The following is a 221,296-nucleotide window of genomic DNA, read 5'->3' as shown; positions in this document are numbered from 1 at the left end:
GCTTAATATTTCATGTTCGCCCCGGCCCGGCCTCCTCCCTGTGGCACCCCCACCCCAGGCTGCTACCCAGAAACCCACCAATTTCTCCCCTTTTCCATAACTGATTAGTGCACAGATTAATAGAGGCTCCCGTGTCCTGAGTGAGTGTGAGGGAGCGCGGGGGGGCGGGGGGAGGCAGGGTTTCTGCATAAAACAAAAATGGCTGCTGGGCCGGCGCCCCCATAAGCAGATCTGGGGGGGCACTAATCAGTACTCATGCTCAGTCTGACATCAGCATAAATTGTTAAAGGTTAACTAGTTAGATACTAGTCCAACTACGTGTAATTCTTCTTCTTTTCTTCACTAGTCCCTTCCTCCCCACCTCCCTTCTCTGAAGAAAAGCGCTTTTTTTTCTTCCCTGAATACTTCAGAAGGGAGTGGTTTGATGTGAAGGGTTTTTGTTTTTTTTTCTTCCCCTTCAGGCATTGAAAAGGAAAAAGATGAAATATATGTTTATATATAACTGTGTCTACACACCTCATGGAAGTCAAAACGCGTTTAATTGTGTACCTATCTTTTCAGCGAGACGGGATGCGGGATTTTCCTTTCTTTTAAAAAGTGGTAGAAATCCCAGTGACTTGTGGGGGGGAGAGATATGAAGAGATACAATGATTGAGGTGTTTTTTTTGTGTGTTTTTTTTTTTTAAAGGAGTCCATGTTTGATTCTCCCCTTTGCCCAGCCTTTGCAGGGATTAATATTATTGTTGTATATTTTACCTTCACTCTTCTCCGTTACCTTGCCCGTCCCTTCCCCAGTTGCTTGAATACAAAAATCATCTCACTTAGGAAATGAATTTAGGGGTAAATGGAACAGATTTTTAGAATAAAGGGAAAATAATCGAGTCTGAAGACTGTGAAATGACTTTCTCTTTTCTCCTATTTCAGTGTATTTCCCTTCTTCCATGATCTCCAACACGGATAAAGTGGAAGAAACTGAGGTACCCTGACAGAGAAAAGTAACTGGAACTGAGAAAAAAAAAAGAGGTAGGGGATTACACTCCCATTTTCATCTGATTCTGACCCTTGATTTTCAACTGTACCCAGTGTTTATCTTTAACATGGTACCAGGGATCAAATGGAAGATTGAAAAGGAGTCAAAAAGTAGCTTTCTCCCCCAGAGACTTGATCGGAGAAGCCGTAAAATAAAATTTGCCGGCTGAGCAACGCTAGCAAAGAAAGGGCGAATAGCCCGGTTCTACCCTTTTTTGTTCTTAGCATCCTTTTCTTACTCTCGTTTCCTCTTATCCTTTTCATCTCATTTTGCCCTTTGCTTCCCACCCTGCCTGTGGAATCATTGCTCTTCTGGGTTATCTCCCTATATCTTAAGTATGGGTGCCGGCACCCAGCAACCTCTGCGGTGTGCAGGAGCACCTTCAGAGAGCGGGGTAGGAGGCAGCAACCACGGCGTATTAGTGACCAGGAGCATTGCAGATTTTTGCTTAAGAGGCTAAAATGTTCTTTATTCATGTATCACGCTGCCCCCCCCCCCACACACACACACACTAATGTACTTTATTGAGCATTGATTTCCATCTTTTTCTTAAGCTGGCCTTAGGGATTATCTTGCCTCTGCTCCCATATCATTCCTGTGAGTCTAACTCTTATCCCTCTTCCATTTGATCATATTATGTCCTCATAGTCTCTCTTCTCCTAGTCGGTCTGAGTATTTCCTTTTTTCTGTATATGGGCTTCTTGGGATCTGTCTTTATTTTTCACCGAGACTTTATTTTTCACTCATCCCTTTGACCCTCAGGTTCTATACCTCTAAACAACTATCCATGTCTGTCTGCATTCTGTTTGCTTCTGTCTTCCAGGATCGGACTGCATGTGCCTCTTCCTCATGTCTGTCTGCCTGACTCTCCCCTCTCTGGCCCCGCTGTGTGTCTGGGGAGAGTGTCCTCATGTGTCTGTTGACAGCCCTACACATCATGTGCACCACAGCCTCTGCCTCTGCCTCTGTGCCCTCTCCCTCTGTGCTGAGTGCCTCTTTCTGCTGGGGATCGGGCCACATGTGCCGTGAGCTGCAGGTGTGGGTGGCCAAAGGTGGCTGTGTGCATCCCTGTACAAACATTCATCATTCTCACGAGTGTGCTTTGCATACAGATCTGTTAATTTGCCTGATTCTTCCTCTTATCCATCTCCCCCTCTTCCTGCCTGCTTCTCCTGCTCTCTTCTCTCCCTACTGACTTCTTGATTTTTCTTCTTCTATCCTGGTTTCCGCCTGTCTCTCTACCTGCTTACTCCTATTATGGTGTCTGTCTGCCTGCCTGCCGGTCTGCTCCTCCCTGACTGGCTGCCAGCCTATTTCTCTCCCTGGTTGTCTGTCTGCTTCTCTGGCTGTTTGCCCACCACTTTCTCTTTAGCCATCTGTCTCCCCGCCTGCCTGTCTCTATCACTTTTTTAGTCTTGGTTTGTCTACCTTCCAGGCCTTGCCATGGCTCCCTGTATTGGTTTGTCTCAATCTTACCCTTCTAATTGTTCCTCCTTTTATTTATGCCTGTTAAGTTCATGATTTTTTTGGTCTCCCTTTATGTCTGTCTTCTTGCCTTCTTGCTTGCTGCTATCCCACTGTTTAATGTTCGTATTTTTTTTTTTTGTTAATATATTTTAATTGATTTCAGAGAGGAAGGGAGAGATAGAAACATCAATGATGAGAGGGAATCATTGATCGTTTGCCTCTTGCATGCCCCCTACTTGGGATCAGGCCTGCAATCTAGGCCTGTGCCCTTGACCAGAATCAAACCTGGGACCCTTCGGTCCGCAGGCTGACGCTCTGTCCACTGAGCCAACTGGCTAGGGCAATGCTTGTATCTTTTTAGTCTATCTGCTTATCAGCTGTTTCTCCCTTGGCTTCCTCTATCTCAGCATCCCATCAATGATGATGGGCTCTCTACCCCAAACCTCTCAGTGAACCCATTACTCCAAAGTCTTATCTGCCTTCTTGCCATGTCCCTTGCCTTCTCTCATTGATTACTTCCATTTCATTTGTCTCTTTTTCTTTTTGTCTTTCTGGTTCCTCAGACAGTCAGTCTGCCTCAGTCTTTTTGCCATTTTCCCAGTCTTTCCTTGTCTTCCTGCCGTTGTGCTGGCTCTGCCTTGCTGGCTTTGTTGTCCAGATCTTGGCTTGCTTTCCTTTTTCTTCTTAGTTTTTTAATCAACTTTTAAATAGACAGTACATACACATGGTCTAAAATGTTTTAAGTACTAAAAATGTCCTGTGAAGAGTAAGCCTCTCTTGCTATTCCCCCTGTCCTTAGTTCTTCCCTCAGAGTTGGTCACTACTTCATATTTCTTGGATATTGTTCCAGAAAAGAGTCCACATATATGTCTACTTGCTTTTTGCTGCACTTTTTCCTACTTCTCTCCTAGTTCTGCTGAATGCTTCTTCCTCTTCTAGTCTGTCAGGACTGCGTCCTATTTCACTGGGCTTACCATCTCTTGCCTCTTGTCTTTTTATTCTACTTTATGACACTTGTCTTTTTTAAAAAAAAAAAAAAAAGTATTTTAATTGATTTCAGAGAGGAAGGGAGAGGGAGAGAAAGATAGAAACATCAATGATGACAGAGAATCTTTGATTGGCTGGGGATTGAGCCCGCAACCTGGGCATGTGCCCTGACTAGGAATCAAACCATAACCTCCTGGTTCATAGGTTGATGCTCAACTCCTGAGCCACGCCGGCCGGGTGGCATTTGTCTTTTTTATTGACTGGTTGCTAGTTACGTGCTTTTATTACCAGTACCTGAGGGGCTCTTAGGAAGGGCTTGCTCTCATCTCCTGTTCTACTCTACATAATAAGTTGTCTTGGTGACGGCCCACCCCTGCTGGTCTTTTCATCACTGAAGTATATATTAATTGAGAAAAGCACTGGTAGTACTGAAAAATGCCATACAAATGTGGGGACAATTTCATAAGTACAGACAGTTTGTAAGCTGAGCTTACATCTACACAGAGTAGATACAGGCCCGCTCTACCTTTTCCACATCTATACTAATTCTTGTAAAAGTATATGGATCTAGATCCTTTAGGTTTAGCAGCACTCTTTGGCTGTTGATCTAGGCCTGCCCAAGAAGTTTGTCTTCCTCCTAGTCTAAAAACTTGGCTTTTTACTAAAGCTTTTCTCCCTTTTCATCCTTCCTTTGACTCCTCTCACATGCCATCTTGGAGGTGTTATAACTCGTTGGGAGAAACAAAGATATAGCCTCCATCCAAGTCTCTTCAGAAAGGTGATGATAAAACTTTCATATACAATGCTCTGTTCTTTCAGTTCTGCTTTTTGCTGCCTGTATTCCTGAATTGAACGGTTTCAGCCTCCATCTCTGTGTCTCTCGCCTGTCTTTCCCTCTCTCACTTCTCTTTTCTTAGTTCTGTCTCTCCGCTGAACTATCTGTCTTGGGCTCCATTCTAGCCTCTCTTTCTGATTGGCTACCTTCCCTCTCTTCTGTCTGATTGACCTCTATCCCTCCATCACCCCATCTGTCTGCTGGAGTCTCCCTGTCTGCCTTCAATAATACACGTATGTGATAGCACTTTTTAAATTATAAATTATATTACTGGGTACTATAAGCCGCTGTCATGTCTTCTTTCTTTCCTTATTGTTTTTTCCTTTCTCTGCCTGCCTTCTTTCTCGCTACTCCTTTCTGTTTTCTGTTTCCGTTCCTCTGGGTGACCTTGCCTGCCTGTCGTCAGCTCCTTCCTTTCCTGCCAGCCTTCGCTGTCTGCTCCGTTCTCGTGTCTCTGTTTCCAGGTTCCTCTCTCTGTCTTTCCCTGTCGGTTCTGTCTGTCCTTGGGCCTTTATCTGTGCCTGTGTGTCTCGCTTTCTCCAGCTGCTTGTCTCCCTCCCTGTCATTTTCAATGTGGGTCCCACTGTGTGCCTTTTGCTATCTTCCTGTACTTGAAAAAATGAAAAGAATTAAAATACTATATAACTGATTGGTAGAGAAGAAAGTTATTTTTTTATATATTTTATTGATTTTTTACAGAGAGGAAGGGAGAGAGATAGAGAGTTAGAAACATCGATGAGAGAGAAACATCGATCAGCTGCCTCCTGCACATCTCCTACTGGGGATGTGCCCGCAACCCAGGTACATGCCCTTGACCGGAATCGAACCTGGGACCTTTCAGTCCGCAGGCCGACGCTCTATCCACTGAGCCAAACCGGTTTCGGCATTTTTTTAAAAATATATTTTTATTGATTTTAGAGAGGAAGGGAGAGGGATAGAGAGATAGAAACATCAATGATGAGAGAGAATCATTGTTTGGCTGCCTCCTGCACGCCCCCCTACTGGGGACTGAGCCTGCAACCCAGGCATATGCCATTGGCCGGAATCAAACCTGGGACCCTGCAATTCCTAGGCTGACGCCCTATCCACTGAGCCAAACCAGCTAGGGCAAAAGTTTTTTGTTTTAATGAGAAGACTATTATAGTGAGAACAAGGAACTAAGGCATACAACTGTCAAATGCAAACCAGAAATTAGATGCCCCCTCACAAAGGAAAACATTGTAAGGGACTTCAAAGCCAATAATAAAATTATTTATATAAAGCAAAAGCAAGAAACTTATACAGAGCAATAGTTTCTAACCTTTTCTGGATCATAGAAAGTTATAAACCCTTCCCCCAGAAAACCAGTAAATATACAAAATATCACATATGTTTTCATGGTGTCGTGAATACTCTGAAGTCTATGGACCCAGGCTAAAATCTTTTTAAAAATATATATATATTATTGATTTTTTTACAGAGAGGAAGGGAGAGGAATAGTTAGAAACATTGATCAGCTGCCTCCTGCACACCCGCTACTGGGGATGTGCCCGCAACCAAGGTACATGCCCTTGACCGGAATCGAACCTGGGACCCTTCAGTCCGCAGGCTGACGCTCTATCCACTGAGCCAAACCAGTCAGGGCCCAGGCTAAAATCTTGATGGAGGGAACCAATGAGAATGATTAATAGAGCACAGACATGAACTCGTGCAACAAAGCAGATAGAAGAACTGAAAAAGCACTTTGCAATCTACTATTTTCTACGCAAGAAGGTGTTAAAGAGATTCCTAGTTGTCTTTTTAAATAATGAAAAGGCATGTAAATGCTGAGGATATCATGGAATTAGAGATGGAAAGTCATCTAAGCCAGTGGTTCCCAAAATAGCTAAGTAAGGTTGCCACCTGTCCTTCCGTGGTAAGGTCTGTTCTTTGTTCTGAGAATATATACTTTTTATATATATTTTTATACAGAGTAAATGTGTAATACACTATATGTGTAATACGTATATAATATTTATATATACACATGCTTATATATTTAACAATATATTTTCATGATTTTATAGAGCAAGAGAAAGATGATGACTTTTTACACTTCTATACAATGTTTTAGTGACCAAAGGATTAGCTAGGTGGAAAGAGGAGAGACACTTTTTGAGATCAGACATATAAACACACAGAAAGTTAAACAATATGTGGCAGTGATTATTGCTACGGGCTGTAAAATCTGAGCATGCAGAGAAGAAAAATCTTGTAGGGGGAAGGGAACAAGTGTAGAATTTTCATGTGCACTTGTATTTGAAGTAGGCCCAAAGGATAAATCAGATTTATATAGCAGAGAGGAGGAAGAAGGGCAGTCTAGATTGAGTAAGAAAGTACTTAGCAAGTAGTATGTGGACCTCATCTGACTAGAGTGGTAAGTTCATGATAGAAAATTATAGTAGGTGTTGGTACCTCTTTAAGGGATAAGGATAGCTAGTATATCAAGTGACAAGTAGAGGCCAGAACCATGGAGGAACTTTGAAGAATGAAGGGGAGAGAAGAGAAGCCAAAGAAAAATATGGAAATTGTTAAAGTGGTAGGTACACCAGCTTGTGTTATTGTGGTAAAGCAAGAAGACAGTTCCAGAGGGAAGTATAATAATTGATGCTAGATGCTTCATGGAGGTTAAGAAGAGTACCAACAATTGCTGTAACCAGTTGGCTCAGTGGATAGATCGCCGGCCCGCGGACTGAAGGGTCCCAGGTTCGATTCCGGTTAAGGGTATGTACCTTGGTTGTGGCACATCCCTAGTAGGAGGTGTGCAGGAGGCAGCTGATTGGTGTTTCTCTCTCATCAGTGTTTTTCTAACTATCTCTCTCCCTTCCTCTCTGTAAAAAATCAATAAAATATATTTTTTTAAAAAAGAAGAGTACCAACTGACAGTTCCTTAAAAGTTAAATACAGAGTTCCATATGACCCAATAATTTCAGTCCTAGGCCCAAGAGAATTGAAACATACTCAAAAACTTGTATATGAATCTTCGTAGGAACATTACTTATAATAATCCAAAAGTGAAAACAACCCAAATGTCCATCAACTAAGGAATAAACAAAAATATAGTATGTCCATACAATTCAACCATAAAAAGAATGAAGTACTAATATTATGCTACAACATGGATGAACCTTGCAAACATCATGCTAAGTGAAAGAAGCCAGACAAAAGAACACATATTGTATGATTCCATTTATATGAAAGGTCCAGAATAAATTTACAGAGATAGAAAATAGATAATTGGTTGTCAGGGGATGAGGGAAGAGGAGAATGGGGAATGACTGCTAATGGGTATGGGATTTCTTTTTGCAGTGATGAAATATTCTGGAATTAAGTATTGGTGATAGCTGCACAACCTTGTAAATATACTAAAAACTCCTGAATTGTACACTTTAAAGTAGTGAATTTTATGGTATATAAGTTGTATCTCAATTTAAAAAAGGAGACTGCAAACTGAGAAAAGTATTATATTTATCAGCTAGTTTGGGTGAGGAAGTTACATAGCAATGAAAGTTATGAAGAAACCATTAAAATATTGCTCATGGAGGTTTTTAACAAAAACCTCATCTATCGGGGACTGTTTCATGGGTTCAAATAATATCCTATATAATAAAAGGGTAATATGCAAATAGACCAAATGGCGGAACAACTGAACAACCAATCAAAGCATAATATGCTTATGATATGCTAAGGCTGCTCAGCTGCTTGCTGTAATGTGCACTGATCACAAGGGGGCAGGTGCTCCGACTGGTAGGTTAACTTGCTGCTGGGGTCCAGCCAATCAGGACTGAGCAAGATGGGCCAGACATGCCCTGGAGCCCTCCTGTAATCCATCCCCAGCCTGATCGTGCACGTGCACTGGTGGGGTCCCTCAGCCTGGCCTGTGCCCTCTCGCAATCCAGGACCCCTTGAGGGTTGTCAGAGAGCCGGTTTCAGCTCAATCCCACAGGCCACTCCCCTTGAGAGGGCGCCAGAGACAGGGCTCATGGCTGGTGAGCAAGTGAGCGCTGCCGTGGCATCATGAGCCTCTCCTGATCGGGACTGATTGGGTGTGAGCCTGCGGCAGGCACAGGGGGCCAGAATGAGCAGGAGCGAGAGTGGCAGGTAGGAGCTGCAGGTGGCGTTGGACTGCGGGTTTCAGCCCGATCCCTGCAGGCCACCCAGAGGGACCCCACCCATGCATGAATTCGTGCACTGGGCCTCTAGAGTGTGTGTGTGTGTGTGTGTGTGTGTGTGTGTGTGTGTGTGTGTATAATCAGGGGTGGGCAAACTTTTTGACTCGAGGGCCACAATAAGTTCTTAAACTGGACCGGAGGGCTGGAACAAAAGCATGGATGGAGTGTTTGTGTGAAGTAATATAAATTCAAAGTAAACATCATTACATAAAAGGGTACGGTCTTTTTTTTTTTTTTAGTTTTATTCATTTCAAATGGGCCGGATCCGGCCCGCGGGCCGTAGTTTGCCCACGGCTGATATATATACCATAGATCAACCACGAATATTAAAATGAACACATGTATCCATCATCTGGTTTAATAAATATAACAATAGTAAGATCTTTAGAGCCTCAGATGATCTTCCATATTCCACATTCCTCTCCTGCCCCTACCCAGCTAGTACCCTGAATTTTGTGTTGTCATTCCTTTGCTTTTTCTTCAAGGTTAGTTCCCTTCTCATCTGTAACTTCTTAATTAAAAAAAAAAAAATTCAAACCTATAGAAAAGTTGAAGGATTACAATGAGCCCTAGCCAGTTCTAGCCAGTTTGGCTCAGTGGATAGAGCATCACCCTGCGGACTGGAGAGTCCTAGGTTCAATTCCAGCCAAGGGCATGTGCCTGGGTTGCTGGCTCAATCCCAGTACAGGAGGCAGCCAATCAGTGATTCTGTCTCATCATGTTTTTCTTTCTCCCTCTCTTTTCCTCTCTGAAATCAATTTTTTAAAAAAATTTTTTTTAAAGGACTACAATGAATACCCATACAGGGTGGGGCAAAAGTAGGTTTACAGTTGTTCATGTGGAAAATAATATAATAATAGTAATATAAGAATAAGCTGTGCTTCACATACTCACACTGCAAACCTACTTCTGCCCTCCCTGTATATAACTTCCTCACTTAAATTAACTGATCTGATTAACCTTTTGCCACATTGATAAAATGGCATGAGCAAATGCTTGTGATCTAATTTTAATTGCATAAAACAATATAAAATCATATATATATAGTATAATCTCAACCATGAAGGAAAATAATAAAAAGATGTGGTTAAAATGTTAATAGTTGTTTCTCCTGAGTGATAGAAATAAGAATTATTTTTGTTTTGCATCTTTATACTTCTCTACCTGGAATTTTTGTGAAGAGCACATATTCTATAGTAAAAAGAAAACTGTTTTAAAAATTAATTTTAAAAATATATAGAAAGAGACAATTGTAGATAGTGAATATCAAACATTTGTTCATAAAGTTGGGTAGTTCCAAAAAGATAGTTTAAAGTAATATGGAAAATAACCCTGGAAACAGACCACATACCTGAGGGAATTTCTTTATCTCCAGGGTTTGCTTCCACATTCCCCCATTTTGTGTGAAAAGGCTCGCTGTATACCCAGTTCTACTTCCTCACTGTTATCTGCTTACCTCCTGATCCTTCCACCCATTCACTGAAAATTGATACCTGGCTCAGTTCTGCCCTCGACTTCCTAACCAGAAACCTTTCTCTCCATTCTGCTTCTGGCAAACACCAAACATTTTCCCCTTTTGACATTGCCTTTGTAACTGCTACTTTAAAAAAAAATCCTCACTCAAGGATATGCTTTTTTATTAATTTTAGAGAGAGAGGAAGGGGGGGGGGGCATCGATCGGCTGCCTCCCATATGCACCCCAATCGGGGATTGAATCCATAACTAGATATGTGCCCTGACCAGGAATTGAACCTGCAATTTTTTTTTTTAAGAATTTTTTAATTGATTTTTAAAGAGAGAATGGAAGGGAGGGCGGGGATGGGGGGGAAAGAGAGAGATAGAGAGAAGAGTGAAACATCAGATTGGATTGGCTGCCTCCTACACACCCCCCACTGGGGATTGAGCCAGAAACCTGGGTATGTCCCCTGACACAGAATCGAACCAGCAACCCTTTAGTGCCCTGAACAACACCCAACCAAATGAGCCACCCAGTCTGGGCAACGATTTCTCAATAGTTTTCTGTTAACTAGATAGAAGTGCCTTGCTTTCCATCTATTATCAAGGCCCAGTTGTTTCAGCAAAATTGCCCTGACACCTTTCCCAGCTGATTAACTGTATTTTAAGTTATAGTTTTGTCATGGTGAATGTTGGCTCCAAGCTGGCTTCCTCTTGCACTTCTGCTCACTCTTGGGCCTTCCACCATCTAGCTCTCCAGACAAGGAGCGTTTTAGACTATATTCCAAAATTGTGTAACTCCTACATTATATTCCAAAGCCAAATAATGAAGTTACTCATTCCCTCCATCAGAGTTTGAGTTTTGGAGTCTAGTGGCACCTAGAATCCAAGTTCTGTCACTAACGGTGAACCTGGGCAAGCTCAGTTCCTTCGTCTGTAAAACAAGGGTATTAATGCCTACCTTACACGGTTGTAGTGAGGATAAACTGAACTAAGCCCTACCCAGTTTGGCTCAATGGATAGAGCGTTGGCCTGCGGACTGAAAGGTCCCAGTTTTGATTCCTGTCAAAGGCACATACCTTAGTTGAAAGATCCTCTCTGGCCTGAGCCCTGGTTGGGATGCCAATCAATGTCTTTCTCTCACATCGATATTTCTCTCTGTCTTTCTCTTTAAAGATCAATGGAAGTATCCTTGGGTGAAGATTAAAAAACAAAAACAAACCTGAACTAACTTACATAAAGTTCTAACTATAAGGCACTCAATAATTGGTAGCTATTATTCTAAACAATCAAGTTTACTTAATATTAGCCATTTCTCAACTCAAAGAGATTCACTTAAGATAATAGTAAGGTGAGGGAATTCATGATCAGAGTTATGAAGAGTTATGAAGAGTTATAAGGCACTCAATAATTGGTAGCTATTATTCTAAACAATCAAGTTTACTTAATATTAGCCATTTCTCAACTCAAAGAGATTCACTTAAGATAATAGTAAGGTGAGGGAATTCATGATCAGAGTTATGAAAGCACCTTAAATTGAAGAAGCAAGGTGCTGATTTTAGGTACTCTTATCCCAATAGTTGGGCCATTTTCCTTGCTTTAGTTTATGTAAATAAACAAAACTCCAGCATGATATGAAACAACTCACATTTTACTAAATGCAAATAATTTTCCTAATGGAGGCACAAACACTTAAAAAATATATTTTTATTGATTTCAGAGAGGAAGGGAGATGGAGAGAGAGAGAGATAGAAACATCAATGATGAGAAAGAATCATTGTTCAGCTGCCTCCTGCACGCCCCGCCCCCTACTGGGGATCGAGCCTGCAACTGGGGCATGTGCCCTGACCCAGAATCGAACCTTGACCTCCTCGTTTATAGGTTGAAGCTTAACCACTGAGTCATGCCAGCCAGGCCACAAACACTATTGTTAGATCAGAAAACCAAATGTTAGTCACAGATATGGCCTACTGATTTTCTAATCAAGGCAAATGTTACCTGGATGCCTAATAATGCCAAATCTCGGGATATCCCAAGGAAAGCATTCATTACTAAATAAAGAGGGGCTAGCGCACAGAGAGCGAAAAAAACCTAAAATTTTCCTGTGCCTGTTCCAAGGACCATTTATACTGCTGGGCATTTCCCCATATTTTATTTTAATCTTAACAACACTGGAGGTTGCTTCTTTTTAAGTGGTCATATCCCGGTTTATGCCTATTGTCCTTAGTGACACTGTACTTCTGTTATCTATATTTTATGGTTAAATGGAAACTAAAGGAAGGAAAGGATTCTGTGCACGGTTCAAAGCCAGAACACCCCTCCCTTCTGCAGTTGGATTTCTTCAGTGGATATCCCATTCATACCTCATCCAACTACAACTCTAATACACCACCATTTTGCTGTTTGCTGAATTATGGAAACTCAAGTCCTTATCTTATTTGACCTCTATGTAAGTTTTCACACTGTTTACCACTCCGTCCTCTCAAGTATCCTCTCCCTTGCTTCCATGGCACCATTTTCCTGGGTCTTTCTCACCGCACTGGCTTTTCCTTCGGAGTCTCCTTCTCCCCTTCTTTAGATCTTGTTCCTCCCAGGCCCTCTACTCAGATCACATTTCATTCTTGAAGTGATCTTATCTTTGACTTTAGCATTAGTTATTCTGCTGATGATTCACATACCTATAACTCTAGCCCAGAGCTCTCTTCAGGATCTAGTGTCATATATCCAGTAAGATCTAGACATCTGTATTTGCATGCCCAAAGTGACTTCATACAGCTAACTAAAAATAGATCATCTTCCTCTCCAATCAGATTCCTCTTCTAGCATTCCCTTTCTCCATCAGTGGACTTATCATCTCAGTCATGCTGTCCAGAAACTTGGGTGTCACCCTTGACTGCTCTTTATGTGCCAGACTCCCTCCAGTAAATTACTGAGTTGTACAATTCTTTCTTAACTTCAGGTCATATTCTCTGATCCCCACTGCCACTAACTTAGTTCCAGCGACCTTCATTGCTTTCCTGGACTGCTGCACTAGCATTAGACTCTGTCTCCACATTCTTCCCCTCACTTTTTCTTCCCTCCAATCCATTCTCTTGACGTAGTCAAGTCACTTTAAAAATGCAAATCTTATCATGCCATTCTGTATAAAATCCTTGACTCTGAATATACTGTAAAATGGTGAATTTTATAGTATGTGGATTATATCTTTTTAAAAAAACACACAAAAACAACCTGGTTTACAAAGCCTCCCATGACCTGGTCTGACTTTAATGTCTCTCATTGTCCATCCTTCCAGGACCTCCCATCTCCTCGTAGCTTTACTCCTCTTTGCATTTCTGCTTCTGAGCTCTCCACAAACTGTCTCGCCTCTAAACTGTGCTTTTATGCCATTTATTCTTTCTCTTTACCCTCTTCTTCCTCTTTACTTGGCTACCTCATCCTTGTCCTTCACGTCTCAGTTTGAGATGATGCTTCGACAAAAAGCCTTCCCTGATCTCCCCAGACTGGGTTTGGGTGTTCTTGAGGCATTTCATACTTAGCCCTTTTGTAGCATTCACCACATTATATTTGTTAATTTTATTAATATTGATTAATTGCTCTGGGCTGGGCACTGGGCTAGGGATGTGGTCCCTGCCCTCCTAGAACTTTAGTCTCAGAAGGAAGGAAGATGGACATTAAACAATAAACTAAATACTTGATTGAGAAAAAAAGAATTCATGGACATGGACAACAGTGTGGTGACTGTGGTGGGGGAGGTAGGGGAGTGGGTGGAGGTGCAAGTGGGTATATGGGGGATAAATGGCGATAGAAAAATAATAATAAAATAAATGGAAAGCCCAGCTGGTGTGGCTCTATGGTTGAGCGTCGACCTATGAATCAGGAGGTCATGATTCAATTCTGGTCGGACTGGATCCCCAGTGTGGGGTGTGGAGGAGGTAGCTGATCCACGATTCTCTCTCATCATTCTATCTTTCTCTCCCTCTACCTTCCTCTCTCAATTCAATAAAAAAAAATATGTATTTTTTTAAAAAAGAAAAAATACAAAAGCAAAAGCAAAAAGCTAAATATTTGAATTGTAACTTAGGATGTTTTAGGGCAGCCTGAGAGGGTGTGATAAAAGATTTGTTATAATTGAAGGGATCAGGAAAGACTTCTCAGAGAAACTACCATTTAAGCAAAGACTAAGCAGCAGGAGTTGGCCAAATGATGAGTGGAGACGAATGTTGTTCCATGTAGAGGAACAGCATATGAGAAAGCCCTGGCAGAAAGGTGCTTTGGGGGATTCCAGGAACGTAAAGGCCATTGTGGAAGACAGAAGAGCATGGAGGAGCCAAGTCATCACCTTGTGGATGACAGTAAGGGCGTCCCTACATCCTCGTAAGAGGAATAGGAAGTCTTGGCAGACTTCAAAGAGGAAACTTTTCAGCTTTTCTGGGCTGTTGTGTACAAGTGAAAGCAAGATGACAAGAGGCTCACAAATTTCCCTGAATGTCCCACTAAACTATAAGCTTCTGGGGGCAGAAATTGTCTTATTAATTAGTGTATTCACAGGGTCCAGCACTACATGACACTAGATGCTCAGTATTATATTAATGAATTGAATAAATGGGAGGTGGGGTCAGGATTCCAACTTAGGTTTTCAAAAAAGGCTCTACTCAAGTATCGACTCCCCACCTCCCACTTACAGCCCTTCAAAGCCCACTTCTCCATCCACACCCCAGACTATTTGGGTATCCCTCCTTTTGCCTCCAATGCATCTGGTTGATTATATTTTCCAAAAATGGCCATCATAATATTCAATATCCAAAATGCTCTTAATTACAAAATAATTTTGACACTTCCCACTGAGAAGTGAGGTCTACTTCCCTTCCCTTGGATCTGAGGCAAGGCGGTGTAAGGTGATTCGGCTTCCTCTTGGCTCGCTTGGGATGCTTGCTCTTAGAACCCAGCCCCCATGATATGAGGGGCCGCCCTGCCCCACACAGAGGCCCGCATGGAGAAGAGCCCAGAGCCAACATCAACTTGCCAGCCATGTGAGTGAGCCATTTTGAAAGTGAATCCTCCAGCTTCCAGCAATCCACGCAATTGACACCTTTTGGAGTGGAAATGAGCTATCCCACTAAACCCTGCCCGAATTACAGGTTCATTAGCAAAATAAATGATGGTTGTTTTAAGCCATTAAGTCTTGAGATGGTTTTCTTAAGCAGGGATAGGTAACTGGAACAGCATCCTATGTTTATCATGCAGGGAGGTGGTGCAACTCGGTAATTGTGGGTGGCCTATGACTATCTGGTTCAAAGCCTACCTCTGCTACTTACTAATTGTATGACCTTTCGCAAATTACTTAACCTCTCTGTGCTTCAATTTCCTTCTTTTTTCAATGTAAATAATATAGGACTTAAGTTTGTTGTGAGGATTAAGTGATAATGCAGGTAAATGCAGATTTATAGGTAATACAGAGCAATCTTTGTGATCATCTCAGACAAGCCTTGATCGTTCCACCATTCTTCTCATGTGATTCTAGTTTTTGTCTTTATAGTACTTTTGGTATTTGTGTGTGTGTGTGTGTGTGTGTTTACATAGGTATTTATATACATACATATACGAATATAGTGTATAGCTTTCAGTACTGTCTGAAATGTCTACTTGTTTATTGTTTCCCCACCAGAGTGTAAGTCCCAATAAAGCAGGAGACTTACTTGTCACTTTCACTGCTGTATTTCCAGTATGTGGAACGGTGCCTGGCACAAAGTGCTTAATAATTTTTGTTAATGAATGGATGAATAGCATGTTCACACTAGTTCCTACCCAGTATCCATTCTCTCCTTCCACAGTAGTGGACCCTGCTTTTGTTGTGGATGTCGATATAAAATCCTGTCCCAGATTCCATTGCAGCTAGGGGTTATTGTGTAATGTATTTCTTACCAATGAGACATAGTCAAAGGTCTGCTAAGGATGCCTGGGAAATTTTTTGCTTAATATAGGCATTGCCCTTTCTTCCTTCTTCTTTTCCTCCTTCCTGCCCAAAATCCAGGCTAGAAGGAGAACAGCCCCAAAGACCATAAACATGAGAACAAAAACAGGAGCTACCTGAGATGTTAATGAATTATCTAGTGGAGTCACTATACCACAAACACTCTATGTGAGGAAAAATTAACCCCTCATAGTTAAGCCCCAGCAGTCAGCCTTCTGTTACTTTCAACCAAATACATTCTCAACTACAGTGGAGTAATATCAACCCTCTAGGCTGTTTATTAAGGGCAAGGGACTAGTTCATCTTCCTTACTATTCTATAGAAGGATTAGAAGAATTTACCAGCACAAATGATATTATTCAGGTCTCTTCAGCTCCTTCAAATAGTGAGAGTGGGCAAAAAGCAAGGGATACCACATTATCTGAATCTATTTGGCTCGTGAGTTCAGTCATTTTAAATAGTGGGGGTAACGTGTGCCATTCATTCCTGAAACAAACATGTATTTCTTGTACTCTTGGCCAGGCATTATATGGCTTCAGATGATTGAAGCTGGATGTCCAAGTTCCCACTAAACATTAAGCTCCCAAAGGGCAGGAGCTGAGCTGTTCCCAGTAAGAGATTTAAAAAATATATTTTATTGATTTTTTACAGAGAGGAAGGGAGAGGGACAGAGAGTCAGAAACATCGATGAGAGAGAAACATCAACCAGCCGCCTCCTGCACACCTCCTACTGGGGATGTGCCCACAACCAAGGTACATGCCCTTGACCGGAATCGAACCTGGGACCCTTCAGTTCACAGGCTGACGCTCTATCCACTGAGCCAAACCGGTCTGGCAAGAGATTTAATTCTAGCAGTCTCTCTGCCATCTTGTTCCTCATCTCAATCTTCTTTACCTCTGACCCCACTGCAGTGGTCTGACCTCACTTATTCCCATTCCCCAGCCTTTTTTTTTTTTTTTTTTTTAGTGTTTCCCATGTGCCTAGAATACTCAGTACTTGGACTGCATATCTATTTGTATTTTGAATTCCTCCTAATCTTTTACTTCCAGATTATTCAGATTTCAAATTATCTGCTTTTTCTACAATGAAATCTCCGTATGCTCCTGCTGGTCCATTATAAAGTGGCTGTTCTTCCAACATGAAACATCTGTGCGGTTTACCGTAAACTCAGCTGTGGTGCTGGGTGCATTAACCTGACCCTGATGTCATGACGGGTGTTGTGGTCATAAGCACAAATGATAGATCCCCTCACTCAGCCCCAAGGTACATCCAGACCAGAATTTGGGACAGTAGTAAAATGTTTCAGACCAATCATAAACTATGCCCCAAAGAGTAAATCTTTAGGAATTGCTACCATGGGAACACAGATATAACAGGTTGAGGTAGACTATTGAGACAAGTGCCAGGAATCCTAGGATGACACTGTATCGTCACCTTTCATATTTTATTTTTGAAGGTCTATTTTTTGTTAATCCTTACCCACGGGTATTTTTCTGAGGATATTTTTCCATTGAGTTTTAGGGAGAGTAGAGGAAGGGGAGAGACAGAGAGAAACATCAGTGTGAAAGAGACACATCCACTTGTGCACTAACCGGGACGGTTTCGAGGTACGTGCTCTTGACTGGAATCGAACCTGGGACCCTTCAGTCCGTAGGCTGACACTCTATCTACTGAGCCAAACCAGCTAGGGCTGAGGGGAGGGACAGGGAGGGTATCTTTAAAATACTTGTGTGTGTGTGTGTGTGTGTGTGTGTGTGTGTGTGTGTACTGTTCAGGGGCAGGAGAGGTTGGTCCAGTTTGAAAGACTGATGGAAATTATAGCACCTTTCTTCAAAATAATACACATCTGTACACATACACACAATATTTAGAAACCATTTCTGTAGGTCCAGGTTAAGAATCCACCTGTGATTTGCCATGAGGGTGGAAACTTTTTCAACAACATAATTTGGTCCTTTATGAGGTACAATTTTCATTTCTCTTTTGTGTGTGTTTTATCCCATTGAGCAGGCAAGCTTCCTGCAAGGAACATTAAAAAACAAACAAAAAAACCCGACCCTTTTTATTACCCCTAGTGATGTATGTATATAGGGCCGAGACTTGTGGGAAATATTTGCCAATTGAGTCCTTTGAAGCTGCTATGATTTACTGTGGAAAGGCAAGCTTTCAATATTCTGCCACCCCACTTCCCACCAGAACAAAAGAGACCCTGTACTCAATGTTCTGTTTACTTAACAAGTTTTAGGCCAAGGCATTATTTACATACTCTTCATACAGACATCCCGTTTGGACATTTAGGGAACATAGTAGTGCCTAGTGGGAAGCTTTATAGCCCCCCACCCCAAAAAGTAAATATTAATAAACAAATGCACTCTATTACCTTAAAAATCTGTGGTCTTTATTCCTTCCATAGCTCCATGCCTCACCCCATGCATACCCACACCTGTAATCAGATCCTCTACTTATCCCATGATTTTTTAAACATTAATTAACATTTTTTTGTTTTGTTCATTCTCACACCAGGATATTTTTTCCACTGACCTTTAGAAAGAGTGGAAGGGGGAGGAGGGGTCAGGAGAGAGAAACGTCTGTTGGTTGCTTTCTGCATGTCCTGACCAGCGGATCAAATCTGCAACCAGGTATATGCCCTTGACCAAAAATGGAATCTGCACCTCTCCAGTGCGAGGCTCTAACCACTGAGAACACAGGTCAGGGCTGAATTTTATTTCTCAAACTACTGTACATTCCTTTCCTGGTATGTGCTTGCAGGAAAAACGAAAAACTGGAATAAACCTAATGCTAATTGAATAATGGCCTGGTAGTTTTTCCTTTTTTTCAGATCCTTCCCTCCCACCTATAAATTTCAAAAGGGCCATCTTTAATCCTAACCTCTAGAATTTGCAAGTGTTTTCCCTCCTCCAGTCCCCTCCCTGACTTTGTAGGCAGTTACAGCCACCTAGTGGCCATATGGGAAATGACAGATTACTCCAAAAAGCTGGTGAGAGGAAGAACCTCATGGAATAATTTTTGGTCTTAAATCTATGGAGAGCAAGGAAAGAGAAACCTGTGGATAGAGACTGTGGCACAGGACCCAGACATCCTATTTCTTGGCCCCACCTTGCCTCCTAGGATGCAACATCCCATTCACTGGTTATTATAAACAAATGAATTCACTTAACATTTGAGTTCATTCAATCAAAATTTATTGAGCAGCAACTGTGTGCCTAACACTTGGAATACAGCAAGAAACGAGTTGGACACGATTAATGCTCTAATGATATAGTCTAGCAGCCAGCTAGCCAGCCAGCCAGCCAATTACATCCATAATTTTAACCCAGAGGTGATGATAGCTTGGAAAAAGGAAGATGGATTCCAGAGATATTTAGGAGTTATAGTCTACTTGGAGAGTGACTGGTTGTGTGAGGAGAGGGATGTGTTTCTGGCAACGGGTATTGAAGTAGGAGACTCTGGAAGAGGGACAGATCCCATAGCCATAGGTCCTGAGGATGCATAGGCCTACAACAACAACATAGCTTTGGTTCTCAAATAGTTTAGGATTTAACTGGGCAAACATGATGCACACAAAACAACTGTAGAGTTGATTAAACATCAAAATGATTCTGGTAATTCATGGACTCTAGCAATACATGGGACTAAAAGAATCCCTCAATCCTCACCTTGTGTTCAGGTACTGCTGAAGCCAAAACAGATGTCTCCACCTTCGTCCATGCCTTTCATAGTTGGCCCTTCAAAAAACTCCTATGGCCCTAGCTGGTTTGGCTCAGTGGATAGAGTGTCAGCCTTCGGACTAAAGGGTCCTGGGTTCGATTCTAGTCAAGGGCACATGCCCAGGTTGTGAGTTCAATCCCCAGGAGGGGGCATGCAGGAGGCAGCCAATCAATGATTCTCATCACTGATGTTTCTCTCCCTCTCCTCTCTAAAATCAATAAAAACATTTAAAAAAACACAACTCCTATGCAGCCTACCCAATGTCTCACAGGGGCCACCTTTGTCTGCTCTGGGCCCATGTCAGGAGGATGCACTATCCCCTCTGCTTCTTGTTTGCCTGTTACCATCAGGAAATTCCCGTTATTCTCATTCTCCTTCCCTGCTTACGTTAAATGGGACCAAATCCAGTTCTCTTTTGGTCCTCAGGAATTTTGACTTAATTAGCTCCTCTCTTTACATTACCCTGTCAAGTCCCTTATTGTAGAAACAATATCTTGCAAAGTCAACCCTGCATCCTCACATTCCCTAAGAGGTGCAGGCCCATACTGTGCTATTTGCCTCCCTTTGCTCCACCATCCAAAGTGTCCCACTCCAAAGGCCCAACTCTAGTTTTTCCTGGAACCAGTATATACCCACCTCTTTGCCTTGAAAACGTCAGAAGAAAAATTGTGCTATGGGATCAACCAAGAAGTAGTCTCAATAGCTATTGCTCAGCTGACACTTAACCTCACTGCCTCCTATCTGTCTCTGCATACCTCTGCTAATAGCTGCAGAAAAAAACAGCTGACTGCACAATAAGCCTACAGGTTCCCATTGCGTAATGAGCCTAGAACATTGAGATATTCCCTTTACAATGAAAAGAACATGGACTTTGAGCAGACTTGGGTTTACCTCCTGATTACTAACTAGTCTGTCTTAGTTCTATTAAATCTTGCTAAACTACAAAAGACTTATCTGTAAAATAGTGGTAATGTGTAGTTATACTAAACAGTGTATAAAGCACATAATATAATATCTAAATCGAATGAATTCCCTGGTAACCATTCACTTCCTTTCTTCCCCTTGGGTTTCAGCTGGCAAATACTATTCAGAAGGGAGATTAGCCAGTTTTGTGTGGCCAATGATAGACATTTCCTATTCCTGTCTTTGTAAACACCATCTTCCTGCAGCCATCCCATTTCCATCATTGCCAAAAAAAAAAAGTCATTCCATCCCTCATCCCTGTATAGGATTTCTCTTTCTCTTATCATCAAAAAGTTCTACCTGAGCCCTAGCCGGTTTGGTCAGTGGATAGAGCATTGGCCTGCGAACTGAAAGGTCCCAGGTTCGATTCCCGTCAAGGGCACATGCCTGGGTTGTGGGCTTGATCCCCAGTGGGGGACTTGCAGGAGGCAGCCAATCCATGATTCTCTCTCATCATGGATGTTTCTCTCTCCCTCTCCCTTCTTCTTTGAAATCAATAAAAATATATTTTAAAAAAAGTTCTACCTGAACTCTATCCTCTTCTACATCTCCTTAGTCCAAGATATTTTGTTGTCTTATGTCATTTTAAAAAATTAACTTCTAACATTCCCCCTAATTTTCTCAGAGTAAATTATAATGGACCTGTGAAATAGGGCCTTAATCTTTCATAAGGGCATGGGAACCACAGGTCAATTCCCAGAGTAGAATGGAGGTCTCGGTCCAGGCACTCCCCCACCCCAACCCCATCTCTTTTCCTACAGGGCACAGAAACAGCCAAATTCAAAATATGTCTTGAGTCTACATAAACACATATCTCCTTTCCTATAGCTCTGTGAGGTCATCGTTGAAGTAGAGCAGTATTGCAGGTGTGTGGAGTGTACCATCCATATTGAGATAATCAAATTCTTCCTCCTCATCCTGGATCCCATTCTCTTCCAGGGTACATTCCATGTTCAGGTTCTTCCCTTCATATTTCCATGTGTAGCTGGCAGCATGTGCATTATAGGGGAGATAGCGGTGTAGGATTTCCCACATTGATTCTAGGGCCCCCACCTGGAGAACACAAAAGCACCCCACTCCTAGAATTCTGGGTGGAACACACACACACACACACACTCCAAAGGCCAAGAGCCCCAAAAATGAGCTGGGATCAGAGCGCCTCCCTTGGCAGATAGCTTCAGACATTCCACAGCCCCAGAAATGAAGTTGGAGCTCCAGCATGCAATGAATGGCACTAAAGACCTACCTGTCTGTGTGGCAGCCACTTCTAATAGATGGCCCTAAAGGTCAAAGTCATGTCACTGCCCCATAACTTCATCCCCACAATAGACTATTAAGAGTCCAATTGCATTTGCTGTTCAAAACACAGCATGTAAGGTTTCCATGGACCACCAGCACTAAGATACATAAATTGCTGCCCTGAACTTATAAAGGAGTCCATTACACCCTGTGACCCAGCCACTGGGGACCGGTGGTCTGCTTTCCTGGCTTGCACCTAAAAGGGGGTGAAAATACAGCTCTCACCGGTTTTGGAGAGCTGATGGCCTGAAGATCTGCTTGGAGATTTCCTGGGGTTCCCAGCCCCCTCTAACCTGCCCCCAGGCATCAGTGCTCACCTCCAGTGTGTGCTCCTGCGACGTGAGTGTGTTAATGATCCGGATGTTCCGGGTTTGGGCGGACAGCCGACCCACTTCATAGCGCGTCCCCTGCCACCAGGGCTTCCCGAAATCATTGGCCCAGTCGGAGCGAGGCAGCTGAGGTGGGATATGCAGAAAGCGGCCCCGGGGGGTGCGGTATCTCTGGGCACCAGTCATCGGATCTATGTACATTCGGATCTTCAAAGCAGGTTTGGGGGAGGGAGGTGGGAGCAGTCACTATCTCGGGCTCTGGCTAGCCCCTCTTTTTCCTCCCCATCCTCACTTTCCAGTGCTTCCCCCGCCACACACACACACACACACACACACCCAACACCAGGCAGAACTCACGTCTTTGGTCTTTGGGTCAAACCAGTGGCTGATGTCCTGACCCGCAACTTCCACGATGGGTTTCAGCAGCAGGTCTCCTGGGAAGGCACAGCCGCCGTCAATGCTAGCCGCCCGAGAACGAGGCACCCACAAACACCCCGCAGCGGACCGAGTGTGGCCCTTACCTTTGTGTTTTTGTGCCAACGGCGTTAGGTCGTATACGGATCCCAGGTAAGACACCCAGAGGTCGTCCGGTTGGTTATGTTGGGCCACCTCAACCGGCGTGAAATACCGACGCCGGAAAGTCTCAAAGTCTGGCCCGGCAACTAGGCCCCGGCGTGGCATGGCTCTTGCTCTACTGGAAGCCGGCTCCTTTAAATTTCTTCCTCGCCCCTCAGCACACGCTCATTGCTACACCCGTCCTCCCTCATCCTGGAGCTAAGACCAGAGCGTTTACCCGCTGACATGGAAACCATTGTCCCTTTTCAGCCACCGTCTAGGGGTCAAACGCTGGGTGGGCGAAGAGTGGCGTCGATCCATGGGAAACGTAGTTTGCTTCCCGCTTTCAAATAATTGAGTTACGTCCTCAAGAACTCCGGGGAGAATTCAGAGTGGCCTGGGCTACAGGGGATATTTAGGACAGACTTTCTCGCGAGGCAGAAAAACAAGGGAGAGTTGTGCGATTCTGAAAAAATATATTCTTGCTAAATTCCAGGGTTCTTAAAGAACATGTAAAAATTAGAGGTAAAGTTTCTCGCGATATCTTAATACATCCGGCATAATAGAACTCAGTGAGACACAGCGCTGGAAGGTAGAAGCTCGCGAGATCTCTGCAGTTTCCGAAGAGAAGAGGAGGAGGAGGAGGAGAGGTGATCTCGCGAAAGAAAAGCTGCCGGGAGAGCTCGCGAGATCTCAGACCACCGGACCCGAAAGGTTCTTAGGGAGTTGAAGGGCCTGGAGGCGGCCCCGGAAGAAATGGCGGGAGCTGGGCCGACCATGCTACTACGAGAGGAGAATGGCTGTTGCAGCCGGCGTCAAAGCAGCTCCAGCGCTGGGGTTAGCGCGGGCTTGGGTTCCGAGATTGAGGGGCAGTCGGGGAGCAAGATGGGGGGATGGTGGGGGGACTGCAGCTCCCGGCAGCCTCTAGGATTCGTGTGAGCGCCCCGCGGGCTGTCGGGAGCTGTGGTTCCGTGGGCGGGCAGCAGCCTCGGCGGCGCGGTCTGAGCTCGTGTACTGCCCCGCGCAGGACTCAGACGGGGAGCGCGAGGACTCGCCGGCGGCGCGCGCCCGGCAGCAGCTGCAGGCGCTGCTCAACAAGACCATGCGCATTCGCATGACAGACGGACGGACGCTGGTCGGCTGCTTCCTCTGCACCGACCGCGACTGCAATGTTATCCTAGGCTCGGCGCAGGAGTTCCTCAAGCCGTCGGGTCAGTGCTCGGGGAGTGCACCGCCTGGGAATGCGGTGGAGCCCCACTCAAGGCAATTCCCCTTTAGTGCCTGGCTGCACCCCTTATTTTGGGAGGCTAGAAGTCGTGGCTCAAAAGGGGCGGGACCGACGCTGGCTGGCCTCCCTGATGTTCTGACCCTTCTTTCCAGATACCTTCTCTGCTGGGGAACCCCGTGTGTTGGGCTTGGCCATGGTACCCGGACACCACATCGTTTCTATTGAGGTGCAAAGAGAGAGCCTGTCGGGGCCTCCCTATCTCTAACCATGATCGCGCATGCCTTTTAGACTTCATTAAACCTGTAACCCAAGTGGCCTGTGTGTGTGTAGCTGGGATGCCTGGACAGAGATCGCACTTCCCACCCCTAGAGGGGAGGTTTATCTGAAGTCAGAAGCACTGTCAGCCCTCCTTCCACCACCTAGACTTCCAGGAGTGCCACAGGTCCCCTCAGGTTCGCGGGCGGGGATGGGGGACAGGCTGAGCTTCGGACCAACAGGTCCCAGGGTGGACCCCTCCATCTTCCCTCCCACGCTGCTGCTCCAGAATTGTGGCGGGAGGGGGTGTCATCCTGCTCCGGAAGGTCCATTGTTTCCCTTCCCGGCCTGGCAACACCGAGTTCCTCTAAGCTGGGGTCAGAGAACGGGCTCGGGTCCCCAAGGGGAGCAGGGCAAGCGACAAAGCCCAGGCCCTCTCCACTCTATTGATGGGGAGGTGGCTTTGGGGTCAGGGACAGAGCTTGGGTCTGGTCAGGAAGAACAGGCTGATGCGATAAGGGAAGGCCAAGAGGCTGGAGGATGCTCCCGTCTGCACACTTGAGCCACACCCCCTCCCATGTTTCCTTCTCCTGGGCACATAGCAGTAGTGGTAGTATTTGCACCGCCCCTCTGCTCACAGGATCCAAGAAGCACATTCAGTTCATTAATTCTTTATTAACGTGTGGTCACTCCTTCCCCTCCAACCTCACCCATCAGCCCGTAAATACTAGCGGAGCTGCGCCGGAAAAGGAGGGCACCAGTGAGGCCCAGTTGTCCTATTCACGGGGTGGGGAGCGTATGTGCAGGGTCCAGCCCAGATATTCAGGATTCAGACATGGGTAGTAAAAAGAAAGGGTTTTCTGGAATGGCGAATTTTCACCAACATTGGGTCCACAGATGCTGCAGTTTGCCAAGGGGATGCTAGGACTGGCTTAGGCAGGGAAGGGGCAGGGTAGGTCGGAAGACCCCCAGGCTTCAAGTCCTTGGGCGGATTGAAAAGGAGGGCATTCGTCGGGGTTGTTCTTGACTCGAGGGTCCTCAAACCCATACCTTTCCTGACGTGGGAACGGCCTGGGACCCCGGTGAGGCCCGGATTTGCCGCAGCTGCGGGGAGCGCCGGCGCCGATAAAGGGCTCGGCTGTAGGGCACGAGGCAGTCGGCCAGATGGAGGCGCAGACAGAGGCGGCGGTAGCTGGCCAGAGCAAGGACGAGCAGCGGCACGAGTAGCAGGAATCCGGTGACCAGCAGGGCCGTGAAGCCTGGGTCCCGCAGGTGCGCGGTGCAAGGGGGTGCCTGGGAGCGCAGAAACTGTAGACGAGGTGTCAGGCCCAAGCCGAACAGTCCAGGCGAGAAGTTGTGGCCCATAAACCCCGCACCCGTACTCGCACGCACACCCTGGGGCGCCCGCTCACCTGGGAGTGGCAGAGGAAGCCAAAGCTTAGCATGGTGACCGCGGGTAGCAGGATGGTCCCCAGCACCAGCGCCAGCAAGAGGAGATTGAAGGCAGCCACCAGCAGATTCTGGGCGGTGACCAGCACAGCACAGGCCCAGCAGTCCAGGGGGTCCCGGGGCTCCGGGCCGCCGTTGGGAACCGGTCTCTGCAGCCCGAGGACATCCGCCATGGCCTGCCTGGCTCCAGCCCGCCTGGGCAGCGGCCCTTATAGCCCTCTTTCCTGCCCCTCCCCCGGCCCAGCCTCTCCCCACCCCGCCCCCCTTATCCTGGAATGCGGCTCCAGGAGTAGGCACCCCCCCAGACCAGAGCTCTGGACATTCCACAGGCGCCTCTGGGGAGGGGTTCCCTCTGGCCGGGGTCTGGGCAATCTCTCCATCAATCACGGCTTGCAGCCCTTCTTCCCAGTATTCTATCATCAGCACACTAAAAACAGGATTGTTTTTTTCTGGTTTTATTTTTAATATTAATATTCTCACACAAAAATCACCGAAAATAGGGGTAGGATTGGGAAGACCCCTCTGCCCCTGGGGCAGAGAGACAGTGCAGTGCGAGGGGCGGGACTGTAAACCCCCCACCCCTCCGCAGCCCCAGCATGGAGGAGAAAAAACTGACAACACGAAAATAAAGCCCCAGAGAAATTCTTCCCGGGGTGTCCCTGCCCCAGGGAGGCCCTGACCCTGGGCTGTTTCACACTTAAAAAGAAAAGGGTGGGGCGCAAGGGGAAGGTCCATGTTTTTAAAATTGGCCGGGGCTGGGAAGGACGGGGTTCCTTTTCCTCATAGTTCTTTCTTTAAAACTTTTAAATTTTTTTATTTTATTTATTTTTTTACAAAATACCATTTCAGTTCCCACTTCTTCCCCTACAGTACAGGAGTCGCTCACCCTCAGGCAGGGCTGGGGTCGGGTCGGATGGGGCGAGGAGGGTCTGGTCCAAGAAAGTGCAGGACGTAGGGGAGGGGAGCGGATTTGAGCACCATGAGAGCCCGGCTGGAGCCGTGGACGGGCGGGCGGAGACGGGCGGGCCAGGCCGGGCCCGGACACACACTGGGGCGCAGGGAGAGCCCTGCGGCGGGCGGCCCTGGAGGGGTGGGTGGGATAGTTTGGGGGGTGCGGGGGGTCGGGTTTTCCCAAAAATGAATAAATAGGTGAGTGGGACTGTTATAAATTAAAAACAAACAAAAAAACAAAATACAAATCATAACCAAGTGAATAAACAAGAGACATGTACAGGGATCACAGCTAGCATTGGGAATAAAAAAGGAGGTTCTGAGGGAGGGGTAAAGCCCATAGAAAGAATCTCATTAAAATCCTCGGCTGCCGTCACATTTATGTACATACACGAGCCGCGTGCATCTGCGCCGGGCAGGCGGCGGGCAGGCGTGAGGGAACCCGTATTGACCCCCGCCGCCGCCGGAGCCTGGTCCTTGTGTCTGTTGCTAAAAAGGCCAAAGTCGGTGAGAGGAGGCGCTGGTGGGCGAGGGGCTGCCAGCCCCCTCCCCCGTCTCCCTTTATTTTTTTTTTTCCTTTTTTCCTCATATTTGTTTAAAAAAATTTTTTTCTTAATAAATTAAGTGAAGGGGAGCTGCCAATGGGGTGGAAGGGCTGTGCCCGTCCCCCTTCCCGGCCAGAGGCGGGACCTAGGTCCAGCCCAGGCCTGTGCTGGTGACCCCGCGGCGCCCTGCAGGCCGGCAGGAGGGCGGGGCATCCGGCCTCATCGAGACGTGCTGGCGGGGGCCTGCGGGGAGAAAGCGGGCGGGGGGCTCAGGAGTGGGTCGGCCCACCCCGGAGCCCGCCCCCTCGGGTCCCGCCCGACGGCCCGCCCCGCGCCGCTGCGCCGCGGCCTCACCAGCGTGAAGGCGTCGTAGGCCTGCGCCAGCTCCTCGGTGCGGTACTGCTCCAGCACCACCACGCCCTGCAGGCCCGCGCTGCGGCGGCGGGCACAGGCCTCGCAGTGCACCAGGTAAGTGTTGCGGCTGCCGTTCTCGCTCGTCACGAACAGGATGTTGAACACCTCCACCTGGGACAGAGGCGGGCCGTCACCGGGAGGAACGCCCTGGGGCTCCTTTCTCCCAGGAAGGAGGGAAGCGGGCCCACTCACGTCGCATTCGTTGCAGTAGTAAGCAGGCTCGTCCTTAACCCGGCCCTGGTAGGCGATTTTCTTCCCTGCCCGCACGAGGCTCTCCCGCTGCACCTGGCAGTGCTTCATGGACTGCAGGAGGCAGAACCTGGGCGTGGGGGAGGGCGAGTGGTGTAAGGTAGGGCTGCTAGCAAGGCGGACCGTGGCCCTCATTTACTAGGCCCCCTTAACATTTCATGTGCGTTTTTATCTGTTTGGGCCACTGTCAAGTAAAATTCCGGGGAGCAGGAACCGGGTCACCTGCCCCAGCACTGTAACACCGCAGGGCCGCGAGTAAAGAGTGGAGAGAGCCGGGGAACGGGGCTGCATTCTAAGGCAGAACAAGAGCGGGACCAGGTCTGGTGGAAACGGGCTCCCTCTCAAGTAGGACCCTCACTTGATCATCTTGAACAAATCGGGGTCGCTGATTTTGACGGTGCGAGCCACGTTCCAGGACACGTGAATCATGGGCACAATGGATTTGACGTTCTTCACCTCGTTCCACTCATATCGTTCCAGGGCCAGCTGGTATTGATAGGCTGTGGGCCAGAAGCAGTCACTACAGGATTCTCAAACAACTCCCAGCTACTTGGACCCCAGCCCCTTCCCTCACAGCTGGCTGCCCTCCTCTCCCCCGCCAGGAGGCTCCAACCCCCTCACCCCTGAGTGTCTCTGCACACCACCCTCTCACCGGTGAGGGGCCCAACGTTCCAGGCGATGTTGTTGCACCAGCCAGTGGCCTGCACCCAGTGCACGGTCCCCGCGTTAATCCACACGAGGTCTCCAGGGCGCTGCACGAAGCGGTACACGGGGATATTGGAAGCATAGAGATCGTCCAGGATTGGCCACCAGGAACCTGTCAGGTAGTCCACACCGTGCCTGTGGGGTGGCCACAGGGTCAGATGGAAACCTGGGGACTCAGAGATGGGACATGGGGGGTGGGCCTAGTGTGTGTGTGTTTGGGGGGGGGGGGGGGCGCGCACCGGTCGCAGAAAGCGCTGATGGTCTCCCAGTAGTGTTCATGCACCGCGAACCACTCACAGTCGCCTGGGCCTATGTTGATGTTGACAGAGCAGAAGTTGTTGTTCTCTTGGTGGCCTGCAGGGGGCAATAGAGAACGCCGTGGCTGGCCTAGCCGAGCTGAGCTCCTTCCCAAGGCCACCCTGTGGCCCTCATTGGCTGAAAGCAGCACCGACACCAGCCCCGCCCCCAGCGCGCAGTCTGCACCTGGCGTTCGGCTGCCGGGGACCTTCATGTACAGCTGTACCGTGTTCATGCCCAGAATCGTGTGGCCCACGTGGCTCAGCATGTTGCCGGTAGACGTTACCCGCATGAAGGCGGGCAGCTTCAGCAGCTCCTGCAGTTGTGGCTTCCACCTGCGGCGGCGAGGGAGTCAATAAAAGTGAGAGGCTATCCCCGCCCTGCAGACCCATCAGCAATCCTGCCCCAGCTTTGCTGGCCTCAACCCCACTGACCGCTTGGCATCAGACAGGTCGATGTTGGTGCCAAACTTGATAATGTGATGGTTCTTCGGATCTGGTGTGCTGCTGTGGGGGTGAAGGGCACATATTGGTGGCGAAGCATAGGGAAGGGAGTAAAAGTCACCAAAGGAACGGGCGTACTGTACGGTACCTAGGAGGCGTTCCTGTGGTGCTGTCTGGTTCCTCGGACTCCTCATCCTCACTCTCCTTCTCCTCCTGCTTGGCCACAGGCTGAGTCAGCCACCTTCCAGGAGCCCTCCCTCAGCAGCCCCACTCCAAGTCCCCTGATCCGCATCCCTGCTTCCCTATGCTTGCCTCTCACCTGTAAGGACTCCTGAAATGATGAGGCCTGGTACTGCGCATACTTGGCAATGGTGGTATGGGAACGGGAACTCTCACAGGGCCAGATCTGTCGAGTGCCCGTCAGATCCCAGTTCTCATCTGAGGGCTGCTGCACCTGGGTGCGCACCTCCACGGTGTGCTCACCACTCGCCTCCACCAGGGTCTTGGTGGAGAAGAGGCCCAAGTCTGCAAGGGAAGAAGGAGCAGGGTGTCGGGGAAGAGGCAGAAGGGAGGGATCGAGGACCCAACTCACTCTGTCCCTTCTTACTCCTCAAGCCTCTGACAGGCTGGACATTGGCTTCACAGAGGTAAAGCCAGGGAACAGGCAGAAAGCTGGGAAGGTTGGCCATCCCTCATCAACCTCCTCTCCCACTGCTGCTCTGAGCTTCAGTTCCTCCACCAGTTCTCAGGTATGCACGAGGCCACATGGGCACAGCACTTGGCATATAGTAGGTGCTTAATGAGTGACACATTCTTTAAGCGATCATTAGATGCAATGAAAGACTTAAGTCAAGTGAAAGCCTAGAGCGTGCTTTGAGTAACTCAGTAGAAGGAAAATATATGGGTATAGAACAGCGGTTCTCAACCTGTGGGCCGCGACCCCTTTGGCGGTTGAACGACCCTTTCACAGGGGTCACCTAAGACCATCCTGCATATCAGATATTTACATTACGATTTGTAACAGTAGCAACATTACAGTTATGAAGTAGCAACGAAAATAATTTTACGGTTGGGTCCCAACATGAGGAACTGTATTTAAAGGGCCAGAAGGTTGAGAACCACTGGTATAGAGGCAACAAGACTGATTTCTATATTTCTATATGGTTCCCTCTACTTTTATGTGTTTGAAATTTTGCACAATAAAGGTTGAAAAAGAGAAGCCTCAAATCATGGGTCTTCAGGGGGTACTCTAGAATCTATTCTTTTCATCCTTAATCACCAAGAAAACTAAAAATGACTAACCAGGCCCTGAGATATATCCCTTTCCCACTTCCCTACTGTTGGAAATACAGATGCGAGAAAAGCCTGAGGCCAGCTCACCCATCACGCAGAGCGTCCTTCAAATATAGCCTCCCTATGACTAAGGAAAGCTCACTATAGCCACTATCCTGGATCTTCAAGAGTGGGGGCTCTCAGAGTCCCAAAGCCCCAAATCCTTGCATCCCTCCCCACTTTTCTGTCCCCCACACTCACTGAGCCGCAGGGAACCTGCCAGGCCCCGGATCACGGTGATGGGATTTCGAGGGTCTGTACAGAACTGCAGCAACACTGGTGAGAAGGCGTCCCGTTTGCTCTCCAGCTGAGGGACGACCAGAAGACAGGGCTAGATCAGAGCCCTGTCTCAGGCTCAGAGCACCCCAACAGCCCCCAACACTGGCACTGAACCCTCTGGCAGGGGCACACATACATAGATGCTGGGTGTGGGTGGGTTGAGTTTTTCCCGGGGCAGCTTCTCCTCTGTGTTGATCTTCGGCTTCACAGACTGGGCAGGGGAAAGGTAGGACTCTCTAAACTTCCCTTTCACCTTGGCATTCCTGTGGGAGGACAATGAAATGAGGACAGAAATAGGGTGATGGGGGAAGGGAGCCTCCCCCTGGGCCAGGCCAGCAGCCTCATGGGTGCCAGTCCCTCACTCACTTGCTGGCACGCACGACGTCGGCAGCACAGTGGCTGATGGTGAGGTCCGCCATGCGCAGCCTCCGCTCTTCCACCTCCGAGGCGATGAAGGTCTCCTTGTCACCACTCTCTACCTTGATCAGCCGGATCTTCAGCTCCTTGGGAGGCCCTTCACTAAGTGATCGCAGCTTCAGCATATCAGCCCGGCTGACACCCGGTGGCCCTGGAGCTTCCTCACGAGACTTCTTCCCAGGGACAGGGGCTGATGATGCAGGTGTGGGCTGAGCAGAGGGTGCAGGAGCTGGTGGAAGGGCCGGAGCTGTGGGTGGCTTAGCCTTTGAGGCCCCACCAGTATCAGGCCGGGCCTTCTCACGACCCTGGATCTCCTCACTCTGCAGGTCCAGGTTCCCCAGCACTCGGCGACTCTTTTCTTTGGGGGCCTTGGCCTTGGCCTTGACCCTGCCCTCGCGGGGCCGCCGACCCACCATGTCCTTACAGGCCCGCCTATGCCGCCGGTGCTCCTTCTGATGTTCCTTTTGGTGCTCCTTCTGCCGCCGCTTACTGCTCCCTGGTCCTGTTACTGCCACCGCCCCACCACTCTCCTCCTTCGCCTGGGCAGGAGGCATTAGTCGCTCAGTTCCACTGTCCACTGGGTCTGCCGTGTCCACAGGGTCTGCCGTGTCCACTGGGCCTGCTGGGTCTGTGGCACTCCAGCCCACTCGCTCCACAAGGGTCTCACAAGCCCGACTGATCTCTTCTAGCACCTCAGACTCAGAGCGAGCAGGGGGCAGAGGCAGGGGTGGGGGCGGCGGGACAGGGGTCATGGGGCCCAGGGCTGGCTCTTCGCCTGCCCTGTGCTCCCGGACCCAGGGCCCACCTGAGGTAGAGAACTGAGATGATGAGGAAGCAGAGGACTTTGGGGAACCCTGGGCACTAGGGGCTGCTGAGGTGGGTGGTGGGACAGTAGCACCTGATGGGGGACTTGGAGAATACTGAGTGCTGGGCAAGGGCCCAGGACGGGCAGAAACCGCTGCTCCTGTCCCCCGGTAACAGTACTTTTGTCCCTCCAGCACAGAGGCCAAGGATTTGAGCAGGCTGGCTGGGCTGGCTGCTGGGGGTAGTGGGGGTGGCGGCGGCTGTGGCTGGGGGGGAAGAGGGAACTTGGCTAATGGTGGTGGTGGTGGTAGAGCTGGTGGTGGCTTCTTCTCCTGTTCCTGGGTGGCTGTGGCTGTGGTGGTGGTGGTGGTGGCAGCGGTGGCGGCAGTGGCAACAGCAGTGGTGGTTGGGGCTGTGTCAGCGGAGAATGGAGGCTGCAGTGATACAAAGGGCTCCTTTAAGGGGGGTGGAGGGGCTCCGCCTGCCTCCTGTTGTTGCTGCTCCTCCTCCTTTCGAATGGACTCATCCAGCATTTTCATGATGTTGGCCAGCCCATCAGGCAGGATCTTGAATTCAGCGGGCTCCTCAAACTGGTCCTCCGGCGGGGTAGAGGGAAAATCAAAGAGTCGTGCACCTCGGGCAGGCAGTTCCCCAACCGTTGGCGGCACAGGCTGGGGTGCTTTATTCAGGGGGCCTGGGGATGGCCCTGGCCCCACCTCGGGGGTCTTTGGGAAGGAGATCCTGGGCCGAGGGCTCTCCGGGCGCCTGAAGCTTCCTGAGGTATTTTGGTGGCAAGAGGAGGGAGGGGCTGGAGGCAGGGCAAGAGTTAGGGGTGCAAGAGGTGGATCCTGGGGGCTCAGTGTTGGGCTGGGGGGCCGGGAAAGGGGGTCCATACTTCTGGCCAAATAGGGAGGTGGGGGGAAGGATACAGGCCCAGTAGGGCTGCTGCTGTGGCTGCCATTGTTGCTGCTGCTGCTGGTGGTTGGGGGAGTAGGAGGGATGTGCGAATCCTGAGTGCCCACAGAAAAACGGGGGGCCAGGGGCCCCAAGAAGCCCTCACGGTGCGGGAAGGGTTGTGGATGAGGGCGAGGGCGTCCCTCTGCCCCAAAGAAGAGATCCTCTAAGATCTCTCCAGCCTCACGGGCTGACCGGCAGGCTGGGCCCTTCAGCCAGGCGGGGGGTTGTGGAGGGCGTGAGAGGCGGGGACAGGGGGGTGGAGGAGGTGAGGGAGGGCCAGGTGGTAGGGATAGGTGGGGAGTGGCAGCAGGAGCTGCCAGGAAAGGTTTCCGACCACTATGTGTCGAAGGCCCCAGGCGGCCTTGGTGAGAAGCGACCTCCAGCGTGGGAGTTTGGTAATGGTCAGCGCCGGGCTATAAGTGAAGGAGAAGATTGGTCAGAGGTCTGCTAGAGTCACCTTAGACCAGCTCCCACTGATCGCCCCACTCCACCTTCCCGCTCACTCACAATGCCTGGGCTTGGCTCCATGCCCCGGAGACCGTTGTTGCTGCTGCTGCTGCTACTGCTGCTGGTGGTGGTGCCGGGGAGGCCGGGGGGCCGGGAAGGGGCGTAAGGCACGCAGGTGGCGGTTGCTGCTGGTGAAACGCTGGAGTCCATCCGCGACCTCTGAACTCTGCTCTCTCTAAGGTCACTTCCGGGGGGACGGGTGGCAGGCGGGCAGCCATGGCTCTCTGCTCCTGGGGGGCGGGGACCTGGGCCTGGGGGTGTACCCAGGACCAGCCGGTGGCCAGGGGGTTGCGCAGTATAGGTTGGAGCTGAGTATGGATATGGGTGAGACAGCGAGTGCCGCTGGTCCTACGGGAGACAAACAAGGATACTGAGTGAAGAATGGAGGACACAGGTATTTGCAGGTAAGAGATGAAGATCAGCAGACAGTTGCTCACTTGGCGCTCTGGGGGTGCTGAACCCTTGCGCTCGGGGCCCCAGGCATCTCCATGCAAGGTACTCCACAGCCCTGGCTTGGCCAGCTGAAATGGAGAGCTGGTGGCTAGGCTAGGCAGGGGTGGTGGTGGTGGTGGTGGTGGTGGTGGTGGTGGTAATGGTGGTGGTGGCAGCGGCAGCCCTGGGGGAAGGCCAGTCTGGAAGAAAAGGGGGTGTGAGAATACCATTCCTTGCCCCAGTCCTTCCACTCACTGCCCATCGGCCCACATACAACCATACCTGCTCAGAGTTGCAGCCTCTCCTGCGCTTGCCTCCAGGGCTGAGGCCCTCCTCCCCTGAAGGGCCTGAGAGTACTGCAGGAGGCACCGGCTGCACCACTGGGGGTTCAGCGGCTCGCTTCACTGGGGGACCCCCCCGCTTGGCCCCATAGTTCCGCTTGTGCTGAGGACAAAAAGAGAGGAGAATGGCTCAGGTGCATACCTGGCCCAGCCCTCCTCCCTATCCCAGCCAGCCCTGGTCTCACCTCAATGTGCAGCAAGTTCCATACTTGCTCCAGGGGGGGCAGGACCTTGGCTCGGTGCTGGCAGGAGCCAGCATGAAAGTTCCAGAGCTGGGCCTGGAGAGGTGGGGGAAGGGTATAGGGGACAGGGCAGAAGCAGGTATAAGATGAGGGCACTGAGCCAGAAGGCACAATCCTTGCCTATTATGTCTTGCCCCATCCCACCTGCTGTAGTCGGCCAATGTGGGGCCCCAGCTCAGCCAAGCTTCCTCCATATCGAAGGGCGCTGTGGTAGCAGCGTATGGCCTCCTCACTGTCATGCTCTGACTCGTACAGCTGCCCGAGCTGCTCCCACAGCCCTGGCTGAGCTGGTTCCCGGAGCAATGCCTGCACACAGCCATGCAAGGATTCCAGCTTTCCATGGAGGGGTCTTGGAGTGGGTGTCCTACAGAGCAGAAGGGGTTGGAGAGGGGGAGTGGTCAGGGTTGGAGGAACTCTTTTAAAGCCCCAGCCTTATCTCCCATCCCCAGCACCTTTAATCCTCACTCACCCTGGAACATAATATGGTTTGTTGGGGTGCCCAGAGCTACTGCCATGTGAAGGGGGTAGGGGAGCAGAGAGTGGGGACTGCCCGATGCTGGCAGAGCACCTGGAGAGAGAAGGTGTCTGTTAATGAACACCAAGATGGAGCAGAAGTGTCCCTGCCCAGGAAGGAGGGGACAGGGGGAATAAGAGGAAGCAGCTGAGGACTGCACTCAGGCCCACAGAATGGCAGAAACCCAGAGAATGAAAGAGATTGAGAGGCACAGGAGATGGGAAGACAAATTCCTAGAGACAGAAAGATGGCCCAAGTTCTCACCTGCCTCCAGGCAGCCATGCGCTACGAGGAGGGGGATGGGGCGGGCAGGAGCTCCACGCCCCAGCACAGCTCAAGCCCCCAAGGGCAAAGGCTTCCCGTGCAGTGCGGGCCCCTGGAGGGTCCACTGCCCGATGCATCCAGCCTGAGTCAGGGAAGAGATGATGTTCTTACTGGAGGCATAGCCTGAGCTGCCTGTATACACACTGCCAACCCAGCCATAGTTTTTCCCTTACCAGGTCAGCAGTGGCCCCAGGAGCCCTGGAGATCGGGCACGGCCCCCTGCCCCAGCTCTCTGGGGGGATGGTCCCAACTCCAACCGCTCTGACAGGAGAGCCCACTGCCCCTGAGGGCCGCCCAGGGCCTTTCACAGCCAATTCTACAGAGAGGAGGAGGCAAAGGGTGACGTTAGCGGGCCAAACAGTGGGAGTGCTGGGGCTAGGTTCAGCTCTGTCGCCCGCGCAGGGAGCCAGGACTTGGCTTTCCCTGAGGGTAGGCCCACCGGGCCTAAGGCGCCCCTACGGGCCCAGGAGAGTGGCTCGGAACCGGGATGAGTAGCAGGGACCGGGATGGCCAGTAGGGAGCCAACAGTCAACGCCGCAGCTGCTTACCCGGCCTCCGTGGGAGCGTCCTCTGACAGCCTTGGCGAGCTCCAGGAACCTGGCCAATCACAGGACTTCCTCTCTGCTCAGAAAGCCAATCATAACCCACGTCTCCGCCTCGGTAACAGCCTGCCCAGGACCAATGGGAGCGAGGTTAGCCTGGCCGCTGCGGGCGGGGGGAGAGGGGCGGCGGAGCTGGACAGACAGGCTCGGCCCCGGATGACCCCGACGTGACCCGGCGGCTACCTACCTAGGGTCTCCATCTCGGACCGGACACTCGGGGCCAGCGGGGCCTGTGACCGCGTAGGTCAAGGCGGCGAGTCGCACGCCCGGGCCGGCCTGGGGGACAGCGCTCCCCGCCAGTCCCACGCACCCACAGAGCCGCCTGTGCTCCCTGCTAGTCCGCCCGAGATGCTCGCTGGCCGCCCCGCCGCCCTAGGACCGATGGACCGCAGACAGATGCACAACGCAGACAAAGCACCGACCGCCTTCCGCTCGACACCTGCCCAGCGCCTGACCTCCCCGCTCCGAGCGCCCCTGGCACCGCCGGGCCAGTCACGGCGGCGTCGGCACTCACACCCGCCCGCGCCGCGAACCGAGCGCTCCATTCCCCACGCCCGACCGCGTCCCCAGCCCCGGTCCAGCTCCCGGCCTCGAGCCCAGTACCTTCAGATGCTCCACTTCTGGCTGTCTTCAACACCCACCGACCCCCAAAACCCAACCCAACTTCTGAAAAGTCGCGCACCCCGGTCCCCAGTGGCACTTCTCGCGTGGCTCCGGTATCCTCTGTGCCCTTCCCCGCCGGGGCCACGCGGTTCCCCACGGCCCACGTGGCCCCCGCCCCCCAAGGGAGGGGGGATTTCGGGGGTTGCCCGTGACGTGGCCACTTGCGCAGCGGAAGCGGCGTGTGTAAGTGTCCTGGGGGGGTCCTTGGGGAGGGAGGAGGGCGGGGCCCGACAGGCGGTGACATCACCCTTGTCCCACTCTCACCACCCACTCCCTTAAAGAACCCAGAACCAGTTTCACTTCCTCCTTCACGCCGGCCCCCCCCGCCCCCCCCATCCCTTCCCGTCCGTGCTGGCTCGACCACAAAGGACGCAGTGCTCCCCTTTCCTGGGCACCTTCCCTTTAGCCTCAGTTCCTCCTCCTCGCCCCCGAGACCCTGGGATCTCGGTCCCCGCGCCGCCTCCTCTCCTACCCTGCGTTCCCTCAGGTAGGGAGCCGGCTCCGTTCCTAGGATCGGTCCATTGAGAGTCTAGAGTACAAAGAGCTGCGAGTGTCGAGTACAAAGCGGCGGGGGCGGGGCCAGCGCTCCAGCTGGAGCTCGAGCCGGGCAGGAAGCCGGGGGAGAGCGAGCACCCCGGGGCTGGGGGCGGCTGGAAAGTTCACCTTCGCTAGAAGAGTCTGCGCTGCGGGGAAATTTCCACCCAGCCCACAAGGGCAAGTGGGTTTCTGGTTAAAACAGTCCTCCCTCCACAGGGCACGGTCGCCTGTGTGCATGCAGCGCTTGGACCTCCAGGTCCCAGCGTGCCACTCCTGCCAAGCCCTGGCGGGCGCTGGGCCCCTCGAACCGGACCCTCTGCCGTTCACGTGCAGTTTCTGCCAAAACTCACTCTCTTCCCCACCCAGCCTTCCGTTCGGTCACCCAGCTCGGGGGCAAGGACTGCGCTTCCCTGGCCGGCTGCCCCTCCCTCCATGTCGAGGGATCCACGGCCCAGACATGGGAAAACGGGGAGCCAGGGGTCCAGATATCAGAGGCACAGATCCCCGCTTGGGAAGTGGTGCCCTGGGCGCTGCCAAGTTACCAGGAAACGCAGCTTCCCCTTCTGCGATGATGACACTTCCCCTCCACCACTTCCCCTTTCCCACGGGGAACTGACTCAGCTTTCCCTAAATCCGCGAGCCCAGTCCCCGAGCCCCTTCCCACCTTGACCCCCACCCCCACCCCGCCGGCCGCCGGAACTCAAAACACAACAGCCCTCACTTGAGGGCAAAAACTTCCTGTACTCTGGACACCCCGCGGATCCTGGTCCCCACGGCAGACGCCTGACTCCCCCTCCGCCCCCCTCCCGAGCCCTCCCTCGGGGTCTGATTCAGGCTTGAGGTGGGGGACCGTGAGTCACCCTGAAAACCTTGCCCTGTTCCCACTGACTCAGCCCCCGCCTCCCTGAAAACACAGACACACAGTCATTGGCAGACACAACTCAGCCCACACACAGCTCACCACGGGTCCCGCGGAATTTCCCCTCTCGCCGTCCCCACGATGGCCCCTCCCTGCGCCCGGCGGCCCCGACGCCGCGCTCACACCTGTTCCTCAGGCGTCCACTCTCACCTCCACTCTCGCTTTGGGGAGGATCAGCCCGCCCCGACTCCCAGTGTCCGTACTAACCAAAGGGAGGGGACAGCCACAAGGACGCCGAGAACCCTCGACCACAGACGAGAGGCAAACGCACGCGGCCAAAGCCAGGCTGGGCATACAGGGCGCTTGGCAGACATTCCAGCCTCTCCCGCCGGACCCACGGTCCCGGGCGCCCGCAGCTCACAAAGGGTTAATTCCTCTCCAGCCGACGCCACGCCCTCTCCATCCGGGCACTCCCGGCTCAGACTAGCTCCGCCCCCTCCATCCGGGCTCCGGACTCGGGGACTTTAACCGACCCCCTCCCCCTAGAACCCCGAGAGAAACCCACTCCATCAATCACACCCACTTAACTCTCTCCGGCCTTGAATCCCGAGAAGCCCCTCCACGCACCGCTCCGGCCGCGCGGGACGCGGCATCAGGGGCCAGAGGGGCGCCCGCGGACTCACGTGCTGCCCCAGGCAGACCCCGCACGCAGGGCTTCACCGCGCAGGCCGGCAGCAGACACGCTGCACGCGCGCGGGGGGTGCCCGTCCCGGAACCCCGCCGCACCCCGCTCCTGCCAGGCCTCCGCCTGCCCGGGGGAAGCGAGGGGGTCCAGGCTCGCTTCTTACCTGGGGAGGGGGAGGGGAGGGCCGCCGGCTGGGGCTCCGCGGTGACTCAGCCACCCGGGCAGGCCGCCCGCTCGGGATTCCCTGCTCCAGCCTCCTCGCCGCTGGCCCCTCCCCGCCCCCCACCGAGGAGTGACAGTGCCGGCCCCGGCCCTCCGTGTGTCACTGCGAGCCTTGTGTCTGCCCTGACTGGACCGCTGTGCTCGCCAGTCTGTCCAGTGAGGTCGGCTCTGTGCGGGTCCCGTGTGTCTGTGCACCTGCATATCTGTTCATCTCGCCTTCCGAGCCCGTGTCTGACGCGTTCCTGTCATCATGCCTGTCTACAGGGCTCTGCGCAGCTGTCTCTGTCTGTGTGTCTGCCTGGCTCCTGGCTCGGTCTTTTGTCTGGGTCTGCCTCTGCATCACTTTCGTGATCACGTGTGTCTGCACATACCCTTCTGTGTTTGCCTTCATGTTCCTGAACAGTTAGGGAAACGCCGGAGCAGGCTGACCCTGTTCACTCCTCCCCTCACTACCCTGAATCCCAACATCCTGCAGGATCAGTGATCCTTCTGTCTGACAAGTATCTGGGGGGCTGTCCGCCTTCTATCAAGTTCTGTCCTTTTCCTCAATATCCTTGCTTATCCTCCAGCTCCCTGGGGCTCCCAGTATGATCATTGCTCGCATTTACTGAATACTTATTACATGCTAGGCACTGTGTTAATCACTTTCTATACATTTTTACAACTCTTCCCCAAAATCTGATGAAGGAGTTACTTTTATGACCGCATTTTAGAGATGAGGAAATTGAGGCTCAGGAAGGTTAGGTAACTTGGTCAAGGTCATTCTGCAAGAGAGTGGAAGAGCTGGGCTTCTTTCAAGAGCCTCATTCTTACCACCCTCCCATAATGCCTCTGTCCTAGTCTCCCTCTGTTGGTTTTATCCTCACAGGCCCTTTCCTGCGTCAGCCTGCCCCTCAGCTCTATCCCAGATTACCATCCCAAATGCCTCATGTCCTCTTCAGAAGGTGTGGGGAGGAGGCTGTGCAACAGATCTCAGAAGCCATAGGTTTCCTGGCCATGACACTCATTCAGTTAACACATTCTTTCAACACAATTCCACTGAGGTACCCCAATGTGCAAACCACCTTGCCAGAGATACAGAAAAACAAACGGTCCCACTCAAAAATTCAGCCAGTAATGGGGAAGAGCAAAGCCCATTCAGGGAACTTAAGTCCCTGCCGTAGGTACTATCTTCTCTCCTACAGAGGAATGGCAGATGGATCAGGACCCCAGGCTGAGAACTGGCAGAAGGAGAGAAGCAGGCAGCAGAGGAGTAAAAGTTAGGGTGTGTGTGAGTGGGGGCAAGTGCTATAGCGCAGTGGGGAGAGAACAGAACAGAGGGGATCTGGACGGAGTGGTGAGATGCCAAGACTGCCACAGCAAGAGCAGGTTGTTGTAGCAATGGTCTCCAGTATCTCTCCAAATTCACAACTCTTCTAGGGGCAAAGCCCTGTCCTCGCCCTCGCCCTCCCAGGAAAAATCCTTCCAGTGTATCTCACCTCTACTTTCCAGTTTGCAAACCCTAGCAATTCAATAAGCAACTGAGTTATAGCACTAGGGGGAGGACTTTTTGGTGGTAATGGAGAGACTGGTGAAGTACAGGGCTGAACCATTCATAGGCAACAGAGGGGAGCACCATAAACTAGGAAGGCTGAACCACTCGAGCACCATGGTGAGGGGATGCTTGGAGGAGTGGGCATGATCCAGATCAGCGGTCGCCAGCCAACCTATCGGACCTCCCGGCCCAGGACCACCGGTTGGGGACCGCTGATCCAGATCATACCACTCTTCTTCAAGCATGGGGTGCTGAATGGACTACTGGAATAAGGTGGGGTGTAGTGCTCAGGGGTAGGACTTACCAGATGGAGTTTGGTGTGCCCTGTCTCATTGGAATCAGTGCCCCAAAAGTGGGGTGCAGCAGACCACAGTGGGTGAGGTGGGTGGTACTATGGGGATTGCATGGTGCCTGGGGGAACCTAAAAGAGAAAAAGCCAGTTAAAGATGGGTGCTCCCAGTCTGGAGAGTTTCCCTGTGCTCTCTGTGCCCTTATTGAGGAGAAACCTGGCTCTGGTGATCAGATGGGATGGGAGAATCTGTTTCCCAGGGCAACCAGAAATGCCATAGCCAAAGTGGTCCTCCAGCCTTCCCTTTTAGGAAGCGTTCTGCACTTGGGGTAAAGGGAGCATGCTATAGTATCTGCGTAAGTGGTCATCCAACCCAAGATCTCTCTTCGGAGTGGACCCTCCTGCTGAGAGTCCCTAGCCCCGGAGTAGGCCCAGCTACCCTTGACATCTGCATCCTAGTCACCTTCAATCCTGGCCCCAGGCAAGCCAATCCTCCCCCTTCAGCTCTGTCTCCTCCCTAACCTTATCAAGACACAGTCAACCCCACCCTCTGGACTCTGCCCCCTCCTCTTCCCCCAGGCGGGTGCAGGCAGGTCTCCTGAGCAGCACAGGTGGCCAGACTAGATGAACAGGCCCAGCAGGGAGAAGCCTTCCTCCTTAGCAAGGACTGTGACTCTGGTCCTGTGTCTGGACGTGGCCTCTGCTGCAAGCCTCCCTTCTATCCCACCCCTCAAAGCCATATCCTGTTTCCCCATCGCCTCCTTCCTCTTCTGTGTGGCCCAAGAACATGATAGAGGCCTACTCCCTTCTCTCCTAACTCTGAGACAAGCTGCGTCTTTTAGCATATCTTTTAGCATACGTCTAAGGCCAAGAATCAGGTGTCCATCCAGGGATCAGACCTAAGTCTGCCTTCACCTCAAACTCACTCCTCAGGGGTCTATGTTTTCTGTTCCCTTAGCCACAGTTCTCTGCCCTTAAGGACCCAGATTCTTAGGCTCTCAGTCCAGTCCCTCCATTCCCTGGCCTTCCAGCCCCCATTCTTCCCCTGCCCCAGGGACTCAGGCCTCCAGCCCCCAGCCTCCATGATGCAATGTGCTGCAAGCTGCCTGGGCTGCTGATGACACTGCCCCCAGGGAGGTGCTATTTCTGACCCAAACAAGGCCCCTCACTGGACCAGGGCAGTGGTCAGCTGTAGTCTAGGGAGGCCAGGCTGGCAGGTTGCTTCTGCTGGAGAAGGGAGCTTGAGGCTGGCACCCTCCAGGACAGGGACACTCAGACTGTGGAACCAGGGGGAGAGAGGAGGAAAAAGAGAGACAGACAGACAGACAGAGGTCTTTACTATTGTGTATGTGATTCTGTTGGAGGGGAAGGGGATGCTCTAGTCTGGAGAAAGAGGAGTGCCAGGCCTTAAGGACAAACTAAGAGGAGGCGTAAGGGGCAGCCAAGGGGGTCAGTGGTGGGTGTATTGGTGTCTGGACACCAGAGTGGGGGAGGGGCCAATAACCATTTAAAGGGCCAGCCCCAGAGCTTTAATCCCTCACCAGCCCTGGCCAGAAGCCGGAGGCTGTAATTCATCTGTCCAACAGCTGGGGTGGGTGTGTTTGGGGAGGGGGGGGGCATGTGGACTGGGAGAGGGAGCTGGGGGATGGGCTGGGGCTTTCTAGTGCACAGAGCCAAACAACAAAAGGGGAAGCTGAAGGACCAGCGCCAATGTGCCCAAGCCAGGCTGCTGACCTGCAGACCCGCCCATGGCCCTAACCTGGTGACCCACAGGCTCTGTAGTTTGGACTCAATGACTCTTGGCCCAGGAGTCCAGGAACCCAAAAGTGGGCCTTGGAGAAAGGCCAGGATGAATGCCCCCCCGGGGCAAGCTGTCACCCCTCCTGGCACTTTCCCAGCCGCAGCAGCCCCAGATCTGACAGGCCCCACAACAGACTCAGCCTCAAATGCCCTGCTCTTCGGCCAAGCCTCTCCAGACATGGCCTGCCTGCTCCCCAGCTCCCCTTCCTGCTGGCACGGGGTGGCAGCGGCCACACCAAGACTGTCCCTTTAAATCATTACCACCCCTGATTGTGTGGACTAACCCAGGCCCCTGCCCCCCCAGGCAAGCAGCCGGCCACCCCCTCCCCACCACGAGTCCGCAGAAATGTGAGGACCATTTAAAGGGACAACAGAGGCAGCCCGGTTGCCAACCACCCCCTCGCCCCCCGCGCACACACACTCACAGCCCCTCTCCCAAGCGACACACAGCCTTTGCCCCCACAAAAGGCCCCCCAAATTCCGGTTCTCTCCCCACCCCTAGAGACTGCTAGAAGGAAAAGGGGGGCCAGAGTTGGGGCGGGGAATTGGGGGAGCAAGAAAAAGACAGGGACCCCCCTCCTTCCTTTAGAGCCCCAGGGGACAGGTCAGAGGAAAGCAAAGCCCAGAGAAGCAGTGAAACAGAGCCCCAAAGGTGCCCCGGGCAGACCTGGGGCGCACAGACTGTCGGGCGAGGGGAAGGGAGTCGGGCTGCACGAGACCGCGGCGCGGCCAGCGGGCGACAAGCCCAAGTCGGGGAGATGGAACAAGGAGGGCCAAGGAAAGAGAGGCATGGCCGGGGGAAACGAGGAGACGGAACCGGGGAAAGGGGTCATCCGGGAAGGAGTGAAGGAAAATCCGAGCGGAGAGGGCAAGTCAGGCCTGGGTTACCTGCTGGGTGTCTGTCCCCCGGCGGTGCCCCCGGAGTCCGGGTGGGGAGGGGGGAGCAGCAGGGGGGGAGTGGGGGCTGGGGGGCGGGGGAGATGGTCCCTCCTCTGCCTCCTGGGCCTGCCCCAGCGCTAGCAGCCTCTGCCTCCCTCCCTCCTCCTCCCCGTCCCTGAGTCCCGGAGTCAAACAAAGAACTGTAGCAGGCTCTCCCCAACCCCCTCCCTCCTCCTCCTCGTCCTCCTCCTCCTCCTCCACCTCCTCCTCCCTCCCCTCCCTCCCCACCAGCAGGCTCCCTCCTCCCTTCCGGTCTCTTCCTTTAACTACCCGCCCGCCCCCAGCCCCCAGCACTAGTCTCTCTCCACTCACCCACCCCAACATTTTACACACCCCTCAGCCTAGCCCTGTCCCCGAAAAGGAAACTGTGGAGTTCCTTTGCAAATTGAAAAGCTCCAGAGAACAACATAGGGAGGGGACTGGGGTCTTGCTCAAAAGTCAAGAACCACAATACAATTATTTTATTTTCACAGCCAGAGGAATCATCTTAGCTGTTTCTTCTCCAAGAGGAGGAAAAATAAACCTAAAGAAAGCAAAAACAAATCTGACTAAAGCCTTCATCAAATAAAGTGCACAAAGCAGTGGAAGCGAATGCCCAGGCTCTCCCCCCCCCCCCCCCACCACCACCAAAAGAACACCAACTCTCCGCTTCTCCCCGAAGGACTCCTAGGGTACTGGCCAGTTCAAAGCAGGCCTACCAACTTGAATAAGAAAAATAATAACTCACCCCATTTAGCAATAAGCATTTCACAACAAGCATTCGTTCAGTGTTCATTTTGTGCCGGGCACTGTGCTAAATGCTATGCGTAAACTATCTCATTTTTTCATCCTCCCAACTGCCTAGAAGGAAGGGACTCTGTTGATATCTAAATTTTCTAGATTAAGAATATGAAGCTCAGGGATGTTGTGACCTTCCCAAGTTCCTATAGCCACGAAGTGGCAGAGCTGGGAATGGAATGAAGTCTGGTCTGACAGCCCAAGCTTCAAGGTATATAAAAAGAGAAACCAATTTTTCCCCAGGACTGTAACCAGCCCCAGGACTTCACAGACAAGGGCAGCCATAGCTATCAACGGAGTCCTCCTCCCTTAAGAGAAAGCCCCACCCACTTACACATGATAAACACACTGACCTTTCAATCTAGTACTATTTCTTGGCCCTTCTCCTCACAGTTGAGGGTGGAGGTGGGGGTGCCATTGATTAAGGTCAGAGATGAGCTGGTGTCAAGTGAATCCTCCAGACCACACACAGCTCTCCTCCTGGGGGGCCGCTGTCCTGCCACCACTCACACTTCAACACAAAATGAACGCTGAGCGAGAGGACACTGGGCGATGCGGGAGATGGGAAACTAAAAAGGCATCCGGGAGGCTCCTCCGGGAGAGGAGGGGGCCGGGAGGGGAAGCTCGCCAGTGCCCATCGAGGGGAAAGGGACCGAGACTTCTCTCGGCCCAGCCAAGGGGCTTTGCACCACCCCACAGCCGTGCCCTCACCCTTACAAAACTCCAGGCCAGGGTTTCCCACCTGCTGGATGCTAAGGCCCAGGGAAGGGAAAGGGGGAAAAGATGGCACGGGGCTGGATCTGAAATTGGGGCAGAGGTGGGGGGCCGGAATGGAGAGGGGAGGCGGCCTCATTGCCTGGCAACAATTCCGGGGCACGTGCACTGGTGACATCATCGCAGGCCGCCTCGAACACAGACCCTGGACACCCAGAGGTGGAGAGGGGCCGCCGGCTGAGCTTCTTGGAAAACGGCTTTAAGGATTCTGGGAGCCCAACAAGGAGAGGAAGGTGGAAGCGGGACCCTCGCCTCCTGCTCCTGCTTTGATCGCTTTTACCCTCGGTTCGGCTCCAACCCCGGGGACTCGGGCCTCTCGGCTCCACCTCTCCGCCTCCGGCCCTGACCTCCCAACCCACATATCTCCGGAGCCCCGGAGCCCCGACACGCCTCTCGGAGAGACCGCGGGTGGGAGGCGGGAGGGTGGGGCGGGGACACCGGGTCCCGCGGGGCGCCGGCTCCCGTCAGTGGGAGCCCGGTGCCGCTGCGGGCCGCCAGCCGGAATCTGTCTGGGTCCCAGCTCGCCGGCCCCTCCCCGCGCGGTTCCAGGGCGGAGTCTGCGGAGTTGAAACCAGGACACGGCGAGAGGAAGAGTTATATAACCGGGAGAAGCCGGGGAGGACGAGTGGGAACGGGCACGAGCGGCCCGCGAGGAGGCGAGGGAGGTGCCAAGAGCACCGAGAGCAGGAAGGAGGGGAAGGATTCGGGTGCCTCTCGAAGGAGAATTCAAGCGAAGAAAGGACACGATGGCCGGGGAGGCACCAGGGCCGCGCGGGGCTTCCCCGCAGGGCCCGCCCCCGCCCCCCACCCACCGCCGCTGGGCCTGAGCGACTGAAGCCTCGGGAAGGGGCGCCGGCACCCGTTCGGTTCCTCCCGGGGAGGCCACCAAAGCCAAAGTCCGGGAAGGCGGCGGCGGGACTTACGGGGCCGGAAACCACAGCTCCGCCCTGCCCACCACCTGGGAGAGGGGGCGCCGGCTGGGAGGCTGGTGGGAGACAGGCAGCCGGCCGATCCCACCCCCGCTGGGCATTACTGGTCAGAGACCTCGAGGACGAGGGCGGGCGGACCCAGACGTCTGGGTCGGGAGGCGCTGCGGGACCCAGCCCAGCGCTGCCCCGCAAACAGTCTCCGGGGGGACGGGGGCGGCGCGCGGGCCCGTGGCGCAGGCGCGGGGGGCGGATTCCGACGCGTGCGGCGGCGGGAGGGGCAGTGCGAGCGTGTGGGAGTGCACGTGCGGGTCCCCCGCAGCTGCCCCAGCCGCTCCCCCCTCGGCCCCGCCCCTCGCCCTCTTCCCGTCGCCGTACAGCGCCTCCTCCGCATTGGCTGCCAGGGCTCTGACGTCAGGGAGTCCGCTGGAGCGGATTGGGCGGACTCGAGAGTTCGGGAATCTGGCTCCGCAGTCCAGCTCTCCAGTTACTCTGGCAACAGGGTAAGCCACCCGGCGCGGGGGGCGGAGAGAAGGGGAGCGGAGCTCAGCGCCGAGCCCGGGTCCCTCCCCACCTGACACCCGCCGGATCCATTTTAGTGCCAACTCGCTGCCTCCCCTCCTTCCTCCCAAACTCTGGCCGTCCCGAGAATCAGGCATCCTGCCCTCGACCCCCGTCCCCCATGCTCGCCGACTCCCACCCCGAGAGACAGCCACAAACCACAGCGACCGGCAGCGAATCTGAGTTGCTTAGTAACCAACCCGCGTGCCCCGGGAGGCGGAGACTGAGTCCCGAGCCGGGGCGGAGATGACAGGAAACCCAAAGAGCACCTCTGCCCACCTTTCCCTCGGTTAGGGAGGGGGCGCGGCTGCTTTCAAGGCCCGGTTCCCACCTCACGCCCCTCAGCTCGGGCAACGCGTCTCGCCCTCGCCATCTCGTGGCGACGCCGGGAAGGTCAAGCACACAGAATCGGGCTGGGAACGGGAAAGGGCACAGTGAGGCAGGACCAGGGATGACGAGGCCGAGGGATGAAGATATAACCACCCATTCGTGGAAAGTACTGTGAGGAACTCCAAGTGGCCCCGGGACCGGAGACCCAGCCCGGCCTAGCCACGTCCGACCGCCAAGGCCATCTCACTGACCTGTCTGCAAACTCTGACCTTTAGCTGGGGCCGCCCCGCCCTGTCTTCGAGAAGGGGAATCCCAGCCCGAGAGGGACGGGGAGTCCTTTCGGGCCCTCACAACACCCGGAACCAAGCCGTCTGCCCCTTGGCTCTCCCCGCACCCGCCCTGCTCTGTTCTGTTCTAGGGCACCCGGGGGGTCCTGCGCCCCAGTCTTCTTCCCAATGCCTTTGCCGAGACCCAAAAGTCCATCCCCAGCTCTCCTCTGCCCGCGACTCAGGCGTCCCGCCCGCCCTGGGAGGAGATGGTTTCCCTCTTTCCAGACGCCCTCGCGGCTCCCCGTTACCTGATTCTAGGTGTCCCAGGTGTTCAGATTCCCCGAGGTCTCCCAGGGGGTCGAGCGGCCCCCCCCTCTCCCAGGTCGGGGCTGGGGGGGCCGCTCCGCCCCGTGGCGCAGTTGGATTTTCCAACACAAACACCGCCCCCCAACCCCGCCCCCTCCTCCTGGTCCCGCCCTCCTCGCGCCAAAGTACCCCCTTCTCGGGCTCCGCCCCGCCTCTTGCCGGTGCCTCTGGCCTCAGCGCCAGTGCCGGAAAAGATGCCAAACGTGGATTGCGGACTTCGGGGTACAACGTGCGGGGTCCAGCCCCGATCCCCGTCTGTCAACCCCCGTTCCATTTGGATCACGCGCCTTTCCCAAGTAAACCCCGCCCCCGGCCTAGTCCGGCACTTAGACTGAGCCACACCTTCCTTAGGCCCCACCGCTCGGCCCATTCATTCGAGGCCACGCCTCTGCCTCAAGGCCTCCCACTTCCCTGGCTTCTTTCCCCCTCGTAGCCGCTCGCCGGAGCTCTCAGGTCCTCTGTACGGCTTCCTCCTCAAACCCCAACATCCCACTGAGAAACGAGGCTGTCGTCACGAGTGTTTTATTGCACGGACTCCAAAACAATTCTTCCGCCTTTGTGGCTAGCACACTAGGTGTCTCCGGGGCCCCATCACACAACAAATTCAACCAGGGTCAGGGCTTGAGGGAGGCCCAGCCTCGGCCTGAGGTGCATTGCCAGCTTTGGTTCCTAGAGTCCCAATCCTCTCGCTAGCGGGGAAGAAGAGGAGGCCTTCTCAGTTGTCCAAGTTCATGAGTAGAGCGGTGCCCCTCTTGATCCAATGGTCAGACGTCATGGTGCCACACCGGAGGTCGATCCCGATGACAAAGGAGGCTCTGTCTGCGTTGCCTGCCCGGACGGTATAGTAGTAGCAAGGGCAGGAGTACATACCTGAGGGGAAAGACAAGGAGTCAGACCCCGGAGCCTCTGGGAAAACAGGGCAGGAGCTGGGTGCAGGAGGGTTGCAGCGGAGGATGGGGTAGGCAGGTCTGAGGGAGTGCCCCACCCTTGGCGCTCTTCTTTCTACTCTCCGTAGGCCGGAAGTGGATGGTGGGCATGAGGCAGACAAGCTGCATGGGCTCTGCCTCCACCAAGCAGGAGCTCTTCCGGTCCCAGCCGGCACCCTCCAGGTACAGGCCTCGAACCCAGACACCATCCTGGGGAGACATGGGGACAGGTTATAGGAAGTCCAAACGCTGATTGCCAGCACCCCTGACCTGCCCCCTCTCCTCCCTACTCAACCAATTGTTTCCCACCTTTGCTTCCAGCACCCTCCCCCACCGTTCCGCCTTTGCTCGGAGCCCCCAGCACATCTGGCGCCTACCTTGGGTGGATACACTAGGTTGCTGTCATCCACAGTGGAAACGATAAACTCCCAAGAGAGGCCGTCCACTGAGATCTGGGATTGAAGGTGAGAATAAGGGAGGACCCCCGAAAAGTAGAGTAACCACATGTCCCCAGCATCCAATCCCTGTAACACTTCCCACGTGGCTCACGTTGTTTTGGCGAGCTGAAGACTGCAGTACAGCAGTGAGGAAGCCAGTGGGGAAAGTGAAGCCAGACAGCCAGAAGATCACAGGAGGCCGGGCACGACTAGCCCACAGCTCAAACTGTTCCACGCGCAGGGCCAAGTCCCGGGTCCATGCAGCCAGTGGCTTCTGTGAGGGATATGCCTGGAGGAGGCAACAGCATGTGTTCATTCATCCACTTACTCATGCATTCAAGTCCTATTTTAAGCATTTGGAGCAGATGTGAGAAGATCGTGTGATGCCAGCCCCTGCTCCCCAACTGAAGTTGGGTAAAGCACTCCAAAAGCCAACCCCCAGAAAAGAAGCATAAAATGACAACTATTAACAACAATAGCAACAGCAATAGTAACCAGTCACCATTAATAAAGAACCTACTAAGTGCTAGGCACAGTACTGGGAATCCTTGAAACATCCTTGGAGAAGTTAATAACTTGCCCTGAGTCAGATTCTAAGTTAATATCTCATGCCAAGTCAGTCAGAGAATGGCAGATTTCAACTGGAACTCCTGCCTCCAAAGCCCAGGCTTATTGCGTTTTGCTCCATGCCTACCAAGAACCAGGAGGTGAGGGCACAGGGAGGAGAGGAGAACTCAGTGTTGGAGTAGGATCAACGGTGGTGTGATCTTGCCTTTCCCCAGAGTGGAGGGACGTGGGCATCGAAGATACAATTGAAAATCTCTTCCAGGCTTGTAGACATGACGATGAGACCCTGAATGCCCCTTTCCAGGTCCGTCAGTGAGAACCTGGACAGACAGGGTGGAGGGTTAAAGATGGGATGGGCCTGCAAGACTCCTCCTAGGCAGGAGGTGAAGGCTTTTCTTCTCCCCCCGCCCCCTCCCCACAGTCTGCAGAGCCCCTCTCCATCTCACAGCATGGTCTCCATAAGCTTGTTGTATCTCTGGATCTCCTGCAGAAGGACTACATTGAGAGGGGAGGGGTCCAGAGCCAACAGTTTTCGGGTCCCCTCATAGTCGATCATTTCAGGGATCTTCTGTTTCACATCAGCGGCCAACTCAAGGACCTGGTGAGGCAGGAGCTCTGAGCGCAGCCCTCTCTTTCTGATGGCTTTCCCTCCCCAGGTATCTGTCTGTTCTTACCTTCTCTTCTCGGCTCTGGCCTCCAACCCTGGAGGGTGTAATCTGGGGTTGCAGGGAAAGCAGAGTCTCAAAAAGAGTCCGCGCCTCAGTGATCTGGGAGGCCACATCTGCATTGGGGTGCTGGCCAAAGGCCTCAGGGGGGTCCATGCCAGGCAACATGCTGATGTACTCCTTGTAAGAGGCCAGGCTCCCATCTTTGGGGATGAAATAAGTCTCCAATACTGACAACCTGGAGAGCCACAGCATCATTATCACATGGTGAGGACTCCGGGTTTTCAATGCCAGGCCAGGATCCCAGTCCCTACGTATGTCCCATTTGCCCAACTCTCTGTTCTTGCTCTTCCTCCCAATCCTCCACACTCTGCCTTCTCCCAATCTCACATTCTCTCCTCAGACACTCCCCCTACCCTCTGCCCCCTGGTGTCTCCGTGTCTGCTGGCCCCCTGTTCAGTGCCCCCGCCCCCTCACCGGTAGAAGGGGATTGATAGAGACTGTTCACAGAAATAGTCATTGATGTAGGTGGTGAGCAGGCGCCGGTCCCAGTCATCCGTGACGTGCCCACCGTAGTTGATGCCGGCAATGAGGTACTTGAGCGCATCCCAGGGTGTCTCCTCATACTCATCCAGATAGAGGCTCAGCAGGTTCTCTGACACCTGTGCGTGGCCCAGCCCAACCCCCACACAGTTACTGTAGGAACTCTTCCAGTGGGGCTCCTTTTTTTTTTTTTTTTTAAATTTTCCAATGGAGCTTTAACACAGACTTTTTGTAAGTGGATTTTCCTGCAGGGGAGCCATGAGGCCAAAAGGACAGGAAGATAGGGCTGGGATGAGGGACCCCTGGTTAGAACAAACCTCGAAGTCGGAGTCATTGAAGCCATAGATAATGTTCCAGCCCAGCTGCAGGAACTTTTTGCGTTCGAGTAACACAGAGTGGAAGAAGCAGAGAGCAAACAGCAGCTTCTTATACTTGGCAGGTTTGGAGCAGCGGGAAAACTGTGGTTCCGTCATCAGTTGGTAAAGACGGGTCATGTTGGCCTTTAGGCCCTGGGGACAGTGAAGCACAGAGAAGGGACGGCATCACCGAGCTCAGCTCTGCCACCAGCACCACCGTGTTCAGCTGTGGAGGTGCTCGCTGCACAGGGCCCTGGCTGAGGGCTGAGTGGAGGCTGAAATCTAGTCCTCGATCTGCACGCCAACATGTGCACCCAGTCGCAGCGCTGGTGCCTCTCTCCCCCACACAGGCACTGTACGGGCTAGTGGCAGCCCTCCCTTCTTGTTCCCGCACTTTTGAACCTCTCAGGCACAGTGCTCTCAATGATGGATCGGCCCTCTCAATTTGGAAGTACCAGAAAATAGGAACAAAGACCAAGATATACATACGACTTTTAGTGAACAAAAATGTACACTATATTATGTGCAAAGATTCAGTGTAGATTAAAAGGGCCATAGTATATCATCAAGGAGGAACATTCTATGTGCTTGGATTTATCAGGCTTCATGAATAAGCTGGGATTTGAGCTAAGTCTTACAAATGGGAAGGATATGACTAGGCTGAGGAGAGCCCTGGTTTCCAGGAGATGGAAAGAACTGAAGGGAAGCCCTTGCTGGTTTGGCTCAGTGGATAGAGCGTCGGCCTTTGAACTGAAGGGTCCCAGGTTCAATCCCAGTCACGGGCACATGCCCGGGTTGCAGGCTTGATCCCTTCATCCCTAGTGGGGGGTGGGGGTGTGTGTGTGCAGAAGGCAGCCAATCAATGATTCTCTCTCATCATTGATGTTTCTATCTTTCTCTCCCTCTCCCTTCCCTCTGAAATCAATTTTTTTTTTTTAATAAAAGCACCCTTTAAAAAAGAAAGAAAGAACTGAAGGGAAAAGGCACAAAGGGGAGAATAAGTGAGAAAATGAGTCTAACTGAAGTCAAGTGTAAGTGCTCAGGTCGGGTAAGAAGGGCCATTAACAGATGGAGGTACAATAAGAATGACAGTTTGAGCCACTTGGACTTGATTCACCGGGCGTCATGGAGACATTTGCTGTCTTGAGTAGAACATTGATATGTTGAAACAGTGTCTTAAGAAGACTCTATGATGGACAGAATGGAGGAGTGAAAACTGAAGTAAGAATATTGGAAGTAAGAACAAAATATGATTTTTAAGTGTATTTATAATAACAAAATATGTAAAGTATGAATAAAACTAATAAAAATGTACACATATTTATAGGGAAAATTATAAAACTTATTGAACTAAAGAATAAATGGAGAGACATACTATTCCCATGGATTGGGAGGCTCAATATCCTACAGATGTCAATTTCTTCCAAATTGGCCAATAGGATTTTTTGTGTGGAATTTAACAAGCTAATTCCAAAATTTATGTTGGAGAGTAGCATAAAGAAAAATAAGGTAAGGAGACTTGCCTTACCAGCTACCAAGAATTATTATAGAGCTATATGGTAAGTAAGACAGTGTACAGTAATCCTAATATAAACAGCTTGATCAAGTAAAAAAATTAAGGACCCAGAAAAATATATATATACAGAGAAACATGACCTAAGGCTGAGCAGACACATTGCAGATCAGAAGGGTAATTGTGGGCTATTCAATAATAGTACTGGGAGAATTGATTATCCATGTGGAAAAATATTAGACATTTACCTTATTCCACACTCACAAAATAGATTTGAAGTGACTGAAAACCTATATGAAAAAGTCAAATTATAAAATTGTTTTCAAGACAAGTATGAGAGAGTGCCTTTAAACCTTGGAGTAAGCAAAGATTTCTTGAACAAGACGTAGGTGCACAGCTCTGCCATTGTGGCCCAGTGGTGGAGCATGGACCTATGAACCAGGAGGTCACGGTTCGATTCCCAGTCAGGGGACAGGCCTGGGTTGCAGGCTCAGTCCCCATCTTTCTCATTATTGATGTCTCTCTCTCCTTCCTCCTTAATCTCTGAAGTCAATAAGAATATATTTTAAAAAATAATTTCCAAATAAAACATTTAAAAATACTGGTTTGGCTCAGTGGATAGACCAGCATCGGCCTGCAGACTGAAGGGTTTCAGGTTTGATTTCGGTCAAGGGCACATGCCTGGGTTGCAGGCTCAATCCCCAGTAGGGGGCATGCAGGAAGCAGCCATTTAATGATTCTCTCTCATCATTGATGTTTCTATCTCTCTCTCCCTCTCCCTTCCTCTCTAAATTCAATTTAAAAAATATCTTTAAAAAACTTAAAAATATTGGCTTCTTTATCAGCTTCCAAAAAAAATCCAGTTGCACCAAGTAAACCCTGAGTGTCCTACCTCTGCTGAAGACTTGGTAGATCAGTGTGAAGATGGCAGGGAGGGCCTGCCTTTCACAGAAAGCACTCCCGGGCAAAGCCAGATGGACACTCTCCCCTCTGAGCCACTACACAGGCCATGTCAATACAGGTTTTTATCTTGACCAAAATCAATGAAAAGCTACTAAAATAGTTTAAGCAGGGGGTAAATGGGTGGAATGTAGCAATGTGATCAGATTTTTTCAATTAAAAAATGAAATATTGCCATTTGAGACAATATGGACTAACCGTGAGAGTATTATGCTAAGTGAAATAAATCAGAAAAGGACAAGAACTATAGTATTCCACTCGTGTGTCAGATATAGAACAAAAAGTAACAGACAAAACAAAAATAAATCAGATACAGACAACATGGTCAGATTTTAAAGGATCATTATGATTGCATTCAATGGTGACCTTGTAATATTGGAGATAAAAGTTTCAATAGAATTGGAAAAGAAGGAAGGAGAAAAGGGCTGGGAGCCCAGCAAATGTGACATTAGGGAGAGAATGTATGGAAATCTTGGGAGACAGGAAGGTCCTGTGGACTATTTATTTACTCTTCAGTGCCTCATTTTCCTATCTGTAAAATGGGTTAATAGCACTTACCTGATAGGGGGTGTGTGTGTATTTAATGAATTAATAAATGTACATCAATTAGAACAATGCCTGGCACATAATAACAATAAAAAATCAGATATTACTATTATGTTCTAAGAATTTAGCACAGAATTTTCTACAGGACAGTAACATCAAAATGTGTTGTTGTTAAGGGTAAGTAAGCCCTCTCTCCGATGCTAGCAGAAGGAAAGGCAGGCCAGATGGAATAGCTGATGCTGGCTTTCTACAGCCGCCCGTACCTTTGGGGGTTCTGTGGTCATCTTGATGCTGGCCTGTAAGATTGAGATAGGGAACTCGGGGTGGGGGCTGGAGCTGAGCCAGAGGCGGAAGGAAGGGTGCGGATCCTCCACCTGCAGTCGTTCTATCAGTTTGTCCAGATTAGGCATCCACGACAGTGACAGGTGGCAGTTAGCCAGGAACACCCAGTGTCCTGCAGGGAGACACCGGATTCAATGGGACCCACTGCCTAAGCCCCATCTGTCCCCACACTCTCCATCTCATTGTATGTGTGTGGGAGGGAGTGTCACAATGCGCAGGTCTGCCACTCCGGGGACCTTCTGGAAAAGTAGCTGTGGCTATGGTAGTGTGATCGAGGCTGGAGGCTCTTTTGAGTGGGACCAGGGCCAAGGATGGGGGGAGAAGAACAAGAATGCACTGACCCTGATACATGCCCTCCCGGAGGAGCCGAGCAGCAATGGGGGCCTGGCCCTGGCCCAGGGACAGGGAGTGGAAACGCTGAGCCATGCCTGTGTGCTCTGCCAGCTGGAGCAGGGCACTGGTGGGGTCCACACCCGGGGACAGGATGAACACCAGTGGGGTTCGTGGGGTTGAATCTTCCATCACCTGCCAGGAGCACAGGGTATGGCCTCAGCAGAAGGCCATGCAACGGGAGTGGGAGAAAGAGATGGAAGGAATGCATATGGTACACTGGAGGGGGGACAGGGAGGACCCAGGGATGAGGTGGGCGATGTGGGCAAGGAAACCAAGCCGCTGACCAGCTTCATGTTTAGCACAGGCGGTTCGATGAAGCGGGAGCCAAGGTTGGAGACGATGAAGGACGTAACACAGAACGCCACGCGGTCCTGGCGGAGGGAGCGCACGATCAGCATCCGCTGCATCTCGTTGCAGGCGTTGTCCCACTCACCTGGGGAGGAGGTGAGGTGTTGCAGGGAGAGGCTGGGAGAGCAGGGAATCTGAACAAAGAGGCACCTGCAGGGAATGCTCTGCCAGGACGCAGCTGGCTGAGCGGAGCTTGAGAGAAGGGCTACAGAATAAAGGGACGGGCACACACAGGGGCTGAATGGAGGGAAGGAGAAAAGCGGAGGGGGGAGGCCCACACGCCGGGGCACCTGGCAGCACGGCCTTCTCCGGGGTGGAGTTGGTATACCACTGGTGCCAGTCACGAGGATACTGTTCAAAGGAGTTCATGAGCCCGTGGAAGTTGGTCAGTTTGTCTAGCTCCGTGATGTTATCCCAGTAGGCATCTGCGAGCCAACTGGTACATGGGTTGTCCATTTGGCCCTCCCGATCCAGAACCTGGGGGAAGGAGACAGGAGAAAGGACTGACCAGGAGCACCTCCCCCAAAGAGTTACCTTTTTTTAAAAAAAATGGACAAAGATGAGTCTTGCATGAAACAGAATGAAAAAATGAATGCAGGAATCCAAGATGGATTGGACTCCACCTTTATTAGGGGATAAATGTGGGGGTTTAAGTCTCTCAGACACTGCGCAGGGAACGCGGTTCAAATTTAGGGAGCTTGCGCCCTCTGGTGGTTGCCTCTCACTTCGTGTTATCAACTGGTAGCCTCACCCTCTGGAGAAGCTCAAACTGTTAGTTCATTCATTTGTTCACTCTCTTTCACAAATATTTCTTATTCACCACCTGTAAGTTTTTTAAGCACGTGGGATACATCACTGGACAAAAAGGACAAATTTCTCTGCCCGTAAGGAGGTTTTCTTCCAATGTGGGAGGGCAGATAATGAACCAAAACGTAAGTAGATTATCTAGTATAGCAAAGATTTTCCCGGTTACATGAAAACAGAGACCAAGCTGAGGAAGATAAGGAGGACTGAAGTCCTGGGGGGCAGTCTGAAGCATTAACTGAGAAAGTCAAGGAGCTCTTCACAAGGTGCGACTGGAATCAAATATCGGAGACGGCGAGAAAGAGGGCAAGAAGGCATGTACACCTGAGGGTGTCGTTTTCTGGGAACAGGAACGGCCAGTGCGAAAGGCCCTAAGTGGGACACACTGGTCACAGCCAGCAAGGAGGCCTGTGCAGCTGGAGTGGGTGGTTTGAGGAGCTGGACGGTGGGAGATGACGTCAGTAATGAGCATCCATTTTAAAAGAATCTCTCTGGTCTCTAGGTTGAGAGTCCAGGGGTGGGGAGTGTTGGAAGATTATTGCTAAAATCCACATGAGAGGCGAAGTAAAGGTGTCAAGGCAAATGAAACTGTTGTCCAGAGGATGAGCGGATGACTAGCCCAGGGAAACGTGGTACCGGTGTCTGTCAGTTTCAGGGCCCATTTAAGGTTCCTGTGGGTGTTTCTCTTCAGCCAGGTTCAGCTGCACAGGCCACACGGGGACAGTGGAGCTGGATCTAACCAGAGTGGCAGTTTTGCAAAGTAAATGCAACACAGGGGGCAGGGTGGGGGGAGGGGCGGAGGTGCTTGCAAGGAAAACTGTGTCATGGTGACCATGCTGTAGGCTGGGGAAGGAGTGGCTTGAGAGGCAATGAAAGAGTGTCAAGATCATACCAACCAGTGGGTCACAGGTAAGAGGGGCCCCCAAGTCCCACCTGTAATGTGAGAAGGGGGCGCACTGCAAGCCACTGCCATAGCCCAAAGGAGCTTGCCATGCCCCTGCTCCTGGCAGCTCTCGGCTCCCTCGCTGGAGACGGGGGCCTTACCCTCTGGGTGTGGAGGCTTCTTCAGACTTGCCACCATCCCCAGCCTTGACCGTTCCACCCTCGGATGTGCCCTCTATCCAACTCACCACACCCCCACGCAGAAAGAAGTTGTACTCATCCATGTTGAGCTTGCCAGAAGTTTCCAGGATTTTGGCACACATCTGAAAACTGAATAGTAGCTTGTGGCGCTCAAAAAGGGTGCGGCAGGTGTACCTGGGAGAAGGGGACAGGGAGGGTGGAGGAGGAGGACACTCAATATGAACACCTACTGAGCAAACATCATACAATCAGAGTCTTACACAGAAGGACCCTCATCAGCATCTAATTCAAACCTCCTATAAACAGCCAAGCACTCAGGGACCTAGAGAGCGAGCACATGATTTTTCCCAGAGTTCACTGGTAAAAACAACCATTTGTTTCTATTAAAAACACCCAGCATTGCCCTGGCAGGTGTTGCTCCGTGGTTAGAGTGTCGGCCAGCAGACTGAAGGGCCTTGAGTTCGATTCCCTGACAAGGGCACATACCTGGGTTGTGGGTTAGATCCTCACCTCAGTTGGGACGCGTTCGGAAGGCAACCAACTGATGTGTCCCTCTCATTTCAATGTTTCCCTCTCTCCCTCTCCCTTCCTCAGTCCCTTCCACTTTCTCTAAAAAGTCAATGGCAAAAATATCTTTGGGTGAAGATTAAACACACACACACACACACACACACACACACACACACACACACACCAAACATTGGCTGGGCCCTTCCTATGTGCCAAGCACTCTTCCAGGTCCTGAAGACACAAATATGAATGTGCCAGAGTGTCTGTCCTGGAGGAAATCGGGTGGTGTGAAAAGGGCAGGTGGATGAGAGGGGCCACTGATTGTGCAAGGATGTGATGGGTTCTATACGGGTGACAGTGCCATTAGGAGGTCACAGGATCGGGGCACCCACCATGCCTGGTGGACAAGGGGAAGTATCTTGGGGAAGTTGCCCTGGGGTGCAGCAGAGTTATCGAGTGATGCAGAAGAGGAAGAGAACGGAGGACTCCAGGGAGAGCTCAGAGTAGAAGCAAATGTAGACAAGGGGGTTGGGGGAAGCAGGCATGGAAGGCAGTCGGCACTGCTCAGGCATCCAGTGGAAGGTGGGGAAGGGGGAAGCTGAGAGGCAGGTGGAGGACAGGTCACGAAAGGCTCCACCCGCTTCAGCCAGGAGTGGCATGGTCAGATTTGTGTTTGGAAGGCTCTCACGGACGCTACAAGAGGACAGATCGGAGAGAGACAAAGTTAGATGCAGGATGCCCTGTTAGGAGATGGTTGTGCAATTCAGAAAGAAAGATCATGAAAGTCTGAACTAAAGTGCAGGTGTAGCCATGGGGAGAATTGGGAGGGAAGAGTTTGCAGAAAGATTCACGAGCAAAACCTGGTGACTGATCTGAGAGGAGAAGAGTCAAGGAGAGCGTTCACTCTTCCACTTTCTGGGTGGGGTGACTGGGAAGTGAGTGCTGATGCCAGTTAGGGGTGAGGGCCTTGAAAAGGGGAGATGAGTTTGACCTAAAACAAGCTGAACTTGAGGGGTCTGTGGGGTGTCTATGTAGAGAAGTCAAGTACCTTGTTACTCAGTGTGACCCATAGACCAGGAGCATTAGACATACAGGACCCCAACTTACTAAATCTTAATCTGTATTTAACAAGATTCCCTGTGCTCTATAAGCACGTTACTATTGGAGAAGTGCTGGTATAGTAGACAGTTGTACACACAAGTCCAACACTCAAGGGAGAGCTAAAGATATAACACTGAGCAGTCAGCCCACAGGTGATGGTTGGACCATGACAGTGGATAAGCTACCCAGGAAGGAGTATGGGGAGGAGAGCAGGGGACCAATATGATGGCCTGAGAAAGCACCAGGGCAGAACTAGGAGGAAGGGTCAGTGTTCGAGTCAGTCACTTGGCCTCCTGCCTAGGGCATGTAGGGAGGAGCCTCAGACCTGTAGACAGCATAGGTGTGGTATTCATTCAGGTAGTCAATGCGGTCCTCCAGCTTGTTGCTGCGATGGCTCTTATCAATGCTGAGGATAAAGAGGCTGATGTAGGCATCCAGCGAGAATTGGTACATGGGGTCGATGCGGCCCATGTCATTGAGCACGAAGAACAGGACTGATGCCCGCTGGGCACATGGGCGGTAAGCCTGCAGAGAGGGCAGAGTCAGGGGCCACAGAGGGACATGCCAGGTGGCAGGAGCTCAGGGATGGAAGGTTCCTCAGGCCAAGATTATTAGAATTTTATCTTGACGGCTGGTGGGGGCTGGGCTGGAGGGCACAGGACCTCACCTCACGGGCCAAGTCAATGTTGATCTCCGTGGTTTCACTGGTCTCCAGCTGCTCAGTCACCTCCGTGGCGGTTAACTTGGAGGTCTGCAGGGTGTTCACCAGCTGCACATCATCTAGCAGGGAGCCTGTGGCCTCATTCAGCAGCCTGGAGGGAAGCCAACAGGCACATGGATGGAGCGGGCAGGGACTAGTCGTGCCAGTGAGTGGACCAGTGGAGGGTGGAGGCAAGGTCTCACCGAAGGATCTCATCCTCCAGCTCCTTGAGCTTTTTCTTGCCAGCAGCGATATTGATGACTAGCGAATCCTTCTGCTCCTCCAACTCAGGACGCTCCTTCCGGACCACAATGCCCAGGAGTTGGGCCTCCAGGCCCTGGAAGCACACCAGGACTCAGGGTGAGAAGGTCACTCCAGTGACCTTCACCTTTTGCACCCCTTTACACCTCCAAGCTCCTTAGACCTGCCCAACACAATCTTAGCCTTTTTCTCGATCCTGCCGGACTCTACAGCCCTGCCTGCTTCACCCTAGTTCAGTCTAAGCATCAGCCCCGCCTACCTGCTCTTTGACTGCAAAGTTGACAATGGTGGTCTTGGCTGATGTCTCTGGGCTGTAGTGGGGGTTGGAGAGCTTGGTGGTGATGTAGAAACGAAAATTGGGATTGTATTCTACCTCCTTATCTCCAATGCGAATCAGCAGCCGACCACCTGTACCCACAAGAGGGTCAAGGGCAAGGACTCCATGTGACCAGGTGTGGGCTGACCCATTCTTTCCCCTACCAGCATCCAGTGGCAGTGACTCAGCCTGTCCTAATGGACCCAGCCCGGGGCAGTCTGAATAGAGGGACAGATACTAGTAAATAAAGGACACAGCCAAAGAGCCAGCCTTTTCCTCCCCAGTGTCCCACTTGGCTGGTCCTTGGGATCTGTCCCACAGTCCCGCCACACAGTAAGTCTGGGCCCTGACCAATTCGAGCTACGGATTTGTTGAGCACGGTGTTGAGTGTGGGGTCCAGATATTCCTGCACATTCTGGAGCAGCACTGGGTATCCAAACTGGATGGCGTTTTCTAGGACTCGAAGGTAATCGGTCATCTGCAGGTCGATGATCTGAAGGCCCTAGAGAGCAAGAAAAAAGATGGAAGAAACACTGAGGGACTCATAGGGAAAAAACGGCCCAAGGGTAGGACTCAGGAAGAGACAGGCATGGGAAGAGCTCCTAAGGCAGCGGTTCTCAACCTGTGGGTCGCCAACCTGTGGGTCGCGACCCCTTTGGAGGTCGAACGACCCTTTCACAGGGGTCGCCTAAGACCATCGGAAAACACATATATAATTACATATTGTTTTTGTGATTAATCACTATGCTTTAATTATGTTCAATTTGTAACAATGAACATACATCCTGCATATCAGATATTTACATGACGATTCATAACAGTAGCAAAATTACAGTTATGAAGTAGCAACGAAAATAATTTTATGGTTGGGGATCCCCACCACATGAGGAACTGTATGAAAGGTTGAGAACCACCGTCCTAAGGGGATAAAACCAGCCCCCCAGCCTTATACCTGGTTTCCTTCCATGTTCTTGATCCACTTCAAGGCCTGGGCCTGAGGATCAATCATCAGTGCCCACCTGAGGAGGAAGCATCCGTCAGAAGACAGGCTCTGCGCTTACTCCTCATGCTCCCGGCAGCATCCTTACCTGTTGCCACGGGTGACGATGATGCCATTCTCAGTGGAGAAGGCATCTGAGGGCAACCCTTGGATGTTCCAGTCCCGAACTTTGGTAGGATTGGACAGGAAATCATCAAAGGTGAAGCGAGGTGAGCAAGGAACCTGAAGCTCCCAAATCTGTGTAGGGAAGAGCCCCAGATTTCAGTGTGGAGATCAGAGCTCAGCAACCCTGCCCTTTTCTGATATCTCTTATTACTCCCAAAGGCCCTGGTCTCAGAGCCCAAGACCTCACTCATCATGCCTGAGTCTCACCTTCCTGATCCAGATCTGGTTGACAATCTCATCCCGGTAGTTGGTCAGGAAGGGTCCCATGTAGGACAGAAAGGCAGCTGCCAGGAGACAGTCTCCCACCAAGTAGCCCAGGTCCTCTTCCAAGCCCTGGAGGACAGGAGGGGGGGAGTAAGCCTGTCAGAGCCCCCACCACTGGGAGAGACGGGAATGCTTTGAAGGCACTCTCCTCTGAACACTATCTGGATTAAAGAGATTATTTCCCTCTCCTAAACCTTTGTGCCCTGAGAACCCTAACCTGGTTCGAATTACTTTTCAGTTCCCCATCTTTGACAGCAATTCTGTTTACATTCTGGTGATAAGGCCTAACTCTTTCATGACACCAGAAGCTCACTGAAAGTAGAGAGACAAGATGCGCCCTGTTTCTCTCCAGCCAATGTGCTGTAAAAGGGTCCTCGTGGGTGCTTTGTAGCTCTGCCTAAACATAGAAGCAGATCCCTAATGGTACAAAAAATCTCTCCTCTCACTCTTCTCACCAAATGTGAGGAAAGGGAGGGGAAGAACTCCCATGCCCTATTTTTGGATGTCCCTATACCCAGCTGTCCCTATTTTCCCTGACTGTCCCTTAACCTAAAGGGGATGGGAGCTCTTGGAACTAGTTGGCAGGGAGGAAGGAGAGCCAGGTGGTACATTTGATCTCACCTTTACTGTCTCCTCCCATCGGGCCTTCTCGCCAGCCAACCCAGACACCAACATCCCGGCTCGCTCCAGCTTCATCTCCATCTCCTTAGACTTCATGCGAAGGTCCTCTTTTTGTGCCAGCTTCTCATCGTACTGTTTCTTCAGCATATCCAGTTTCTCAGCCACCTGGGAGTAATCAGAGCTAGGAATCAAACACAGGGCTTGGGGCCAGAATGTTCTGGATTCAAATCACCAATCTGCTATTTTGTGGCTGCATGATCTTGGGTAAATTGATCTCTTCAAGTCTTGGTTTTCTCCTGTGCAAAATAAGAATGATAACACCTACCCTAAAGGGCTGTTGTAAGGAGAGAAAAAAGACAAAATACGTGTGAGGAATTTTCTTTTCCTCCCCTCCACCACTCTTTCCTTGAGCCCAGAAATTACTTAGTAATGAAACTCAAAGCCGGGCAGGAGGCAGACCTCTTGTAGCATAAGAAATGACACAGATGTGCTGGCAAGAGAGGATCGAAGCGCGCAAGAATGATTGCCACTCCGTCCCAGGAGCCACCCCCAAGACGTGATCTTGAGAGAAAAAGAAAAAGCTAGAAACGAGCTCAGGAATTGTTGGAGAGAAAAAGAGGAGTCCACTCAAGGACAAGACCCAGGTCCCAGGTCCCACGCCAGAGACAGGGACCTGGGAAGAGCTTTACCTGTGAGAGAAACCTCCCTCCATTCATCACCACCCTCTGGGCTCTCCTGAGGTTGAAATACATCACTTAAATCTGAAGTAGAGGACTGATCCAGCCTTTTCTAGGGCCTGGTATTCGCCTGACAGGCGAATAATAATTGTGTGTTTTTGTTTGTTTGTTTGGTGTTTTAAAAATATTACTGACTTCAGAGAGGAAGGGAGAGAGAGATAGAAACAACAATGATGAGAGGGAATCATTGATCAGCTGCCTCCTGCATGCCCCACACTGGGGATGAAGCCTGAAATCTGGGCATGTGCCCTGACCAGAATCGAAAGGTGACCTCCTGGTTCACAGGTCGATGCTCAACCACTGAGCCATGCCAGCCGGGAATAATTGTTTGTAAAAGCTGCAAAATAATCTTGTGTATGATTTAACCATTATTTTATATAACAAGTCTTCTACTGATAGACATTTGTGTCTTGCCAACATTTTCTATTAATGCTGCAATGAATGTCCTTGTAGGGGCATAAGCACATGTTGATGCAATTTATTTTTTATTTTAATTTTGTTTACTTTGTGAATAAGCAACTTAAAAATTCAAAAGACATAAGGTCATGAGAAGTCTGCTTCCCAACTCTGCTCTCCATCCACCCACTCTCTTCTCAAGATATCCAATGTGACATGTTGCTTGAATATTCTTCCAGGGCCATTATCTCCATACACAAGTGTATTCTACACTGTTGTTTCCTGGGTTATCAATTTTAGACTCTTTATATTGACTTTATGCTATGATAAATGACGATTTAATCTCTTATGCCTACGCATTACCACCCTTTTCTCTTTATTCCTAATAGCTTTAGTTCTACTGGTTACCCTTATAACTTTAAATGGCACATCGAAACCTCGTTTTATAATATCTGCGAAAGCATTGCCTGATCTCTCCCTCAGCCCACCACCGGCATTCACCTCCCGACTATTTTAGCTGTGCTTTGGTTTTTACATTGTCGAAGTTAACAGCATTCCCACTCAGAACCCACAGTCTTCTGTGCTTTGTCATTAGGTTGTTATAAAGATCAAACACCAGAAACAGCATCGACATATGGCCTGGGCTGGTGCCCAGTGTGAACTGGTGGCTGGCTGCGCTGCTGGTGGCTAAGGCACACTCTGATAGGCCACTGTGCATGCTGAATTGGTTGTTAAATATTTTTCTGTTCCTGCTGATTGCACATTTGCTCTTTCAGAAATCCTTGTTGGTTGGATTGTGTCTGTTATAGCTTTCTTATGTTTTAGACTTTTAATTTTTTTTTAAAATATATTTTATTGATTTTTTTTAGAGAGGAAGGGAGAGAGATAGAGAGTTAGAAACATCGATCAGCTGCCTCCTGCACACCTCCCACTGGGGATGTGCCCGCAACCAAGGTACATGCCCTTGACCGGAATCGAACCTGGAACCTTTCAGTCCGCAGATGGACGCTCTATCCACTGAGCCAAACCGGTTAGGGGTAGACTTTTTATTTTTGTTTTATATTCCTTGACTCTATCTTCCCACCCTTCTATTGAATGACTGTCATTTGATCATTTTAAAATTTCCCTGAATCTTTCTTTTTCTCTGTTTGAACTCTTCCTCTTCTCATCTTATTTTTGTTTTGTGGATGTCATTTCTTCCTTAGGTTCGCTTTTGAAGTTCTTCTCTATAACCTGAAGAATCACGAGATTTAGTTTTTCTTCAAGGTTCACATTTTGTTATAATTTTTAATCTTGGTGGTTCCCTTGCAGGTCTTTACACACCCTTTCTCCAGGGGAGGTGTGTGACTGATCTGATTGGTAAAACTGGAAAGAATCAACTGGGAGTGCTCAACGGAGCTCAGGCCCTTTCCTTTTAGGAGTGAGCACAAGTTCCACTCTGCCCGCCCACAACGCCTGAGACCCGCTCAATCGTCTGAATACAGGGTCACTACTAGTGGGGCCAACTTGCCCACAGATGTTAGCCACATTCTCCAACCTAAAAGTAGTATTTTGGACTTTTTATTTATTAACTTGTTTAAAACCCATGCATAGAAGAAGGCTGCTAATTCTTGGACCCAATCAAGAGTATATTTGCAGACCAGAAAACCTATTAAGAAGCTTTGGGTGGGCCCTAGCCGGTTTGGCTCAGTGGATAGAGCATCCGCCTGAGAACTGAAAGGTCCCAGGTTTGATTCTGGTCAAGGGCACATGCCTGGGTTGTGGGCTCAATCCCCAGTGGGAGACTTGTAGGAGGCAGCTGATCCATGATTCTCTGTCATCATGGATGTTTCTATCCAGTGGTTCTCAACCTGTGGGTCGTGACCCCTTTGGCGGTCGAACGACCCTTTCACAGGGGTCGCCTAAGACCATCCTGCATATCAGATATTTACATGGCAATTCATAACAGTAGCAACATTACAGTTATGAAGTAGCAACGAAAATAATTTTATGGTTGGGTCACAGCATGAGGAACTATATTTAAAGGGCCAGAAGGTTGAGAACCACTGTTTCTATCTCTCACCCTCTTCCTTCCTCTCTGAAATCAATAAAAAATAAAAAATTTTTAAAAAAAGCAGCAGCTTTGGGTGGGGCTCATGAGCAGCCTTTGAGGTATGGGCAGGTGTTTTGACTTGGGTGATTAGAGGTTCATGTTAGGCCTGTAGGTCTTTACTCTTGTGTGGTTGACTTTTAACTAATCTTGGCCTGGGTGAAAGGCTTTAGCCGATCCTGAATTATTCTGACCTTGGCAGATGACTGTGTCTTTGTCCATAGGTGAATGGCTGTTCCTACAGAAGCAGGACTGTTTAAAATAGTGGCAAAAGAAAGATGTGGGCTTCAAGGATGGCCTTCACGAGGTATTGCGGTGGTCTCGGGATAAAGGCTGCTATAGCTGCCACACTAATATTGCCGACGAGGTTTAAGTGGGTTAGATTGTTTTTAGCACTGATGGACAGAATATCATATTTTTTTTCCTCATTAAACTTTGTTTTAATGGGTCTCAAAATTCTGTGACTGATTTTTTGGTAAAGTTGTTTCCATTTAAAAGTACTTTTTTAAAAAAAACTAATAAACTAAAAACCTGCCACACACACACATAAAAACCAAATGGTCCACAAAACATTCTCCTTTCTGAAAGTTTTACGACCCATTAATCATTAATCAGTCTTTTACTGTTCAACTTAAATGGCCAGTTGAGACCAACAGTTCTGAGGCCTCTCTTCCACCGCCGAGTAAGACGGGGATGGCAGGTGTTGGGGGAAATGCGTTTAGCTCTCTGGGCAGACAGGGTGACTTTGCCAGCTCCAGCTGCCCTCTTGTCCGCGGCTTTGATGACACCCACCGCAGCTGTCTGTCATGTCACGAACAGCAACACGGCCCAGAGGGTCAGGGAAGCTCTCAACACACATGGGCTTCCCAGGACCCATACCAACAACGGCAGCATCACCAGATCTCAAAATCTTTGGGCCATCTTCCAGCTTTTTCCCAGAATGACGATCGATCTTCTCCTTCAGCTCAGCAAATTTGCAAGCAACGTGAGGGGTGGCAACCCAGCACAGGTGTGTATCCAGCACTGATTTGGCCTGGATGGTTCAGGGTAATCAACTGAGCTGTGACGCCAGCTGCTTCCGATAGTGGGTTATTATTGCTGTCACCAGACACATTGCCCCAATGAACATCTTTGACAGGCATGGTTGTTGTTTTTTTAATATGTTAAGGGGTATGTTAAGTTCTTTTTTAATTTTTTTAAAATATATTTTTATTGATTTCAGAGAGGAAGGGAGAGGGAGAGAGAGATAGAAACATCAATGATGAGACAGAATCATTGATTGGCTGCCTCCTGCACACCCACTACTGGAGATTGAGCCTGCAACCTGGGCATATGCCCTTGACAGGAATCAAACCTGGGCCCTTCAGTCCACAGGCCGACGCTCTATCCACTGAGCCTGACTGACTAGGGAGACAGACATGTTCTTGACACTGAAGCCCACTTTGTCCCCGGGAAGAGCTTTCCTTAAAGCTTCACGGTGCATTTCAACAGGCTTCCCTTCAGTTGTGACACTGACTGGAGCGCAGTCACCGCCTGCCGGGTTTGAGAGCACCAGTCTCCACTCGGCCCACAGGGAAGGACCCAGGCCACCAGTTCTGCAGACACCATGGAGGGGAAGCTGCAGGGGCTTGTCAGTTGGACCAGTTGGTGGCAGGATGCAATCCAGAGCGTCAAGCAGCGTGGTTCCACTGGCATTGCCATCTTTATGGGCAACTTTCCATCCCTTGAACCAAGCATGTTAGCACTTGGCTCCAGCATGTTGTCGCTGTTCCAACCAGAAATTGGCACAAATGCTACTGTGTCAGGGTTGTAGCCAATTTTCTTAATGCAGGTGCTGACTTCCTAAACAATTTCCTCATATCTCTTCTGGCCATAGGGGGGCTCAGTGGAATTCATTTTGTTAACAGAAGCAATCAGCTGCTTCACACCCGGTGTGCAAGCCAGACGGGCATGCTCACGGGTCTGCCCATTCTTGGAGATGCCTGCTTCACATTCACCAACACCAGCAGCAACAATCAGGATAGCATAAGCAGCCTGAGATGTGCCTGTAACCATTTACAGCTAGAATCTGTAGTACACACAAAACCTAATGCCTTGCCAGTTAAAAAGCAATGGTTTTTTTTAATGTAGACCCTGTGTCCTGAGACATCAAAGATGGTCACATAAAACTTGCTGGTCTCAAATTTCCACAGGGAGATATTAGTGGTGACACACATTCATGTTTAGCTTTCAGTTTATCCAAGACCCAGGCACACTTGAGGGAGCCCTTCCCCATATCAGCAGTCTCCTTCTCAGATTTTTCAATGGTTCTTTTGTCAATCCCACCACACTTGTCAACCAGAGGGCCAGCAGCGGTAGACTTGTCGGAACCTACGTGTCCAATGACGACGATGTTGATATGAGGCCTGTCCTTTCCCATTCTGGCTTTTAGTTGTGGTGTTTACGACACCTATGTTCTGGCGGCAAGCCCATTGTGAAAAAGAGAATATTAGGCCTTTTAACTGGCAAGGCATTAGGTTTTGTGGGTCTACAGGTTCTAGCTTTACGTGGTTATTGCCAGGTCTGGGTAGACAGCACTAGGTCAGCTGTCCTGTTATTCAATTTCTACTCCAGGCTAAGGAGGCAGTTATGAAGAGACTAGCCTGGAATCCATGTGGCTTGTCCACAGGCAGATGGGCTGGAACTATTGTTTGGCTGCGATTTCAGGTGGTACAGGGAGGGTAGCAGGCATGCAGGTATTGCCTACAACTGAAGGGACCCTCCCTGAACAACTTAGGGGATTCACAGAGGAGCAAAGCCGTGCCTTGGCGCACAAACGGCAGAGACTTGTCCCCACAAGGTTCCAGGGCACGGGCCTCAGCAGCAGCAATAGCAGCTTCAGTTCAGGAATCTGTTGCTGGTAATACTCCAGTTAGAGTGCGCATGGGGACGAGCTGAAACCTTCCCTGAAAGGCAGTTTTCAAAGACCTCAGCAGTCCCACAAAGAAAGCAGCAATATTAGCCACTGTGGTACAGGGCTGACCGTACCTGCTCACAACCCAGAGCGGGGATCCCCGAGCTCAAGGGGGAGCTGAAATTGAAAGGATATACACAGGGTGACCATCTGGAGTGATGAAAAGTTCCGGAACAAGATAATGGTGACGGCTGCACAACATGGAGAATGTAGTTCATGCCACTGGCTTGTACACTTTACAATGGTTACAATGGTAAATTTTATGTGTATTTTACCACAAGAACCTCCTCCTCCAAAAAAGGCAGATATGCACATGTGTATCTCCAACACCCCCTGTGCAGGAAATGCTCAGTGACTGCATTAGAGCTCTCACATGAATCTCTGGTTAGAAGTTTCTCCCAGTTTAGTGACGTTCACGGGTCACGGTTTCCAGTTAACTGACATTCTGGTGATGCTAAAACAAAGATTTTCTCCATGTATCCTCATTCCTAAAAATACCACTGAGTTTCCACTCTGGTCTTTGGGGCAATAATGACTGGTTTTCTGGGACGTAATTTTATGTGGAAGCCATGAGTGCCTGACTGACTCCGTGAATTCGAGCGATGCTCCTGAGAGACTTGAATTTGACCGAGTGCAGCCTCTGAGGTCCTACAGGAACACGTCATTCCCAGGGAGTGACAGGCCTGATTGTAATGTAAGGAGCCGGGGGCTGATCCTAGAACCCCCCTTGTGGAGACGGAGCGGAATAAGAAACTGGGAGGATGGGTTGGGGACTTTAACTTAAGAATGTTGGCTTCTAGACTTTTAACTCATAAAATCAAGATAATTTGATTTCAGATTTTAATTTACTTGGACTTTAGTTTACAAAGATTTAATCTCTGAAATCTAATTTCTCCCTGAGGGTTATATTCAAATTTGTGGAATTTGTATACTATTGTTATTGTAGCGTTTTAATGCTATCATTTAATCTTACTCCATAACCTCCAATATACTATGTTGAAATGTGACATAGCTTGGAGTGGGAAAGAGGAAAGAAAGTGAATTTTCAACCTTGAGTAAACAATTGCCTTGAAGTAGATTAAGATTCTGTCTAGACCCATTTGAGAGCCTCTAGGGCAATTTCTAAGCTAGTGGTTCCTAATCCTTGTTGCATGTCAGAATCGGGCCTATGATACATACATTTTCAGGGCCCCAAACAAGTGAATAAGGATTAAAACTGCTTACTCAAGATTCGGATTGATAGGCCCATCAGCTCTCTGGCCCTAGAGCCGATGTACAGGCTTCCCACCTCTGGCTGGCTCTGACAAGAAGCCTTTCAAAATGCTGATTTCCAGGCTCTGAGAATCACTGAGGACCAAAGATTTGTACGTACTTGGCCGGTGGTGGAGCCCAGCCTCAGCACAGTGCTCTCTGCGAGTGGGTGGGGAAGGGTGCCGGATACTGAGCATGTGCATTTGGCTCTTACATGTCAAAGCCTATGTCACAGTAACAAAGGAGAAGTGTTGGCCCCCTGTCTGTCTACTCTTATCAAGTAGGGCTTCTCAAGAGGCCTCACATCAGGCGCTCTATAAATATTGTCTAATGAATGATATTGCTGGCAGCTGACCCCAGAGGACCCATGTTTTTTTTTGTTTTGTGTGTTTTTTTAAAATATATTTTATTGATTTTTTACAGAGAAAAAGGGAGAGGGATAGAGAGTTAGAAACATCGATCAACTGCCTCCTGCACACACCCTACTGGGGATGTGCCCGCAACCAAGGTACATGCCCTTGACCGGAATCGAACCTGGGACCCTTGAGTCCGCAGGCCGACACTCTATCCTCTGAGCCAAACCGGCTAGGGCTAGAGGACCCATGTTTTACATATAAAGGAAACAATCGCTAATTATTTGGCCCAGGATACGATTCACCCAGAGGTGAGAAACGTTTCCAAATAGATTGCCACACCTGTGATTATTCATCTGTGAAAAAGAGAGTAAAAGAGGGAAGGTCTCATGTGAGGTTGGGAGGTGACAGTGCAGCAGGAAAGGGGCAGTGGGGGAGCGTGTGCAGGCAGAAGCCCGCCTGCCCAGCTGGTTGATTCTGTGCAAACAGAATCAGAAGAGGCTTCAAGGGCAGCCTCTCTCCCAATAGCAAAGATGCTGCAACAGGAAAAGACTGGGATGACTGCGGTAGCAATGGCCTTGGAGTCAGGAAATGCAGGTTCTAGCCCAGGTCTGTCAGTTATGAGCCAGTCACTTCATCTCACTAACCCCTGGGCTCCTCATCCGATTTGAGGATGTTGGACCCGGACCTGGCTATTTCCATAGTTGGTTTTGGTTAAAACATTTTGAAACAGTATGACCAGCTTCGGTTACATGAAATTTTAAAACTTCTATATAGTTCAAGATAGCATCAGCAAAGTTTGAGGACACGTGTAGATCAAGAAATTGGAATCAATGAGCATGCCCATCAAAAAGGAAATGGTTAAGTAAATGATGGTATAGCCATCCCCTGGAATATCATGCAGTGGTAAAGGAGAGCAGAAACTCTTTATGTATCAATATGGAACACTCTTCAATGTATAGACAAATAAAAAAGGAAGGTGCAGAACAGTATATATAATGTAAAAGATTTAAAAAATATATATTTGTTTATATGTGCATAGAACACCCCTGGGTGGATAAACAGGAATTTGTAACATTGGTGGCTTTCTAGGGAAGGGAGCTGGTAGATAGCGAGCAGAAGGTGGGAGGGAGACTTCTTATTGGATACTTTTTTATACATTTTGAATTTTAAACCATGTGACTGTATTGCCTATTAAATCAATGATAGAAAAATTAAATGATAGGCTAGAAGAGTTTTGAACTCTTGATAATAGCACTCTACCTTCTGCCTTGCTTGAGAATTATCTGTGCACATACCTTAAGGAAATCACCTATTGGGTTATCTAAACTGTTCACAGTAAGTAGGCGCCTCTACTTCTGGGACAACACTGTCCCTCCTATGTATTCGCTCAGGCACCCTCAGTCCACAGCCTTCCGGTCCATAGCAGTGATGTCGACACTCTTGCCCTATTCCGCATCCCCCTTCCCAGCAAAGACCGATCTGCCACACAGATTTCATCAGTTAATATCTCAGGGCCCATGGTCAAGGCCATGACAGAGACAGGCAACCCCCAAGTCAGTTTTGCAAGGACTCCTCAAGGGGCAGTGCCCTCTGTGCCTTTGTAACCTTCCGCAGTCGGCTTAGCTTTCTTAGCCAGAGGCAGCCCATCTAAACAGGGCATAGAGTGGGAGGCAGACAGGAGGGAGAGGGGGAAGGAATTAGATGGGGAGAGATGAATGGAAACGAAGCATCCCTGAGAGCAGGAGAGGGGCCACAGCAGCAAAGACTGGCATGAGGCTCACCTCCCGCAGCTTCTCCTGGGCCTCCGCCAGCGCTGCTTGCTTCTCCTGAAGCTGGGCCAGTGCAGCGTTCATTCGGATCCGCTTGGGCTCCACCACCCGGTACAGCCGCCCGTACATCTGCGGGGACAGCCAGGCGGTGGGGTCGCCCACCCACCCACTAACCCACCAGCGGTCCCTTCCTTCCCACCTGGGCCTTCCACTCCCCCAGCTTTCTCCTATGTGCGTCCCCCTCTTCCCAGGCCTTTCCCCCCCCCGCCCCCCCCCCCCCCCCCCCCCCGCCACTCGTGCTTACCTCCATGGCCCGCACCCACATGCAGAGGGACTTGGCAGCGAGTGAGACGCGGCCAATGATGTCAGGCTGGAAGTCGGGCTGGGCACAGTAGGCCCCGATCTTCTTCAGAACCTTATCTGAGATATTGTCTTTATCAAAGTTGATCAGTGATTTGATGAAGTTCTGTTCCCCTGTGGGATGCAAATCAGGGCCTCAGCGAGAAGGCCTAATGCCACCCTCATTGTCCAGGCTGCATTTCCACTGCTTAGGCCCTGTTTTCCCTCCGCTCAGCTCCCAAGGCCAGAATAACCGACGTCAGCCCATGTCCCTGCTGCTGACCTCGCTCCCTCCTCTAGACCCTCACAGGCCCAGGACCCCCCACCATCTTCCAGCCTCGTTTCCCATCACTTACCACGAACAATCTCACCCGAACCATCACTCTCTCAAGCTTGCAGGCTATATTCTACCAAGAGACATATAAGAGCCAAATGTGCCTTGTACCAGAACACAAAGCAGAGAAAACCACAAGAATGAAACAGCAAGACTCTTGGTTTTGATTCTTGCCCTTTTGGGAGGTGGAGGGGAAGCCATCCCTGCCCCTGGATTTTGAGATATATTCCTATATCTTTATAACAATTTCTCTTTTTGCTTAATTTAAGATGAGTTGTTTTCTGTGACTTACAACCAAAGACTCTTCACTGATATTTATGTCTTTTCTTTTCCACCACCCTGGATGCTCTCGGGGCCAGCACAACGCCTCATTCATCTCTGTCCCCCCCGAGTGCCTGGCACACAGCAGATGATGATAATAAATGCTGGGTGAATTGGTGCTCGTTATCGCCTGGTTCTCTAGCTTACCTAGCTGCCTCTTGGACTCTGCCCAAGTGGGCTCATTGCCTCGAAGAATCATGACTGCCTGCATCACTATCTCCACTTGGGCGGGGGGCCGTCCATAAGACTTGATCTCTCCTATGTCCTTCTTGTTCAGAGACTCCAAAGCCTGGGGGGAAAGGATTCACTTAGGGCACAGGGCTAAAGTCAACTCAGGTGGCAAGACAGGTCCTTTATGGGGACAGAACCCAGCTCTTCCTCCCGCTCCCCCGGGACTTGGAGACTCTTTCCTGGGTCTTCCCTCTCCAATACCCGCATGGCCTCTTCCAGGGCTGGCAATGCCTCTTCAAGATCCTTCTGGGCATTGTCAGCCAGTGCCTGGCACTTGACTTCCTCAATTGCAATCTTCTCACTATGGGCTGTGACGGCCTAGGAAGGAAAAGAGGATGAGGGGTTTGTCTTCGCCGTGGGCAGAGGTGGGGGTGACGATGTTGGAGGTAACAAGGAAAGAATTACTACAGCAGTTTTGAGGAATGGAACATGCATCCTGACAGAGTAACTGAGGGAGACCGGAAGCCTCTGCCTGGTGAGCACTGGGAGGAGAGGGGCTTGAGGGGGCAGGATACTGCCGGGGCCCCACCTTCTGCTGCTCATCCGCTTCCCGCTTCTGCTGCACAATGATGACCAGGTACTCCTCGCACTGTTTCTGGAACTCAGCCACCTTTTTCTTGGCATCCTCCAGCTCCACAGACATCATCTCCACCTTTTCCCTCGTCTCATCGATCTTAAACAATCCTGTCCGCAGCTTATTGGCCTGGTCCAGCAGCTCCTGCCGCTTCTCTGCCAGCAGCCTGGGGGACAAAGGCAAGCACGGTGCTGCGGTGTGTGGAGAGGTTGGACTCCCAGAAAGGGGGGGCGGGGTGGTTCCCTAAATCAGCGGTTCTCAACCTGTGGGTCGCGACCCCTTTGGGGTCGAACGACCCTTTCACAGGGATCGCCTAAGATCATCAGAAAACACATATATAATTACATATTGTTTTGTGATTAATCACTATGCTTTAATTATGTCCAATTTGTAACAATGAAAATACATCGTGCATATCAGATATTTACATTACGATTCATAACAGTAGCAAAATTACAGTTATGAAGTAGCAACGAAAATAATTTTATGGTTGGGGGTCACCACAACATGAGGAACTGTATGAAAGGGTCGCGGCATTAGGAAGGCTGAGAACCACTGCCCTAGACAGTCTCACTTCCCAGCGTGTCTCAGCTCCCTGTTTTCCTTCCTGTTGCCACCACACTCTGGTCAGGTTTTTATTCTTTCCTTCCTGGATCATAGCCAAAAGCTTCCCAGCTGGACTTCGTGCTTCCAGACTCTCATCCCTCCGATTTATTCTACCTCTCAGCTTGCTAGTCATCGTTTTCACCACGCCATTTCCCCCCCTGGGAATCTGCCTCTGTCCCCAGGGTGCGGCAGGCAGGGGGACTGCATGAACTAGAAAAAACCTGCCCCGAGAGGGTGGCCATCTTTGTCTCTAGCCTGGTTTTTTCATGTGGGAATGAGTGTGGGCTCAGTATTGCCAAATTTTCTGATTTTCAGAGAGAAGTTGAAAATCTGGATTTTTCTAAGGCTCCCGAGTTTTAAATGTTGGCACCTCATTCAAAAAGTTTTAACATTGTCCAAGCCATAAAAACTGTCCATGCAGGATTGTTTTCTGGACTAAATAAGAAAATGCATGTAGAGGGCTTAGCATGGTAACCGGCAAATAGTAAACGCAATGTAAGCCAATGATCCAGGGAAGGCAAGGACTGGACTTTGTTAGCTGGAATGTTATAAGTATCTAGAACGGTGCCCGGCCATAGTAGGTGCTCAACAATACATAGTTAGTTAAGGACTAAATGTTGACTATCATTATTGTTACAAATGGCATTTCCCCCTGATTAAAATACTGAATCCAATAAATGAGGGCTGTTGGTTTTTTTACATGTCTGTTATATCCTTCAAAACAAATTATTGTTGTGTTAGGCACATAAAATACTCAATACACCTTAATAAATAAATATGTAATTCTTGGGAATGGTGGAAAGTCTAGAAGATATTAAAGGCAGAGAGGAGAGGACGGGTGCATATATTATGGGTAAAGTGGCAGTGTCACCATTGTATTGTGGTTGGAAAAAGAAACATCATTCCAGAAAATAAGGACAAAGAGAGTGTGAAGAGGGCTCTAGAGACTGCCACACCCCTGGAGGATCCATCTCTCCTTTATTAATTTGCTGGGCAAACTTAACACCCCTTGCATCTCTACTATTCCACATCAGCGCCCAGGGCCTGGAGCCAGTCCTCTTGGCCAGCTCCCAGATATTTTCCATGATATCATTTCAGTAATTGCCCTCAAAAGACACCAAGCTCCCTGGCCCTCTATGTCCCCAACTCTTCGTCATACTTCTTATATCCAGACACAAGTTCCAGGTAGTTGGTGGGCGTGACGTAGTTGTATCTTCGCAGTTCCAACAGCATCTTCTGGGAATACTGAGCCACTGACCAGTGCATGGTGACGAAGATCTGGGCCACCTTCCTGTGGATCTGAGGCCAAAGGATAAAGGACATAGGACAGAGAGTGGTGGCAAATGGAGAGGGAAACAGAGGAGAGCCCAGGGGGTGTGGAGAGAGATGGGAAGGAGGTCTCACGTTCTCCTGAGTTCCCAGATCTACTCCCATGAGGTACTTCTCAGCCACTTCCAGCAGGGCTTCACGGGGCCACTCTGAGAACCAGTTGATCGTAGTGCAGTTCACCAAGGCTGGGTACTGGCGGATCCAGTTCCTGGCGAGGGGTTTGAGAGGCAGTTAAGTCCACCTGCAGAGTCAGCCTCCGGCTACTGGCTTTGCCACAGGTCCACCTACTTTCTAGGAACCTGAGTGCTCCTGTATCTCCTTGTCCAGATTCTGCTCCCCTCAGAACTAGTTCCTGGGCAAACTTAAAACGTATTTAGAAATAGGTTCTGAGGCCAGAAAAGCCGGATTCCACATTTTTAGGGGTGCATCTTGGGCAAGTGAACTAATCTTTTGAATGTCAGCTTTCTAATCTCTAAAATGAGAATAACAAAGCATACCAACTAGGGTTGTTAGGAGATTCAGTGGGGTGACATGTAAAATACAGTGCCTGGTACATGGCAAATACACCATACACCATAACTATAAAAGAAAATAAACAAAATGGCAACCCACATTGCCTTTCCGTACAAGTTCGGTCTTCATCCTACTTTCTAATGCTTTTAAAAATCTAGTCATAACAAGAATGGACAAATGAAATGTGATCGGTACATACAATGCAATATTATTCAACCTTAAAAAGAAAAGAGATTCTGATACATGCTACAACATGGATGAACCTTGAGGACATTATGCTAAATGAACTAAGCAAGTCACAAAAAAGACTATGATTCCAGTTAGATGAGATATATAGAAATAGAAAGTAGAATGGTGGTTGCCAGGAGATGGGGGAATGGAAGAAATGGGAAGTTATTCAGATCTGTTGTACTACCATGTGAATATACTTAACACTACTGAGCTGTACACTTAAAAATGGTTAAGATGGTAAATTTTATGTTTTGCAGTTTTCATCGCAATTAAAAATTTAAGAACAAAACAAAAAATCACCCTCTTATCCCCTCCCCCCACAAAAAACACACACAATCTAGTCACACCAAGAGGGAGAGGACAACTTCTATGTAAATAGCAGAGACTTCCTGAAAAAAGGCAAGATCTATGGAAAGGAGATGGGGCATTCAGGGGGTAGAGACTGGCACACTTCATGGGACTCACTCCAAGAAGGCATGGAAGGCCAGAGGGGAGGAAACGTGCTGGGCTATCACAGGGAGGGAGGGAGAAGGCTATATAACAGGAGTTACCTGAAGGGGTCGCCCACAGGGCTGAGACAGAGGACAATGTGCAGGTTGTTGCGCACGCGCTCGATGAGGTAGGCAAAGAGGCTGTCCGAGGACTCTGACACCTGATCTGCCCGGGCCTGCTCTATGATCTGCATCTGGATCTGCACAGAAGCCACATAGCATGTGTGTGTTTGTTTTTTATTGATTTTAGAGAGGAAGGGAGAGGGAGAGGTAAAGAGAAACATCAATGATGAGAGAGAATCATTGATTGGCTGCTTCCTGCATGCCCCACACTGGGGATGGAGCCCGCAACCTGGGCATGTGTTCTGACCAGGAATTGAACCGTGACCTCCAGGTTCATAGGTCCATGCTCAACCACTGAGCACACTGGCTAAGCTGAGGGCTGCAGCTTCAATGGCAGAACCCGAGGGGGCAGCAGGTGAGGCTCAGCTGACAGGGTGTATGTTTTAAAGTAGCTCCACCCAATAGGGTCCCTAGAGGGAAGATGACTGAAGAGAAACAGCTCTTCCAGCTAACTGGGCCGGGGGGGGGGGGGGGGGGGACAGGTGTAGACACAGTGGGGGGCACAGTAGCATATTCTGGGATCTGGGCTTCTTCAGGTTAGTCAGGAAGGTCAAAGAATCAATAAGTTGAGGGCATGGAAGGAATCATACTTCTTCAAATTCATCAGTCTTGTAGAGATTTGGGACCTCGCCTGAGCTGAGGATGTTGTTAATGTCCTCTAGGAATGATTCATCAGCAATTTGGGTATCCACAAAAAGGAAGGATGTAGCTTTGAGTTCTACCCCGGTTTGCCTGTATAGACGCTTGATATCTAGGCCAGATGAGAAAAGGAGGAGAAGGGAACAGACAGACTCTTCAGGTTCACCTGCCCATCCCTTATTCCTCTTCCAAGATTTAGGTATCTTACCCCAGCCTTCAACACATACACACATCATGCTATACTCCACATGGGCCTGGTACAGCTCACTATCTGGCTTCCATCCTTCCTCTCTCTTGTCATTGCAGCAAGTCAGGCATCTGATCTTTCACTCCTAGCCCCAAACCCTCTCCTGTTTCAGAAACCCAGCCATACCTTCTCGGAACTCTTGCTTCCGGTAATGTTTGCTGACTTCAATCTGGAAGGTGATGTACTCACAGATGGATGAGGCCAAGCGGGCCAGGCTCTGGCGCCCACTGCCCCCAATGCCCACCAAGAGCATGTTGCCCCGAGGCTGTCCAATGACCCGCACAATCCTTGTGACTAGGGGTAGGGAGGTGGGGGATAAGGGCAATGAGTTGGCTGAGCAACCTCAGGGGACCTCCAGGCCCTAGACTAGGGACTGGGATACCTGAAACTGAAATAGAGGGACCAAGAGGTGTGGAAAGAGGTTAGTATCTGAAGCCCTGGTGGCAATTCAACTTTTAGCCTCTACCATGTCTGTTGGACGCCACTGTTAAGAAAAAGTCCCACCCATTGCCACAAGGGCATCTGGAGCCAGGAAGGAAGGTAACTTCTGGAAGAGACCTGGGAAGGAATCCATATTTCCTTGGAAATACCACATAAATTGGGAGGCTGGGGAAGGAGATGGGAATAGGAAGTGCTCACTGTGTTCAATAGCCTCTCGGAAGAGCACCAGGTTCATTGGCACAACAGACGGTGACAGATTGTACTCCTTTAGGGCCGTCTCCATGGCCGTCTTCAGCACTGTCAGATCGGTTAGGTCTTCATACACCTTGGGCTCCCTCAAGAAGTCCCCTGGGTCATGGGAAGAGGGGGTCAGAGTCTCAAATGCCTGGTCTTCCCCACACTTCCCCAAAGAGCTCTAAGCATCAGGTCTCCATGCCCAACCCTCATTCTATCCCATCTCCAGAGTTCCCAGCCTATAGTAGCACAGCTCCCAGCTCACCAAAGATAGGAGAACGTTTGTTGGGACAAAGATTATGAAATGTGAGGTCAAAGAAGGAGCCGAGTTTGTCACTTAAGATAGTCACAAAAGCTTCAGTGTCTGCCGTGTCAACCAATCGGTCAGAGAAGACTCTGTTGGGAGGGAGTTGGGGTGAGATCTAGGAATAAGGAGACTGACCCTAGGAAAAGGAGCATCACGGTGGGGTTAGAAGCAGGGCTTGGAGCAAGGTTGCTGAAATCTGGATCTGGAGGGACATGCACATCTCACCTGAAACATTCATGGATCCAGAGCCGTGTAATGCTGGACTTGGTGTCGTGGAAGTCCTTGTTGGCTCTGAGCATGCCCTGAAATACCTGGGGAAGAGGCATGCTAGCGATATGGAGGAAGGAAAGAGATTTCCTTCAGAAATTTTAGCGGTCAGGTGAGAGAATGCAGCATTCGAGGATGCAGGTAATTTGGGGTCTATCGAATGCTACTGAGTTCCAAGGTTTACTTGAGAAGAGAATACCTGTAAGAAAGCTGTGCCAGGCAAAAGGGGCAAGTCATATAGAGTTTTACCTTGGAGATATCTCGAAGGTTGAAGAGGTAATGGATCTTGGCAGGTGTGGGCAGGAAGCGTTGGACCACAGTGTTGTACACATCTAAAGTGGCCTCAGTCACCACGTTCCCAATGGGCTTCACCTCTTCCTCAAAGTCCTGAAGCTTCTGATTGATCATGGTGCCAAATATTCGGATGATCTGAGACTCCTAGAAAAAGGCCTCTGATTAACTTTCACAGGTTCCTGGCATTTTAGCCAGGACTGGGACAGGGTGAAGTGAATGAAGCACTCGTCTTGGGGAACAATTTAAGAAGCACACAAAAAAACAAAAAACAAAAACCTCCTCAGAAATCAAGAGAAATAACATTTTAATGCAATATTTAAAAATTAGCCCTAGCCTGTTTTGCTCAGTGGATAGTGTTGGCCTACGGACTGAAGAGTCCCACGTTCAATTCCAATCAAGGGCACATGCCTGGATTGCAGGCTCCATCCCCAGTAGGGGGCATGAAGGAGGCAGCCGATCAATGATGTTTCTATCTCTCTCTCCCTCTCCCTTCCTATCTGAAATCAATAAAAATATATTTTTTAAAAAAATCAAAATTAGGCTCTAGCCAGTTTGGCTCAATGGATAGAGCATTGGGCCAAAGGGTCCCAGGTTCGATTCTGGTCAAGGGCACATACTTTGGTTGCAGGTTCCTCCCAGGCTTGGGCCCTGGGAGGGGCTCGTGAAGGAGGCAACCAATCGATGTGTTTCTCTCACATGGATGTTTCTCTCTGTCTTTCCCTCTCTCTTCCACTGTTCCTTAAAAAAAAAAAAATCAATGGAAAAATATCCTCTAGTGAGGATTAACAAACAAACAAAAATCAAAATGAGAACTTCCTAATGGCGGTGTAGGTAAGGCTGTACTTGAATCCTCCCACAACCACATAAATAATACAACTAAACTATAGAACAACCATCATTCAGAACCACCTGAAATCTAGCTGAATGAAAGTCATACAATGAGGGATTTAAAGAAGAAGCCACATCGAGACTGGTAGGAGGAGCAGAGACACTGAATAGGCTGTTCCCACATCATGTGTGTCGGTTTAAAATCGGGAGGGATATCTTGGCTGTGGAGGTTACCCTTTGAGGAGCAAGGGGTTCCAGCCCCACACCTGACCCCCCCACCCCTAGTCCAGGGTTCCAGTGCCAGGAAGACAAGTACCCATAACTTCTGGCTATAAAAACCAGTGGATATTGAAGCTGAGAGAGATGGAAGGCTGATGGGGTTCCAGGAAGTTCCTTTTAAAGGGCCCAAGCAAAGACTTACTTGGACTTACTCCCTCTGAGCTCCAATGCTGGGCAGCAGCTTGAAAGGAACCAGGGATATATGGGGAGAAACTGAAATGTCTGGCATCAGGGTGAGAGCTGGAGAGGAGCAGCTTTCTGCCAGACAAAATGCTAACAGAGACCATCATTCCTTTTCTGAAATGCGCCCCCCACCAACACACACACACACACAGGACTGACAGACAGAGCCATATCTGAGTCTCCATCAACCTGGCTCACACTGTTTGCCCTGCCCTAGTGATTCCCTGAGACACTGGCCCACCCAACTTGCAGGCCCACCCAAGCAATTCCCAGTAGCTTCCCATACAATGGCCTCTTACCTTATGCTTCAGACTTTTGTAAAATCTCTCAAACAAGCAGCATCTGGCTTCTATGTACCTGCTACCTCTTGCTAAGTGGCTCCAGGCCCAGCACTAGTAGAAGTCTGCCTTGGTTCACAGCTTGACCTCTCCTGGGTACCTCCAAGCACAATATAAGTAGCAGCCATCTGCATATTACTCTGTAGCTTGTGTGGGAGGCTCCAGGCAGGACACAGGCAGTGACTGACTTTGTGCCTCCAAGAGGCCCCAGAGCCAGTGCACCTGGTGGACAGTTTCAGACCACACCAGATTACAACCCTACCATCTCCATGAGCAACACATACTCAAGGTGAGCACCAAAGCCCTAATAAAGTAAGTCCTGCTCCACAGAGTTGACTTTTGCACAATAGCTCTTCCACTGTAGTTGTAGCTGATCATCACAGACAGTCCTCACAGCTGATCAGCCTGGGGGGGGTCAATCCTTCCCAGTGATGCCAACAGCAATCAAGGCTCAATTACAACAGGACAGTGCACACAGCCCACACAGGGGCACACCTGGAGTGCCCAGCTTGGGTGACTGGAGAGGTTGCACCACTGGGCCCTACAGGATACCTACTACACAAGGCCACTCTACCAAGTTTGGGAGACGTAGCAGCTCTACCTAATATAGGGAAGCAGCCAAAATTCAGTGACAAAGAAAACAGGTCCGAAATAAAAGAAAGGGATAAATCACCAGAAAAAGAATGAAATGAAATGGAGGATAGCAAGCTACCAGATACATAGTTCAAAACAATGGTTAGAAGGATGCTCAAGGAACTTAGTGAGAACTCCAACAGTATGAAAAGGGACATAGAAACAATAAAAAAAAGTACCAGTGAGAAATGAAGGGTACACTAACTGAAATGAAGAATAATTGACAGTGAGTCAACAGAGTAGATGATGCCAACAACTAAATCAGTGATTTGCAATATAAGGAAACAAAAAATACCCAATCAGAACAGAAAAAAAGAAAAGAGAATCCCAATGAAGATAGTGTAAGGAGCCTCTGGGACTTCAAGCATACCAATATTCACATCATGGGGGTACCAAAAGGAGGAGAGAGAAAACAAGAAATTGAATATCTATTTGAAAAAAATAATGTCAGAAAACTTCCCTTACTTGAAGAAAATAGACATACAAATCCAGGAAGCACAGAGAGTTTCAAACAAGATGAACCCAAAGAGTCTCCCTCCATGATGCATCATAATTAAATCTTAAAAGCAGCAAGAGAAAAGCAGTTAGCTACCTACAAGAGAGCTTCCAATAAAACTGTCAGCTGATTTCTCAACAGAAACTTTGCAGGCCAGAAGGGGGTGGCAAGAAATATTCAAAGTGATGAAAAGCAAGGACCTACAATCAAGATTACTCTACTCAGAAAAACTATACTTTAGAATTGACGGTCAATAAAGAGCTTCCTGACAAGAAAAAGCTAAAACAGTTTATCACCACCAAACCATTATTACATGAAATGTTAAAAGGTCTTCTTTAAGAAAAAAAAAGATTAAAAATATGAACAATAAAATGACAATAAATACATATCTATCAACAATTGCATCTAAAAATCAAAATAAATAAACAAGCAGAACAGAAACAGACTCATAGATACGAAGAACATTTTGACAGTTGCCAAATGGGAGGAGGTGTGGAGGATGAGTGAAAAAGATGAAGAAATTTAGAAGTACAAATTGGTAGTTAAAGAATAGTTATGGGAATATAAAGTACAACATAGGGAATATAGTCAACAATATTCTAATAACTACATATGGTGTCAGCTGGGTACAAGATTTATCAGGATGATCACTTAGTAAGTTAAATAATGTCTGGGTTGTACATCTCAAACTACTATAATATTGTATTTCAACTGTACAGTGGGGCCTTGACTTACGAGTTTAATTCGTCCCGTGATGGAGCTCGTAACTCAAATTACTCGTATGTCAAATCAACAGTGAACGAGTGAGACACATGATGCTGGGCTGATGTTGTGGCATTAACTGTGACGTTCGCTGCGCCAACTAGCGGTGGGGTATCTGAAGCTGGCTCATAACCTGAATTTTAGCTCGCAACTCAAAGCAAAAAATCAGCCGAGAGACGGCTCATATCTCGAAAAACTCGTTAGTCGGGACACTTGTAAGTCAAGGCCCCACTGTAATTGAAAAATTTAAAAATGATCTGAAAAATTTAAATTAATGCAAAATACCTGCAATGAACAAATCCCAACATTTTAAATAAAAATGGGACTAGTATTTATTGATTTTCATTTTTGCCTCAGGCTCAAACATGGCTCGGCATGGTACTGTGCCAATCTTGTATTTATTTTAAATTTTTGTATTTTGTTCATAATGAAGTTTTGCGCTTACTTTTGAAAAAAATTGCATTAAAATGTTATTTACCTTGATTACTGAATATCTGTGGCAGCCCTGAGTGCTCACTGGCCACACCCTAATCCTGGCAATGCTCTAGCTCTCAGCCTTGTAGGATTTACCTTCCTGACCCTATTCTGGACCCCCTGCATTCTCTGCCCACTGGACAATGAGGCTTGACATTCAGAGCCGGTAAGCTATACTTCCATCCTGCGGCTCTCCTGGCAGAGAAGCGGAGGTTTCTACAGATGGCAGTCTCCCCTCCACATATTACAGCTCCTTATATGTGGCTCTGCTCAAGGGGTCCCCAAGCCCCTCCTTGATCTGCCCCTCATTTTCTAGGACACGGATGGTTTTGCCTTCTACAGTTCCCCCTCTGCTAGTCCCAGTTGCCCTCACTGTGGGGAAGGTCATGTTGATGATGTTGAAGCGACTCTGCAGCCTTGAGGAGATGACAGTCCGTCCACCCCCGGAAGGGCCCATGGCAGCCATCAGGAACATGTCCTAGAGAGCAAAGACAAGACCAGACAGAGAGACATGTGAGAAGAGGGGATGAGAGGAGGCAAAGAAATAGGGATGATGTGAAAGGAGCCAGGAGGAAGAGAGGACACAGAGGGACAAATGGGAAGAGGGACAGGGACAGAATCAGCAGGAAGAGACAGGAGTAAGGGGGCAGGGAAAGGTAAAGCGAAGAAAGGGATTAGGGACGTTGTTTTAGAATTATTAAAGTGACGTATTTGTTTTTATTTCGTCATTATAATGCATGTACCCAAATTAGGAAATAGAGGTAAGTTAAAAACCAACATTTAGTTATGTCTTCTAGATTTTTTTTCAGGTATATATATCAATCCACATGTGTGCATGTATATATTCTCAGAAACATGAATATGTTACTTATAAGTGAGTTTTTGGCCCTGAGTGCCAGGACCACCCTGGAAATCAGGCTGCAATGGCTGCTGTCCCTTGACTCAGGAAAAAGAAACAAACAAGATGCCCAGAATCCCGTGGGAGAAGAGCCAGGACTGAAGGGAGCTGCCTGGATCCTGGGTGGGGAGCAGAGAACTGATACCATGGGGGTGTTTACTACAACAATGGGGGACAGAGAAGGCCTGGAGAGGGGAGTTGTAGACTCTGGGCACCTAGACCCGTGGTCGGCAAACTGCGGCTCGCGAGCCACATGCGGTCTTTTGGCCCCTTGAGTGTGGCTCTTCCACAAAGTACCATGTGCGGGCGCGCGTACAGTGCGATTGAAACTTCATGGCCCATGTGCAGAAGTCGGTTTTCGGCCTGGGCGAGTCTACTTTGAAGAAGTACTGTTGATATTTGGCTCTGTTGATTAATGAATTTGCAGACCACTGACCTAGACAGTTCTGGGTGGCATAAGGTGGGCATGTAAGCATGGTATTAGAGGCCTGGAAAAGTAGTGTAAGTTAGAGGACAGTATTCTTTGGTCAGAGTCAATGAAGAAAGTTAATAATAGGAACTAATAATTTAGGAGCCAGTTATCTCAGTCCTGAGAAAGGCAGGATATTCCTGTAGAAAGGAACATAAGATTATGGTATTCTACCCTGACATCCCAGTGGAGGGGGGACTGGGCCTATCATGGGAGGAAACAGAGAACAAATACTGCAGACGCTTACTCGAATGTACTTGACGGTCTGCTTCAAACGATCGTACCAGAAGCCATAGTCAATCCAGAGGCGAAGCAGTTCCAGGGGTGGCTGAGACCCAAACATGTCCTTAGCTGGCATATTTAGTTCATCCATAAAGGTGATCATGCTTTTGCCCCCAAATGGTACGTAGACACCCTTGGTTCGCTTCTCCACCCTGCTCTCAATGATGCTCTGCACATTATTGGATGTGGTCTGGTGAAAAGGGTACAGAATGAATGCTTAGGTCTTCCAAGAGAAATCCAGGTTAGAGAGGAGTGTCAATCAAGTACTTGGATCCCAAAAGAGAGCAGAAGGCATAGAGAGAGAGTGGGAAGTGGGCAGACTGGAACCTGTAACACACCTGTGCAGACATGTTGACAACGAGCACTGACCACTGGCCGGAGGGCAAGGACTGCAGAACACTCTGGGCAATGGAGGTCTTCCCAGTCCCCACGGGACCCACCAGCAGGATGGGATTCTGGTTGGACACCAAGGTTCTTACCAAGTGGTTGTAGCGAACAGTGTCAACAGTAGGCACCATGATCTTATAGAAGGGGGAACTAGGAAGGAAAAGTAATTGTGTCTCAAGGAACATTGGCCCACTCCTTTCTAATTCTCCCTTCATTCTGCCTCCCTGTGTTTATCTTCCTCGGGCATCACTACTCTCTGATTGCCAACCCTGCCTCCTGTGGGGCCTGGGGATCAGACCTTCTCCTTAGGCTCCTGTCCCATTTCCCCTCCATCCCATTTCCGATACCCAAGAGTCATCTCTGCTCTGGGGTCCACTCTCTCCTTTCTATGGATCACTTTTGCTTCTATGCCCAGCTCTCTCACCACATCTCCCACCAACCGCAGCCCCAAGTTTGAACCACCCCCAAGTCTGAACCATCCTCAAGGCCTGCCTCTCACTTTAAAGGGTAGCGCCAACTCTTAGGAAGCTTTTCCTCAAATGATGTCCAACTCCTCATCTTGGGGTCCACAAAATACTCATACACCGTGTCCTGAAGAAGGAATGTGTGTCAGGTTACAAGCCTTCTTTGAGTTCCCCCTTGCCCAGACAAAAATGCTCACAGACCACTGGTGAAAGAAAGAGAGCTGGGTTGGCAGGCTGAGACTCAAGAAGAGAGTGAGAATTGGGGATACAGGTGGGTTCTGGAAAAATAGAACAGCTGGTTTGGGGGCCCTGACCTTATTAGGAAAAGAGCCCTCAATCTCTCGGAGGTAACTGTCAATCTTCTTGCGGCCTTCCTCATCCACAGAAGCACACACAGACCAGATCATGCTGAACACAAATGTCAACTCTACCATGTAGATATAGTTTTCACCATCAGCTGGGTTCACCTGGATGGAAAAAGAAAAGAGAAAATATCCTAAATCTATAAGAGATAGAGGGATCTACTTTGGCAAATCATCACAAAGGCTTAGAGTTTTCCTCCTTTCCTGGATCTGTTTGGGAAACTATATGGGTGTAGACAAACCTAAGTCTAAAATCTATATTATAAAAGGCCAATGGGGAAACCAAGATGGCGGCATAGGTAAACACCAGCAATTGCTGCCTCACACAACCACTTCAAAAATACAACTAAAAGACAAAACGGACATCATCCAGAACCACAGGAAGGCTGCCTGAGTGGGAATTCTACAACTAGAAGGAAAGAGAAAAGCACACTAAGATTCAGAGGAGGTGCAGAAGTAAAGTGCAGCGGTATGGAGGCGCATGCAGAAAGGGCTGGCAACTGAGGACGCGGTTGTTTTTTTTCAATCAGGAGGGAGACACACACTCCCACTCTGAACTCCAGTTCCGGGTGATTCTCTGGGGGACCCAGACTCATATGGGGAGAAACTGGACTGTCAGGCATCGGGCGGAACTCGAGGGCAGCTTTCTCTCAGAGGTGCTTGCAGCGATTACTGTGGGACACTGAGACCCTGGACCTCTTAGAGCAGGGCTGAGGATCAGCCATAGCTGTTTGCTCCACCCTGTTGACTCCCTCAGACCCTGCCCCACCCAAGCTGTGGCAGAGGCTTTTGCATATGAATGACCTGGCCCTTTGCAATCTAAAATTACCTAACAAACTGCAGCTGGGTCAGAGAGACCCAGAACATCCAAAAGAAGGCCCAAGGCCCCACAGCAGCTTTCATTGCTTCACAGCTGGACCTCATTTGGGCACCTCCAAATCCCAAACAAAGAAGAGGAATCTGCAGATCTCTCCATAGCTCCTGCTGAGTAGCCTCAGGCAGAGGCTAAATTAGCACCTCCTTAGAGATCCAAGTGCCAGTGTACCCAGTGGTCAGAGTGGGACCATCCAGATTACAACTCCTCAGATCCATAAGGAACACACTCAGGGGGCAGACTCAGTGAGCACCAAAGCCCCACTGAAGCAAGTCTTGCCCCATAAGGGTGTCTCCAGCACAGAAGTTCTCCCACCATAGACACAGCTGATTCTCACAGCCAATTGGCCTGGAGGACAATTCCTCCCAGTGATACCTACAACAATCAAGGCTTAACTACAACAAGACTGTGCACAAAGCCCACAAAGGAGTGTACCAAGAGTGTCCACCTCAGGTAATTGGGGAGGCTGAGCTACTAGGCCCTATAGGACACCTAGCACAGAAAGCCACCCTATCAACACAGGGAAGCAGCCAAAATGCGGAGACAAAGAAACAGGTCACAAATGACAGAAATGGAGGAAAGCAAACTACTGGATATAGAGTTCAAAACCACATTTATAAGGTTTTTCAAGAATTTTCTAGAAATGCCGATAAATTTAGTGAGACCCTCAAGAAATCTAGTGAGACCCTCAAGGTTATGAAAAAGGACCAAATAGAGATTAAGCATACACTGACTGAAATAAAGAATATTGTACAGACTCCCAACAGCAGACCAGAGGATCACAAGAATCAGGTCAAAGATATGAAATACAAAGAAGTAAAAAACACCCAACAGGAAAAGCAAAATGAAAAAAGAATCCAAAAATACGAAGATAGTGTAAGGAGCCTCTGGGACAGCTTCAAGCGTACAAACATCCAAATTATAGGGGTGCCAGAAGAGAGAGAGCAAGATATTGAAAACCTATTTGAAGAAATAATGACAGAAAACTTCCCCTACCTGGTGAAAGAAATAGACTTACAAGTCCAGGAAGCACAGAGAACCCCAAACAAAAGGAATCCAAAGAGGGCCACACCAAGACACATCATATTTAAAATGCCAAGAGCAAAAGACAAAGAGAGAATCTTAAAAGCAGCAAGAGAAAAACAGTTAGTTACCTACAAGGGAGTACCCATACGACTGTCAGCTGATTTCTCAACAGAAACTATGCAGGCCAGAAGGGAGTGGCAAGAAATATTCAAAGTGATGAATAGCAAGAACCTACAACCAAGATTACTTTACCCAGCAAAGCTATCATTCAGAATTGAAGGTCAGATAAAGAGCTTCACAGATAAGAAAAAGCTAAAGGATTTCATCACCACCAAACCAATGTTATATGAAATGCTGAAAGGTATTCTTTAAGAAGAGGAAGAAGAAGAAAAAGGTAAAGATACAAATTATGAATAACAAGTACATATCTATCAACAAGTGAATCTAAAAATCAAGTGAATAAAAAATCTGATGAACAGAATAAACTGGTGAATATAATAGAATTAAGGGCATAGAAAGTGAGTGGACTGACAATTCTCAGGGGGAAAGGGGTGTGGGGGGTGCAGGAAGAGACTGGACAAAAATCGTACACCTATGGATGAGGACAGTTGGGCGGGGGCGGGGGGCGGTAAGGGCAGAGGGTGGGGTGGGAACCGGGTGGAGAGGAGCTATAGGGGAAAAAAAGAGGAACAACTGTAATAATCTGAACAATAAATATTTAATTTTTTTTTTTTTTTTTAAAAAGGCCAGTGGCTGTAACTCCGTAATGACCAAAGATCGGTCACCAGGAGGTGCATTGATAGGTCTCACAGCGTGGCAGGTCTGGGGTCCTGCGCAATTTCGCGCACTGGGCCTCTAGTATTTAAATAAACATGAAACTCCTGGTAGCTCAGAAGTGGCCCTGAGTCTCTTCTGCACTAAATTATAAAACACAGGAGGGGCCCAGCCACACCAGGTCTACCCTGATGGAGTGCCCACAGGTAAAGGAAACAGGTCCAGGGACATTTGTGGTGACTTCTTTGTAATTACAAAAAATTGGACATGACCTTACTGTGTACCAGTAGAGGAATAGAAAGTAAAATATCGGGGACCCTTTCCCCCTCTCCACGTGGGAGTCCATTCTGTGGGACTCTTCCCCCTCCCCATGTGGGAGTCAGTACTTGTTCTTCAATAAATCTCCACCTTTGCTCTACTAAAAAAAAAAAAAAGAAAAGAAAAGTAAAATGTCATGTGCTACCATGGATTGGCATACAGCAGTTTAAAGTAATGAAATCAATCTACATGTCCTGTACAGAAATCAAAAACACATTGTTGACTTAATGACCATATTGCAAGTGTGGTAAATAGCATGATGCATTTTTAAATGCCACATTTTTTATGGATACCTATGTGCTTTTATGTAAATGTGTATTTTTAAAGACCTGAAATGACACATACACACTAGTACAGTAGTTACTTTTGTGGAGACAGGAGTAGACCAGGACTGGGAGGGTAGAGGTGATCAAAAATAACTTTAGCTCTGTATGAAAAATTGTTAATTTTTAGGAAGAAAACTAGATTCAACTGTTACTTGTGTAATTAAAAATTAAAATTTAAAATGCACCAACTTAATAGCAGAAATAGTATATTTAGAGCTCATGCTCTCAATCCCCAACCCAAAGGGCAGGTGCAGATGCTGTTCTTTGATAGGGTGGGCTGTGCAAACTCCCCTGAATTCCTTGGGGAAAATGGCCAACAGACAGCTAACCTGGCATTCGTATGTGTAATCTCTAACCGACTGTAAAACAGCCACAGACCCAGGGTGGGGAGCTCTTGAGAATGGGTTCTAAATTGAATACCTAACACTGCCCCCCAGTGTGGCTCAGTTATTTTTTATTTTATTTTATTTTTTTAAAATATATTTTATTGACTTTTTTACAGAGAGGAAGGGAGAGGGACAGAGAGCCAGAAACATCGATCAGCTGCCTCCTGCACACCCCCCACCGGGGACGCGCCCACAACCAAGGCACATGCCCTCAACTGGAATCGAACCCGGGACCCCTCGGTCCACAGGCCGACGCTCTATCCACTGAGCCAAACCGGTCAGGGCAGTTATTTTTGTTTGTTTGTTTGTTTTATTTTAAAAAAAAAATTATTGTTGAGAGTTACATATGTCCCCTTTTTTGTGGCTCAGTTATTGAGCATCGACCCATGACTCAAGAGTTCACCGGTTCAATTCCCGGTCAAGGCACATGCTCCGGTTGTGGGCTCAATCCCTGGTAGCAGGCGTCCAAGAGGCAGCCGATCAATGTTTCTCTCTCATCAATGTTTCTATCTCTCTATTCCTCTCCCTTCCTCTTTCTCTAAAAATCAATAAAAACATGTTTTAAAAATAAAATAAAATACCTAACACTGCAAGTAACGTGACATACAGGATATTGTCCAACCCAAAATATTGGTCTTTAGAATAATCTTTAACCCCCAAAATATAGGCGGGAAATTGTGTTGTGACTCTCTTGTCTACCTTGTCCATCTAGGATCCTTAGTCTGCCTTCCATCTCACCTCAACATGCAGTACATCTCCCCAGCCTCTTCTTGGGGTCTCTGCTATGCTGCAGGGTCTGCACGCAAACACGACCCCGCCCTTCCTTGCCCAGGGGGACTGACTGTGTCTCTGTGTTTTTGTGACGGCCATTCCCTTCACCTAGAATTCCCTTCCCCGCTCCCCCCTCTGCTTAGCCCCCTCCCTGGCCAGTCCTCCTCAGGTCCTGGGAGCCAATGATATTATATTACTATCCTTTTCCTATATGTTACCTTGAGTTCATCCACGTAGGTGTGGTTTTTTTATCTAGTTTTTAAGTTACATTAATTGTATCAGGAATGACATATACTGTTACAGATCTTAATTGTTATATAACTTTATATTATCAGTTTAATTATCTGACAATGTATTTAAAAACAATACAAACCATTTCTGGGCAGTGATTTAATCTCCCCAGAAAATATAATTTTGGTCCTTACTCCATAATTCTAAACCGAACAAAATTTTTTCTTATGTATCAATTAATCTGGAAATTTCTAAAACCCTTCATCAGATTAAGTTGGGGGCTGCTTCCAGCAGAAACAGTATCCCAAGACTTAATATTTATTTTTTGAAAGGACAGAGAAATTAGGAACCACATGAACTACCCTCAGTTCCCAAAATATAAGGAGGAAATTACAGTGAGACCCGTCGTCTACAATATCCAACTTAAAGATCTTAGTTTGGCCTTCCAGTGCGTATGTGTACACACACACACACACACACACACACACACACATGTGCTCACACCCCTCACTGTGTCCAGGGTGGGTGTATCCTTCCCTTGTAGTCTCTGTTCCACTCAAACCAGGGGTTCAAATTCTCAGACACGCTCTTTCCCTGCAGTGACCCAGGAAGTCCTGAGCCTGCCCTGCCTGGCCTGCTCTGGCCCCCTTACCCCATTCTCCGGCGTGGCCAGGGCCGAGTACAACTTGCAGAGGGAGATGATTCCACTGTATTCGGGTAGAGGCACCACTTCATTGCAATTATCCTTCTTGAAGGCCAGAATCTTGTTGATAAATTTTTCGAACATCCGTTGAAGGGGCTCTACCTCACCCTGGAGTCAAATGAAAGGGGCTCTTTATTCATTCTTATGTCCCATCGGCCATGCCGGTTACCTTCCCTCTCCTCGATTCCCCTCCTACCTTCGGCCTCTTCTCTAGCCATGACTGCACGTAGGGCTTCCAGCCCAGATCAGCATAGTCAGTGTACACCATCCCACAGCGAGACACAGTGGCTGGAGAGGCCATTGCCAAGTTCTCCACTTCAAACAGGAGAGACACCTAAGGATATACTTTGTCACAAGCTTGTCTTTCACTCCTCCCCACCCAGAGCTCTGATGCCCCGAGATGACTCTATCAAGTGCCAATCGTGGCAGGATGAATAAAGAGCTAAGGTTTACAAATGATTTGCTTGTTAAAAGAAATTGGGCTTATTCAAGGTTATTGTTATAAAAAACCACTCTCTCGCTCACATTGTTTGAGTGGGTGGAAAAGGGTGGGCTTTACAGCCCAAGCATCCATCATCCCAGGTGGGTAGTGAAGGTCCTCCCGCTACGTCAGTGGAAATGAACACGAGGAGGGCTGCTCAGTCTACACGGTGCTTCCTAGCGCACAGGTTCTGTTCCATACGATGGCTCTCCACAGCCATGGTGGACAGGCATTTTTTCTTCAGTCACAGTTCCTCAGCTTTCTCCTATAGAACTTCCTCTTCTCTTAGGACCCCCTGCTCTTCCCCTTAGCCCAACCTCGTGCCTCCAGTCTCCACTTCTACGGGGTCTCAGTAGTCGGGGCCCCATGTACCTGCTCGGGCATCGAGATGCGCTCGCCGTTGATGAGGGTCAGCACTTTGTTGTCATCCATGACGGAGTTCATGCTCTCGATCCACAGCGTGTCCACAGGCCCATCGAAAAGGATCCACTTCTCATCCGGCTTCTCATCTTGATAGAAGGTGGTTAATAAGGAAACCAGAGCTTCCTCCCAAGGGCCCGCCACACTCGTCTCCTCTCGGAGGCAAGCCGATGCCTCCTTGCACCTCAGCATTCTCCAAGCACTTTTCTCCCAAACTGAGCTGTCTATCCCCAAAATGTCCACCCCGCGGGGAAATGTGGGCATCTGTCCTCCCAACCCCATGATCCTTTGGGTACCTGAACATGCCATCCGCATGACACTGGATAGGATGCCATCTGTCCATTCATTAGAGTTCAGGTCATATTCCCCATACAGCTCTCCTAGGGACAACGCCTTAGGGTTCAAAGGGAACTCCTAAAAATGACACAGGAAAGGGTTTTGAGCTGCTGGCAGACGCAAATCCTGAGATCTCCCTTTATATCCAGGGATCTGTATTTGCCCCTTCTCTCTCTCACCTCTCCCAGGCCTCCTTGGACCCAGGCACTGCCTCCCGCCTGGCCTGCCCTCCCTGACCCAATGCAGCCTTCCCTCAGCCTCCACTGTCTTCCTGCTACTCAAGTCTCTGCCAGTGGCTTCGCAGTCCCAGTCCTTACCCTGACAATGTTGAAGTTGGGGTCTCCAGCACGGCACAGGGAGGACAAGGAGGACTGAAGAATTCGCCATGAGGCAGTCTTGCCGCTGCCCGTACAGCCCACGATCATGGTGGAGTGGCGGGAGTTCTTGGTTTCATACAATTGGGTGACCTTGGTGAGGGTGAATGGTGTGACCTGCAGGCCCATATCTCGAATCTCACGTTCAATGGTCTCCCGTAGCTGAGAGAAGGGGAAATACCAGAAGTAGAAAACAAGGAAGAGGACTGCAAAGGGCTTTCAAATCTCGCCAACACATTAGAGGATAATGTTCAAACTATAAAAAATGGCACCAAGACCCTTTGCACTCTGGCAATTGCTCATTCCTGGGAAGCTGACCAATTGCAGACTTAAGAGATTGGGCTCTGAAGTCAGCTAGCCTGGGTCCCCAGTTTTCAGCTTATGTGAACGTAAGTCACTTCTCTGAGTCTCTGTATCTGTTAACACATTGTTTGCGGGTAGTTTTTATCGCGCGCTAACAGGTGGCGCGGGCCATTTTTGCTAATTTTTTGCGCAAATGGCAATGTTCAGTAAAATCACGATAACTTTAGTTTATGTATTTATACGTTACCCGCATTCTACTGCTAGTCTATAAAAAACGTATTAATACGTGTCCCGCGCTCTACTACACTGGTAGAACGTATAAATACGTAAAATGTGTAAACACGTTTCCCGCATACAATGTGTTAAATAGAATTAATGGTGATACTTTTCTCATAAGGTTGTTGTATTGGATAAAAAAGTCAACATAAAACACAATGTCTGCCCTGGCCGGTGTTGGTCAGTGGTTAGAGCGCCAAAAGGTCTATGGGTTTGATTCCTGATCAAGGGCACATACCTGGGTTTCAGGTTCGATCCCCAGTCTTGGTTGGGGTGTGTATGGGAGGAAACCAATCAATGTGTCTCTCTCACACAAATGTTCCTCTCCACCCCCCTCCCTTTCTTCCCTCCTCCCATCCACACTCTCTAAAAATCAATGGAAAAAAATAATCTCAGGTGTAGATTTAAAAAACACACACACAGTGTCTGACATGTGCTGTATACATTTTTTTCTAATATTAGTCAACAAATATTTATTAAGCCTCTATAGTATGTGCCAAGCAGTATGTTGGTGCTGAGAACAAAGTAGAGTTCGTCCTACTGCAGAGCTCACAGTCTGGTGGGAGAACCAGACATTAAACAAATCATCAGCTAAGTTAAAAATGCTGATATTCCTGGCTGGTGTGGCTCAGCTGGTTGGGCATCATCCCATGCACCAAAAGGTTGCGGGTTCAATTCCTGGTCAAAGGCACATGCCTGGGTCGCAGGCTTGATCCCTGGTAGGTGGCTTGCAGGAGGCAGCCAATTAATGCTTGCTCTCACATTGATATTTCTCTCTCTCTCTCTCCCTCTCCCTCTCCCTTTCTCTCTCAGGTCAATTAAAATAATAATTTTTTTAAATGCTTATAGAACCATGACCATATGAATCAGTCCCAGAATAGTGTGACATTTAAAAATATACAGCCAATGCAACCAAATAATTTCAAATAGATGCAAGATCTCTATTTGAATCTCTCAAATACCACTCAGAGGCCTCATTACTACTTCCTTCCGCTATCTGAGAATTAATTTTATTAGTATGTTTGCATATTGTATAAATATAGATGTGGATAAAACCAACTTCATTTTTGTATCCCAGAGTTTTCATGCTGTGATCTGTGATGAACCTTAATGTCTTTAGCAAGGCAAAGCAAAGCCCCTAGTTGATGTTATCTGTGTTCCTTAAAATGTAGCCATAAATATTTTTGTCAGTAATGGCTGGAATGGCATGACAACCAAGATAAATAGCAAACTGGTGATAGTATTGATTATAAACAGTAATCTATCACAACACTACCGGGAGGCATGGCCCCTGGCACTGCATTCTTTGTCTTATCATTAGTACCAGAGTTAGACTATAAAAAAAAAAAAAAGTGCTGTAACAGGAGTGTGTTATTGGAGAATAATTTAAGCAGAACTGCTGAGTCATCTATCTGCTCTGACCGTACATTCCTGTAAGTAAATTACCCTATAATGAATTCTGTTAGATTCTATGGAGTTGCCTGTTTTGTTTGTCAATCTTAAGATGCCTTCGTGTAGTGGCCATTACACCTTTGCTCCACCGTCAGATACATGTGTTCATGTTTAGCATCATGCCACAAGTTTAGGACGTCATTTTTTAAAAATTAATTTTAAAATATTTTTGCCCTGGGCAGGTGGCTCAGTTGATTGCACCATTGTCCCATACATCCAAAGGTTGCAGGTTTGATCCCTGGTCAGGGCATGCACATATGGGAGCAACCAATTGATATTTCTCTCTCACATCAATGTTTCTCTCTTTCTCTTTCTCTCAATCCCTTCCTCTCTCTCTAAAATCTATAATTAAAATATTTTTTCGTCCTGACCGGTTGCTCACTGGTTAGAGCAGCAGCGTTACAGACCAAAATGTCTTGAGTTCGATTTCCAGTCAAGGGCATGTACCTGGGTTGCAGGTTCAATCCAGGGCCCTGGTCAGGACTCATGCGGGAGGCAACCAATCACTGTGTCTCTTTCACATGGATGTTTCTCTCTCTCCCTCCCTTACTCCCTTCCATTCTCTCTCTCTCTCTCTCTCAAAAAAAAAAAAAACAAACAAACAAAAAAAAAACAATGGAAAAAATATCCTTGGGTGAGGATTAAACAACAAAAAATTCTAATTTCTTCTTTGACACATGAATTATTTCGAATTCTATTGCCTAATTTTCAAACATTTGGGCTTTTAAAATTATATTTTGTTATTGATTTCTCGTTTAATTCTGTTGTGGTCACAGATCGTGCTCTGCATAATTTTCAATCATTTGAAATTTAAGAGACCTATGCTTAATAAACTAGCACAAGGTCAATATTGGTAAATGTTCCATGCACACTTGAGAACAGTATGTAACTACAATTGTTGCATACAATGTTCTATATGTGTCAAGTGAAATCTGTTAAAAGCATTCCAATCTGTATCTTTATGGATTTTTTTAAATTAAATCTTTATTGTTCAGATTATTGCAGTTGTTCCTCTTTTTTCCCCCCATAGCTCCCCTCTACCCAGTTCCCACCCCTCCCTCCGCCCTCACCCCCCCCCACTGTCCTCATCCATAGGTGCACAATTTTTGTCCAGTCTCTTCCCGCATCCTCCACACCCCTTTCCCCCCCAAGAATAGTCAGTCCACTCCCTTTCTATGCCCCTGATTCTATTATAATCACCAGTTTATTCTGTTCATCAGATTTTTTATTCACTTGATTTTTAGATTCACTTGTTGATAGATGTGTATTTGTTGTTCATAATTTGTATCTTTACCTTTTTCTTCTTCTTCCTCTTCTTAAAGGATACCTTTCAGCATTTCATATAACATTGGTTTGGTGGTGATGAACTCCTTTAGCTTTTCCTTATCTGTGAAGGTCTTTATCTGACCTTCAATTCTGAATAATAGCTTTGCTGGGTAAAGTAATCTTGGTTGTAGGTTCTTGCTATTCATCACTTTGAATATTTCTTGCCACTCCCTTCTGGCCTGCATAGTTTCTGTTGAGAAATCAGCTGACAGTCGTATGGGTACTCCCTTGTAGGTAACTAACTGTTTTTCTCTTGCTGCTTTTAAGATTCTCTCTTTGTCTTTTGCTCTTGGCATTTTAAATATGATGTGTCTTGGTATGGTCCTCTTTGGATTCCTTTTGTTTGGGGTTCTCTGTGCTTCCTGGACTTGTAAGTCTATTTCTTTCACCAGGTAGGGGAAGTTTTCTGTCATTATTTCTTCAAATAGGTTTTCAATATCTTGCTCTCTCTCTTCTTCTGGCACCCCTATAATTCGGATGTTGGTATGCTTGAAGTTGTCCCAGAGGCTCCTTACACTATCTTCGTATTTTCAGATTCTTTTTTCATTTTGCTTTTCTGGTTGGGTGTTTTTTGCTTCTTCGCATTTCAAATCTTTGACTTGATTCTTGTGATCCTCTGGTCTGCTGTTAGGAGTCTGTATAATATTCTTTATTTCAGTCAGTGTATGCCTAATTTCTAGTTGGTCCTTTATCACAACATCAAGGGTCTCACTAGATTTCTTGAGGATCTCACTACATTTACTGGCGGTTTCTAGAAAGTTCTTGAAAAACCTTAAAAATGTGGTTTTGATCTCTGTATCCAGTAGTTTGCTTTCCTCCATTTCTGTCATTTGTGTCCTGTTTCTTTGTCTCAGCATTTTTTATGCTTCGCTGTATCAATAGAGTGCCTTTCTGTGCTAAGTGTCCTATAGGGCCTGGTGGTTCAGCCTCCCCAATTACCTGAGGTAGACACTCTTGGTGCACCCCCTTGTGGGCTTTGTGCACAGTCTTGTTGTAGTTAAGCCTTGATTGTTGTAGGTAACACTGGGAGAATTTGGCCTCCAGGCCAATTGGCTGTGAGAATCAGCTGTGTCTACGGTGGGAGAACTTCTGTGCTGAAGACACCCTTATGGGGCAAGACTTGCTTCAGTGGGGCTTTGGTGCTCACTGAGTCTGCCCCCTGAGTGTGTCCCTTATGGATCTGTGGAGTTATAATTGGATGGTCCCACTCTGACCACTGGGTACACTGGCTCTTGGATCTAAGGAGGTTCTAATTTAGCTCTGCCTGAGGCTACCCTGCAGAAGCCAGCTGTAAAGCAATGCAAGTTGCCCTGGGGCCTTGGGCAACTGCAGTTTGTTAAGTAATTTTTAGATTACAAAGGGCCAGGCCTTTCATATGCAAAAGCCTCCCTGCACGGCTTGGGCAGGGCAGAGCTCCAGGGGATCAACTGGGCGGGGCGGAGCGAGTAGTATGGCTGCTCTCAGTCCTGTCCTCAGAGGCCCCGGAAATCGCTGCTGTGTGCCTCCGAGAGAAAGCTGCTCTTGAGTTCCGACCAATGCCAGACAGTCCCGTTTCTCCTGTATGAGTCTGGGTCCCCAGAGACTCGCCCGGAACTGGAGCTCAGAGCCTGAGACTCCCTCCTGATTGAAAAAGACAATCGTGCCCTCAGCCGCCAGCCCGCTCCGCATGCACCTCCGCACCTTAGTATTTTACTTCCGCACCGCACCTCCTCTGAGTCTCAGTATGCTTTTCTCTTTCCTTCTAGTTGTAGAATTTCCACTCAGCCAGCCTTCCTGTGGTTCTGGATAATGTCTGTTCCATCTTTTAGTTGTATTTTTGAAGTGGTTGTGTGAGGCAGCAATCTCCAGTGTTTACTTATGCCGCCATCTTGGTTCTCTTTGAGTAATTGTTTTAAATCTCAATTAAACTATTTTTTCATTTATAGAAATTCTATTGGCTCTTTTTTAAACCTACTTAATTTAGAAGTCGCTTGTTCCTGATTCATAGTTTCAAGCTTTTATTTCTTTAAACATATTAAATTTGGTTATTTTTAAATTCTGTGCTGATCATTTTCAATATCTGAAGTCTTTGAGGATTTAATTCAGCTGTACTGTTATTCTTCTGTTTTCCATTCATGGTATCTTGTCCCCTTGTGTGTTTTGTGACTTCTTACCAGAAGTTGTTCATTTTCTTGGACTTCTATCCTGAATTTTTGTGATAATTCTTTGAGGCTTCCAGAAATTCCTCTTCCATAAATAATTTGCATTTTCTGCCCTAGACAATTTGGCTCAGTGGATAGAGTGTCGGCCTGTGGACTAAAGGGTCCCAGGTTTGATTCTGGTCAAGGGCACAGCCCTGGGATGCAGACTCAATCCCCAGTAGGGGGCGTGCAGGAAGCGGCCAATCAATGATTCTCTCTCATCATTGATGTTTCTATCTCTCTCTCCCTCTCCCTTCCTCTCTGAAATCAATAAAAAACATATTTTAAAAATAAATAAATTGCATTTGCTTCTGCCAGTCACCTGGAGGAAGCTAACAATCTAGAACTACTTAAAATTAAGCTTTAAGTTTGAGATTTTGGGGATTACACAGTAGAATAAATTATGACCATAAACGATATAAGGGCTGACCTGCAGTGAGGAAATTTCAAAAAGTTTGCCCTCTCCTCCCATTATCTGTCAAAACAAGCAAATATCTTTACTGTATGGACCCTTTTCAATGGTGGGCTTCTCATTTTTCCATTTACTGAGGGTGTTTCCCCTCCCAGACTGAAGTTCATGCAGGACTGGGTGTTCTATTATACCTCCAAACTTGGCCACTTTCTCTCCTCTCCCCAGTTCCTTAAATTCAATAAGAAAGCCACCTGTTACGCTCACTTATCTTCCTGCTTTTATTTCCTCTCCCCATCCCAGAATATTTTCTTTCTTTCCAGCTTAGCAATGTATTTAAAAATATGTATTTTTATATTTTTATCCAGAATTTTAGTGGTTTCAATGGAAAGGATAATTCAGGGCATTTAAACTACCACTGCCAGAGAAGAAAATTCCTGTACTTTCTAAAATCCTCCTCCACCACCCTCCTTCCATTCCACTGCCCTCACTAGTAAACAGTTCCTCGCAGTCTCCCCTCAAAACTCCCTAAATGAGGAGAGAAGTCGAGTCAGGAGAGGGCAGGCAGATATAGAGAAAGTAGAAAAGCCAGTGGATTCGAGATCTCAATGAAGCCAAAGTATCAATGAGTGGAAGTACCTGAGCCAGTGAGCTGGGGGCTGGGGAGAAATAGGGAGTGTGGTGAGAGAACAGAATGTTTGAATAGGTCTGTACCTTTTTCTAGAGGCCAACTGTCTTGCTCAGGTAACAGCTAGTGAATAGCAGAGCAAGGTCTGGGAACCAAGTGTCATGTTTCCAGATCTGCATTCACATCTGAGGGCAGGAAGCGCATTAGGGAACACATACCTTGCCGTAATCAAAGGAAGGCAGCTCAATGCTGGGGAAGAGATCTTGCACGATGGCATTGAACAGTGGCACGTCGGACAAAGTTAGCTTGGCAATGTTCATATCTCTCATGGAGAGCAGCAAAACCTAGGTGGGAAAAGACAAAGACTCAGGCTGGAGGAGCTAGGACCTAGGTGCTCACTAAGCCCTTCCTCTCCAAAGGGTGAGGGGCGAGAGCCAAGAACAATGGCTATACCTGAGCTAGTCTTTAAAAACATGACATGCCCTAGCTGGTTTGGCTCAGTGGATAGAGCATTATCCTACAGACTTCAGGGTCCCGGGTTCGATTCCGGTCAAGGGCACATGCCCGGGTTGCAGGCTTGATCCCCAGTGAAGGGCATGCAGGAGACAGCCAATCAATGATTCTCTCTCATCATTGATGTTTCTATCTCTCTCTCTCCCTCTCCCTTCCTCTCTGAAATCAATAAAAATATATTAAAAAATTAAATTAAAATATGACAGGTAGCCTGGCCAGCATTGACCCAGGAACCAAGAGGTCCCTGGTTTGATTCCCAGTCAGGGCATATGTCCAGGTTGCGGACTTGATCCCAAGGGGAGTGCAGAGGCGGCCAATCAATGATGTTTCTCTCTCGATGTTTCTATCTCTCTATCCCTGTCCCTTCCTCTCTCTCTAAAAATCAGTAAAAACTTATTTTAAAAAATGTGACAGGTAAAATCGGGCAACACAGGGGACAGGAAGAAAGGCGGGAATCCTAATCTAGGGAAAGAAAGGATCTGAAAAACTTCAGTGAAGGTGCATGGAACCAGTGACAATGGAGGTGTCAAGAGCCGGGTCCTTGATCTACCTCTTCATCAGACAGATCCTGCTGCAGGCGGCGCTTCTTGCCAGCATAGCGCAGCAGGGAGGTGAGCGCACGGAGGCCAAAGTCATAGTGGTCCTGCCTGGAGAGCTGCTGCACAGCCAGGGAGTAGAGTGTGTACACCTTCTTGGCCAGAATCTGGGGAATGGAAACAGAGGAGGAAACAACCTATATCTCCACAAACCCTTCTGCTTCATTTAGGAAAAGTTACAGATACAAGAAGCTAAGTCCCAGGACTTGAAACAGCTGGGAGTTGCTCTATGGACAATCCTAATGAGGTCTTGTCAATTGCATAATCGTGGACTTGTAACTTCACACAGAGGGGAGACCTCTGCCTCCATATCCTATTGACAGGGCATTCCTTATAGGATAAACTGACTGTGGGGCCTTCAGGAAGGTCCTCTGTCCAGGGAGTAATCATGGAAGGAAAATAAAATAATTGGGGAAGAAGAGATTATCGGAATACCTTGCAGTTACCAAAGCCCTCCCCAAAGAGAATGATTTCTGCAATAAGAGTTGAATCAGGCACCACCATGGCAATTGGACGGAACATGGATTTAAGATTATCAGGAAGCTCTGTACGACCAGCATAGCCTGGAAAACAGAGCCATTTGTTTAGAATCTATACTGCTTCCCCAAGACTCACTTCCCCATCAGTCCCATGTTCCCCTCCCCTCGCTCCATCCTAACTTTCTCCCCAACTCCACCTCCAAGATTTCTTCCATTCTCATCTCGGCCCTGGCTCCTCCCATACCAATCTGCTCCTCTTTCCTATCTCTAGGCCTTTCCTTACTTTCTGTGTGGCCTTATTCCAAACTCAAATCACAGAGCTGCCAGGTTCCCATCTCTCCAAGTTCCATTTATAATGTCAGTCCTAATAGAAATCACAGCTGCATCTCTGGTTCTTTCGGTACCTAAACCCTTTCCTGTTTTCGCCTAGACCCTTCTGTTAGAGTTATTCCTAGAGAACAGTAATGAGAGACCCTACTGCCTCACTTTGGGGAGATTCTCCCATTTTCAACAGGGATGGAAGATAGAACTCCTGGAGCTAGTTCAACGGGAGAAGATAGTTAAGTACTTTCAAAGCCTCGGGCTATATATACAGGGTTTACAGTTGTTCATATGGAAAAACAATACCGTAATCTATATAAAAGCCTAAGCGACTGTCCAACCAGTAGCTATGATGCACACTGCCCACCAGGGGCAGACGCTCAACGCAGGAGTTGCTGAGCAACGGTAACTTTGCAGAGTGCCCTCTCGAACTCCAGGACCCCTTGGGGGGTGTCGGACTGCTGGTTTCTGCCCGATCCCCGCAGGCCAGGCCAAGGGACCCCACTTGCTGGAGGGACCCTGCTCACTCTGCAGACGCCCTTCTGGCCCAGTCCTGCCCCACCAGCCAACTTTTAATTAATTTCCTTTCAATGTGCACGAATCTGTGCACTGGGCCTCTAGTTAATAAATAATACAGGAATAAACTCTATATGTTGTGTGCCCACAACTATAAACCTACTTTTGCCTCACTTTCTATACACGTAGCCTCCCCTTCTCCCAGAAAGTCTTGTGTTTGTTCTTCTCTCATACTTCGCTGTCTTTAGCCATATTTTACTTGGCTAAATACACGGGCCTGGCAAGACACAGTTGTTTGCCCTGGACACCCAGTTCTCCCCCTGCCCCTGGAGCCCCATCTATTCCCTGGCCCTTACCAGGATTCATGGTGATGAAGATCCCACAGGACCACACCAGATTTATTTCAAAGCCCTCAAAATAGAAGCGGGTGAGGCTGGCAGCCAGGGCAGATAGGATTGACAGGATCTGCTGGGCCACCACTGACAGCACCTCAATGTTGATGCGGTTAAACTCATCAAAGCAGCCCCAGGCACCTGTCTGTAGGGTGGGAGGCAGATTCACTGACAGCAAGAGAAGTACCCCAGGTTGGGAGAAACTAGAAGGTGTGACTAACATAGCCCTGCCTGGAGTGTTCTGATAGGCGAGGTAGCCTCCAAAATGTAAGGAGGGGGGCAGGGAAGTGGGCAGTGGGAGCATAGTGCTGTTGTAGTTCCTGGCCAGAGCTTTCCATCAGACAGGGACAGTCCGGGGGAATGCTAGAAAAGGTGTGAGTTGGAAAGAGACGGGTAGAGAACTTGGGAACACTGAGCGCATACACTATGCACCAGTTTACAGGCATTAACTTATTTAATCCTTAGAGAATCTTCTGATTTTGCAAATAAGCAGAGTGTAGTTCAGGGAGGTACAATTTTAAGAACTGAGGTGATGTAATGTTGTCAGTTACAAAGCACTAAATCAGATTCGGGTTCCAGCTGATTTTCTGGGACTAAAGATATTTAAGGGGCCTCTGGGACAGGATGGCAGGATGCTGACCTGGGCCAGGCCTGAGTACATGCGGCCCATGGACTTGTAGTCCAGGCCCTCGGAACAGTTGACCACGATGACGTAGATGCCAAGGGACTTGCCCAGGTCCTTGACGGTCTCTGTCTTCCCCGTGCCGGCTGGGCCTTTGGGGGAGCCCCCTCGATGCAGGTGCAATGCTGTCGTCAGTGTCATGTAACACCTGAGAATTCAGGACAGGACTCAAGTCAGACTCCTGGGAGCCTTCACTCAGCATTCGCTGCCCCCACCCAAACACCTTGTTCATCCCACATGGCTGACCTGTCTGTAAGGGGGGTGATGACAAGCCGGCCAGAGTTACCCAAGTACTCATAGCCATACTGGAATTGTGTGTTGGTCTGGCGGATGATACAATCATCAAGATCCTGGAGAAATGGCAGAGTACGAGAGAGGTGGGCTTAGAGGAAGAGTTAGAGCTGGGCAATGACTGAGAGTAGGGCTGGTGATGCAAGGAGGTCAGATTTAGAAGATGAGGGGTTCCGTTTAGAGTTAGAAAGAGGAAAGAGTTTATAGCCAAGATGGACACTGGGTTCATTGCATGTCAACCCTAGTCCATTGCAGCAGTCTTTCTAGTTCCGGTCAAGTGACACCATAGTGAATACCAACTGGAAAATGGTTGCCATTTCTGATTTAAGAGACTTGCGACAGAGTTAAGAACTAGATTAGGGCACTGTAATAGGACTAAGGCTTAGATTAGAATATTATTGTATTTAGAGAATAGGAATTTAATTAATGCATTAGGATTGTGTTTAAGGTACAAGAGTGGGGAGCTGGCCCATCTGCACCTTCTCCCAGTAGAAGCGCAGTTGGCTGAGCCACTCAAAAGCATTGACATCCATGAGGCCACTCTTATAAAGCTTCTCCAACACATCTCGGGCATGAACTTCTATGGTCACCAGCGCCACAATTTTAAGCCTCATGATCTTGGTCAAGTTCCCCCTGATAGCTTCTGAATACTTATTCAGTATTGACACCTGCAGAATGAGGTGGCAGGGAAGAGAGCAGATGGATCAATGCAATCAAAGTCAATCCCACCTCGTCCCAGCCTAACTCAACTTTCAACCTCAAGCTAATCCCAACCCCACTCTAACTCCAGATCCCCAATATCAGCATAGAAAAAGGTACTTCTATTCCACCCAAACTTTCCTCACTGACTTCTCCCATAAAGCACCCTCATTCTGACCCTTTCCCACCAGCTCATCTCTAATTCTGACTCCAATTTATCACTCCCTCCCTCCAACTCTAACTCCAGGCCCATCCTACTTGTAGGGTTCCCCACCTGCTTCTTCTTCATGACCTTGAGGATTTTCTTGTCTCCCCGCTCCTTAGCTGTCTGCAGGCACTTGGCGACATCAGCCGTCCACTGGATCTGACTGGCAGCGATCACCACCTAACACATGTACAGAGGCTGTATCCCAAAACCCTGTCCCTGGCTACCCACACAGCCCAGCTCCCATATCGAGGGACCAGGCGCTACTCTCTCATATGCTAATCTGCTCCGAAGGGTGGGGCACATACTTAAAGTTAGGAGCTAAGGGTCTGGCATGCAGGGTTCCAGGGCCTAGGCCCAGAGCAGGGGCACAAGAAACCAGCATTTTTTTTTAAACCAGCATTTTCATATTTAAGATTTTGTCTTTACCTTTGCTGCTCCCTTTCAGCCCTATGTTTCTTGTTCCTTCATTTCTATTGACCCGAGCTCACCTGGCCAGCCCAATCCTTCACCCATTTGTCCCTCTTGTTAAGAAACTTCTTGAGGGCCAGACGGCAGTTCCGGAGAAGGTCCCGTAGGGTTACCCTCATGTTCCGCTCCACATCGCCAAGCCAGGACTGAGGAGAGGTGAGAGAACAGGATGGCTCGGCCTCAGAGGCCAAGACACGAGTCCCCACGGGGAAAGGTGCTTAAGCAACAGAACTGCAGGGCATGGACCAAAGATAAAAGTAGAACCTGGGTAGTATCTGGCATGGGCCCCTGGGGGATATGGAGGCCAGATGACAGATTTTTGGGGTCACCGTAGAGATTACAGTTTTCAGGAAGGGCAAAACGTGGTTAATTTCCCTTCACAGAGATGTTCTCTCCTCACAGAGCAAGCAAACTTCCTAACGGGAATAAAATCAACTTGATTCTTAAACCTGTGCCACAACTCACCTCCACAGGCCCTTCTAAAATTACCGAGTGGAGGAAATCAATATATTCGCCATCACCTGAAAACATTCCCACAGCTTCCCATTTGCTGCTGGGTCCCCCAACCTGTAGAAATAAGAAGCTATTAATGGCCTGGACTGCTTACTCCTAGAATCTGCCTAGATGGTGTTTGGACCCCTTTCAGAGTAATGTCTGCTCCTCTCCCCTCAATATTACCAATTCTAAAAAGTTCTATCCCACATAAACCAGAATCATTAATATCCCCCTCCCATTGGGGGATATCCTTCAAGGCCTTGAATAGCTTGACCTCAACATCCTCCCCTGCCCTTCATCTCATTATAGCCAACTCTATATACCTTCTGCATTCTCAGAAATTTGATGTTGTCAAAGCATTTTTTGAGGTGTGGCTGCACAGCCTCTGGGTTGCGAGACTGGCCCAGAATCTCCAGGAGGTCATCATTGGACAGGAAATAGAAGCGGGGGAAAATATGGCGTTTGGTCTCTAAATACATATCCAGAGACTTCTGAATATCTTCCAGGATTGCATTCATTTCTATCAATGAGTCCAGGAGACCTGGGAAGAAAAGCAATAAATGACATTTGATGGCTTTTACCACTGTCCTGAGTAGATCTAGAGTATCCAACTATATCTACTCTGCCAGTTCTTGAATGAGTACAGATTGTCATAATTGTTTTAGGAAGCAGAGAAGTGTCCCCAATCAATCCATCATGCTTATCCCATTCTCTATTAATTCACTATAAAGTATTCATTATACACTATTACATACATTATACATTATTATATACCACATATGATTCTATTAATATACTACATCTCTCCTCAGTCTTTGGAACAGTTTCATTTCACCAAAGAACTAGGGCTCTGCCAGTTACCCCAAGAGTCTGAAAATTAGAGATTGTTCTACACATATACAACCTAACAAGTCAAATCATTAGAATCAAATACTTATCTCATGCACACAATAAAAGAGGACTGCAATGACTAGAGTTGTAATAATATAGCAGTGTGAAAAGAGCACTAGACAGGAATTGGCACAAAACATTCAAAGTGCTGAAAAGCAAGGGCCTACAACCAAGATTACTCTATCTTTTAAAATCAAAGCTACCATTTAAAATCAAAGGACAGATAAAGAGCTTCCCAGACAAGAAAAAGCTGAAGGAGTTCATCACCATCAAATCAGTATTACAAGAAATGTTAAAGGGACTTCTTGAAGAAGAAGAAAAAATATGAGTAAGAAAATATCGCCAAAAAAAATTCTCAACTGACAAAGGCAAACACATAATAAAAGTCATAGATCACCCAACACTAACACTAGTTTAAGGTTAAAAGGCAAAAGTAGAAAGATTATGTGTAATTACAACAGCAAATTAAGGGATACACACAAACATACATACACAAAAAGTGAAAAAATGACAAAACAAATGTGGAGGGATCAAGTAAAACTGGTAGTGATGTGTTTGAAATTAAGCAACCAGCAACTTAAAACAGATGCCTGGCAACCACAAACATGGCAACCACAAACTCAAAGTCTACAAGGTATTCAAGAAATAAAGAAGGGATCCACAGAAATAAAGAGAAAGGAATCTACGGAAAGTTATCAACATACAAGAGAAGAGAGCAAGAGCCCTAACCGGTTTGGATTGATTCCGGTCAAGGGCATGTACCTTGATTGCGGGCACATCCCCAGTAGGGGGTGTGCAGGAGGCAGCTGATCAATGTTTCTAACTCTCTATCCCTCTCCCTTCTTCTCTGTAAAAATCAATAAAATATATTTTTTAAAAGAGAGAGAAGAGAGCAAGAGAATAAGAAAGGAACAGAGAACTATAAAGACAATCAGGAAACTATTAATAAAATGGCAATAACTACATACCTATCAATAATTACTTCAAATGTAAATGGATTAAATGCTCCAATCAAAAGCTGAATGAATGAAAAAAATGTGCTACATATAGACAATGAAATATTACTTAGTCATAAAAAGAATAAAGTCTTAACCATTTGCGACAACATGAATGGACCTACAGGGTATTATGCTAAGTAATGTAAGTCAGACAGAGAAAGACAAATGCATATGATTTCACTTATGTGGAATCTAAAAAACAAAATAGATAAAACAAAACAGAAACAAATTCATATACCATATGATCTCACTTATATGTGAAATCCAATGAACTAAATAAACCGACGAACAAAACAAAAACAGAGACATGGATACATGGAACAGACTGATAGCTGTCAGAGGGGCAGGGGGAGGGGGAACTGGATGAAAGAAGTTGAAGTAGCCAAATAACAGATATGCGTAAGCAGACCAGATAACAATGTGGTGATAGCCAGGGGGAAGGAGGGGTGGGGCTGGGGCTGTTTGCTCTCCCCTAACAGTCGGAGAGTCTCAGGACTCCCAGCCTCTGCAATCCTGTTGGGGCTACAGTAGAAATGATTGCCCCCAGTGCCCTTATCTGCCCCTCCTGTCCCTCCTATAGGCAAGGGATGTCTGGGATAGGGATTATGCTTCACCGAGGCCTTATGAGGCAAGTGAAAGATATTTGGATTTTCTCTTTTAAAATTCTTAGTTATTCAGGTAGCAGGGCAAATCTTCCTCTGAAAGCCACTCCCATAGGAGTGGAAGTAAAGATTAGACATCATTTTGAGAATACTGACACTTTTTTAGGGCTGTGAATGAGTGGGAGCACGGAGATAAAATATTTCTTTAAGAGAAGGATGAATAATTATATTTATATTTCAGGTTATAGTAGTTTTTTAGTGGGAGTGGGTGAATTTGTTGCCATGTGCACCTTGGGGTTTTGTAATGCAAATGTTTTAAAAAAATATTGTTTTTCTTTTCTCTTACTTCTTGTCCTTGAGTGTTCTTACTATTAACATTATTTGTAATTCATCAAAAAAAAGTTACTAGTGTTATTTATAGTTTATCTTCCCTCCTTTAAAAAAAAAATGGTGGCGGGGGGAGAAGGGAAATGGGGACATCTGTATCAACAAAAATAAGGAAAAGAAAAAAAAGCCCTCATAACCCGGCCTGGGAGGCTCAGTGTTTGAGTATCAACCTATGAACCAGGAGGTCACAGTTGGATTCCCTGTCAGGGCACATGCCCAGGTTGCAGGCTCAATCCCCAGTAGGGGGCATGCAGGAGGCAGCCAATCGATGATTCTCTCTCATCATTGATATTTCTATCTCTCTCTACCTCTCCTTTCCTCTCTCTGAAATCAATAAAAACATACTTCTTTAAAAAGAAAAATTTTTTAAAAACCTCATCGACACAGAGAACAAACTGATGACTGCCAGATGAGAGAGGGATTGGGAGGCTGGGTGAACAAGGTGAAAGAATTGAAAAGTACAAATTGGCAGTTATAATATAGTCACAGGGATGTAAAGTACAAGCTTGGGGAACATCTATAATAATAAAAGCATAATATGCTAATTAGACCAGACAGCCAAACAACCTTCTGGACATCATTCTGGAAGTCCTTCCAGATGAAGCCGCTGTGGAGGGAGCCAAGGCAGAGGTGGTTAGGGGCAATCAGGCAGGCAGGTGAGCAGTTACAGGTGATCAGGCAGGCAAGCAGAGTGATTAGGGGTGATCAGGCAGGCAGGCAAGTGGTTGGGACAATGAGGCAGGCATGCAGAATGGTTAGGTGTGATCAGTCAGGCAGGCAGGCGAGCAGTTAGGAGCCAGCAGTCCCTGTTTCGAGAGGGATGTCCAATTGCCAGTTTAGGCCCAATCCCCCAAACCCTGTGGGATCAGGCCTAATCCAGCAGTCAGACATCTCCCAAGGGGTCCCGGATTGCGAGAGGGTGCAGGCCAAGTGAGGGACCCCCTCTCTCACCCCTGTGCATGAATTTTGTGCACTGGGCCTCTAGTAGTCAATAATCTATAATAATAAAAGTATAATATGCTAATTAGACCAGACAGCCTGGGCTGCGAGGGCTGAGGCAAGCCACCGCGGCTGCAAGGGCCGAGACCCTTGCACAAATTTTGTGCATTGAGCCTCTAGTGTTGCAATAACTATAAATGACACCAGGTGGGTGCAACACTAACAGCAGAATAATACATGTTGTCACTCAACTTTGCATAACCTAATACTTACATTTTATCAGAATAATTATGTGGGGTTTCTTATATGTATACTCAATTCTTAGGAAAAGGAAGAATTGTTAGATTTGACCCTAAGCAAAATAAAGAAGTTCTCTGTACCACTTGACAAAACTCTCTCCTCAGGATACCCATTGTAGGTGCCAGTCACAAAAAACATGACTTCCTGATTCTTTAGGCCAATATATAGCAATCAACCAGGCCTCACCATGTTTACCTCTTTCCCCATCCCCTACCAAAGTATCTACAATGAAGACTAGTTAATCTGATAACTAAAGTCAATGTTTGCAGGGGTGAGGGGAGTGGGTGGGTGGAGGTGGAAGAGGGTATGGGGGCATAAATAGTGATGAAAAAAATAAAATAAAGAAAAATAATAATAAAGTCAATGTAATAATAACACTAGCTAATAGTAACCAAGGGCTTACTCTGTGGCATTTAATGTGATAAGTGCTTTATTTGCCTGATCTCAGTTATCTGCATCATCTCATGAGATGAGTCAGCTAGAGAAGAGGGAGTCCTGCTGGTGTGGCTCAGTGGTTGAGCATTGACCTAAGAACCAGGAGTTTACAGTTCAATTCCCGGTCAGGGTATATGACTTGGTTGCAGGTTCAATCCCCAGTGTGGGGTGTGCAGGAGGCAGCCAATCAATGATTCTCTCTCATTGTTGATGTTTCTCTCTCTGTCCTTCTCCTTTCCTCCCTGAAATAAATAAAAACATATTAAAAAAAGAGAGAGAGAGAAGAGGGATTTCTCAATCAGGACTTCCTGAGACACAGTGTTATTAATTGAGCACTAACTTTACAGCAGACCCTCTACTCAGTGTTACGTACTCCTGTATAACTCTTGTAAACCCTGAGAAATAGCTATCATTAATCCCCCTACTACAGGTGAGGAAACTGTGGCATGGAGGGAGGGAGCTGCCCAAGAGCATACAATCAGTAAAGCATAAGTCAGATTTTGAATTTGTCTGCCCGATTCCATATCCCATTCTCTTAACCACTACATTGTACTCCACTCAAACATTTATTGAACTGAATTTACTGACTATTATTTAACGCTTAGAAGTAGCCATGGTGATGGTATGGCGGCCAGGTACAATAGTCATCTTTCAATAAGTGAACCAAGTGGCCATGACTTCACACATAAAACGCAACCTGAGGTTATGTCAGGGCAAGAGGCCAGGGAGCTCAGACCTGGATAGTGGGTGCTCCGGAGAGCATTGTTGTCCTTGCTCATCCGCTCCATGATGGTTTTCCACCTGCTGTTGATCTGGTCAAATAAGGCTGATTCATTGGGCAGCTGCTTACGGATGTCCTCTCCTAGGAAGATATTCTGAAGGGCCAAGAATTTTGGAGTGAGAGGCGTTTCTCACATACTCTCCACACTCTGCTCCCTGCTCCCAGACCATGGGTGATAGTTGAGAGAAGATAAGGAGCATTAGAATCAAAGGGTCAGAGAGGTCAGAGATCTGGGTCCAAGAAAAATAATGAAAGAAGAACAAGGCTTTTCAGGGAGGGAACTGATGATGAGAGGTAATAACTAGTGCTTGGGTCCTGAATGAAGAATCGCTGTGACAGTGGGAAAATGAAGCTGATAACGGGGCACATATTAGGTCCTATGCAAATAAGGGAGTGAAAACAAGGCGTAGAAAGAGCTCAGGCTGTGAGTCCTGACCTCCAGGTACATCCACTGACGCTGTACTGTGAGCACTGTCTCAATAACTTCCAAGATGAGGGAGAGGCAGCGCTCCCAGTGGTCCACCTCCTTCTCAAAGGCCTTGACAAAACGAGATGCCTTCATGGTGGACAGAGCCACCTGGTTATCTTCCAGTGCCTGGAATACTTCCTCTGTGCCTCTGGGGAGGAAAGCATCAAAATCATGTTCCTTCCCCATCTGCCAGTCCTTGGTCCCCGCTCCGCAGCCCAGGTCACACAGCCCTCCCCTCTCTCGCTCCCCGAGGCCCTCTCTACCTGAGCCGGTGATAGCCCTTATCCTTGTAGGGTATTAAGTCTAGCTGAATCACTTCCCAGGTCTTGGCAATGTTTTGTAATGCCTGTGGAAAGAAATCGGGGGACACAACAATCAGATATTAATCCCCAAGGGGAACAGGAGCTGCAAGAAGCCATCAGACGATAAAAAGCTGGAAGCCTTTGCTCCAGGCTTAGGAAGCGGGGAGTATGGAGAGGACTCTGTCATACCAACTCTATTGCCAGTTCTTTGGTTGCTGAGGCAGAGATCTCCCCAATCTTCTCCACGTGTTGATCCATTCCAAGTTCCACAATCTTCTCCAAAGTAAAACTTTCAGATTCCTGATCAAACTCCCGTTGGATCTCATCCCTGACCTGATCCCAGTGCCTGCAGCCAAGGACAGAGGTCAGTTTAGAGGGCAGAACACCAGGGCCTGCTGAAAAGTATTAGCACTAGTTATCACCTCTCATCGTCAGTTCCCTCCCTGAAAAGCCTTGTTCTTCTTTCATTATTTTTCTTGGACCCAGATCTCTGACCTCTCTGACCCTTTGATTCTAATGCTCCTTATCGTCTACTCAACTATCACCCATGGTCTGGGAGCAGGGAGCAGAGTGTGGAGAGTATGTGAGAAATGCCTCTCACTCCAAAATTCTTGGACCTTTAGAATATCTTCCTAGGAGAGGACATCCGTAAGCAGCTGCCCAATGGGATATTATGATGTATATTTATTCATTCATGATTTCACCCCTATTTACTAAAAAGGCTCTAACAGGCAACTTAGGCACTGTGGGGAATACAGAGATTGATGTGCGATTCTCAGGAGAAGGGAGTTAAGATGGATCACTACAGTTTTATTATAGATTCTGTGCTGGGCTAAGTGCCCTACATGAAACATCTCACTTAATTCTCACAACCACTCTATAAATCAGGGGTGGGAAATGTCCAGCCCGTAGGCCATATAAGGCCCACAAAATCATTTGGTCTGGTCCTGCCAACGCATTGGGGGTGAGTTCATTAAATGTTAAGTATAGCAGATTAATTTTTAAGGGGATAATTTTGCATGGCCCACGAATGATGTTATAAATATCCAAATGGCCCTTGGCAGAAAAAAGTTTCCACACCCCTGTATAAATGATGAATTATTGTCATTCCATTTATATATGAAGAAACTGAGGCTTAGAGAGATTAAATAAGTTAAGTAAATAAAGTGGTTAGGTTATACTTAACCCCATACTTAATGGTGAAACATTGCCAAAAACATTATCCCTGGAGGCAATGCAAAAGAAGTAAAATTATTTTCTCCTAAATAGATAGGTAATTAATTACTAAAACACCATTTGTAAAATAGTTTATTCTATACTCAATGGTTTCAAAGGACCCTTCTATTAAATTTGAAAAACAAAAGTAGAAAGAATTAAAAGAAAGTTGGAGAGGATGAATTTATAACTCTGGGGTAAGGGAGGTCTTAAACAAGGCACAGAAGCAAAAACCATAAAGAAAGTTGTTGCCCTGGCCAGTGTGGCTCATTGGTTGGGCGTTGTTCTGTGCAGCAAAAGGTTGCTGGTTTAATTCCCAGTCAAGGGCGCATGCCCTGGTTGTGGGCTTGATCCCTTGTAGGGAGGCAGCAGATGGATGTTACACTCTCACATCAAAGTTTCTCTCTCTCTCCCTCTCCCTCTCCTTTCCTCTCTTTCTAAAAATCAATAAACTATTTTTTAAAAAGAAAGAAAGTTATACTTTTGGCTGCATCAAAATAACTTTTGTATGGCAGAAGGCATAAAGCTTAGCTAAGACAGATGGCATAAAGTGAGAGGAGACAGAGGGGGAAGGAAGCAGAGAAGGAATACAGAATCCAGGACAGTGCGAGAAACAGAGGACCATGGCAGGCTCTAATGAAGGTCTCTTCCAGAAGTGTGTTTGTAGACAGAGGTGCACAGAGAGCTATGATCACCACCGAGGGGACAGGCCAGACGGTCACCCCAGGAGCGGAGGAGACTTACCTCTCTCTAAGAGCGGAGTTTCGCAGGTCTGAGATGAGAGGCATGGTCCTCTTGAACTGCTCGAGTTTTGATCGAGTGGTTTCAATAATTTCCCAGTTTCGGTCCTGAGCAAAAGTGGGAAGTATCAGAAGAGCTGACAATCTTACCTGCACAGTTCCCCTTCCTCAGTTGGCTTATCTTCTGCCCCTTTCCCTCCTTTCTTTGCACACCTTAAACTCTTTGGCTAGTCTTGTAAGGCGACGATACAGCCCATGGGCCATGGTCTCCATGGTCTCTGTCTGCAGGTTCAGGAACCGACCGGTCTTCCACTGGTTCCAGTTTTCCTCCCAGTCCCGTGTGATCTCCCAGATTTGCTGGAGTGCGTCTAGCTCCTTCGTGGCAGAGAGCAGAAAGATGTAAGTAGCATGACTCTTGCCCTCTTTCTTCCTGACAAACACTCAGGTTCTTTGCTCCTCTCATCTGAGAAGTTTTTCCCTCCAGGCAATAGAGCTGCCTCCTCAATTCAGATTTCTTTCTCTACTCTCTTGCCTTACGAGCTCCTCAAATAACAAGCACAGGGAAGTATATTCAGCATCATTAGTCAGTAGAGACATGCAAATCAAAACCACAATGAGACTCAACTTCACACCCACCAGAATGGCTAGGACCCAAAAAAAAAGTGGGGGGCGAGGAGTAAGTGTTGGCGAGGATGCAGAGAAATAGAAACCCTCGTACATTGCTAGTGGGAGTGTAAAATGGTGCAGCTGCTGTGGGAAATAGTTTGGCAAGTCCTCAAAAAGTCAAACATAGAATTACCATATGATCCAGCAATTCCACTCCTGGGTACATACCCACAAGAACTGGGAACAGAGACTCAAACAAATACAAGTACACACATGTTCATAGCAGCACTACTCACAGCAGCTGAAAGGTGGAAACAACCCAAATGTCCACTACTTGTTAATGGATAAACAAAACGTGGTAAATTCATACAATAGAATACTAGCCAGCCACAAAAAGAAATGAAATATTGACTGGCACATGCTACAACACGGATGAACCTTGAAGATATCATGCTAAGTGAAAGAAGCCAGATACGAAGAGCCATATATTTGTATGACTCCATTTATATAAAATGTTCAGAATAAGCAAATCCACATGCATAGGAAATAGGTTAGTGGCCAACAAGGACTGGGGAGAGACCGGATGGGGAATGACTGCTGTGGATACAGGGTTTCCTTTTGGGGTGATGAAAATGTTTTAAAACTAGAAGTAATGGATACACAACACTGTGAATGTACTAACTGCCACTGAATAACTGTTCACTTTAAGCTGGTTCTTTTCTTATCTGAATTTTACATCAATTGTTTTAAAAAAGCTACTCATGCCCGGCCAGCATGGCTCAGTGGTTGACAGTCGACCTGTGAACCAGGAGGTCACCTTTCGATTCTGGTCAGGACACATGCCAGGCTTGCAGACTCAATCCCCAGTAGTGGGAGGTGCAGGAGGTAGCTGATCAATGATTCTCTCTCATCTTTGATGTTTCTATCTCTCTCTCCCTCTCCTTCCTCTCTGAAATCAATAAAATATATTTTAAAATAAAATAAAATAAAAAGCTCCTCATGCACCCATCTGTTTTTCCAGGCCCTTAGGGTGAATTCACCTGCCCCATATGCTTAATTACCATAGGGCCTAACTCAGCACCCCACCTTCTCCAGGTTCTGCAGGTCCTTGGAGGCTGGCTGCTCGATCTTGAAGATGCCCAAGTTGGCACGGAGAGTGTTTTCTTCTTCCCTCATGGCATTCAGCATGGCCCGCATTTGGGCGATCTGATCTAGAGCAGTCTGGTGTCCCACACTACTGGTGAAGGGGCCTGTGGAAAATCCCAGATGAAGCTCAGATTCCCACTCAAGGTCATGGTCCTCTGAAAGGACTGTCATCGCTCTCCTACCTCTTTGTGGGTAAATCTCACTTCTTCCTCACATGAGAGAGGGAAGGAAAGGAAAATAAGAGAAAATGCATTGAAAGGATGATGATTAATCTTACCAAAACTAGTACATGTGGCTCAAGAATCAGAAACAGGTGGGACTTGGAAGGTGGGTGTACGAAAACTGGAACTGTGAGTTGGGCTGCTGTCTTTTGACCAACCACAGTTGGGTTGCTGACAGAAGTGCCACTGCTCTTTTCCTGTCCCCCCTACAGTCCTTCCTCCGCTCATCCTTGTTCGCACCTCCCTCGGCTGTAACCTTTGAAAGACTTGGTCAAAACAAAGGTAAAGGAGGAGGAGAGGACACGAAAGGAGTACCTTTGGTGCCAAATTCTTCCAGAAGATTATGGGCTTTCTTCTTGAAATCATCAGCTGAGTGAATAAGACTTGTCTTGAATTTCTCCTTGTGCTTCTTCAACATCTGTTCACTGTCCAACAGAGTTTGTTGGAAGACAACCCACTCCCCATTGAGACTGTTCAGCATCTCCAGGACCTGGGGACATCAGAGAGGGGAGGGTGACCCACGAGCAGAAGTTCTGTCCATCTCACCAATGCCTTTAAGGGCTCTTTTCTGATCCTCCACAGCAGTCTGTGGCCAAGTTCTGCATGCAAAGAGGCCCAAAGAAATCAAGCGGTGAGCTGCTGGGCCTAAAAGAACTCCATAAATAGCCTTAGGTGGGTTATCTCAGTGAATTAAGTGTCAGCCCAGGGACTGAAGGGTCCTGGATCCGATTCCAGTCAAGAGCAGGTACCTCGGTTGCAGGCTTGATCCCCCTGATTGGGGCGCACACGGGAAGCAACCAATCGATGTGTCTCTCACATTGAAGAGTCTCTCTCTCTCTCTCCCCCTCCCTTCCACTTTCTCTAAAAAAAGTCATTGGGGGAAAAATATCCTCAGGTGAGGATTAACAACAAAAAAACTTTAAAAGAACTCCATAAACTAACCAGAAATATCATTTGAATTAGCTTTGGCTCTGAGAGGCTTTTGAATCTTGAACCTTCTCCACACCCCCCACTACACACACACATGCTTGTCTGCTCTCCCCCCTGACAGCAGAGGGATCTACTATGTGAGAGATCAGCTTCCCATACTACCTGCTGCTGGCATGGGTTCAGCTTGGGACCAGACGGCACTGGAACTCACATTCTCCGCAACGGGCACCTCGTACTTCTCAAGAATGGCGAATTGCTCGTGGATGGGAGGAATCTGGGTCTCCAGGTTGGGCAAGTCGTGCTGCAGGGTATCCATGAGTTGCAAACTGACCCCCAGTTCCTCCAGCGTCTGGGGAGGGCGGCTTATTCTAAAGCCGGGCAAAGAGCACAGTTAAGGAGACAGGGCAGGGCATGCTCTCCCCGCCCGCCCGTGCCATGCGCCCGCCCGTACTTCTCGGCGTTCTCCTTCAGGTAGGTGTGCAGCTCCAGGAGGCGCCGGGCAGCCATCTCCTTGAGCAGCGTCGTGAACTTGTTCTGCCACTCATTGCAGTGCTGCACCAGAGAGAACTTCAGATGCGAGCAGTCCAGCAGCACAAACTGGATGTTGAGGACGGTCTCCTCCTTCTGCACATTATTAGCAACCTCTGTGTAGCTGAAAGGCCCATATTCCTGCTAGCATGTTTTTTTCTTGGACATGCCCACTGCCCTGATGCCAGTTCAAGTTCTCATTTCCTGCCACCCAGAACTGTGCAGCAGCTCCAAAGCTTTCTGCTACACCCCATTGTCTCTCATTTCAGTCCACCCAGACACAGCTGTGACCATGTCATCTTCCCAACCACTGCCTTCAGGACAGCTATCAGGTTCAGTCTGGCATTCAAGTCTTTAGCATCACATGGACCTGGGTTGAGTTCACACTGGTGCTCACTAGCTCTATGACCTCAGGCAGGTTGTTTAACTGTTGGAAGCCTATTTCCTCACCTGTGTCATGATGATAAAAATAGGCCCTACCTCACAAGGTTGCAGAGAGAATGAAGTTGGTTGTTGCCCATAAATCCCTTTGCACCCTCCCTTTTGTGTATCTATGTTCCAAATACTCACTATTTGGCAAACATGCTGATATGTTCCCAACTTTATGCCTTTGCTGATGCTATTTTCTCTCCCTGAAATGCCCCTCCCACTGCCCACCTCCGCCTGCTGAAATCCTACCCATTGCATAAAGCCCAGCCCCACAGTCACTCCCTTCATGAAGCCTTTCCTATGTCCCTGGCTCAGGGGTGGGCAAACTTTTTGACTCGAGGGCCACAATGGGTTCTTAAACTGGACCGGAGGGCCGGAACAAACGCATGGATGGAGTGTTTGTGTGAACTAATATAAATTCAAAGTAAACATCGTTACATAAAAGGGTATGGTCTTTTCTTTTTTTTTTTTTAGTTTTATTCATTTCAAACTGGCCGGATCCGGCCCGCGGGCCGTAGTTTGCCCACGGCTGCCCTGGCTGGAAATTCTGTCCTCCCATTGAACTGCCCTGGTGCCTTGTAAACCTTAATCATATACTTTTCACATCTGAAGCTTGTATAATAGCAAGCACCTGAGGACCGTACTTTAGAGTTTACAATGTGCTTTTACGTATATTGAATAGTCTCACAACCTTGTAAGTAGGTGGTGTAATATCTGTTTCACAGGAGGCTGAGGCCTGGAGAACCTAAGTGCCTTAAGATTACACAGCTAGCCCTAACCGGTTTGGCTCAGTGGATAGAGCGTCGGCCTGCGGACTCAAGGGTTCCCAGGTTCGAGTCCGGTCAAGGGCATGTACCTTGGTTGCGGGCACATCCCCAGTAGGGGGTGTGCAGGAGGCAGCTGATCGGTGTTTCTCTCTCATCGATGTTTCTAACTCTCTATCCCTCTCCCTTCCTCTCTGTAAAAAATCAATAAAATATGTTAAAAAAAAAAAAAAAAAGATTCCACAGCTAGAAAGCAGCAGAGCTGGGATTTCATCAGTTCCCACGATGCCCCAGCCCTGTTCTTTTATCTTCCCCACTACACTGTAGCCCTCAGGCAGAAAACACTTGTTCATTTCTTTTTATTCCTCAGGATCCAGAGAACAACGGTGGTTTCTTTAATAAATGTAAGACTAACCAGAGGAAAAGAGATGGGAGATCTTTTCCTGACTTTAGAATTTAAGCATCTTCTTCAAATGAACTCCAACCTACCTTCTTAAAGTAGAAGTGTTCACTTCTCTCATCCTTTAGATGCTAAGCATTTCCTTCTTTCCAACAGGACCCTGTGGGTACTACCCACCCAAACGGCTTTTCCCCTAAATCTTATCCAGCTCTTATGTGATCTCCACCACTGAGAAGCAAAGGTTCCATGCCCGAGGCCCTGTTCTTTCCTATTGAGGACACACTTTCTGCGCCTCTCCTTACCCCCAGCCTGCCTTCTGAGCCTCTAGCCTCCTGAGATTCTATACCAGTGATGGCGAACCTATGACACGCGTGTCAGAAGTGACACACGAACTCATTTTTTTGGTTGATTTGGTTGATTTTTTTGTTAAATGGCATTTAAATATATAAAATAAATATCAAAAATATAAGTCTTTGTTTTACTATGGTTGCAAATATCAAAAAATTTCTATATGTGACATGGCACCAGAGTTAAGTTAGGGTTTTACAAAATGCTGACACGCTGAGCTCAAAAGGTTCGCCATCACTGTAAATCTAAACCTTCAGAGACAGACCTTCACATCCACCTGCTCTCCTCACCGGGCAATGTCGGCATCAAAAGAAGAGACAGGGGGGTTGAGACGCTGATAGCGACGAATAAAAGAGTCCTTGTTGATCTCCCAGATTTCCCGATACATATCCCAGGTCTTGAGATAGTTCTGCAGCAGGCTTGCATTATTCGTCATACCACTGCTGATCTGTGCCTGGATCTTCTTGATGTCCTCATCATGCTCTTCAGGACCCAACAAAATGCTTCTCATTAACTTTCACTTCAACCCAAGCTCCAGCCTGGCCCTTGGCCACTGCCCCCGACCCTCCACTCCAATATCACCTCCACAAAGGAATAAGACTCAAACATGAGCATTAGAAAATAAAGGAGAAGGCAGAAAGTAAAAGTATGAACTTAATCTATAAGATTCAGATATATCAGCTGTTGGTATCTGGACATGTTATATCCCAGACCCAGTCCTAAATTTGTCCTTCCTAATCTCCCACCCCGAATCCCAAATCCCAGGAGCATCTGTTACCTAATCTTCTTGCCTCCATCCCTGCCATTGCTTCTTTCCCCAATCCAGCCCCCTGACCTGCCTTTTCCACCCGTACTAGAGATGACTGACCAGTATCTGGAATCAGCCCTGGTCTCTCCTCCCAGCTCTGGCCATTCCTAAGCCTCTGCTATCCCGGCACTAAATTCCCTCCCTACTGTCCACTCACCCACAATTAAGTGGATGGGGTCACGATTAAACTTGCGCTTGAGGAGAATTTCAGGGAGGTGGCGGAAGACAGAGATGGTGGAGAAAAGGTGGTTGCCAATGTCATTGACCACATTTGCCAAAGTCTGCAGAGTGGGTGAGAACTCCACCTGTGGGAACACAAGGAGAGAGCCTTCACACAGGCCATGGAGGAGACAGGCCTCAGGACTGGTAAGGTTGAACACCTCAGAACCAGATCTGGAGGCCAAAGGATAAAGTTGAGGTCAAGGGTCAAGTTTAAGGATTGAGGGAGACTGGAGAATAAAGTATGATCATTTTCAGGTGTTGGGGGCAAAGCGGTGCCCACCTGTTTCGCATTTCCCTGCATGTCATTCTGCAAAATTACAAGGACTCGGAAGAGTGGGTTTGGGGAGGTCTTCCCATCCCCATTGATAGCTTTGGACAGTTCCAACAGTGACCACTTCACATTCAGTCGCAGGGCGTCCTCCATCATGTGGTCCAACCGGATCGTGTATAGCATCCACTGCTGCTGAATCTGGTGGGAAGAGGGAAGGGAAAGAGAATCCTCAGGGAAGACAGTAGGTCTGGCCAATGGGCGGGGAGAGGGGCGGGGGGAATAGGCTGGTTAAACAGAAAGGCAGGACTCTGAGTCCAGAAGGAAGAAGGTTTGACAGACTGAAGGTTGGGTGAATCCAAGACTAGAGCAGGATGTCTGGGGGGTGGGGTGGGGGAGACTGAAAAAAACAAGAGAATGGTCTGATGGGCCTGGGGGCCTGGGGGCTCCCCAACCACAAAGCCCTGGCCACAGGACCCCTACCTCAGCACCGTCATTCTTGAAGACTTCATAGGTGTTGGTCATGATGGCTATCACATCATGGTGTAGGCTCACCAATTTCTGCTGCACAGCTGCCCGATGCTCTTTTTGGTCCTCCTCGAATTCCAGGTCCCTGTACACCCGTTTGCCACTAATGCGTACCAACAGTGTCTCTGATATCTCTTGGGCTCGCCAGCCAATGGTCAGAGTGGATGCCTTGAACTCATTCACAATCATCTGTACCTGGACTCAGAAACGCCCCCATAGGGTGGGGGCTTCAGCTTGGGAAAAGACCTTCTGGGCCTAATTCTATCCTCCCACCTGTCCTCTACCTAGAGTTGCTGACAGTAAAAGTCCTTCCCCAAGCAAACTTCATTTATTTCCCATTACTCCCTGGTCTATCCACCACTGCCTACGATTCAGGTATTAATTTCCCATGCACCAGCCTTTTGCTCAGCCCTTGGGGTCTAATGACCATGGCCTACCTTGCTGGCATGGATGCGGCACTCTGTGATGAAAAAGGCACTGGCCCCCTTCAAGGACCAGTGCAGTTTCTTGAGTCCAGGGTGGATCTTCTTATCCAGGAAGCGGATGCGTTCTTTGAACAGGGCCTGCTCATTTGGGGACAGCATGGCAATGATCCTGCATAGAAGAGCAGACTGGTAGCTGATGGGGACAAGCTCTGAAGACCTCTCCTCCACACCAGAACCTTGGTGGGAAAATCTGAAAGTTCACGATTCTAGAGTGCTTTTCAATAAAACATTTCGCAATGATGGGAATGTTCTACAATTGGTGCTAATACGATAGCCACTAGCCACGTGTGGCGATGAAGCATCTGAAATGTAGCCTGTGCAAATGAGTGACTGAATTTTTAAAAATTATTTAATTTCAATTATTAATTAAAATAGAAATAGCCATATGCTGCTAGTGGCTACCACAATGGATAGTTCCATTCCAGACACCCAAAAAAGACTTCTGTTTCCACCCCCTTGGACTTTAATTGGGCTGAAAAAGGTACCCAACCCAGAACAAAGCCTCAATCCAAAATGAGTGCCAAGGGCATTAAGAATTGACTGCATGGCCTTGGTTCAATGAATCTGATGTTATTCTGTGTCCATAATCCGAATGCCAATTTCATTCCTAGAGAAGTGACCCAGGCTTTCAATACATATGGCCCTGTGGGGTGGAAGAGGACCTGGCTGTTTTTGCTCTCCACCCTAAAGCTAGAAGCCAAAACTACAAGGGAGTAGTCGTAGGGCCACAGGGAGAGACTGGACAAAAAGAGTATTTTGAGATGGACAAAACGTGAAGGATGGCTACTGTAGGGAAAGAACATCATGGAGTAGATACAACAAAAAGGAGGTAAATAGCATGCAGAAGGACTGCCGTGAGGACTGGGGCCCTACTTATTGTAGTCTCGAGCCACGAGTAGCAGATTTTCACGAAGAACACGCAGCTCCTCCGCACGTTCAGCGACGTTCACCACATAATGGGGCGTCTCAAACAGCAGCCGCTCCCAGTAGTCAATCTCCACAAAGAGAATCAGCAGAGACCTTGGGGGGGGGGGGGGGAGAAGAGCAGAGCAGCTGAAGGTGCTGCTCAAGGGCATAAGCGCCAACAGCAGGCCGAGGGGGCGCAGGGCTGGGCAGCACTGAGGCAGAGAAAGGGTCAGAAACGAAGCAGCATCTCCAGGTTGAAGACACTTGGCGTTGCCCCCTCCCCTCACTAAAGCAGCAGTAAAGGGGTTTGTGTTGCGTAAGGCATAAGCCCACCTATTCAAGGAGACAACAACAGAATAATTTGGAAGCTGAACAGTAGATGGATAAGGAGCAGAACTGGAATCTTAAGCTGGTGACAGAAACAGCTAAGAAGCCGCTCGGTTCCTGCTGTAGGGTTCTCTGAAGGCCCAGGGGCTGGCGGCTTCAGGTGTTAAGGAAGGGCATGAAGGTGGGACTAAACCGGGAAAACCAGGTGAAAGTTTAGGAAGCAGCTCCCCCCACACCCCCTCCCGTACTCTGCACAGTTAGGCAGGCGCCCTCTTCACCTCAACAAAAGACTGAAGGTTTCTTGCCTGGAGAAGGCAGTACAGAACCAGAGGGTCTTTGGACCGGACCCCAAGCCCAGCTGAAGGAGAGAGGGGTCGGTAAGTGGCCATGTGCACACTGTGTCAAGACCTCCAGCCTTCTTCTCCTACCCAGAAACCAGCACTCTGGCAGCTGGACCTACACCCTCCAGAATGAAGTTTGAAAGATTGTTTTCTGAGGCCTCTGACCAGCCTAAGAGGAAAAGCGCCAAGGTGATGACTTCAGTAATCCCCTGAAAACAGCGCCCCCGCGTCAGCCTGCAGGGAAGCTCACAGGAGTGAAATTTTAACTTGTCAGTCAACAGCACAAATCTGGATAATACCTTCCTGACGTTGAGCTGAAAGCTCATGAGAAACTTTTTTCACAATGATGTTCAGGCTTTGCCAGAAGTTTGTCAATAAATTTCTGGAGTAAAAATTTTATTTTATTGACAAGTATACTTTATAAAAAGAAATAAATGTGGCCCTACCTGATTTGGCTCAGTGGACAGAGCATTGGCCTGCGGGCTGAAGGGTCCCAGGTTTGGTTCCGGTCAAGGGCATATGCCCAGGTTGCGGGCTCAATCCCCAGTGTGGGGCGTCAAGGAGACAACCAATCAATGACTCTCTCTCATCATTGCTGTTTCTATTTCTCTCTCCCTCTCCCTTCCTCTCTGAAATCAATACAAATATATATTTTTTTTAAAGAAATAAATGTGGGAAATTATTTTTGCAAAATATTTTATGATTATCCTCAGACAAGTGGTCAGGCAGTAGAGTAGGAAAGTGAGCTAGCTGAGTTTACTGCTGACAAGCCAGAATGAACTGACTCAGTGGAGAAAGTGCTATAGGACTGGGGAGGAAGGAGAAAGTGCAAGCCCCAGACACAAAAAACAAACAGATGCCAGTCTCCCACCCTGCTCTGGGAAAATTCCACTGCACGGAGGAATCTGCTGCCCACATAGTGATAACACAGCTCTTTTCAGCCAGGGTACAGACAACATCTGGAATATGTTTGCGATAAGGGCAATCAGTAAAGCTGGTCTGGCCATAAAATGTGGTAAAAGCCAATTTGGACTTCAGAGTTCAAATATTTGGGATAGAAGGTGGGACAGTAAAAGCCCTTGTGAGATAAACTAGGTGCTATTAGGGACTGGAAGGCTTCCGTGACTAAGGGAGAGTCAGGTAATTCTGGGGACAATTAGCACATTTGAAAAGCATGCTCATTTCAAGATTTTATCTAGACATTGAAAACAAAAGAATAAATTGGGAAAAGTAATTGGCACCTCCTTGGAGTTTTACTAGGCTTTGGAAAAGTTGAAACTCTCTTGGATTTCTTTACTGGTTTGATGAGCCCAGACTTTTCAAAATCCTTCCCTATGATCATGTTTTTCCCCCTTATACATTATTTACTGGATTGAGGCAGTTTTACCTTAAAACCACAAAAATGTAAAGCAGCTTATAACAAATCTTTCTAAAAACAATTGCCAAAGGACAGGAGCACTTCTCTCTGAAAGAAGTGTCTACTTAATATTTGGGTTTCAGCTAAACCTAAGCCATAAATATTTGGCCCAAAGTTGCTTTGTAAACTCCACTATAAAGATTATGCATATGGAATTTTAGATAAATATCTGATGTATTCCTTAAGATGACCACAGCAAACAGGAAAATTTTATCTTAATTTTATCTTAGCTAGATGAGTACAAGCTTAAACATTAGGTAAATATATCACTATGGAGGGAAGGGAACAAGATATAAGAAGTCTGGTTGAAATCTTCTAGTACAATAATCCAAAAATATATATGGAACCATAAAAGACCCTGAATATCCACAGTAATTTTGAGAATGAAGAACAAAGTTGAAGTTATCATACTACCTGATATCAAACTATACTACAAGACTATGATAATCAAAACAGCATGGTACTGGCATAATGGAAACATTTTTGAAAGACTTTGAATGTACAGAACAGTGTGCTTAATATGCTACTATTTATATTAAAAGCCTACTGTAGCCCTGGCTGGCTTGGCTCAGTGGATAGAGCGTCGGCCTGTGGACTGAACAGTCACGGGTTTGATTCCAGTCAAGGGCACATGCCTGGGTTGCGGGCTTGATCCCCAGTGGGTGGCGTGTGGGAGGCAGCTGATCAATGATTCTCTGTCATCATTGATGTTTCCATCTCTCTCTCCCTCTCTCTTCCTCTCTGAAGTCAATAAAAATATGTGTATTTTTTAAAAGCCTACTGTACTTATGTAGACACTAGAGGCCTGGTGCATGGATTTGTGCATCTGCGGGGTCCCTTCACCTGACCTGCGGGGATTGGGCTGAAATCGACAGTCCAACATCCCTCTGTCTCTTCAAAATCTTATTATTGGTTTATAAAGCCATTTTTATATGATCCTGTTCAACCATACCTCAAAAACCATGAACCCTATCAAAGCTGGGCTCCAACAGCCGCCACTGATCAAAGACTTTTCGCAAACCTCTTCCCCTTATCTTTACACTCAGCTTCTAAACTGCTTCCTTATCCATGTGGCTCAAACATCTCTGTCCTCACTAATGCCTTCGCCCCACCCCTCTGGCCTGATAGTCCACCAGATGACACTCAGCCATGAGGGCCATCTCCCCCGGTTAGGCTGCCCTCAGCTGCTCAGGACAGACACACTCCGTTTCTTGTGTCCCTCGGACTTCATCTTGGCACAGGCCTTCTCTGGCAAAACCCCTTCTAAATTTGCCCAACAGATAAAGACATTCTGTGAGTTAAAGTCAACGCTAGTAGCAACAGCCTAGAAATGTGTGAAATACCTCTTATTATAGGGCCTAGCTGATGACAAGCGGGAGCCAAAACCAATCAAATAAAAAGTCATTTCCTTCCGATCAGGAAAAAACTGTCACCAGAAGGTTTGTAATCTCTGTAGACAGATGCCTTACATAGCTCCCTCTTTATTTTTCTCTTCTGCATTTTCTCTTCTGTATATGGAAAGGAAGCACCGCTCCCAGAGTAGCTATAACTATTCACTCCCAGGGCGACAGAAGGCAGGGGCTTTACCGTTACATAAACTTCCTGTGCCTATCTTGGTTCCTAGCATGTGGAAGGCACTCACTATATATTGTTAAATAAGTAGTAAGTGAATTAATTACATTTTAAATAATTATGTGAAAAAGTCATAGTTATCAAGCTAAGAGGAGAGGGCATACTCCACAGCCCCACCAATTCTCAGGAAAGCCCACACCATGGCTCCTGGTTTGGGTGATTTAGCTGAGCCACCGTGGCCATCTAGTGGCAGAGCACCGACATCACAAGTTTAGTAGGTCAGTGGGGTTTCTTTTTTTAACCATTTCTTTTAAAGATAAAATATAAAATTAAAATTAGGAAGTGATAGGAAACATATTACAGTATAAGAGAGAGTTAGAGAGGATGGATATAAAACCAAGAGATGGGAGTTAAACTCCTGGGTGAGTTGAGGAAGGGAATGGCACCAGAGACAGAATAAGTAGAAGGAGTCAGATAAAGGGAGAAGGAGTGGGTAGGGTCTTGTACTTGTCAAAGTTGACATCCAACATGCCCGCCTTCTCCTGGCTGATTCGTAACAATGGGGTGTCCAGCCGCCGAATGCAGTCCTTGTCCAGGGTTGCTGTCCAGTCTTGGAAGGTTTTTCGAACCAGTTCATCAATGGCCTGAACCATCTGCTGATAGGTATGTACACTCTCCTCTCCAGTCCCAATGTGGGGCAGGAAATGAGCGTTAGAAAGACACTGAGGAAGAAAGAGAATGGGAGGATTTACTTACCAATTCCTCCACGTTACCATCTCCCTGAGACCACACACACACACACACACACACACACACACACACACACGCACGCACCAGCAATATGTGTGAGGCCTGCTAAGGAGATTGATTTTGACTACTTAGTCCAGCAGTTTTCAACCAGTGTTCCTCAGCACGCTGGTGCTGGTGTGCTGGGAGAATTTTTAAAACATGCAAAACCTGACGAGTAGTCAGGGGCCCTGGCCTCTTTTCCCTTAGATTGTCAAATTAAAAAATGACAACAGCCATGCTCGCCTCGGCAGCACATATACTAAAATTGGAATGATAGAGAGATTAACATAGCCCCTGTGCAAGGATGACATGCAAATTCGTGAAGCATTCCATATTTTAAAAAAAAAATGACAACAGCCAATACAACAATAATCGTCCAATGTGAATAAATCAAAATTGTACTTTTTTTTGGCAGATGGGCAAAAAATACATTTTTTGGTGTTCCACAGAATTTTAATAATTAGTTTATGTGTGGCATGAGATGAAAAAGGTTAAAAATCGCTTATTTAGAGGGAAGGTGGAGCAAAAAATAAAGAGTGAGAAGACGAGACCAAGGCACGATGAAGAAATGGAGTCAAAATAAAGAAATAGAAGCACAAACATTCAGTTCAAGAAAAAAGTTGGGCCCTAGCTGGTTTGGCTCAGTGGATAGAGTCTCAGACCGAAGGGTCTCGGGTTCGATTTCGGTAATGGGCACATGCCTGAGTTGCGGGCTCGATCCCCAGTAGGAGCAAGTAGGAGGCAGCTGGTCAATGATTCTCTCTCATCATTGATGTTTCTATCTCTCTCTCCCTCCCCCTTCCTCTTTGAAATCAATAAAAATATTTTTTTTAAAGCTGGGGGAAGAAAATAAATTACAGGAGGTGAAGGATTTAAGAGGTATCAGATTGAAAACCAGTAAGTGCCCTTCCTCACTGAAGTCTGAGCCCACCACTTCTTAAGAAGCTTCCAATTGTCTGTAAGCTGCCTTATTCTCTCCCAGAACCAATTAGATGATGGCAGGTAGATAGCTTCAGACTTATATTCCCCAAAAGTTTACGCTTTATTTTTCCATTTCTTTGTGCCTATTCTTCTAGGGCAGCAGTTCTCAACCTGTAGGTCGCGACCCCTTTGGCGGTCGAACGACCCTTTCACAGGGGTCGCCTAAGACCATCCCGCATATCAGATATTTACATTATGATTCATAACAGTAGCAACATTACAGTTATGAAGTAGCAACGAAAATAATTTTATGGTTGGGTCACAACATGAGGAACTGTATTTAAAGGGCCAGAAGGTTGAGAACCACTGTTCTAGGGAGACAGGTCCTTTAAGAGTCTTACCTATCCAGTTCTCTGAATTTTGAGGTTGAATTACTCTTCTTGTGGCCCAGCTTCTCAGATGCTGGCCCCGTTCCTCCTCTCCACCTTGATAGAAATGCCCATGTTCTACCAACCAGACTCACCATTGCTGCAAATCCAAGGCCATGGCCTGCCTCATGCGGAGCTGCATCTGCCACCCCCCTGGGTAGACTTAGTCTCTGGTCATGAAAACTCACTAGGGAATTTCTGGACGGGTCCCTCCCAATATGTGGCACAGCCTGCAAACCCTACCGACGCATTGCGGACAAGTTTTAGCAAAGTTCAGGCACTTACATTCATGACCCTGTCGATACGACGCCGCAGGATCCGCACCCAGTGTGCCTGTCCAGAAAACTGGGCCATGTAGGGCTCCAGGGACGGCCATTTCCTGTTCAGCTCACGGTTCACGAGGGCCAGTTCACTATTAAACAACATGTAGAGATCCACCGCCTTCTTGTCATATGTTCGCTTGATAGCCTAACGGAGAAGAGATAGAAGTTGACAATATGTCCTGGGGATGCGGGTTCCTCCAGTTACCCACCCTAGAGGAAGGCTACACCCTGATGGGGGTCACACTCCTTAGCGATCTGGAAACCAGGGGCACAGAAGAAAGAAGGGAGACCATGGCAATTTAGGACACAGGAAAGAGCATGAATGGAGGCGGGATGGTGTCTGGAAGGCTCATGAGGAACTGAGGGAAAGCACAAGAGAACAAGGGGTGGAGGAAGCAGGCAGGGCAGCGACACCTCACGGGTTGCCAGCCTGTGGAAGGTATCCAGCAGCAGCACTCCATGCTCTACGTCTCGAACTAACTCGAAGGCAGAAGTGATCAAGTTCTGGGTCATCACCTCCAGGTCCTTGACTCCAGCACGGAAACTGCATCATCAGAGAGGCATGTTGAAAGGTAGGTGCCTTCGCCTGCCCCCAGGTACACCCCTGAGTAAGAATCCTTATGTACTAAGATCTCCCCACGTGCCAGGCACTAAGTGCTTTACATGAATTAATCCACTTATTCCTTAAAACAAGGCAATGATATAGGTCCTATCACTAACCTTAGTTCGTAGACGAGGGAACAGAGGCTCTAACGGGTAGAGTCATTTGCCCAATCACATATCTAGTATGTGGCGGAAGTGGGCTTCCAGCCCCAAAAGGCTCCTTTGGAACCCTTCATCTCAGCAGACACTCCTTCCTTGCATTCGATCCTGCCTCCCTTTCCCTGATGTGTTACCGCCACACTTTCCTTGGTACACCCTCACCACTCCTCCTAATCTTGGCTCCCCTGACCTCCCTTCCCTTGTCTGTGGAGAGTCAGCCTGTGGTTCTCTCACCGATTGTAGTCTTCATGCCAAGAGGTGTTCTTGACATCCAGGATGCCCCCGCGAACAGCTCGCAACATGTGCAGATTTTTATAAAAAATATCCTCAATCTCAAGCAAGTTCCGTGTTATCTGAGGCCCCTGGACGCCAAAGAAGCAAGGAAGGGGACCTTGCTTGCCATCCAACCAGCGGGCAAAATGGTACTGACAGTCACATACCTAAAAAAAAGTCAACGTCAGAATTCCTGCTCTCCTTTCTGAACTTGTAAGTCCTGTGCCCTTTGATTTAACTTAAAATGTCTAAAAACTAAAGAGGATCAACCAGATGCAAGGGGCTAGTAGGATGGATTTTGGCTGCAGAATGGAATAGGAGATACTAAGGCAGTGATAACAGGCAAAAGTCTAAAAGGATGGGGTGGTGGTAGGGCACACAGGGATGCAGGAGGAGCCAAAGAGGTTAAGTTCTATGTTTAGCACCTTCCCAGCTCCCCCACTCCTGGATGGGAATTCTGGAGTGTCTGCGGTTAGCTTTGATTTTCCTCCCCTCAGTCTTCCCACCTCAATAAGGTCCTTGCAGCGCTGCACAAAAGCATCAACCTGAGCAAATATGCTGGTCTGGTCCAGGACCCAGCCCCGACTGGAGAACCTGTGTTAGGAGAGAGACGGGCCAAATCAAAAAGCAGGAACACTAGATATCGACCTGCCTATGCAAAGCTAGAACTGGGTTCCTGGGTTCCTGGGTTCAGGGGGAGACTTAGAAATGAGACCCCAAGAAGCAACTTTCCTGAACCCCGAGAGAGAAAATGCAAGGTGAGAGTTACCAGCGAGGGGACAAAGTGCCTCAGTTCTAGGAAAAGGTTCATACGTAATGGAATTTTAGACTTTAGGGCCAAGAAAGGAGGAAAGGCCAGGGAGGACTTCTGGAATCAGGGAGAAGAGGTGATTAGAGTGAGGAGAAAGAACCTAGGCTTAGGGGCCAGAATGTCTGTATTCAGAGAGAAAACCTGGATCCATGTAGAAACTCACAGGTCTAGAAAAATATAATCCATAGACTTAAAAAAATAAGTGCAAGTGAAAGAAGTCAGAATCTACACTCTACAGCAGGGGAGGGGAGCGTCCAGCCGGCGGGCTGTATAAGGCCCAAGAAATCATTTGATCTGGTCCTGCCAAGGCAACCGCAGGCAGGACTCAAAATTCAACAAGTCTGGGAGTTGTTTCCACAGCAACATAAATTTATATTAATAAATGATATTAGTAAATGATATTATAAATATCTTAAAGGCCCTTGGCAGAAAAAAAAAGGTTGCTCTACAGGAATGAAGGGGGGGATCTACAGAATGTTAGAGGAGACACATCGTACTGGGTATGCATTTGCACGGCCCGCAGATAATGGTCTTTCCAGGCATGACAGCAGGAAATGCAGCCTTGTAGGTCCTCCTTGCTAGAAGAGACATATCCCTCAAAGATGCGGTCCAGGGAGATGGCATGACAGCATAAGCGGATGATCTCATTGCTCATCTGCAGAAGATATCCCAACGGCCTCAGTTCACAGCGTTAGTTGCACCCACCCCCTTCTCTGAATCTCCCGGATGTGCCTCACATCTCAGCCTCCTACTTCCTGATTTGACTCCTGATACCCATCTTGCCTAAGTCCTCCACTGCTGGTGAACAGCCCCTCTGGTTTCATCTTCCTCCCTGCCTCAGCCCACCTCACAGCTGCACTGCCCAGCCAGCATTCAGCGTTTTCCCACACTTCGGTTCTGTCATCCCAGATGAAATGTGCCAGGTCCTGCTCCTCAAAAGCCAGTGTTTCTGCCCAGCCAGGTGTGGCTCAGTGGTTGAGCGCTGACCCAGGAACCAGGAGGTCACCGGTTCGATTCTGGTCAGGGCATATGCCCAGGTTGCGGTTGCAAGCTCGATCCCCAGTAGGGGCTGTGCAGGAGGCAGCCGATCAATGATTCTCTCTTATCATTGATGTTTCTATCTCTTCCTCTCCCTTCCTCTCTGAAATAAATAAATAAATTTTTTTTTTTAATTTTTATTTTTTTAAGCCAGTGTTCCTTCCTAAACCTACCTCTCGCCCACTGCAACTTCCATCTTTGGAAATGAGAAGAAGAGGGTCTTCCCCTCTTGTAAACTCAGTCTGGGAGTCTGTCCTTCCTGCCTCCCTCCCCTCTTCTCCATCAACTCCTCTTCTCAAAGCTCCTCTTCCCACCTAGTCTGCTTCCGAATGGAAGCAAAATGTCCAGCCCAGGCCCCAACTCTCAGAGCATCACTAACATTGATGATGCAGGCATAACCTTTTGGTTCCTGACCTGAAGGGTGGTCCTTACTGTCTTTGCACCATAGATCTTCTCTTAAAGGAATTCCAACTTCTTCAGGAAATCTGAAGACACATACCTTTCGGAAGAGGGAGGTCAGTCTCTCCCGAGTGTTATAGTGGGGAGAGTTGACCCAGATGATGCGGATGAGACTGATCAACTTAGGAAGTTTATTAGAGATGTCCTTAGGCCGCATAAAGGCCAATTCCTGGTAAGGTTCCTTCAGGATTGACAAAAAAGTCAGGTTTGACTGTGCTTGACAAGAGCCATCCTGACAGGAGAGAGAAACCAGATGTAGACTTATCCACTGGAAAGAACTGGTTCAAAGCACTTTTTATCCATCTGAACCCCATCCTGACTTGCCTTCACTGAGAAGCATTCCCAATTAACCCAACCCTACCTGGTACTAATATTGATTTTTATTCATTTACCAGTTGCTACAAAAGTATTTTTAGGTCTTTGCTCATGTGTGAGTCCCATCTTGCCCACTAGACTGAGAGTTACCCAAATTTGGTTTTTTGTCTGTTCCTCTAGTTTCTCCAGTTAAACTCAGCACTCTGCACAATGTAGACAGTAGCTGTTGATCAACTAACCAGACATCACTCCCATTTGTCCCCATAGTTCCCCTCACTGCCCTGTTCTCAACCAGGATTTTAGACTTCTCCACCTGGCTATGGTTCATTTCCCTTAATACCTAGCTTAAAATTCCACCTAGGGGAAGAAGTCTTCTATCTCCATATTCTACAGATTACATTGATCTTCTGTGTCCCCAATGCTCACATAATCAGCTTGCCACACTATATTAAATTTAGTTTTAAGTGTTTATCGTGCAACTCTCTTGGCTGAGCCACATGGGTTCCTCTTCAATCCCATGCCATCTAGTAATCCTATTTTGTGTAAGTCTTATGTTCTCCAACTGGATCGTAGGGGTTGGGTTCATAGAGGGTACTCAATGTATTTTTGTTGATTAACTAGTTGTCTCTCTAGCTAAACTACAAGCTCTTTGGGACCATCCTTTTGTTCTACTACTTTTATACTCTCCCACAAATACCAGTTCAAACACTGGGTTGATCTATTTTGCTGTGGATGATTACAATGGCTCCCTCATCTTAGCACCCTATATTGTCCCAAGCACTGTCCACTTTCTGCTAAGTCTCCATCCTTTGATCCACCCACAAACCTGGATCTGCTGGGCCAGTTTCATAAAGGGTGCCAGGTAGGATGACTTGGCAAGGTGCAGGATGGACTCGATGTGTTTCACTCCCTCCTTCACCAGCTGTGAACTGATGCCAGACAGATCCATGCATCGGTTGCGCCAGAACTCAATCTCCTCCAAGGGACCTAGGTTTTCTCCTGTCTCCACAGTCTCCTGGGCACTGAGCACCTCCTTTATCTGCCGGGTCCAGTGGATCATGGAGGCTTCAGGGGAGAATACAAAATCTCTTCATTGCTTTACACTGCTCCCAGGTATGTCCTCCCCCCTCCCCTCTGCATAGCCCTCCACACCCAACTCCTTCCTCACCATCTGGACTGCCCCCTTTCCTCCCCCTAGGGTCCCCGACACACTGGCAATGCCAGCCACTCACTCTCTAGCCGCTGCACCAGCTCTTTGTCCTTAAACACCACCTCAGGCTTCATGTTCATGGCCTCTGCAGGAATGTAGAGAACAGTGTGCCCCTCCAGTTTGTACCGAGTATCTACGGGAAGGATAAGACCATAGAACTTCACTAACAGGAGTGAGTTTATGTCACCCAGTTCCAATCATGTTTGATGAGGTATATGCATTTCAGGAGAGCAGGCAGAAGAAATTGATATCTATATATCTCAAGAGGAAAAATAACAGAAGGCAAGACGAAAACTTCACTGAGATATAATAAGAGGTTGTCATAAAACAAGGTCAAAGATCCATGCCCTCAACACTCTCTTCTATATTTGCACACCCTCTCTGCCCCCACAGCATCTACATTTCCCCCTACCCCACATGTACTCTTGGAAATCTCCAACTGTAAGTTTTGAGCAGGTCTGGCTAACCATTCTACAGCAGAAATCTGTATATGGGTTGGAAGACACATTCTGCACCCGGTTTCACTCATTCAACAAACACATACTGAACTGAGTACCTACTCTGTGCCAAGCAACACAGGTGCTCAGGATGACCCTCTGACCTGCCTCATCAGCTCTACTGTTGGTGGGGCACTAGGCACGCAAGCCTTTCTGCTCACCTGTCAGGCAGGCCAAGAACCTGTGCAGATGAGAAGCAAAATGATTTCGAATGCTTTCAGGCCAGCTGGTGTTTGTAAAGATCTGAGGGGCATAGACACCACTGAGGAGGCGAAGCAGGGCTGGTATGTAGGCACCCCGCACTGTCCCAAACTGCACAGTCGTCTCAAAGTTTTGTGGGGTGATGGGAACCGGTGCTTGGCGGATGAAGTACATAATCTGGTTCTGTGTCTGTATGAAAGACAGTGTATAGATCAGACTTCAGTCACCAGGCCCAGCTTGATACCCAAAGGAATCTGAGGCTCCAGTCATGAAAGCCTGGCTGAGTTCTTTGTAACTTTCCCTTAGCACATCCTGGCCCTTCTCTAAATGTAAGTGCCATGAGGTGCTCCCTGTTCTTTCTAGGGACATAATAGAGTCCACACCCAGAGTCGTAGGGAGGAAATGCAGAGAGCATACTTAGCGGATAGGGACTGTATATTATGTCCAACTTGGGTCCAGAACCTACCACAGTGACTAGTTCATAATAGTTGCTCAATAAATGTTGGACGGATGGACGGATGGATGGATGAATGGATGGAATGAAAAGAATAGAATAGAATAAAGCATTTTCAGATATAGGAAAAGCAGAAAGGAAAAACACTGGAAGAAAGAGACAATTGTCTAGGATTTTCTATTTCAGTTACATATACTTTTCTGACAATTTTTCATTTATCCTTCAATTTTGTTTATGATGAGTCCTTGTTGTTGTTTGCATTCAGAAATTTATAACTTTCATGTAGTCAAAACTTTTTAAAGTTTCTGACTTCTACATGCTTAGAAAGTTCATTCCTACCTGAAGATCAGACTCACCTTTTTTTCCCCTTTAGTGTTTTTGTAACTGCTCTTTATAATTTAACATTTTGTAATTTTAACTGATTTGAGAGAGAGGAAAGGAGAGAGAAGCATCAATTTGTTGTTCCACTTATTTATGCATTCATTGGTTGCTTCTTTATGTGTCCTGACCAGAGATCAAACCCACAACCTTGGTGCATGGGGATGACACTCTGACCAACTAAGCTACCAGGCCAAGCATAATTTAAGTAGTAAAACTGAAAATAAAGCACAAATGAGAAATTAACAATTACCCATCTTCCCACTACCCAGAATTAAATTTAGACATTTTGTGTCTTTTTTTTTAAGCAGTAAAGTTGCTATTTATTTTTTTAATCTTCACCAGAAGATATTTTTTCCATTAATTTTTAGAGAGTGGAAGGGAGAGGGTTGGGGAAGAGGAGAGAGAGAGAGAGAGAAACACCGATGTGAGAGAGACACATTGACTGTTTGCTTCCCACACATGTCAGGACTGGAGGCCGGAGAACGAACCTGCAACCCTTCAACCCTTCGGTGCAAGGACCAACACTTCAACTACTGAGCCACACCGGTCAGGATTTTGTGTCTATTTTTTTAAAAGCTTAACTACTATTATTTTTGTTAAATAATTTACTAATTATAAATAACTGAAATAATGCATAAAGTTAAACAATGCATAAAATTAAAATGTCACCTGAAATTCCACCACCCAAGCAATGCTGTTAACATTGGGGAAAAAACAGTATTCCAAACATCTTTCTATAGTTATATAACATAGAAAAATAAAAGTTATTTCAAAATAGGGTCATGATACTTTTTAAAGTATTAAATTTAATTTAATAATGTGAATATAAATAAAGGACTTGATCATCTTTAGATAAGTCTTTCTTTACCTGTAAGAGAGATTTCTTCATAAAAGACCTCTTTCTAAGGTTATGAGAGATTATGAAAAATATCGAGTTTAGTTTTCTCACTATCTTTCTATTTTAAATTCTACTGACTTACGCTTTGAAAGATAAGAACATTGACATTCTCATACTCCCTCTCATTTTCTCACCACTTTGCAATTTTTGTTCCAGTATTATCTTTACCTTGTCCAAGTTGATAACATTCACATTCTATAGCATAACCATAATTCCCATGCTTATTTAGTATTAGTTCTTTATGTAAATGAACTGAATGGTCACAGATTCTCCATTCCTGAGCTCTTCATTTGGTTTATTTCTTAATGAATTAAGTTTTTGTTGATGTCATTTTTGGTTTTTTAAAGGAGGGTTCTTTGGGTGGTTTTTTCTTTTTTCTGTGGGTTTTTTTTTTCTTTTCTGATTTTACTTTTTGCTCAATTTATCAAGTATTCAATGGTAATAAATTTTAAGGATATTTCAATTGGCCATCTTAACCCAGGAAAACATAATTAAGTCTGTGACCTATTTAGAATGTATTTCAATATGCTAAATATATTTTTTCAGCTATATTGAGGCATATTTGACAAATAAAAATTATATGCATTTAAGATATGCAACTTGATATTTTGATATGTCTACACATTGTGAAATGATCATCACAATCAAACTAATTAACATGTCCATCATCTCACATAGTTACCATTTTATTTTTCTTTTATTTTTTTTGGTTAGAACACTTAAGATTTGCCCTCTTAGCCCTGGCCAGGTAGTTCAGTTGGTTAGAGCGTTATCCCCAATACAGTAAGGTTGCAGGTTTGATCCCGGGTCAGAGCATATACAAGAATCAACCAATGAATGCATGACTAAGTGGAACAACAAATCAATGTTTCTATCTCTTTCTCTAAAAATAAATAAAATAAAAATTAAAAGAAAATATTTGCTCTCTTAGCGAAATTCAAGTACACAACACAGCATTATTAACCATAGTTACCATGCTGTATACTAGATCTTGAAACTTTGTCCCTCCCCTGCCCCAGTTTTATTTTGATAAAACTGACCTATAACATTACTCTGGCAACTACAAATCTGTAATCTGTTTCAATGAGTTTTTCCCCCTAGATTCCACATATAAGTGAGATCATATAATATTTATCTTTGTCTGACTTATTTCACTTAGCATAACAACCTTCATGCCCATCCATATTGTTGCAAATGGCACAATTTTCCTTCTTTCTCATTGCTGAATAATATTCCAGTGTATATGCTTGTATGAATCCTATATAATAAAAGGCTAATATGCAAATCGACCGAACAGCAGAACAACCAGTTGCTATGGCATGCACTGACTACCAGGGGGTAGACGCTCAACACAGGAGCTGCCCCCTGGTAGTCAGTGAGCTCCGGGAGCCTCTCCCACCTCCGTGGCAGTTGGACATCCCCCAAGGGCTCCCAGACTGTGAGAGGGTGCAGGCTGGGCTGAGGGACCCCTCCCCCTCCACCAGCGACTGCACGAATTTTGTGCACTGGGCCTCTAGTGTGTGTGTGTGTATCCCCCATCAGTGTTTGCTTAGGCTGTTTCCATGTCTTAGCTATTATAAATAATGCTACAATAAACATGAGGGTTCAGATATTATTTCAAGAAACTGATTTCATTTCCTTCAGATGTATACCCAAAAGAGGAACTGCTGGATCATATGGTAGTTCTACTTTAAAATTTTTGAGGAAATTCCACACTATTTTCCATAGTGGCTGCACCAATTTACATTCCCAACGACAATGCATAAGGGTTCCCTTTTTTCACATCCTCATGCACATTTGTTACTTCTTGTCTTTTTGATGATACCCATTCTAAAAGGTGTGAGATGATGGTGGTTTTGATATTCATTTCCTAATGATTAGTGATGTTGAGCATATTTTCATGTACCTGTTGGCCATTTGTTTGCCTTCTTCGGAAAAACATCTTTTCAGTTCTTCTGCCCATATCTTAGATTGTCATTTTGCTACTGAGTTATATGAGTTCTTCATATTTTTTGGATAATAACCTCTTAACTGATTTATGATTTGCAAATATTTTCTCCTACCTTAGGTTTTCTTCTCATGCTGTTTTCCTTCACTGTGCAGAAGCTTTTCAGTTTGATGTAGTTCCACTTGTTTATTTTTGCTTTTATGCCCTTTGTTTTTGGTGTCAGAAACCCTGTCCTATTTGACCAATATTTCCACATTTCCCCCTCCCTTCACCTAAGGAGATATTTTTTTCTTTTTTTAATGTTTTTATTGATTTCAGAGAAAGGGAGGGAGAGAGATATAAATATCAATGATGAGAGAGGATCATTGACCAGCTGCCTCCTGCACGCCCTCTATTGGGGATAGAGCCCGCATGTGCCCTGATGAGGAATTGAGCCAGTGACTTCCTGGTTCGTGGGTCGATGCTCAACCTCTGAGCCACTGACAGGGCAGCTAAGTAGACCTTTTAACGGAAAAATGTTGTTTTCTGTGTTTCCCAATTCCATTCACTGAATAATTCACCCTTCCCACAGATTTTAAATGCCATTTTTGTAGAAAATGCTTACATATACGGTTCTGTACTTTCTATGTTTCTTTACTGTAGCTTATATAATATATATTCCTGCCCCAGTACAACTGTTTTTAATTACTGTAGCTTAATAAAAGACTTTCATTTTCACGAGTCTCCTCCAATACTTTCCTTCATCATTTTCTTTGTTATATTCATGCATTTTTCTGGATATATTTTTAAATCCTTTACACGAGGTATCTAAGGACTGTGGCACTTTGATTGGATTGCATTAAAATAGTCCATTTTTTAGATGGAATGATCTTAATATAATATTAAAATTCCCACTCAGAAACAGGGTATACCTTACCATATCCAAATCTTCTTTCATGGCCTTCAGCAAAGGTGTTTTCTTTCATATAAATCCTACATATATTTTGCAAATTTTTGTCCCTTTTGTGAATAAAATATTTTTTCATCATGTTTTGTAGCTGATTATTGCCAATATATAAGGGAAATCAATAGCCTGTGTTTACATTTAATATGTTTCACAAATTGTGTCATTATACAGGATCATGCTCATCTTCATTATCATTGTTATTTTTGTATGTGTACTGGCAATAACAGCAAAGCAATAGCCTTTTTCTTTTCCAACATTTTATTTCAAATTTTTCAAGCATATAACAAAGTTAAAAGAATTTTATAATAATGACCTGTACACCTACCACCCAGATTCTACCACTAACACTTTACTATACAGTGAGGCCTTGACTTAAGAGTTTATTTTTTTTAACTAAATCTTTATTGTTCAGATTATTACGTTAGTTACCCTTTTCTTCCCACCATAACTCCCCTCCACCCAGTTCCCACCCCACCCTCCGCCCTCATTCCCCACCCACTGTCCTCATCCATAGGTGCACGATTATTGTCCAATCTCTTCCCTCACCCCACACCCCTTTCCCCCCGCAAGAATGGTCAGTCCATTCCCTTTCTATGTCCCTGATTCTATTACAATCACCAGTTCATTCTGTTTATCAGATTATTTATTCACTTGATTTTTAGATTCACTTGTTCATAGATGTGTATTTGTTGTTCATAATTTGTATCTTTACCTTTTTTTCTTCTTCCTCTTCTTAAAGGATACCTTTCAGCATTTCATATAATACTGGTTTGGTGATGATGAACTCCTTTACCTTTTTCTTATCTGTGAAGCTCTTTATCTGGCCTTCACTTCTGAATGATAGCTTTGCTGGATAAAGTAGTCTTGGTTGTAGGTTCTTGGTATTCATCACTTTGAATATTTCTTGCCATTCCCTTCTGGCCTGCATAGTTTCTGTTGAGAAATCAGCTGACAGTCGTATGGGTACTCCCTTGTAGGTAACTGATTTTCTTTCTCTTGCTGCTTTTAAGATTCTCTCTTTAGCCAAAACCGGTTTGGCTCAGTGGATAGAGCGTCGGCCTGCGGACTGAGGGGTCCCAGGTTCGATTCCAGTTAAGGGCATGTACCTGGGTTGCGGGCACATCCCCAGTGGGAGATGTGCAGGAGGCAGCTGATCGATGTTTCTCTCTCATCGATGTTTCTGACTCTCTATCTCTCTCCCTTCCTCTCTGTAAAAAATCAATAAAATATATTTTTTAAAAAAGATTCTCTCTTTGTCTTTTGCTCTTGGCATTTTAATTATGATGTGTCTTGGTGTGGTCCTCTTTGGATTCCTTTTGTTTGGGGTTCTCTGCGCTTCCTGGACTTGTATGTCTATTTCTTTCACCAGGTAGGGGAAGTTTTCTGTCATTATTTCTCCAAAGAGGTTTTCAATATCTTGCTCTCTTCTTCTGGCACCCCTATAATTCGGATGTTGGTACGCTTGAAGCTGTCCCAGAGGCTCCTTACACTATCTTCGTATTTTCGGATTCTTTTTTCATTTTGCTTTTCCGGTTGGGTGTTTTTTGCTTCTTCGTATTTCAAATCTTTGACCTGATTCTTGCGATCCTCTGGTCTGCTATTGGGAGTCTGTATAATGTTCTTTATTTCAGTCAGTGTATGCTTAATTTCTAGTTGGTCCTTTATCACAACATCGAGGGTCTCATTAGATTTCTTGAGGATCTCACTACATTTATCGGCGGTCTCACCAGTCTTCTTGAAGATCTCACTACATTTATCGGCGGTCTCACCAGTCTTTTCGAGGGCCTTATTAAATTTATCGGCGGCTTCTAGGCAGATCTTTAAAGACCTTGAAAGTGTGGTTTTGAACTCTATATCCAGCAGTTTGCTTTCCTCCGATTCTGTCATTTGTGTCCTGTTTCTTTGTCTTGGCATTTTTTATGCTTCGCTGTGTCGATAGAGTGCCTTTCTGTGCTAAGTGTCCCAATTACCTGAGGTAGACACTCTTGGTGCACCCCCTTGTGGGCTTTGTGCACAGTCTTGTTGTAGTTAAGCCTTGATTGTTGTAGGTAACACTGGGAGAATTTGACCTCCAGGCCAATTGGCTGTGAGAATCAGCTGTGTCTACGGTGGGAGAACTTCTGTGCTGGAGACACCCCTCTGGGGCTAGACTTGCTTCGATGGGGCTTTGGTGCTCACTGAGTCTGCCCCCTGAGTGTGTCTTTTATGGTTCCACGGAGCTGCAAACTGGATGGTCCCACTCTGACCTCTGGGCTTCCTGGCTCCTGGATCTCTAGGGAGGTGTTAATCTAGCCTTTGCCTGAGGCTATCCAACAAAAGTCTCCCTGCAGGGCTTGGGCGGTGCGGGTCCCAGGGGATCAACAGGGCGGGGTAGCAATTATGGCTGCTCTCAGTCTTGCCCTCAGAGGCTCTGCTTCTCAGTGTCCCAGTAATTGCTGCAAGCCCCACGGAGAGAAAGATGCCCTAGGGTTCCGAGCGATGCCAGACAGTCCCACCTCTCCCGTATGAGTCTGGGTCCCCAGAGACTCGCCCAGAACTGGGGCCCAGACCCTGAGACTCCCTCCTGATTGAAAACAACAACCGCGCCCTCAGCCGCCAGCCCGCTCCGCATGCACTCCACACCCTAGTATTTCACTTCAGCACCACACCTCCTCTGAGTCTTGGTATGCTTTTCTCTTTCCTCCTAGTTGTAGAACTTCCACTCAGCCAGCCTTCCTGTGGTTCTGGATGATGTCCGTTCCGTCTTTTAGTTGTATTTTTGAAGTGGTTGTTCGAGGCAGCAAACTCCGGTGTTTACCTATGCCGCCATCTTGGTTTTTCGACTTAAGAGTTTAATTTGTTCCGAGACCGAGCTCGTTAAGGAGCTCGTTAACTCAAATTACTCTGTCAACTCAATGCAAAAAATTGGCCAAGAGACGGCTGGTATCTCAAAAAACTCCTTAGTCGGGACACTCGTAAGTCAAGGCCCCACTGTATGTCTTTTAACTGTCTCCCTACCCGTGGTTTACCCTTCACTAATGTATCCCCCACCTTGTTGAAATACATATATATCTAATCCATGGACGCCTTCGATATGTCCCTCTGGGATAGAAGCCAAATTCTTTGCATAACATACAAGGGCCTTCACAAGCTGACCCCAACTTCAGTATCATCTCCCACAACTCCTCTTTTCTTTGCACATAAAGTGGTCTTTACTGACACAGCTCTTGCTCAGCCTCCATGAAATCCTACTTACGCTGTATCCCCAACTCAAATATCACCTCCATCACCAAGCCTTGCCAGCATCCACTGGCCACATTAGTTGCTCCCATAAAGCTCCTTTAAAGTTTTGCTCATGCATCATAATCTGTTGTAAATACTTCTTATATGTCTGTCTTTTCCACTGGACCACGAGATCATCAAAAGCAAAAGCCTGCTTCGTTCCTCTCTGTGGCAACAGAACTTGGGCACAGATGACAGAGATATGCGGAACCCTCAGCTCCTGGAAGACCACCTTGGAAGCTGAGGAAGCGGAGTACCCACCTGTACAGGCATGCCCATTTCTAGCTTCAGCCCCAAAATAGGGTCAATGAAGACGGTAAGGATGGGCTCTGTCGGGTCCTGGGCAAAGTGTTCCAGCATGGCATCATGCTCCACGGTCCATTTGGCATCTGCCAGTCCTGTCAGCACAGTCCGAGACAGGAAAAAGGGCTTCTACAGAAGGAAAACAGCCAAAAAAGATACAGCTGTTAGGATGAGTCATCTCTCCCATCCACAATCACATGTGAGGACACAGAAAATGAGATAAGTCAGACAGGACCAGAATAGTGAAGAGAAAGCTGGGGATGAGCTGAATGATAGGTTTCACGCTTTTGATAAAATAAGACAATGAGATTCTCTTGCCTCCATAAGTAAAGACAGAATGGATTATAGAGGAAACCCAGGGTTTTTCTTGATTCATTTCAAAGAAGGTTATCCTGCCTTGAGATCTTTTCTTCCCAAGGTATTTCATTTCTGCCTGTGGCTGTAAAAATGCATCATCGAGCAGCTCTCAACCTCAAAGTCAAACTAAATTAAGGGAACATGTAGGACATTAGCCTAAATCAACCAATTAGAAGGAGATGACAAGCTGGAAAAAGGATAAGGGTGCAAGAGCAATTTCTTCATGATGCAACAGCCTCCTCAAAAGACTGAAATAAGTATGAAATATTAGGTAAAAGTCAATTGGCATAGCAGTGAGGAAGAAGTGAGGAAAAAAGACGGGAAAACACCAAAGAAAAAAATTAATTAGATGGAAAGGAAACTGTAATTGATGACTAGAAAAAAATTAATCTGTAGAACTTTACTAAATAAATTAAGGACACAAAGATATAAAGATATTGTTAAGTGAACTTGAGAAGCCACCCTGTCCTTCTCCCATATTCCTGGAATATGAGAAGAAATCTCTTTTATTTAGTTTCCAGGTCAGCCCTAGTTGGTTTGGCCCAGTGAATGGAGCATTGACCTGCAGACTGAAAGGTCCTGGGTTCGATCCCACCAAGGGCACACGCCCAGGTTGCAGGCTTGATCCCCAGTAGGGGCGAGCAGGAGACAGCTGATCAATGATTCTCTCTCATCATTGATGTTTCTATCTCTCTCTCCCTCTTCCTTCTTCTCTGAAGTCAATAAAAATACTTTTTAGCCCTGACCGGTTTGGCTTGGTGGATGGGGCGTCAGCCTGCGAACTGAGGGGTCCTGGGTTCGATTCCAGTCAGGGGCATGTGCCTTGGTCGCGGGCACGTCCCCACTGGGGGACGTGCAGGGGGCAGCTGATGGATGTTTCTCTCTCGTCGGTGTTTCTGACTCTCTATCCCTCTCTCTTCCTCTCTGTGGAAAATCGGTGAAATATATTTTTAAAAAAATACTTTTTAAACATAATAATAATAATGAAGTTCCCAAGTCAAGAAAACTTAGTGACCTAAAATCTTCCCTATATTAATCACTTGTATGTCATAAGTGTCTATAGACACAAGCGGTGGACCTTTTTTAATTAAACTCAAAATATCGTGGCAGTTAACTGGTTAAGACACAGATGAACCAGTGAGAAAAACACTAAGACCCTGATAAATAAATGGACAAAAGGATGTAAACTAGCATGCCATAAAAAAGAAAAATATGAAAAATTGTTCAATTTCAGTTGAAATCAAAGAACTACAAATAAAAATAGCAAAGATATATCATTTATTGCCTATCATTTTTTTTAAATCCTTGCTAAATTGGTAACACTTAGACCTGGAAAGGGTTTGTTGCTAGCGTGAGGACAAAAGGTGCAATGCATTTGGAAAACAGCTTGGCATAATGTATTAAACTAGAGGCTCAGTACACAAATTCGTGTACCAGTGGGGTCCCTCGGCCTGGCCTGCGGGATAGGGCCAAAACTGGCTCTCCAACATTCCCAAGGGGTCCCAGATTGTGAGAGAGCACAGGCCAGGCTGAGGGACCCCACTGGTGCACAATCAGGGCCAGGGAGGCACACAGGAGGTTGGCCAGCCAGAGAGGGACCACGGGAGGGCTCCAGGGCATGTCCAGCCCATCTTGCTCAGTTCCAATTGGCCAAACCCCAGCAGCAAGTTAACCTACCAGTTGGAGCGTCTGCCCCCTGGTGGTCAGTGCATGTCATAGCGACTGGTCAACTGGTCAACTGTCTGCCCCCTGGTGGTCAGTGCACATCATAGCGAGCGATTGAGCAGCCTTAGCATATCATTAGCATATAACACTTTGATTGGTTGAACAGCCAACCAGTCAACTGGACACTTAGCATATTAGGCTTTTATTATATAGGACTAGAGGCCTGATGCACAAAGATTCAAGCAAGATTGCCTTGACTGGTTTGGCTCAGTGGATAGAGCATCGGCCTGCGGACTCAAGGGTCCCAGGTTCGATTCCAATCAAGGGCATGTACCTTGGTTGCGGGCACATCCCCAGTGGGGAGTGTGCAGGGGGCAGGTGATCGATGTTTCTCTCTCATCGATGTTTCTAACTCTCTATCCCTCTCCCTTCCTCTCTGTAAAAAATTAATAAAATATACTTTAAAAAAAAATAAGATTCGTGCAAGAATGGGTCTTCCTTCCCCTGGCTGCCGGCACTGCCTTTACTCTGGCCAGAGCCTCCTTTCCTCCTTCACTCGGCCCAGAGCCGCCTTTCTGCCTTTATTCAGGTTCTGGAGCCGCCTTTCCGCCTTCCCACGTTGCACAGAGGCCCAGAGCAGCTGGGGCGGTGTGGAACGCCTGTGTCGTCACCATGGTGACAACGCAAGCGTACTGCCCTGCCCCAGCCACTAGGCACCTGCGTATGCAAATTAACCAACCATCTTTGTTGGGTTAATTTGCATAGTCACTCCTGATTGGCTGGTGGGCGTTGTGAAGGTACAGTCAATTTGCATCTTTCTCTTTTATTAGTGTAGATTATTAGAAATGTTCTGCCCTGGCTGGTTTTGCTCAGTGAATAGAACAGTGGCCTGCAGACTGCAAAGTCCTGGGCTCGAATCTGGTCAAGGGCACATACCCAGGTTGTGGGCTCCATCCTCAGTAGGGGGCATGCAGGAGGCAGCCAATCAATGATTCTCTCTCATCACTGATTTTTCTATCCTCTCTGAAATCAATAAAAATATATTTTAATAAAGAAATGTTCTTGTCCTAACTGGTTTGGCTCAGTGGATAGAGCATCGGCCTATGGACTAAAAGGTCCCAGGTTCGATTCTGGTCAAGGGCATGTATCTTGGTTGTGGGCACATCCCCAGCAGGAGGTGTGCAGGAGGAAGCTGATTGATGTTTCTCTCTCATCGATGTTTCTAACTATCTCTCTCCCTTCCTCTCTGTAAAAAATCAATAAAATATATTAAAAAAGGAATGTTCTTTACTCTTTGATTCAGTCATTCCATACACAGGAATCTAAAGAAAATATTAAGTATTTCAAAGTGTGCTAGTTTTATTTATAATATTCATCACAGTATTATTATGAGAGCAAAAAAACTAGAAATGGCAAAATGTCCAAGAGTCATGATTTAACTATGGCACATACATGTAATCAAGAACTATACCGCCATTTAAAAAAATAAAAATAATAAAATGGTGCTTACAAAAAAGTATATTATAGCTGGGCTGGTGTGACTCAGTAGTTGAGTGCTGACCTATGAACCAGGAGGTCACAGTTGGATTCCTGGTCAGGGCACATACCAGGGTTTCAGGCCGGCAATCAGGGCTGATCAGAGCCTTCCAGCTGCCAGCCAGGACCTTCCTTCATTCTGCACCACCCCCTGGTGGTCAGCACAAGTCATAGCAAGCAATCGGTATCCCAGTGGAACTCCCATGGGGACAATTTGCATATTAGGCTTTTATATATATGGACTAGAGGCCCTGTGCACAAAAATTTGTGCACTCGGCGGGGAGGAGGGGGACCCTCAGCCCGGCCTGTGCCCTCTCGCAGTCTGGGACCCCTCAGGGGATGACCACCTGCTGGCTTAGGCCCGCTCCCTGGGGGATAGGGCCTAAGATGGCAATCAGACATCCCTCTGGCAGCCCGGCAGCCCTCGCGGGATGTCCACTTGCCAGCAGGGAGCAGGCCTAAACTGCAGTTGGACATCCTTACACTGCTGAGGAGGCAGGAGAGGCTCCTACCACCACCGCTGTACTGGTAGCCATCAGCCTGGCTTGTGGCTGAGCAGAGCTCCTCCCATGTGAGAGTGCCCTGACCACCAGAGGGCAGCTCCTGCATTGAGCGTCTGCCCCCTGATGGTCATTGTGTGTCATAGTGACCAGTCATTCCCAGTCTTTCTGCTGTTAGGGTCAGTTTGCATATCACCCTTTTACTGTATAGGATAGAGGCCTGGTGCACGGGTGGGGGCCAGCTGGTTTGCCCTGAAGGGTGTCCCGGAGCAGGGTGGGGATCCCGCTTGGGTGCCTGGCCAGCCTGGATGAAGGGATGATGGCTGTTTGAAGCTGGTCACACCCCCTTCAGGGTGAGCATCCCCACTGGGGTACTTGGCCAGTCTGGATGAGGGGATGATAGCTGTTTGCAGCTGGTGTGTGTGCCCCCTTGTGTGTGTGTGCCCCCTTCAGGGAGAGCATCCCCACTGGGGTGCTTGGCCAGCCTGGATGAGGGGATGATAGCTGTTTGCAGCTGGTCACACCCCCTTCAGGGTGGGCGTCCCCACTGGGGTGCCTGGCCAGTCTGAGTGAGGGGCTGAAGGCCATTTTCAGGCTGGCGGGTGACTGAAGCTCCCAACCTCTCCTTTTTTTCTTTTTTTTTATTCTGGATTTATTTACCTTCTATGGCTGTCACTGGAGCTGAGAGCCAGCTTTAGCTCTGAGGCTCTGCTCCAGCTCTGAGACCTCGGCTGCTGAAAGCAGGAATCTGGGTTTGTTTGGGTTCTATAATTGTAACACTGTTGCGGTCCTGCTAGCTCCAGCTCTGACGGTTGAAAGCCGGTTTCTGGGTTTTGTTTAGCTTCTACAATTGCAACATTGTTTCTTAGAGTGCAAGCTCAGAGGCCAGCAGCAGCAGGCGGGGAACCTTGGCTTCCTCCATCACTGGAGCAAGCAAGACTCCTGTTTGCTTCAGCTGCCTGGCTGCCGGCCGCCATCTTGGTTGGCAGTTAATTTGCATATCTCGCTGATTAGCCAATGGGAAGGGTAGTGAAGTTATGGTTAATTACCATGTTTCTCTATTATTAGTTAGGATAACATGAAAAATGATAAAATGTTTTGTGAAAAAGCTTAATAAAAAGTATAATAATGGTATATGGTACAGTTAGGACTATTTTATTTTTTGTTGTTAATTCTCATCCAAGGATATTTTTCCCATTGATTTTTTTTAAAATATATTTTATTGATTTTTTACAGAGAGGAAGGGAGAGGAATAGAGAGCCAGAAACATCAATGAGAGAGAAGCATCGATCAGCTGCCTCCTGCACACCCCCCACTGGGTATGTGCCCGCAACCAAGGCACATGACCTTGACCGGAATCGAACCTGGGACCCTTCAGTCCGCAGGCTGACGCTCTATCCACTGAGCCAAACCAGTGAGGGCCCCATTGATTTTTTAATATATATTTTTATTGATTTCAGCGAGGAAGGGAGAGGGAGAGAAAGGGACAGAAACATCAATGATGAGCCCTAACTGGTTTAGCTCAGTGGACAGAGTGTCATCCTGTGGACGAAAGGGTCCTGGGTTCAATTCCAGTCAAGGGCACGTACCTTGGTTGCATACTGTTCTCCGGCCTGGGCCCTGGTCTGGGCCCTGGTCTGGGCCCTGGTCAGGGCTCATGCAGGAGGCAACCAATTAATATGTTTCTCTCACATCAATGTTTCTCTCTTTCCCTTTCTCTTCCATTCTTCCTAAAAATCAATGGAAAAATATCCTCGGGTGAGGATTAACAAAAACAAACAAAAATAAAATCAATGATGAGAGAGAATCATTGATCGGCTGCCTCCTGCACACCTCTCACTGGGGATTGAGCCCGCAACCTGGGCATGTGCCCTGACTGGGAATCAAACTATGACCTCCTGGTTCATTGGTCAATGCTCAACCACTGAGCCACACTGGCTAAGCTCATATTTATTTATTTATTTTAAGAGAGTGAAAAAGATCAGGGAGAGAAAGAGAGAAACATCGATGTGAGAAACACATTGGTCAGTTGCCTCCCACACGTGCCCTGACTGGGGCTGGGGATCCAATCTGCAACGTTTGACCAGGAACTGAACCCTTCAGTGCACAGGCTGACACTCTAACCATTGAGAAACATCAACCAGGGCCAGTAAGGATCGTTTTCTTATTTTTATTTATTTTTTAAAATATATTTGTATTCATTTTAGAGAGGAAGGGAGAGGGAGAGATAGAAACATCAATGATGAGAGAATCATTGATCGGCTACCTCCTGCATGCTCCACACTGGGGATTGAGCCCTCAACATGGGCATGTGTCCTTGACCAGAATCGAACCTAGGCCCTTTCAGATAGTGAGTCAACACTCTACCCATTGAGACAAACCAGCTAGGGCTAGGATCATTTTTTTAAAAAAACTGACAAACCTATACACGGAAAGAAAAGACACGTACCAAAGTGTTAACATTAAATGTGTTTAGGCTGTCATGATATGACTTCTTTTTCCTTTCTTTGTTTTACTTTCTGTACCTTCCAATGTTTTTTTTTAATGAGTAGTTATTACTTTTCTCTCATTTACAAAAAATTTCAAGGTCACCACTCCATTCTTCTAACCCAAGTATCTATAGATAAGCTCTGATACAACTTGAAAATAAAGTAGTATGGGTAACTTAGTGCCAATTTCTAAAAGTGCTTGAAGTGGCCCTAACCGGTTTAGCTTAGCGGATAGAGCGTCGGCCTGTGAACTGGGTCCCAGGTCAAGGGCATGTACCTTGGTTGCGGGCACATCCCCAGTAGGTGGTGTGCGGGAGGCAGCTGATCGATGTTTCTCTCTCATCGATGTTTCTAACTCTCTATCCCTCTCCCTTCCTCTCTGCAAAAAAATCAATAAAATATATATACATATTTTTAAGTGCTTGAAGTGGCTTCTGTAAATTATTTTGCCAAAGGAGAAAACTGAAAGAAAGGGAAAAAAAGAACATCTTAGAAATTAGTATCCAATTAGCCTTGGCCCAGTGGTTCAGTTGGTTGGAGCGTCATCCCATACAGCAGGGCACATACCTAGGTTGCTGGTTCGCCTGGTCACTGCATGTAGGGGAAGCAATCGATTGATCTCTCTCTCTCTCTCTTCCTCTCTTTCTAAAAAATCAATAAAAACATATCCTCGCCCTAACTGGTTTGGCTCAATGGATAGTGTCGGCCTGTGGACTCAAGGGTTCCAGGTTCGATTCCGGTCAAGGGCATATACCTTGGTTGCAGGCACATGCCCAGTAGGGAGTGTGCAGGAGGCAACTGATCGATGTTTCTCTCTCATCGATGTTTCTAACTCTCTACCCCTCTCCCTTCCTCTCTGTAAGAAATCAATAAAATATATTTTTTAAAAAAACATATCCTCAGGTGAGGATTAAAAAAAAAAAGACATTAGTATCCAATTCGGACAATATCTGCCCAGCTTGTTCAGTTTGTTCAGAAGTTCACCCCTACAATTCATAAAGCTTGTCGACCTTTTACCCAAGGTGAGGAGACAAGGAAGGGACAGCTAAGAGGCCTGTTCCTCACTGAAAGCCCTCTTCTTCTGGAGGGGGTGTGGCATGGATAATTTTGCCCTTTACTTAGTGAGCTGGATCTGTAGTGCGTAGGTTACCAGTAGAGGACAGAGAAGGAATTGACAGACTGAAAAGAATTCCTTAGACCCCATGCTACAACTAATCTTTTGATTCGCCATTTGTTGGAGAGGAGTATTTGTCTCAAGAAAAATCTAAACTTACCACATCCACCTCAAGCTCCTCTAATTCTTCTTTCTGTACTTCAGGATTCTCTAACTCTGGCTCTGGGAAGAATAAAGATTCAAAAATGAAAGCATTCCTTAAAAAGTTAAACATAGAATCACCCTACGACCCAGCAATTTCACTTCTAGGTATATACCCAAGAGAATTGGAAGCTGATACTCAAAGAGACATTTGTATGCCGATGTTCATAGCAGCACTATTCACAGTAGCCAAAGGTGGAAACAACCCAAGTGTCCATCAACAGATGAATGGATAAAAAACAAAGTATGGTGAAATATTACTCAACCCTAAAAAAAAAAAAAAAAAAATGAATGAAGCTCTGCTACAATTCTACACCACGGATGAACCTTGAAAACACTAGGCCAACTGAAAGAAGCCAGTCACAAAAGACCACACATTGTATAATTCCATTTATATGAAACGTCCAACACGGGCAAATCCATAGAGACAGAAAGTAATTAGTGGTTACCAGTATCTGAGGGGGACAGGGAAATAGGGAGTGACTACTAAAAGGCTAGGGTCTGATGCAACTTAGAAGTAAAGATGTAGGGGTCATCTGGTTCCAATTTCTCAGGCTTAAAGTGGCTTATTGGGGGTGGGATGAAAATGCTCAGAAATTATATAGTGGTGACGGTTGCACAGCTTTGTGAATATACCAGAAATTGTTGAATACTTTAAAGGAGTGAATTCTATAGTAAGTGAATTATATCTCAGTTTATACCAAGTGGCTATTCTTTTAAAAAGCTGACTGCGGCTGGAGGGGGTCCGGGGAGGCAGGGGCATAAGTACAGTCAGTACTAAGTGGATATTCTAGGCATTCAGCTTCTTCTCCCAATCCTCTTCTCATGTAGGGAAGCTGGATTCCACAGAAATCGGCCGCTTTCCAAACAACCAGGCTGCTGGGTGCTCATTTCTGCCACACTCACTCCGGAACCCCCTCAAACCCAGGAGGGTGTTTCTCTCCTGATCTCTCCTGACCCAGGTGTACCTCCTGATCTGTTGCTTAAACAGGAGCCTGGGGTAAAATTGGTGGGTTTCCCATCTGCCATGGCTGAAAGGAGGATGGAACCAAAAGACTTTGGGAAACACAACACTCCAACTTCCAGAAAGAAAAACTAAGAGGGGAGTGAGACACAGAGGCCAAGGACAGAAATCATGAAAAGGGATGGAGTCGATTCGAGTTTTTTAGTAAATGGGACAGGTGACCAAGAAATCCACTGCCCTTTGAGAAAACTGAGAGCATTCAAGATTTCAGACAGGAAGTAGGCCAAGGGAGGGAGACTGAGACAATCTTAAGAGTAAACTGGTGCCCTAACCAGTTTGGCTCAGTGGATAGAGCGTCGGCCTGTGGACTGAAGGGTCCTGGGTTCGATTCCACTCAAGGGCATGTACCTTGGTTGCGGGCACATCCCCAGTAGGGGGTGTGCAGGAGGCAGCTGATCAATGTTTCTCTTTCATCGATGTTTCTAACTCTCTATCTCTCTCCCTTCCTCTCTGTAAAAAAAACAACAATAAAATATATTTTAAAAAATAAATATACATGTAGAGAATAAATAAATATAAATATGTAAAGAAAGGCATAAGCATGATTTTTTAAAAAAAGAGTGAACTGGTTTTGCCCAGTCAGCATGGCTCAGTGGTTGAGCGTTGGACCTACGAACCAGGAAGTCATGGTTTGATTCCTGGTCAGGGCACATGACTGGGTTTCAGGCTTGATCCCCAGTGTGGGGCATGCAGGAGGCAGCCAATCAATGATTCTCTCTCATCATTAATGTTTCTATATCTCTGTCCATCTCCCTTCCTCTCTGAAATAAAAATATATTTTAAAAAAATTTTTAAAGAGTAAACTGGTTTGTCTTCTATAACACAATTTATATAAAATCTAAATCATGCAATACAATACAAGTATATGATGTTCATGGATACACACAGTAAAAATTTTCAAAAACACCAACTCAGGATAGTGGTGACCTCTGGAAAAAGAGAGAAGGGTTTGGGGTGGGGTGGAAAAGCATAGGAATTTCCTTGTTGCTATCACAATTTATTCTTACATTGGGTGATGGATACGTGAGTGTTCATTATATTATTCTCTATACTTTTTCTGAAATACAGGTCAACAATCCCTTATCCAAAACCCTTGAGGTCAAGCATATTTCATAATTTAGAATCCTATATAATAGAAGGCTAATATGAAAATTGTCCCCCAGGAGTTCAATTGGGAGTTCGACCAGGGGAGGGGCCAGCCAGCCTCAATTGGGGCAGGCTGGCCAAACCCCACCTGTGCACAAATTCGTGCACTGGGCCTCTAGTTGTAATATAATATGATATGTAATACCCCCCCATCCGGCACCTTCCAGCAGGCTCTGGAACAGCACTGCACAATCAAGTTTTTAATATCAGTAGTATTTCTTCAGTAAAACATGTGAAAATTTATACTATGTGGTTTAGACTATAAATATGTCATGTCAGTTTAGGTTATGTTATACCACCAAGTAAGTTTTGGATGCCCAACTTTGGGGGAAAAACTTTTAGTTCTTAGGGCTTTTTAAAATTACAGATTTTTTTCAATTATAGATTAGAACCTGTACTACTTCCCTTTTTAAAAATATGTTTTTATTGATTTCAGAGAGAGGAAGGGAGAAGGAGGGAGGGATGGAAACATCAATGATGAGAAAGGATCATTGATGGATCCGCTGCCTCCTGTACACCCCCCACTGAGGATAGAGCCCACAACCCGGGCATGTACCTTGACCCGGAATCAAACCAGTGACCTCCTGATTCATAAGTCGATGCTCAACCACTGAGCCACATCAGCTGGGTTTGTACTACTTCTTTTCTTAATAAGGAGAACTTAGAATGCAAAGGATGTCAATACACATCTCAAAAGGTTGTTTGCTCACCATCCTTTTCCAAGAAGTGTTTTCAGCCCTGTCTTAGCTTGTACAGGCTGGGTGGCTTATAAACAGCAGAAATTTCTCAGTCTGGAGGCTGGAAGTCTTAGATCAGGGTGCCAGCATGATCGAGTAAAGGCCCTCTTCCCAGTCACAGACTTCTCACTGTGTCTTCACAGAGTGGAAGGAGGCAAGGGATCTCTCTGGAGCCACTTTTATAAGGCACTAATCTCATTCATAACAGTTCCATCCTCGTCATTCAAACACCTCCCAAAGGCCCACCTACCAGCACCATCACATTGGGCACTGGGATTTCAGCACACGAGTTCTAGAGGGACACAGACATTCAGACCCCTCTGTCTCTAAAGACTTCAGGGATTAATGTTCATTTCAGGGCTACCACGGAGACCCAAGTCTTCTCTGAACCCCCATCAGGGTTATGCGTCAGCTGGAAAACTGCACATCAAACACTGAAAAGGCCTACAGCCAAGGTAGTCAGATCCTTGGGTTTGGTGGTCAGTGCTTTCATTTAGAAGCTCTTTCTCTTCCTATCCCAGAGGATTTCTCCAAATTGAACATCACTGCTTTCTCTCCTCCCCCAGCCTACTCCTGGTACCCAGCTTCTAGGAGCCAGTCCCATTTCAAACTGCTTTCAAGAGACCTCAGAAGAAAAAAAAGTTGCACATTTCTAATCTCTGGATCCTAGGGCAAGGCCCTATGGCCCTATGGCCCTTTCTCCCATGCTCACCCTTAATCTATCAACCTTTAATATGAAAAGGAATTCTATTTCTCTTCATCTTGAGAGGCTGCTAGCAATGTAAAGAAGCCCCAGATAGCCTGGCTGGCATGGCTCAGTGGTTGGATGTCGACCTATGAACCAGGAGGTCATGGTTCAATTCCTGGTCAGGACACATGCCCAGGTTATGCGCTCAATCCCCAATGTGGGGCATGCAGGAAGCAGCCGATTAATGATTCTCTCTCATTATTGATGTTTCTCTCTCTCCCCCCCCCCTTCTCTGAAATCAATAAAAATATATTTTAGATAGAGCATCGGCCTGCAGACTGAAAGTTCCCAGGTTCGATTCCAGTTAAGGGCATGTACCTTCGTTGCGGGCACATCCCCAGTGGGGGGCGGCGGGGGGGGGGGGGTGCAGGAGGCAGCTGATCGATGTTTCTCTCTCATTGATGTTTCTTACTCTCTATCCCTCTCCCTTCCTCTCTGTGAAAAATTAATAAAATATATTTTTAAAAAATAAAAATATATTTTTTAAAGGATGCCCCAGGTAAAAGGGGAGGACTCACAGTCATATCTACACTGGCCTGTGCCCAAGGAACAGCCCAGTGACAGCAACAGCTACCAAAATCCTTCCAACCCTGTTGGTCTCAGCTCATTTTACAGGGAAAGAATCCCTCAGATCAAAGCCACAGGAGGCAGCCTCTTTAAACTCTTTTCTCTCTCAGTCTAGAGACCTCAGGCTTCTTTTCCTGTGGCCCTGAACCTGAACCTCCTTAAGTCAGCCAAGGCCCTGCCAACATGAGGGTGGAGATACAAGAGCCTCAAACAGATGGGGAAAGCATCAGTCAGGCTTAGGATTCAAAGGGTGGCAAAGCAGACTGTCTCCATGGTGATGGGCTTAATGGGAGAAAAACATTATTTGTTTTGCCACCCAGGGTGAAAATGGGAAAAAGGAAGAGATTAAACCCTCTCCAGTGGGGTAGGAGCAACCATGAACACTTGAATAAGGAGGAAGAGGCTGAAATAAAGGATTGGCTGGTGAGCTCCTGGTGCACTGGGGGACATTTTTAAGGCAGAAAGAAGCAGCATAGGCTCTGCAGGAGGAAAATACACAAAAAGGGACCCATCGGCAGGCCTGAGATTCTGCTAACCCCCCTGATTCTTACCCAAAAACAACAGAACCTGCCTGCTCCCCAGCCCGAAGACCTTCCTGAATATTAATATTCTCCCTCCAAGCCCCTGGCAGCCTGTACGCACCAGGCTTCTCCTTGAGAGGCTCCGGCTCCGGCTCTGGCTCTGGCTCGGGCTCGGGCTCTGGCTCTGGCTCTGGCTCTAGTAGCTCTGGCTGCTGCTCCAGCTCCGAGCCCTGCCCACTGTCAGGCTGGGTGGCCTCCCCAGGCTCTGGGGCCAGTGGGGCCGCAGCAGCCTGAGCAGCTCGCTTGCGGGCATTCTTCTTGCCACCCGCCTTCCGCTTCTTCTCAGCTTTGCTGGACATCACGGCACCAAAACCTGCAGACACACAGGAAACTGGGAGTCCATAAGCAAATCCCCCACAGTCCCGGCTCCATTAACCACAGGGGCCTTGCAGTCCTCACTCCTTCCCCTGGGATATCCCACTTTCTTCAAAGCATTGGGTTAAAAATCGATGGGATCCCTCAAGGCATTAAGAATATGGAAGTTGCCCTGACCGGTTTGGCTCAGTGGCTAGAGCGTTGGGCCGTGGACTGAAAGGTCCCGGGTTCGATTCCGTTCGAGGGCATGTGCCTTGGCTGCAGGCTCAATCCCCAATAGGGGACGTGCAGAAAGCATCTGATCGATGTTTCTCTCTCATCTATGTTTCTAACTGTCTCTCTCCCTTCCTCTCTGTAACAAGTCAATAAAAATATTAAAAAAAAAAAAAAGAATATGGAAGTTGCCCTGACCTGTCTGGCTCAGTGGATAGAGCATTGGCCTACGGACTGAGGGGTCCCAGGTTCGATTCCAGTCAGGGGCGTGTACCTCAATTGCTGGCATGTCCCCAGTGGGGAGTGTGCGGGAGGTGGCTGATCGATGTTTCTCTCTCATCGATGTTTCTAACTCTCTATCCCTCTCCCTTCCTCTCTGTAAAAAATCAATAAAATATATATATATTTTTTAAAGAATATGGAAGTCAAAGATGGTGGCCCAACAGACACCCCATTGATGAGGGTTTAGGAACTCCCACCCCTGCCCAGAAGTATGAAAACGTAAGATAATCAGGAAAAGGTATACCAGGTGGAGGTGTGCTTACACACACCCTCAACCACCCGATCCCTCAGAGACGCGGCTGAGTGAGAGGAGACCCCGGGAAGGGAAGACGGTCCCCAGGCACGCACGCCCCCCCCCCCCTTCGTCACTGTATCAAGTCAATGAAGCAAACCAATGTGCTTTCCCTATGTACCTCCTTTCCTCCCACGTTACCCCTGGAAAGGGGCGGAGGGGGAAATGGGAAAATACTCCTCCTGCTCAAACTAAAATCTGCAACTTCCTTTAACAAAGAAAAACCACCGTATTTACGTCTCACTAGCTTTTCATTCCCGAGGGGTAGCAACCCTGTTCTGCGTGTGCCGCAAGGGCCTCAGCCTACCTGGCTGAGTGACCGTGCTGACTGGTCATGAAAACCAAGATCACTTGACTCCAAGTGCCCTGAGAACAGACTGGAAGAAGGAAGGACGAGTCACCCACCACGGACTTTCCAACTGTGTATGGGGGGAGGACAGGAGGGGAGGAGAAGGCCAGGGTGGCTGGAAGCAGGGGCACCCCGGGCAGGCGCTCAGGACCCCCAGGGCACTGTCCTCCTCGCTGGGCATTCCCTCCCGGCTCAGCCTCTCCGACAGCACCCGTGACTTCCCTTCCTCACCCCCACGGGCTGTCACCCGCACTGAGCTCCGCTTATGAGTTTCAAACCCGAAGGATTTGAAACGTGGCTCCAAGGAGAAACGTTCTATTGGACCAACACGTCAATGAAACCAGCTCCAGCAGCCCGGCTTCCTCCGGGGTCTCCAGGGAGGCGTCGGGCCGTGCTTCCCTGCCTCCCGCCAGAGCCTCCCCTCCGGAGCATTTGGCTGCCAAGGCTGCGGGCGCCCTCCCATGGGTTCACCCCACGTCCCACAGGACAGGCCCCGGAGGAGCTGTTGTACTAATTAAATACTGTGGGGGACCGGCCCTCTCCTCAAACGGACCACCAGTGCGCAAACGTCCTCTCTCAGGAGCTTCTTCATACAACTATCCCAACTGTCGCCGCTTCTCCAGCTCAGCGCCAACTGCCCCTTCTCCTCCCCTCCCCCCACAACTGCCGCTTCCTCCCTCCCCGCAACTGTCCTTCCGACCCCCTCACCACGGCCCCTCTCCCCTCAGCTCCCAAATCACCCCAGCATTCTTTTCCTCCTCCCCCCTGCCCCGGACACACACCTCACGGCGCCGACCCTCTCCTCCCTCGGCCGACGGAAGGGCCACTTCAGCTAAGAAGTTGCCCGGCTTGGCCCTCTCAGACCCGCGCGTGCACGCGTCGCCATGGAAACCCGGGGCCGGGCGGGGCGAGCGGCAGCGGTGCCGGACCGCAGAGCGGGCGTCCTCGGCGCAGGCGCAGTGAAGACCTGTCGGCTGCCCCGCTCGGCTGGAGGCGTCCCTGCTGGGACTCGGGGCCAGCGGGCTGGGGGCAAGGGGAGCCCCTGAGTCTGGCAGGCTGGAGGGTGCGTGGGGTTTGGGCTGAGGACAGAGCTCAGAGGACTGTGAAACAGTGAGCTGCCCTCCTGCAGGACACTAAACAGGGAGAACCCAAGCGCCCGCCCCCGCTCGGGTCTTAAGGGAACGAATGAGTCCAGCAGATGGCGCCCGGGGTCCCGCCTGCGAGGCTCATCAGCGCTTACAAGGCGCTCCAGGATTTCCAGGCAGCCGTGGCTGCAGCTGGGTGCGGGGGAAAAACCGGGGCTGGAGCACCCCTGCCCTCCAGCTCGTTCCCCCTTCTTAATTCGGACTGGGGTCTAGGATCGCCCGGCATCGCGGGGCGGGGAAAGGGAGGGAAGAATGGAACTGGAATTTTTGGAATCTGAGGATTGGCTTTGGAAAGCATCGCGCACTTTGGGGAGAAACGGGAGGCGGGGACTCCTGGGGAAGGTGACCACGCCGGGGAGGCGCTAAGATCTCCATAAGAACAAAGGTTGCGTCCTGGGGAAGCGAGAGGAGGGGGGTGTGAGAGGAGGGGCAGCTCTCCACCGCTGCTAGGGGGCGCTGCGGGCCGCCGGGGCCGCAGGGAAAGGCGCCTAGAAGACTGTTGTACCTGAGGCCAGAAGACGCTTCAGGGAGACCTGGGAGATAAGGGAGGAAGCCATCCAGGGGGATGGGAAGGCACCCCACCTGCTTCCATCAATAGTGCCTAATTAAGACAAAGCCAGCAGCAAGCCCACTGATTGCATTTCCATGAGGAGCTAAATTGGTGACATTTTCTTTGCTGGATGAGGAAAGGGGAGCTGAGGTGGGTGTTCCTGGGGGTGTCCACACCTGACAGGTCTCGTTATGCCAGGCTGGCACTGAGAGAAGTGGCAGTCTCTGGTACTCCTGAAGAGCCAGTGCATTAGCCCACACTCAGACTCAACTCTGACCTCACCATTCCACCCACCCTGTCTTTATTTCCAGAATTGACAGGCCCTGCCCTTGGCACGCACCACCACTACCATTTTATTTAGGCTCTGATTTGCGGCCTCCTGCCCAGCCCAAACTCCTGTTACTGAGAGCAAGGACTGAAAGAGAGAGGGGTCCTGCCACACCCCAAAACCAGCTGCACAGCAAGCCAGGCTAAGTGGGAGTTTCTCTAATCAGATAGGCAGGGGGTGGCAGAGAGAGGTAGCATAATTGGTCAGATCCCCCAGGGAGAAGTTCCAAAGAAGTGAAGACGAGAGGGAAGGCCTAGGGTAGGGCCTCTTATAGGCAGGGCTCAGGGCTCCCTCAGGGTAACGAACGTTGTGTAGACCCCATTTCTTTTCTGACTCCAACCTTGGCTGTGCCTAGGGATCTCAGCCCCCTACATTATGCTAAATAGGTAATCAAACATTTCACTTTGCTAATTACTGCTCAATCCGATTAAACGCTGCTGAAGCTCATCAACAGAGGTGGAGGTAGGGGGAAGGGATGGAGTGGGGCCAACCACAGCTGTGATGGGGTCTCCCCAGGGGCTCTAGGGGACAGCTGAGAAACAGACTTGGTAGCAAAACTTGTATCAGTAGGACTCTTAGTCTTACTGCATCCTCCCAGCCTCAGCCTGGTCCCTCCTCCCAGAACCTTCATTACTCTCAGAACCCAGGCATCCGGCCATTCCCACAGCTCCCCACACACACCCCTGTCCCAGCTTTAATAAGTTCTGTTCTCTCACTGTCAATATTTGATTTCTCAGAGCCATCTCCACGGAGAGAGGGGAGTTCTTCCCTTGCTTCCCCCCTACCTTGGCCCTCTTTTGCCCACCCCAGTCTCTTTGTGCCCCCAACCTTCTCTGAACTAGCTGACAATGAAATGATATTAAAGTCTTAAAGCAACTCCAAAAGAATGGTTGTTATGGTGAGGGGAGTGGGCAGGACGCCTGGGTCCCTGAGGGGAGCAAGGGCTAAGGAGGGGGAGAGTGGGCCCTAGGCTAAGGTCTGGAGGCCCCAGTCCCCAATGGGGAGCAACAGATTTGAGGTGAGCTGGGGGCCAGACCTCTGGATCTTGATGGGAAGCAGGGAGTGAGGGCTGGGGGTTAGGAGAGGTGGGAAGAGAGGACATTTGGGGGTGGAGATCACAGCCTGCTGTCCAGAGCATCTGTCAGGGATGGAGAGGCTAGCTGGGGGGGAAGGGGGGAGGTGTATAGACACGGCCTCTGTGCCAACAGCCTCCCTGCTGACTGTGCCCTGGGCTGGTCCGTGAGAACCAGAGTAGATTCCTCTTCATCCCTGACTCATCCCTCTTCCCCTTTATCCCCTCCCAGCAGACCCCCACAGGTGATTTGTAGCTGATGCCCTCATGATGGTAGGAGCCAGGAGAGAGTCATTCCATGACATGAAGAGCTGAGAGCTTCCAGGAGAGGAGAGAATAGAGGCCCAGGGATGGGAAGCCAAGCACCACCCCCCAACTCCCCCGACCCATCCCCATCTCACTCCCCTGGGGACCCTGGCCCAGCCCCAGTCCCCTTGGGGTGGTGGGAATGCAAGGACATTTGGCTGGGGCTGATTGATGAGGGAGGAGGCAGCCACTGGGCACTGAGGCTGCTGTTTGCTGAGCACACAGATTCCTCCCCACTCACCAGCTGCCGCCCCCTGAGGCTGCTCAATCTCCCCACCACCAGCAGCCACTGGGGTTGAAGGGAGCTGATGCCTAAGTTTCTGATGGCAGTTGGGGGAAGCAAGCAGAAGACCCAGTACCCCAAATGCTTCAATTCCCTGGGGGACTCAGGGGTACCTGGGACATGGTCCCCATGGAACTCCCTTCAGGATTTCACTTTCCCTGCTACTTTCCAAACTTCTGCTGCCTAATTTTCACTCCCATTTGTACGGCATCCTTTTTCCTACCCCCAACTTAGCTGTCTGAGTCCATCCTAGCCAGCCTCCAGCCTTCAAACCGCCCGGCAACATTTCTCCCAGCCTGTCTACAGATCGGGAAACTCTCCCTGGGGAATGGGGTGCCCATGCTTGTGATTTCCTGTGGAGCCCCATAGGAAGCTCCATTTTTTCATTCTCACTGAAATTCTAGTTTATGATGTCAACCATTCCCCACCAGAAATTCCCACTGCAACCCTTTGCTCTATTCTCCTTAAAAACCCCAACATAGCCTGGCCGGCATGGCTCAGTGGTTGAGCATTGACCTATGAACCAGGAGGTCACGGTTTGATTCTGGTCAGGGTACAAGCCCAGGTTGTGGGCTTGATCCCCAGTGAGGGGCGTGCAGGAGGCAGCCAATCAATGATTCTCTCTCATCACTGATGTTTTCTATCTCTCCCTCTCCCTTCCTCTCTGAAATCAATAAAAAAAAAATATATTTTTTTATAAACACAAAACCCCAACATAAACCACATTCACAAACACACATACTGCAACCTTCTGTACCACCAGCCATACCACAGCTTCCAAGAAGCTCAGAGCACCATCCTTGCCCTCCCAGAGCTTAAAATTTAGTTGAAGAAAATGCAACTCACATACACAGAAGAAACAAAAGGGGGGGGGGGATAGAAGACTGAGTTAGAGCAACTTCTTAAATGTGGGTTCTAGACCCTAAAGGACCTACAGGCGGAGGCTGGAGAGGGATAAGACCCATCTGGAATACGTGTGAAGTTGTGATGTCATCCTCCCTATTTCCAAACGCATCTAGAGTTTACCTCTGTGCTTTGCACTTGCTGTTCCCTCTGTTGGGTATGACATTCCTCATACTGCATGCCTGACTCCACGTTATACGAGGTCCTCATGAAATGTCAGCTCTTCAGCCTAGCCCATATGGCTCAGTGGTTGATCGTTGACCAGGAACCAAGAGGTCATTAGTTCGATTCCCAGGCAGAGTACAAGCTGCCAGCCAGTTCGATTCCCTGTTGCGGGCTCAATCCCCAGTAGGGGTGCATGCTGGAGGCAGCCAACTGAGGATGTTTCTCTCTCCTCAATGTTTCTATCTCTCTATCCCTCTCCCTTCCTCTCTCTGTAAAAATCAATAAAAACATTTTTCTAAATGTCACCTCTTCAGCGAAACCTTCCTGACCTCCTGATCTAAAACATCTTGTTACCCTCCATCCTCTTCATCCTGTTTTGTTTACATCATTTATCACTACCAGAAATTTTATTACGTTGTTCCCCGCCAAAATCCGGACTTCATGAAAGCAGGGATTTATGTACCATATATACTCCCAGTATCCAAAACAGGACTTGGAACAAAGTAGACACTTAATACGACGTTGAGTGAATGAACGAACGAACGAATGAATGTCTCCCTGCCTTTCTATTCGTTTTGTTGTAATCGCTACCCTAGGAGAGTGTTTGTGTACTTGTACCCAGAAAGCAAACAGGATGGCATAGGAGGAAAATCACCAGCACTTTCAAGTAGCTCCAAAGGCACACAAGTCACTACACGTGTGGAGGCTAAAGGTCTCGTGTTCATGTTGGGGGGCAGGGGGGAGTCTACAGATACCAGTGCTCCAAGGGGGCGGGTCCCCGGGTGCTCTGTAGAATTTGCTGTTTCTCTCTCCAGCTGTGCATCTGTCCCCAGGTGTCTTCCTATCTCTCAGCATGTTATGATGTCTCTGCCGTTTTGGTGAGGTGCTTGTTTGTCTCAGAGGAGGTTTATTCTGCTTCCCTTCCCTTTTGTCTCTCCACCTGTGTCTCTAGATGTATGTGTAGGGGGAGTCTCCCTCAGCTCCCTTGCCCCCTCTCACACACAACCCTGCCCCAGTCTTGGACCCCTCCCTTTCTCACTGGGCCCTGTTGCTGGGCTCTGGGTTGCCATAGTGACGGTTGCCAAGTCCCTGAGGCTGATAGCCAGCGATGGGGCTGTCGGCTCCATCCACGAGGGAGGCTGAGGGGGGCTTCCCGTTGTGTGAAAAAGGGGATGTTGCCATGACAACAAACCCCCACTAAGGGGCAAGGGACCAGCCCTTCCACACCCCTTCAAGCCTCCCCACCTTAGGCAGCTCCAGTGTGGGCTTGGAAGGCAGGGAGTACATTCCCGACCGCCCAGCACCTGGCTTCCCAGTTTTCAACTTCCCTAACAGTGCCTGCACCTCTCAGGATCCAGGCATCTTGCTCAGACAGGGGAAGGGGCAGGGGTCCCACTGGACAGAGGAGGGGCAAGAGGACCCCTTGACCTCCAGGCAGATGGGAGACAGCGGGAGAGGACCTAGAGTCAGAGGAGGGGTAGGGAGGGCAGAGGTTGTGACCCCTGCCAACCAGCTCCAACGAAGTTCCTGACGGCTGCTTTTGTGATTGGAGAATGGGGCTGAGTCTAGGGGGCTGGGCACCTGGGCTTTTTAGGGGAGAAGAGCCTAGGTTGTGGGTACACAGGGAGCCAGGAGACAGACAGCTTGAGTCTTCTGGGCAGCCACACCCCTTCTCCTCAAAGTAAAACGCCCCACGTCAGAGGTGCCTTGGGCAGGGATGATGGAGAACAGACTAATGTGAACATTGTTTTCCCACTTTGTTTCTGTGATTTGCCTTGTCCCGGGCTTTGGTTTAGCAATAGACACCCAGGCTTTCCCCATGTGGGAACTCACAGTCACATACATCCCCATTAGATGCATGGGCAACTCCTTCGCCTGCCTGGGTTCCTCTCCCCCCCACACACACCACCCCCCACAATCCCCACACCCCCGCTTCCCTTCCCTTGGTGGCTGCCTTCCTCAGCCTTCTCACCCCGCCCATTCTCCCCTTCCCAGACACTGCCTACCTCATCCCACCAACCCAACCCTCTCCCTACCCTTCCCCTTGGTTTCATGAGCTTGAAAGCCATTCTAACCACTAGTTCTCTGTTCCAATTCATGTCCAGTCATTCCCAGCCTTGTTAACTTTTGAAGTTTTTTATTCTTTTTTTGGTTTTTGTTGTTCAAATTTCCCTTTTACAATAAAACTATTGAGATGACAGCCATACCCCGCCACCTCCGGCATGGCAATAGCAGCTTCCTGTTCCCTGGATGGAGCAATTAGAAAAATCAGGAAGGAGCCGGGAACTACAGCAGAGCGATGACTTGACATCCGGTGGACCATGTTGGCTGGTGATTGAGGTGGCGGACTGGTGCCCAAGGGCAGCTCTGGTCTAATGAAACTGAGCTGGAAGGAAACTGAGGGAACACTCACTTGTGTACTGGAGGGCAGGAAGAGGTATAAGCTGGTCCCTATGGAACAGTGGCAGTTGCTAAGTGCCACTGTCAGCTAGACCAGTCAGTAGGCCACCATTCTGGTCACTAAGAAGGGAGCTGTGTTGAATCTGAAGAGAGTAGGAAATGGAGGATGTGATGAACAAGACAGCCATCTGGGCTACTGGGGGACAACACAGGGGTTCTTGGGGGAGTCCTGTTGAGTGACAGATTATACTGAAATGTGGACAGGGAAGAACAACAAGACAAATTGGGCCTACCACAGCAGATGGCAGTCATCTTAGCTGTCTTCGAAGTAGCACAGAGAACAAAGGAAGGGAGGTCCTGGGAAATGCCACTGCATACTAGGAAAATCCTCCTCAGTAAGGACTGTCCTGCTCCCCTTCTCCACAGAGTGAGAACCATCCACCTCCCGCCCCCCACCCCCCAGATTAAGTCACTTGAGTTCCAGCCAGATGAAGGCACTTCCAGTTCCTGCTGTACTGCTTTTGCCACTTCACCAGGCCACTTCTGTCCAGGCCTGGTCACTTCTTGTCTGGAGCAAATCACTTCCTGTCCCAAGTGACCCATTCAACATCAGACCAAGTCCATATGTGTCCCAACCAGTTCGCATCTTGTGATTGGCCACTGGACAAACAGGATACTTCTCATGGAGGCTGTCATAACCCAACCACCCCAAATGGCTGGAGTTAAGTATGCAGAGGCCTGGGGCAGGGCAGAGAAGGAGGCCCTGCTGCCCATGCCCTGAGCTGGGGTGGACTGCCAGAGCTTTCCCCATAAGGCCCCCATTTTTGGCAGATTGAGGGGAGTGGTTGACAAGAGGTCAGAAGAGGGAGCTGAGGGGAGAAAAGCTTTGATTGCCCCCACCCAGGAGATGGAAGAGGCACAGGGTAAGAAGCCAAGAGGGTAAAAGGAGATGTAGGGAGGGGGATGCTAGGGAAGAGGAACAGACCTAGAGACAGAAGAGAGAAAGAGAACGAGAGAGAGAGAGAGAAGAGAAGAGAAAAACAGTGAGAGGCAGAAAGAAAGAGGTGCCAAGCAAAAGACAGACTGTTCCCGCCCCTGGCTCTCAGTGGGTATGGGGAGCAAGCATCCCTGGGTCATCAGAAGAGGCAGCTGGTTTCTGCCTCCTCCCCAAGGGAATAGGACACAGGGACACAGACAGAGAGGGCACACGTGGCCAACCACAGGGCAGGAAGTGATTCAGTGAAAATCTTAAGGAATCCTACAAGTAGAGAAGAGGGCAACAGCCAGGAGGAGTAAAGAGGCTGGTGGGGCAAAAGGGGCCAAGGAGATGCCAGAGGTGTTTCTCCAACCATGAATTACACGGAGGAGCACCGCAAGAAGGGCTGGATCCGAGAGAGCCAGGTGGGCGGAGCCCTCATACCTTGTAGTAGATGTTCGGAGGGCTCTGGGGGGGCCCATCCTGCACGATGTACACAGGATGCCCATAGTCACCACTCACCTTCTCATAATGGGGACAGAAGGGGGGGTCTGCAGCCCCACTGCCCCGAAGAGCTATCCCTAGTTCCCCAGGCTCAGCCTCCCTAGGTCCCATCCCACCTCCACCCCCCAGGCCCAGAGACCCTCCCCTCCCAAAGGAGCCAGGACCAGGGTGGCGACTCTCCGAAGGCTTGGCCCGCCGTCTCCGCCAACACATGGCACCCCCAGCCCCTGCCACGCCCAGCAAGAGCAGCGCCAGCCCCCCTGCTGCCCCGGCCACTGCGGGCATGCTGGGAGGGGGCAGGGGGCCTTCAGCACCCCGGGAGGTTGCATTGCTGGTGGGGTCACCTGGCAGGGAAGGGGTGAAGGAGGAAAGAGGGGAAGGGGCTGAAGGAGCCACCTGGGCATCTGGCAGCCAGCCTTGGGGGCCCCATGGGCTTCCAGTGCACAGGCCCCTTGGGGACCCCAAATCCCCTCCACCCCTCCAAGCCCAGCTCCGAATCCAGGTGTGTCCAGCCCTTCCGCTCTGTGCCAGAGTCCTCCCCACTTCTCTGACAGCACTGATTGAAGCGCTGACTTGGCTAATTAGTTCTAATTGAGTCTTTTCCTCATTTGGCTTCCATTCCCTTCTCACCCTCCCATCCTCTCTTCCCCTCTTCCCCCCCACCCCCTTCAAAAAAAAAAAAATCTAAAGAAGGAGGGAGAGGGTGAAGGGAAGGCAGCTGGGATCCAAGAGCGGAGAAGGCTGGGGAAGGGAGGAGCTGGACCCTCGTTCCTACCTGGCATGTTCTCCTTCCCAGGCTGTAGGCTGTGGGCTGCCCCTCGGTCTCTTTCCATGGGCATTTCCGACACAGGCTTTCGAGGAGCAGCCCCTCCTCGGGGACCTGGAGATAGCAAAGGCCAAAGAGAAAGGGGTGCTGACCATGACGGCACTGCCCCAACCTTCCTCAGCTCCCAGGAGGCGCCCCAGCCCCACTCACTCTGTCCCACTCGGAGAAGAACCTTCATGCCTCTGGTAAGGCACACACCCCCCTGCAGGCTCTCCAGGCCTTCCCGGGTCCCATCTGACGTGGCTGGGAGAGAAGATCCACAGGGATGAGTTGGCATTCGAGAGTCTAACCCCAATTCTGTCTCCATGTCCTGGCCCCACCACCACCCCAGGGCTTAAGGGGTCACTCTTGGCTCTGCTGGTCCCCTCCCTCATCTGCCCTCCATCCCGGGAGCACCTCCCCACTCAACCCTGCCCTCTGCCCAGCAGTACCAATTATGTAGTAATCATGGTGCGAGCGGAACTCGTGGCCCCAGAGGTTAGGGCTATACTCCTGGAACTTGATGGTGAAGCGGAGATCCAGGTCTGGCCGGTCACAAGTGAGAAGGAGGTTTGGGGCAGGGGGTGCCTCACAGCGTCGGCCTTGGGCACCCCCTACCAGATACAGCTTGTAGAACTCATAATTAGGAGAGGAGTGGGGGCCAGGAGGCCGGGCCCGGGGACAAAGCAGGTCTAGCCGGTCCCCAATCTGAGGGTAGAGCACATAACCACCCTCTGCCTGGAACCTATGGGGAGGAGGTTGAGGTGGACAAGGGGAGAGGTATCAGAGGTCTGGCCCAGAGCTTCACCTCCCTCGTCCCACATCCCTGCAGGTCAGCCTTTGTCTGAGTAGAAAGTCCGTTCTGACCGTGCAGGCACTAAGGACTCTGAGCTCACGTTGGAAGCAGCAGGAAGCCAGGCTCAGAGGTCTCCTGCCCCTTGGTTGCCCAAATGCACTCTTCAGCCTGCCCTCACCACATGCACACTGCCATCTCTCCCTTCATCACCAGCTCCGTTGCCCTGGCAACAGGATGCCAGTTACCAAGGAGCTGGCCTCTCTGGAACCACACAGCCCACCCCTCCCAGGTGATTTCACTATTCTATGGCAGTCAACCATGGGGGCAGAGCCTCCCCTCCCCCAAGCCACAACCGAATTTCAGGGATTTCAGAGCAAAAAAGGGTGGGGGGAGAGGGTGATCAAGACTAGTGCCCCAAGTTTACCAGGCAATGTGACAGGAGGCAAATGCCTGGTCTGGCAATGGTCCTAAGTGGGGCTAATGAGAACCAGGGGGGAGGGAGGCGGGGGGGGGGGGGCAGCTGCCCAACATTTCCTTGCTCAGCACCTCTCTCCCCTCAGGTCTCAGACTTCCTAGGGAAAGTGCCCCATTGCTTGGGAAATGAAGGAGTTGACTTTTCTAACCACCGCCAACACAAGCCCACATCTCCCTCTGCTCAGGCATCCATTGGCCCAGCACAGCCACCACTAGCCGGCCTGCAGCCCTTCCCTCTTCAGTGATGGCACACAGGTCTCAGAACTGGATCCCAGGGGACTGCTGCTCTGTATTTGACCCACCCAACATCCCAAAGAGCCTCCAAAACACCCCAATTCTCTTTTCTCGACTCTGTTAGAATAAGCCTCATGTCTTCAAGCTGCACCAGATAAAATGCGACTGGGAGTGGACAGGTAAGGGACTGACTAAAGAAAAGACAGGTGAGAGCCCTGGCCGGGTCAGCTCAAGTTGTTCGCTCAGTTGGTTAGAGCATCATCCAGATTCTCTCCTATCACAGAGAGAGAGAAAGGACAGCTGAGATTATACCCAAAGAAATGGGAGGGAGGCCAAATAGTGAAATGTGGGAGCCTGTGAATGAAGTACAGAGAGGAAGGCCAATAATCCTAGTTCTCCTTTAATGAGCATATATGTTCCAACCCCTTACCTCTAATCTTCATCTGAGCTGTAAGAATCAAGGATACAAACTCAGAGAGGTTAAGTAAGTGCCCAAGGCCACGCAGCTCACAAAATTAAGATTTGATGAGCTCCAAAGCCCAACCTCTTCCCATGGCCTCATGCAGCCTCCCCCAGGGATTATTTTCAAAACACGGAACTCTTTTGCTAAGGGGGAGTGAGATCTATGCAGAGGCAAGAGACCCAGATGACCTCCCAAGGGTTCTACCCTGTGTGGCTTGAAGTTTCATCTGACCCCTGGCTTTTTTTCAGAGCAAAGCAAGCATGCCTTGCAACAGAGCTCTAATGGAAGAGTTTGCAGCAAAGATGGGGGAGGGAGCAATGGGACCTCCTTGGGACCTCAGATGCCAGGGGGCAAAGAAGCGGCTTGATGGGGCTCCAGGCTTCTTTCAGAAGGAAGTCCCGAAGCCAGAACGCAGGAATATCGTCTGGTTGGGAAACTGTTGCACCAAGGGCTAAGGGCTAACTGACCGTCTAGCTGTGGGCAAGAGGTGGGAGCCAGACTGTGCGATGAGAGCCAAGAAGCCTTGGGGAGTTGTCCCCAAACTGAGCCCCCTGCCCTCCCATCTGCACTGGACTCCCTTCTGGGGAGGGAGGCACCCTGCCTTTCCCTTCAACGCTTCAGCAGCACCTACTCAGCGGCTCTCCTGAGAGCTGACACTAACCAGGCTCCCTCCAAGCCCAGCCCCCGACACCAGGCAAGTCTCCCACAAACCCGCACAACCACTCCACTGCCCTCCCGGCTCCCCATGAACTTTCGGATCCTTGCCCTTTGGGGTCTTTCAAACTCCCAACACCTGGATATCACCACACACCCCCAGCTCTGTGTGCGACCCAGGAGTCTGGCTCCCCAGATCATCAGTGTAGTCACCCATCAGCTTCCAGCAGAGCACCAGCACCCTCCCTCAGTGTCCTCCCAGCTCAGAGAATTCAGCTCCCAAGTCCCCAAGGCTTCCACACTCCCTGCTGGGAAGGTGTAGGGTCTCCCCAGCCCGGGTCGCTCACCTCTTATTCGCCGAATTCCAGTAGACAGGCTCCAGGCTGAGCCCAGACACCAGCCCCCAAAAACCGAGCAGCAGCAGGGCCCCGACTCGCACACCCCCCGGCCTAGAATGGGGGGCCCCCATGACCCCGCCAAGGCCTGGGGGCGGGGCACCAACTCCCCCAAAGTCGATCACTCCCTGGGGTGACTGCCTTAGCTGTCCAGGCTATTCTGCCCCGACCTCCCGGGCGGCCGATACCCGGGCTCCCACGCGGACCCGCTTCCTGCTCTGCCCGCGCCCAGCGCCGGAGCGCTCAGCCCTCGAGAGCCCTTCCAGGGGCGGTCCGCAAGCTCCCTGCGCCCCAACCCCGGCACCAGCACCCCGGGATTGGAGAGCGGGCCTAAGTCGGGGACTGAGGGAGCCAGGCACCCGGCGGTGGTGGCATGGGGCGTCGGACAAGGGAGCGAGGAAGGGGGCGCCGAGCCGGAGCCCCAGCCTCGCCGGGATTGAGGGCAGCGGGCTAAGGGAGGAAACCAGTCCTGAGCCCGGGAGGGGGAGTTAAAGGAGAGACGGGGCGGGGGAGAGGATGGCGGAGGGAAAAACCGGAGCTGGAGCTCGAGGCGGAGCGGGCGGCAGGATCCCGCAGCCCACGCCCCCACACCTCCCTCGGCCAGTGCACCTCCCGCCGCCTCGCCCAGCCCCGCCGGCCGCCCGCTCCCCGGCGCGGCGCGGTCTCTCACGCCCCCTTTGTCTTTCCGACTCCGGTCTCTGGCGTAGTTTCTGCCCGTCTCCCCTCTGGCCCTCGCATCGCTGGAGCGCGAGGAATCTTCATCTCTCAGATTCAGAAAGGCTCTCGCCTTCCCCACCCCAGGAACCCAGCCCCTTTCGCTCCCGCAGCCTCCGCCTCCCGCATCCCAAACAACACCGCTGCTCCCGGGAGGTCGGGAGAGAATAACCTTCAAGGCTTCCACTTTACCAAGTGGCCTGAGTGAGCACCACGACCACCTGTGTGAGGTGGGGGGCAGCGCTAAAGGATCCCCATTGCAGGGATGAAGAAACTGAGGCTCGGGAGGCCCCGGACTAGCCCAAGGTCACCGGGTGTCTAGGAACCAAACCCAAGTTGCTGAACTCCCACCCCTGGGGTCTCTTTTGTCATCGCCTCCAGTACCCTGTACTCTTATCTAGGGGTTGGTGAAAAGCAAGAGATGAGGGGGTAAACGTGGGCCCTCCTTGGATGGTTATGGGGAGACATGGGCTGGGAGAGGAAAGGGAGTACCTACAGCCCCACACTCACATTCAGCTGGAAGGGCTGTTTCCAATTATCCTGGGGGAAGGGCGGGGGTTGCCTGCTTGTGTGTAAGAACCCTAGCTTTCAGCACCTCTGGGCAGAGGTGACATTCCTCTCCCCTTTCGAGCGGTTACAGGCCTTCAGTCTCTTCCCTTTGATTTTGGGTCCAAAATCAACCCCCTACTGACAGTCTCTTGAGATTCCTACTGACAGTAACCCTTCATAGCTCCTCTTCTCAGTGTTTGGCAAGGTGGGGGGGGGGGGGGTGCTGCTGCTTGAAATAACATACTGCCCCCCTCAAAGGCAGGCCAGATCAATGGAGAAACAGCAGTAACTGCTGAACAAGACTGTCACCCTTGTCCTGCATCTAACGGGAACACAGACTGTGACGTCTGTGTCTTCGAGCACCTGTACTCTTCTCATGTGTCCTTGACTCTGGCTACTCAGTCAGGGCCTCCTGGGGGAGTCCAGGGGAGGGGAGGGGGGTGCTTCTGCTCCCCTTCTCCCAGAGCTGAGTAATGGTCCCTCTGCTGCTGGATGAGGGTAACTAGTGTTGAGCAAGGGAGAGCGGGTGTCTTGTCTGTCACCAGCTGCACAGTCTCACACAGTCACGCCCAGCAGTCTGACACAGTTCCTGCCACTCCTGCTCAGCCACGCTCACTGTGACCCCTGCCACCCCACCTTGGGAGTGAGATTTCAAACAGGTTCCCCCCCTTCAGTTTATCAAGTTGCCTAGCAACCAACCAGTCAATGGCATGAAGCCCCACCCCCACTACTTGACTTCACACCAAGCTCAGTAGTCCCATTGGCTCCTGCCTAGTACCACCTCTCAGCCCTGGTTTTAGGAACAATATGCCAATCCCCACTGCTGCTGGACTAGGGAGCCCACTAATAACCCTCCCACCCACCCCCCCCTCTCCATCATTTGCCTCCCAAAGCAGACACAGAGATTCTGGAATCATATAAAACCTTTTTATATAAACTCACCCCCACCTCTTTTTGTCCCTCCCTGTTCCCTCTCACCCTGTTGAGCATCAGGGATACTGGTGTCTGGGCTCCCCCCGCACCACCAGAGCTGAAGCTGACATTCAAGGTGGACGTGGCGCATGGAGAGCAGGGGAAGGTCCACCTCCTGTTCCTCCTCGTCCCCACTCTCCGTGGGCTCTGGAAACACACGCTGACCGGAGGCAGTGGCCAACAGAGGCAGGCTAGGGTGCAGGCTGGAGGGAGAGACAGGCAGTCTGTCAACCCCCCGAGAGCGGCTGCTTGCTCCCTCTGCAATTCACCTCCCTCCCAACCCGAGCCCCAAGATCTGTGGTATGACCTCACTCCATTGGTGCAGTCCTTCTGAGGCAAAAAACTCAGCACAGGTTCCGGTTTCCTCTCATGCCCAGCCTCGCCCGTGTCCCACACAGAGACAGCCCCGCTCGTGCTGCCGCTCACTAGGAACTGGCCAGTCCTGGGGAGAGAGCAGAGGCTTGCTGGCATGGCGCCATCATCCCAGCGCAGGAACTCCTCACACCCAGGGGTTCGAATCTGGGTTACAGGGGGCACGGGAGTCCTGGGAAGGAAGGACCCACGGTCACTCACGGGTCCAGATCAAAGTAGATGCGCTGATTGGTGGTCACCTCACGATTCAGGGACCACAGTGGATGACCAGGCTGCCGGAGATCCCAGCACAGAAGCTCAGCATCCTGAAGACATAGAACAGGGGCCTGGAGCCCACCACCCAGACATCTCTGCTTCCCTCAAGCTTTACAGGCACGCCTTTAGCTTGGGTTGATTTTTTTCTCACACCTATCCCCCAACATATCAGCCTACATCCCCACTCCTGCCTACTGCCCTTTGGGATCTCAGGACATGACTCGTACCTTGCGGGCTCCTGAGAAGAAGCGGTTGCCATCGGGGTGAAAGCAGAGGTGGGTGATGCCCCCTCGGTGCCCTCCCAGCAAGGCGAGAAGGGAACCATCATCCCAGGCATATAGGCCCAGGGAACAGCCATAGGAACCACAGGCATAGAGGGGCTGGGCTGGGTTGAAGGCTATGCAGGAGATGATGCCGCTCTGGCCCTGCTTTTTTGCTAAAGAGGGGAGGAACAAAGTGGGGGAGCGAGCAAGGGCACTTGACATTAACCAGGCTGATCAGAGGTGCACCTCAGTCTCCTGTCCCAGAGCCCATGTGCCAGGACTCAGTATCCCCCCCTCCATCTGCCACAGCGGGATGAGGACCCCAGATCCTTCGGTTCCCCCCAGCCCCCCACAAAGGACCTAAATGCCTAAGACCTACTTCTTCCCTCTCAAATCTGTTTTTCCTGGAAGGAATGGAAAGCTGAAGGCTTGTAGTAAAATAGAACCAGCTTCACCTCCAATTTCCTAACGATACTAAGATTTTGGAGACCAAAAGGTACACAGCCAACAGGAACTGGGCTCAGAGAGCACAAGCCCTTTACCCACCGGTTTGACCAGGGCTGTACGGAGGAGGCTGTGGCACCCCCCCCCCCCAACATGTGGTCCCCTGGCTCACACGAGGCCCCTCTGCACACAGCAGTGCCCTTTCCTTGCTTCCTCTCTTGGAAGCACAGATGCTTACCAAACGTGGCTCGGACCTCACAGTCACGGCCGGGCCGGGCCGTGGAAAAGACACGCACAGTCCGGTTGAAGCCACAGAAGAGCTGGGAGCCGTCCGGGGAGAAGCAGAGTGAGTGGGCTGCCGTCAGCTCATCCTGGGAGGAGGAAAGGGCCGGAAACAGGCCTCGTAAAGCAAGTCACCTGTCCTCCAGGAAGGAAAGCTGGGCCAGGACAAGCGAGGCTGGGCGGGAGGTCCCTACCAGGTGGTTGTAGGCGCGAAAGGAAGCCCGGAGCTCTCCAGTGAATGCATCCCAGATGTGAATTGGGTTCTCCCGGCTGCTGCTGGCCACACTGAGAACAACAAGGGCACTGAGGTCCTGCTGCTGTCAAAGGAAGGCTGGGAAGCCAACTGACCAGCCCTCTCAGCTCACACCTGGAGGGCACACCAAGCTTTCCTCCTCCCAGAATCCCTGGGTAGCCCTAGACTCTCTCTCAGTAGAGGATCCCCTTGAAACTGCTGGGGGGAGTAGCAGAGGCCAAGGTCATCACTTACTAGGAGGTGTCTGGCTGGCTTGAAGACATCAGAGAATACCAGCAGTAATCGTAGATGGTGTCGCCTTCCACCATCCGAAGGACAGGGACCTGGACAGATGGAATGCCTAGGTCACTGGCAGGGAAGGGAGGCATCTTGGACCTCCAGCAGTTTTACGGCAGAGGGAGACCATGTGTCATCATTTAACTAGGCAGGAGAGGGCAGATGGGGTCAATATGAAGAACAGAATCTTTATGTCAACATTCAAAGGTCAGCTCATGCTTTAATGTCAAATTGGGCCACCAAAAGTCATACACATTTATCCTTTTGCTTTTTAAACACTCAGAGAAGAAAAAAAATAAATAATATCCCAACAAAGAACCAACCAATGATATGCATATTTCTTTTATATTTTTTTATTGATTTCAGAGAGGAAGGAAGAGGGAGAGAGAGACAGAAACATCAATGATGAGAATCATTGATCGGCTGCCTCCTACATGCCCCCTCCTGGGGATCAAGCTCACAACCAGGCATGTGCCCTTGGCCAGACTCGAACCCGGGACCCTTCAGTTCACAGGCTGATGTTCTATCCACTCAGCCAAACCAGCTAGGGCAATGATATACATATTTACTAAGCATCTACTAAGTGCCACTTGAGCCCTTAAAAAATTAAACAGCCCTAGCCAGTTTTGTTCAGTTGGATAGAGCATTGGCCCGAGGACTGAAGGGTCCCGGGTCTGATTCTGGTCAAGGGCATGTACCTTGGTTGTAGGCTTGATCCTGGCCCCAGTTCTGGGCTCATGCAGCCAGGCCACTTTTGGGAGGCAACCAATCAATGTGTCTCTCTCACATCGATGTTTCTCTCTTTCTCTCTGTCTCTCGGCATCCCTTTAACGCTCTCTAAAAAAATCAATGGGCCCGGCTGAGGTAGCTCAGCAGTTGGATGTTGACCCAAAAACCAAGAGGTCACCAGTTCAATTCCTGGTCAGGGCACATGCCTGGGTTGCTGGGTTGATTCCTAGTGGGGGGTGTATAGAAACAGCCAACCAATGATGCTCCTCTCCCATTGATGTGTCTATCTCTCTATCCCTCTCCCTTTCTCTCTCTCTAAAAATCAATAAAAACATAGGTTGATGCTCAACCACTGAGCCACACCAGCTGGGCTAAAAACATGTTTTTTTTTAATCAACGGAGAGGGTTAACAAAAAATAAAAATTAAAAAATTAAACAGTTCAAATATGCAAAGTATTAAAAAACAACAACACCTGTGACTGTTTCACCCAGCTTAAGAAATAAAATATACAAAACAGTTAAAACTTCAGCCCAATGAAACCTTCCCTCAGAGGTAAACACTATCCTGAATGTACCATTCTCATGAATTTCTTTAGGAATATATTTATACAAAGAAAAAACAATGTAGCCCTAGCTGGTTGGGCTCAGCGGATAGAGTGTCGGCCTATGGACTGAAGGGTCCTGGGTTCAATTCCGGTCAAGGGCACATGCCGGGGTCGCAGGCTCAATTCTCAGTGGGAGGCATACAGGAGGCAGCCGATCAATGATTCTCTCTCATCACTGATGTTTCTATCTCTCTCTCCCTCTCCCTCCCTCTCTGAAATCAATAAAAATATTTTTTTAAAAAGAAAAAACAATGTATAGCATTATCCTACATACCTTTAAACTTAATATTAATGATATCACACTGTTTATGATTGTGAGATTTAACCATGGTGACAACATTTAGCGCGAATTCACACATTTTCACTGCTGTAGACTACTTCACTCATCTCTCCTTTTCTATCGACACTCACCGATGTCTTTCCATTTTTTAGCTAGTGTGTTTTTTAACATTCTGGTACTCATGTGAGAGGGTGGGTGTCTCTGCAGTTTCTGCTAACAAGGAAAATTATTGGGCTCAATGGCATGTACTTTGCAAGCTCTGCTAGATAATGTCACATTTTTTCCCCAAAGAGCTCATCCCAACTCACTCTTCCACCGACTGCATGAGCGTGCCTGTTGCTCTGCATCCTGCTGATACTGCCAGACTTAAATTTTTCTCAGTTTGAAGGCTGTGAAATGGTATACATTTGCGTTTCCTTCATACTACTGAGGTTAGACATGTATCTACGTGGGGTTTTTTGAGGCATTTATCTGTTTACTAACAATTTAAGTATGCCTTTTCATAATTTTTGTTCACTTTTCTACTAGGCTTTTGTCGTTTTCTTACTGATTTGAAGGCAATCTTTAAATCATCTGGACCAGTCCTTTGTTAGTTATTTGCTTAACTTTGGGTGATGTCATCCAGCCATGACTTCAGTTTCCACTTCTCTACTCTGAACCCATATATCCAACTGCCTGGTAGAAAGCTCCACTTGGCTATCCCACAGGTACCTCAAACCTGCCACCTTCAAGCCTGCTGCTCCTCCTGGGCTCCACAGCCAATTTCCAAGCCTGAAATCAGCACCAGCCTGAATGACAACTCCTCCTCCTCCTCTTTTCTGCCTTTTCACTCTTGGTCCAGCCCCGTGTCATATTTTGCCAGTTCCACCTCCCGGAGTTCTCTTGCATCTGTCCACTTCCCGTCATGCCACATGGAGCCACTGCCTTCTTGCTAGCATTTCTGCAAAACCCGACATGTTCTCCAGGCCTCCCTGTACCCTCACACTCCAATCTACCCATCCATTCTCCTTTCCACACCACGGCCACATCAAGGCCCTGCAGACCTTGTTAAGTTGGAATTCTGTACAACGTCACCTTCTTAAAATGTTCCAGTGACTCTTCATAACCCTCAGTATAAAACCCCTCTTTACAAAGCTTCCCTATCCACCTCTCATGGCTCACCTCTCTGTGCTCACTCCTTAAAAATCTCTACATCCTACTGTTCTCAGAAGGTACCAACTCACCATACTCTTGACCTGCAGGCTTTCACGCATACTAGTGTCTAAGTCTATAATACTCTTCTTTCACCTCCCCCAACTTCTGGTTGAATCCTAGTCTTCCTTCAGGTCTCTTAGATGCTTCTTCCACTGGGAAGCCTTCCCTAAACCCTCAACCTGAGCAAGGTGCCCTGTTCCGTGTTCCTATTGCCCTCTGTGCTCCTTACTCTGCCTTGTACCTATCTGAGAAGGCAGGAACCATGTCTGTCTTGCTCGCTACTGTTCTCCAACACCAAGTATTTTAAATGTTTTGTTTTTTAATCTTCACCCGAGTACATGCTTATTGATGTTAGAGAGGGGGGAAGGAGCGAAGAGAGGAGAGAGAGAGAGAGAGAGAGAGAGAGAGGAGAGAGAAACATTGATAGGTTGCCTCCCATACATGCCCCGATGGGGAATCGAACCCGCAACCTAGATAAGTGCCCTGACTAGGAACTGAACCTGCAATCTTTTGGTGCAGGTTCCCACCAACTGAGCTACACTGGCCAGGGTTAAATAATATTTTTTGTGTGTTTTTAAAATATATTTTTATTGATTTCAGAGAGGAAGGGAGAGGCAGAGATAAAAACATCAACAATGTGAGAGAGAATCATTGATCAGCTGCCTCCTGCACGGCCCACACTGAGGAACAAGCCCGCAACCTGGCACGTGCCCTGACTGGGAATCAAATCATGACCTCCTGGTTCATAGGTCGACACTCAACCACTGAGCTCTGTAGGCCGGGCTAAATAATATTTTATTTTTATTTTTTTAAAATATATTTTATTGATTTTTTACAGAGAGGAGGGGAGAGGGATAGAGAGTTAGAAACATCGATGAGAGAGAAACATCTATCAACTGCCTCTTGCACACTCCCCACTGGGGATGTGCCCGCAACCAAGGTACATGCCCTTGACTGGAATCGAACCTGGGACCCTTCAGTCCACAGGCCGACACTCTATCCACTGAGTCAAACCGGTTAGGGCCTAAATAATGTTTTAATGAGTAAATGAAGACAGGAGACTGTTCCAGTAACGTAAGGCCCAAAGTAATAGGACCTTGAATTAAAGTAGAGGCAGTGAAATAGAGAGAAGTAGATGGATCAGAAAGATTAGGTAGACTTGATGGGATGTGGTAATTAATTGGACGTGGCGGGGGCGGGGGGGGGACATTAAAGGATGAGACCCTGGCTTTTGGTTTGAATACCTGAGTTCATCACGATGGTGAAGGACTTGGGGTTCACAGGAGCGCTATGAGGTGCCAATGAACTTGGTGAGGGTGAGTGGGAGAATCAGACAGCAGAAGCCTCAAAGGACAAGTTTTTACCAAGAGAAAGGACAATTGTCTGGAATAGCATTTGGGAATGAGGGTTCCCCTTTCCCCCTAATGAAATATGTAGGGCACATAGGATGCACAGTCTTCTCTGGAGAAGGCAAGAGGGTAGTAAATGCCTCAGGCAAGAGCCATAGGGAGGAAAATTCTCAGAAAAGAGGCTGGGGAGTTGAGAATAAGAGTTCTAGAAATGGGAGAGAAGAGAGGAGAGCTATTGGGAAACTATCTTGGGAAGAAGCAGTATAGGGATATACCCCCAAAATGCCCTCCAATTTCCCCACCTATATAAACTTTATCCGTTTCCAAATACTAAACTTTAAAAAGGGAATATCTAATGAATGAGGTTGGGCTAGACATGGTACGCCCACAATGCTAACAGCATTTTAAAAAAACACAAAAACTTTGAAAACAAATGGACTATCTATATCACAAGACACACAAAACAAATATGGCCAAAACAAATATGATACTGCTTGACCTATGGTATTTCTTACTCATAAAATTTCTCTTGCCCTAGCTGGTTTGGCTCAGTGGATAGAGCGTTGACCTGGGGACTGAAGGGTCCTGGGTTCGATTCCAGTCAAGGGCACATGCCCAGGTTGCAGGCTCAATCCCCAGTAGGGGGTGTGCAGGAGGCAGCCGATCAATGATTTTCTCTCATCATTGATGTTTCTATCTATCTTGCCCTCTCCTTTTCTCTCTGAAATCAATAAAAATATATTCTTTAAAAAAAAAATTTCTCTTATGAAAAGAATCTTCATCAAAACACTTCACTGAATAATTTATATATAAATATCCTAGAAACAACCCAAATGTCCAAAACAGAGGAATAGGTAAGAAAATTATCTATCATAAGCCTCAGTGCATTATCGCACACCATTAAGACTGAAGCACCATGAGAAACATTTAGGATATGATTATTTTAAAAACAGCAGTATACCAAACCATCTACTATAGGATTACAGCCACTTAAAGAGCTTCAGTACTTATACAAAGCTTTAAAAAAAGTAAAAAATTTAAAGGGCTGAATTTTGTAGAGTGGTTAATGGTGACTTTTTTCCTTTTTAACATTCCTATTTCTCTTAAATGAGTTTGTGCAATAAATTCTCAACCTCCCATATATTCAGTATCTCATGTAACTATCCCTGCTCCTGAACTCTTCTTTTTTATTTTTAAATCCTCACCTGAGGATGTGCTTATTGATTTTAGAAAGAGGGGAAGAAGGAGAGGGAGAGAAAGAGAAACATCAACGTGAGAGAGGATATCAATCGGTTGCCTTCCGCATGCACCCCAACTGGGGATCAAACCTTCAACCTAGGTATGTGCCCTGACCAGGAATTGGAACCGCAACCTTTTGGTGTACAAGATGAAGTTTCAACCAACTGAGCCACACCAGCCAGGGCCTGAATTCTTCTTTCAGGATGGCTGCACCGCAGCCACCTGGCCCTGAGAACCACTGGTTTCTGTTCCAGGAACCAGCGTATGGCGTGCCTTATATTTTGCACTGAGAACTCAAAGGTCTGCAGCCTCCGATCTTACAGAGCTGCAGCTGGATAAGCATTTAGGACCATCCCCAGAGCTGGACACCCTTCTTCTTTAAAGAAGCCACCAAGAATTTCTTTAATTCTCACCCCCTGTCCCCAGTACACACCTCAAGGACAGGAGATGGGTGTCAACTGTGCTCCCCACTGTAATTGCTAAATCTTTTCACTTCTCTAAACTCCAGCTTCTCTATAGTTCCTGCCATCAGTCTAGCTCCCCACTTTTTGTCATTCTCCCTCATTCACTGAGACTTTATCTCCTGGTTTATTGTCTCACTCCCTATAGATACTCCTGTTATTCTTGGTGACTTTCACTTCCACTGGGACTTTGAACTTGCTATTCTCCCTGCCCACTGTATTCTTTCCCAAAACATCAGCTTGGTTCACTCTCTTCCTTCCTTCAGATCTCTGCTCAAATGTCACCTAAATAGTGAGGTCAGCTCTGGCTGGGTGGCTCAGTTGGTGGGAGTGTCATCCTATACACCAGAAGGTTGCGGGTTCAATTCCCAGTCAGGGCACATACCTAGTTGCGGGTTTGATCCACATGCTGGGCAAGTATAGAAGTTTCTCTCTCTCATTGAAGTTTCTCTCTTTTTCCTTTCCTCTCTCTCTAAAAATCAATGAATCCTCAGGTGAGGATTAAAAAAATTACTTGGACATAATCCTTGATTGCTTTTTTTCCCTGCATCTCCACATTCAATTGACCTCCAAGTCCTACAAAAGATACTTCAAATGCATCCCCATCCCTCCATCTCTCTTGACACCACCCTAGCCCAAGTACCATATATTATGTTTTACTTTGTTATTTTTTTTAGATGCCTGTTCCCCACACTAGAATATAAGTTTCACAAGGACAGGGACTTTTGCCTGTTTTTATTTGACTAATCCTCAGCTTCTAAAACAGGGCTAGTACATAGAATGTACTAAAAAAAAAAATAGTGCTGAATAAACGAATCAGTGAAAGAATGATGCATCCATCCAATACCATGGCCTTTCCCATTCCTTTCCTCCTTAGCACCCACAGCTATAATTGAGACCATGAGTGAGTCCTGGGCCTTGTCAACAACCACAGTCTCTGGCTACCATCTCCAACCAATTCTGCTCGCTTGCTCTGCCATTTCTACCACAATTAATCAGCTTCATCAAAAATATATTTACATCATGGCTGGTGTAGCTCAGTGGTTGAGCATCAACCACAAACTAAGAGGTCACTGGCTCCATTCCCAGTCAGAGCACATGCCTGGGTTGTGGACTCGATCCCCAGTGCGGGGTGTGCAGGAGGCAGCTGATCAATGTTGATGTTTTTCTCTTATCTATTTTTCTATCTCTCTATCTTCCCTTCCTCTCTCTCTAAAAATCAATAAAAACGTATTTTTTTGAAAGACACCCTTGTCTTTCACCCCTGACAAACCCCAACCAGACTATCCTCCATGTTTGCACTCAACTAATATCAGTGACTACTAGTGCTTATTGAATACTTACTACATCAGGCACTGTTTTAAGCACTTTACATTAATTCTTTTAATTTTCACAACTCTATGAGGTGAGTGTTGTTATCATCATCCTCATTTTACAAACTCAGAAACTGTGGTCCATTACCTTGCTGGGGAAGGACGCATAACCACACTAATTGTTTTGACTTTAAATGGATGGCAACACATTTCTATGAGCAATGGGCTAAGATGAGCAATCCTCCACATCCTATGGTGGTTTTGATCTTCAGCTCTCCAGGACCGATCCTTCACTCCTGCTCTCTGCCCGCAGGCCCTCTTCCTTCAGCCGATAAGCTCCCTTCATGCTTCACTGAGAAGCCAACAGAGAGACACCGAAATCTTCCAAACACCAAACAGGTGCCTCTGAATGCATCTTCTGCCTTTCCTTCTACAGCAGCGGTTCTCAACCTGTGGGTCGCGACCCCTTTGGCGGTTGAAGGACCCTTTCACAGGGGTCGCCTAAGACCATCCTGCATATCAGATATTTACATTACAATTCATAACAGTAGCAACATTACAGTTATGAAGTAGCAATGAAAATAATCTTATGGGTGGGTCACAACATGAGGAACGGTATTTAAAGGGCCAGAAGGTTGAGAGCCACTGTTCTACAGCAAGGGATTATCCTGAACCTATCAAAGACCTCCAATGTACTCTGGAGTCTGTCTTCACCCAGCTACTCAGTGGCTTTGTTAACCCTTCTCTCTCCTAGAGCACCAATTCCTGTCTACTGGAGTTATTCCTGACAACACAGAGGCAACCATTAACCCTTTTGGGGGCTCACAGTCCCTCTGGTCACCATTCCATTTCTTTTTCCTGTCATAAGAAAACTCTTCCAAGGAAGTGTCTATATTTCCTCTCCCACCCACTCTGATTGGCTTCTGCCTCCATCACTCCCCTGAAAGTACTCTGGTCAGGATCACCAATGTCTTCTTGGGTTATTCTCTAAATCTGCCTCACTTTCAGCAGCGTTAGGCATGACTCTTTGCCTCCATTTTTGTAGTTTCTTCTGCACTCCTCCTCCATATGCTGGAACGCAGGGCTCTGCTTGGGCCTTCTCCTCCATCTACACTCTCTCTTGAGACGGAATCCACTCTCAAGACACAACATATTATCTACATGCTCCCCCACTTCTCAAAGTATATCCCCAGCTCCAACTTCTTCCCGTAGTTTTACATTTCACAATTAATGTACCTAAAAACTCCTGACTTGTCCCAATACCTTTTTATATCCCTGTTTCCTGTTCTGAGTAAATCATACCATCCCTCTGGCAGCAAAACCTGGACACCACACTTGGCTGCTTCCTTCCCTGCACCTCCACGTCCTACAAAATATACTTCAAACCCATCCACATCTCCCCAGCTTTCCTGACACCACCCTAGCCTACGCCACCATCATTTCTTGCCTGGACCATGAAAAACGCATTCTAATGAGTCTTCCTGATTTCACTGTTGCCCACCCACAGTCCATTCTCTAAAATTCAGCCATCATTTCACTCCTGTTTTAAAACTCTACATGGCTTCCCAAATAAACTCCAAATGCCTTACTGACAAGACCTGACACAATGTGGCCACTGGCCATCTCTCCATAAGCAGCACCCTCCCCCTCTCACTGGCCTCAGTCCAGGTGCATTAGTCTTTTTCTGTGCCTTGAACACACAAAGTTCTTTCCTAGCTCTTGGTTTTCGGAAGATCATTGCCTCTCCCCAGAAGGCGCTTTCTACAGCTCTTCACATGACTGATCTCATATCCTTCAGGTCTCAGTTTAAATGTCTCCTTTTCAGAGGGCCCCTCCCTGACCATTTTATCTCAGTCGTATCCTCTCCTTATTCTCTCCTCATTCTGTTTACTTCCTTCATAACATTTATTATAATTTGTAATGAACTTGGTTATTTATTGGTTTGCATGTTTGTTGTCTATCTCCCAAACAAGAAAGCAAACCAGCTCATCTGTCTCATTCACTTTACCCCAGCGCACCACACAGTAACTGATATATTGGTAATCATTCAATAAATATCTGTCAGCACTCTCCCTCTCAGGAGCACGCCCACACCTTTCTTCCTGCTCAGGCATGCATCTCCTAAACCCTAAGGTCCCCACAAGACTTGCAACCAGGGGAGCAATGGGCAGCGGCAGTTCACCCTGGCTAGCCACCTCAACCGTCTCCAAGGTTCCTCCTCTCTGACTTTCCAGGGAGCCACAGCAGCCCTGCCTGGGACCATTTCTTTCCTATAACATTTCTAGAGAGCCACAGCAGCCCCGCCTAGGCTCCCTCCTGTTGCTTCTTCTATCCTAAGCCCTTCCTTGTTTCACTGTGCCCAGCTTTAATAAATGTACTCTCAAAAAAAACCTGGCCCTAGCTGGTTTGGATAGAGCATCAACCAACCCTCAGACTGCAGGGTCCCAGGTTCAATTCCAGTCAAGGGCACGTATCTCAGTTGCAGGCTCAATTCCCATGTGGGAGGCAACCAATCGACATATCGATGTTTCTCTGTCTCTCCCCCTCCACTCTCTCTAAAAATCAATGGAAAAATATACTCGAGTGAGGATTAACAAAAAATAAAATACCATTAAAATAAAATTTTAAAAACAGCCGAACCGGTTTGGCTCAGTGGATAGAGCGTCGGCCTGCGGATTCAAGGGTCCCGGGTTCGATTCCGGTCAAGGGCATGTACCTTGGTTGCTGGCGCATCCCCAGTGGGGGGCGTGCAGGAGGCAGCTAATCGATGTTTCTAACTCTCTATCCCTCTCCCTTCTTCTCTGTAAAAAATCAATAAAATATATTTTTAAAAAATAAATAAATAGCCCTGACTGGTTTGGCTCAGTGGATAGAGCGTCGGCCTGCGGACTGAAAGGTCCCAGGTTCGATTCCGGTCAAGGGCATGTACCTTGGTTGCAGGCATATCCCCAGTGGGGGATGTGCAGGAGGCAGCTGGTCGATGTTTCTCTCTCATCGATGTTTCTGACTCTCTGGTTCTCTCCCTTCCTCTCTGTGAGAAATCAATAAAATATATTTTAAAAATAAATAAATAAATAAATAAATAAAATAAAATAAAATAAATAAATAAATAAATCTGTAAGTCAATTAAGTACTGTCACTAAAAGTCACTACTCTTTTATGGAAAACACATATTCCTGACTAAAGAAGGGACAAACATCTCTCTAAATGACTTTATACCCTAGTTCAATTGGTTACAACGTCCTCCCAACACCAAGGTTTTGGGTTCAATCCCAGTCAGGTTGAATGCATAAATAAGTAGAATAACAAATAGATGTTTCTTTTTTTATTTAATATATATTTTTATTGATTTCACAGAGGAAGGGAGAGGGAGAGATAGAAGCATCAATGATGACAGAGAATCATCAATCGGCTGCCTCCTGCAGGCCCCCTACTAGGGATCGAGCCCACAACCCCTGGCATGTGCCCTTGACCGGAATCGAACGCGGGACCCTTCAGTCCACAGGCCAACGCACTATCCACTGAGCCAAACCGGATAAGGCAACAAATAGATGTTTCTTTCTTTCTCTCTCTCTCTCAAATCAATTTTAAAGAACAAAATAAAAATAAATAAAGGACTTCAGAATTCAGGATAAAAAATGCTACCTATGGAAATTCATGACGAAGATGTTCAGTGTCTGGTGAAAGGGCTGGTTTAGCCCTTACCCTTACCATTTCTGCATATTCCCGCTGTTCCCCTTCACTGTACATCTCTGGGGGTAGGTTATAAATCCGCAGGATGTTATCAGCACTATTGGTCAAGATGCAGGAACCATCAGGGGCCCTAGGAGTAGGCAAAGGTTAGAAAGCTAGACAGACCTACATTTTCCAAGTGCAGGGCTAGGGCTGAGCCTATGTCTAGGGAGTAAATTCCCCCCAGAACCCTGAGGGAAGTAGAAGACAAAATCCCAGGTGAAACTGAAGTTCAGTCCAAGAGGGATTCTTACTCCTACTCCCACCTCTGGTGACTCCTTCTCCCAGGTGAATGGGGTATTTGGAGGTGAAAATCCTAGTGTATTTATCTCCCTGCCCCGTTTTCCTTACCACTTACAGCCTTTCAAGAAGTTCTCAGGCTGGGCGCTGAACTCTGACCAGGAACCACTGAGAAACTGAGGTAGTTGGGAGAAGCTGTAGCTCCAAGTGCTGGAAGGAAGATGGGGGACAACAAACCTGAGTCGCCAAAGCAAAGAGGAAATAGGCCTGGAGAACGGGGACTGAGGGCCGGAGGATAAGGGGCATCTCACACTTCCATGCATCTCGGATTTCCAATGTCCTCGGATTCCCGCCGTCAACTGCCAGCACCACTTACGTGGACCCCTCCTCCTCGTCAGGAACAGGCTCCTCAGACACACCTTCCACGGCTTCTCCAGGCCCCAGTTCCGGCCCGCTCGTTTCCTCCGCAGGAAGGCTCACACTTTCAGAAAGTTCTTGCTCCTTGATTCCAGGGCTCAACTCACTGGGAGTACAAACCCCTGTTTCCGGGGAAGTGGAGAGAGAAGCGGGGTCCCCCTCCTCCGGCTCCTGGGACACAGCTGAGCCAGCCATGGGATCGGGGGACACGCGGGGCGGATCATCGCCTTCGGATGTCAGTGGCATCAGTTCTGGGTCCGTGTTTTTATCCATCGGGGAAGCCTGAGGCGAGAGACGGGCTGAAGCCGGGGCCTTGTCTGCAGACAGGCAGTAGGGCGCTAACGGTGGCTCCTCGGACGTCTTCATACCGCCGAGGAAGCGCGGCAGGCATTGGCCTCGGCCAGGCAGCCCTCTCCCCGCTGGCCAGCTAGCTGCCCCGGACGCTCCGCTTCAAAATTCACCAGGATCCGGGAAGCCGACACGAGAGACCCACCTGTGCCTCCCTTCCTCTTCCGGGAGGGGGCAGAAGACCCCGAGAATGGAACGTAGCCGCTGGGACACCGATGTTGAAAGCACCGCGGACCTCAGCCGGGTTGGTCCCTACGCGCCACTGGCTCTCGCGAGATCTGGGCCAACCTTTCGATTGGGTCTCCGCATCTCGGCTCAGATTTCGCGGGCGACCCACGGAAGGGGCAGGACCAGGAGTCACCATTCCCATGAAGCCGTGGGGCTTTTGGTGGCTCCTGGGAGTTGTAGTCTGAAAGCGTCTGCCTGGGCGAGAAAAGCCCGGGCTCCCGCGGTCGTTCTTAAAGCGCCTACTTCCCACCTCGGGGGGCAGAGGGCGCTAGCGCCATGCTTGATTTTACAGGTTTTGAACGTCTCCATCTCGCCAAGTTCCTCAGACTTTCGTCTCTTCATTCATTAAATAAATATTTATTACTGAGCGCTTAGTTGCTTCCCAGTACTGTACTAAGCTCTGGGACATAAAACAGTGAATAAGAAGTAGACTAAAGTTAACGCTGCTGTGTATTAAAGGCAAGGAACAAATATTTTCAGATAGTAATAGGGCTGTGATGTAGAGTATTAGGGGAAATACATTAGATTGGGGTCTTAATAAAAGCCTTCCCAAAAGGTGACCCTTTAGCTGAGAAGAAATACCCAACTATCTGGGAGAGAGGTATTCCAGGCAGAGGGAACGGCAAGTACAAAGGCTTTCTTCCTTCCACCTTCCAATTGGTTACAATGACAGGAGCCTTCCAAAATGGTTTCCACCAATGCTGTCCTCACGACGTTGGCTCGTCTGACTTCCCCATCGCAAAATGTCGGTAACTACGGCACCAATACAGCGGAATCCTGACTCTCCCCCTCTCCTTTCCAGCAGCCTCCGCCCGCCGGCACATTGCTTGCCCAGCTTTGTGCCAGTAGTCTCGCAGGGGTTGCTGGGATTGGGATTTCCCCCTCCCATGTGCTCGGACTGGCGCTAAAAGTTTTGAGCTCAAAAGTCCAAAGCCACGGTCCTGGACACAGGTGTTCCCTGGGCTCCCGGGGTCGCCCGGCTTCCGGCCTCGGAGCGTGCTTCCCAGGACGGTGAGACGCTCCCCGAAACTCAGGTAAGCTCTTGGCAGTGTGATAAGTCCTCTCTGAGTCCAGGAGCTCTCGACCCCGGGCATTTTCAGCGAGGGAGGTGGGGTGCCGGGGACCTGGCGATTTGGCCGGGGGTTCGGGGGAGAGGAGAAGCTTGGCTGGCGGCTATGTTGGCAGGTCTGGGTGTAGATAATGAGGATGTTGGGAACCTGAACACCTGGGCGGGGGAGTGGAACTTGGGGGAACTTTCCGCTGGCCTAAGGGGTTCTTCCCCACCCACCCATTCCTGTCCCCATGCCAGGGCCGGTAGCGGGGAATCGTTAAGTAACACGGTCTGGAACTCCCGGCTCTAGATTTTATTTTTTTATTTATTGTCTAAAGTTTTACATGTCTCCTTTTTCCCCGATTGACACCACCACCACCACCACCCCCAGCCCTTCCCACCCCGGGCATGCCCCCATTGCCCCAGTGTTTCTGTCCACTGTTTATGCTAATGTGCATGCATACCAGTCCTTTGGTTGCTGTCTAACCCCCCGCCCCCCCTTGCCATTTGCCTCTGGATCTATTCTTGTTCATCAAATTATGTTGCCGGCTCTAGATTTTAGAGCCCACAGTACCCTAGTGAAATCTCGGGCGCATCCTGAAGTGATTATTCGGGGCGATCTGAGCGCCCACGCTGCTAAGGCAGGTCCCATAACTTCCGGACCTTTGTCCTCCCTGGAATAAATTTTCCAACCGGCTCTGCTAGACGAAGAAAATCCAATCAAATACTGTCAGTCGTGGAAGTGGGGAATGCGAAAGGAGAGGTTTGCCCGCGAAACCCGCGTGCTTTATCCGGGTCTCAGAGGCCCGGAAGCCCTGTTATTGTTTGGCTCTACTTTTACATGTCTGCCACTTGCAGGGCCACTTCCGGTTTCTTCCTTTGGTGCAGCTCATATTTACCCGATGGAAGGGAACGAGAAAGAGAGAAAATGCCTTTTAAGCTGGTTCCGATGACTTGTGGAGGGAAGCTGATAACCCCCTCCTCTATTTTTTATTTTTTCTTCCTGGACCACTTAATCACGGCTTGCAGGGAGGACGGGCGTGTCTTTGTTTTGATGCAGAGCTCTACCCCTCCCCCTCTCTGAATGGTGTGCTCCGGCCTGGGCGCCTACCGTCTGGGCGGGCGCTACCATTGCGCGGGAAGGGTTTTATTTGTTTACTCGTTCGTTTGTTTGTGTTTAAGTGTGCGCAGGGCAACCCCTAGGTATTTTCGCGAGTGAGTACGTTTGAGAATTAAACGATGAAAGAGCGTAACGAGGGTTAATTTGTGGCGGAGAAACAACTTGTATGCGGTTTGGACTAAACCATTCCGACTCGGGACGCAGACTGAACGTCGTGAAAGCGGAAGGGGCGGCCCGCGGTCCCGAGTGCAGCGCGCGGGTCCTGGCTAGTTGCTGCCCGCGAGAGGCAGAGCCCCGCAACCCCAAGCTTAACCGTTTCCCCCGCATCGTCACCCCTCAATATGCGGTCATGCTTTTCAGTCGCTGACGACGCACCTGCTAAGAACCAGGCGCTGCGCGTACCCAGTGTGCTTTTTTAATAAGTTGAGGCCGCGTTCATACCCACTGCGATTACATGAGTCTTGGCATCTAACCACCGTGTAACGCCTTTCAGTATAGAATATTGTCATCGTCCCAGAAAAGTTTCACATGCCTCTTCCCAGTGTATTCTCTGACCCCCCCCCCCTTTATTTTTATTTCTGTTTAGAGAACTTAATATAAATGGAGTCATAACAGTATGTGCTTCTTTGTGTCAGGCTTCAGCATGATTTTTGTGAAACTCATCCCTATTATTGCATGTATTGGTAGAGTATCAGTATTTTGATACTTTTTTTATTTAGTATATGACATTGGATTCTTCTCATTTTGATGGCCTCTTGAGTTGTTTCTTGGTTGGGGTTATTTTGAATAAAGCTACTATTAACATTTCTTAATATAATGTCTGTTTTTAAGTATATATATATTTTTTTAATATATTTTATTGATTTTTTTACAGAGAGGAAGGGAGAGGGATAGAGAGCCAGAAATATCGATGAGAGAGAAACATCGATAAGCTGCCTCCTGCACACCCCCTACCGGGGATGTGCCCGCAACGAAGGTACATGTCCTTGACTGGAATCGAACCTGGGACCCTTCAGTCCGCAGGCCAACGCTCTATCCACTGAGCCAAACCAGTCAGGGCTGTTTAGGAAATCTTATCTCAAGGTCATGAAAGATACTCTTGTACACTTTCTCACATATTGTCTTCTATAACCTTGATAGTTTTCGGTTTTGGTTGTTTTTGTTTTTCTATGTGGATATCCACTTGTTGAAATAGTCTTTCTCCCACCAAACTGCTTTTCATTGAAGTGTTTGGTCCATTTACATTTAATGCAATTCTTGTGAGGTTTGGGTTTAAGTCTGCTGTCTTAATGCTCTTTTCTGTCTGTTTTATTCTTGGTGGGGCCTAAAAAAATATTAATACCTCAGACACACACGGGGAAAAGGCCATGTGATGGATGAAAACAGAGATGAGAGGGATGCATCTACAAGTCAAGGAACACCAAGGATTGTCGGAGACCACCAGCAATTAGAAGAGAGGTATTGAACACATTCTCCCTAGAGCCTCCAGGAGGAAACAGCTCTGCCAACATCTTGATTCTGGGCCTCTGGCTTCCAGAACTATGAGACGATAAAGTTCTATTGTTTTAAGCCAAAAAAAATTCTAAAATTAATACCTTTCCTCTCATCTTCTAAGTTCTAGCTAGACTAATAATTAAATTAACAGAGACAGATTAACAGAAGAAAAATCAAAGATTTAATACATGTGCATGGGGAATTCACATAAAACACTTTGGAGAAAGAGGAGGCGGGGTATTACGTTTCATAAGTGAGAATGGGTGAATCTGGAAGAGTGGAACATCCATGAGGCAGAACATACAGCAAGAATTTTCCTGCGAGGCAACTCTGAGATAACGGAACACAGCCAGTATCTTTCTAGCTAACAGGCCCCTTCCTGAAGCCCTCTTATTCACCATGCTTAGTTCAAATTTGGCTAAGGAGAACATTCTAAGATCTCCTTCCTGAAGCAGGTGTTTCTGTTTGAATCTCTTGGACAGACAAGGGTTAGGGTCAAAAGTTCTGAGTCTTTTGTTTCTTAATAAACAGCTTAAAATCAATATCCCAAAAAAAGGAAGCTTCGGGTGGGGAAACTTTGGTTCCCTGCCTTAGCTTCAAACATTTGGCGAAGAAACACTACCAATCTGTAATTATAAAGGAGGTGATGTCCAACTCATTTTTGTGAGACGAGGATAATCTTGATAACAAGCCCAAATCAAGGATGTTACAAGAAAAGAAAATTAGACCAATATTCCTGTTAGCATATATGTGCAAAATCTTATAAATTTTAGCAAATCAAACCTGATAATATACTAAAACGACCAAGTGAAGTTTATCCCTGACTGCAGTGTTGATTTAACATTCAAAAATCAGTGTAATGTGCCATGTTAGCAGATTGATGGATTAAAAACCCTATGATGGCCCTGGCCGGTGTGGCCCAGTTGGTTGGGCTCCATCTCATGCACTGAAAGTTTGCTGGTTTGATTCCCGTTCAGGGCACATGCCTGGGTTCTGGCTCAATCCCAATTTGTGGGGGGGAGAGGGGGCACGCAGGAGGCAGCAAATCAATGTTGCATTCTCACACATCAATGTTTCTCTTGCTTCCTCTCTATTTAAAAATCAATAAACTATTCTTTAAAATCCAATAATCATTTTAACAGATGCATAAGAAGCAGATGACAATATGCAACAACTCTTTGTGATTATTTAAAATATGTTTTTATTGATTTTTAGAGGGAGAGGGATAGAGAGAGAAACATCATCGATTGGCTGCCTCCTGCACGTCCCCTACTGGGGATCAAGCCCATAACCAGGTATGTGCCCTGACCGGGAATAGAACCCTTAAAGAAAAACCGACCTCCCAGCAAACTAAAAACAGGAAACTTCCTCAGTCTGATAAAGGTCACCCCCAATCAAGTCACCATTAGCAATATACATAACTAGAGGCCTGGTGCACAAAATTTGTGCATGGGCAGGGGTCCCTCAGCCTGGCCTGTGCCCTCTCACAGTCCTGGAGTCCTTAGTGCTGCTACGCTTGCCAGCCATGAGCCCAGCGTCTGGCTGAGCGGTGCTCCCCTTGTTTGAGCATACTGACCACCAGGTGCAGCTCCTGTATTGAGCGTCTGCCCCCTGGTGGTCAGTACATGTCATAGCAAGTGGTTGAGTGGCCTTAGCATATTAGGCTTTTATTATATAGGATAGTGACAGGCTTAATGCTTTTCCTCTAAGATCAGGAACTAGTAAAGGATTCCACTCTCACCACTTCAGCATTATACAGGCAAGAAAAATAAGTAGCCCGGCCAGCGTGGCTCAGTGGTTGGGCATCAACCTATGAACCGGGAGGTCAGGGTTCGAGTCCCGTTCAGGGCACATGCCCAAGTTGTGGGCTTGCTCCCCAGTGTGGGACATGCAAGAGGCAGCAATCAATGACTCATCATTGATGTTTCTCTCTTTCCCTCTCCCTTCCTTTCTGAAACCAATAAAAATATTTTTTAAAAAAATAAGTAAACGTTATTATTGGAAAGGAAGTAATAAAACTGTTTTACTCACAAATGGCATGATTGTATACACAAAAAAATCTTAATAGAAAATTATTTTAAATCATCAGAACTAGCAAGTGATTATAACAGGATCACAAGTTTCAAAGGCAATATAAATAAATTGTATTTCTGTATAATAGCAACCATTGAATCTGAGCTCGAAAAATGAATTTTAAAATAGCATCCAAAACATGGCATATTCAGGAGTAATTTAACAAGTGATGGACAAAAGCTCTGTATTATAAACTACAAAATATTGCTGATGCCTGGTTGGTGTGGTTCAGCATCGACCTATAAACCAGGAGATCATGGGTTCGATTTCCAGTCAGAGCACATGCCCAGGTTTCTGGCTCAATCCTCAGTAGGGGACGTGCAGGAGGCAGCCAATCAATGATTCTACGTATTTCATTATTGATGTTTCCCTTCCTCTTTCTGACGTTAACAAAAACATATATATGTATGTATGTATGTATCCTAGCAGGCTTTTTGTAGAAATTCACAAGCGGATTCCAAAATGAAAGAGTAGTACAAAGCTACAGATTAAAGCTACAAGAGGATAGCCAGCGAACAGAATACAGTCCAGGAAAGACACAAAAGTGTAGTCAAATGATTTTCTACCAAGGCCCCAAAGTGAATCTGGGAAAGAGGTTATTTTTCTTTTTTTAGATTTTCTTATTTTGGAAAAATGCAGACAAGTACGAGAATAACAACACTCATTTCCACCAAATAATTATTTTGTCTTTTTTGTACCCGTGTTTTAATTGCACAACTAGTGTATGGGTAAGCTCTTTATTTCATTTTTCTTTGTTAACAAAGCTACAATTCACAGCCCCATGAGCAAACATATACCCTCTCTGAGACATCATAGTTTTGTGAATTTATTCTTTTTGCCTGTCTTTCAGATTTTAACATACATATGATTTTAAGCAATAAATAGTTGTTTTGTATTTTTAATTTGCATAAACTACTTACATTACCGTGTTTTGCTTTTTTCTAGCAAATTGTATTTTTCACTCAACATGTTTCTGAGTTATATCAAGTTACACATACAGAAAATTCATTTTCATAAACTCTGTACAGAGTTTCTCTTGTGAGCGAGTACATCACATTTAATTAGCCATTCCTGCCCTGGCCCAGTGGCTCAGTTAATTGGAGCTTAGTCCCATACAGCAAAAGGTTGCAAGTTCAATTCCCAGTCAGGGCACATACCTACTCTCGTTACTCACGGGAGGCAGTGAATCCATGTTTCTCTCACATCGATGTTTCTCCCTTCCTCTTTCTCTAAAATCAATTTAAAAAACACACCACATATCCTCAGGTAAAGATTAAAAAATAATAATAGCGCTAGCCGGGTTTGCTCAGTGGATAGTTTCCACCCGAGGACTGAAGGGTCTCGGGTTCAGTTCCCATCAAGGGCACCCACCTTGGTTGCAGGTTCCAGGTCCAGGCAGGCGCATGCAGGAGGCGGCCAGTCAATGTTTCTCTGTCTCACCCCCTCCCACTCTCTAAAAGTCAAGGGAAAATATCCTTGGGTGAGGATTAACAAAAATAGTAATTTAGCCATTTCCTACTGATGGGTAGTAACGTTCCTTGTCACCTGCCATTAGGGACAACACTGACATGAATTTTTGTACAAGACTCCTGCTGCGCCCAAACAACCATTTTCCTAGGAGCCTAACTGGCAGTGGTCTTGCTAAGCAGTACAATGTGTGTCTTCCAGAATCAAATTTTTTTACACCAGACGCTGGATGAAGCCTTGGGAGCACAATTATTTAGAGCAGCGGTTCTCAACCTGGGGGTCGAACAACCCTTTCACAGGGGTCACCTAAGACCATCGGAAAAGACATATATAATCACATATTGTTTTTGTGATTAATCACTATGCTTTCTGTTCAATTTGTCACAGTGAAATTGGGGGTCACCACAACATGAGGAACTGTATTAAAGGGTCGCGGCATTAGGAAGGTTGAGAACCACTGATTTAGAGTTTGCGTGTAGCCTCCGGCTTCATAGGTTCTAGCCCCTGGCCCTCTCCCTGGAGAGCTTTCTGAGCTTGGCTGGCTTAATGCCTGTAACTTTAGTTCCCTCAGCTGGTGATGATACCTATCTTGGCTTTTTGAGAGGATTAAAGGGATGAGCCACTGAAAGCATTGGACCTATGAGCAGCAGCCATTGTTAGGGTAGTCGTCTGACCTGCCCTTGTAGTCCTGAGTCCATCGCCTCCCCACTGGGACTGCCTGTGTAAACAATTTTAGTACCCTGGCCTCCTGATGCACGTGCCCATAGGAAGTACCCACTCCCAAAAGGTTTCCTAGGACAAGTGCGCCTGCTTTTTTTTATATGTATATTTTTTATTATTGACTTCTGTGAGAAGAAGTGGGAGGGAGACAGAAACATCAATGATAATAGAATCATTGATCAGCTGCCTCCTGCATGTCCACACTGAGGATCAAGCCCATAACCCCGGGAATTGAACCGGGACTTTCTGGTTCATAGCTCGATGCTCAACCACTGAGCCACGCCAGCTGGGTTGTACCTGCTTTTTTTAAGAAGCATTGAGAGTTTAGTTCAGCCGTGGGCAAACTACGGCCTGCGGGCCGGATTCGGCCCGTTTGAAATGAATAAAACTAAAAAAAAAAAGACCGTACCCTTTTATGTAATGATGTTTACTTTGAATTTATATTAGTTCACACAAACACTCCACCCATGCTTTTGTTCCGGCCCTCCGGTCCAGTTTAAGAACCCATTGTGGCCCTCGAGTCAAAAAGTTTGCCCACCCCTGGTTTAGTTGCTACCCAGTGGGACTGACACCTTGGGCCCACCATCCCAAGATAGCCCCCTGGCATGTTTACTGAACTGAGTTCCCTGAGGAGGTGGACCAGCATTAATGGGGCAGTACCACAAAAGTCTCATCCACTCACAATCAGTATAGGACAAATAAAATGGAACTATCATACAAACAGAAGCATTTGTTAAGCTCTTACTATGTAGACGACTACTACTACTATTTTTTAATTTTTTGTTAATCATCACCCGAGGATATTTTTCCATTGATTTTTCGAGAGCTGGAGAGACAGAGAAAGAGAGAAACATCGATTGGTTGCTTCTTGCATGTGCCCTGACCAGAATCGAACCCGGGACCCTTCAGTCCTCGGCTGACGCTCTATCCACTGAACCAAACCAGCTAGGAAAATCTAGAGATTTTTACTTATGAGCTCCCTTCCATAAAAGTCTCAAGTTTTTGTGATCACTGATGAGAGGGACCCCTGTACTTCTCCCCCAGGTCCCACTGACCACTCCTTCGCCACCCCCTCTTGCCTTGCTCCTTGCAGACACATGGCTATCCCCCATCAGTTTGAGGAGTTCTGGCAGGTGGTCCTTTGCCAGCCTCTTAGTTGCATGATTTTTGTTACCTAAAATCTGTACCTGAAGATTAACCTGTAATGAAGTAAGCATCTTACTCCAGACAATTCATTTAGTTGCCAGTGAGCTCGACCAGGTGCAAGGCGTTATGCGAATACTATGATGAACAAGATAACTTCCCTGTCCTGAGGATGTTTATATAAACTAGAGCAGTGGTTCTCAACCTTCTGGCCCTTTAAATACAGTTCCCTTGCCGAAACCGGTTTGGCTCGGTGGATAGATAGAGCGTCGGCCTGCGGACTGAAAGGTCCCAGGTTCGATTCTGGTCAAGGGCATGTACCTGGGTTGCGGGCACATCCCCAGTAGGGAGTGTGCAGGAGGCAGCTGATCGATGTTTCTCTCTCATCGATGTTTCTAACTCTCTATCCCTCTACCTTCCTCTCTGTAAAAAAAATCAATAAAATATATTTTAAAAAAATACAGTTCCTCATGTTGTGACCCAACCATAAAATTATTTTTGTGGCTACTTCATAACTGTAATGTTGCTACTGTTATGAATCATAATGTAAATATCTGATATGCAGGATGGTCTTAGGCGACCCCTGTGAAAGGGTCGTTCGACCACCAAAGGGGTCGCGACCCACAGGTTGAGAACCCCTTTGATAGAGGAACCGAATGCACAAGGAAAGGTATCGGACCTAATGAGTGCCATGAGAATTAAGAGGGTGGCAGAGTTTGGCGAGCGGTCGTTGAGTGGTCTGGGGAAATATCCCCGAGGAGGTTTTCAAGTTGAGGTCTGCAGTGATGGCACAGCCAGTGTTCCCAGCAGAGGGAACCAACAGTTAGGTGAACTGGGGAGTGTTCGAAGGGCAGCCGCAGCCAGAGTAGCCCGAGCCCCGGAAGGGGAGCGTGCTGGGAGATGAGATCAGAGAAGCAGGCAGGGGCCTGGTCATGGGGGTCGGGAAGCATACACTCCTTCAGGAAGCTTTGCGATGAAGGGGGTCGAGGGAGGTGACTGGGTGGCGGGAGTGGGCTGAGAGTTACCGCATCCTCAGCAGGAAGGAAGGCAGAAGTAAGGTACAGTTCCCAGGAAGGTTGTGGATTCATCGGTGGGAAGATTGGAAGTCCCTCTCTGGTTATTTTTTATTTTATTTTTTTCTCAAGCAAGTGTGTAGTAAGGCTGGTGGGAGGTGGGCAAGGAGCAGCCTGGGTTGTGATAAAGGATTTGAAGAAAGAAGTTGTGAACCCTGCTCCTCAGGAAGTCGGGAGACTCCTCTCTGTCAGACCCTGATACGGTGTTGGGCGTGTTGCGTGCTGGATCCTCACTTTTCCTCCCCCCACCGCAGCCACACTGCCTTCCAGGGAGCTGCAATGGATGACCAACAGCCAGAGGTCGCAGACCCCCCTCTGAGTCAGGAGACATTTTCAGACTTGTGGAATTTGTGAGTAGAGGTCTCGTGGGAGGGGCGTGTTCACTGCCCACCCTCTGGTAACGACTGCCCATCCTCCCCCTGCCTACTCCCCCCTCCCCCCATTCCCCAGCTCCCTAGGAGTAGAGGCCTATAGAAAGCAAGAACCAATACTGACTTTCTTTCTGCTCTTGTCTTTCAGACTTCATGGAAACAATGGTCTGGTAAGGACTAGGGATGGGGAGGGACCAGGGGCCACAGGGCAACAGCCTGGGGACCTAGCCCTCTAACTCGTTTTCCTCATGCACAGAATCCTGAGGACTCCCAGGCAGTGGGTGGACTGGACTGGATGCCCTTCAACCTCGAAGACTGTCTGGACAACGGTCCAAATGAAGCCTCCAGTATGGCAGCAACTCCTGCACCAGCAGCTGCTGTCCCAGCACCAGCCACTCCCTGCACCCTGTCATCCTCTGTCCCTTCCCCGAAGACCTATCCTGGTAGCTATGGCTTCCGTTTAGGATTCCTGAATTCTGGGACAGCCAAGTCTGTAACCTGCACGGTCAGTGGCCCTGGGAGGCTGGCTTCCATGTGACAGTTCAATGCCTGACCATATCCCCCTGAGTTTTTCTATTCAGAACACTAGAATCTCTCTCAGCCTTTGGCTTGTCTTTCTACATTCTACCTGTTTAGTCTGTGACCTTGACCTCTGTCCCAAAGTTGAATTCTCCCTTGACCTTGGGCGACATGCTCTCGGCATCTCTCATGAGGCCAGGGAACTTTTTTTCTCTCTCTTCGCCCTCTTTCATTCCTTAGCTTTTGTAAATTAGCTTCTGGGACACAGGTCTCCAACGCTGCCCATCCCTAGCCACCCTCCCCACACAGTACATGGCTTTCAGTTGGTGCTTAAGCAGTGCTTGTCCCCTGACCTCCCGTTCCTTCTTTCTCCTTTTCCTACAGTACTCCCCTGCCCTCAACAAGCTGTTTTGCCAGATGGCAAAGTCCTGCCCGGTGCAGCTGTGGGTCAGCTCCCCACCCCCGCTCAGTTCCCGGGTCCGTGCCATGGCCATCTACAAGAAGTCCGAGCACATGACGGAGGTCGTGCGGCGCTGCCCCCACCATGAGCGCTGCTCTGACTATAGTGACGGTGAGAGTCGGGCTGCAGGTGGGACAGGGCTGTGGCCCAGAGTCCCCAGGTGCCTGATTCTTTCCTAATTGCTCGTAGGTCTGGCTCCTCCTCATCACCTTATCCGGGTGGAAGGGAATTTGCGTGCCGAGTATTTGGATGACACAAACACTTTTCGACATAGTGTGGTGGTGCCCTATGAGCCGCCTGAGGTCTGGTTTGGCAACTGGGGTCTCTGGGAGCAGGGAGGTTAGAAGGGTTTGTCAGTGGCCGCCCAGCTGGGATGTGTGCAGAGGAGCAGATGGGTTATTGCCATTCCACAGCTGCGGAACTGTAGCTCACAGAGGCTACAGGCTTCAGGGCGGGGTGACCTCACCTGGGGCCTCTGTTTTCTCCCAGGTGGGCTCCGACTACGCCACCATTCACTACAACTTCATGTGTAACAGCTCCTGCATGGGGGGCATGAACCGGAGGCCCATCCTCACCATCATCACACTGGAAGACTCCAAGTAGGGACTCGAACACCACCCTCTATGCGGGCATGCTCCTCCCTAGCCTCTGCCTGTCTCTCCCCTGCGCCCTACCCCTCCACCGTTTCTCCTGCCCTCTCCCATTCCTATATGTAGAACCTCCTTGTTGCTCCCCCCAGTTTTCTTTTCTCCGGCTTTGCAACCTCTAACCTGTGGCTTCTCCATAGGCCTGGCCCTGGAGCTTAGGCTCCACATGGGATGAAGCTGGTTGGGAGTAGGTGGGGCCTGGTTTACATGTAGTGCCCACCTTCTTACTGCCTCCTGCTCCCCTCTCCTTGCCCGGGTAGTGGTAATCTGCTGGGACGAAACAGCTTTGAGGTGCGTATTTGTGCCTGTCCTGGGAGAGACCGGCGCACAGAGGAAGAAAATTTCCGCAAGAAGGGGGAGCCGAGTCCCAAGCAGCCCCCTGGGAGTCCCAAGCAGCCCCCTGGGAGCACTAAGCGAGGTAATAAGCAAGCAGGGCGAGGGGAAGTAGAGGAGGGAGAGAGGGTGTAATTCTGCCCAGATTCACCCTTCTCACCCTTCCTTACCTCTTTCCCAGCACTGCCCACCAACACTGACTCCTCTCCTCCACCAAAGAAGCCAGTGGATGAAGAATATTTCACCCTTCAGGTACCACGTCTGGGAAAGAAAGATGGGCAGTCTCTTGCCCCTACTTGGTGGGATCGGATAAGGGCATAAAAGATGTAAATGTAGCAGGTGTGAGGGTAGGCCCATCTATCCTTTCTCTGGTCTTGACCCACAGTCTTGAGATTAAGTTTCGACTTGAACATGTGGGTGTGTCTAGTAGAAACGTAATGAGCCTGGAATGAAGTTGCTTCCAACTTTGAAGGCAAGGACCATGTGTGAGTCATCTCTGCAGCCCCAGCATCTAGCAAAATATCGGCACCTTTGTTCAGGCTCAACACGTGTACTGAACGATTAGTTGGAGGAAAAGGAACTTTATTTAAGGCCCAGCCAGAAAGAAGCCTGAGAGGTTTAGTAAAGGTAACGGTTTGCCTTCCCTACCAGCCAAGGAACCATAGTGCCTTCTAGAAGCTGGCAGCAGCCACCTCCTGGTGACCAGCAATGGCAGCGACTGGGAACTGAATTCTGCCAGTAATCCGGATGATGAGCAAGGAAATGGATTCTCGTTTAGTGCCTCCAAACGAATGCACCTGCTGCCACCTAGGTTTTTAGCCCAATGAGATCTGTGTCAGATTCGTGACATACAGAAGATAATAAAAGTGTGTTGTTTTAAGCCACTTTAAAAAAGAAAAAATAATAAGTTTCAAGTCTAGCATTCAAAAATGCTATTTTCGTCCTGGCTGCTTTCCCTGCAATTAGGGCATTTGCCATTAGGGGGGAGGGGTGCCTAGAAACAATGGCTCCTGGTGATGTCTGATTTCAGGATGCCATCTTGTACCATAACCTATATTTTAAAGCAGTGGTTCTCAACCTTCCTAATGCCGCGACCCTTTAATACAGTTCCTCATGTTGTGGTGACCCCCAACCATAAAATTATTTTCGTTGCTACTTCATAACTGTAATTTTGCTACTGTTATGAATCGTAATGTAAATATCTGATATGCAGGCTGTATTTTCATTGTTACAAATTGAACATAATTAAAGCATAGTGATTAATCACAAAAACAATATGTAATTATATATATGTTTTCCAATGGTCTTAGGCGACCCCTGTGAAAGGGTCGTTTGACCCCCCCCCAAAGGGATTGCGACCCACAGGTTGAGAACCGCTGTTTTAAAGGCTCTTTCAAAAGAAAATTTGTTAAGGAGAACATGAAAATGGTTCTATGACTTGGCCTAATACTTCATTTTCCCCTCCTCCCCGCCACAGATCCGTGGGCGTGAACGCTTTGAGACGTTCCGGAAACTGAATGAAGCCTTAGAGCTACAGGACGATGTCCTGGCTGGAAAGGACCCGGGTGGAAGCAAGACTCACTCCAGGTGAGTGACCTGGGTCCCCCTTCGCCCCACGCCCCTGCAGTCCTATGTGGGAAGGCCTGGGATTCCACTGTAATCCTGCCTTCACGGTAACAGACGGCTGAGTTCTCCCGTTGGCTCCGGGCCCTGCCTGGACGTTCTTTACTCCTCCTCTAGTTGAATCCTGTGACCACTTTCCTGCGTCAGGTGGAGCGGTCCACAAACCCCTCCAGCCCCACTATGAGCATGGCTATTTCCTTGCTGTTTCTCGCCTCCTCTATCTCTGATCCGGGGTCCCCAGGAGGGGCCTGGCAACCGTGGGAGTGCCAGGCCGAGCCGGGGTGTGGGGTCAGATCTTCGGCCCGCCGAGAGCTAGCAGGTCCTGTGTGGCTTTGTTACGCCCCCTTGTCCAGCTCAGTTTCCTCATTTGTCGAATGGGATGAGGGAAGGTTGGGAGTTTAATACAGACAGACAAGTACCCCTGCTGCTCAGTAAGCAAGTCTGCAGTTAATGGCGACTATTTCAACTTAAATTCCCCTTGTTCCAACCTCAGGCCCTTCAAAACCTAGCCGTTTTGAGGCCCTACACCTCTCACTCTGAGGGTGTAATCTCCTCCCTTCCCTCTTCTCTCCACAGCCACCTGAAACCTAAAAAGGGGCAGCCTACCTCCCGCCATAAAAAAAGACTCACGTTCAAGAGAGAGGGACCTGACTCCGACTGACATCCCCTGCTTCCTGTCCCTCGTTGACACCCCCACCCTGGTCCCCCTTTTCCTGGCGTATTTTTGGGGTTGGGAGCTTAAACCTCTGCTTGGTACAGATGTGCCTCAGAAACGCCCAGAATTCCGTCTGCTCTGGCTGAGGCCTCCGCTACAGAAGCCAGCCTGCACTGCGGCGTTTTGAGGGAAGGGGGAGGGAGCTGAGATGTTCCAGCTTAACTTTTAAGGTCTTTACTCTGAAGACCATTTGGGGGAGGTAGGGAATGGCCCTAACCTCATTGTCCACATTGACAAAATGTCGATGATGATGCCTGCCTTAGGGGCTCCCTGTGAGGGTTAGTGAAATGACGGGTGTTTGGGACTCGGCTCCCTCAGGGGTGCCTAGTGTGACTGGGCAGCTCGTTAAGAGGAGGGAACTTCTAAATCCCTTCTCTGCTGGCCTGGCCCACTCCTGTCTGAAGTCGGGGAACCTCACCACCTAAAAGGAGATCACATCTCACCCCACATCCTGGAGGGTCCCACCCCCAGTGTAGGATCCGTATCTTCCACGATCTGTTTTACTTCCCCCAAATGCTCAGGATCAATTTCCTCTACAGTTGGAAAGGCACATCTGTACTCCACACCCGCACCCCTTCCCCTCTTCCCCTTTTATATCACATTTTTTTATATTGGTTTCTTATTTTACAATAAAACTTGCTTCTACCTGTGTGTCTGAGGGTGAGTGCCCGTGCTGGCTGCCTGGGGCCTACCGTGCAGGGGTGAGTTGAGGAGGTGACATTGGGAAGCAGCCACCTGAGTCTCCAGGGAATGTGGGCTGGGGAGCCCCACACCCGGGTTCCAGGAGGAGAACAAAAGCTGGAGACTGGGTCAGCCTGCAGGCTGCATGACAACAAGGGTGGGGGTGAATCCATAACTGTCCCTCCTCCCTCCCTGCCAGGCCTGGCACAGGGTTCTCTCCTGCCCCCTTGTCAGCCACTCACCACGGATTACGGGATTTAAGTGTCTAATTTAGCCAGCCTGAGCCTCTGGGGTAGCCATCTGCCCCACAGGAAAGGGGCAGGATACCTGGATTCCCCAGAGGAAAGAGGGTGGGTGCTATTTGATAATGAGAGCAAGCAGCGGGAGGCCTGCCAGCCCGGGTCCCCAGGAAGTGGGGGCGGCTAAGGTGAAGGCTGGGATGTGGGGCTGGGGCCTTCCCAGCATCCCCTCATCCTGGGCCTCTTGCCAGGCAGTTGAATGAATTGAAGCTTTAAACTCTGCCAGGAAAACCTTTCAAAGGACTCAGTCACCCTCGCCCCCGCCCCATCCTGCTGTAGGGTCCCAGGGAGGGGGGCTGGGGGCAGGCTAGCTCTGGCCTAAGCCAGTGCTTAGGGGGTGGCCAGACAATGGGGACACAGCTTGTCCTGCCTCCTCCCTGTGGGCAGAGGGAGACGTGCTAAGGTTTGGAGGGGTTTCTGGCCCATTGTCCTCTCAGCCTACTAACCAGGCTTAAAGTGCCAGTGGGAGTCCTTTGGCTCGCCCTGTGGATCCCAGATGGCTGTAAAGCCACTGGCCACCCTGGTCTCAAAACCATTTTTCTCTTAATTGTGAAGGGATGCCAAACACTTCCCGGGAGACCCAGAATGACCATCTCTCCCCACCTACCGGGCTCTTGGCAAACTCATTCCTGTAGACAGTCACCTTGAAGCTCCCTTTCTGATCAGCGTCCAGCACCATTACTCATATTTCCCTAGAACGTGTCCCTAGCTATGCTTCATTTCTGCTGTACTTCAAAAGCAGACCCAGCCCTTGCTCATGTGGCTCGTTGGCTGAGTGTCGCCCCATGCATTTTAAGGTCGCTGGTTCGATTCCTGGTGAGGGCACATTACCCAAGTTGTGGTTTGGAGCCCAGTCAGGGCATGGTCAGAGCACATGAGGGAGGCAACCTATCCATGTTTCTCACATTGATATTTCTCTCCCTTCCTCTAAAATCAATAAAAACTTTAAAAAAAAAAAAACAGATCTATTCTGGCTCTGCTGATCCCTTTGTGAGCTGACAGATTACTAAACTGAGAACTATAAGGTGGATTGTCAGGCCAGCTCTGCTGAGCTGTGTGACTTTTAATGAGTCACTAACCTCTCAGGTCCCATCTGTCACTTCACTGTTCATTTATCTACCCTTCTAGTCAGTCCGTGCCCATCACTGTTTCAGCCCTGGGGCCCCATGGCAGACATGGTCCCTGTTCTCTCAAGAACCCAAGCCCTGCCCCATGGAGGTTTGGAGTAAGTTAGGAAACTTGTTTCCCCAATTTCAGGAACACAGGGCACCCAGATGTATGAGACACCCAGCAAAAGTGCTCTGAGGAAGATGTACAGCCATGCTTTCATTATTTAGAAAAGATATGAACCTACTAGTAAGCAAGCTTAATTAAAAGGATAAATCCAAGCTAATTAAAAGTGACTTTTTTTTAAAAAAAGATTTTTTTTTTTAACTCAAGCACTTGATTGAGGGGGTGGAGAAGAACAAGAACCAAATGGTGCAATGAGTGGTATTTAAATCGTCCTGGGCCTTGGGGAAAGAGTGAAATTTTCCCATTCATGTAAAGTGGTCTTAATATTAAATCCTAATAAAGAGCCCTAGCCAGTTTCGTTCAGTGGATTGAGCGTCAGCCCATGGACTAAAGAGTCACAGGTTCAAATCCGGTCAAGGTTACATACCTTACTAGTAGTTGCAGGCTCAATCCCTGGCTGGCCCCAATAGGGGCCGTGTAGAAGGCAACCAATTGATGTGTCTCTCTCACATCCATGTTTCTTTCCCTGTGTCTCCCCCCCGTCCCTTACAACTCAAAAAAGTCAATGGAAAGCCCACCTGGGTTGGCTCAGTGGTTGAACGTTAACCTATGAACCAGGAGGTCATGGTTCAATTCCTGGTCAGGGCATGTGCCTGGGTTTTGGGCTCAATCCCCGATTGTGCAGGAGGCAGCCAATCAATGATTCTCATCATTGATGTTTCTATCTCTCTTCTCTGAAATCAATTAAAAAATTTTTTAAAAACTTGATAATCAAGATACTAAAAACCTAGAAGCCAAATTATGGCTGCAATATTTCAAAATAGTACTTATACATTAAGTCTAAAGACTATTAAGGGGAGGGAGGTTTGGGGCTGGGTGAAAAAGGTGAAGGGATTAAAAAAAACAACAAGCTCTTAACATAGAGACAACAGTGTGATGATTACCAAAGGGGAAGGGGTGGGGAGAGGTAGAAGAGGGTTCAGGGGGCATAAATCATAATGGGAGATTGACTTTGGGTGGTGAACACACAATACAATATATAGATGATATTTTATAGAATTATACACCTGAAATCTATTTAATTTTATTAACCAATGTCACCCCAACAAGTTAAAGAAAAAAGATGGGTCCGAGTAACAAAACCAAAAAAATTTTAACACTAACCAAGTAGGGTTTATTCCAGGAGCACAAGGTTGGTTTAATAGAGAATCTATCAGCATAATTCATTACATTAACAAATTAATGAAGAAAATATGATCATATCAACAGATGCTGAAAGGAATTTGATTAAATTTCAGCAGCCATTCTTTAAAAAGCAGTAATGGAATAACAGGAAGTATCCTAGTGGTTAAACACTAAGATAATTTCAATTCGAATCAAGAACTAAACAGGGATGCCCACTAACAATTGTTTTAGGACACTCAAGAAGGTAAAAAAAATAAATAAATAACTCTACCTTTTAGATCACATGTGCCTAAAAACTCAAGCCTTAATAGAGATATGATAGAACTAAGAATTTAGGAAGGTAGACAGATAATAGAGAAATATTAATGATTGTTAAAAGCAAAAGCACTGAAAAAACATTCCATTAAAATAACAAAAGCAGCCCTGGCCTGGTAGCTTAGTTGGTTAGAGCAGTGTCCCCTATGCCAAGGTTGAGGGTTTGATCCCTGGTCAAGGCACATACAAGAATCAACCAGCCCTGGCCGGGTTTCTCAGTGGTTAGAGCATCAGCCCGCGGACCAAAGGGTCCTGTGTTTGATACCCCATCAAGAGTATGTTATCTGGGTTGCAGGTTCCTCAACCCCTGGAAGGGTGCATGCGGGAGGCAATCATTTAATGTGTGTCACTTTGATGTTTCTCTCCCTTCCAATCCCTAGAAATCAATGGAAAAAAATATTCTCAGCTGAGGATTTATTTTAAAAAGAAGAATCAGCCAATGTGCACATAAATAAGTGGAACAATAAATCAATGTTTCTCCTTCCCTTCCTCTCTCTCAAATCAATCAAATTTTTTAAAATAACAAAAGCAATAAAATATTTAGGAATAAGTGCCTGGCTGGTGTTCCTCAGTGGTTGAGCATCCACCCATGAACCAGGAGGTTACGGTTCGATTCCTGGTCAGGGCACATGGCTGGGTTGGGGGCTCAGTCCCCAGTGAGGGCATGTAGTAGGCAGCCATTCAATGATTTCTATCATTGATGTATCTATCTCTCCCTTTCTCTGAAATCAATAAAAATATTTTAGGAATGCCAGAACCGGTTTGGCTCAGTGGATAGAGCGTCGGCCTGTGGACTGAGGGGTCCCAGGTTCGATTCCGGTCAAGGGCATGTGCCTGGGTTGCGGGCACATCCCCGGTGGGGGATGTGCAGGAGGCGGCTGATCGATGTTTCTCTCTCATCGATGTTTCTGACTCTCTATTTCTCTCCCTTCCTCTCTGTAAAAAATCAATAAAATATATTTTAAAAAAAAAATATTTTAGGAATAAGTTTAACAAGACTGACACACAAAATATGGCACAGGACCTATATGAAGAAATTGATAAAACCTTACTTAAGGATATAAACCAAGCTCCAAACAAAAGATACCATATTCTTAGATGGGAAAACAGTATATCCTAAAAGTCAATTGTGAAATAAGATTCAATGCTATTCCATTTAGAATCCCAAAAAGGTTTTTTGTTTCTGCAAATAAGTGCCCAAGAATAGCCAATAGTTGTTTTAAAAAGAGAACTAGGGCCCTTGCTGATTTGGCTCAGTGGATAGAGCACCGGCCTACAGACTGAAGGGTCCTGGCTTTGATTCCGGTCAAGGGCACATGCCGGGTTGTGGGCTCGATCCTCATTGGGAGATGTGCAGGAGGCAGCTGATCAATGATTCTCTCTCATCATTGATGTTTCTATCTCTCTCTCCCTCTCCCTTCCTCTCTGAAATCAATAAAAATATTTTTTAAAAATAAAAATAAATAAATAAAGAGAGAATTAGGGAACTTGCTTATTGAATATGAAAAAAACATACTATGAGCCGGAACCGGTTTGGCTCAGTGGATAGAGCGTCGGCCTGTGGACTGAAGGGTCCCGGGTTCGATTCCGGTCAAGGGCATGTACCTGGGTTGCCGGCACATCCCCAGTGGGAGATGTGCAGGGGGCAGCTGATCGATGTTTCTCTCTCGTCGATGTTTCTAACTCTCTATCTCTCTCCCTTCCTCTCTGTGAAAAGTCAATAAAATATATTAAAAAAAAAAAAAAAAAAAACATACTATGAAACAACCATGCCCTGACCGGTTTGGCTCAGTGGATAGAGCGTGGGCCTGCGGACTGAAGGGTTCCAGGTTCGATTACGGTCAAGGGCATGTGCCTGGGTTGCGGGCACATCCCCAGTGGGGGGTGTGCAGGAGGCAGCTGATCGATGTTTCACTCTCATCGATTTTTCTAGCTCTCTGTCCCTCTCCCTTCCTCTCTGTAGAGGATCAATAAAATATATTAAAAAGAAAGAAAGGAAGAAAGAAAGAAAGAACCAATTAGAGCAATATAGCTTAATATATGGAGTGGTAAACAGTCCAGGGGCAGGGTAGCAAGGAGTGGATCCAGAGGTAGACCTCAATATATAGGAAATGTTATTATATGGCCAAAGTTTTTCAATTTAGTGGGAATAAATTACGGATTTTTTAAATGAAGTTGACACAACTGGAAAAATAAAATTGGACTCCTAATTTATAAAAACAAAAATAAACCAGATGAATTAAAGAGAATGTCAATTTTAAATGAAATTTAAATCCTGCCCTGGCCCGTGGGCTCAATGGTTACAGCATCTGCCTGTGCACCGAAGCATCTCTGGTTCGATTCCTGGTCAATGGCCTATACCGGGGTTGCAGGTTCCAACCCTCGCCCTGGTTGGGGTATGTGTCTCACATTGATGGCTCTCTCTCTCTCTCTCTCTCTCTCTCCCTCCTTCCCTCTCTAAAAGTCAATGGAGAAAATATCCTCAGCTGAGAATTCACAACAACAACAAAAAATAAAAATCCTGCCCCCCTCCCCAAAAAAAAAAAAATCTAGAAAATAATGTGTATACTCTAGTGTCTGAAAACCCAGAAACTACAAAAAAAAAAACACCCTGGTATTTGACTATTGAAAACTCAACCCTTGAACAGTAAAAGCAGGCACAAACTCAAGAGGCAAACTGTCAGTTGGGGGGAATTTTACAACGTGGAAAACAGTTAATTCTGCTCCTGTCAAGAAGCTTTAATATTGCATATAAGCATAACCAATGGACATAAGACAATGGGGGGTAGGGGAGGCCGGGGGATTGTTAACGGCGGGGAAAAAAGGAGACATATGTAATACTCTTTGTAATACTTTAAGCAATAAAACAATTTTAAAAAATAAATAAAAAAAGAAGCTTCAATAAATTAAGAGAAGAATGAACCAATAGAAAAACATATGCCGCCATTTAAAAATGATTAGAGCCCTACCAGGTGAAATAGTGACAAATTTATTGAGTGAAGAAAGTGAGATGCACCAAAGTGCATAATATTATCCAGTTTTGAAATAATAACCAAAACCCACTGATCCATGTTGTTTCTACTACGCATTCAGGATAAAATTGCATAAATGCATGCATGTGTAATAAAGCGATTTTTCAAGGCAAATACTAACACCAACGGATCTCAAACAAAAGCAAATAAGACCCAAGAAAAAAATTAGCTATAAACCCATCCCATATATTGCAATAAACATTGTGTAGACCCACCCATCCCTTTTTCTATGCTTGTGCATTCTTTTCTTTTTACACAGAATTAAGATCATATGGCTCACACTGTGTTGAGATCTGTCTCTTCTAGTCCATTTTTCTCATCTTTCTAGACATTTGCTGATGCTATTCTCACCCCAAACTGCCCCGTCCTTTAAAAAACCTTCCATTCGCAGCCCCCCACAGAGAGGGGTTGGCCACTCTGAATTTTATCCTCACCAGCTCTCTCCCCTTCCTTGAGGCACGTTTAGGTCTACCTGGTGTGAGTTTGTGTGCTCCTCACCTCTCCCGTTAAACTGGGGAGCTCCTTGGGGGCAGGAACTTTGCCTCTTTCATAAGTGTCCTCGCGGTGCCTAAAATGCACATAGTAGGCACTTCTTAAGTATGGTTGTACAAAAGGGACATAGGCTTCCCATCTCTGGTATTACGTGATTTCAAGATAGTATAGGTCAGTGATGGCGAACCTTTTGAGCTCGGCGTGTCAGCATTTTGAAAAACCCTAACTTAACTCTGGTGCCGTGTCACATATAGAAATGTTTTGATCTTTGCAACCATAGTGAAACAAAGACTTATATTTTTGATATTTATTTTATATATTTAAATGCCATTTAACAAAGAAAAATCAACCAAAAAAAATGAGTTTGCGTGTCACCTCTGACACGCGTGTCATAGGTTCGCCATCACTGGTGTAGGCGAAGGAGTGCTCTAGGAGGTAGATGCTGAGACACTGCACAGCAGGGGTCATATCTGAAGAGCAGGCCCAGGCCTGGGTATCCCTCGGATCAACCAAACCCACCCTCCACCCTCTTCCCAGGGCTCTAACAAAAGCTCAGAAAGGAACCACCCGCACACAGGCCTCAATGTATGATATATATTTATATATATAATTGCTCTCATTTTATTGTACTTAATTCTCTTTTTACAGTAGATCTGACACAGGCATTAAATAACTGCAGAGAGAGACCACTGGGGTGAGGAAGTGCAGGAAAACATGGGGACCCAAAGTGAAGAAACAGATCCAGCAAGAGAAAAAAGGGGAGGGTCCATCTGTGGGTGGGGTGTGGAGGCTGCAGCATCAAAAAAAAGGGGGGGGGGGAGATTAGAGAGGTGAGGAAGTGAACAAATGGCACTGGAGGAGACAGTAAAAGGCCTCTGTAAAGCAAGAATACAGAAGGTCCCTCTTCTACAATTCTATGGGCACTAGGGGGTTGTTTGAAACTGCAAAGAAATCTGAAGGAGACAGAGCCAGGCAATTCAGGGCCTAAATGGAGGGGGTATTTGCAAGTTTCAGGCTAAAATGCAGAGGAAAGGGTAGGCGTTAGTGATCAGTTGATAAATTGCTAAGAGGAACCAGCAAGAGGACGGTGGGGGCAGATCTGGGCCCAGGGAAGCTGGTGGAATAGTCCCAGAGCTGCTGACGTTCCCAAGGTGGCCACTGGGGACAGATCCAAAACGGCCGCCCCTCCCCCAGGGCTCTTGGGAAGTAGAACTTGAAGGATATTCTGGGAAAGCCGACAGGGGTAAGGGAGCCATCTGCAAAAAACAAAGTGGATATTCAGCCTAGGTCAACCCTGCCCCTCTGAGCGGTGCCTATTTGGGCGATAGTACCAGGAAGAGAGACCAATACAGACTTCCAAACCCTCACTCCCAGCTCACACTGTCACCTTAGGAGGATAACTGGGATGTACCAGGAAACAGGGAAAAGACTACGGAGCCAACTGTCCTGAAAAGAGAATGGGGATGGAGAGGAGGTGGAGAAAGACCTACCAGAGAAACCAGATAAATTAAAAGCCACCAAGACAGCGAAAGTGTGTAGTAGGGGAGTGTGGGACATAGGGGAAGGTGACAGCGGCTGCATCAGGACTGGGAGAGTGGAGTGCCCCATTCCTGTCTGGAAGCTAAGGGGTGACATGAGATTGCGTTTATGTGCGCGTGAAGATGGGGAGGCATTTTCTGTATCTCTCAGGGGATAGGCGGGTAGCTGTGGGGACACCCCACTCACAGCTAAACCAGAACCAGAACGTGACCATCTTGGGATCCCACCTTTCTATCTTTGACTGAGTGGGGTTGGGAGAAGATGGTGGAAAATGTGTGAAAGTGGGGAAATCACAACGGACATCAATCAGGCTGGGTTCAGAGGTAAAGGAAAAGGGACATTCCAGAAGCATCCACAGGAAAGGGGGGGGGGGACAGGAGAAAAGGGGGGGTGTCTCAGGTTTTGTTGATGCGGAGTTTGAAGGCCACTCGGCCCGCAAACTTGTCTCGCTCGTCGTCTGTGGCGATGTTGACGGCGTTGATTCGGCATTCCACGTTCACCTCCACGTTGGGGGTCACATTCAGGAACTTCACGGCCACGAGGGGCTGGGTGTAGTTCACCTGGATCAAAGGAGGAGAGTGAGGGACCAGGCCCAGGGCATCTTGGCCTCCTCCTCAAGGAGTTTGCTCCCCTTGAGGAGCCACCGCCCCAGGGCCTCCCGTAGAACTTACGTGGAACTTTTTGCCATAGTAGGGGAAGTACATGAGGTCGATGTTGCCATTGGCAGGGAACATGACAAAGCTACCCAGATTCTCAGCATCTTCATCTCGCTGTGGGGGCACAGGAGGGTAGAAGGGAGAGCTTATTCAGGATGGAAGGAACCCGGAAGCTCACTAGACTTCCCTTTGTTTTTTTCACCCCGGATTATTCTGCCTCAAATCTGTTTCCCTTGAGCTGTGAGTCTGTGTGTGTCTTGAGTGTGAGCAGGAGGAGGTATCCCATCTCTCTCAATAGGTTGGGAAGTCCTAAAGAGCGCTAACGAGCCCTAACCGGTTTGGCTCAGTGGGTAGAGGGTCGGCCTGCGGACTGAAGGATCCCAGGTTCAATTCCGGTCAAGGGCATGTACCTTGGTTGCGGGCACATCCCCAGTGGGGAATGTGCAGGAGGCAGCTGATCGATGTTTCTCTCTCATCGATGTTTCTAACTCTCTATCCCTCTCCCTTCCTCTCTGTATAAAAATCAATAAAATATATTTTTTTAAAAAAAGAGCGCTAACGATACTGAAACCTCCTACTCCACTCCCACCTCAAGTTCTTACCCCACCCTCAGGAATTGGTTTCTAGAGCAGAGCCAAGAGAGAACTGATAAATGAGTTAGGCTCAGTAGAAAGCATGGAGAGGGGTTGAGGGAAGAGATGGCAGGAAGTTTCTAGACAGGACAGAGGTGGAGACAGTGGGGCTCCAAGGACACCTTAGTGGTAGCAGATGGTGCTAACGGATCAGCAGCTACCAGATCCCTAAAAAGAACTGAAGGGCAGGTGAGCTATGGGAGGGAGAGCAGAAGACGTGGTTATCAGGGAATAGAGAAGAAGGTGGAAGGTTAAGGAAAGAAGCCAGAGGCCAGGGCTTGGGTGGAGTCAGGAAAGGGGGTGTCTATCCACATAAGAGCTGGCTTCTGCACCCTAGAGAGAAGCAAGAGGAATAGGATCCCCTTGGAGTTTGATCCATCTTGGAGCCCTCTCTTACCCACTTATCCCTATAGTGATGGGGCCTCTGGGAGCAAAGAAGATTGGAAGAGATGAGTGAATTACATGGAAACCATGATATACAAACAGGTGGGCAGGTGGACAAGGTCCAAAAAGCTCACCTTCCCCACACAGGTAACATTCATGCTCTGGTTTGCTCCTGCATAGAAGTTGATGACCTGGAGTGAGGAGAGTGGTGAGAGTTAGAAAAAGAAGTTGTCAAAGACACAACTTCCAGCCATGGACCTCAGCCTCCAATGGCCCCATCTTTCTTGTTCTCTCAGCGACTCAAACATCCAAAAATCTCTCTAATGCCCATCAGAAAGCAACTGTCAGTAGATGGTGGCCCCAATTCCCTCCTCCATTCTCCCTAGGGACCAAGGTCATGGTTACCCGGTTCATCTTAATGAAGACACAGGGCTGCCCAGTGCTATAACCATAGTGGGTGGGGTCCCCGATGCCAGAGCAGTCACCCAGCTGGGTCCGGTTGAACTGGCAGGCACGTTTCGGGTAGTTGAGGACTCCGTTATCTGGCTGTTCGTAATAGCGCCCAGGGCGGCAGACATCATTCTTTTGGGCTTGGATGGAGTCGTTGTAAGCTAAGGAGGTGGGGGAGAGAGAGCATGGGCCTGATGTTCCACTTCTAGGGTCCCCAACCCCCTGCCCAAGGTCCTGCACAACCACATCTCCAGCCCCACACTCACGCTCCAAGAACTTGTTGAGCTTCTGAACATGCTGGTCCCAGCTTTCAGTGTCACTGACATTGACGACGACATCAAGGTTCTCAGTCTTGGGGCGAATCATCAAGCCTATAGCCAGACAAGGGCAGGAGGGCGGGCTGTATATACGATGTGGGACCACACACAGAGGGCAGAAGACAGATATAGGGAACGCCAGGGTGAGGGATGGGATGAAGATCTAAGATCCTCTTCATGGGAGGAAGAGATCCCCGGGTCACATAGCTCTCAGCTGTGGGAAATGGGAAAGGAAAGCGGACTTCAAGAACTTCCCAGCACATGGTGATTGGGTCACCAGAACCACACCTCTGGGAATTCTGAGTTCTTCTCAGCCTAGGAGTTCCTCTGGGAGGCTGAGGGGCAAAAGAGCAGTTAGAGTGGCTGGAAGTAGAGTCTCATCACTCACCTGGTGTGGCCAGTCGGTCCTGGTACTTGGGGGTATGGTCAGAGACCGTTTGCAGCATCACCCACATGGTGAGGGTGAACATGGCCGTGAGGAAGCCATAGAAGACGAAGTAGAAGAGGAGGATAAAGGCTAGGGAGGAGGAAACGGCGTCAGCAGGTTATCCTGCCACGACCTCACCTATCCCACACACCCCTTTCCCACTCAGAGGCTCTGCTCTGGGAAGGGTCACAGAGGCTCGGGGACATCTCAGGGCCTTCCCCGGGGGAGTGAGATGAGACAAGCTGGAAGCAGGCAGTTGTGCCTGGCGTCCAGCCATGACTCCCAGCCCCCTCCTGGTCCTGGGGCACAGCGAGGCCTGACCTTGTGGAGGCCGCAAGAGACCTGAACTCTCGTTGCTGAGACAACCCCAAGTATAGGCCACAGCGATTTTGCTTCAAATTACATTCCCAACTTCTCAACCATTCATGGCCCCGAAAAAGCACATCTGTTACTGCTGTATTGGTACTCGCGCTTAAAGTTGTACAGCACACAACTTCTGCAGCTGGCACTGGCTACCGGCTCACAACCAAAACTCTCATCCCATCCTCAGAGTGTCGACCCTCACACTCAGCAACATCTTCCCTCTCTCTCTCCTGGCGCCCCACAGAAGCCAAATCTGAGCACAGCTCCTTCCTAACTACAACATCCCTCAGAGGCAGATGTCCAGAACTGTCAACAGTCACCCCACCCCCAACTCACACACGAAACACTCAGGCGAACCTCCCACCGCCTTCCCAGCTGAGAGCAGGTCTTCGGTGGGTATGAGGTGGCTCTATGTCGCTGCTCAGCTGAGTATGGGTACCTGCTGTTCCCACCACTGGGAGCCCCTAGTGACCCAGTGGTTCTCAACCTTCCTAATGCCGCGACCCTTTAACACAGCTCCTCATGTTGTGGTGACCCCCAACCATAAAATTATTTTCGTTGCTACTTCATAACTGTAATGTTGCTACTGTTATGAATCGTAATGTAAATATCTGATAGGCTATATGTGTTTTCCGATGGTCGCGACCCCACAGGTTGCAAAAGACACTTCCCCCAGGAAGCTTCCTCAGATTCTCCCAAGTACTCACGGACCTCTCCAATCCCAAGGACTGGACTTCAGGTCCCTCCGGGCAAGGACTGCGTTGGACCTACCTCAGGGGCCCCAGGTGGATGAGCTGCTGGGGACGTCCTTCGGCCAGTGTAGATGAAGTGTCAGTTGGGTCACACCCTGTACCCGGTGCTCTGATTCCCCAGTTTGACTGTCCCTTTTGGAAGAATTTCACTCCTCACCTGCACCCATGCCCAGCACCGGACCCTCAACCAGACACAGTCCCTCCACACCCCCTGAGTCCTGCCACCCCAACCCCAAGCCACACTAGGCCAAATGATGTACACATCTCACCACCAGACCAACTCTCCCTGCACCTGCGACATCTGAGACAAGCATCCAGCCTCAAAATTCTCAGTGACCCTCCTCCCCAGCAGCCCCCCACCCACAGAGCAGCCACAGATGGCTCCGAGTGCCCCACAGTGGGCCACAGACAACTTCCGCTGTGAAGGATCCCCCTCCTTCCAGCGCACATCCCCACCTCTCCAAGACCCGCCCTCTCACGCCTGTTCCCAGGGTCCAGGGGTGGGCGCGAACTAAAAATAGACGTGTTTGGCTAGCGGGTTGGGAGCCATGGGGAGGGAAGGGGCGTCTTCTGGGGAAGGAGGGCCCCTGTGCGGGGCCGGCCAGCCCCCGAGACCGAGTGCGAGCGCCGCGGTGCGGACACGCGCGCAGAGCCCGCGACCCCCCGCGCGAGGGGGCTCCACGGGGGGCGGGCAGGCGGCCGTGACCTACTTTCTCCGCCTCCGCAGCGCCGGCCAAGGAGATTAGACCAGCGATTTGGTCCCCTCCCAGCCCAGAGCACCGCAGGGGGGTCGGACGCCGGGGACGGGAAAGGAGCTGGGGTGACGCCAACGGGACTTCGTGCCCCTGGGGCATCACCAAGCGGACCCCCCACCCCCCCACCCCCCGCCCCTGGAGCGGCTGCCCCGCGTACCCCAGCTGGTCCCGGTGCGGCCCATGAACTGGTGCGTCCGCGGGTTCCACACGAACTCCTTCCACTCCTCAACCACCTGCCCGCAGCTCTTCTTCTCTTTCTGGATGACCATCTTGGCGGCGGGGGACGAGGACCGCGCGGGGCGGGGGGCTACGGAGAAGCTGGGGTGCGGTGCGCTGTAGCCCCCCTCCCACCTACCGGAATGCTCCGGGAGCAAAGGCAGCCGGAGCGAGGGAGACCCCTTCAGCTATGCAGCTGCTGCGAATTCCGGGGTGCACGGCCACGCGCTGCGGGTTGCTGGCAACGCGGCGTGGGATGCACAGATCCTAGGCCCCCCAACTGCGATAAAAAGGGGGGGTTGTCAGAGCAGGGGAGGATGAAAAGGGGAAGGGGTACGAGTGCCGCTTCACCCCACCTCCTAGAAGCCAAAGGAAAAGGGATGCAAAAATAGACGGCAGCCAAACCGGAGCGAAACGCAGTACAAATCGGGGTGCAAAGAAGCAGAGAGAGAAGTGGGGGAGGGGGCCGCCCCGAAATCCGAGATTCAAAGAGCCTGTGTCGCGGGTTTGGGTGACCACCGGAGAGTCTTCCGCCGAGCAGAGACCGCCGCGCCAGCGGGGATCAGCCGCCGGGTGGGGTGCAGCCGCGCAGTTGGGGGGTCAGCCCGGGAGAGGAGACCCCGGCCCCAGGCTCCGCTCCTCAGCAGTGCGAGCCGGAGGGCGCCGAGCGCAGTCTTTATAGTCAGCAGCTTTGGGGCTGCCCGCCCCTTCCCTCCCCCAGAAACCCCGCCTCCTCGCCGCTGGCCCGGGCACCTCATGCATATGCAAACATGGAGATGTCGGGCCCGCCCCCTGCAGCCTCTTCAGGGCCAGGAGGTCTCGCCCTTACAGCCCCCCAGGTACTGAACTGGATCCGAGTGGGTAGGAGGGTAGAGGCCATGTCTGGGCAGGATGCGGAGAGAGAACCCCGAGAGACACAGAGGCTGGGAGGGAAGCAAACACATGCTGAGATGGGGGACCCAGGCAGGGCGTTAAAAAGAGACCAAGACGCAGGAGAAACACAAGGCAGAATGTGGAAGGACTAGAGAAAGAGCCAGAAACCAAGAAAAGGAGATAAAGGAGACTAGTCAGGCGCTAGACCAGCAGGATGGGAGCTGGAACGGGGCACATGGAGATGGAGAGGCACCACAGGGGGAAAGTCCTCAGTGGGAGCTGCTACCAGGTGTGTGTCCCGCCCCCCAATGCCTCCTTTTCCAGTCCCACAGCCCCTCCTCCCACCACCTGTTTATCCCCAAGTCTCCGGGCTTCTGGGCTCCCCGCACACCTGTTACTGAATCCCTCTCACACCACATCCCAGCCCCAGCACTGCCCTGAGAACCCAGCCCTGGAGCCAGGTCTGCTGGTCCGCTTAGGTGTTCTGCCTCCTCCCACCCTCATGTCTTTTTTTTTTTAATTGTTTAAAGTATTACATATGTCTCCTTTTTGTGTAAGGACACACTTACCTTGTCCTCACTCTGAGTCTCCCAGAACTCCCATGCATGGTGGCTACCACTGACCCCCACGACCCCCATGTCTTAACTCCCCTCATCATTTGCCCACTTGAGTCAACAAACATTTACTGGGCACCTATTCGAGACCTTGTGCAATGTAGCCCTGGAGAGGTAAGGTTGAAGTTCTCTCCCCTCTCCCTTCCTCTCTGAAATCAATAAAAATATATTGATTTTTATTAAAAAGAATAATTATCTTTTTATCTCTCTTTGAATCTTGTCAGTTTTCTTTGGAGAGGTTTTTCTCTCAACTCTCATCCTAAATCCTTGGCTCTAGTCCTCAACAGGTCTCATCTTCCCCTCACACTCTGTCCCTCCAGTCTAGGGGTCAGCTTCATGGACTTGGGATCTGCTCAAACAAAGCCCGTGCTCAGAGTGGCTTTGTGCTTAGTTTAGGCTCTGCTCTCACCATCTTTAAATTCTGCATAATTTTTTTTAATCCTTACCTGAGGACTTTCCCCCCCCCATTGATTTCTAGAGAGAGTGGAAGGGAGGGAGGAGGGGGAGAGAGAAACATTGACATGACAGAGACACATCAATTGGTTGCCTCCCACACACGCCCCTACTGGGCTGGGGAACCCACAACCCAGGTACATTCCCTTGACCAGAAATTGAACCCACTACCCTTGGGTCTGAGGACGGACACTCTAATCACTGAGCAACTGGCGGGGCAATTCTTCATAATTTTGTCTTTGAATTTTTCATTTGTAAGGGAAGTCCAATGGAACAATGGAGCATGAGTTGAGCAGAGACAGTATGCACAAATATGCCATCATGATGCTCCATGAGCACAGAACTCGGATGTAGCCACCATGCATGGGAGTTCAGGAAGACTCGAAGTGAGGACAAGGTAAGTGTGTTATGTCTACACCTGAATACGTGGAAATGCTGAGAGCTGAAGGGCCAAACTTTCCTTTCGAGCAGAACTTTCTTTGAAAACAGGAAGAAGGCAATGTTCTTCTAGGAGACATGGATGCACAAGACATTATATGTTCTTTCTCAATCATACTACTTCCCTGATTTAGCTAGCACTTCTTTTTTAATTTTTATTCATTGATTGATTTGATTTGATTTTAAATATATTTTATTGATTTTTTACAAAAAGGAAGGGAGAGGGATAGAGAGTTAGAAACATCCATGAGAGAGAAACATCGATCAGCTGCCTCCTGCACACCCCCTACTGGGGATGTGCCCGCAACCAAGGTACATGCCCTTGACCGGAATCGAACCTGGGACCCTTCAGTCCGCAAGCCGATGCTCCATCCACTGAGCCGAACCGGTTAGGGCTCATTGATTGATTTTAGAGCGAGAGATGCCCAGGCCGTTGTAGCCCAGTTAGTTGAGCATCATCCTGTGCCAACCGATTGATGTTTCTCTCTCACATCAGTGTTTCTCTCTCTCCCTCTCCCTACCTCCCTCTCTAAAATCAATAAATCTATTTTTTAAAGCGGTAATTGAACAACATTAAATAGCAAATAAAAATACCATGAGAGCCCTGGCTGGTTTGGCTCAGTGGATAGAGTGTTGGCCTACGGACTAAAAGGTTCTGGGTTCGATTCCAGTCAAGGGCTCATGCCTGGGTTGTGAGCTCAATCCCCAGTGGGGGGCGTACAGGAGACAGCCGATCAATGATTCTCTCATCATTGATGTTTCAATCTCTCTCTCTCCCTCTCCTTTCCTCTCTCTGAAATTATATATATATATATATATATATATATATATATAGAGAGAGAGAGAGAGAGAGAGAGAGAGAGCCACAAGAGACCCGAGAGGTAGGCAGGAACCAAATCATACAGGTCCTTGTAGGCCAAAGGGAGTAGTTTGGATTTTAATCCAACCAACACAGAAGCAATTCTAGTGTTTTAAGCAGGGGAGTGACATGACTAAATTTAATGAAAATCACCATGAGGTGCAAGGATACCAGTTAGGAAGGCTTTGCAGCAGTCCAGGGGGAAGAGTATGGATGGCTTGGACCAGGTCAGCAGGGTTGCAGATGGAGAGAAGAGGCTGGGTTCAGGATCTACTTTGAAAATGCAGTGACATGAACAGTGGGGATGACAGAAAGAGAAACCAAGGCTAATGCTTAGGTTTTGTTTTGAGCAGTTGGGCTGAAAACTCTTGTGTGTATTTTATCTTCTTAACCAGACTGTAAGCTCTTTGAAAGCAGGCCTTTGTCTTAGACTTTGTGTATATCCTCTAAATCTAAGTCTCCACAGAGCTACCGAATATAATGTCTGGCTGCTGAATGGGCTTAAACATGGAATGGCTTCTTTTACAAGAAACCTCAGGGCCGAAACCGGTTTGGCTCAGTGGATAGAGCATCGGCTTGCGGACTGAAAGGTCCCAGGTGCGATTCCAGTCAAGGGCATGTACCTGGGTTGCGGGCACGTCCCCAGTAGGAGATGTGCAGGAGGCAGCTGATCGATGTTTCTCTCTCATCGATGTTTCTAACTCTCTATCTCTCTCCCTTCCTCTATGTAAAAAATCAATAAAATATATTTAAAAAAAAAAAAAAGAAAGAAAGAAACCTCAGGAAAACTACTTGTCCGTTCCTTCGCCGGGCAAGGAGCATGAAAAAGGGACAGCCTCAGTCTGGAGAGATGAGGCCGGGACCCTACCCTCGGTGTACGTAGTCTGGCTAACGCAGGCCTGGTTGTGGCCTCCAGGCTGCTGGCTGTCTCTGCCCTGAACTCAGGATCGCTTGGAAAAGAAAGAAGGAATGTCTCTGTGCGTTTAGCTGGGCCCTGGGGTGAGGGTGAGAAGCCTTTACTTCTGTCTATACCTCCTTCTCCTGGAAGTGGGGACCACCATGAGGAGGTGGGGGATGGGGAGGAGGGTGCACGCTACCAAACGCTCCATTGCTGTTCACAGGAGAGAAAAGCTGAGACAGGGCTGGCAGGGCAAAGAGTCATTCTAGATCTCGAAACTCTTCCTGGAACACCGCCCTCCCTCCCGCATCTCCAAAAAGGGAATAGGAGCGCCCGTACCCCCTCTCCCATGTCCAGAGCCAGTTAGGAAGTCTATGCCCTTGATCATTCTACCCCCACCCCCCACCCCCCAGACCCACACAATCCCAGGGACTCAGCTGTCTGGGTTCCAACAACATGGGTCTTTGCAGAAACAAGAATAAGGAAAGAAGAGAGTTCTGAAGCATAGATATGGGGAGAGGGAAAGTGGGGAGTGTTATTTAATGGGGACAGAGTTTCAATTTTTTGAAATAAAGGCTTCTGGAGGTGGGCGCACTCTCCCTCTCCAGAGCAAGCCCATGCCTGCCTTTCCTTCCTCCGCCTCCCCCCCCCCCCGCCCCGCCCCCAACGTGTGTTACCTTTGCCCTTCCCTCTCCTAAGCTCCAAGGGCCCTTCTGCCTCTGTAACTTGTTTTCGGAGCCTATGCAGCCTTGCTGGCTCACTTCAACCGCCTTGTAACTTTCTAAGTAAACTTTCTCTTATAATTTAAGGGGGGAAAAAGAGTTCTAGAGATGGGTGGTGGTAATGGCTGCACAAAACTGTAAATATACTTAATGCCACTGAATTGTACCGTTAACAACGGTTAACATGGCCCAGCTGGTGTAGCTCAGCGGCTCAGCATGGATCCACGCACCAAGAGGTCATTGGCTTAATTCCTGGTCAGGGCACATGCCTGGGTTACAGGCCTTGATCCCTAGTGTGGGGTGTGCAGAAGGCAGCTCTCTTATCAATGTTTCTATCTGTCTCTCCCTCTCCCTTCCTCTCTCTCTGAAATCAATAAATATATTTTAAAAAATGGTTAAGATGGCCAATTTTGTTATGTGTATTTTACTACCGTTTAGAAAATAAGTAAATACAAAGAAAAACAGATGTTCCCTCGCTGAACAGATCAAGCTCCAATTCTTTATCAGGACTTACAAGGCCTCTCACAATGAAGCCCATGGAACATGCCCAGTTTACCCTTCTATCTCTACTGCCCCTGGTTCAGCCACATCACACACTGTTCCTCATCTTTTATAAATCTGCAGGCTCAGACTTGTATTTCAAGAAATATGCACAAGGCCCTGGCCAGTATGGCTCAGTTGGTTGGGTGTCATCCCATGCACTGAAGGGTCGCTGGTTGGATCCCTGGTGGAGGACCTGCAGGAGGCAACCTACCAGTGTCTCACTCTCACATCAATATTTCTCTTTTTATTCCTCTCTCTAAAAATCAATAAAAATATTTTTTAAAGAAATATGCACAAGGCTAATATCAATAAGAGCAACATCTCCCATATATTGAACACTTTTTTTTTGTGGTTAATCCTCACCTGAGGATTTTTCCCCCCGTGGTGGTTTTGTTTACTTAATTAATTCATGTTTATATATTTTTATTGATCTCAGAGAAGGGAGAGGTATAGAGAGATAGAAACATCAATAATGAGAGAGAATCATTGATCAGATGCCTCTTGCACGCCCCACACTGGGGCTCAAGCCTGAAACCCGGCATGTGCCCTAACTGGGAATCGAACTCTGACCTCCTGATTCATAGGTTGACATTCAACCACTGAGCCATGCTGGCTGGGCTCCTTTGTTTGTTTAATATTTTTTTATTGATCTCAGAGAGGAAGGGAGAGAGATAGAAATTTCAGTGATGGGAGAGAATCATTGATTGGCTGCCTACTGCATTATCGACCCTGCAACCCAGGCATATGCCCTTGACTGGAATCAAACCCAGGACCCTTCAATCCACAGGCCGACACTCTATCCACTGAGCAAAACCAATTAGGGCTACTTTTTTTTTTTTTTTTTTTAGAGAGAGAGAGAGTAGAAAGGAGGGAGGGAGAGAGAAGCATTTCTCTGAGAGAAACACATCTATTGGTTGTCTCCCACAGATGCCCAGATGAGGGGGCCGGGGATTGACCCTGCAACCCAGGTACATGCCCTTGACCGGGAATCGAACCCGAGACCCTTCAGTGCTCGGGCCAACGCTCTAACCACTTAGAAACACAGGCCAGGGCTTGAGCACTTTATGCCAAGCACTGTGCTAGGCATTTGACCTACATGATGTCATCAAATCCTCACAGCAAGCCTATGAGTAGGATAACTTGCCTGTTTTGTAGATGGGGGAACGGGAATTTAAAGATATTTAATAATTTGTTCAAGTTTGGACCTCCCATAACTTACCTCTTTGATGATCTTTAAGAGAACTTGCAAACAGGTTCCTTGGCATGTCATAGAGATCTCTACTGAAGCATTTAACATGTCTATCTATCTTCCAAGACCCTGGTTCTCCAGGGCCAGGACCAAGTCTTATTCATTTTTATTTAGAGACCCTGTGGACCACCTAACACAGCACTTGGCATGTTGTCAGTAGCCAATAAATGTTTGTTGAAAGAAACAAAAAGAGAGGTAAGGAGGGAGGAATGAGGGACAGAGGGAGGGAGGTTCAGAGAGAAGGAGGGAAGAAGGAAGGGAGGGAGGGAAAAGAAGAGAGGCAGAAAGGAAGGTGGAGTGAGTGGGTAAACCAGGCCTGGAGACTGCAGGGTATGCTGCCAAAGTCCGGAAAAATTGTTCGGGGTGTGCAAGAGGCAGGGGACACTGGGCAGGCATTGTAGGTGCCCTTGGTGGGGGCCTGGCAGACTCTGTGTCACAGCAAAGTCAGTCTTAATGAAAGAGTGTAGACAGCTCTGAATGGTAATCAGGAATCTTGGAATCTAGGGCAGGCTGCAGAAAGAGGTTGGGGGCATGGTGTCCTGAACAGGTCGGGTGGAGGGACGAGAGAAAAGCCAGCCTCATGACACAAGGTCAGCAAGCTGCCACTCAGAACCAGCCCGTTGACGGGGACTCAGGTGTGCCAGGCCCTTTACCCTCTCTGTTAACTGGCTCAAACCGGAGGCACGGGGACCGGCTTCTTTTCATTATTCAGGTCTTTGCTCAAGTGACATTGCCTCAGAGAGGGCTTCCCTGACCACCCAGCTAATGCTGCCTCTCCCCTACCACCTATTACATTATTTTATTTTATTCCTTTTATAGAGCTAACCACTATCTGAAATCATCTTTTTTTTTTTTTAAATATATTTTATTGATTTTTTACAGAGAGGAAGGGAGAGAGATAGTTAGAAACATCGATGAGAGAGAAACATTGATCAGCTGCCTCCTGCACATCTCCCACTGGGGATGTGCCCGCAACCCAGGTACATGCCCTTGACCGGAATCGAACCTGGGACCCTTCAGTCCGCAGGCCGACACTCCATCCACTGAGCCAAACCGGTTTCGGCTGAAATCATCTTATTTATTTCTCTTGTTGATGGGCTGTCTGGCCACCACTGCCCTATTTTGTGAGCTTCATAAGAGCAGATTGTGTCTCTCCTTGTCATCAATGCATCCTCAGTGTCTGCAGCTGCTCAATAAATATCAGTTTAATAGACATATTCAAGTGACCCAGGCTGACCCTGAACATTGCACAGGAACCAACCAGAGTTG

At 48.4% G+C, this 221,296-nt stretch overlaps 9 protein-coding genes and 1 non-coding gene across 17 annotated transcripts; 3 read left to right on the top strand and 7 right to left on the bottom strand.

Annotated features, from left to right (window-relative positions):
• Window positions 1-16,904: 16,904 nt before the first annotated feature.
• On the bottom strand, window positions 16,905-23,317 carry LOC118672090 (cytochrome b5 domain-containing protein 1). 4 transcript variants are annotated; one of them, XM_036341475.1, is made up of 4 exons: window positions 22,781-23,317; window positions 22,617-22,693; window positions 22,248-22,466; window positions 21,028-21,684 (listed from the first exon to the last, which is right to left on the bottom strand). In XM_036341475.1, exons 1-4 carry the CDS (start codon window positions 22,938-22,940, stop codon window positions 21,454-21,456), a joined length of 687 nt encoding a protein of 228 aa, XP_036197368.1. In that variant the 5' UTR covers window positions 22,941-23,317; the 3' UTR covers window positions 21,028-21,453. The 4 variants fall into 4 exon arrangements, with proteins under 4 accessions (XP_036197370.1, XP_036197368.1, XP_036197367.1 ...); XM_036341477.1 differs by lacking the exon at window positions 21,028-21,684 and adding an exon at window positions 16,905-19,455 and having other exon boundaries at window positions 22,617-23,317; XM_036341474.1 differs by having other exon boundaries at window positions 22,617-23,317.
• A 197-nt stretch (window positions 23,318-23,514) lies between these two features.
• NAA38 (N-alpha-acetyltransferase 38, NatC auxiliary subunit) lies at window positions 23,515-24,353 on the top strand. The gene is made up of 3 exons (XM_036341480.1): window positions 23,515-23,651; window positions 23,842-24,025; window positions 24,195-24,353. Exons 1-3 carry the CDS (start codon window positions 23,571-23,573, stop codon window positions 24,305-24,307), a joined length of 378 nt encoding a protein of 125 aa, XP_036197373.1. The 5' UTR covers window positions 23,515-23,570; the 3' UTR covers window positions 24,308-24,353.
• A 599-nt stretch (window positions 24,354-24,952) lies between these two features.
• Window positions 24,953-26,773, bottom strand: TMEM88 (transmembrane protein 88). The gene is made up of 3 exons (XM_036341479.1): window positions 26,633-26,773; window positions 25,710-26,173; window positions 24,953-25,605 (listed from the first exon to the last, which is right to left on the bottom strand). The coding sequence occupies exons 2-3, from the start codon at window positions 25,917-25,919 to the stop codon at window positions 25,336-25,338; spliced, it is 480 nt and encodes a 159-aa protein (XP_036197372.1). The 5' UTR covers window positions 25,920-26,173; window positions 26,633-26,773; the 3' UTR covers window positions 24,953-25,335.
• KDM6B (lysine demethylase 6B) lies at window positions 26,186-37,062 on the bottom strand. 2 transcript variants are annotated; one of them, XM_036341471.1, is made up of 23 exons: window positions 36,705-37,043; window positions 36,048-36,167; window positions 35,673-35,815; window positions 35,440-35,581; window positions 35,131-35,229; window positions 34,806-35,025; window positions 34,605-34,697; window positions 34,361-34,522; window positions 34,084-34,278; window positions 33,647-33,994; window positions 31,328-33,552; window positions 31,098-31,224; window positions 30,884-30,989; window positions 29,670-29,875; window positions 29,499-29,563; window positions 29,342-29,413; window positions 29,094-29,242; window positions 28,850-28,964; window positions 28,558-28,745; window positions 28,264-28,405; window positions 27,849-27,975; window positions 27,597-27,767; window positions 26,186-27,485 (listed from the first exon to the last, which is right to left on the bottom strand). In XM_036341471.1, exons 4-23 carry the CDS (start codon window positions 35,574-35,576, stop codon window positions 27,462-27,464), a joined length of 4,971 nt encoding a protein of 1,656 aa, XP_036197364.1. In that variant the 5' UTR covers window positions 35,577-35,581; window positions 35,673-35,815; window positions 36,048-36,167; window positions 36,705-37,043; the 3' UTR covers window positions 26,186-27,461. The 2 variants fall into 2 exon arrangements, with proteins under 2 accessions (XP_036197364.1, XP_036197365.1); XM_036341472.1 differs by lacking the exons at window positions 26,186-27,485; window positions 27,597-27,767; window positions 27,849-27,975; ... (2 more) ...; window positions 28,850-28,964; window positions 29,499-29,563 and having other exon boundaries at window positions 29,100-29,242; window positions 36,705-37,062.
• An 11,083-nt stretch (window positions 37,063-48,145) lies between these two features.
• DNAH2 (dynein axonemal heavy chain 2) lies at window positions 48,146-156,759 on the bottom strand. Its single transcript, XM_036341481.1, has 88 exons — window positions 156,656-156,759; window positions 154,484-154,735; window positions 149,579-149,640; window positions 141,716-141,886; window positions 133,527-133,755; window positions 132,891-133,001; window positions 132,485-132,723; window positions 131,384-131,575; window positions 130,344-130,501; window positions 129,542-129,629; window positions 128,997-129,202; window positions 128,415-128,544; window positions 127,963-128,145; window positions 126,047-126,261; window positions 121,850-121,996; window positions 120,929-121,085; window positions 120,447-120,686; window positions 119,976-120,164; window positions 119,631-119,778; window positions 118,956-119,148; window positions 116,648-116,848; window positions 116,408-116,564; window positions 115,582-115,756; window positions 114,986-115,149; window positions 113,507-113,668; window positions 113,298-113,401; window positions 111,528-111,684; window positions 111,300-111,382; window positions 111,004-111,184; window positions 110,523-110,661; window positions 105,558-105,775; window positions 105,205-105,306; window positions 104,760-104,885; window positions 104,338-104,448; window positions 103,844-104,032; window positions 103,320-103,423; window positions 103,032-103,221; window positions 102,356-102,536; window positions 101,119-101,246; window positions 100,638-100,790; window positions 99,793-99,918; window positions 92,944-93,162; window positions 92,587-92,704; window positions 92,243-92,379; window positions 91,586-91,723; window positions 91,339-91,497; window positions 85,933-86,085; window positions 85,654-85,745; window positions 85,106-85,304; window positions 84,733-84,957; window positions 83,492-83,596; window positions 79,081-79,269; window positions 78,790-78,875; window positions 78,523-78,653; window positions 78,222-78,371; window positions 77,709-77,876; window positions 77,287-77,447; window positions 76,634-76,773; window positions 75,414-75,546; window positions 75,169-75,308; window positions 73,359-73,569; window positions 73,031-73,147; window positions 72,746-72,887; window positions 71,909-72,078; window positions 71,617-71,733; window positions 62,054-62,218; window positions 61,376-61,501; window positions 61,092-61,240; window positions 60,956-61,022; window positions 60,355-60,505; window positions 59,947-60,095; window positions 59,630-59,763; window positions 59,394-59,538; window positions 59,052-59,251; window positions 57,163-57,289; window positions 55,519-55,705; window positions 55,165-55,313; window positions 54,829-55,012; window positions 54,409-54,599; window positions 51,088-51,279; window positions 50,705-50,889; window positions 50,237-50,465; window positions 50,009-50,160; window positions 49,768-49,882; window positions 49,108-49,284; window positions 48,936-49,010; window positions 48,618-48,768; window positions 48,146-48,502 (listed from the first exon to the last, which is right to left on the bottom strand). Exons 2-88 carry the CDS (start codon window positions 154,719-154,721, stop codon window positions 48,348-48,350), a joined length of 13,602 nt encoding a protein of 4,533 aa, XP_036197374.1. The 5' UTR covers window positions 154,722-154,735; window positions 156,656-156,759; the 3' UTR covers window positions 48,146-48,347.
• On the top strand, window positions 126,564-126,667 carry LOC118672514. The gene has a single exon (XR_004973081.1). It is a non-coding gene; the product is annotated as a U6 spliceosomal RNA (small nuclear RNA).
• Window positions 156,760-162,752: 5,993 nt separating the features above from the next.
• EFNB3 (ephrin B3) lies at window positions 162,753-169,094 on the bottom strand. Of its 2 annotated transcripts, XR_004973026.1 has the most exons (6): window positions 168,279-169,094; window positions 165,763-166,055; window positions 165,482-165,574; window positions 165,281-165,385; window positions 163,319-164,849; window positions 162,753-163,168 (listed from the first exon to the last, which is right to left on the bottom strand). XR_004973026.1 is itself a non-coding variant. In XM_036341871.1 (5 exons), exons 1-5 carry the CDS (start codon window positions 168,398-168,400, stop codon window positions 164,440-164,442), a joined length of 1,023 nt encoding a protein of 340 aa, XP_036197764.1. In that variant the 5' UTR covers window positions 168,401-169,094; the 3' UTR covers window positions 162,753-164,439. The 2 variants fall into 2 exon arrangements, 1 of the variants encoding a protein (XP_036197764.1); XM_036341871.1 differs by having other exon boundaries at window positions 162,753-164,849.
• A 1,408-nt stretch (window positions 169,095-170,502) lies between these two features.
• WRAP53 (WD repeat containing antisense to TP53) lies at window positions 170,503-184,890 on the bottom strand. Its single transcript, XM_036341446.1, has 10 exons — window positions 184,225-184,890; window positions 183,960-184,058; window positions 183,588-183,699; window positions 172,665-172,753; window positions 172,372-172,462; window positions 172,134-172,266; window positions 171,416-171,624; window positions 171,135-171,238; window positions 170,869-171,003; window positions 170,503-170,764 (listed from the first exon to the last, which is right to left on the bottom strand). The coding sequence occupies exons 1-10, from the start codon at window positions 184,629-184,631 to the stop codon at window positions 170,518-170,520; spliced, it is 1,626 nt and encodes a 541-aa protein (XP_036197339.1). The 5' UTR covers window positions 184,632-184,890; the 3' UTR covers window positions 170,503-170,517.
• Window positions 184,891-185,705: 815 nt separating this feature from the next.
• Window positions 185,706-200,301, top strand: TP53 (tumor protein p53). 3 transcript variants are annotated; one of them, XM_036341447.1, is made up of 12 exons: window positions 185,706-185,875; window positions 188,360-188,470; window positions 195,237-195,332; window positions 195,502-195,523; window positions 195,610-195,858; window positions 196,257-196,443; window positions 196,522-196,634; window positions 196,822-196,931; window positions 197,240-197,397; window positions 197,494-197,564; window positions 198,790-198,899; window positions 199,512-200,301. In XM_036341447.1, the coding sequence occupies exons 2-12, from the start codon at window positions 188,385-188,387 to the stop codon at window positions 199,594-199,596; spliced, it is 1,287 nt and encodes a 428-aa protein (XP_036197340.1). In that variant the 5' UTR covers window positions 185,706-185,875; window positions 188,360-188,384; the 3' UTR covers window positions 199,597-200,301. The 3 variants fall into 3 exon arrangements, with proteins under 3 accessions (XP_036197340.1, XP_036197341.1, XP_036197342.1); XM_036341448.1 differs by lacking the exon at window positions 188,360-188,470 and having other exon boundaries at window positions 185,707-185,875; XM_036341449.1 differs by lacking the exons at window positions 185,706-185,875; window positions 188,360-188,470 and having other exon boundaries at window positions 195,610-195,796.
• A 7,161-nt stretch (window positions 200,302-207,462) lies between these two features.
• ATP1B2 (ATPase Na+/K+ transporting subunit beta 2) lies at window positions 207,463-214,067 on the bottom strand. The gene is made up of 7 exons (XM_036341910.1): window positions 213,320-214,067; window positions 211,254-211,382; window positions 210,815-210,919; window positions 210,504-210,709; window positions 210,233-210,289; window positions 209,098-209,196; window positions 207,463-208,986 (listed from the first exon to the last, which is right to left on the bottom strand). The coding sequence occupies exons 1-7, from the start codon at window positions 213,429-213,431 to the stop codon at window positions 208,822-208,824; spliced, it is 873 nt and encodes a 290-aa protein (XP_036197803.1). The 5' UTR covers window positions 213,432-214,067; the 3' UTR covers window positions 207,463-208,821.
• Window positions 214,068-221,296: the final 7,229 nt, after the last annotated feature.

The sequence above is a fragment of the Myotis myotis genome, unplaced genomic scaffold (assembly GCF_014108235.1).
Source record: "Myotis myotis isolate mMyoMyo1 unplaced genomic scaffold, mMyoMyo1.p scaffold_m19_p_17, whole genome shotgun sequence".
In the NCBI taxonomy this organism is placed as follows: domain Eukaryota; kingdom Metazoa; phylum Chordata; class Mammalia; order Chiroptera; family Vespertilionidae; genus Myotis; species Myotis myotis.
Note: the sequence above shows the minus strand (reverse complement) of the source record. Positions and strands in the feature narration are given on the sequence as shown.

Coding starts and splice junctions, on each gene's coding strand:
- TP53 (XM_036341447.1), top strand. CDS start 188,385: ATGGATGAAAACAGAGATGAGAGGGATGCATCTACAAGTCAAGGAACA. Junction 195,859..196,256: donor CCAAGTCTGTAACCTGCACG/GTCAGTGGCCCT, acceptor CTTTTCCTACAG/TACTCCCCTGCCCTCAACAA. Junction 196,932..197,239: donor ATCACACTGGAAGACTCCAA/GTAGGGACTCGA, acceptor TTGCCCGGGTAG/TGGTAATCTGCTGGGACGAA.
- ATP1B2 (XM_036341910.1), bottom strand. CDS start 213,431: ATGGTCATCCAGAAAGAGAAGAAGAGCTGCGGGCAGGTGGTTGAGGAG. Junction 211,383..213,319: donor CCGCACCGGGACCAGCTGGG/GTACGCGGGGCA, acceptor CCTCCTCCCTAG/CCTTTATCCTCCTCTTCTAC. Junction 210,710..210,814: donor GCTCAACAAGTTCTTGGAGC/GTGAGTGTGGGG, acceptor CCACCTCCTTAG/CTTACAACGACTCCATCCAA.
- TMEM88 (XM_036341479.1), bottom strand. CDS start 25,919: ATGGCGGATGTCCTCGGGCTGCAGAGACCGGTTCCCAACGGCGGCCCG. Junction 25,606..25,709: donor GCTTCCTCTGCCACTCCCAG/GTGAGCGGGCGC, acceptor CCTCGTCTACAG/TTTCTGCGCTCCCAGGCACC.
- LOC118672090 (XM_036341474.1), bottom strand. CDS start 22,940: ATGCCACGCCGGGGCCTAGTTGCCGGGCCAGACTTTGAGACTTTCCGG. Junction 22,467..22,616: donor TTGACCCAAAGACCAAAGAC/GTGAGTTCTGCC, acceptor CCTGCTTTGAAG/ATCCGAATGTACATAGATCC. Junction 21,685..22,247: donor CGCAGGAGCACACACTGGAG/GTGAGCACTGAT, acceptor TGTGTTCTCCAG/GTGGGGGCCCTAGAATCAAT.
- KDM6B (XM_036341471.1), bottom strand. CDS start 35,576: ATGCATCGGGCAGTGGACCCTCCAGGGGCCCGCACTGCACGGGAAGCC. Junction 33,995..34,083: donor CAGCACCCCCAGAGCGCCAA/GTGAGCAACTGT, acceptor TGTCTCCCGTAG/GACCAGCGGCACTCGCTGTC. Junction 27,486..27,596: donor CCTACGACGCCTTCACGCTG/GTGAGGCCGCGG, acceptor TTCTCCCCGCAG/GCCCCCGCCAGCACGTCTCG.
- WRAP53 (XM_036341446.1), bottom strand. CDS start 184,631: ATGAAGACGTCCGAGGAGCCACCGTTAGCGCCCTACTGCCTGTCTGCA. Junction 172,463..172,664: donor AGCCAGCCAGACACCTCCTA/GTAAGTGATGAC, acceptor TGTTGTTCTCAG/TGTGGCCAGCAGCAGCCGGG. Junction 172,267..172,371: donor TTCGCGCCTACAACCACCTG/GTAGGGACCTCC, acceptor TCCTCCTCCCAG/GATGAGCTGACGGCAGCCCA.
- DNAH2 (XM_036341481.1), bottom strand. CDS start 154,721: ATGTCCAGCAAAGCTGAGAAGAAGCGGAAGGCGGGTGGCAAGAAGAAT. Junction 128,146..128,414: donor ACAGGCTGGCAACCCGTGAG/GTGTCGCTGCCC, acceptor CTTCTCCGTTAG/GCTATCAAGCGAACATATGA. Junction 49,011..49,107: donor CTTCAGCTCGCCAAAACAAC/GTGAGCCACGTG, acceptor CTTCAATCCCAG/ATCTCAGTGGACGGCCTCTC.
- EFNB3 (XM_036341871.1), bottom strand. CDS start 168,400: ATGGGGGCCCCCCATTCTAGGCCGGGGGGTGTGCGAGTCGGGGCCCTG. Junction 165,386..165,481: donor TCTTCTCCGAGTGGGACAGA/GTGAGTGGGGCT, acceptor TGCTATCTCCAG/GTCCCCGAGGAGGGGCTGCT. Junction 164,850..165,280: donor TGGGAAGGAGAACATGCCAG/GTAGGAACGAGG, acceptor CTTCCCTGCCAG/GTGACCCCACCAGCAATGCA.
- NAA38 (XM_036341480.1), top strand. CDS start 23,571: ATGGCGGGAGCTGGGCCGACCATGCTACTACGAGAGGAGAATGGCTGT. Junction 23,652..23,841: donor AAAGCAGCTCCAGCGCTGGG/GTTAGCGCGGGC, acceptor TGCCCCGCGCAG/GACTCAGACGGGGAGCGCGA. Junction 24,026..24,194: donor GGAGTTCCTCAAGCCGTCGG/GTCAGTGCTCGG, acceptor CCTTCTTTCCAG/ATACCTTCTCTGCTGGGGAA.